General features: G+C 43.9%; 1 protein-coding gene across 2 annotated transcripts; it reads left to right on the plus strand.

Moving 5' to 3' along the window:
- The first annotated feature begins 8676 nt into the window (after nucleotides 1-8676).
- NEDD4 (NEDD4 E3 ubiquitin protein ligase) lies at nucleotides 8677-213999 on the plus strand. 2 transcript variants are annotated; one of them, XM_040413915.1, is made up of 29 exons: nucleotides 8677-8820; nucleotides 44915-44988; nucleotides 56796-56874; nucleotides 69887-69925; nucleotides 72983-73036; nucleotides 139107-139157; nucleotides 149278-149339; nucleotides 162697-162799; nucleotides 165342-165505; nucleotides 166288-166405; nucleotides 171286-171444; nucleotides 177076-177141; nucleotides 178436-178555; nucleotides 183873-184073; nucleotides 185891-185968; nucleotides 188723-188777; nucleotides 188856-188914; nucleotides 193391-193456; nucleotides 197753-197982; nucleotides 199603-199724; nucleotides 201051-201121; nucleotides 202921-203016; nucleotides 203102-203175; nucleotides 204162-204222; nucleotides 205270-205329; nucleotides 205422-205529; nucleotides 206901-206997; nucleotides 210428-210500; nucleotides 213009-213999. In XM_040413915.1, the coding sequence occupies exons 1-29, from the start codon at nucleotides 8779-8781 to the stop codon at nucleotides 213109-213111; spliced, it is 2685 nt and encodes an 894-aa protein (XP_040269849.1). In that variant the 5' UTR covers nucleotides 8677-8778; the 3' UTR covers nucleotides 213112-213999. The 2 variants fall into 2 exon arrangements, with proteins under 2 accessions (XP_040269849.1, XP_040269847.1); XM_040413913.1 differs by lacking the exons at nucleotides 8677-8820; nucleotides 44915-44988; nucleotides 56796-56874; nucleotides 69887-69925; nucleotides 72983-73036 and adding an exon at nucleotides 102427-104467.
- The last annotated feature ends 74359 nt before the right edge of the window (nucleotides 214000-288358 follow it).

Raw genomic sequence — 288358 nt, forward strand, 5'->3', positions numbered from 1 at the left:
GGTCCCTAAAAAGTGGGTTTTTGAAAATTTCAGAAAAATTTCAAGATTTGCTTCTAAACTTCTAAGCCTTGTAACATCCCCCAAAAATAAAATATCATTCCCAAATTGATCCAAACATGAAGTAGACATATGGGGAATGTAAAGTAATAACTTTTTTGTAGGTATTACTATGTATTATAGAAGTAGAGAAATTGAAACTTGGAAATTTGTAATTTTTTACATATTTTTGGTAAATTTGGTATTTTTTTTATAAATAAAAGTCAAAGTGTTTTAAAGTTATCACCACTTAAAGTGACACTGGTCAGATTTGATAACTTTAAAACACTGACCAAATTTACCAAAAATATGTAAAAAATTGCAAATTTCCAAGTTTCAATTTCTAAATGTTCATTGTGTTACCCTAAACATATAAATTACACTTTTAATTTCATTTGCAGACGAATTCAATAAGTGTTATGCATTTTTGTACTTCCCGTCTTTTATGCAAATTAACATAAAAGAGTCATATCTTACTTGTGTGACCAGAGAAGAGTCATATTTTCAAGCTCGGACTCATCTCAGGTAAATTTGCATATGTATCAAATCGTTTTTTTTTTACACAATAAAAGCACACAGAGCTATGGGGACTGGGTATTGCGGATCTGCTAGCGGCCATCTAGCAACCCATGTCCTCAGCTCTATACACAAAATCCAGGTGACAGGTTCCCTTTAAATGTATAAATTACAAGTTTTGCTAAATCATGTCCGACAATACTATACGTCATTCTGCTCAGCTCCTCCTGCTCTATAGCCTGCAGATTGTGCTGCATTCCATGATGACAGGTTATCTCTAAAGGGGTTATCTCATAAATTTTGACTCATCTGGAGGAGTTTCTTCCCTTTCTGTGGGTGGGCAGCAGCTCACAAGACTTGTCAAGTACCTGCATCTCCCAGGATGTGTTACAATTGTGAAGCACTGCAATGCTATTAACTTTTGTTAACTCCTTATTCCCCTACATAGTAATAGTCCTTCACATATAATAGCCACAAAGATACATATGGTATGTAATGTCCCCAAAGTTTTCTTCTCCACTGTTTAGAGAGAGATAGTTAAATACATACTGTATATGCATACATTAGGAGAGAGAACGACATACATATGTATGAGGGAGTTTTACAGGAGCTGATTATTGGTCGATGAATGAGCTCGTTCATACGGTGATCACTGGCACCTATTATACAAACGCTCGTCCCCGATAACTGGACGGATTATTAGTCCGCTTAAAGAGACCTTTAGCATGCGCAATACTTGGATATGGGAATATCGATGTAAAGAGGGAGTAATTGGTGTTGTGTTAGAGTGTGATAAACATGTGGGGATAGTAAGAATGGTGTAACAACTGAATAGCAGGGTTAGTGCTGAGCAGAAAGAATATGTAGGGTGTATAAGAAATGAAAACCCTAAAGGAATAGAAGAAGGGAAAGAAACAGAAAGAGAGAAAGGGGAAGGAAAAGGAGAATAAAGATGGATGGGACATGAATGTAAAGATAGTAGGATAGAAAAAAGGTAAAAAAAAGAATAAAAATAGAAAAAAGTAAAAAATTGAAAAAGTAAAAAAAATAGATAAAGAATTGGAAAACAATTAAAAAGGGAATAAAATAAAAAATTTGAAAGAGAAATATAGACTAAGCAAAAAAATTAAAAAAGGGGGGGAACTTATAAATACTTAAATATGCCAAAAGCATTTAGTAAAAGTCATAGTTAATCCCCCTCCAGAGTTGAGGCATAGGGGAGGGCAGGGGCGGACTGGGAACTTAGTGGCCCTGGAAAAACCTAAAAGTGTCTCCATGTGATAGGCAGGTCCACACTGATAGAAGGCAGGGCCAAAACAAGTAGGCCATACAGCTGAATTCAGGTACCAGATGCTCCTAGCTTGAATTAATGCCGAGAGTATCAGATAGCTATGTACCCAACCGGAGGCCATGGATGGCCCCCCGAACATTGGCCCACTGGGAAATTTCCCTGTTAGGTCTGTGGCCAATCTGCCCCTGGGTATATCTTTCTGGACAGTGTGGGAGGAGATGCTCTCTATATGTCCAATGCTGGATAGTCTTCTATGATATGGTTATTCTATTTTGCATCTTTTAATTACTGTATGTGTATGACACAGATTCCATCCATATAATTATCTCTGCAATTACATAAATTGTACTCTTGCTGTGCATATATAATGCAATTCCATATGTGTTGTATCCTTATTGCAATAATCAATAAACTTTTTTGTTGATTTAAGGCTACATGCACAGGAACGTATTTTGTTTCCTTGTCCGTTTTTTTTTTTTGCGGCTAGGATGTGGACCCATTCATTTCAATGGGTCCACAAAAAATGCGGACAGCACACCGTGTGCTCTCTGCATCAGTATGTCCGTTCTGTAGCCCACAAAAAAAATAGAACATGTCTTATTCTTGTCCGTTTTAGGCATTGTTACAATGAATCCGCAAAAAAAAAAAAGGATGGCATACGGATGTCATCCGTTTTTTTTTTTGTGGATCTGCAATTTGCGGACCGCAAAATACATACGGTCGTGTGCATGTAGCCTAAGGCCTCCTGCACATGAACGTGTGCTGCCCGTTGCCGTATTGCGGACCGCATTTGCGCAATACATGGGCGCCGTTCCGTGGGCATTCCACATCACCGATGCGGACCCATTCACTTCAATCGGTCCGCAAATCCGGAGTGCTTCCGAGGGGTTAAAAAAAATAAAAAAATTTAAACTCACCTCATCCACTTGTTCGCGATGCCCGACTTCTTTTCTTTCTTCTTCTTTAAAGACCTGGGAGGAAAAGGACCTTTGGGGATGTCACTGCGCTCATCACATGATCCATCACCATGGTGATGGACTATGTGATGAGCGCAGTGACGTCACCAAAGGTCCTTTTCCTAAGGCCCCTTTCACACGGGCGAGTATTCTGCGCGGGTGCAATGTGTGATGTGAACGCATTGCACCCGCACTGAATCCGGACCCATTAATTTCTATGGGGCTGTGCACATGAGCTGTGATTTTCACGCATCACTTGTGCGTTGCGTGAAAATCGCAGCAGGCTCTATATTCTGCATTTTTCACGCAACGCAGGCACCATAGAAGTGAATGTGGCTGCGTGAAAATCGCAAGCATCCGCAAGAAAGTGCGGATGCGGTGCGATTTTCAAGCATGGTTGCTAGGAGATGATCGGGATGGGGACCCGATCATTATTATTTTCCCTTATAACATGGTTATAAGGGAAAATAATAGCATTCTGAATACAGAAAGCAAAGTAAAATAGTGATGGAGGGGTTAAAAATTAAAACAAATTAACTCACTGAGTCCACTTGATCGTGTAGTTGCAGATCTCTGTATTCTTCTGTAATGTTGAGCTGCCGGCTAAGGACCTGTGGTGACGTCACATCACATGGTCCGATCACATGGTGCCTCACCATGGTGATGAACCATGTGATTGGACCATGTGATGAGCACAGTGACGTCACCACAGGTCTTTTGGCAGGTCCTGAAGATAGAACAGAGACCGGCAGCTATGGAGCAGGTAAGTTAACTTTTTTTTTTTTTTAACCCCTCCATCCCTAATTTACTTTGCATTCTGTATTAAGAATGCTATTATTTTCCCTTATAACCATGTTATAAGGGAAAATAATAAAATCTACACAACACCTAACCCAAACCTGAACTTCAGTGATGAAGTCCGGGTTTGGGTACCAAACATGCAGATTTTTCTCACGCGCGTGCAAAATGCATTACAATGTTTTGCACTCGCGCGGAAAAATCACGCATTTGACCGCAACGCACCCGCATCTGATCCGGGCAAAAAACATGACGCCCGTGTGAAAGAGGCCTAAGGCTGCGTTCACACGGGCGAGATTTCCGCGCGGGTGCAATGCGGTAGGTGAACGCATTGCACCCGCACTGAATCTGGACCCATTCATTTCTATGGGGCTGTTCAGATGAGCGATGATTTTCACGCATCACTTATGCGTTGCGTGAAAATCGCAGCATGCTCTATATTCTGCGTTTTTCACGCAACGCAGGCCCCATAGAAGTGAATGGGGTTGCGTGAAAATCGCAAGCATCCGCAAGCAAGTGCGGATGCGGTGCGATTTTCACGCATGGTTGCTAGGTGACAGTCTATAAACTGTATTACTTTCCCTTATAACATGGTTATAAGGGAAAATAATAGCATTCTGAATACAGAATGCATAGTACAATAGGGCTGTAGGGGTTTAAAAAAATAAACTCATTAACTCACCTTCTCCTCTTGATCTCGAAGTTCCCGGTCTCTTCTTTACTTCAGTTGTGGGCTAAAGGACCTTTGAGTTGAGTTTACTGATGAGTTGTGGGCTAAAAGACCTTTGGTGACGTCAGATCACATGCTCCAATCACATGGTACATCACCACGGTGATGTACCATGTGATTGGAGCATGTGATCTGACGTCACCAAAGGTCTTTTAGCCCACAACTCATCAGTAAACTCAACTCAAAGGTCCTTTAGCCCACAACCGAAGTAAAGAAGAGACCGGGAACTTCGAGATCAAGAGGAGAAGGTGAGTTAATGAGTTTATTTTTTTAAACCCCTACAGCCCTATTGTACTATGCATTCTGTATTCAGAATGCTATTATTTTCCCTTATAACCATGTTATAAGGGAAAATAATACAATCTACACTACAACTAACCCAAACCTGAACTTCTGTGAAGAAGTTCGGGTCTGGGTACCAGTGTCGGTTTTTTATCACGCGCGTGCAGAACACATTGCACCCGCGCGATAAAAACTGAACATCGGAACGCAATTGCAGTCAAAACTGACTGCAATTGCATTCCTACTCGCGCGGTTTTGCCGCAACACACCGGGACGCATCCGGACCTAATCCGGACACGCTCGTGTGAACCCAGCCTAAGAGTCATAAATGCAGGCGTGCCCCGGGGGCAATTAGGTGGCGATCAGACTCTCAATCAAACGATGTACTATTATTCACCATAGTGACTCACGGCTTTATGTAATTGAATTGAATTTAATGTTGAGATGATATTTCTCGGCTTGTCCTTCCTTTTTTTCTGTGGAAATTTTAAGCAGGAAAAGACACTTAGAAACTTAATCCAGCAATTCCCTCTACCTAACCTCTTATTAGCACTTGCCTAAGCAAGTGGAGTTATTACCCCAAAGGGGCACGCCACATTTTTTCAGTGGCTCATCCAATGCTATTAGTGCGCCTTATAACAGGTGTGATTCCCATATTGAAAGGGATTTTCATATTGATGACTTAACTCCCCACCAGGGTGGATAAAAATCTGATTTTTTTTTAATATAAAATGCTTTTTGAGGAAAATATATTACCATCCAAAGGTTATTCCATCATGAAATAAAGATTCGTTTTTTAATTATGTAGAATAAGACTGTACGTGGACTCCCATATTGTTGGATGGATTAGGCAGTGGCTGAGGGACAGACAACAGAGGGTTGTAGTCAATGGAGTATATTCAGACCAAGGTCTTGTTACCAGTGGGGTACCTCAGGGATCTGTTCTGGGACCCATATTGTTTAATATCGTTATCAGTGAAATTGCAGAAGGCCTCGATGGTAAGGTGTGTCTTTTTGCTGATGACAAACAGATTTGTAACAGGGTTGATGTTCCTGGAGGGATACACCAAATGGAAAAGGATTTAGGAAAACTAGAGGAATGGTCAAAAATCTGGCAACTAAAATTTAAAGAGGACCTTTCACCAGAATAAAACATCTAAACTAACTATACAGACATGTAGAGCGGCGCCCAGGGATCCCCCTGCACTTACTGTTATCCCTGGGCGCCGCTCCGTTCTCCCGTTATAGCCTCCGGTATCTTCATAGTTAGGCTCCACCTAGGAGAACCTGCCGGCGTCTCATTCTCCCATGCTGTAGCGCTGGCCAATCGCAGCGCTCAGCTCATAGCCTGAGAGAAAAAAAAGCCTCATGGGAGCTTTTGTAAGATTATTGGGCAGTTTCTCTGCCTACAAGATATTATCACAGATGATTGGTTTACTTTTGCAGTTCTCAAAACTGAATTTGACTCAGCAGAGATCACATGCCTCTTCTTCACAGCAAAAATGTTATAACATGAACAGAGTAGAGAAAAATACCTTAAAGCGAACCTTTCACCTCATTTTCACCTTATAAACCAGCAACAGTACCTTATAGATTATCCTGAGTGTGTTCTTATCCATGTTAGTGCCGCTTTCCTGGGCTCTTTATACTTCCAAAAATCGTCTTATAAACTTCACATTCTGTGCCCCAACAGTCATGCAAACAGTCAAGGGGGTAGCCCTTCCATCTCCTCTGGCCGTACCGCCCCTGCCCTAACCCCTCCTCTATGCTCCTAAACTGACAGCCGGCTCAGTCGCCGGGACGGCGCTTCTGAAACCTGCGCATGCGCCGTCCTCCAGCTTCGCCGCGCGATCCCGTCTTTCTTGATGACAAAAGCGCGATCATGTACGAGAATCGCGCATGCGCCTTACGCAATGCCGGCCTGTCTGCTCTCCCTCCCGTGCGCGCGCTCCACTATTGTCAGCAAGAAAGACGGGATCGCGCGGCGAAGCTGGAGGACGGCGCATGCGCAGGTTTCAGAAGCGCCGTCCCGGCGACTGAGCCGGCTGTCAGTTTAGGAGCATAGAGGAGGGGTTAGGGCAGGGGCGGTACGGCCAGAGGAGATGGAAGGGCTACCCCCTTGACTGTTTGCATGACTGTTGGGGCACAGAATGTGAAGTTTATAAGACGATTTTTGGAAGTATAAAGAGCCCAGGAAAGCGGCACTAACATGGATAAGAACACACTCAGGATAATCTATAAGGTACTGTTGCTGGTTTATAAGGTGAAAATGAGGTGAAAGGTTCGCTTTAATCCTAACTTCTACAAACCTATGAATGCAGAATCAACCTAATCAAACTAATATGAAAAGTTGTTATTCTAGAAAATCTTCATCTACTTGCATATTATAAGTTATACCAGCAAGAATTAGTCTTTATGTAGAAAACTATGATTTAAATCAAGCCTTACTGACTAATGATTTAAATCGTGATTTAAATCATTTTGATTTAAATCAAATCCACCCTGCTCCCCACCCCTTTTTTTTAAACATTTTCCTGGGTATAAAAAGTAAAAAAATTACTAAAAGAAATTCACATAAAGATAAATCCCCATATAAAAGACGCAAAAACTATTTAAAGGCCATCTGTCAGCAGATTTATACCTATGACACTGGTTGACCTGTTACATGTGCTCTTGGCAGCTGAAGACATCTGTGTTGGTCCCATGTTCACATGTGCCCCCACTGATGAGAAAAAATAGGTTTTAATATATGCTAATGAGCCTCTAGGAGCGTTGCCATTACACCTAGAGGCTCTGCCCTCTAAGCAACTGCCACCCCTGCACTTTGACAGGGTCAGGAAGTGAAAACATCATCACACCTGGTCCTGTCAATCAGAGAACCAGCAGAGACCACAGGCTAATGCCTGCGATCGGCGATAATGTAGACTACAGAAATGTATCCCCTCAGATGCCATGGTAAAATGTGGCCACGACATCTTAGCTCTAAAAACCCAAAAGCACTTTTCTTCCAGGCCGGGAATAGCTCCCCCATGTTGTGATTGGTGGAGCCATTCCTGAGCTCTGATACGCTGGGTCTTTGTAAAGAAGCTCCATAGGATAACAACAAATGGTGCTTACAATGCAATGTTAGCTAAAAGCAATCTGAAGATCGCATATTCTAGCCCCCTAGGGAGCCTAAAAAAAGTTTAAAAAAATTAAAACTATAAAAAAAATATAAAAATTCAAATTATAACCCCCACCCCTTTACCCAGGATTAAAATAAACAATACAAAAATAATCATAGGCATCTCCAGTTCCCAAAATGCCAGAAGTTAGAACTGTTATATAAATATATATGTATTTATTGGATCAATGGTATAGATAGGCACAACCGAATATCTGGGTCATTTGGAAACACAGTAATTTATTGCACATCTAATAAAAAGGTAAAAGACAATCTCTCGTACATGTATACAGTTTCCACATGACCCAGATATTGGGTTGTGCCTATCTAGACCATAGATCCAATTTATTTTGATGATAGGGGATTCATTTTGATGGCAGCACCCATCCATCTCACATATTCGTGGAGCCACTCATTGCCTATTTGCCTATACCATATATGTATTTATCCTGTATGGTGACGCCATAAAGGGAAAAAAAATCAAAATAGGGAATTTGCTGTTTTTTCGATTCTTAGTTTACCCAAAATTTTTTATAAAAGAGCTGGTACCCGAGTTTTGTGGATCCGCAATTTGCTGTAAAAACAAAGCCCATAAAACTTTGGCAGAACTGCAATTTTTTCCTGTTCCACCCCATTTGGATTTTTTTCCAGCTTCCCACTACTTTGTATGGAACTGTAAAGGGCGGCATTAGAGAACGGCTATGTGAACGGGTTCGGGAAGGCTGGGGGTAAAAATCGGAAAATCACCAGGTCCTGGCGGCACCAGGTGAGCAGCCCCGGCAGACAATGCAGACGCTATGAGGGGCCGGGGATTATACCATTACAGCAGCGGCGACCTCAACTACCCCTGGCGGGGACGCACATCGTCACGTGACGTGCGACGCCGGGAGCGCGCGTGACGGTGGTTGGGTGGCTAGCGGTCGGGAGCGCGCTCAGTGGGAGAGTTCGAGAGCGGAAACTCCAGAGTGACAGAAGCATCACCCGGACGGGCTTAGGGGCGAGTAGGATGGCCTCCTACATGGAGGTGCTGGGACTACCGGCGGAGGAGGTGAGGCCGAGGGGAGGGTCCCTTCATCAGCAGTGTGTTAGCTGGGGATCTGTGGGTGTCAAGTCACCCGGTTGTCAGTACTCGGGGGGCCTAGGCTAGTCTCTGGCCGGGAGGGGGTGCTGCTGGACACAGGCGACTACCTACCTGTGCTGGGGTCACATAGGGGAGCGGGCCGGGCTGGAAATGCAAGTTTTCTGCAGCAGTTCAGTGTATTCTGTGCCTGCCCTCAGTGCCACTGCAGTCCGACTACTGTGGTGCTACTGCCCTGGCAGTGCCAGCACTTGTCTCGTGGAAGTTACTAGTGCCAGTCTGCACCAGGGTTTACAGATTATCAAGGCATATACATATATGTATCCCTCCTGTCAGAGCTTGTAGGTGGGTGTCAGACCACTGGGGTCCCCCCTCTATTCTCTAAGACCACTGGGGCCCCCCCTCTATTCTCTAAGACCACTGGGGCCCCCCCTCTATTCTCTAAGACCACTGGGGCCCCCCCTCTATTCTCTAAGACCACTGGGGCCCCCCCTCTATTCTCTAAGACCACTGGGGCCCCCCCTCTATTCTCTAAGACCACTGGGGCCCCCCCTCTATTCTCTAAGACCACTGGGGCCCCCCCTCTATTCTCTAAGACCACTGGGGCCCCCCCTCTATTCTCTAAGACCACTGGGGCCCCCCCTCTATTCTCTAAGACCACTGGGGCCCCCCCTCTATTCTCTAAGACCACTGGGGCCCCCCCTCTATTCTCTAAGACCACTGGGGCCCCCCCTCTATTCTCTAAGACCACTGGGGCCCCCCCTCTATTCTCTAAGACCACTGGGGCCCCCCCTCTATTCTCTAAGACCACTGGGGCCCCCCCTCTATTCTCTAAGACCACTGGGGCCCCCCCTCTATTCTCTAAGACCACTGGGGCCCCCCCTCTATTCTCTAAGACCACTGGGGCCCCCCCTCTATTCTCTAAGACCACTGGGGCCCCCCCTCTATTCTCTAAGACCACTGGGGCCCCCCCTCTATTCTCTAAGACCACTGGGGCCCCCCCTCTATTCTCTAAGACCACTGGGGCCCCCCCTCTATTCTCTAAGACCACTGGGGCCCCCCCTCTATTCTCTAAGACCACTGGGGCCCCCCCTCTATTCTCTAAGACCACTGGGGCCCCCCCTCTATTCTCTAAGACCACTGGGGCCCCCCCTCTATTCTCTAAGACCACTGGGGCCCCCCCTCTATTCTCTAAGACCACTGGGGCCCCCCCTCTATTCTCTAAGACCACTGGGGCCCCCCCTCTATTCTCTAAGACCACTGGGGCCCCCCCTCTATTCTCTAAGACCACTGGGGCCCCCCCTCTATTCTCTAAGACCACTGGGGCCCCCCCTCTATTCTCTAAGACCACTGGGGCCCCCCCTCTATTCTCTAAGACCACTGGGGCCCCCCCTCTATTCTCTAAGACCACTGGGGCCCCCCCTCTATTCTCTAAGACCACTGGGGCCCCCCCTCTATTCTCTAAGACCACCGGGGCCCCCCCCTCTATTCTCTAACGGAATGGGTCCTCTCCTGCATAACGGAAATGGAACGGATCCGTTTTGCAGCCCATAGACTTCAATTATGACTGAATGAATAACGGAATGCCTCTAAAGGCATTCCGTCGTAGAATTGCATTATGGTCCGTGGTAACGGAATCCATAACGCAATTCACTTTTTACCAGTAAACGAAGCGTGAGCGAATTTCATAAGCGGAAATTCGCTCATCTCTAATTGACACAATGGAGGAGTTTTTTTTCAAACTGGTGTAAATTAGAACATAGCAACCCGTCAGATTCCACTTTTAATTTTCCAAAAGAGCTGTGAAAAATGAAAGCTGGAATCTGATTGGTTGCTACGGGCAAACGTTCTGCTTTACACCAGTGTTGATAAATCTCCCCCAATGGCTGCAAAACCCCAGATCAACACCCCTCCAGTTGCTATGAGGCGTTTGTGCTGTTTTTCACCAAATGTGGCGCTGTGCATTATGGCCAAAACTCCACAGATTTACTAATGTTCCTGCGCCAAAATCTGTCTAAAAAGTGGCACTGTTTGGCATCTCGAGAGGCCTGGAGGAAACCGTGGGGGGTTGTGGGAAAGGCACAGGGCATACTATGCTGTATACTATATTCTGCCTCATTGTAATCCAAACAATAGTTGGTATAGAGTTAGACTAACAAAAGGTGTCTGTCCCTGCACCACATTCATCATCCCGCCGGACTGTGATAAGTCTGCTGTAGGCCTAGACAGCCATCTTTGGGATTGGTAAATCTGGGCCAATGTTCCAGAAGTCTTGTGGTTTGTTCAGAAGCAACTTAACAAACTTAGAGCTCATGCACACGGCCGTGATGTAGGTCCTAATCCGATCCGCATATTTTCTGGATCTGATGCGGGCCCATTCATTTCAATGGGGCTGTCCGCATCCGTATGTCTGTTCCGCGGCCCCCCTCAAAAAATAGGACATGTCCTATTCTTGCCTGTTATGTTGACAAAAATAGACAGTTCCATCCGAGGGCAGGACGTGCCGCTCCGCAAAATGCGGAACGCACACAGCTGGTCTCCGTGTTTTACGGATTCGCAATTTGCGGACTGCAAAAAACTGCAACAGTCATGGGTGTGAGCCCTTAAGCTGTTCTGCCATGTACTTCTTAGAAAGGCCCCTTGCAGACGAGCGTTTCTCCCGCAGGGAGCCCGCAACGCAGCACCCGGCCTGACCTCCCAGCCCTGCCGGAGGTCTCATAGCATTATATTGATTTATGATGCTATGTAACCCTTACAGTTCTGGAATGTATTAGATAACACTGGCAGAATGCATTCCAGTTGTTGTAAACCTACAAAACCTCTCTGTCTACTGCTGACAGCACAACACTCCACCTGGGCCAACACACAATGTCATAGCAAAAAAGCCAGTGGAACTAATTATCAAAAATAATATAAACTTTATTGTAATAATATATATAAAAAATATATGGAACAAAAAAGGGCAAGGATATACGGAGGTACACTGGACAGCCATGTACCTCCGCAGGGCTATAATAGCACTTTCCGGATACCAGGCCATACGCTGTGTCTCACAATAACTGGTAGTACATCTCTTAGTTAGAGGAGTAGATGGTGATAGTACATATTACCCACCCCTATAGGGGAATATTTTGTATGGCACAATTTATTACCTGATAATAATCACCAGACAATGTGAGATCCACAGCATAAGCCCCCAGTAACCATGAAAAACAGTGTATATTGATAAAGTGAGAGTTAATAGACTCACAGCCTAAGTATATATCATAGGCCTAATATGAACACTGTGACATAGCAGTATCTTAATAGACACATCTAACCAGGGACATACCTGAAGACATGATCTGACCAATAAAGGTAAAGAAGCCCCAAGCGCAAGACGTCGACGCGCGTTTCAACTCAACGGCTTCGCCAGGAGGTATAGAGATATAGGGATCAATAAGTGGGTAAATTACCTGGATTGCGGACATATGCGGTCCCACCAAACGGGCGTGATAGCGGCATGATGCGCGACACCATCCCTCAGTGCGTCCGCCGCGCATCATGGTGGTATCTCGCCCGGTTGGTGGGACCGCATGTGTCCGCAATCCAGGTAATTTACCCACTTATTGATCCCTATATATACCCTATATCTCTATACCTCCTGGCGAAACCGGTGAGGTGAAACGCGCGTCGACGTCTTGCGCTTGGTGCTTCTTTACCTCACTGGACAACCATGCGGAGGTACATTGTTGTCCAGTGAGGTGTTGCCTTTTGCTTCTCTGTATATCCTTTTCCAGCTTGCCCTTTTTTCTTCCATATATTTTCTTATATTCATTATTACAATAAAGTTGATATTTTTGGCTTTTTTGTTATGAGAATGCATTCCAGAACTGTAAGGGTTACATAGCATCATAAATAAGTATAATGCTATGTGAATCCCGGCAGTGCTGCGAGGTCAGGCCGGGAGCTGCGTTGCGGACTCGCTGCAGGAGGAACGCTCGTCTGCAAGTGGCCAAAGAAGTGGCTTTCTCCTGGCAACCCTTCCCAACTTGTTCAGTCTTTTTGTAATTGTACTGTCATGAACTCGGACATTCCACACGCTGACTGAGGCCTACAGAATCTTACATGTAGCTCTTGAGCTTTTTCTAATTTCTCTGAGCATTTCACAACCTGACCTTGTGGTGAATTTGCTGGGACGTCTACTTGTGGGCGGATTGTCAGCGGTCTTAAATGTTCTCACTTGTGAATAGCCGTTCTCACTATACAAGGATGGACTTCAAACGGTTTGGAAATGGTCTTCTAACGATTCTCAGATTGAGGGCTCATGCACACGAACGTATATTCTTTCCGTGCCCGTTCCGTGTCTTTTTTTGCAGACCTTATACTGAACCATTTATTTCAATGGGTCCGCAAAAAAACGGAAGTTACTCCGTGTGCATTCTATTTCCGTATGTCTGTATTTCCGTTCCGCAAAAAAATAGAACATGTCCTATTATTGTCCGCATAACAGACAAGGATAGGACTGTTCTATTAGGGATCAGCTGTTCAGGTCTGCAAAATACAGAATGCACACGGACGTCATCCGTATTTTGTGTGGACCGCAATATAACCGCCTCCGGACCGCCTAACGCAGGATCGCGTTCCGGAGGCGGCTCACTCAGGCAGAGTCATGCATATATGCGTCATCTCGCGAGACGCGAGATTTCCTGTGAACGCGCGCACACAGGCGCTGCAGGTAAGCGAGTGGATCTACAGCCTGCCAGTGGCGATCGTTCGCTGGCAGGCTGTAGATGCGATTTTTTTTTTTTTTTTTTTTTTAACCCCTAACAGGTATATTAGATGCTGTTTTGATAACAGCGTCTAATATACCTGCTACCTGGTCCTCTGGTGGTCCCTTTTGCTTGGATCGACCACCAGAGGACACAGGCAGCTCTGTAATAAGTAGCACCAAGCACCACACTACACTACACCACACCCCCCCTGTCACTTATTAACCCCTGATCACCCCATATAGACTCCCTGATCACCCCCCTGTCATTGATCACCCCCCTGTCATTGATCACCCCCCTGTAAGGCTCCATTCAGACGTCCGTATGTGTTTTACGGATCCACGGATCGGATCCGCAAAACACGTACGGACGTCTGAATGGAGCCTTACAGGGGGGTGATCAATGACAGGGTGGTGATCACCCCATATAGACTCCCTGATCACCCCCCTGTAAGGCTCCATTCAGACATTTTTTTGGCACAAGTTAGTGGCACAAGACTTTCTTACAAAGTCTCATATTCCACTAACTTGTGACAAAAAATAAAATCTGACATGAACTCACCATACCCCTCACGGAATCCAAATGCGTAACATTTTTTAGACATTTATATTCCAGACTTCTTCTCACGCTTTAGGGCCCCTAAAATGCCAGGGCAGTATAAATACCCCACATGTGACCCCATTTCGGAAAGAAGACACCCCAAGGTATTCGCTGAGGGGCATATTGAGTCCATGAAAGATTGAACTTTTTGTCCCAAGCTAGCGGAAAGGGAGACTGAGAGAAAAAAATAAAATAAAAATCAATTTCCGCTAACTTGTGCCAAAAAAAAAAAAATCTTCTATGAACTCGCCATGCCCCTCATTGAATACCTTGGGGTGTCTTCTTTCCAAAATGGGGTCACATGTGGGGTATTTATACTGGTATCGCCGTACTCAGGAGAAGTTGGGCAGTGTGTTTTGGGGTGTCATTTTACATATACCCATGCTGGGTGACAGAAATATCTCTCTAAAAGACAACTTTTCCCATTTTTTTTTATGCAAAGTTGGCATTTAACAGAGATATTTATCTCACCCAGCATGGGCATGTGTAAAAAGACACCCCAAAACACATTCCCCAACTTATCCTGAGTACGGCGATACCAGATGTGTGACACTTTTTTGCAGCCTAGGTGGGCAAAGGGGCCCACATTCCAAAGAGCACCTTTAGGATTTCACCAGCCATTTTTTTACACATTTTGATTTCAAACTACTTCTCACGCATTAGGGCCCCTAAAATGCCAGGGCAGTATAACTACCCCACAAGTGACCCCATTTTGGAAAGAAGACACCCCAAGGTATTTTGTGATGGGCATAGTGAGTTCATGGAAGTTTTTATTTTTTGTCACAAGTTAGTGGAATATGAGACTTTGTAAGGAAAATTTTTTTTAATAAATCATAATTTTCCGCTTACTTGTGACAAAAAATAAAAAGTTCTATGAACTCACTATGCCCATCAGCGAATACCTTAGGGTGTCTACTTTCCAAAATGGGGTCATTTATGGGGTGTTTGTACTGTCTGGCCATTGTAGAACCTCAGGAAACATGACAGGTGCTCAGAAAGTCAGAGCTGCTTCAAAAAGCGGAAATTCACATTTTTGTACCATAGTTTGTAAAAGCTATAACTTTTACCCAAACCATTTTTTTTTAATCAAAGACATGTAGAACAATACATTTTTGATAAAAATTTATATAGAATTTACAACTGAAAGTGAAAAATGTCGATTTTTTGCAAAAATTTCGGTAAATTTCGATTAATATCAAAAAAAGTAAAAATGTCAGCAGCAATGAAATACCACCAAATAAAATCTCTATTAGTGAGAAGAAAAGGAGGTAAAATTCATTTGGGTGGTAAGTTGTATGACCGAGCAATAAACGGTGAAAGTAGTGTAGGTCAGAAGTGTAAAAAGTGGTTCGGTCATTAAGGGTGTTTAACCTAGGGGAGCTGAGGTGGATAAATACGGTCGTATGCATGAGGCCTGATGGGCAGCAACAATTGCTTCTCTTAAACGATCACCGATGTCTTACCTCCTTGGCATTGTGTTCCTACACTCCTGAATGCTCCAGACCAGCAACCTGCCAAATCCTCTGCTTTTATGTAAGTGGTCACACTTCATGATGTTCAATTAATTAAGGGTATTTGATTAGCCGAACCTGGCTGCTACCGATGTTGTTGCCACACACTGTGGCAGTGCTTCATTTTTGGTGCGCCGTGCCTGCGTTTATGGTGCGTTTTCTTCCAAGAAAGGGAAACCACACAGCAAAACTGAATTACATTAATTACAAAGTTTGCTGTGTGTTTTCCCTTTGCTGGAATAAATGCACCATAAGCGTCCATTCACATGTCCACATGTGTTTTGCGGATCCGCAAAACACAGACAACGGCAATGTGTGTTCCGCATTTTGCGGACCGCACATCGCTGGCACTCTCATAGAAAATGCCTTTTCTTGTCCACAATTGCGTACAAGAATTGGACATATTCTATTTTTTTGCGGATCCGCAAATGCGAATGCGGACAGCACATTCCGGCCCCATTGAAAATGAATGGGTCCGCGGAAACGGATGCAGACCTGTGAATGGACCCTTAACGCTGGTATGTTTTTGCAAAAATGCTTGGATTTTTTGGAGTGTTTATTTCTGGTGCGCTGCGTTTGAGCACCGCACAGCTATGCAGGCCGCAGCAGGCTCTGATGAAACTAATGAGACAGCACTGTTTAGTTGGTCTATGTTATCAATGGCTGCACGGCACCTTCAATCTTGTGTGCCCATTAACAATACACACCGACTGAACAGTGCTGTCTCATTTGTTTAATTAGAGCCTGCTGCTGCCCGTACAACCCAGGGCTGTGGAGTCGGTAGATAAATACTCCGACTCCTCAGTTTTTGGAACTTCCTCTGTATTTAATATGCAAATGTATTTTATACATTCCTTGAAGGAAAGAAAGGCAACATACATGTCATTACCACAGAACTACTGGCTAGGAGCCGCTGCCTTCTCCTTTGTGTGCTGATCTTCTGCTGAAGATAGGGCAGTGGGGGGATCCAGGAAGGGGCATTTATTGTAAAACATGATTTCCCTAGTAGAATCCTATAGTCATGTTTAAAGTTTAAGCTAACAATCTGAGTTTACAAGTTTTTATAGCCTTCGCTGAATGACTGCAGTTTTTCAAATGGTTTACAGCTTCAGTCTTGAACTATTGACTATCCGTTCCCGTCACTTAGACAAGTGTCTCTAGTCCTGCAAAAACATATTTACTTGATCAGTTATCAGTGAGAGGCTAGGTTAACCATGGGCGTTGCGTTCCCTGTAACAGCGGAACACAACACAATGGAAAGTATAAGTATTGCCGCTCCTTAACTGTGCGTTGCGTGCCATATAGTGAAGCATATGAAAAGCATGCTTCTTCATGGTCACTTAACGTGTTCGTTTTGCGGTAACGTGACGCACTGCATGCATTGGCCTATATTCTTACAGTAGAGAAGTACCGTATTTTTCGCAAAAGTGGGGGAAAAATAGCAGTGCGTCTTATGGGGGCGAATGCTGCGACCATCCGGTGAATAGGCTGAGAGGGAGGAGGGGCTGGGGGCCGGCATCTGTTTCTGTAATGGCAGCGGGGCCCGCTGCAGTCACTGTATTCTACTACACCGGGCCCCCGCTCACTGTAGTATACGGTAATCATATCTAACTTGCGGGTAGGGGTGCACCGAAATTCCGGCAGCCGACAATATCGGCCGAAAATGTACCTAATCCATTTCGGCCGATATTGTTATATATCGGCCGAAAATATGGGGTGTGGGATTTGTCGCTCACCATCTGCGGGCGGGCGCCGGGCGGGCGGTTTACTTTGAGTCACTGCATCTTTATTTTACCTTACAATCGTGATGCTCCAGTAACAACTGTGCAGGCAGAGCGCCTCCTTTATTCATAAAGTGGGCGGAGCAGGTGCGTCACGTGAGTAAGTGACGTTACGCCGCCCTCCGCTCTGCCTGCACAGTTGTTACTGGAGCGTCACGATTGTAAGGTAAAATAAAGATGCAGTGAGCAGCAGGGCCGGGGCTGTTATGGAGGGGGGGATCTGTGGGTGGCTCTGTTATGGAGGGGGGGATCTGTGGGTGGCTCTGTTATGGAGGGGGGGGATCTGTGGGTGGCTCTGTTATGGAGGGGGGGATCTGTGGGTGGCTCTGTTATGGAGAGGGGGATCTGTGGGTGGCGCTGTTATGGGTAGGGGGATCGGTCTATGGAACTGCTATGGGGAGGGGGGATCTGTGCACTGTTATGCCCATAACAGTGCACATATCCCCCCCTCCATAACAGCGCCACCCACAGATCCCCCTCTCCATAACAGAGCCACCCACAGATCCCCCCCTCCATAACAGAGCCACCCACAGATCCCCCCCTCCATAACAGCGCCACCCACAGATCCCCCCCTCCATAACAGCGCCACCCACAGATCCCCCCCCTCCATAACAGCGCCACCCACAGATCCCCCCCTCCATAACAGCACCACCCACAGATCCCCCCCCTCCATAACAGCGCCACCCACAGATCCCCCTCTCCATAACAGCGCCACCCACAGATCCCCCTCTCCATAACAGCGCCACCCACAGATCCCCCTCTCCATAACAGCGCCACCCACAGATCCCCCTCTCCATAACAGCGCCACCCACAGATCCCCCTCTCCATAACAGCGCCACCCACAGATCCCCCTCTCCATAACAGTGCACATATCCCCCTCTCCATAACAGCGCCACCCACAGATCCCCCTCTCCATATATAAAATGATTTATTAAATTCATGAAAAAGAATTATTAATAAAATCATTTAAAAAAAAAGTATTTTAAAAGTATTTGGGCAAAAAGGCAGTTTCGGTTTCGGTTTTCGGTCAAGGGCATCCAGAATTTTCGGTTTCGGTTTCGGACCAGAATTTTCATTTCGGTGCACCCCTACTTGCGGGTATTGTTAAAGTATTCCAATCATCTTAAATCTAGCGCTGTACTACTTACTACTAACTTCTTGGCAGTCAGGAGGCCGGGTGGGCGCTCGTAGCGTAGCTCACTACGTCACGCGCCTGCTCCGCCGACTTTATGAATGAAGCAGGCACCGGGCCCCGCTGCCATTACGGAAACAGATGCTGGCCCCCATTCACTACACAGGGACACTGTTATGGGGGGGGGGATCTGTGGATGACACATAAGATAAGATGCTATATATGTGTCATCCACAGATGCCCCCACAACAGTGCCACCCACAGATGCCACCCACAGATGCCCCCATAACAGTGCCACCCACAGATGCCCCCATAACAGTGCCACCCACAGACCACCGTTAGTTCAAAACCCGCCAAAAGCACACCTTTTGGTTCAAAATATATTTTTTCTTATTTTCCTCTTTAAAAACGTAGGTGCGTCTTATAGGGCGTAAAAGACGGTAATTAATTATAACTTTTTGTGAATTGGGACATTTAAACTTGCTTTTTTTATTTATTCCAATTTAAATCTAGTAGGAGTCGGTTCATTTTTTGCCGACTCCAGGTACCCAAAATTGCCTCCGACTCCGACTCCACAGCCCTGGTACAACCACACTGTACTCGAACACAGCGGTGCCATGTCACAAACGCCACACGACCGTGCCGTGTTGTTGTAACCTAAGGCCTCCTGCACACAAACGTGTGCTGCCCATTACCGTATTGCAGATCGCATTTGCTTCCGTGGGGTTTCGTACCGTACTTCCGTTCCGCAAAAAGATGGAACATGTCCTATCTTTTTGCGGAACGAGTGGATCGCGGACCCGCTGCGGCTGCCCCACGGTCGGTGTTCGTGCATTACGGACTAAGGGTCCATTCACACATCCGTATATGTTTTGTGGATCCACGGATCCGCAAAACATGGACACCGGCAATGTGCCTTCCGCATTTTGCGGACCGCACATCGCCGGCACTATAATAGAAAATGCCTAATCTTGTCCGCAGTTGCGGACAAGAATAGGACATGTTCTATTTTTTTCGAGAGCAGAATTGCGGACAACGGCCATGTGCATGAGGCCTAAGGCTAATTTCAGATGAACATGTCCATTATGGTAAACATGCTGCTTGTGTAAGCGTGATTCCCTGTTATGGACGCTGCTCCTTTCCCAGGTCCGCATGGCACTATAATGCTTTATAATGCTGTGTGTCGCTCGCCAATCTTACATCTACTGGATTAGGGTACTTTCACACTAGCGTTTTTCTTTTCCGGCACTGAGTTCCGTCCTAGGGGCTCTATACCAGAAAAGAATTGATCAGTTTTATCCTAATGCATTCTGAATGGAGAGAAATCCGTTTAGGATGCATCAGGATGTCTTCAGTTCAGGCACTCTCTGCTTTTAACCCCGTCCGGTGCTGTGACAGCTTTCATCGGATCCAGGGATGCAAGTACCAACATGCATGCTGAGCCCACTATATACTTCTCCTGGAGCCAAATGGCTACTGGTAGGCGCTGTAAAAGTAGACTCCGTTTTATACTGACTTGAAAACCAGCCTCCAGGGCAGACTGACTGGTCAGGTGTGCATGACTGCATGGAGATCGCCACGCCTCCAATATATACTCCATGATCTCCATGCAGTCATGCACACCTGACCAGTCAATCTGTCCTGGAGGCTGGTTTTAAAGTCAGTATAAAACGGAGTCTACTTTTACAGCGCACTAGTAGCCATTTGGCTCCAGGAGAAGTATATAGTGGGCTCAGCATGCATGTTGGTACTTGCATCCCTGGATCCGATGAAAGCTGTCACGGCACCGGACGGGGTTAAAAGCAGAGTGTGCCTGGCGTGCATGCTGCACCTGCATTCCCTGGACTTTGTGTGGCTGTCATGCCCCACAAACAGGTAGGAACTAGTGTTAGGGACCACTCATTAGAGGCGACCTTGACGTGGTGAGTGGCTTATTACGCTTTGGCCAAAATGTACACCAATGCCTCATCCAGCATGGAGGCAGGGCAGAGTGCTGAATGTAGAGTGCTATTGCATTTGTGTTTTTGCGTTTGTATATGTATTTCGCCATAGCGATGTGCACCTGCATACAGGGTTGTGCTGACTGAATCCCCCACGTAAATTAAATAGTGCCAATAAAAAAACAACTTGTTCTGCAAAAAAACAAACTCTCAATCAGCTATGTGAATGGATGAGTAAGAATGTTATGGCTCTGGTCCTGAAAGGGGTTAAAAAAAAGTGTTCACAATTCTACTGACTCACAGAATTGGGCCTCTTTCAAACGAACGTATTGGTTCCGTTCCGTGCATTGGGGACAACAATTTATGGTCCCCAATGCATGGGCAACATCTGCACGGCGGCCTGAGACAGATCCAGACCCATTCAACTTGAATGGGTGTGTGATCCGTCCGTTCCGCCAAAAGATAGAACAAGTTCTATTTTTTTGCGGAACGGAAGCATGGATCGGAACCTCATCGAAGCACTCCATAGTGCTTCCGTGGGGTTCCGTTCTGTGCTTTTGTTCCGCACTGCATCTCCGGATTTGCGGACCCATGTCCAAGCCTTAGGCTTCATTCACATTTCCATGTCCATTTGTCGTCCGTGGAAAAATCTATACGTGTTTCATCTGTGAAGATGTCCATGTAGGAAACATGTTTGGTGTGCGTGTGTCTGTTTTTGCCCTCCGTGTCATCATGTACACTGCTAGGCTGAAAATTAATTTCCAGGACATCTCCCTAATGGTGTGTGAAAAGTGGACCAAACAGGGGGGCCATCTGTATTCTGTCAGTGTTTTTTAACCAATGCATAGACTTCAGTGGGTGTGTTTGGTCCACATGATGGGCCTAAATAGTGCATGATCCACGGTCAGTAAAAAAGTGCATTAAAATCAATAGGTCCAGGTATTAGTCTGCTATCATATTGATGTCTGATTGGTTTTGTTTGAACATATGTCAGCATATTCTATGCTATTGTAATTGGTTATTATCTTTAATAAAATGAGAGCAAACCTAAAATCAATATGTACGCGTGCTTTCTGCGGAACATGCTGATAGCATACGTTAGGCTTGAGCGAATCGAGGTTCAGATTATAGATAATCAATCATTTTATATACCCCAAAATAGAGCCACTGAAAAATAAAACTAATCCTCTATTGAAACAAACCCTTTTCAGAGCTACGTTGGTGGGAAAAGAAAAACGTTATGGCTAAATGCGGAAAGCCAAAAATCCTGCAATCCTGAGAAGATTAATGGGGTTTTCCCACCATGTTTATGATATCAAGGGCTGATGGGAGATAAGGGCACGTGGTAGCTTCTTGTTTTTAGTCACCCTGAGGGTCCCAGCAAATTGCGGTCCGCAATGCACGGGCATGACCGTGGCACATCCGCATGTGGATCGCGGACCCATTCCCTTGATCCGCATCTGACGGTCTGCACCGGAAAAAAAGTAGTGCACTACTTTTTTGCGGAACGGAAGCACGGAACCCCCGTTCCGTTTTGCGCTGCATCTCCAGATTTGCGGCCCCCGTTAAGTGATACTGCCATTGGGGACACACGGTCGTGTGCAAGAGGCCTTACACAGACTCCAGCCCCATCTATGACTTTGTTAGCTAACAATATAAGAACGCGTGATGCCATGTCACTTGTCTTGTACTCCAGTGACATTCGCGTCTGAAAATGTCAACAACCTTGTCTTTTTTTTTTTCTTTCCTCTGGCTTCTGTTCGGGTTCCTGTTTCCTTCTTAGTACTATGTGAATTCAGGGTAGCTTGTAGCGTTACTTCGCAACAAAAGTGTGGGGAAGTAATGTTGCATCTACCCTGTATTCACATGGTACTGAGCAGGAAACAGGATCCTGTAGAGAAGCCAGAGAGAAAATACATTGTATAGGGGAAAGGCTGCATGACCGAACCCTTGGGCCCTAATCGGTGTTCCCTCTAAGCCTTGGCAGCTGCTGAGAGCTGCTCAAAGCTGGGCACAGCGCCATCAAAGGTGGGCGATGGGAAAACCTAAGATAATTGTCACATCAAAGAGCATACAGTGTAACCCCTGTGCCATCCCGTACAATACAGTGTAACCCCTGTGCCATCCCGTACAATACAGTGTAACCCCTGCGCCATCCCGTACAATACAGTATAATCCCTGCACCATGCTGTACAGAATACATAATCCCTGCAGCATGCCGTACAATATATAGTATAGCTAATACACCATGCTGTTCAATATACAGTATAACCCCTACACCATGCTGTATAATATACATTATAATCCATACACCATGCTGTACAGTATAATCCCTGCACCATGCTGTACAGAATACAAAATCCCTGCCTCATGCCGTACAATATACAGTATAGTTAATACACCAGTGGGCTTATGCCCTTTGATCAAAATGTACACTAACGCCTCTTGTACAGCATGTAGTATAGGGGTCTGTACACTTTAATATTGCGCTGAGGAGCAAGTTTAATTAGATCTAAGCATAGCATTGTGGCTGTGCGATCCAGTTCTGTTTCTCCCCTTGGTATGTACCATACTGTACAATATACATTATAATCGTTGCTCCCTGCCATGCAATATATAGTATTAGCCATACACTATGCCGTACAATATACACAATAACCCCACAGTGTAGGTGTTGGGGTCCATTCACACATCCGTGTGTGTTTTACGGATCTGCAAAACACGGACACTGGCAATGTGTGTTCTGCATTTTGCGGACCGCACATCGCTGGCACTATAATAGAATATGCCTACAAAAAATATAAAGAATCACAGCCGGAACTACTCAGCGCAGTACAATATCCGCGGAACTCCCTTCCAATAAACATGCAGTGATGCCGGTGGTGCTCTGCTAAACAAACAGTCCGAAGTAACATAGATGAAAAAGCGGCACTCACCGAAAATACACAAATGCAGCTTTATTGTCGGTTAAAACACAGCGGGTGCGGGTCACAGATGCAGCAATGTAAGGCAACAGCCGTTGTGCACTAGGTAGTGCTTGATCAAGCCCACCGTGACGCAGTAGCAGTTCCCTTTGGCCAATTTGTGCGACTTGCTAGAATAGTTAAGAATGACAGGGAATTTGAACAGCAGAGTAAGGATCTAACGTTGAGATTTTTGCAGCGTGGATATCCACCGGTCATCATCGATAAGGCATATGATAAAGCATGCATGCGTAGATTAAACAGCAATTTGCATAAAAAGAAAAAGAAAACGCAACAAGCCAACTGCTCCCCAGAGACTGGTAGAGCGGTGTTCACATTTGAATATTCTCCCATGGCCCAGATCATAAAAAGTGTGATTTTAAATAACTGGCATATGCTACAGAGAGATGACCAACACTGAACGATAAAACTAAAAATAAGCCTATTGTGAGTTTTAAACGGGCGAAAACCATAGGTGACATAGTTACCAATACAAACCTCCCTGACACTAGCAAAACCTGGCTTGATAAATGGCGTCCCATGGGAAATTTCAAATGTGGACACTGCTCAATGTGTAAGGCCTCATGCACACGACCGTGGTGTGTTTTGCGGTCTGCAAATCGCGGATCCGCAAAACACGGATGGCGTCCGTGCGCGTTCCGCAATTTGCGGGACAGCACGGACAGCCTTTAATATAAATGCCTATTCTTGTCCGCAAAGCACGGACAAGAATAGGACATGTTATATTTTTTTGGCGGGGCCACGGAACGGAGCAACGGATGCGGACAGCACACGGAGTGCTGTCCGCATCTTTTGCGGCCCCATTGAAGTGAATGGGTCCGCATCTGAGCCACCAAAACGGCGGCTCGGATGCGGACCAAAACAACGGCCGTGTGCATGAGGCCTAACTCTATGCGCACAGGCACACATATTCATATGGGAGGAATCACACATTTAGTTCAACAATTTATTAATTGCAAAACAACCTATGTGGTATATGCAATTTATTGTCCCCGCGAAAGATTTTATATTGGTAAAACCCACAGAGCTCTATATGTGCGTTTTAGGGAACACAAGAGATCGATCACTACAGGCATTGGCGCTATACACCTCATAGAACACATCAATGAGGTACATCAAGGGAATAAAGAAGTTTTAAAATGTGCAGGCCTTGAAATAGTTAATTTACCTGCACGAGGTGGAGACAGGAAGCGTATCCTACTTCAAAGAGAAGCTGAATGGATTATTAAAACCGATGCCATGGGAGCATTATGTTTCAATGATAGAAATTACCTTGCTGTCTTTGTTTGATTTTTTTTAAATTTTTTTATGATTTTAATGTGGTATTTATTCACAGAGGTGATCCATATGCATGATTTGGATTCACCTGTCTAGTTGTGACGTATTGAAGAGAGACAGGTATTTATGGCGCTCTTTCAATGCGTCATGGTGGGCTTGATAAAGCACTATCTAGTGCGAAACGGCTGTTGCCTTACATTGCTGCATCTGTGACCCGCACCCGCTATAATAGAATATGCCTAATCTTGTCCGCAATTGCGGACAAGAATAGCACATGTTTTTTTTTTTCGGGAACGGAAATGCGGACCCGGAAGTGCGGGTCCGCATTTCCGAATCCGGGCAGCACATCGTGTGGCCCTATAGAAATGAATGGGTCCACAATTCCGTTCAGAATTGCGGACGTGTGAATGGACCCTTTTATGCTGTATATTTTACAGCATGGTGTATGGATTATACTGTATATTGTACGGCATGGTGTATGGATTATAATGTATACTGTAGTCATCTATAGTGCCATTAGTTTTAGCACGGTAATGTATAGCGCCATCACGCTGTTGTTCCTGGCAAGATTAAATGACACTGTAGATGGGGATGCTATAGGTGATGGCACTGTGGATGAAGGTGCTATAGGTGATGGCACTGTGGATGAAGGTGCTATAGGTGATGGCACTGTGGATGCAGGTGCTATAGGTGATGGTACTGTGGATGAAGGTGCTATAGGTGATGGCACTGTACAGTCGTGGCCAAAAGTTTTGAGAATGACACAAATATTAGTTTTCACAAAGTTTGCTGCTAAACTGCTTTTAGATCTTTGTTTCAGTTGTTTCTGTGATGTAGTGAAATATAATTACACGCACTTCATACGTTTCAAAGGCTTTTAGCGACAATTACATGACATTTATGCAAAGAGTCAGTATTTGCAGTGTTGGCCCTTCTTTTTCAGGACCTCTGCAATTCCACTGGGCATGCTTTCAATCAACTTCTGGGCCAATTCCTGACTGATAGCAACCCATTCTTTCATAATCACTTCTTGGAGTTTGTCAGAATTAGTGGGTTTTTATTTGTCCACCCGCCTCTTGAGGATGGACCACAAGTTCTCAATGGGATTAAGATTTGGGGAGTTTCCAGGCCATGGACCCAAAATGTCAACGTTTTGGTCCCCGAGCCACTGAGTTATCACTTTTTCCTTATGGCACGGTGCTCCATCGTGCTGGAAAATGCATTGTTCTTCACCAAACTGTTGTTGGATTGTTGGAAGAAGTTGCTGTTGGAGGGTGTTTTGGTACCATTCTTTATTCATGGCTGTGTTTTTGGGCAAAATTGTGAGTGAGCCCACTCCCTTGGATGAGAAGCAACCCCACACATGAATGGTCTCAGGATGCTTTACTGTTGGCATGACACAGGACTGATGGTAGCGCTCACCTTTTCTTCTCCGGACAAGCCTTTTTCCAGATGCCCCAAACAATCGGAAAGAGGCTTCATCGGAAAATATGACTTTGCCCCAGTCGTCAGCAGTCCATTCACCATACTTTCTGCAGAAGATCAATTTGTCCCTGATGGTTTTTTTTTGGAGAGAAGTGGCTTCTTTGCTGGCCTTCTTGACACCAGGCCATCTTCCAAAGGTCTTCACCTCACTGTGCGTGCAGATGCGCTCACACCTGCCTGCTGCCAATCCTGAGCAAGCTCTGCACTGGTGGCTCTCCGATCCCGCAGCTGAATCCTCTTTAGGAGACTATCCTGGCGCTTGTTGGACTTTCTTGGACGCCCTGAAGCCTTCTTAACAAGAATTGAACCTCTTTCCTCGAAGTTCTTGATGATCCTATAAATTGTTGATTGAGGTGCAATCTTAATAGCCATAATATCCTTGCCTGTGAAGCCATTTTTATGCAACGCAATGATGGCTGCACATGTTTCTTTGCAGGTCACCATGGTTAACAATGGAAGAACAATGATTTCAAGCATCACCCTCCTTTTAACATGTCAAGTCTGCCATTTTAACCCAATCAGCCTGACATAATGATCTCCAGCCTTGTGCTCGTCAACATTCTCACCTGAGTTAACAAGACGATTACTGAAATGATCTCAGCAGGTCCTTTAATGACAGCAATGAAATGCAGTGGAAAGTTTTTTTGGGGATTAAGTTAATTTTCATGGCAAAGAAGGACTATGCAATTCATCTGATCACTCTTCATAACATTCTGGAGTATATGCAAATTGCTATTATAAAAACTTAAGCAGCAACTTTTCCAATATTTATGTAATTCTCAAAACTTTTGGCCACGACTGTAGATGGGGGTGCTATAGGTGATGGCACTGTAGCTGAGGGTGCTATAGGTGATGGCACTGTAGCTGAGGGTGCTATAGGTGATGGCACTGTAGATGGGGGTGCTATAGGTGATGGCACTGTAGATGGGGGTGCTATAGGTGATGGCACTGTAGATGGGGGTGCTATAGGTGATGGCACTGTAGATGGGGGTGCTATAGGTGATGGCACTGTAGATGGGGGTGCTATAGGTGATGGCACTGTAGATGGGGGTGCTATAGGTGATGGCACTGTAGATGGGGGCGCTATAGGTGATGGCACTGTAGATGGGGCGCTATAGGTGATGCCACTGTAGATGGGGGCGCTATAGGTGATGGCACTGTAGATGAGGGTGCTATAGGTGATGGCACTGTAGATGGAGGTGCTATAGGTGAAGGCACTGTAGATGGGGGTACTAAAGGTGATGGCACTGTAGATGGGGTGCTATAGGTGATAGTGATAGTGGAGGGCAGCATCAGGGACCAAAAGGATGAAACAAACAAGTGTAACCTGCTGTATATGTAACACAGCCACAGCTGTGGACATGCTCGAGTGTATCAGCTAAACCAAATAACAAGAGTCTGAGAAGAAAAGCTAAGAAGTGTGGGGGGTTAATGTCTGACAACCCTGTGTGATCTGGAGTATGCTCCTGAGGAAGGGGTCTTTTATGTACACCCCAAAACGCGTTGAGCCCTGTTTATTGATTAAAGAGAGTGAAGAGAAGCCCTGGACTGTTGTGTGCTGACTTCAACTTCACCTCTAAGACACTACAAGCGAACCTGGCCGGGGGGTACTGTCTCAGGCGTCTTGAGCTTAACCTGTTTGACAGCCCCCCAGTGAAGTGAGTAGCAACTTCCAAAGTGGGTGTTCTGTAATATAGATTCTTCATTTATGATTTTGCGTGCTGACTTAAACCTCTAAGATACTTTAAGCGATTTTGGCCGGGGGGGTACTGTCTCAGGTGTCTTGAGTATAACCTGTTTAACAGCCCCCCAGTGAAGTGAGTAGCAACTTCCAAAGTGTGTTTTTATAATACAATTCCCCATTTATGACGCCAATAGTTCTTAAAAGTACTGTATAGAGAAATATCTATTATATTTTTTTTACCACTGATTCTTATCATTGATGTTTTTGGGGATTAGGCGCTTTTTGTGTAGCTGTTAATTAAGAAGGTCGATAACATTATAGACCAAAATTTTATATGCACTTTTTCTCCTGACTATCGAAGCGTTTAGCCTGCTGCTAACGCTATTTTTTAGCAGCCTCCCCTATTGTTGTTTTTCTTTTTTACGATTTATACGTTAATAATCTACCAATAGTCCTATCACCGTTGGCGCCTTTTGAGTGGGATATTCCTTGTCTAAAGGTCTTCCTAACCACCTCCTTTATTGTTTTGTTTGTTTTACTGAACTGGAGTATCCCAGGGTATTATATTGCTGCAGCCTGTGGGGTCCCAGACTCCCAGGGGGCCCCTGGACCCCGAGCCGCAGATGGATACATTCCTGCGTAGTCTATTATGCCCCTGTGTAAACCCATGAGTTCAAATGATGATCGTAAATACCCCTGATGCTCTGTGTATGGTGTCCTGATCTGCAAAAAATACGGATGACATCTGTGTACATTCCGTATTTTGCGGAACGGAACAGCCGGCCCCTAATAGAACAGTACTATTAGGGGCCCGTAATGCAGACAATAATAGGACATGTTCTATTTTTTTTTGCGTAACGGACATAAAGAAACGGAATGTACACAGAGTAACTTCCGTTTTTTGCGGCCCAATTGAAATAAATAGTTCCGCATACAGTCCGCAAATAAAAAAAACACAGAACGGACACTGAAAGAAAATATGTTCATGTGCATAGGCCCTAATGCTCCATTCACACGTCCGTGGTGTGTTGCGGACCCGAAAATTGCGGATCCGCAACACACCCGCCCGGCACCACTAAAGAAATGCCTATTCTTGTCCGCAAGCTGCGGACAAGAATAAGACATGTTCTATCTTTTGCGGAGCTGCGGACCTGAAGATCGGGGCCGCGCTCCGCAAATGCGGATGCTGACAGTACACTGTGTGCTGTCCGCCTCCATTCCGTCCCCATAGAAAATGAATGGGTCCGCACCCGTTCCGCAAAATTGCGGAACGGATGTGGACCCATTTGCGGACGTGTGAATGGAGCCTAAGGCTGGGTTCACATGTGACTAATTAGCTGAGGATTTTCATATGGAAAATCTGCAGCGTTGTACAGTACCAGCAAAATGAATCAGCTTTCAGCAATTCTCAGTCACAGGTGGCAGAAAAAATCCACAGCAGAAACTGACCTGTGGTGCGGATTTAAAATCTGCAGCCTGTCACTTTATACATGCAAAGAATGAAACTGCATCTAATCTACAGCTTTTCTGCAACAAAATCTGCAGTGTGTGAACACGCTCTTTAGGCCTCATGCACACGGCCGAGAGCGGTCCGTGGTAACCCGGCCGGGATTCCTGCTGACAGCAGGAGCGCACGGCGTCATTGGTTGCTATGACGCTGTGCGCTTCATGCCGCCGCTGCTGTACAGTGATACACTGGTATGATCTATACGAGTGTAGTCAGAAGGAATCCCGTCCGGGTTACCATGGGCCGCTCTCGGCCGCGGAACACGGACGTGTGCATTCGGCCTTAGTGCGTTTTTTCCCTTCGTCCTAGGACAGCACCAGGAGAGGGGGTCCTCCGCCCAGGACAGGAAACCCACAGATAATTAGGAAGGGTCCTCTCCATTCCTCAGTGGTTTCCTGTCCTGGGAGAGGATTCCTACAAGCTGTCTGCCTGGGAGTAGTTTCTCTCCATGTTAATTCGCCGGCTGGGCTGGGGAGCATGCCGGGTGAGTTTCCCACTACGCGCTCCTCGAAGATTGTGGAAGCGGCAGGGTGGCATACCTTAGAGGCCTCCTGAGTGATCCCTTTTTGTCTGAGGCAGGAAGCGCGGGGCACGTTCGGGCAAGAGGATGGGGGAGCAGGAGTTTGTAGAGGAAGCGCCTCCCATCCGTAGTATCGCGAGACTACAATGATGCAGGGAGCGAGATCTCTCAATACTTTGTCTCCTAGTGCGCTGGAGCGCAGGAGATTCGAATTTCTTGCTGCACGTAAGCCCAGCTTGAGTGGTCTGTGGATCCTTGTTCAGAGGGACTGGATCCAAGGCATGTATTGGACCTCTGGCAGCATGGAAGATACTGGAGAGGCACAGAAGGACCCGTTTACCCCTGCACCCGTGGTATGGTTCGAGGGTATGTATGGCAGGGGGTTCTTACCCCTTTTGAGATGTGGGTTTATGATGGCATATTGTCTTTTAGGATAAACCCAGGAAGGTGTTGGCTAAGGCAAAGCATAAGGAATGTGGGCTATGTAAAGCCAAATTACCCCTCTCCTAAGTTAAACTACTGCCGTTCCTGCATAGAAAACAATATAGTGGAAAAGTCTCCTTCAATGTTCAAGTGTATGAAAAAGCCGATTAGAGAAGAAGTGGGTAATGCCCTTAAATCTAAAAAAGAAGACCATTGAAACAAAGACAGATCTCCTGTGCAGGATTATTCGGACGTCTCTAGTTCAGATGAAAATACCTTGGCGGTAGAAAGTGGGGAAGTTCTATCCGACTCGTCCTCGGAGGAGGATAGGGGTGGTAGACCGTTCTTTCCCATTCAGGACGTTGATCAACTTCTGAAACCCATTAGAGCTACAATGAATATTGAGGACCCCAAGGAAGTGAGATCAGTACAGGACGTAATGTTTCAGGGGTTGGAAGGTAGAAAAAAAGAGATCTTTTTTTCATTCACAGGAATGTGACAGCTATGATAACAAACGAGTGGAAGAATCCGGATAAGTGCAGTTTTATTCCCTCGTCGGTTAAGCGCAAATACCCCTTTGACACCGAGGATTCGATACTCTGGGGCCGCACACCGAAAATTTATGTGCCAATTGCTAATGTTTTGCACAGGTCGTCTTTGCCTTTTAATGATCTAGGGCAGCTTAAAGAGGACCTTTCACCAGAATAAAGCATCTAAACTAACTATACAGACGTGTAGAGCGGCGCCCAGGGATCTCCCTGCACTTACTGTTATCCCTGGGCGCCGCTCCGTTCGCCCGGTATAGCCTCCGGTATCTTCATAGTTAGGCTCCACCCAGTGGAACCTGCCGCGGTCTCCTTCTCCTATGTTGTAGCGCTGGCCAATCGCAGCGCTCAGCTCATAGCCTGAGAGAAAAAAAAGCCTCTCAGGCTATGAGCTGAGCGCTGTGATTGGCCAGTGCTACAGCATGGGAGAATGAGACCGCGGCAGGTTCCACTGGGTGGAGCCTAACTATGAAGATACCGGAGGCTATACCGGGCGAACGGAGCGGCGCCTGGGGATAACAGTAAGTGCAGGGGGATCCCTGGGCGCCGCTCTACACGTCTGTATAGGTAGTTTAGATGCTTTATTCTGGTGAAAGGTCCTCTTTAAAGACGCTAAGTACAGGAAAGCAGAAAACTTCCTGAGGCCAACCTGGGAATCAGCGGGGGCTTCCCTTAAACCAAATATCGCGACCACATGTACTGCTTGGGCCCTTTATTTTATAGATTAAGCAGTTAGAGGACCAGATCAGGGATAAGACTCCTAGAGACCAGTTATTAGAAGCCATCCCTGTTATTGCCAAGGCAGCTGACTTTCTGGCAGATGCTTCCACCGATGCTGTTAGGTTGTCTGCTCATTCATCTTCCCTGGCTAATTCGGCACGTAGAGTCCTTTAGCTTAAGAATTGGTCAGGGGACGACGTGGTGTCTAAGAATAGGCTATGTAGTATTCCGTGTGAGGGAAAATACTTGTTCAGATCTGCCTTAAATGATATTCTTGAGAAAGCAGGAGATAGGAAGAAAGGGTTTCCCTCTACCTTTCGTAAGCAAGGACCTTTCGCTAGAATAGAAGGTTTTCCGGTAGAGAGAAAAGCCTGAAAAGAGAGATTCCAAGTAGAAATTTTCTTTCTCCAAATCTAAAGGTTTCCTGTTCAGAAACCAAAATTCCGCCTCTTCCAAAAAAGCCAACCCCCAATGACGCCAGGGTGGGAGGAAGACTTTTGGACTTGGAGAAAGAGAAGTAGAGAAGCTTATTCTAAAAGGTGCACTTCTCATGTCCTCCATCAGAAGAAGGTATGGGGTTCTAGTCCAGCCTTTTTCTTGTGAAAAAGCCAAGTGGAGATTTCAGGACCATCCTAGATTTGAAAGGATTAAACAAGTTCTTAGAATACAGGAAGTTCAAAATGGACACATTGAAGTCAGTAGTGGACCTCCTATACAAGGACTGTTATATGGTGGTCCTGGACATCAGGGACGCATATTATCATCTCCCAATATGCCCGGCTCACCAGAAAGTCTGGCACTGAGTGGCACTGAGGATGCAGGGATGTCTGAGGCATTTTCAGTTCCAGATTCTACCCTTTGGGATCTCCATGGCTCCTCGTATCTTCACAAAAATCGTAGCGGAAATGGCAGCCCATATAAGGGAAAAGGACCTCCTGTTTGTGCCCTACCTTGACGATTTCTTGATCATATCTCAGTCCGAACGGAACTGTCTCGCCCAGATACAACAGGTGATCTGCATTCTGAACTCTCTATGATGGATAATCAATGCAGAGAAATCCAGAATGGTTTCTCAGAAGGTTCAACAGTTCCTGGGCATATTACTGGACTCTACATCTCAGAAATCTCTTCTGCCTCCAGAAAAGATCCAGAGAGTAAGGTCAGTAGTAGATCTGCTTATTCGGAATTATTTTCTGTCTATCAGGAACGGCATGTCAGCTCTTGGAACTCTAACCTCCTGCATTCCAGCGGTTCCGTGGGCCCACCCCAGAGCCTTCAGTGGGAGATTCTATTTATTATTATTTTTTCACTCAACGCTGGCCCCATAAAAGTGAATGGAGCTGCGTGAAAATCGCATCCGCAAGCAAGTGCGGAGGCGATGTGTTTTTCATGGATGGTTGCTAAGAGATGTTTGTAAACATTCCGTTTTTTATCATTACATCCGCTCGCATTGCATCCGCTTGAAAAAAACACGATCGCAAACAAAACTGAATGAACTTGTTTGCGAAATCGCGAAGTTTTCACTGAACGCATCCGCAACGCATCCGGACACGCTCGTCTGCAAGACAGACAGACCTGCAGTTCCCTAAAATGGTCGCTGGATCGAGACAATCTCGTCTGGGGAGTTCCTTGGAGGATTGTGGACCCAATAGTCGTGACTACAGATGCCAGTCCAGTTGGCTGGGGAGCTCAGGTTCAGGGAAGGGTTCAGCTTGGCTGTATCTGGTTTGTGCTGATTTCAGCTGGGTTGTGAAAATAAATTCAGTGTCAAATGTTGGCACAAACTAATAGTTTATAGAAGTACCTAAACTAGTCCGGCAGCCCCACCTGTGTCATAACTAGAGATGAGCAAATTTCCTCGTATGAAATTCGTTCACACTTTGTTGGTTAAAGCTGAATTGCGTTATGGATTCCGTTACCACAGACCATAACGCAATTCTATGACTGAATGCATAACGGAATGCTTTTAGAGGCATTCCGTTATTCATTCTGTCATAGAAGTCTATGGGCTGCAAAACGGATCCGTCCCATTTCCGTTATGCAGGGGAGGACTGCATATTGAAATGAATGGGTCAGGATTCAGTGCGGGTGCTATGCGTTCACATCACGCATTGCATCCGCGCGGAAAACTCGCTCATGTGAAAGGGGCCTTAGGGTGAAAAGGATAAGGGATTAAAAGATCCCAGGTTCTAGCCCTCTAAAGGGGGCTAATGGTTATTAAATAAAAAGTTTTAAAAAAACAACCCAAAATATCACGTTTAAATCACCCTCTTTCCCAATTTTACATATAAAATATATAAACAATAAATAAATAAAAATATTACATATCGCCATGTCCAAACTGTTCAAATATAAAAAAAATATCTCCTATGTGGTGAATTCCGTAACAGAATAAAATAAATAAAAACCACACTCTTTTTTGTTGTGGTATAGAGTATCGCAATACTTTTTTATGGTATCAAAATTGAATCAAAATTTTGGTATCGTGACAACCCTATTCCCCCTGGTCTTGTTTTCAATTTGGACCAGGAAGATCAGTTTTCACCATGTAACAAATTACTCTGGTCTCCATCCAGTATGCAGCTCCTGCTGTTGTGTCCATCCAGCCCCATGATGCACTTCTTTCTTTGCCATGGCTCCAGCACCTCCCCCAGTTAGATATAGCTTCTCCCTCCCAGCTAGTTACCTAGACACTCCTCTGTCACTGCCCCAGTTGCTGCTGTGATGCGCCCATGGACATAACATCACAGGAAATAACAAAGAGCTGCGTGGACATGGTCATGTCACCACGGCCCAGAACAGAAGATAGGATATCATTAAGGCCCCTTTCACACGGGCGAGTATTCCGCGCGGGTGAGGTGAACGCATTGCACCCGCACTGAATCCGGACCCATTCATTTCTATGGGGCTGTGCACATGAGCGTTGATTTTCATGCATCACTTCTGCGTTGCGTGTAAATCGCAGCATGCTCTATATTGTGCGATTTTTCACGCAACGCATAGAAACAGAAACATAGAATGTGTCGGCAGATAAGAACCATTTGGCCCATCTAGTCTGCCCAATATACTGAATACTATGGATAGCCCCTGGCTTTATCTTATATGAAGGATGGCCTTATGCCTATCCCATGCATGCTTAAACTCCTCTACTGTATTTGGAGCTGTCACTTCTGCAGGAAGGCTATTCCATGCATCCACTACTCTCTCAGTAAAGTAATACTTCCTGATATTACTTTTAAACCTTTGCCCCTCTAATTTAAAACTATGTCCTCTTGTAGCAGTTTTTCTTCTTTTAAATATTCTTTCCTCTTTTACCTTGATTGATTCCCTTTATGTATTTAAAAGTTTCTATCATGTCCCCTCTGTCTCGTCTTTCTTCCAAGCTATACATGTTAAGGTCCTTTAATCTTTCCTGGTAAGTTTTATCCTGCAATCCATGTACCAGCTTAGTAGCTCTTCTCTGAACTCTCTCCAAAGTATCAATATCCTTCTGGAGATATGGTCTCCAGTACTGAGCACAATACTCCAAATGAGGTCTCACTAGTGCTCTGTAGATCGGCATGAGCACCTCCCTCTTTCTACTAGTAATGCCTCTCCCTATACACCCAAGCATTCTGCTAGCATTTCCTGCTGCTCTGTGACATTGTTTGCCTACCTTTAAGTCTTCTGAAATAATGATCCCTAAATCCCTTTCCTCAGATACTGAGGTTAGGACTGTATCACTGATTTTATATTCTGCTCTTGGGTTTTTACGTCCCATGTGCATTATCTTGCACTTATCAACATTAAATTTTAGTTGCCAGATTTTTGACCATTCCTCTAGTTTTCCTAAGTCATTTTCCATTTGGTGTATTCCTCCAGGAACGTCAACCCTGTTACAAATCTTTGTGTCATCAGCAAAAAGACACACCTTACCATTGAGGCCTTCTGCAATTTCGCTGATAAAGATATTAAACAATATGGGTCCCAGAACAGATCCCTGAGGTACCCCACTGGTAACAAGACCTTGGTCTGAATATACTCTATTGACTACAACCCTCTGTTGCCTGTCCCTCAGCCACTGCCTAATCCATTCAACAATATGGGAGTCCAAGCCCAATGACTGCACTTTATTGATAAGCCTTCTATGTGGGACAGTATCAAAAGCCTTACTAAAGTCTAGATAAGCGATGTCTACTGCACCTCCTCCATCTATTATTTTAGTCACCCAATCAAAAAAATCAATAAGATTAGTTTGACATGATCTCCCTGAAGTAAACCCATGCTGTTTTTCATCTTTCAATCCATGGAATTTTAGATGGTCCACAATCCTCTCCTTAAGTATGGTTTCCATTAATTTCCCCACTATTGATGTCAGGCTTACTGGCCTATAGTTGCCCGATTCCTCCCTACTACCTTTCTTGTGAATGGGCACAACATTTGCTAATTTCCAATCTTCTGGGACGACTCCTGTTGCCAGTGATTGGAAATTAGCAAATGTTGTGCCCATTCACAAGAAAGGTAGTAGGGAGGAATCGGGCAACTATAGGCCAGTAAGCCTGACATCAATAGTGGGGAAATTAATGGAAACCATACTTTTAAGGAGAGGATTGTGGACCATCTAAAATTCCATGAAGTGAATGGGGCTGTGTGAAAATCGCAGGCAAGTGCGGATGCGGTGCGATTTTCACGCACAGTTGCTAGGAGACGATTGGGATGGGGACTCGATCATTTTATTATTTTCCCTTATAACATGGTTATAAGGGAAAATAAGAGCATTCTGAATACAGAATGCATAGCAAAATAGCGCTGGAGGGGTTAAAAAAAATAAAAAATAATTTAACTCACCATAATCCACTTGCTCGCGCAGCCCGGCTTCTCTTCTTCTTTGCTGATTGCAGGAAAAGGACCTGTGGTGACGTCACTCCTGTCATCACATGATCCATCACCATGGTAAAAGATCATGTGATGGACTATGTGATGACCGGATTGACGTCACCACAGGTCCTTTTCCTGCAATCAGCAAAGAAGAAGAGAAGAGATGCCGGGCTGCGCAAGCAAGTGTATTAAGGCGAGTTAAAAATTTTTTTTTCTTTTTTTTAACCCCTCCAGCACTATTGTACTATGCATTCTGTATTCAGAATGCAGTTATTTTCCCTTATATCCATGTTATAAGGGAAAATAATACAATCTACACAACCCCGATCCCAAACCCGAACTTCTGTGAAGAAGTTCGGGTTTGGGTACCAAACATGCCGATTTTAATCACGCGCGTGCAAAACGCATTACAATGTTTTGCACTCGCGCTGAAAAATTTGCGCATTTTCCTGCAACTCACCCGGCTCTTACCCGGGCCAAAAATATGACGCCCGTGTGAAGGAGGCCTAAAGGTAAAAGAAATAAATTACACAATTAGAGCTACCTTTTCATTTTTCTTCCCTATCTTCCTAGAGCCATAACTTTTTTATTTTTCGCGGGACAAGTTGTACTTTCTATTGCCACCATTTAATACAATGTAGTGGGATGTGAGAAAAAATTCCAAATGAGGTGGAATTGAAAAAGAAACGCAATTCCTCCATACTTTTACCGGTTTTGTCCATACAGCGTTCCCTTTGCGGCAAAACTGACCTGTGCCCTTCATTCACACAACGATACCACATATGTATAGGTTTTCTATGTCTAAATACTGTAAAAATAAATAAATTAGAAAAATTAAATTCTGACCCCCATAACTTTTTTATAGTTATGCCTCATGAGCTGTGTGGGGACTAATTTTCTGCGACAGTCTGTAGTTTTTATTGATACCTTTTTGGAGTGTGTGTGACTTTTTGATCACATTTTATAAAAAAAATTTGGGTGAAAGAACCGATGAAAAAAATGTCGAGTTGGCCATTTTGATACTTTTTTTTCATTATGCCATTTGCGTATTTTAAAAATATTACAGGCATTTTCTGACACTGTAATGCCCATGATGTGTATTTTTTTTTTATTATTTGTGTTTTTATGTTATTCTAAGTAAAGGAGAGTGATTTAAATTTTTATATTTTTTAAAATGTATATATTTTTTTTAATTTTTTTATGTTTTTGTTGCCAGTCTAGGATGCTACAATGTTCAGTACTTTGGGTTAGGGTTTGGGGTATTCTATATAGAGGGCATTCATTTAAACTAGCAATCCAAAGTGGGCTTTGGTACTGAGGTAACAGACCGTACCAAAGTCCACTTTGGATTGCTAGTTTAAATTGTTTGTAAATACGCAGATATGAATACAATAGGAATTCACTGAAGTCTCGTGCAACTTCGACCGATACGAACTTTGGCTTCTTGGAACCAATACATTTTAATGCTGTATGGAAACAGCGTTAAAATCAACATATTTGAATGAACCAACTTCGGATCTGTGATCCGAAGTTGTTTCGCTCGAGCCTTAATGTAGCCTTAGCCTTAATGACATATGAAGTACCTCAAGGTCATATGCATTACAGGATTGTATGATGCCGGCTCACAAATTGCGCTTGCCCCATATGTGGTGCTTGCGAGCTGAATAATACCCCCCGCCTGAATTGACCAGGTTCAGAGATGGCTCTGATCCTGGTCGTTTAACACCTCAGTTGCTGCTGTCAATAACGACAGTGCGATCTGTGGGTTAGACAGAGGAAGGTGCCTCGCTCTGTGATCCAATCCGAGCCTCTGCAGTGAAATCGTGGAGCTCTGATCAGCCTGTAATAGCAAGCTGCCTGCAAAGCTGTATGTGAAGCATGGCTTAAAGGGATATTCCAGTTGTGGCACGTTATCCCCTATCCACAGGAAAGAATAAAACCAAAATGCACTGGCTGTGTCCTTAAGCGGTTAATGCTGTATTAACCACCTCAGCCCCCCTAGCTTAAACACCCTTAATGACCAGGCCACTTTTTACACTTCTGACCTACACTACTTTCACCGTTTATTGCTCGGTCATGCAACTTACCATCCAAATGAATTTTACCTCCTTTTCTTCTCACTAATAGAGCTTTCATTTGGTGGTATTTCATTGCTGCTGACATTTTTACTTTTTTTTGTTATTAATCGAAATTTAACGATTTTTTTTGCAAAAAAATGTCATTTTTCATTTTCACTTGTAAAATTTTTCAAAAAAACGACATCCATATATAAATTTTTCTCTAAATTTATTGTTCTACATGTCTTTGATAAAAAAAAAATGTTTGGGTAAAGAAAATATGGTTTGGGTAAAAGTTATAGCGTTTACAAACTATGGTACAAAAATGTGAATTTCCGCTTTTTGAAGCAGCTCTGACTTTCTGAGCACCTGTCATGTTTCCTGAGGTTCTACAATGCCCAGACAGTACAAACACCCCATAAATGACCCCATTTCGGAAAGTAGACACCCTAAGGTATTCGCTGATGGGCATAGTGAGTTCATAGAACTTTTTATTTTTTGTCACAAGTTAGTGGAAAATGATGATTTTTTTATTTTTTTTATTTTTTTTCTTACAAAGTCTCATATTCCACTAACTTGTGACAAAAAATAAAAACTTCCATGAACTCACTATGCCCATCAGCGAATACCTTGGGGTGTCTTCTTTCCAAAATGGGGTCACTTGTGGGGTAGTTATACTGCCCTGGCATTCTAGGGGCCCAAATGTGTGGTAAGAAGTTTGAAATCAAAATGTGTAAAAAATGACCGGTGAAATCCGAAAGGTGCTCTTTGGAATGTGGGCCCCTTTGCCCACCTAGGCTGCAAAAAAGTGTCACACATGTGGTATCTCCGTACTCAGGAGAAGTTGGGCAATGTGTTTTGGGGTTTCATTTTACATATACCCATGCTGGGTGAGAGAAATATCTCGGCAAAAGACAACTTTTCCCATTTTTTTTATACAAAGTTGGCATTTGACCAAGATATTTCTCTCACCCAGCATGGGTATATGTAAAATGACACCCCAAAACACATTCCCCAATTTGGTCCACCTGGAAGGTAAAAAAAAGAAAAAACCAGGCCGCAACGCAATAATTTTATTAACTTTGGCACAGAACATATAAACTTTAACTTTTTGAACTGAACATTAACCTTTTTGCTTACTGGTGTGTTTTTTTTTTTTTTACCTTTTATAGAACAAACCTCTCCTTCCCCATGGGTCAATGTGCAAAGCGCAAATCGCCCAAAGATGTGGCGAAGTACGTTATGCACTTTATCCCAGGTGAAAGGAGAGGTTTGCAGCAGCTGTGAGTGAATGGGCCCTAATAGCCCTGTGTGCCTGTCCTGGTGAGATGTGATCCCTATGCTAGGTGTACCTGTGTGTGTGGTACTTCCGGAAACACTCCCCTAAGCATAGGGCAGGGTGGTCAGGACAGTCAGGACAGAAATAGCGGGTGTCACGCCTTATTCCACTCCTGCTACAGACACGACATCTTTTTCAGGGTGACGGTTGGGTTGAGGTACCGGCAACGACATTGGGGAAATGTCGCTCGTGTAGACGGCTAACTACACTGGTGGATGGGGCCACGGAACCTTCTGGAAACAGGAGGTTCTCGATGATCTCTTCCTGAAATTTGAGGAAGGATCGTGTTCTCCCAAAACTATTATACAGAGCCAATTGAATCAAATATACAGACACCTTCTTATACCAGCGTCTGGTTCTGCGGGACACTAAATACGGAGACAACATCTGGTCATTGAAGTTCACCCCTCCCATGAGCGCATTATAGTCGTGGACTGAGAGGCGCGTTTCAATGACACGGGTTGCTCGCTCAATTTGGATTGTCGTGTCTGCGTGAATGGAGGAGAGCATGTAAACGTCACGCTTGTCTCTCCATTTCACCGCGAGCAGTTCTTCATTACACAAGGCAGCCCTCTCCCCCCTTGCAAGACAGGTGGTAATGAGCCGTTGGGGGAAGCCCACGCGACTAGGTCGCACGGTGCCACAGGCGCAAATCTGTTCTAGAAACAAATGCCTAAAGAGGGCCACACTTGTGTAGAAATTGTCCACATAAAGATGGTACCCCTTGCCGAATATGGGTGACACCAAGTCCCAGACTGTCTTCCCACTGCTCCCCAGGTAGTCAGGGCAACCGACCGGCTCCAGGGTCTGATCTTTTCCCTCATAGACACGAAATTTGTGGGTATAGCCTGTGGCCCTTTCACAGAGCTTATACAATTTGACCCCATACCGGGCACGCTTGCTTGGGATGTATTGTTTGAAGCCAAGGCGCCCGGTAAAATGTATTAGGGACTCGTCTATGCAGATATTTTGCTCTGGGGTATACAAATCTGCAAATTTCTGGTTGAAATGGTCTATGAGGGGCCGAATTTTGTGGAGCCGGTCAAAAGCTAGGTGGCCTCTCGGACGGGAGGTGGTGTTGTCGCTAAAATGCAGGAAACGCAGGATGGTCTCAAATCGTGTCCTGGACATAGCAGCAGAGAACATGGGCATGTGATGAATTGGGTTCGTGGACCAATATGACCGCAATTCATGCTTTTTAGTTAGACCCATGTTGAGGAGAAGGCCCAGAAAAATTTTAATTTCGGAAACTTGGACTGGTTTCCACCGGAAAGGCTGGGCATAAAAGCTTCCCGGGTTGGCGGTTATAAATTGTGTGGCATACCGATTTGTTTCTGCCACAACTAAGTCTAAGAGCTCCGCAGTAAAGAACAGCTCAAAAAATGCCAGGGCCGAACCGATCTGAGCCGTCTCAACCCGAACTCCAGACTGGGCGGTGAAAGGGGGAACTAATGGTGCGGCTGAAGTTGGTGACTACCAATCAGGGTTTGCCAGCACCTCAGTGATTCTAGGGGCTCTACGGGCCTGTCTGTGCGGTGTCTGCGACGGGGTAACTACTGCACGTGCCACCGTACCAGCTTCAACTGCCCTTCTGGTGCTCGCTACTTCACCATGTTGTACGGCAGTGCTGGTACTAGGTCCAGGAAGGGCTGCGCTGCTGGTGTATGCCTCACCACGTGATCCGACAGCGCCAGCCCCACTCTGCTGCTCTTGAAGCGGATCCTGCGCAACCTGTGGTCTAGCGACACTGGGCCGGGTACGCCTGGTGCTATCAGGGACCTCAGCCTCCTCGTCCGAACTTTGGGTCAGAGAGCCACTGCTTTCTACAGGTTCATATTCTGACCCGCTAGATTCATCAGATGAGGGTTCCCACTCCTCATCCGACTGGGTCAGAATCCTGTAGGCCTCTTCAGAAGAATACCCCCTGTTTGACATTTGGGCAACTAAATTTAGGGGTATTCCCTGAGACTACCCAAGAAAAAAAGCAAGCCTGTCTTACAAATGGAAGGCTAGCGAAGTACCAGAGGCCGCTGCGGTTGATAAAAAATATCAAAACTGATTTTTTTATCGCCGCAGCGCGTGTAAAGTGAATGTGCAGTGATCAAAAAATAATAATTTTTTGTCACTGCGGTGGGGCGGGCGTGGGTGAACGCACGTGTGGGCGACCGATCAGACCTGATCGGGCAAACACTGCGTTTTGGGTGGAGCTAAGGTGACACTAATACTATTATAGATCTGACCGTGATCAGTTTTGATCACTTACAGATACTATAAAAGTACAAATGCTGATTAGCGATACGCTAAACAGCGAATAAGTGACTGCGGTGCGGTGGGCTGGGCGCTAACTGATCCCTAAACTACCTAACCAAGGGGCCTAAACTATCCCTAAAACCTAACAGTCAATACCAGTGAAAAAAAAAAAGTGACAGTTTACACTGATCACTTTTTTCCTTTCACTAGTGATTGACAGGGGCGATCAAAGGGGTGATCAAAGGGTTAATTGGGGTGCAGGGGGTGATCTGGGGCTAAAGTGTACTGTTGGTGCTACTCACTGTGATCTCTGCTCCTCTGCTGGATCCAACCGACGAAAAGGACCAGCAGAGGAGCAGACAAGCCATATAACAGATCATATTTACTAATATGATCTGTTATATGGCTTGTGATTCGTTTTTTTGAAAATCGCCAGCCTGCCAGCCAATGATCGTTGCTGGCAGGCTGGTGACGAACTTGTCCTTTAACTTTTGCCGGCCCGCGATGCGCATGCGCGGGCCGGCTCTGACCGAAATCTCGCGTCTCGCGAGATGACGCACGGATGCGTCCAGGAGGAATGAATCAACCACCTTCCGGACGCATCCGTGCGTTAGGCGGTCCGGAGGTGGTTAAAGTGCAAAATATAAACTTTCCTTTTGAGATTAAGAAAATCCTCTGCTAACCTCCGATATTGGTAAATTAAATTATGTACACCATTTCTGTGCCCGTTTTAGGGCTCTTTCACACTTGCGTTGTTGGGATCCGGCGTGCACTTCCGTTGCCGGAGGTGCCCGCCGGATCCGTAACACCGCAAGTGAACTGAAAGCATTTGAAGACTGATCAGTCTTCAAAATGCGTTCAGTGTTACTATGGCAGCCAGAACGCTATTAAAGTCCTGGTTGCCATGGTAGTGGTGGGGAGCGGGGGAGCAGTGTGCTTGCCGCCCGTGCGGCTCCGGGGTGGCGTCGGGGCGCCCCATGCGCATGGATCGCATGGTCCATGCGCGTGGGGCGCCCTGGCGTCGCTCTGGGGCGCTCCGGGGGCCGCTCGGACGGTGGGTGTGCTGCTCCCCCGCTCCCCACTACACTTTACCATGGCAGACAGGACTTTAGCGTCCTGGCAGCCATGGTAACCATTCAGAAAAAGCTAAACGTCGAATCCGGTAATGCGCCGAAACTACGTTTAGCTTAAGGCCGGATCCGGATTAATGCCTTTCAATGGGCATTAATTCCGGATCCGGCCTTGCGGCAAGTGTTCAGGATTTTTGGCCGGAGCAAAAAGCGCATCATGCTGCGGTATTTTCTCCGGCCAAAAAACGTTCCGGTCCTGAACTGAAGACATCCTGATGCATCCTGAACGGATTTCTCTCCATTCAGAATGCATTGGGATAATCCTGATCAGGATTTTTCCGGCATTGAGCCCCGACGACGGAATTCTATGCCGGAAAAGAACAACGCAAGTGTGAAAGAGCCCTTAGTTACTCCCACTAGCAGTGACGTGATGTTCTTTACTAGTGTCTGCTGAGAACGTTGATTGGCTGCGGTAGTCTTGTGACCAAGAACAGGTTCCTGTGACTTTTGGTTTAGCAAGGACTCCTGGCAGCTATGGCACTAGAATGGAGGCCGTATTTTTTTGTTTTTGTTATTTCTAACACACTTCTGCCTGCCGCTAGTGTATTAAGAGCACCAGACAGCGCCCTTAACACTCTCTTATTAGTCCCATTAGGGGTTCTTTAGCTTTAGAGTACTTTTACACTAGAGTTTTTCTTTTCCGGCATAGAGTTCCGTCCTAGGGGCTCAATACCGGAAAAGAACTGGTCAGTTTTATCCTAATGCATTCTGAATGGAGAGAAATCCGTTCAGGATGCATCAGGACGTCTTCAGTTCAGTCTTTTTGACAGCATGCTACGGTTTTATCTCCTGCCAAAAAAACTGAACACTTCCATAGGAATGTATTAGTGCCGCAATGCCGGATCCGTCCTTCCGGTCTGCGCAATATATAACGGATCAGTTTCTCCGGATGTCAAATAGAGAGACTTATCCGGTCTTGCAATGCATTTGTAAGACGGATCCGCATCCGGATCCATCTACAAATGCTATCCGTTTGCATGCAGATTGCCGGACCCGGCAGGCAGTTCTGGCGATTGAACTGCTTGCCAGATCACTCGCCCGCAAGTGTGAAAGTTCCCTTAACCATTTGATTTAACCGGTTATGTGCAAATGTAGTACTGTTTATCTACCAGTATATACCAGTACATTATGCCTTTGAAGAATACATTGAAGTCTGACACCCCTCTGATCAGCGGTTTAGATGTAGCTCCGTCGCATGAAGTCAGCATTGGAGCTACGCAGCAGCGTCAACATTGCAGTGGAGGTAGCATGCTACTACGTTGCTACTCCCATTGAAGTCAATGGAAGCAGCTCTGCAGTGATGAGCTCTGTCCACTACAAATCTGACAGAGCTGTATGGCTCCGGTGCCGACTTCCTGCAACAGAGCTACATCTGAACCACTGATCAGCAGGGTGTCAGACCACGCCGATCAGCTAGAGATGGCCTATCCTAAAGATAGGCCATTACTTAGTAAAGCCCGCACAGCCCCTTTTAATAACTGAAGAGTAGATTGCCTTGTCTTATTCATTTTCATTAGTTAAAAAAATAATGGTAACTAAAATATTTATTTTAGAAATTAATTTTTTGTAGGAAAATTCACGCGTGCTTCGAGTTAAAGTTATCGCTGGATTTGGACTGGCAAAAAAAGATCTTCTAGGAGCAAGGTAAGCTACTTCAAGTGGGTTTTTGTCCTGGTCCAATTTTCATGCTAGACTCGCCCCTTCAAGTCACTGGGTCTGGGAAAACAAGCGCAGCGCAGTCTGTTTGTCATGAATGGTTGCTAGGAAAGGCAGGATGGACATTGTTTAGTGTGAAAAATGACTGACATACTGAGGAAAAATCAGACAAACAGAATGCAGTTGGAAACCAAACTGATTGAACATAGATAAGAAATTGTTAGTTTTTAGCAGACCGAGCACAGACAAGCCTCACATCACTCACCTGGATGTCTCGCTGCACTTAGTATAACGTGCCTTTTACAGCACAGGGTCAATATTTTGTGAGGATCATCCACAAAATGGGATTCAATTTATAATTTGCAGTGCATATTGATTTCAGTTAGATGTAGAAACAAAAACAGAGCCGGGAAACTATAGGCCGGTAAGTTTAACATCTGTTGTGGGTAAACTGTTTTGAAGGTTTTCTGAGAGATGCTATCTTAGAGCGTCTCAACGGAAATAAGCAAATAACACCATATCAGCATGGCTTTGTGAGGGATCGGTCATGCCAAACTAATTTAATCAGTTTCTATGAAGAGGTAAGTTCTAGACTTGACAGCGGCGAATCAATGGATGTAGTATATCTGGACTTCTCCAAAGCATTTGACACTGTACCACATAAAAGGTTAGTATATAAAATGAGAATGCTCGGACTGGGAGAAAACTTCTGTAAGTGGGTAAGTAACTGGCTCAATGATAGAAAACAGAGGGTGGTTATTAACGGTACATACTCAGATTGGGTCACTGTCACTAGTGGGGTACCTCAGGGGTCAGTATTGGGCCGTATTCTCTTCAATATATTTATTAATGATCTTGTAGAAGGCTTGCATAGTAAAGTATCAATTTTCGCAGATGACACTAAACTGTGTTAAGTAATTAACACTGAAGAGGACAGTATACTACTACAGAGGGATCTGGATAAATTGGAGGCTTGGTCAGATAAGTGGCAGATGAGGTTTAACACTGACAAATGTAAAGTTATGCACATGGGAAGGAATAATGCAAGTCACCTGTACATACTAAATGGTAAAACACTCAGTAACACTGACATGGAAAAGGATCTAGGAATTTTAATAAACAGCAAACTAAGCTGCAAAAACCAGTGTCAGGCAGCTGCTGCCAAGGCCAATAAGATAATGGGTTGCATCAAAAGGGGCATAGATGCCTGTGATAAGAACATAGTCCTACCACTTTACAAATCGCTAGTCAGACCACACATGGAGTACTGTGTACAGTTCTGGGCTCCTGTAAACAAGGCAGACCTAGCAGAGCTGGAGAGGGTCCAGAGGAGGGCAACTAAAGTAATAACTGGAATGGGGCAACTACAGTACCCTGAAAGATTATCAAAATTAGGGTTATTCACTTTAGAAAAAAGACAACTGAGGGGAGATCTATTTAATATGTATAAATATATCTGGGGTCAGTACAGAGATCTATCCCATCATCTATTTAACCCCAGGACTGTGACGAGGGGACATCCTCTGCGACTGGAAGGTTTGTACATAAAAATAGAAGAGGATTCTTTACGGTAAGAGCAGTGAGACTATGGAACTCTCTGCCTGAGGAGGTGGTGATGGTGAGTACAATAAAGTAATTCAAGAGGGGCCTGGATGTATTTCTGGAGTGTAATAATATTACAGGCTATAGCTAGTAGAGAGGGGTCGTTGATCCAGAGAGTTATTCTGATTGCCTGATTGGAGTCGGGAAGGAATTTTTTATTCCCCTAAAGTGGGGAAAATTGGCTTCTACCTCACAGTTTTTTTTTTTGCCTTCCCCTGGACCAACTTGCAGGATAACAGGCCGAACTGGATGGACAAATGTCTTTTTTCGGCCTTATGTACTATGTTACTATGTTACCTCCTTACATATATGCTATGCATCAAGGATTTACACAGTTGTAACACATTATTATGTGTAGCTCATGAAGGAAGTTACTTGTCATGATCTGGCTTGGTGGGTATATAAGTTATGTGGTAGACTGTCTGCACACATATCCCTTGTTCCCAGCTACTTTTTAGGCTAGGTTTACATCACATTTTTGTCTTATGTTTAATGTATACAAAAAATGTATGTGTTAAACAGACGACCATGTATGCCATCCGTCACCATAGGGTTCTAATGTAAATGAACGTATCTGAGTTAAAGAGGACCTTTTCACTAGAATAAAACATCTAAACTAACTATACAGACATGGAGAGCGGCGCCCAGGGATCCCCCTGCACTTACTGTTATACCTGGGCGCCGCTCCGTTCGCCTGGTATAGCCTCCGGTATCTTCATAGTTAGGCTCCACCCAGGGGAACCTGCCAGCGTCTCATTCTCCCAGGCTGTAGCGCTGGCCAATCTCAGCGCTCAGCTCATAGCCTGAGAGAAAAAAAAGCCTCCCAGGCTATGAGCTGAGCGCTGCGATTGGCCAGCGCTACAGCATGGGAGAATGAGATGCTGGCAGGTTCCCCTGGGTGGAGCCTAACTATGAAGATACCGGAGGCTATAACGGGAGAACGGAGCGGCGCCCAGGGATAATAAGTGCAGGGGGATCCCTGGGCGCCGCTCTTCATGTCTGTATAGTTAGTTTAGATGTTTTATTCTAGTGAAAGGTCCTCTTTAAAAGCGTATTAGTTTAAAAAAATTCAAATGTTTGCATAATGGCTGTGCTTCTTTGTATAATCATAACTGTGAAAAAAAAAAAAGCTGGTGTTTTTTTTGGGCTTCCCTAAAATCTCTTTTAGCCATATTATTCCCTGTTTCAGCTGCACAGCTAGATGCATTTCACTCAGAAGCAGTGGGTGTCTTCCTTCTGTTGAATCTGCCAGTGCTCCATCCAGTTACCTCACTGCCCTTACTTCTCACTCTGTTTATTTTCTTCTAGGACTATCAGAAAGCTGATAAGGAGGGAGAGGTCATACTAGCAGATACACAGGAGCTTCTCAGCTCTTCAGAAGCAATGTATAGGCAGTACTTTTATCACACTCAGGACCTCAGCTAGCTCTGACACACCTCCACTTGCTATCAACCATCTTCTGACACTCTGTTACCAGGGACGGCTCTTACCTGACAACAATTCATTGGAAGTGAGACCCCTAGTGGCCACTACTTCACAGCTTATTTTTTTCAGGTGGATGCAGGCATATTATTTTAAGTGATTCAGAAATGTGCTTGTTACACCGTTTTCTATTAAATGAAATTGTGTGAAAGTACAGTGGCTGTTTTAAAGTATATTGTTTTTTGACTGGATTGTACAGTTTGGAAAAGCGTGGTGTAGTACGCTATTGAATCCTTTTTTTAATCCAAACTTATATGTTAAAGGGGTTATCCAGGAATTGATAACTATGACCTATCCTCAAGATATGTCATCATTATTACATCAGCCGGGGTTCAAGTCCCAGCACCTCCACAAATCAGCAGTTTCAGGGAACCTCTGTGCTCACCAGAGCTTTGGTGAGAGGAGCTGGCTCCTAGCAGCTTTCCAAACACAGCGCCATTCATTGTACAGCGGCTGGGCTTGGTTTTGCAGCTCAGCCCCATTGTCTTCCATGTGACTAATGTACAATGATGTCACATGTAGGGTTGCACTAGGTATCGTAGTATCGATACCCAATAAGTACTTTTAGATCCGGATCGATTCGATACCGGGTTTTACTATTTCCGATACTAGGCTGTGCAACTGCACAACTGTCACGGCGGTGTCACTGTCTCGGTGTGGTGCGCCTTGACACGTTGCGGTGCATGCCGCTGCCAGGGGCAATGTGTGGTTATTTGCATGTGTGTGATCTGCTCCTGTTTCCCCTGTTCCTTCTCTGGCTGGTGCGTGAGGGGTTAACCACCTGGCTGGGTGGGGTCACTAGGTGCTTCTTATGCCTGTGGCTGGAGGCCAGGAGTCAGTTGTATTCCAGCCTTGGTGTGTGCTGGAGTTATGCTCCTGGTCTGGATTTGCCATCTTCCAGTGTGAGGGCCTCCTAGTGGGACATCCATGTCATCCCGATGTTTCCCCATGTCACCTTCCCTTCCTTTTTTGTTTCCATGTGTGGTGTTGTTTGTATGGGTTGGTGTTTGATGTCTTGTCGTTGTTACATGTCTGGTGTGGTGGTGTTTGTTGTCCCGCATGTTTGCTAGACCCTTCAGAGGGAATATACTTACCCTGGTCCCCGCACTGCCGCTGCTGCTTTTCCCTGTACACGAATACAAACATCCGGTGTGGGGGGAAGGGGGTGGTTGAGCAGACAATGGCAGGCGCGGACAGGGACAAGCCTCCCTGAGGGGCCCGGCACATGGGGGGGGGGGGGGGGGGTGTGTGGCTGTTTATTATATTGGTTAACGCCTTTAACCTGTTAATACAAATGTAAGCGGCGGGTGCCGGTAGTATCACATACTCCGCCAGGGAGCGGGGTAAGTATATTCCCTCTGAGGGGTCCGGCACATGGGGGGCTGTTGTATGATATTGGATAAGCCCTTTAATTATCTTCATTTGTGGCACAGTGCGCCTTCCCCCCTCCAAAAACCCCAGTATTATAAATTATAATCATTGGTGGTGCAGTGCGCCCCCCCCCAGTATAGTCATTGGTGGCAGTGGCCACAGGGTCCCCTCCTCACTGGTGGCAGTGGCAGCTTCTGATCGGAGCCCCAGCAGTGTAATCGCCGTGCTACGATTTGGTTACCATGACAGCCAGGATGCTACTGAAGCCTTGGCTGCCATGGTAACCTCCCTGCTGCTGTGTTCACAAAGCACAGGGCAGCAGGGAGAGTGTAAATTTGTATTCACCCTAATAGAGCTCTATTAGGGTGAATAGGTCAAGGGATTTTAAAAAACCCCACAAATATTAAAATTTTAAATCGCCCCTTTTCCCAATTTTACATCTAAAATATATAAACAATAAAAAAAAATTACATATTACATATCGCCACGTCCGATAAAGTCGAAACTATTAAAAAAAAATATATATATCTACCGTACTATGCGGTGAACACAATAGCAAAAAAAAAAAAAAAGCGCAATTTATTCTGTCTCTGAGTGGGAATGCACCTACAATGTGAATTTCAGACCCCTCCATGATTTCTAAGTGGAAGAACTTTGCAAAATCGCAGGGTGTTCAAATACTTCTGTTCCTCACTGTATTTCTCTAAGGCTAGTTTCACACTAGTGTTCAAAGATCCGGCAGGTGCTATCTGGCTCCGGCATTGCTGGACTCTGCCTGTATGCCCGCCGTCTCCTTGCAGCATTACTTGTCCGGACAGTTCTCAGCATATCTGCTGGGTTGCAGCCTGATTTTTGCCGGTCCGCATTATAGTTAATGTGGCCAATGGGCCTTCAGGCACTTCCGTCAATCCCTGATCCAAAGAGCGCCATCCAGCTGTTCAGGCAGGGCAGTTGGCTGCTATACACATGCAGCGATCACCTCCACACTGAGGACGAGGGATTGCTATCATTTATGTGCCTGCATGCACAACAGCGATTCACTCGTTCATTGAGTGATTGGCTGCACCTTTAGACATGCAGATTGTTGAGAACCAGTGTTCGCAAGGACGTTCGTTCCTGATAATCTGCCAAATATCTGCACATGTAACTCCACTTTAGTAGTAGATTTTCTGTGGAAAATCTGAGCGGCTTATAACAAACTCCTATCAGTATTTTTATTTTTTTATGTCCATGTATTTATACCCACAGTGACTCCACATGTTCATGTATCACTTATATCTTCCTGGATTTTACATAAAGGCAAACCCCTTCCCCTGTTCGGTTTTTACAATGTTTTCTAAACAGACTTAACCCTGTACGTTAACCGTCCAGTCATAGCTATCATCCAGCCATGTCTCAGTCATTTTCCATTATGTCCTCCTCACGCATCACTAATTCCAGTTCAACAATTAGTTCACTCTAGTATACATGTAGTTAAAAGGTTTTTGGTTATTTTTTATTTTAGACTTTTCCTTATCTGTTCTCACCCTCCCTCAATTTTATCTCCAGTTCCATTCCTTAGCCCCAGGTCCCCCTGCACCTTCTTGCCCTCCTTCCAGTCCTTAGTTTAACCGCCTCACGTCCGCCCATAGGATATAAACGTCCTATGGGTGGACGTCTATTTCTGACAGCACGTTTTAAAACGTCCTGTCAGAAATAGCAGCTGCACGCTAATCGTGCAGCTGCTGATCGGGTTGCCCGCTGTCAGTGACAGCAGGGCAACCCAGAGAGGAGGCAGGGACAGTGCCCAGGTGTCCCTGCCTCCACGATCGCTGCAGACACAGCGCTCACCGAGCGCTGTGTCTGCAGAGAAGGAAGCGCACAGCGCTTCCTGTTCCGGTCCGGCGGTCATGTGACCGCCGTGACCGGAGTGTGCAGGAGCTGTGCGAGGTCTCTCAGAGACCTCGATCAGCCCTGCTCTGAGGCTGTACAGCGCAGGATTGCTGCTGTACAGCCTCTATAGGGGTGCATTTGTTCTGTAACTGGGGCTACTATGTCAGCCCCAGTTACAGGAGAAATCAACTGTGAAAAAAAAAATCAAAAGTGAAGTAAATGTCCCCCAGAGGTCTTGTATGACCTTATGGGGGACGAAAAGTGTAAAAAAAAATAAAAAAAATAAAGGGTTGAAAAAATAAAATAAAATAAAGTTTCACATGTAAAAAAAAAAAGTTTCCCAAGTAAGGAATAAAAAAAAAAAATTAAAAATAGAAAAATTAAAATAAAATAGACATATTAGGTATCGCCGCGTCCGTAAAAACCAGCTCTATAAAAGTATCACATGACCTAACCCCTCGGGTGAACACCGTAAAAAAAAACAAAAAAAACCTGTCAAAACAAGCAATTTTTGTCACCTTGCATCACAAAAGGTGCAACACCAAGTGATCAAAAACGCGTATGTCCCACAAAATAGTACCAATAAAACCGTCACCTCATCCCGCAAAAAATGAGCCCCTACATAAGAAAATCTCTTAAAAAATAAAAAAACTATAGCTCTTAGAACATGGAGACACTAAAACATCATTTTTTTGGTTTCAAAAATGCTATTATTGTGTTAAAGTGAAACAAATAAAAAAAAGTATACATATTAGGTATTGCCGCGTCCGTAAAAACCAGCTCTATAAAAATATCAGATGACCTAACCCCTCGGGTGAACACCGTAAAAATAAAAAAATAAAAACTGTGTCAAAACAAGCAATTTTTGTCACCTTGCATCACAAAAGGTGCAACACCAAGTGATCAAAAATGCGTATGTCCCACAAAATAGTACCAATAAAACCGTCACCTCATCCCGCAAAAAATGAGCCCCTACATAAGAAAATCTCTCAAAAAATAAAAAAACTATAGCTCTCAGAACATGGACACATTAAAACATAATTTTTTGGTTTCAAAAATGCTATTATTGTGTAAAACTTTAATAAATGAGAAAAAGTATACATATTAGGTATCGCCACGTCCGTAACAATCTGCTCTATAAAAATGTCACTTGACTGAACCCCTCAGGTGAACGCTGTAAAAATAAATAAATAGAAACTGTGCTAAAACAACCAATTTTTTGGTCACCTTGCCCCATAAAGTGTTATAATGAATGATCAAAAAATCATATGTACCCAAAAATAGTACTAATAAAACTGGCACCTTATCCCCTAGTTTCCAAAATGGGGTCACTTCTTGGGAGTTTCTACTGTAAGGGTGCATCAGGGCGCTTCAAATGGGACATGGCATCTAAAAACCATGTGGAGTTCCTTTTCTTCTGCGCCCTGCCGTGTGCCCATACAGCAGTTTATGACCACATGTGGGGTGTTTCTGTAAACCGCAGAATCTGGGTAATAAATATTGAGTTTTGTTTGGCTGTTAACCATCGATGTGTTAAAGAAAAAAATTGATTAAAATGGAAAATCTGCCAAAAAAGTGAAATTTTAAAATTTGATCTCCATTTTCCTTTAATTCTTGTGGAACGCCTAAAGGGTTAACAAAGTTTGTAAAATCGGGTTTGAATACCTTGAGGGGTGTAGTTTCTACAATGGGGTCATTTATGGGGGTATCCACTATGTAGGCCCCACAAAGTGACTTCAGACCTGAACTGGTCCTTATAAAGTGGATTTTGGCAATTTTCTTAAAAATTTGAAGAATTCCTTCTAAACTTCTAAGCCTTCTAACGTCCTAAAAAAATAAAATGACATTTCCAAAATGATGCCAACATAAAGTAGACATATGGGGAATGTTAAATAATAAATATTTTATGAGGTATCACTTTCTGTTTTAAAAGCAGAGAAATTGAAATTTAGAAAATTGCGAATTTTTCAAATTTTTGGGTAAATTTGGGATTTTTTCATAAATAAAGGTGAAATATTTTGACTCAAATTTATGACTATCATGAAGTACAATGTGTCACGAGAAAACAGTCTCTGAATGACTTGGATAAATAAAGGCGTTCCAAAGTTATTACCACATAAAGTGAGATATGTCAGTTTTGCAAAATTTGGCCTGGTCAGGAAGGGGGCAAAGGGCCCAGATGGGAAGTGGTTAAGCACTTCTCCAACCCTCTAGCCATCTTCTCCCCCAGTACACCTGTACGTTCCCCATTGAGGTGCAGCCCATCGCGACAATAGAGCCTGTAGCCGACAGCAAAGTCATACAGTTCTTCACCCCTCCTTCCTACACCAGTTCTTGAGTCACTTGTTTACATCCTTAATCTCCCGCTGCCTCTCTGCTATGGCTCATGGTACAAGCAGTACGTTTGATGTCCTTGCCCTGAGCTTGTGACCTAAATCCCTGAGATACATTTTAAGGACTTTCCACCTGCCAACGTTCACCATCAACAGCCCCTCCCAGTAATCTATCAACCTGAGACGTGATATGTTGAACTCCAGCACTAAAAAGACAAGACACCATTTGGTAATCCTGGTCTTTGTGACAGATCGCCTACTACCTGCACCTATCTGGCCTGCCCTGCCCTCTTAGTCCCCTCCTTGAAGGAACTGACATTTCCCTGTCCGTGCTAGCCCTGAACTGACATCCCCTTCATCTGTTAACATGGCAGACTTGTTGGTGTGCGTCAGATCACGGCTAGCCTCCCTGACACTCTCCCCTCTACCGTGGCTTCTAACTGCTAGCCAGCTAGCTACTTCACTTTCCAGCACCTCCATACTATCATCCTCTTCCATATTTACCCCAGTGAGTATCTGCTCAGCACAAACTCCATCTTGTATTATCAAGGCATCTTAATCATATAGTTTGATGGTTTAGATCTGGAAACTGGTCTTCCAAACGTGGTTTGTGCACACATTATGCACAGCAGTATGCACCCTCAAATGGCTGTTCAAGTGCATACATTGCACAAAATGTGCACTGGACTGTATTGTAAGTCTACATTCACACGACTGGCCGTCACATGTTTGTTTTTAGAACCAATTGAAGTCAGTAGGACTATTCACATGGCAGTTTTTTTTAATGGTCAGTGAATAACTACTGTCAGGACGTATCTTATTTTCGGCCATTTTCACGGCCAAACAGACCGAATTGAAATCAGTGGGACCATTTCTAACTGCCATTTAGACATGAGTGCACCTGTCTTTAAAAACAGGTACGCTTGGCCTTTTAGGGGTTAAATTAAGGATAATAACAATTATACTCATCTCATCCACTTGCTTGATGGCCTATTCTCAGGATAGGTCATCAATATCAGATTGGCAAAGGTCTGACATCTGGCACCCCTGCCAATCGGCTGTATGAGGAGATGGCGCACGCGGTGTGCACTTGCATTCTCCCGTTTTTTTCCTGCTGCTATGTGTATGGCAAAGCAGCAGCAGATCAGGAAGAGTGAGAAGGGCACAGTCTCCTCATACAGCCAATCGGCAGGGGTGCCGTGTGTCAGACCCCTGCCTATCTGAAATTGATGACCTATCCTGAGAATAGGTCATCAATATGAAAAGCCCGGAGAACCTCTTTAATAATACTGGGGAGCAATAATGAGAACATTGATAATACTGGGGGGCACTATTAGGGGTTTTAATCATACTCGGGGCACTATATGGGGGATTTCAAGTCCAATGGGCACTATATGGGACATTATGTATACAGAGGGTGGAATAAAAAAATAAAAATAAAAAGGCAATTCAATTCATCCATTTTTTTTTTTTTTTTTTTTTTTAATGGTCATTAAAAACTGCCAGAAAATTGCTGCAAAAATGGTGATGAAAAACTGGCTGTGTAGGTTTTAATGCCCATTTTCTTTCACCATCGTGTAAATGTAGCCTTAATTATAGAGCAGATAATTACGAACTGATTACACAAATAAAAAATGGTAAATTATTCAAATGCAATTAAACAGATAAACAAATGAATAAATGCAGTTGATTTCCTTCTAAAGTCCCAGAATCTCAAATCACTTAATCTCAAGTCACACACCTCAGGCTAAATAGATGAAAACACGCTTGTCTGCTCCCACATTCACTCGACTGTTTGCTTGTGAAGCTGCTTTTTTCCAATCAGCTGCAACACACTCTGCAGACTATTCCTCTGGATTCAAAGGCTTGTTAAAAAAAAAAAAGTTAAACATCTGCTTTTGAAAACTAATCTTCATGCAACCAATTAGGTAGGTGCGCTGGAGGCTTGTAGATGACGATTTACGTTTTTTGCATGGTGCAAAACAAGGTGGCAATGGAGGCTGGAGTGGAGGTCTACCCTCTTCATCGAGGTGTCCCACATATTTCTCAGATGGAATGATAGCCGGAGATGGGTCTGGGGACCACATGGGCAATGCAATGAAGAGACCTTCAGAAGGGAACATCACACCAATCCTACTCCTGGGATTATGGTGTGGGGTGGCATAATGTACAGTAGCCAGATCCCTTGTTGTTACATTGATTTTTGTCTTGGAATCAGTGGTACAGCCGCTTCTCCACAGGAAAGTGCCAGGCTTCATGTTGCTCATGCTACTGTGAGCAGCCTGCTTGCCCTAAAAGTGGAACCACAGCCTGCAGCGTCTATGAACGTATCTTCCATCAAGCACGTCTAGGACATCATTGGTTGGCAATTGCAAAGGGTGCTGCCAGCGGTGGATCTTGATGATTTGAATTCCCAAGTGCATTTGGAGTGGCAGAACATTCCTCAGACAACCATTAAAGGGGTTTTATGACTTTTTTTTATTTATTTTTTATACTGATGACCTATTCTTTGGATAGGCTGTCAGTATCTGATCAGTGGGGGTCCGCAGATCAGCTATTTTAAAAGACTGCAGCACTCCTGTGAGCGCCACAGCCTTCTCACGACTTACCCTAGGCCAGTGACATCCCATTTATTGGTCACGAGGCCTAGGCGCTGCTCAGTCCCATTCAAGTGAATAAGGCTTAGCTGCGATACCAAGTACGGCGCTGTGCTTGGTAAGCTGTGAAGAGGCATCTCTGCTGTCTCCTCGAACAGTTGATTGGTGGGTTCCCAGGTGTCGGACCCCCTCCAATCAGACACTGATGATGTATCCTGAAGATGGGTCATCAGTATGAAAAAAAAAGTCAGAAACCCCTTTAATAACCTCATTGATAGGTGGGCTGCATGTAGCCAATGCATATACAGTAAGTGCATGCAGTTCTGCATCTGGTGCACATTCTCAGTGCTGCATAAATGGAGATGTTTTGAACATTTTGTTCCCATTTTTTTTTTGCCATTTGCAAGACTTTTCCTTTTAGTATTGCAATTTTACTGTTGAGTGTATATATACGTATCCAGTCTTAACCATATGATATCCCATTAGTTCTGCCAGTGTGTATACTGTCTATAACAATACTTTTATCACTTTGTTTCAGTGATCCTTATGTGAAATTAACAATTTATGATGCAACAAATGGAATATTGACAAGTATCCAAACAAAAACTGTTAAAAAGGTAAGTTATTTAATATTTTAAATTGTTTATAATTTGGTACTTAAAGAACATCTATCAGCAGATTTGTCCCAATGAAACTGGCTGACCTGTTGCATGTGCGCTTGGCAGCTGAGGGTATCTGTGTCCGATGTTCATATGTGCCCACATGGCTGCTAAAGATTGTTGATATTATGCAAATGAGCCTCTAGAAGCAAAGGGGGAGTTGCTGTTACTCCTCTGAAACTGCTGTGCACTCTCCACTTTGATTGACTGGGCCAGGTTTGATGATGTTTTCACTGCCTGACCCTGTCCATCGAAGTGCGGGAGTTGCAGAGAGCAGAGCTTCTAGGACAGTGACGCCCCCATTGCTCCTAAAGCCTCAGTTGCACATATTAAAACATCATTTTTTCCGTACGCCTCCCCAACGGCACTAAGCAGGAGGGTACCCCGCCTCCCATGGACAGGAAACAGAGAACAAAGTTTAAAAGCCTCCTACCCTTTACCTTCTCCAGTTGTTTCCTGTCCCTCGGGATGAGGTAGAGAACTAGCGGGTTCCCCTGCTGTCCTTCGCTCAGCCTTTTGGTAAGTATTCCCTGGCATCCAGGATGGCTGTAGCAGAGCAGCGGAGTTCGGGGACGAGAGATGGTTCCCGCCGCTTGCTTTGGCGTAAGTCCTTCTTTTCAGGGCAGCCCCGGGCAGCAACGGCTCATATAGGAGCCTACAGAGGGGACGGACGACACGCGAGACTCTGTTGGGCTGAAATCTTGCAAGATCGGGTCACATGGTCACGACAGATACCGCGAGACTTCCCGGCCATACCATGTGACCAGGAAGTAGTTAAGAAGGCGATATGGAGATCCGGACGCCGTACAGAGCATTTTGGCGTTCCGGATTAGACACTCACTATATCGCTCCCCATGGAGAAGCCATCCGATACCCCTAAGGCCCTCAGCCCGGTAAGCCTCCTCTTGGGAGAGAATTATATTTCTATCTTCACATTTGTGCCACTGTTTTGGTTCACTGGTGGAGGTTCCCCACTCATTTCCTACTCCTTAGTTAGGAGGAGTTTTCTGTGCTTTCAGAGCAGAGATGCCGGACGGAGTGGGGAAACTGCGCAGAAAAAGAAATGTGCGATCTGTAAAAAGCAGTTGGCAGGTCACAGTAAGAGACCTATCTGCCAGAAATGCACAGACAAGATTATGTCTGAAGAGGCCCCTTCTTTGGTGGATAATCTGAGAACCATCATTAGAGCTGAAGTCAGTTCGGCCGTTGAGGCAAAAATAGCCTCCCTACCCCAGAAACCCTCCACCTCCAGATCTAATATATAAACCCCAGATGGATTGGAACCTGGAGGTAGCAGAAGAAATGGATTCTTCTGAGTCAGCCTCTTCCTGGATGAAGCAGGCAGACCCCTGTGTTCAATAGAAGAAACAGACTCTCTTCTAAAGGCGATTTAGATCCACTTTAAACATTGAGGAGTCAAGAGGGATCTGGTCCGTTCAAGATCAGATATTCAAGGGTCTAGGAGATAGGAAGAAAATAGTTTTTCCGGTCCATGACAACATTAAAAGACGTATTTCTGAAGAGTGGAAGGATCCTAATAAAAGGGCTGGTACTTCTAAAGTATTTAAAAGGAAATATCCCTTTAATGAGGAGGATTCAGCCCACTGGGATTAGACTCCCAAGGTAGATGTGCCAATAGCCAGAATAAAAAAAAAAACATCCCTGCCATTTGAAGACGTGGGGCTCTTAAAACGCTATAGATAAAAAATGCGAATCTGTTCTAAAAAGATATAGAAAGGCTGAGCACTCTCCCAATGGACCACACAAAGACTAATTCAAAAATATGATATTTATTACACCAATATATAGATCAAGTTTAAAAATAGAATAAACAATCTAACAAAATACACAAAAAAAAAAAAAAAAATTCAATATTAAAAATATTCAGATTAAGAGCAACATCAACAATAAATAACTGGATATGAAATGGCATGCAAAAGGGGGCTTAGTGCAACTCGAGTAAATGAATATGTCCTGATTGAGTATAAAATCGATGGCAATTCGATGTTAAATGATCGACAATGTGAAGATTAGTTTATATCGAATAAATGTTCTAATATTCAGAATAAATGTCCGGACTAAAATTCGATATTTACTTTCGATTGTTCTTTTCAATTATAACCACATATTCGGTCAGTATCCCCTGTATGGCAAAATCAAAATTCACATTGTCGATCATTTAACATCGAATTGCCATCGATTTTATACTCAATCAGGACATATTCATTTACCCGAGTTGCACTAAGCCCCCTTTTGCATGCCATTGCATATCCAGTTATTTATTGTTGATGTTGCTCTTAATCTGAATATTTTTAATATTGAAATTTTTTTTTTATTTTGTTATGTTTATTCTATTTTTAAACTTGATCTATATATTGGTGTAATAAATATAATATTTTTGAATTAGTCTTTGTGTGGTCCATTGGGAGAGTGCTCAGCCTTTCTATATATTTTATATTCTCCTTTTGACTGGGTGAGTCATCAGGCTTAGTAGCACCCACTCATAGCTACAGGCGTTAGAGAGCCACCATACTCTTTACATTATTTACACTCTGTTCTAAAAAGATCCTGGGAATCTAATACCGCTATGTGAAGACCAAGCATTGCAGCTACTTACACAGCTAGGTCCTTATCCTTGTGGTTGTCGCAGCTGGAGGAACATTTGGTCTCAGGCACCCATTTTATCTTCCCTGCCGATTTTGAAACAAGCTTCAAATTTTTTAGCTGACGCTTCTGCGGACTTGGTTAAATTATCCGCTAGATCTGCAGCTCTTTCAAATCCGGCAAGGAGGTCTGTTTGGTTAAGATCCTGGACAGGGGATACTGCTTCCAAAAATAGACTTTGTGGTATCCCCTGTGAAGGAGACAGACTTTTTGGTTCAGTTTTGGATGACATTCTGGAAAAAGCTACCGATAGGAAAAAAGGGTTCCCGACTGAGACCAAGTTCTTCCAGCAGCGGCGGTCATTTCGAAACCAAAAAAGGGGGAGGCAAGAACAGAGAAAAAAGGATAGCTCAGGTTCATGGCAGCCATCAAAAGGTAGAGGTAGAGGATTCCTCTTTAACCAGGATAAATCTTCTAAGCAGTCAAGTTTATGATGCCAGAGTTCCTGTGGGGGAGGAGACTAAAAAAGTTCCGCACGGCATGGGAAGGAATCTCAAACTCCCCTTGGATTCTGGACATAATCAATCAGGGATACAAGCTAGAATATTCCTCACCCCCTCCAGAGAGGTTTGTAATAAACAAGAAACTAAGAGTAGATCACCATCTCTTAGAATCTCAGATTCTCTTCTTGTTACAGAAAGAAACAGTTATTCCAGTCCCAGAAGACCAGATAGGCACAGGCTTCTATTCCCCAATATTCCTAGTAAAATAAAAACGAACGCCTCCTTCAGAGCTATTATCAACCTAAAATATCTCAACAGGTTCATCCAATACAAATAATTCAAGATGGAGACACTGAAATCAACAATCAATTTGTTAACCCAGGATTGCTACATGGTAGCGCTCGACTTAACAGACACCTATTACCATGTACCAATTTATCAAAAACATCAGAAATATCTACGATTCACAGTATTCTTGGAAGATCACCTTCTACATCTACAGTTTCAAGTTCTACCTTTCGGCCTAGCATCAGCTCCCAGGGTATTTACAAAAACGGAGATATCACGTTTTTTTCATCAGAAGGAGATCATTTTTATCCCATACCTAGACGATTTCCTCATTTCAGCATCCTCAGATACTTCTGCAAGATCATCTGAGGACTGTTCTAAATGTCCTCCAGTCTCTGGGCTGGAAGTTGAATTTGGAAAAAATCGTATCTAATACACACCAGAGTAAAGGTATTTTTGGGGATACAGATGGATTCCTATCAAATGATCTCCTTTCTTCCAGAATCAAAGAAGAAAGACCTCATTTCAAAGATCTCCGCTTTTCAGCAGCTCAAAAAGGTTTCCTTCAGGAGGATCATGAAAATTCTGGGGCTTATGACTTCAACAATTCCGGCAGTCAAGTGGGCTCAGTTCCACGGAAGACCCTTGCAGAATTTTCTCCTGAAACATTGGAACAGAAGTTCACTGTCACTGGACAGGTCTGTGACCCTCTCCCCGAAAGTCAAAGCTCCCTATATCGGTGGCTGAACATGTCGAACCTGAACCAGGGAGTTCCTTGGCGGACCACAAATCAGGTGGTCATAACAACGGACGCAAGCAGGTCAGGTTGGGGGGCCCACTGCAAAGAGCAACTAGTATAGGGAACATGGGACCCAGACATTCTCCCATTATCCTCAAACGCAAAGGTGCTATTGGCAGTATTTTTGCCTCTACGGGCCTTTTTACCAGTCATTCACTTCCAGAATGTCAAGATCCTCTCAGACAACAGCACTACTGTTGTATATCTAAACAAGCAGGGGGGCACGAGAAGCAGGACTCTGTGCCAGATTGCATCCCTGATTTTGTTCCTGGGCCGAGACGCACATAGTCAATCTCCTCAATCCATCTAAGAGGAGAAGAGAACATTCTAGCAGACTTCCTGAGCCGAAGGAGGTTATTCCCAGGAGAGTGGAGCCTCAAGAGATCATCTTTTTAAAAATTTGCAGCAAATGGGTACATCCGAAGGTGGATCTTTTCGCTTCTCAGAGAAAAGAACAAACAGATCTTTTTTATTCCCTCTCATTCAGGGACAACCCAACGAGAGTGGATGCCTTGGCCGCCATATCTTCTATATGCCTTCCCACCAATCCAGTTAATCCCCAAAGTCCTGACAAAGATTGCAGAAGAACGTTCACGTAATCCTGATTGCCCCATTTTGGCCAAAAAGGGCATGGTTTCCCCTACTTCTGAGTCTTTCCAGAAAGAGGTACTGGATTCTTCCTCAGATCCCAGACCTTCTGCTGCAAGGACCGGCCTGGCACCCAACAATCAGCCAGTTAAGGCGTGATCTGTTCAGACAAAGTGTAAGTAAAATACAGTACAATACACTATATAGTGCACTGTATTATACAGACATCAGACCCACTGGATCTTCAAGAACCAAGTGGGTCTGGGTCAAAAAATTTTTTTTAAAAAAAGTGAAAAAAGTAAAGATAAAAAAAACAAAACATTTATCAATAAATAAAAAAAATAAAATAATAATACACTACACATATTAGGTATCGCCGCGTCCGTAACGACCTGATCTATAAAACGGTCATGTTACTTTCCCCGCACGGTGAACGCCATAAAAAAATAAAAATAAAAACTGAGGAAATTGAAATTTTGCCCACCTTAGGGCTCTTTCACACCTGCGTTCTTTTCTTCCGGGATAGAGTTCCGTCGTCGGGGCTCTATGCCGGAAGAATCCTGATCAGTTTTATCCTAATGCATTCTGAATGGAGTGAAATCCGTTCAGGATGCATCAGGATGTCTTCAGTTCCGGAACGGAACGTTTTTTGGCCGGAGAAAATACTGCAGCATGCTGCGCTTTTTGTTCCGGCCAAAAATCCTGAAGACTTGCCGCAAGGCCGGATCCGGAATTAATGCCCATTGAAAGGCATTGATCCGGATCCGGCCTTAAGCTAAACGTCGTTTCGGCGCATTGCCGGATCCGACGTTTAGCTTTTTCTGAATGGTTACCATTGCTGCCGGGACGCTAAAGTCCTGTCTGCCATGGTAAAGTGTAGCGGGGAGCAGGCGAGCAGCATACTTACCGTCCGTGCGGCTCCCGGGGCGCTCCAGAGTGACATCAGGGCGCCCCATGCGCATGGATCACGTGATCGCATGGCACATCATCCATGCGCATGGGGCGCTCTGACGTCATTCTGGAGCACCCTGGGAGCCGCGCGGACTGTAAGTATACCGCTCCCCCGCTCCCCGCTCCTACTATGGCAACCAGGACTTTAATAGCGTCCTGGCTGCCATAGTAACACTGAAAGCATTTTGAAGACGGATCCGTCTTCAAATGCTTTCAGTACACTTGCGTTTTTCCGGATCCGGCGTGTAATTCCGGCAAGTGGAGTACACGCCGGATCCGGACAACGCAAGTGTGAAAGAGGCCTTACTTCCCAAAAAAGATAATAAAAGTGATAAAAAAAAGTCGCATGTACGCCAAAATAGTACCAATCAAACCGTCATCTCATCCCGCAAAAATCATACCCTACCCAAGATAATTGCCCAAAAACTGAAAAAACTATGGCTCTTAGACTATGGAAACACTAAAACATGATTTTTTTTGTTTCAAAAATGAGATCATTGTGTAAAACTTACATAAATAAAAATAAAAAATACATATTAAATATCGCCGCGTCCGTATCGACCGGCTCTATAAAAATATCACATGACCTAACCCCTTAAGTGAACACCGTAAAAAAATTAAAATAAAAACTGTGTAAAAAAAAGCCATTTTTTGTCATCTTACATCACAAAAAGTGTAATAGCAAGCGATCAAAAAGTCATATGCAACCCAAAATAGTGCTAATCAAACCGTCATCTCATCCCACAAAAAATGAGACCCTACCTAAGATAATCGCCCAAAAAATGAAAAAACTATGGCTCTCAGACTATGGAAACACTAAAACATGATTTTTTTTTGTTTCAAAAATGAAATCATTGTGTAAAACTTACACAAATAAAAAGATTGTATACATATTAGGTATCGCCACGTCCGTGACGACCTGCTCTATAAAAATACCACATGATCTAACCTGTCAGATGAATGTTGTAAATAACAAAAAAAAACAACTGTGCCAAAACAGCTATTTCTTGTTACCTTGCCTCACAAAAAGTGTAATATAGAGCAACCAAAAATCATATGTACCCTAAACTAGTACCAACAAAACTTCCACCCTATCCCGTAGTTTCTAAAATGGGGTCACTTTTTTGGAGTTTCTACTCTAGGGGTGCATCAGGGGGGCTTTAAATGGGACATGGTGTCCAAAAAACCTGTCTAGCAAAATCTGCCTTCCAAAAACCGTATGGCGTTCCTTTCCTTCTGTGCCCTGCCGTGTGCCCGTACAGAAGTTTACGACCACATATGGGGTGTTTCTGTAAACTACAGAATCAGGGCCATAAATATTGAGTTTTGTTTGGCTGTTAACCCTTGCTTTGTAACTGGAAAAAATATATAAAAATTTAAAATCTGCCAAAAAAGTGAAATTTTTAAATTGTATCTCTATTTTCCATTAATTCTTGTGGAATACCTTGAGGGGTGTAGTTTCTTAGATGGGGTCACTTTTTTGGAGTTTCTACTCTAGGGGTGCATCAGGGGGGCTTCAAATGGGACATGGTGTCAAAAAAAAAAGTCTAGCAAAATCTGCCTTCCAAAACCCATATGGCGTTCCCCTCCTTCTATGTCCTCCCGTTTAGCCAAACAGTAGTTTAGGACCACATATGGGGTGTTTTTGCAAACTACAGAATCAGGGCAACCCATATTGAGTTTTGTTTGGCAGTTAACCCTTGCTTTGTACCTGGGAAAAAATTTATTATTTTGGAAAATTTTCCCAAAAAATCGAAATTCTTAAATTTTACGTCCATTTGCCATGAAGTCTTGTGGAAGACATAAAGGGTTAACAAAGTTTGTAAAATCATTTTTGAATACCTTGAGGGGTGTATTTTCTAAAATGGGGTCATTTTTGGACGGTTTCTATTACGTAAGCCTAACAAAGTGACTTCAGACCTGAACTGGTCCATAAAAAGTGGGATTTGGAAAATTTCGGAAAAATTTCAAAATTTGCTTCTAAACTTCTAAGCTATGTAACATCCCCAAAAAATAAAATATCATTCCCAAAATGATACAAACATGAAGTAGACATATGGGGAATGTAAAGTCATCACAATTTTTGGGGGTATTACTATGTATTACAAAAGTAGAGAAACTGAAACTTTGAAATTTGCTAATTTTTCCAAATTTTTGGTAAATTTGGTATTTTTTTTTATGCAAAAAATTAAACTTTTTTGACCCAATTTTAGCAGTGTCATGAAGTACAATATGTGACGAAAAAATTATCTCAGAACGGCCTGGGTAAGTAAAAGCGTTTTAAAGTTTTCAGCACTTAAAGTGACACTGGTGAGATTTGCAAAAAATTGCCTGGTCCTTAAAGGGCTTCTGTCACCCCACTAAAGTGAATTATTTTTTTTTTGGGCTAGTTAAATTAGTTATATTGCGATATATGACAATATAATTGTGTTACTTACTTTGATCCAGCAGTTTCTGCAAAAATCGAAGTTTTATAATATGTAAATTCGGTCTCTACCAGCAAGTAGGGCGGCTACTTGCTGGTAGCTGCTGCAGAAATCCGCCCCCTCGTCCTGTTGATTGACAGGGCCAGCCGGGATCTCCTCCTCCGGCCGGCCCTGTCGGCATTTCAAAAATCGCGCGCCTGTGTTCATTCGGCGCAGGCGCTCTGAGATGAGGAGGCTCGTCTCCTCAGCACTCCCTCAGTGCGCCTGCGCCGATGACGTCACCGAAATAGAAGACGTCATCGGCGCAGGCGCACTGAGGGAGTGCTGAGGAGACGAGCCTCCTCATCTCAGAGCGCCTGCGCCGAATGAACACAGGCGCGCGATTTTTGAAATGCCGACAGGGCTGGCTGGAGGAGGAGATCCCGGCTGGCCCTGTCAATCAACAGGACGAGGGGGCGGATTTCTGCAGCTGCTACCAGCAAGTAGCCGCCCTACTTGCTGGTAGAGACCGAATTTACATATTATAAAACTTCGTTTTTTGCAGAAACTGCTGGATCAAAGTAAGTAACACAATTATATTGTCATATATCGCAATATAACTAATTTAACTAGCCCAAAAAAAAAAATTCACTTTAGTGGGGTGACAGAAGCCCTTTAAGGTGAAATAGGGCTGTGTCCTTAAGGGGTTAAGGGGGCAAGTAGACTGCATGCTGTTCATAGATCTACGATCCCTCCCTGGGATCTTAACCTAATCCTTTCTGTCTTAATGGATCATCTATTTGAGCCTCTTGACTAAATCTCTCTCAGACTCCTATCTCTAAAAACAGCCTTTCTTATAGCCATCACCTCGGCTAGGAGAATCATAGAAATTCAAGCCTTGTCCTGTAGGCCTCCATATCTTAATATTTCGGAAGACAGAATAGTGCTAAGACACGAGCTTTCTTTCTTACCAAAAGTGTTCCTGAAATTTCACTGTCAACAGGAAATCTCGTTGCCTACATTCTGCGCCCAAGCAAAATCATCTAAGGAAGCGAAGTTTCATCATTTGGATGTGCGTAGATGTGTGCTGTCTTATCTAGATTCTACGAAAGAACTAAGGAAAACAGACCCTTTGCTCTTTCAGTACGCAGGACAAAATAAGGGACAGGCAGCCTCTAAAGCTACCATCGCTCGCTGGATTAAAATGACTATCCTCAAAGCATGGCATATAAAGAAAAAGGACTCTCTCCACCACCTGAATTAAAAGCCCATTCCACAAGAGCAGTGTCGGCCTCTTGGCCAGAAAATGCCTCAGCTTCTTTGTCTCAAATCTGCCAGGCAGCAACCTGGTCTAGTCCATCAACTTTTTTCAATCACTATAGGCTGGATGTACAGTCTAACAGGGACTTGTCCTTCGGACGAAAAGTTCTGTCTGCAGTAGTCCCTCCCTAGCCTGATTTCTTTGTTAATCCTCCTGCTTAGTGCAGTTGGGGAGGCGTACGGAAAAGATTAAGATTACTCTTACCGGTAATTGGATTTTCCGTATAGCCTCCACAACGGCATAGTTTTTTTCCCCCACCTTGATACTTTTCGATTGTTATGTGCTAATGAATGAAAAAAAATGTTTCTCTCCCAAAATAAAAGTCTTGTTTTCTTCAGTATCATCCTGAGTTCTTAGGTATTTACTGGAGAAGGTAAAGGGGAGGAGGCTTTTAAACTTTGTTCTCTGTTGTTTCCTGTCCCTGGGAGACGGGGTACCCTCCTGCTTAGTGCCGTTGTGGAAGCTATACGGAAAATCCAATTACCGGTAAGAGTAATCTTCATCATTCTAAGTAATGCGGGTACATATGAACATGAGACCAACATAGATGCTTTCAGCTGCCAGGTGCACGAGTAACAGGTCAGCCAGTTTCATAGGTACAAATCTGCTGACGGATGCCCCTTTAAAGCATTAATACTAGTTATTAAAAAAGAAAAAGCACATGTTTTTTGCATATAGTGTTCCCAAATACATAAAAATAGCATAAAGTGTAGAAACACAGTCGGCACTACTCAACGTGGTTTAATGTCTAGCAGGAATCACACCCATACGATCTGTCTTGCAGTGTTTATGGTGGTGCTCAGCTTAATATAATGTTGAATCGCAGTTTTTTTGAAAGAGGAACAGAGAAATAGCGGCACTCACCATATATACACTGCTCAAAAAAATAAAGGGAACACTTAAACAACACAATGTAACTCCAAGTCAGTCAAGTCAGTCACACTTCTGTGAAATCAAACTGTCCACTTAGGAAGCATCAATTTCACATGCTGTTGTGCAAATGGGATAGACAACAGGTGGAAATTATAGGCAATTAGCAAGACACCCCCAATAAAGGAGTGGTTCTGCAGGTAGTGACCACAGACCACTTCTCAGTTCCTATGCTTCCTGGCTGATGTTTTGGTCACTTTTGAATGCTGGCAGTGCTTTCACTCTAGTGGTAGCATGAGACGGAGTCTACAACCCACACAAGTGGCTCAGGTAGTGCAGCTTATCCAGGATGGCACATCAATGCGAGCTGTGGCAAGAAGGTTTGCTGTGTCTGTCAGCGTAGTGTCCAGAGCATGGAGGCGCTACCAGGAGACAGGCCAGTACATCAGGAGACGTGGAGGAGGCCGTAGGAGGGCAACAACCCAGCAGCAGGACCGCTACCTCCGCCTTTGTGCAAGGAGGAACAGGAGGAGCACTGCCAGAGCCCTGCAAAATGACCTCCAGCAGGCCACAAATGTGCATGTGTCTGCTCAAACGGTCAGAAACAGACTCCATGAGGGTGATATGAGGGCCCGACGTCCACAGGTGGGGGTTGTGCTTACAGCCCAACACCGTGCAGGACGTTTGGCATTTGCCAGAGAACACCAAGATTGGCAAATTCGCCACTGGTGCCCTGTGCTCTTCACAGATGAAAGCAGGTTCACACTGAGCACATGTGACAGACGTGACAGAGTCTGGAGACGCCGTGGAGAACGTTCTGCTGCCTGCAACATCCTCCAGCATGACCGGTTTGGCATTGGGTCAGTAATGGTGTGGGGTGGCATTTCTTTGGAGGGCCGCACAGCCCTCCATGTGCTCGCCAGAGGTAGCCTGACTGCCATTAGGTACCGAGATGAGATCCTCAGACCCCTTGTGAGACCATATGCTGGTGCGGTTGGCCCTGGGTTCCTCCTAATGCAAGACAATGCTAGACCTCATGTGGCTGGAGTGTGTCAGCAGTTCCTGCAAGACGAAGGCATTGATGCTATGGACTGGCCCGCCCGTTCCCCAGACCTGAATCAAATTGAGCACATCTGGGACATCATGTCTCGCTCTATCCACCAACGTCATGTTGCACCACAGACTGTCCAGGAGTTGGCAGATGCTTTAGTCCAGGTCTGGGAGGAGATCCCTCAGGAGACCGTCCGCCACCTCATCAGGAGCATGCACAGGCGTTGTAGGGAGGTCATACAGGCACGTGGAGGCCACACACACTACTGAGCCTCATTTTGACTTGTTTTAAGGACATTACATCAAAGTTGGATCAGCCTGTAGTGTGTTTTTCCACTTTAATTTTGAGTGTGACTCCAAATCCAGACCTCCATGGGTTGAAAAATTTGATTTCCATTTTTTAATTTTTGTGTGATTTTGTTGTCAGCACATTCAACTATGTAAAGAACAAAGTATTTCAGAAGAATATTTAATTAATTCAGATCTAGGATGTGTTATTTTTGTGTTCCCTTTATTTTTTTGAGCAGTGTATTTTGTTCCCACTTGCAGCTTTATTCCAGGTTAAAATCACAGCAGATGCGGGTCACTGCACAAAAGCACAAGGCAACAGCGGTTTCGCGCTAAAGCACTGTTTAGCGCGAAACGGCTGTTGCCTTGTGCTTCTGTGCAGTGACCCGCATCTGCTGTGATTTTAACCTGGAATAAAGCTGCAAGTGCGTAAAAAATATATATGGGGACTGCTGCTATTTCTCTGTTCCTCTTTCAAAAAAACATAAAAATAGCAATTAAAATTTTTTACTCAACTTGTGGGTTATTTTTCTGTACCTTCCCCACAGTATAATGGAAAGTGCCTTTGCATACGCAGCTACCTACCGTATTTTCTGCATTTTGGGGCTTGAGATCTCGGTACCCTGAGTGGGTAACAGTACTAATAAGGGGAAAGAAAAAAGATTTTAAGAGGGTTGTTCAGGACTAGAAAAGCATTGTTGCTTTTTTGGAAAAACAACACCACACATCTACAGGTTTTATGTGATTCTGCAGCTCAGCCATATTGACTACAATGGGGCTGAGAAGCAGTGCCTTATACAGTCCATGGACAGGTGCTGTACTGTGGTTTGAAGAGGCATATGTTTCTAATGATGGACAGTACTGTTAATACTCACCTAGCCTCTGTGCCCGATGGCGCCTCTTTTCTTGTTTTACATTGAAGTGGAGTGGCTGGGCAGACCATTGTGAGTGACATCACCATCTTTACCCTGCTGGATATTGCGGACCTTACATCTAGTTACAACAATCAAATCTTACTAGAGAAATTGAAGAGTCATACTCTGACATTATATTTCTAGCGAGGAAAATTGTCCTTTTATACGCTTGCACATTCCATCCAAAGAGATACATGTTTCTCTCACAAGATCATCATATGATAGCATATCCAACATATCTGCTCGACTGTACAGTCACTTTCAATCAAAAATTAGAATGTCTCAGAGTTTTGAACTAGGTGTGATTCTCGTAAATAAAAAGCTTGATTTGAAGTCCGTTTTTTCACACAACGTTTTTATGATTGTATCTTGTTCCTTATTTGTTTTAGAGCCTTAATCCAAAATGGAATGAGGAAATATTGCTCAGAGTAAGTATTCAGTTGAGTTGAAAATATGAAAAGCATGTCGTATTTGCCTTCTACTTTTGCTGTGGCTTTTTGCTATCCTAACCAAATGTCAGAAGGTATAAAAACCTGTGCTACCTCTAGCATATAGGGCAGGGGTGCACAACTTTTTTGGGTCTGAGGGTCACATTACTCTATATCAATGGGCCGCAAAAAAAATAAAAATAAAATAAAAAAAGCACTCCTTTGCATCAGCCAATTACACAAGCCGATGCAAAGTGAATGGGAAGGAATGATCACTACCACGGTCATTCCTCCTTCATTTAGTTTTACTGATTATTGGTAGCCCATCCCTGATAACACAGGGAGATATGCTGCCGATAATTGTACATCTTTCATCCTGATGAAATATGCAAATCGGCCAACAAACGAGTGATTCTTTGTTTATCAGCGGCACGAATATACTGGCCAGATATAAGGAATGAGCAGTCCTGTTACTGTTCCCACTAATTGGCCTAATATCTGGCAGTGTAATAGGGGCTTAACCACCTGTTTTGCCCGAGCTGAGCTCTGGCAGTGGGAAAAGTACTTAAAGGGGTTGTCTCATCATGGACAATGGGGGCATATCGCTAGGATATGCCCCCATTGTCTTTTATTGTCTATATCGAGAACGGAACCCCGCAAGTGAAGGAGAGCGCACTGCGCATGCGCAGCCGCCCTCCATTCATTTTCTATGGGACCGGCGAAAATAGCCGATCGCTGGCTCGTTTTTTTCCGTCAGCCCCATAGAAATGAATGGGAGTGGGGGCCACGTATGTGTGCTACACTCCCATTCACTTCTATGGGGAGCCGGCATGGTGGTGGCCGGACCGGAGTCCTCCCGCCACCTTGCGGGGCTCCGTTCTCAATATAGGTGCAATATGCCCCGATTGTCTATGATGAAACCATCCCTTTAACTTTTCTTGAGCAGAAAATGGAGGGGGAGGGCTGCTTTAGATGCTGATATCTCCTCAATGGTAGCAGCTAGAAGCCTGCAACTGGACCAAAATGACAGCATAACTCCAAGCAATAAAGGAAATATCACTGTTATAAATCGAGTCTGGTATAATCGCGGGTAAAACCTGCTTTTACTTTCACTTTCAGCTGCATTCACTGCTTTCTGATTTTTAACAGCGATATGTTACCATGTACCATGATATTGCTGTCATTCTGGCATTTGTTTGAAATCCTGCAATGTCAGTTTTCAAACAATACTGGAGATATGAGCAGCTAAAGCAACTGCCCTCCTCCCTGTCAGTCTGGAGGAGAAAGAGGGAACAGTTGCATAGCTGACAGGCTGCAGGAAGAAAGGAAAAATGGTAAAAAATATATAGAAATGTGACCTTATCACTGTACAGACCCACATAATAAAATAATTTTTACCACACAGGACCCACATAATAAAATAATTTTTTCCACACAGTGAACGCCATAAATAAATTCTGCAAAATAATGTAAAAATTGCTGTTTTTTTAATCTTTCCCCCCTAAAAATAGAATAATTATTTCATACACTATACATACCCCAAAATGGTTTCTAAAAAACCTACAACTAATCTCGCAAAAAAAAAAAAAAAAAAAAAACTAAAAAGTTATGACTGCTAGAAAACAAAGGGTGAACATATTATTGGTCCTTAAGACTTTAATTATGTCACTAAGGGGTTAAAAATGCAATAATGTTCCCTGGGTTGTACGCCAACAAGATTTACTGCAGACAGACATTTAAAATATATAATAAAAAAGTGACATTTTTGGGAGGGTTTTTCCAATTTCAATGGGACTGTTAGGAGGTTAAAGGGATTTCCTGGTAAAAATGACTTTTTTTTTTTTTTTTTTTAACAAGTTCCTGCAGCATATCTCCTGAAACCGAAGAGCGACACTTACCTGCTTCCCCCCCCCTCTCCGGTCCTCTGCACTGCTCCTGCTGCCTCCATCTTCTTGTCCCCCCGCTGTTTACGCCTGGCAGTGCATGGACATGGTCACATTCACCTCTTCAGTCAATAATCGGCTTAAGCGGTGATGTGGCCACAAGCAGCATTTCACAGATGAAGCCAGTCATTGACTGGAGTGGTGTATGTGAACATGGCCATGTACTGCAAGGTGTACACAGTGCAGGAACTGGAAGATGGAGGCAGCAGGGGCAGTGCAGAGGACCGGAACAGCAGGGAGCAGGTAAGTATGAATCTTCTATTTCTGGGTAAATGCTGCAGGGAATACTATCAATTACTGATAACACCTCCCCCATGTGCAACTATCAGTGACTGACAGCTATCTCTGTATACACACTTAGACAGAGAATGCTATCAATGAATGATAACTCCCCGTGTACAACTATCAGTGACTGACAGCTGTGTATGTATACATGCTTACACAGAGAATATCAATCACTGATAACATCTCGTTGTGTACAGCTATCAATGACTGACAGCTCTGTATACACACTTACACAGAGAATGCTATCAATCATTGATAACGCCTCCCCGTGTACAGCTATCAGTGACTGACAGCTATCTATATATTCACACTTACACAAGGAATGTTATCGATCTCTGATGACACCTCCCTTGTAATGTCAAAAAGAGGAAAGATATAAATGTATAAATTTTAAGTTATACTGAATGTTTACCAGTAAAACGATATAGTACTCTTCTCGGCTCCTTCTGTTCTGTAACATGCTACCTGAAGATTGCACTGCATTTTTTGGTGACCGGTCCTATTAAAAGTAAATGACAGAGATATTAGATCTTACATTGAAAGCCAAGGTAGTTGTATTGGCTCACAGCACATTATTTTTGTGTTTAGAACCATGGTATGAGGAGCATACAAATGTCAGCTATTTACCCTAAGAAAGCTTCCGACTTTGAGAACTAATTTGTTTGGCAAGACTATCAGTGGGATTTTCTGCACTAGGTTAGCATTCTTGTGGTAGCTTTTTATGTTTTGAAGTTTTTGAAGCCTACAGGTTCATATTCTAGTGTCTCATCTTTCTCAGGAACTGTATACATTATATATTGATATATTTCTCTTGTAACTTCTTTTCCAGGTGTCTCCAAAGAAGCACAGAATTCTCTTTGAAGTATTTGATGAAAACCGCTTGGTATGTTTCTTTACTATACTGGCATTTGTTTTAATGAAAGCTAAAACAGGTTGTCCAGTGAAGACTTTTACCTGGGAGCTATTAGGGCATATACAGCGGTGCTTCAGAAATTTCTACATTTCTGCACAAATTTAACCTAAGTTACATCAAATTTTCACACAAAAGTAGATAATTAAAATGAAATCATACAAATTAGTCAAAAATGTTAGACTTTAAAAAAAATAAAATAATAATTATTGATATTTTCACAAAAACAGTAATCGCAGAGAACAAATGGGAGTGATTGAACACTCCCCATGGCACTGTCAAATATACATAAACAGTACAATCTAATGTAAAGATCCAGGGGAAAAATACGTACAGTAATGATAAGGTAATAATTAGAGGTTAAAATGACCAAAGACCTATGTGAAAGTAGTGTATTCGTCACATGCCTGGGGATGGGAAAAGGGGATAAGAATGTGGGTGGGGAAATAGGATGGGGCAAACAAACAAACAAAATCCTTATGGCACATGAATCCATCTCCGAAAGGGATCAGTGACCATACACCAAACAATGTTCCAAGGGCGTGCAATATAATAGTTACAATGGCGGATTAGATGTGGAGATTTGGAGAGTGGCTGCAATTCAGACCATATGAAACACAAACATCAGTTTTTTAAGAAAAAGTCTCCGGGATGGCATTTTAGGAGAGAACCATTCCTGTAAGAGATTTCCATACCACCGCTGATATGATAAAAAGCAATTTCTTGGCTTCTTTCATACTTGGATATGCTTAATGGTCATTATGACCTAATATGGCCCATTCAAGGGTTAGAGAAAGGAAGTTTAGCAGGTGGGTAGTTGCATAAGCAGACACCTGTGTCCAAAAAGAACGTACAATGGGACAATGCCAAAGGCAATGGTATAGGTTGGCATCTAAAGCCTGACATTTCGGACATGCAGATGTTGGCGTTCACCCCATAATAAAATTGCGATCTGGGGAAATATGATAATATCTTTACTAGTAAGGTTGGGGAAATGCTGCAACCAAGTCATCATGTCATGCTTTTGTTTGGAATAGTCAAATGGTGATCAAATAATGGGAGATTAGGCCTCTAGAAAATGGCTATCTTCAATTCATGAGATATACTGCAAGATGTTCTTTGTTTTGAGGATTAAAGGGGTTGTCCGGGCTTTTACTATTGGACTATCTATGCTATCCTTGGGGTCAGCTGTATGAGGAGACGGTACGTGCGCACTCTTTCTGCTGCTATATCTATGACAAAGGCCATAGACGGCAGCAGCCGACAGGAAGGGAGAAGGGAGATGGCGCCTGTGCACTGCGAGCTCCATCTCCTCATACAGCTGATTGGCGTGGGTGCCGGGTGTCGGTCCTCCGCCGGTCTGATATTGATGACCTATACTGAGGATAGGTCATCAATAGTAAAAGCCCGAACAACCCCTTTAACTTGTCTAAAAGCAGTTGAGGGGAGGGTGTATTTTTGCCTAAGTTCTGAGAAGGATAGTACTTATATATGAGTGGAAGTCAATATGTCCCTGACACATCTCAACCCCACCTCCCTCTGCCATTTGAGAAAAATACTTGGAGGGGTTCCTTGCTGAAAATTTGGGTTACCTATAAAGGGCAGTAGGAGAGAATGGTGCGGGTCAAGACCTGCTCTTCATCTAACCACTTCCCACTTGGATGCTTCTTAGAAGCGATTCATGGATGGGTCTAGTGTTGTATTAAAATCTCCTGCCATGATCAATGGGTAAAGTTGTTTGGAGGCTAACAATTGGAAAATTGAGGGGGAAAAAAAGGAATTCGGGCTGTTTAAAGCATAGATATTCAGCAGAGAATATCTAGTAGCACATATGGTTATGTCCAGATATAAGTATTTAGTGTTTGAGTCAAGTATTTGTTTGTGAATAATACGTGGGATGCCTTTGTATATAACAACCTTCACTCCTCGTGATTTCTTAGTGTACATGACCACAATACAGGAGCTAATCCAGGGCACTTGGATAAAATATTGATTATATTTAGCCCAGTGTGTCTCTTGTAGAAAAACTATGGTTTAAAGCATGATATATGAGTAAGGACCCTTTTCCGTTTTATTGGGGAACGAAGTCCCACTATATTCCGTGAGAGCAGTTAGTTTCCTGTGGATACATTTGTGCAAAGAATGATAACTTCATCATACAGCCAGTGTAGAGGCTGAAATAGTGTATATTTAACATGTATAACATAACTATAAGTAACATACAGCTAGTCACAGAATTGATAGAAAGACAGGGTTAGCTTCATGAGGTAGAGAAGCTATTCTGAGCAAGCTTTGTGTTGGTGGGTGACAGCCAGTGAAAACAATATCAGAATCCTGTGTCCTCTGACATCCGGTGGACCTTCTTTCCGATAAGCTTGCAAGATTTGTTCTTTAACGCTTTCAGGACCCTGCCATTTTTCACCTTTCTTACCAGGCCATTTTTAGCAAATCTGACATTTGTCAATTTATGTGGTAATAACTTTAAAACGCTTTTACTTATCCAGGCCATTCTGAGATTGTTTTCTCGTCACATATTGTACTTCATGACACTGGTAAAATTGAGTCAAAAAATGTCATTTTTATTTATAAAAAATAAATAAAAATTTACCAAATTTTTTGAAAAATTAGCAAATTTCAATTTCTCTCCTTTTAGAATAGATAGTAATAACTCCAAAAATAATTACTACTTTACATTCCCCATATGTCTACTTCATGTTTGGATCATTTAGTGAATGCCATTTTAGAAGCTACACCCCAAAAATAACCCTATTTTAGAAACTACACCCCTCAAAACTGATTTTACAAGCTTTGTTAACCCTTTAGGTGTTCCGCAAGAAAAATATGGAAAATGGAAATGAAATTTTAAAATTTCACTTTTTTGGCAGATTTTAATCAATTTTTTTCAACTAACAAAGCAAGGGTTAGCAGCCAAACAAAACTCAATATTTATTGCCCTGATTCTATAGTTTACAGAAACACACCATATGTAGTTGTAAACTGCTGTACGGGCACACGGCAGGCCGCAGAAGGAAAGGAACGCCATATGGTTTTTGGAAGGCAGATTTTACTGGTATAATTTTAAGCTGTCATGTCACATTTGAAGACCCCCTGATGCACCCCTAGAGTAGCAAAAACATGACCCAATTTCGGAAACTACGGGATAAGGTGGCAGTTTTGTTGGTACTATTTTAGGGTACATATGATTTTTGGTTGCTCTATATTATACTTTTTGTGAGGCAAGATAACAAAAAATAGCTGTTTTGGTACCGTTTTTATTTTTTGTTATTTTTAATGTTCATCTGACAGGTTAGATCATGTGGTATTTTTATAGAGCAGTTTGTTACGGATGCTGCGATACCTAATATGTATACTTTTTTATTTATTTATGTTTTACACAATAACAGCATTTTTGAATAAAATCCATATTCTGAGATCCCTAGTTTTTTTTAATTTTAGATATCATTTTTGCGGGATGAGATGACTGTTTGGTACTATTTTGGGGTGCGTATGACTTTTTGATCGCCTGCTATTACACTTTTTTTTTTTTTTTTTACGGTGTTCACCCGAGGGGTTTGGTCATGTTGTATTTTTATAGAGCAGGTTGTTACAAACGCGGCGATACCTAATATGTTAATATGTCTACTTTCTTTTTTTACATTTAACACAATAAAAGCATTTTTGAAACAAAAAAAATCCTGTTTTAGTGTTTCCATAGTCTGAAAGCCGTAGTTTATTTTTTATTTTTTGTCCGATTGTCTTAGGTAGGGGCTCATTTTTTGCGGGATGAGGTGACTGTTAGATTGGTACTATTTTGGGCTGCATACGGCTTTTTGATCGCTTGGTGTTGCAATTTTAGTGATGTAAGGCAGGGGTCTCCAAACCCCGGCCCGCGGGCCACATCCGGCCCGATTGTGCGTTCGATCCGGCCCGCCCGCAGCTGGCAGGTTGCAGGAACCAAATCCGCACAACCGCCCAGGGGCGTAACGATCGCGGTCGCAGAGGATGCGACCGCGACCGGGCCCGGCGGTGGGGGGGGCCCGCAGCTCCGTCGCCCCATCGCAAGTAATTTTAACATTTTTATGTAAATGGCTGGTCGCTTGGGCCCCCGGCCTCTGTGAGTAGTTGCGCCGCCCCACCAACCCCAGCCCTGCCTCCATCCATTCGGGCTCCGCCTCCACCCATTCAGGCCTGGTGGCGCTGTGATATCGCGCCAGCCAGGTCTCGCGGGATCACACAACGCACGCTGGAAGACAGGATTGTGGGCTGCAAGCAAGAGCAAGAAGGCGGGAGCGGAGCAGTCTGACGAGGTAAGTATTTTTTTTTTAAATGTGCACACCACCACTGCCTGGCTATAACTCACAGGGGGGCACCTGGCATGGAACTAAATGTCAGGCAAGAAATCCTCCACAGGGGACCAATGGGGAACAAAAATATATTTCAATAAGAAAAAAAGGCAAAAAAAATGGAAAAAAAATTAAACAGATAACAGAGGGGGCAAAAATGCAATATATACACACAGGGGATAAATGATTATGGAATATATACAGAGGGGGCAAAATGGATATATACAGGGCCCCCCCCTATTTATATCCATTTTGCCCCCTCTGTATATATTCCATTTTCCCCTCTTTATCGATATTCCACTTTCCCCACCTGTGGAGCAAAATTGTATATATCTTATTTTGCCCCCTCTCACATCAATGGTGTCCCCATCAGTACAGCAATGTCCCCATCAGCGTCCCCATTCTGATGGGGACATTGCTGTTCTGATGGGGACACCACTGATAGGGACACGGGTGTCCCCATCAACCGCGTCCCCAAAGGCAGTGTCCCCATCAGTGGTGTCCCCATCAGCTGCTAATGGGGACTCCGCTGATGGGGACATTGCTGTTCTGATGGGGACATCATTAATGGGGACATTGCTGTGCTGATGCTGACATTGCTGTTCTGATGGGGACATTGCTGTGCTGATGGGGACACCGCTGATGGGGACATTGCTGTGCTGATGGGGACACCGCTGAAGGGGACATTGCTGTGCTGATGGGGACAACGCTGATAGGGACACGGGTGTCCCCATCAATGGTGTCCCCATCAGTGGTGTCCCCATCAGCACAGCAGCGTCCCCATCAGTGGTGTCCCCATCAGCACAGCAATGTCCCCAACAGCAGCGTCCCCATCAGTGGGTGTCCCCATGATGGGAATATTGTTTTTCTGATGGGAATATTGTTTTTTTGATGGGAATATTTTTTTTTTTATGGTAATATATTGCTTTTCTGATGGGGACATTGCTGTTCTGATTTGGCCATTGCTGTTCTGATGGGGACACCGCTGATAGGGACACGGGTGTCCCCATCAATGGTGTCCCCATCAGCCGCGTCCCCAACAGCAGTGTCCCCATCAGTGGTGGCCCCTATCAGCTGCTAATGGGGACTCCGCTGATGGGGACATTGCTGTTCTGATGGGGACATCGTTGATGGGGACATTGCTGTGCTTAAGGGTGACACGGCTGATGGGGACATTGCTGTGCTGATGCTGACATTGCTGTGCTGATGCTGACATTGCTGTGCTGATGCTGACATTGCTGTGCTGATGCTGACATTGCTGTGCTGATGGGGACATTGCTGTGCTGATGGGGACATTGTTGTGCTGATGCTGACATTGCTGTGCTGATGCTGACATTGCTGTGCTGATGCTGACATTGCTGTGCTGATGCTGACATTGCTGTGCTGATGGGGACATTGCTGTGCTGATGGGGACATTGCTGTGCTGATGGGGACATTGCTGTGCTGATGGGGACATTGCTGTGCTGATGGGGACATTGCTGTGCTGATGGGGACATTGCTGTGCTGATGGGGACATTGCTGTGCTGATGGGGACATTGCTGTGCTGATGGGGACATTGCTGTGCTGATGGGGACATTTTTGTGCTGATGGGGACACCGCTGATAGGGACACGGGTGTCTTTGCGTTGTTTTGCTAAAGTTTTTTCTCTTTTGTTCTCAGTCATATCATGCTGATTACAAAAACGATCCATGTAAAATATATACATTTAATTTAATACATAACTGATTTTTTTTTCCGGCCCCCGAATACTTGTAAAATCTTCAATGTGGCCCTCCTGTTGAAAAGTTTGGAGACCCCTGATGTAAGGTGACAAAAACATAGTTTTTTAGCACAGTTTTTATATTAATTTTTTGACGGTGTTCACCTAAGGGGTTAGGTCATGTGATATTTTTATACAGATGGTCGATATGAAAGCGGCGATACCTAATATTATATTTTTTTTACTTTATTTTTGTAACTTTTTTTCACTATTTTTTTGTCTCACTCTGTGACTTCAACTTTTGGGGGTCTGATCCCCTTTACAATGCATCACAATACTTCTGTATTGTAAAGCACTGGCTATAAGTGTATTACACACTGTAATACACTTACAGCCTGCATCCTGTGAGATCCAGGGGTCTGGATCTCACAGGCTCTCCCTGAAGGCAACCACGATGCCTAAGGAAGGCATTGGGCTGCCTTCCCTGCCATTGGGTCCCCGTCATAGCTTCGCGGGGACCCGATGGCTGCTTCCTCCCTGCACGAACATCGCACGTACCGCTGTCAGCGCTGACCGCGGTCGTGCAGGGGTTAATGTGCCAGCATTGGTGATTTCACAGATGCCGTCGCATACAGTAGGGGTCCGTCTATCAGTGACTGCCGGAACCCTGCCGTAGATCGGGCGGGCGCAGCTCGTACATGTATGGCACTGGTCGTTAAGGGGTTAATGAGAGTGTGGAAGAATTTGGCTATGGTAGGCCTACGTTTATTGGATCTGTCTTGGATTTTTTTTTGCATAAGTGGTGGGCATACTCTATTGGAGGCATGGTGTGGGTGGTTGGCAGATGTTGAGCTTCCTTGAGATCAGTTGACAAGAAGGCAGTTAAGGGTACTTTCACACTTGCGTTAGAGGATTCTGGCAGGCAGTTCCGTTGCCAGAACTGCCTGCCAGATCCGGAAATCCGTATGCAAACGGATCCATCTGACAAATGCCTTGAAATACCGGATCCGGATTTTGACTGGAGAAAATATCGCAGAGGGACTGAACTGAAGACATTCTGATGCATACTGAACGGATTGCTCTCCATTCAGAATGCATTCGGATAAAACTGAAGCGTTTTTTCCCGGTATTGAGCCCCTGCGACGGAACTCAATACTTTAACGCTTGTGTGAAAGTACCCTAAGTCAGCTCCTTTGATGGACTCGGTTATGTAAATAAAGTGTAGGTTGTTCCACCGATTTCTGTTTTCCAGGTCTTCTAGGCGATCTAATAGTTGTTTGGAACAATCTTCACATGTCGTGGCACTGGTTTGAAGAGAAGTGATATCTTCACAAGTGCTGATCCTGTTTTTTACCTCCCCCAGTCTCTGTGTGTTGACAGTGATTTGAGAGGCCATTATTTATTGGTGTGTGTAGCGCCTCCAAACTCTTGTCAAGAAGCGGCAGTAGCAGGCGTGATACCTCCTGGGTCATCTCAGTAGCTGAGGGAAGGTCATTCTGATCCTTGGGTTGGTGGGGATGGTGGCGTTGACTCTGGTGTTGAAGACATGGTGTAGTATTTAGTAGCAGGGTTTGACGCTGGTCACGATTTATACGCAGAGGTAGTCTTTTGGGTGTTTGGCTAATTTAGGAGTAGCGTTAGTAGCTGCACGAGGCTTTTTAGACTGTTTGACCATGCCAGTAAATAGAGCATGAAGATATCTGTCCATGTGCAAGTGAGATATGTGAGTAGATATAGCCAACCCTGATTTGCAAGAAAAGGTTGTTCACATAAGCATCATGGCAGAGAGTGGGTGGCAGTAGGGTAGAATAAAGTATCTTGGTTATTTAGATACTAGCGATAACAACATTCGCCACTAGGTGTCAGTATTGTTGTAGTTTTATTTTATTTACAAATGCCTATACGGGCAATAGAACCTATCTTGGCCCGGGTGCAAACTAATACTTCACTTTTATTATAATATTCATTAAAATGTGTCACTAAATGTGAATGTGAATCACAACTTGTTAGACTACAAACGAAGAAACAAAAAAAGCTACTAAGGTATTAAAAACACAGTCTACAAACCACTGTTAGAGATGATGATATAGTCAATTGGAGGCGATGTGCACAATCGCTCCCTCCAAAGGCTATGAAGGCAACCTCTTGCCGTGCCACGTCTGCAAATGTTATTACCTACTCGATCTGATTATCAGCTATATCTGATTGTCAGTTTATTGCCCTGTATTTGTAGTGGGGGACTTATTCCATCAACCCACTATACAACTTGAAATGCTGTTTGACAGGTAGAATTTATTGCAGACGTTGGCAACACAGTTCTAACTCCTGTATATGCAACCTGCTGATGGTACCAAACAGGTCACAGTAATCCAGCCGGACTACTATTTGTCTCTAACAGGGCAAATAGTTCTGGAGGCTATGAGGGCAGCCTCTTGCCGTGCCACGTCTGTAAATATTATTGCCTACTCGATCTAGTTATCAGCAATGTCTGATTATCAGTTTGTTGCCCCGTATTTGTAGTGGGGGACTTATTCCATCGACCCACTATACAACTTAAAATGCTGCTTGGCAGCTAACATTTATTACAGACGTTGGCAACACAGTTATATCTCCTGTATAAGCAACCTGCTGATTGTACCAAACAGGTCACAGTAATCCAGCCGGACTACTGTTTAACTCCATCAATGGAAACATGACCGCTTGTTAAAACCTAAATCTGCCCCCCATGACATGACCGCTTTAGGTTTTAACAAGCGGTCCTCCATCTGTTGCGGGCTGCAGGAGAAAAATTACAAGATCCTCTCCAGATGGTATAGGACTCCTGCCGTCTTACACTCCTTTTATCCGACATGCTCAAATATATGTTGGAGGTGTGAGGGGGCTGTTGGCACGGTGTCCCATATTTGGTGGCAGTGCCCAAAAATTGTTCCTTTTTGGACAGCACTGAATGATCTATATAATCAGGTTCCACGACCCGATGGACACTGAAAGGGGCTTTGCTATCGCTGGTTCCAGGTCCCATTTGTTTATTAAAGCGGGGCCTCCTGAGATTTTTTGTTCAGGCGGCCCGTTTGGTGGTGCCGAGGCACTGGTAGTCTCGGGATGCCCCACATGTGGGGGAATGGTTGGAGACGTTCGAAAATATACGTAGGATGGAGGAGTTAATAGCAGAGGATGAAGGTTGGGACCGGAAGTATATGAAATTATGGACGCCATGGCTTCTCTTTAAGGGGTCTCAAGCGTTCCATGATTGGCTAGCTCGGGCCAATAATTCTCCAGATGCTCTGGAATGACTAGATGGGGTTTTATGTTAGGATACCTTCCTTGTTTGTCTCCCTACCCGTGTGTGTCTTGTGGTGTTACTGTCTTGTCACGTATGTATGTGTACTGCGGGTCAATTATTCCTGGGATTGCGGGATGCTATTCTGAATATGTCTTATAAACCACGTTCAGTAGCCTAAACGAACAATACTTTAATGTGCATTCTGCAATGCAAATGGACATGTTTTATCTATTTGTGCTTTCTTCTTTAATAAAATTGATTGAACAACAAAAAGCTGTGCAGAAAGCAGCTGGATCACTACTGGATACCATTATAGTCAATGGGGTCCAGCTGTGCATGGCTGTGCTTGGCAATGCTGGATCTGGTGAATTCTGGCAGGCTGTTCCTCTGCCAGAATAACCTGCCGGATCAGCTAAAATGAGATGCGAATCAGCCCTGATTTTTGATTAGTCCTGCACATCGGCTTGGAGGCATTTTAGCCTGTTCCTCCTAACAAAACCGCTTCAACTGTGTTATGTTCATAGGTTTCCTCCCATGAACTGCTTGCTTCAGGTCCTTCCACAACATTTCTATTTGATTAAGGTCAGGATTTTAACTTGGCCATTCCAAAATTTTATTCTTTAACCATTCTTTGGTAGAATGACTTGTGTGCTTAGGGTTGAGGTCTTCTATCACTGAAGTTCTCTAGAGATTCAGCTCCCAGACAGATGTCCTGACATTTTTCTTTACAATTTGCTGTTGTAATTCAGAATTAATTTTTCCATCAATGATTGCCAGCCATCCTACATGATACCACCACCAGTGTTTCATAGATGGAATGCGGTTTTTCTGCTGGAATGTTTTTGTTTTCCTTGTTCCAGTTTTATTTATTTATATTTGTTTAATTTATGCAGAAAAATAGAAAATTCTGAAAGGTTCACAAGCTTTCAGGAATCCATGTCACAGACTGTGGTTCCCCGCTCTGGACCCTACTCTGAGCCAGATCTTTGGCTCCTACGTGAAAAGGGTTGGCTCATGAAAATTACCTCTTCAAGGAGTTTTCCGAGATTTTGATACTGGTCACCTGTCCTCAGGATACGTCATCATTATCTGATCAATGAGGGTCTGACACCCGGGGACCCAGAGGACTCCCGCCAATCAGCTGTGGCCTTCTTGCAGCTTACCAAGCACAGCGCCATACATTGTATAGTATCTGTGCTTGGTATCGCACCTTATTCCCATTCATTTCAATGAGGCTGAGCCGCACCTAGGTCATGTGACCAGATGAACGTCTATGTCACATGGCCTCGGGAAAGCTGAGATAAGGCGGTGGCGCTACTGAGTGCACCAGTGGCTTCTCACACAGCTGATCGATGGTGGTCCCGGGATCTGATTAGATACTGAATGACCTATTCTGAGGACCTGTCATTTTAGACATACTTATGAAGTAAGAAATAATAATAATCCACTGCAACTTGCTTGCCTCGGGGTGTGGCTTAGCACGCACCATTTCATACCAATATTTTGATCCACTGTTCTGTTGCAGTGTAAACCAACCAATAGGTGGTATCAAGTTACACAAAAGTGTCTAGCCATGTACCACATTTATCCAGTCTGAGCCAAAGGAAATAAATTACAGCTTCTTTGTCCTGTTCACTACTTTATTATTATTATTATTATTATTATTATTATTTTTATTTTATTTTTTATTAAAACGCTAGTATGGGACAGTGGACTGTTAGTCCATGACGCTAAGAGGCACAAACCTATAGTAGACCTGGGGGTCTTTCTTATTTTCCCATGCATTACAAAGTACCAGTAAGGGACTTGAACCTGATGTTCACTGATCTTCCTTATAATGCACTACAATACTTCTGTGTTGCAGTGTTTTTTTTCAGTTACAGTAAAATACAGAATGCGTTTGGCAGGGCCTAATAGGCATCCGTATGTGGCAGGCCTGGGGGCATTACAAAGCCTTTGGCTGCTATCCCAACCTCTCAGCACCCTTCAGTTGACAGATTAATAGCATTGACTGTGGCATTTAAAAAGTTAACTACCGAGGTCAGCGTTTACTCCGATCCAGGCAATGAAAGCAGTGAGCCAGCTAGATGATACTTGAGAGAGGTAGGTACTTCCTATGACAGCCTAGTGTTTTGTTGAACTGGTTTTAAATAATAAAATAGTTTTCTAATAAACCTTTATTCATTCATTTATTTATTTATTTTTTAATCCTACTAAGGGACTGAAGCTGTGATCCATAGATCACATGATCGTGGCGTATTAGGCTATTACCCTAAGTGTCACAAACCTATAGTAGACCCGAGGTCCTTTATCATGCCTCACGTAGTTTTGTAACATGGAGATTATAGCTCTGATTTTCCCACATAATTTACTGGAAGCAGAAGTTTTATCAGGTGTCTGTAGCCACCACTTTGAGGAGCTCCTTGCATATGGAATGGTATAGCTGGGCAGCATGGTGGTTAGCATTTTTGCCTGGCATCACTAGGTTCCTGGGTTTCAATCTGACCAAGGGCATCATATAATACAATGAAATAAAACTTTATTTAATCCCAAAGGGAAATTAAAGAGCAGGTAAACAGCATATAAATACATTAATTACATACATACATTAACATACACAATTTTAAATGACACTTACTAAAACAATTAAAGTATAACCACACCACCCCAACTATACTAGCCCAACCTGTAATATTATGGTGTGGTCCAGCTCCTAGTGGCAAAGAAAATCCGCACACTCCAGCATGAATCCATGGTCTGTTCACACCTAGAGTAATCCACATAAAGCACAAAGTTGGATCCATATTTTACCCGCTGGATACAACTTTGTGCTTTATGTTAGAAATTGACCTGTTATACAAGGTGATTGCCATAGGTAAAAATTATTTCCTAAATTGTCATCTGCCTGGAGTTTGTATGTTTGCTTCAAGTTTGTGCATTTCCTTTGGATGCTCTGGTTTCTTCCAACATTCCAAAAACATACTGATGGGTTAACTTAGAATTAATATACAGGGAGTGCAGAATTATTAGGCAAGTTGTATTTTTGAGGATTAATTTTATTATTGAACAACAACCATGTTCTCAATGAACCCAAAAAACTCATTAATATCAAAGCTGAATATTTTTGGAAGTAGTTTTTAGTTTGTTTTTAGTTTTAGCTATTTTAGGGGGATATCTGTGTGTGCAGGTGACTATTACTGTGCATAATTATTAGGCAACTTAACAAAAAACAAATATATACCCATTTCAATTATTTATTTTTACCAGTGAAACCAATATAACATCTCAACATTCACAAATATACATTTCTGACATTCAAAAACAAAACAAAAACAAATCAGTGACCAATATAGCCACCTTTCTTTGCAAGGACACTCAAAAGCCTGCCATCCATGGATTCTGTCAGTGTTTTGATCTGTTCACCATCAACATTGCGTGCAGCAGCAACCACAGCCTCCCAGACACTGTTCAGAGAGGTGTACTGTTTTCCCTCCTTGTAAATCTCACATTTGATGATGGACCACAGGTTCTCAATGGGGTTCAGATCAGGTGAACAAGGAGGCCATGTCATTAGATTTTCTTCTTTTATACCCTTTCTTGCCAGCCACGCTGTGGAGTATGTGGACGCGTGTGATGGAGCATTGTCCTGCATGAAAATCATGTTTTTTCTTGAAGGATGCAGACTTCTTCCTGTACCACTGCTTGAAGAAGGTGTCTTCCAGAAACTGGCAGTAGGACTGGGAGTTGAGCTTGACTCCATCCTCAACCCGAAAAGGCCCCACAAGCTCATCTTTGATGATACCAGCCCAAACCAGTACTCCACCTAGACCTTGCTGGCGTCTGAGTCGGACTGGAGCTCTCTGCCCTTTACCAATCCAGCCACGGGCCCATCCATCTGGCCCATCAAGACTCACTCTCATTTCATCAGTCCATAAAACCTTAGAAAAATCAGTCTTGAGATATTTCTTGGCCCAGTCTTGACGTTTCAGCTTGTGTGTCTTGTTCAGTGGTGGTCGTCTTTCAGCCTTTCTTACCTTGGCCATGTCTCTGAGTATTGCACACCTTGTGCTTTTGGGCACTCCAGTGATGTTGCAGCTCTGAAATATGGCCAAACTGGTGGCAAGTGGCATCTTGGCAGTTGCACGCTTGACTTTTCTCAGTTCATGGGCAGTTATTTTGCGCCTTGGTTTTTCCACACGCTTCTTGCGACCCTGTTGACTATTTTGAATGAAACGCTTGATTGTTCGATGATCACGCTTCAGAAGCTTTGCAATTTTAAGAGTGCTGCATCCCTCTGCAAGATATCTCACTATTTTTGACGTTTCTGAGCCTGTCAAGTCCTTCTTTTGACCCATTTTGCCAAAGGAAAGGAAGTTGCCTAATAATTATGCACACCTAATATAGGGTGTTGATGTCATTAGACCACACCCCTTCTCATTACAGAGATGCACATCACCTAATATGCTTAATTGGTAGTAGGCTTTCGAGCCTATACAGCTTGGAGTAAGACAACATGCATAAAGAGGATGATGTGGTCAAAATACTCATTTGCCTAATAATTTTGCACGCAGTGTAGTAAGCCCCAGTGAGGCAGTGAGAGTGATGACAATATCTGGTCAGCACTGTGGAATATGCTGATGCTATATAATGAAGTAAAATAATAATTTAGCTGTCATTGGACTCAATTGGTGGAGTAATTTACCTCTGCAATGCAACTACAGGAGGCTGATGGGTTGTCATTGTACTCTGGGACCTATCAGCCTTGTGTATTCAGGGCCGGCGCTTCCATAGAGGCAAGGGGAGCAATTGCCCCCGAGTCGTTAGGGGGCCCCCCCCTCCCGCGCCGGCCTGCAACTAACTATAGGCAGGACAGTCAGTCAGTGTCAAACCATTGTGGAAGCGCTCATCTCCAGTCATATGCATCGCCGTCCTCAGGACAGCGATACAGATGGCTGTGCAGCAGGGGAGGGAGAGGTGTGTCCCTTCCCCTTACTCTGATAGGCTGCAGGCACTAGGCCGACAGCCAATTAGAGGCTGGCGCAGGCGGCGCGATGACGTCATCGCGCCGCCTGAGCCGTACAGCGTGGGACACAGGCCGGAAGAGGCCTGCATCGCATCGCTGCCAAGGAGGTAAGTATAAGTGTTTTTTTGTTTGTTTTTTTTTTGTCAATACTGGTGGCTACTGGCACATGGGGGGCTCTGGCTACTGGCACATGTTGATGGGGGGGGGCCTATGGCTACTGGGACATGATAGGGGGGGGCCATATGGCTACTGGCACATGATATGGGGGGGGCTCTGGCTACTGGGACATGATATGGGGGCCCTATGGCTACCGTCACATGATATGGGGGGGCTCTGGCCACTGGGACATGATTTGGGGGTCCCTATGGCTACTGGCACATGATATGGGGGTGCTCTGGCTACTGGGACATGATAGGGGGGCCCTATGGCTACTGGCACATGATATGGGGGTGCTATGGCTACTGGGACATGATAGGGGGGGCCCTATGGCTACTGGCACATGATATGGGGGGGCTCTGGCTACTGGGACATAATAGGGGGGGCCCTGGCTACTGGGACTTGATGGGGGGGCCCTATGGCTACTGGCACATGATATGGGGGGGGCTCTTGTTACTGACACATGATGGTGGGGGGGGCTCTTATTACTGGCACATGATTGGGGGGCATCTATGAGGGCACATTTTACTGGCACATGATTGGGGGGCATCTATGAGGGCACATTTTACTGGCACATTATTGGGGGACATCTATGGGGGCACTTATTAGCGGCACATTGGGGGCACTTCTTACTGGCACATTATTGGGTGGCACTGTAGGGGTACTTCTTACTGGCACATTATTGGTGGGCACTATAGGGGCATTTACTGAGGCCACAAAGAACGGTTATTTTATATGGGGGCTCTGTATAGGGGCATTTTATACTGGAACACATTATGGTGGGTACTATGGGGAAGGTGGGAGAGGAGTACTATGGGGTCATCTACGGGGGCACTGAGAAGGGGTATTTTATACTTACAAATTATGGGGGACACTGAGGGCATCTACTGGTGCACTATATATGGGGCATTTTATACTGGTACATTATGGGGGGCACTAGGAGGGAGGGGGGAGAGGAGCACTATGGGGGCACTATATAGGGGTATTTTATACTGGCACATTATGGGAGCACTATGGGGACATTAGCTCAACTGGGGGGCATTACAAGGGGGTATTTTTTGCACTGTCACATTATAAGGAGAATTATTTCTACTGGGGGGGGAATTATGGTGGGCTTTATTACTCCCCCATGGTATGAACCCCCTATTGGCAGCACCAGCCTCTCCCTGCTCTGCTATCCCTCTGCCCCTTCTCCAAATTCTTATTATGAAATCTTTCTCATTAGTATAAAACACAACATCAGCTCCGCCGAGCCCCCGGCCAAGTGTTGAAGTGGCGTCCGAGATCCCCAAGGGCCGAGCCAAGTAATTGTAATTGTGTTTGTTATACACATATAGCATATACCGTGCCCCACAATATACAGTTTCTTCTGTAAAAGTCATCAAGTGTCATTGGGGGGGCCCTTATTGTTTTTCGCCCCAGGGCCCCATTTCACCTAGAACTGGCCCTGTGTGTATTTGCCTGTTAGTCCCTGACTAAGGCAGGACCTAATATGTTAGTAAATCACTGGAGTAAAAACAGTATTTCAGTATATTATATCAGATGATTGTATTTTACATTTGGTCCTAAGACCATTGGTTGCCTGCTCTTGACGTGCACTTTGTTTATTTTTTGTGTGGTCTTATTTGTGGTAAAAATTAACTTTTATTTAATTAAATTTAATAAATAATGACAACTAATAACTAGCCTACTTAAATTCTAAATTTAAAACTATCACCAGTGGGCCTGACGGTGCTGCACTAGATATATTAGTCTGCTGACTGCCGTTTGGCAACGGCACTGTAGCTATATTCAGCTGGCTATTTGCCTCATTGTGTGCTGAAATGGATACCAGTGTCCACTATTTTGCTACAGTTGTTGCACATTGTCAGCGGGCTGTACGATATTAGTGCTAATCTGCACTGTATTAGGACGTTGATAGTGATGCAAGTGCTGCTGTGGCTGCCTACTGCCTAACCTACAGCACTTGCATCACTATCAACGTCCTAATACAGTGCAGATTAGCACTAATATCGTACAGCCCGCTGACAATGTGCAACAACTGTAGCAAAATAGTGGACACTGGTATCCATTTCAGCACACAATGAGGCAAATAGCCAGCTGAATATAGCTACAGTGCCGTTGCCAAACGGCAGTCAGCAGACTAATATATCTAGTGCAGCACCGTCAGGCCCACTGGTGATAGTTTTAAATTTAGAATTTAAGTAGGCTAGTTATTAGTTGTCATTATTTATTAAATTTAATTAAATAAAAGTTAATTTTTACCACAAATAAGACCACACAAAAAATAAACAAGTGCACGTCAAGAGCAGGCAACCAATGGTCTTAGGACCAAATGTAAAATACAATTCTAAATGCCTCTACGTGCACCGGGTATACGTTAATGTAAAATTTATATCAGATGATGGCACAATCTAGTCACATGAAAAGAATCAGTTTATTTTAAAACGTTTTAATGTATAAAATGGAATAAAGGGTTTCTGTAACCAGAATTAACCCTATTAAACTAGCGGACATTAGCGATGTGCTAATGTCAGCTGAACCTAACTAGTCTATTAATACTTTTATCTATGCCCCCGTTACTCCAGAAATATAACTTTTTTAATATGCTAATTAGCCTCTAGGTGCAGGGGGAGTTGCCCCTGCTCCTAGAGGCTCCGTTCTCCCACCTCTGGCCATGCCCTGCTAGACTAGAATGACAGGGCCAGGCAGCTCTACTGCTACTCCTACTGCCTGCCCTGTCTGCCGTGTAAATCTCGTGCCTGCGCCGTCCCGTTCGGTATTCAGCGCAGGCACAGTGAGTGAAGGGAGCTTGCCGGCTTCCTCACTGCGCCTGCACCGAATACTGAACGGCGCGAGATTTCCCCGGCGCACAGGGCCAGCAGTTGGAGGTGAAGACTGTCTGGCCCTGTCAATCCAGTGTAGTGCCCCCCCCGCACCTAGAGGCTAAATAGCATATTATGAAAGTTATATTTCTGCAGTAACGGGGGCATAGATAAAAGTAGTAATAGACTAGTTAGGTTCAGCTGACATTAGCACATCGCTAATGTCAGCTAGTTTAATAGGGCTAATTCTGGTGACAGAAACCCTTTAAATCAATAACACCCCTTTTATAAAGCTTATAATTTGCAAAAGTTGTAAAATATAAAAATAAAGCAATGGTGGAACTGTGTTTTTTTTTTTTTCCAACTCCCTCCCCTCAAAGAAAATGAATTAAAGTTTGAGTTGTACAGTAGGTACCCCAAAATGGTACTGTAGGAACAAAGCCCTCATTTGTCTCACTTCAGCAAGTAGTATTTATTATGTAGAGAACTTTGATACAAGGCACTTACTAATGTATTGTGATTGTCCATATTGCTTCCTTTGCCAGCTTGATTAATTTTTTTTTCACATTATATACTACTTGTTTCCATGGTTACAACCACCCTGCAATCCATCAGTGGTGGCCGTGCTTTCACACTATTGGAAAAAGCACTAACGTTTGTGCCTTCCCACAGTCCTGGCCACCAAAGAGACCCGTGCTTTTTCCTATAGTGTGCAAGCACGACCACTACTGATGGATTGCAAGATTGTCGTAACCATGGAAACGAGCAGTGTATAATGTGATGGAAAAATGAATCCAGTCGGCAAAGGAGGCAATATCACAATACATTAGTAAGTGGCTTGTTTTAACTTTGTCTACATAATAAATGCCATTTGCTGAAGGGAGACAACCCCTTTTAAAGGGGTTAGCCCATGAAAAGTATTACTACGCAATGAATAGGACAATTCAAATCACTCAGGCTGTGTGTGATGGACTGTTTTCTATGCCAGAGAAGAAGGGGTTAGTCCGCAAGACACTCTTGGGAGATATAGGTATCTGATGGTCTCATGGGACAAGCTGCTGCCAGCCCACATGTAATGAGTGGACCAGATCTGCAGAGGGATGAGTAAAGAAGCAAAATATTTTTAAATAGTTTCTTTATTTGTGGGATAACTCCTTAAAAAAGTGATGGTATCTGTGACGATGAAAAAAAGAAATTGCTTTCAATTGACATGCAGTCTAGACATAAACCGCATCCTGCATTCTTTTATTGGCTTCTACAAGGCAACAGCATGGAATCCGAATCTACTGGCACACCTGCAGGGTCGTCATTAAAGGGGCTCAAAGCATAAGCCTCGCTAATGACTTGACTCTTCTGCCATGGAGATGAATGGTATTTTATGTTGCTCCTCCGCTGCTTCACTTACTCTTCTTGACAATGTACAGTACACTGCCTTCTTCCCCCCCAGTGGTCACCTGCTAGCTGCAGCAAATGATGTGCCTAATTTAGGAAATTTCCCATTCGGAGTCAGCAGCTGTGGCTACACAAGACATGCTTATTTCCAATACACAGATGCCAGCTCTGAATCTATCCTTTAGCGGGGGGCGCCTGGTTCCTCAGCTGGTGGTATATCCTAATTTCTTGTACACTAGGGGTTGACTCTCATTATAAGTTTTCTGTATCACTGTATGGTGAAGTAGTTATGTACAAACCTTGAGGGAAACTACACACCCAAAGTGAATAGATTGTGAACAGTACCGGCTCCTTAAAAGTCTTCGGCTTCATTTTCAAAATCTGAACAACCTATATAAAGGAAACACATTATAGGAGCAGGTCCACTCCTCTGTGTGAGCAATCCGCAAACTCATAGTCATGAGTCTAGCGGTATTCACAAGGAAAGCCCAACCCCCACCATCCTCCTAAAATACACAGGAGACGCCTATCAATAATCACCACTGAAGGAAATGGGGATGAACTCTCCTATCATAGACACACTGGACAAATTGCACAATACATAAGACTGTATAGGTAGGTGACAGATCCACTTGAAAGACAAATTTTGGGCTTAAATAAAGCAGTCCAAGTTCCTCAGTGTACCCCTGGGGCTGCCCAAGCACTGCTCACGGCTGCTGGCCAGGTACATAATGATCTGCTGCTGTCTGCACAAGTACCTGATGCGTCTAGCATTAATTAGTGCAATGTCCATATGTGCCCTCCTGAACTCAACTCTACCACCGTCCTAAGTATGGTCATAGAACAGTATATTGTGGTATTTAGTTTAGCTGGGCTGGTATTTTGTGCTGCAACGGTATTGCTGGCCCCGCCAACGTCTGCTATATCTGCCTGCTTGTGTTCACTCTGCCTACTTCTGTTGCCTCGCCTTCTATCATTTTTGAGTCGCCTTCTACTTGAAGCCACTTTTATGTTTTTTTTTCCAGGGCCACTTTAAGTTCCTAGTCTGTACTCAGTCTGCGTTTCAGCAGAAATATTACTGATTTATCTACCTTGACAGCCCCTTTTACAGGCTTTTTGTAGCTCAGAGCACTGCGGCCTCTTTCAAACGCCTAGTGACATCACTGTATGTTGCTCACACGGTCTAGCTGCAGCTCAGCAACATTTAATACCAGTCATTACCAAGCAGAGCCGATGTACGGTGCTGTGCTTAGTAAATCCCCGACAGGCCACTGCGCTCACCACTGGTGAAATGTGGATGACCACATGCCATGCAAGGCAATTCTCTCCCCCCCCTTCCCACTTTCTTAAAGAAGTTGTGCAGTTCTTGTGAATTTTTAAGAAGTTGCGGTTGATAAATATGGTTTAACCCCTTAAAGACCCTGGGATTTTCCTTTTTGCGTTTTTGTTTTTCACTCCCCGCCTTCCCATAGTCCTAACTTTTTTATTTTTCTATTCACATAGCCTTATGAGGGCTTATTTTTAACGGGACAAGTTGTACCATTTACGGTTGCATACCATGTAGTAGGTAGCGGGAAAAAATTCCAAATGAGGTAGAATTGTGAAAAAACACAATTCTGATATGCGGTAAAATTGACCTGTTATCTTCATTCTCCAGGTCAGTACTGTTCCAACGATACCACACTTTTGTATAATTTTTCTTGCGTTTTAATACTGGAAAAAAAATGTAAACCTTTGAGGAAATTTTTTTTTTTCATAAGCATATTCTGACCCCTATAACTTTTTTGTAGCTATTTTTGTGGCTCATTGTTTGCGGAACGATCTGTTCTTTTTAGTGATTCCAATTTTAAGTGTGTGCGACTTTTTGATAACTTTTTATAAAAAAATTATTGGGTAGTTGAAGTGACAAAAAATGGCAAATTGGCTGTTTTTTATTTTTTTTCCCCTGCTACGCCATTTGCTGTATGCCATTAATATTGTTATATTTTAATAGTATGGGCATTTTCGCACACGGCGATGCCCATGATGTTTATTTTTTTTATTGGTTATGTATTTTTATTTTAAGGAAAGGGGGGTGAGTTGAACTTTTAGGTTTTTTAAAAAAAAAAAGTTTTATATTTGTAAAAACCTTATTTTTATTTTTTTTATTTTTTTTAAGTCACCTTGGGTGACAATAACTGGCAATCATTCCATTGCCCATAGTATTCAGTGATGGCTAAATAGCTATCATTGAAGACTTCATTTGCACTATATCAATACAAGGCTGCCACCTAGTGGCCTGTATTGATAAATACATCTAATGGACTCTGAAGCCGGCTTGAGGCTTCGGTCAATTAGATCGAGGTAACAGGTCCCCGATCTTAGCCGGGGAACGCTGTTACCGGACTGGAAGCACGCGACTTCTGGTTCCGGTCTGCACAGATGCCGTGGTCACATGTTTAGGGATCGGACCCATGACTTACAGCTACGTCATTGTTCCTTAAGGGGTTAAAGAGGACCTTTCACCAGTTTTTTTCTTTATAAAAGCAATAACTCATGCTGTAGTCCAGGTTCAGGAGATGCCATCTTGCTATTTTATTTTATGATCCGCTGCTCTTTTATGCCGCTATGCCCTCCATTTGGTTTTGGCGCCTGATATGCTAATTAATATATTTGATACGGGAAGGAGGAGACATCAGCTTTCCTTAGTGGGCGTCTCCTTCTCCCTGGCTGTGACATTGTCTGTGACCACTACACAGCCAGGAAGACGACGAGCTGTTCTCATAAGATTTGGAGAACAGGCTATGTAAGCGTGCTTGGTATAAACATTGCTTACAATCTCATTAGAACAGCTTGTCTTCTCCCTGGCTGTGTAGTGGTCACAGCCAGGGAAAAGGAGACGCCCACTGAAAAAAACTGATGTCTCCTCCTCCCTCTAACGATGCAGTTAATTAGCATATGAGGCAGCAAAACCAAATGGGGGTCATAGCAGCGCAACAGAGGAACGGATCATGAAATAAAATAACGAGATGGCATCTCCCAAACCTGGATTACATTTATGAGGTATTGCTTTTATAAAATAAAACCTGGTGAAAGGTCCTCTTTATATCAGTAAGGCCAATTTCACTTAGGGAAATAATGTTGTCTTACATGATGGGGAGATTTACCAGGCTGAATGTTCCAGGATTCTGGCGTAATTTGCACCCCAAAAAATTGGTATACATGACTTTTTAGACACTATTTGCACTTTGTTCAGCAGGGATTTGTGACAGCAGGGGTCTGGTTTCATCTAAAAGGGCTTTTAAAATAAAGTCTGCTTGTTGGTGCTGTTCATAGGGATCCAACCCCGTATGCATATATAGAAGATAAACTACAGCACGTATGGTATTTCATTGATAGTAGATTTTATTAGACACGCGGCAGTAATAATAATATCAGGGAATATCCTGGGTCTTACATTATTTCATATTCTGTCCTGAGGAAAAAAGAGTAGTCTGAATGGTAAAAGGAATCCTGTTGAGACTAATACCTGTCAGTCTGAAGTGATATAGTTAAGGTAAACTGTATCAATGGCTTGTATTAAGATCTGGTTACAGTGATATATAAAAACCTTAAGAGTCCCCAGTCCCAGGTAATGTAATGTGATGCTGCCACCCTGCCTGTTTTTTTTAATCCTACGCCCTACTTTGCCCCCCTGTAGTTTTCCCGCCCAGTATGTTAATGAGCATCGGTACAGGGATGTCACGATCAGTGTGGGGGAAAAACTCCACACTAAACACAGGAGAGAAGGGGAACAGTAACTGGGCCTGGAAACTAGGGAAGGAACAGGTCATCTCCTAAACAACCTGAATCCGGGCCCTAACTACCTATCAATATGAATAGACCTTGAAGGCAGGAATATTCATATGCTGGATACCTAGGCCCTTATAACCCTATAAGGCCCTGGAATGAGGTTAGGACCAGAGACAACCCATTCCTCCCCAGATGGACAAATGGAAGTCTCTGTCTCAGGCCCAGATACAAACAACTGGGAATATAACAAACACAATACAATAAGAAAAGACAAGACTTATCTGAAAGTAGAAAACTAGCAACTCCAGAAGCACCACAGAGTACAACTGACCAGCTAGTTAGAAGGCAGGAAGAAAATCTATAAACTGCACCTCCAAGAGTGAGAAGCGGCTACTTATGGGAGAGGTAAATTACCAACAAGCAACACCTGAAGCAAGGGGTGTGTCATTCACCAAAACACAGACACAATAAGATCCACAGTGAACTTGTCAATTTAACCCATGAGTTGCCAGTCTCTCCGATCTCCTGGTACCTGCCACGGGAACGTCCGTGACAAGGGAGGAGGAGACTGCCCTGTTTCTCAATAGGCGTCTCCTTCTCTCTGGCTGTGCCGTTGTCCAATCACAGCGGAGAGCGTCACAGCCAGGGAGGGAAAAAAAGCTCACCTTCTCCCTGGCTATAACTCTCTCCGCTGTGATTTGATCGCGGCACAGTCAGGGAGAAGGAGACACCCATTGAGAAACCCTTGTAACAAATTCCCAGCGGACGCTCGTTCTATTTAGTTCATATGCTTTTTTTATTCCAATAAGTATATCCAATCAAAAAGGACGCGTTTCGGCCCGTCCAGCCTTCGTCAGCTAACATAAACTAAGTTACAACCTTAAATCACAGTTCCCCTCTCACATGTGATGACGTCAGACGCCCAAATGGGCGGTAGTCTGGGAAACATCAATCGTAAGTCAAATAATTAGGACATAAGACCTAATCAAAATACACATGACAGAATACAAACATAAATCTAGGTACCACTAACTTGCAGTAAATCATCGTGGATTTGCTGTCTGTAAAAGAAATAGTCAAAATGAATAAGGGTATTTTCCCACTAGCGGCACAGACCTCCGCCATGCTGTTCCGACGGGTGAACAGCCTGTTGGATCGGTCATGCTGCAGGGCGGAGTTCCGGCGGCAGCACGGTAGCGCATGCCGAGAGGCCGCCGGAATAAAAGTATGATGCCAGTGGATATGGCAACACTACCTTTATACCAGAGGAATTAATAGGGAATATAAAGTTATCCATCTGGTATAAGGTATCACATATTATTTAAAGAACACACTGGATTTTGTTCTATCTGTCTTTTATTGGCTTTTTAGTGTGTGTATCCAGTAAGCCTCCCTCAGTTTGAGTTGTTTAGATTTATCACCCCCACAGCGTATGGCGTATGTCTTGTAATGTGCCAAAATTTTGACGTAAACTAGGCCAATCAATTCTGTGGTTTCATCCTACTTTTTTTTTTTCTACTGTTTAAATCCCCCCCCCCCCCCCCCCCTTACCTGATGCTTTATAGAACTACATAAATGATACTATTAGATTTTGGTGATAAGTGGTACATTTGTTTCACCACTAGATGTCACCTGTGTCTTGGTCCATGACATTTTATACAAGTTTTGCTTTGATGCAAAACTTTTTTTTTGATTTTTTTTTTATCTACTTTACCTTTATTTAACCCCTTTTTAAACTTTACATTAGGAGAATCATGACTTTACAATCATGTTCACGTGCATTTGTGCACAACTCATAGATTTGGCATTCTGCTGTCATTTAACATGTGCATTCATTCATTTGATTTATCAATGATCACTGGTGCTGAACAGGCTGTAGTACACGCTCTGACTTACAAGAAATATAAATGCAGTGGTTGTCTTGTGCCTAACTATATAAATCAGACTATACCTATGATCTACTAAAATTTAATAACTGGCATTGACACACAAAGCTTTTACAGAATTTCAAGGGTTTACTTATATGTTTTGCTTACGTTTTGACCTAATAAATGGTTAAAGTTACTACCGTATGTTACAAAAGGCCTGTTCAATATGCAATATATGCATGGTTAATTCCCTAGTCATTAAGGGGTTAATATGTGGAAAGCCGGGTCAGGTGAATCAAATGAATTAGCATTATTCACTAGTTAAGTGCATCATGATTCGGATTTTTTTCAGAACCGTGACATTGATAATTCGTTTGTACAGCCCTATATTTGCAATATAGGGCTGTACAAACACTGATGGAGCATTGACTGAGACTGAGCTGCCGCTGTGATGACCAGGATCAGAGATCACTTTGATCTCAGCCATTTAACCTCCCCTAGATGTCGTGGCCAATAGTGACCACGGCAGCTAGACAGAGGGAGGAGGCTCCATCTGTTCCTATCACTCTCCTGCAAATGCATTATGATGACAACTGAGGTCTAACGAAGGCCCCCAGGCCTGTCATGGCTATTAATTAAAGGTTAATAAAGTCGAATAAAGTTTATTGAAAGAAAAAATCTCTATAAAACGTAATTTTATTTTGTAAAAAGTTTAAAAAATCTAACCGATATATGGTATCGCAACATTCATCATAACCCTTGTAATAAATAAAGCATCATTTAATTCACATGTTGTATAAGTAACACTCTGTGTATTGCTAATGAGCGCCTGTGTACCATGGAGAAATCTCACTACCCTAGTTCCTGGCTGAATGCTGGCTGCTCTGCTTTATTTCTATTCCCTGTGCTTCTATCTCCCTGTGGTACTGAGTGTAGAAAAGTGAGGACAGTAAGTGTACTGTGTTCCTGTATACCTACTGTAGCGCTAGACACTGGCAGTTCTTTTCTCCTCTCTTACCTGCGCTCCCGTGCCAATGATAGGTTCCCCTTGCTGAGATCGAGAAAGCTGTTGTCTTATAATGATAGGCCAAAGCCTGCTGGAGGCTCTGATGCCTATTGCAGATATATTCTTAAACAGGCCTGTAGGTGGCAGCACTGCATTGGAATACTGAGTTTACTGTTCAGTAATAAATAAAAATGCATCATTGCATAGAAATGGCAATTTAATGATTGCTTGTTATAGTTACCCAGGGTGAAAAAAAGTAAAAAAAAAAAAATCTAATAGGCAACACCATGTCCAAAAACTCCAGTACTATTAAAATATAAAAATATATATTCCATATAATGAATAGCATAATGTTAGTGTAACTGCCATTCTATTTTTATTTTTGCAATTTGCAGGGGCAGTGATGCTGACCATTTTTGTAATATACTTTAATTACTGAAATTGTACATTTCTGTTAGAAAAATAACTCAAGTGGGCCATTTTGAGTCTTCTGTTTACATAACAGTCAGTGTTAGCAAGTCTACACTGTTATGTAAACAGAAGACAGAGGAGTGTCACTAAGGCTCAAAATGGGCCACTTTAGAGCTATTTTTCTAACAGTAATGTATGATTTCAGTAATTAAAGTTTATTACAAAAATGGTCAACATCACTGACCCTATACATTGCAAAAATAAAACTAGAATGGCAGTTCCACTTTAAAAAAAAAAATCAAAATGACTGATTTGCAATTTTTTTTCATCTCCTCACCACCCGAAAAAAAGAATAAAAAGTGATCAAAACGTCATACACATGCAAAAAGGGTATTAACCCCTTAAGGACTCAGCCCTATTTCACCTTAAGGACTTGGCCATTTTTTGCAAATCTGACCAGTGTCACTTTAAGTGCTGATAACTTTAAAACGCTTTTACTTATCCAGGCCATTCTGAGATAGTTTTTTTCGTCACATATTGTACTTCATGACACTGGTAAAATGAAGTAAAAAAAAAATAATTTTTATTTATAAAAAAAATACCAAATTTACCAAAATTTTTTTAAAAATGGCAAATTTCCAAGTTTCAATTTCTCTTCTATAATACATAGTAATACCTCCAAAAATAGTTATTACTTTACATTCCCCATATGTCTACTTCATGTTTGGATCATTTTGGCAATGATATTTTATTTTTTGGGGATGTTACAAGGCTTAGAAGTTTAGAAGCAAATCTTGAAATTTTTCAGAAATTTTCAAAAACCCAATTTTTAGGGACCAGTTCAGGTCTGAAGTCACTTTGCGAGGCTTACATAGAAGAAACCACCCAAAAATGACCCCATTCTAGAAACTACACCCCTCAAGGTATTCAAAACTGATTTTTCAAATGTCGTTAACCCTTTAGGTGTTCCACAAGAATTAATGGAAAATAGAGATACAATTTCAAAATTTCACATTTTTGGCAGATTTTCCATTTTAATAATTTTTTTCCAGTTACAAAGCAAGGGTTAACAGCCAAACCAAACTCAATATTTATGGCCCTGATTCTGTAGTTTACAGAAACACCCCATATGTGGTCCTAAACTGCTGTACGGGCACACGGCAGGGCACAGAAAAAAAGGAATGCCATACGGTTTTTGGAAGGCAGATTTTGCTGGACAGTTTTTTTTGACACCATGTCCCATTTGAAGCCCCCCTGATGCACCCCTAGAGTAGAAACTCCAAAAAAGTGACCCCATTTTAGAAACTACGGGATAGGGTGGCAGTTTTGTTGGTACTAGTTTAGGGTACATATGATTTTTGGTTGCTCTATATTACACTTTTTGTGAGGCAAGATTACAAGAAATAGCAGTTTTGGCACAGTTTTTATTTTTTATTTACAACATTCATCTGACAGGTTAGATCATGTGATATTTTTATAGACCAGGTTGTCACGGACGCTGCGATACCTAATATGTATACTTTTTTTTTTTTTTTATGTAAGTTTTACACAATGATTTCATTTTTGAAGCAAAAAAAAAAATCATGTTTTAGTGTTTCCACAGTCTGAGAGCCATAATTTTTTCAGTTTTTGGGCGATTACTTTGGGTAGGGTATGATTTTTTCGGGATGAGATGACGGTTTTATTGGCACTATTTTGGGGTGCATATGACTTTTTGATCGCTTGCTATTACACTTTTTGTGATGTAAGGTGACAAAAATGGTTTATTTAGCACAGTTTTTATTTTTTACGGTGTTTATATGAGGGGTTAGGTCATGTGATATTTTTATAGAGCCGGTCGATACGGACGCGGCGATACCTAATATGTATACTTTTTTTTTTTCTATTTTTTTTTTTACCTATTTTTTTTAAACTTTATTTGGGGAAAATGACGTTTTTGTTTATTTTTACTTGAAACTTTTAATTTTTGGAGGGGAAAACTAAATTTTTTTCAACTTTTTTTTACTTGGAATGCATTGGCTGTATGAATAATACTGAGTGTATTACTCATACAGCTTCCGGCCTGTGAGATCCGGGGGGCTGGATCTCACAGGCTCGTCACCGGAAAGCAGTGCAGATGCCTAAGGAAGGTATCGCGCTGCCTTCCATGCCATCGGGTCCCCCCTACAGCCGCATGGGGACCCGATGGGACCGCCGCCCGCCGGATAAGGTAAAAGCCGCAAACCGCAGGCGTTGTGACAGGATGCCCGCTGAATGATTTCAGCGGTCATCCTGTTGCGATTAACCCCCGCCACGCCGCAATCGCGATTTAAAGTTAGGACGTACCGGTACGTCCTAAGTCCCTAAGGGGTTAATAAACGCTGCAGATCACCCCACAAAACAATGAGCCCTCGCACAACTCCGTACATGTAACTATAAAAAAAAAATGATGGGGTTCAGAATATGGTGATGACGAGAAACAGTTGTAAATGTGGTTTCGTTGTGATCATAATGACCCAGAGAATGAAGATAACAGGTCAGTTTTACTGCATAGGAAATGCTGTAAAAACAAAGCCCGTAAAACTATGTTGGAATTGCGTTTTTCTTTCCAATGCCACCCCATTTAGAATATCGTATGCAATATTAATAGGGTTGTCACATGAAAAATATTATACAGTTTTCAAACCAGCACCTGGATCTGAATACTTTTGTAATTGGATGTAATTAAAAATGTAGCATAGCCACTGAGTTATTCAATAAAATGTATCTGTATAGCACCACCTGCTGTTTGTTTTTTCTCCCTTCTTTGTCTGGCTCACTGAGATGGCCGCACATGCTAAGTTTTATCCTTCAACTGCCTCCTGAGCTGTGATAGGTACAGGGCTGGGTCTAGCTCTGTTAGAAAGAGTTTGTCATGTGCTATATGATGTCTGATTTTCATTATTTACATTAATCATGGGATAACCCCTTTAAATTGTGCCATTAGAAGGTATAACTTTTAACAAGCTCTTATGTGAACAGAAAATTAAAAAAGTTATGGCTCAGGAACGGCAATAAGTAAACGACGAAACAGAAAAACCAAAAATCTTCTAGGGCACAAGGAGTTGACATCCATTTCCCTACACTATATTAAAAATAAACTGAAATGACAGCTACATTTTAAGTTGGAAAAATTAAGCTTTTAATTTTGGGCCATATCACCCAGCCCTAGTGGATTGTTGTGTAAGCTGAATCTATGTTTGATTTTCGGTACTACATTGCGATATATGGCATTAATAATAAACTGCTCCTTTGTGGTTTCTGCCCATGACATGTCACTAGCTTCATGTGAAAATCCTCTCCAAGCAGTTGAACCCCGTGCCTTGGCGGTGTAAGAAAATGGTTCACTTTTACTGAAACCTTTTAAGTAATAGACCTTTTTTCCCTTACTAGAAATTCAAATGAATACCAGTGGTTTCCTGCATAGCGGAATCTTCACTAGTTTCTTATTATGGATAGTTTATGGTAATTCAATCCTAACTTTGATACTCAATTATGTGGAACTCCGTTCCCTGCAACTTCCTGTAACACTATACGTATGGGTAAAAATATTAGAGCCTGTACGCTGCAGAGGAAAGGCATATGGATTCAGCTAGGACATGTGTTCAGCCGGGCGACTATAGCTAGAACACACAGCTAGCTTTCCGATGCAGGCACGTTGATGTTTCTGGGAAGGACTCATTCATGCATATTGGAGAAGGTATTATTAAATCAAGCCTGGCAGTGTGACAGCCAGTATGCAGCAGGAGAGCTGAGCTTAAATGTCGCTACAAATCAAGTGCCTGGTAAGTGAATGCAGTTGGAGTACAAGCAATCCAAGACCATTTAGAAACCGTGGAGTCAGGAATGGTCTGTTTGTTTCATGACGTGCACTGCTCTACCCTGTGGCTCATCATTTTCCTGTGTTTGGCTGGGACACATGAAGCAGTTTTGTGGCTTTTCCTGCAGTGTAATACCAACGATCTACATGTTTTTCTGCTGCTTCTGGTCTGCTCGGGGAGTGAGAGAGAACTGCACATCTGAATTAGTAATATGGTCAGAAGGAACAAATGGCACGTCGGTTAAGACTTCATTTTGCCACCAGACGAAGTAATACTGATCCATTGTCGGACAGCTCTGCGGATGGTCTGGATAGCAATATTCACATGTGCTTCCAAAGAGGCTCCCATTCTTCTGCACCAAGCGTGATACAGATGAGACTGTCTCCACGGCAAACCGTGCAACTGTCCTCTTCACCTGAAATTGGGCATTCATATCAAGGTAATTCTGTTACACCTCCTAGCAAAAAAAGCACGTCGCTGCAGATTTCTTTACAGCCCAACCGGAGTAGTAGATGTCATCAGCCTGGCAACGCAGACCTTTCTGCAGAAGACTTTTCATTCGTCAGTGATTACAAGGATGGGATTAATTCTAGTTATAACATGAGCAGGAATTATAGCTGTCACCCGGTCGTAAATGACAGCAGTTTCCCAAATAACACCTCTGCTAAGAACGGCAGTTCATGTAGCATTGCTGCAAGTGACAATGGATCATTTAGTAGTAACAGCAGTGACTATGGATCATGTACAAGTACGACAAGTGACACTGGGTCCTGTTCTAACAGTGTCATAAGTGACAATAGTAGCTGCACCCTTTCTCTAGGTGATGCCAGTTATATTAACAATGCGCTTTCTAGCAATGCAACCTCTATTAATGCTGAAGTGACTCCTTCCAAGCTAAAAAATGTTCGGCAGGTTTATTCTAGGTGTAAAAGTACTTTTCCTTTTGACCAAGATGAACTAGACAAAGAGGTGATTATAGGAAATCTGCCATCAAGAAGGAGAACAAGGCTTCCTCTGAGACGTTGTTCTTCTTTGGTCATCTTCCCTCGAAGTCCTTCTGAGACGCCACCGACCTCTCCAACTACTTTGAGCCCCACAATAAATAGAGGCCCTTATCAGACATCCTATCAGTTCATGCTTTGTTCTAATGAGATTGCACAGAAGGAAGATCAGCTCTCATCCAAGGGATTTCTTTCGACAGCAGTCAATGGAGTCCGTCTTTCCAAAAATAATTGCACTATTGGTGAAGTTAGAGACGTTAAACCACTTTACTTGAATGACTCAGTACAAGAGGCCTATCCGTCGCACGGTCTTCAGAGCACGGCTACTGCAGAGGATGGATTTTCTTCTATTTCACTACGTGTTTCTCAGCAGAGACCGTTGTCTGCAGACAGTGAACGTGTTCGTACAAAATCACGCAGACACAATGAATCTGAGCCCTGCAGCGGAGTCCATTCACATCGCCACATCCGACTATCTCGCAGTACCTCTGCCTGTTCCCCTTCAAATAAAATTGCAGAATGTCAGATCAATCTTAATGGAGACCAGGGCAGCAAAGTTATTCCCCTCAGAAAATCAAGCCATCTTTTCCAAAGAAGTATATCGGAAGGACCTCCCAACAAACCTAACTCTTCCAGTCTTAAGAATATTTACCCCAAATCTGGGTCATCCCATTTGCATATACAGTTTGCACCCGGAAGTGAAAGCAGGATATGTAGCTTTAAGAGACAATCTATAAGAAAGCCCTCCACTCGTGTGACTGTCAGACCCTCTGTAAAACCTCTCGAGGTGAGTTCCTAATTCGCATTGTTAAATATCGCAGCAAGCTAGTTTTCATACAGCAGATAATGATCTCCTAATAGTGATCTGTTTGGAAGGATCTGGAATGTTTTTTTTTATTTTAGTATTTATATTTTTTCTTTTTGTAATATATTCTTTTTTTAACTATTTTAACATCTTCAGAAGTAATTTGTAAGACCCGATATTCCTAATTAGGCCTCGTTCACATCAGCAGTTGTATTACCATTGCTCTGCTGTGTCGTATGACTGACACGAACGGCGCCCGATCGCCCTGCATTCTACCGCACTATTTTGTCAGGCATTTCTGAAGGAATCTGCAATGGAGTCCTCAACGGAGCCGCTAACTCGTCTATGAAAGCAGCCTTGTTATTGCATAATAATGTTAGCATTAGCATAAAATCAGGTTTTTTTATATTTTCTTTTTTACATCCATGTTTCTCTTTAGTAACTGTAATGTGATAGAATATGTTAGTTCTATGTTAAATCTTTAGTATTTATTATAATGCCTAGTTACTTTTGTATTGTCCGTTAACATCGATCCCTCAGTGTAAATGTGTTCATTGCAGCCATAGCACAGCATTGTAGCCCAGTTAAAAATAAACCGCTCCCAAAATATTTCCCTTGACTCCAGTTAGTCTGGTCATGTATACTGATACGCTGAGTGCAGGTTCAAATTTAACAAGTTGATATTAGAGCAGCATTTAGTAATGCCAGCTATCTGTACACAGCAGTCATGAAATTAAATCAGTGCTTTGCTCAGGCTCTGCTATCACTGAAAGGTCTGTGCGTTCTTCATGTGTGTGCCCAAGTTTAAGCCCCTAGTAGCATAATATCAAATTCTCTGCTTCAATAGTCAACAGCTTGTTAAGGACGGCTTTCTGAAATTCACTGCAAAATGAGACTTGAATACGCTATTGTGTTAAAAAAACACAAGCCTAAAAAGTAGCATAACAGTTTTTTTTTTTTTTTTTTGGTGTCCAAGTACGCTGTATTTAACTGTGAGGGAGTGGCAGAAAACTAAGGAGGTGTGAGGCAGTGGTAATGCCGGTATTGTGTTGGTCTTGGTTAGTAGTGAGGTTAATATTTGATTCCCTGATGGTCTGGGGTTAAGCTGCCTTCGTTGTTGGTCTAGAGTAGTGAAAATGAAAGAATTTTCCTTAAAGAATATGGCTCAGAAGGGGTTAAAAATAAGCATCATAAGGGTCCATTCACACGTCCGCAATTTCGTTCTGCATTTTGCGGAACAGAATTGCGGACCCATTCATTCCTATGGGGCAGCACAATGTGCTGCCCGGACACGGAATTGCGGACCTGCACTTCCGGGTCCGCAATTCCGTTCCCGAAAAAAAAAATAGAACATGTCCTATTCTTGTCCGCAATTGCGGACAAGAATAGGCATATTCTATAGTGCCGGCAAAATGCGGAACGCACATTGCCGCTGTCCGTGTTTGTTTTACAGATCCGCAAAACACGTTGCGGACGTGTGAATGGACCCTTACTTACTCACTTCCCCTGATCCGCTGGCGTTTTGATGCTGCTCTGGTGTCTGATGCTGTTTACTTCCTGGTCATGACATGACTTGCCAGATATTTCACTAAGGGTCCATTCACACAACCGTATTTTCGGTCCGCAAAATGACGATCGGATATGGACCCATTCATTTCAGTGGGACTGCAAAACATGCAGAAAGCACATCTGTATGTCCGTTTCGTGGCCCTGCCAAAAAATAAAAATAAAATACAACTTGCCGTTTTGTGGACAAGAGTAGGCATTTGTTAGGCCTCTTTCACACTTGCGTTGTTGGGATCCGGCGTGCACTTCCGTTGCCGGAGGTGCCCGCCGCATCCGGAAAAACGCAAGTGTACTGAAAGCATTTGAAGACGGAGCCGTCTTCAAAATGCGTTCAGTGTTACTATGGCACCCAGGACGCTATTAAAGTCCTGGTTGCCATAGTAGGAGCGGGGAGCGGTATACTTACAGTCCGTGCGGCTCCCGGGGCGCTCCAGAATGACGTCAGAGCGCCCCATGCGCATGGATGACGTGATCCATGTGATCACGTGATCCATGTGATCACGTGATCCATGCGCTTGGGGCGCCCTGACGTCACTCTGGAGCGCCCCGGGAGCCGCACGGACGGTAAGTATGCTGCTCCCCCGCTCCCCGCTACACTTTACCATGGCTGCCAGGACTTTAGCGTCCCGGCAGCCATGGTAACCATTTAGAAAAAGCTAAATGTCGGCTCCGGCAATGCGCCGAAACGACGTTTAGCTTAAGGCCGGATCTGGATCAATGCCTTTCAATGGGCATTAATTCCGGATCCGGCCTTGCGGCAAGTGTTCAGGATTTTTGGCCGGAGCAAAAAGCGCAGCATGCTGCGGTATTTTCTCCGGCCAAAAAACGTTCCGTTCCGGAACTGAAGACATCCTGATGCATCCTGAACGGATTTCACTCCATTCAGAATGCATTAGGATAAAACTGATCAGGATTCTTCCGGCATAGAGCCCCGACGACGGAACTCTATGCCGGAAGACAACAACGCAGGTGTGAAAGAGCCCTAACATATGCGGGACCTGCGGAAGGGGAACAAGGCGAATGACCACGGTCGGTATCTGTTTTTGTGGACCGCAAAAAATATACTATTGTGTGAATGGGGTCTGCTCAGCTAATTATTGGCTGTAATTGGGGCCCACCTCAGTTTGTGGACATTTTTTTTAATTTATTTATTTTTTGTTTGTTTTTGTTTTCTGGTGAACAGTTGTGTAAACAGAGGGTTTTGCCCCGTCTCATCTGCAGTTGTCATTCTTCATTCATGTGCACATGGGCAGTTTTAACAAATAATGTGATAATTTGCACTAGCTTTCCATTGATAGGATGGGGACGGTCATAGAAGAGCACTTCTGTTGCTGCTTTTACAGGACAACACCATAAAATGTTAAATTCAGCATCCAAAGGACATTTTGGGGAAAGGGTTTGTCTGCAGCTTTCAGCCAATCAGCTTTGATGAGCGCACTCCTGGAGATTCTGATTGGCTAAGAGCAGCTGATTGACAGACCTCTTCAGTTGGGTGCCAGGCATGATATCTACAGGTTCCAAAACTCTGGTTTTGGCCTCATGCACGTGACCGTAGTTTTGGTCCATGTCCGATCTACTTTTTTTTGTGGATTGTACGAGGACCCATTAATTTCTGTAGCACACAGATGTCGTCCGTGTGGCCATTCAGCAAATCATAGAACATGTCCTATTGTTATTTTATTTTGCAGGCAAGATTAGCCAGTTCTATTAGAAAAATGTGGCATTCACATCGCCAGTATCCATATTTTGTGGATCTGCGGTTTGCAGACTGCAAAAGGAATAATCTCATGTGCCTTTTAGAATGCATGTTTTATTGAGGCATAATAATCATTGGCTGTCACCTCAATAATGAAACTTAAGGTGCCCAAACAATTGCTCCAGCGATCATTCAGTCACATACTGTAATGATGATTGCCCCTCATAAGTGGCGCTAAATTAGCGCTGGTCGACTCTATTATCGATCGGTGCTTTTACAGGCAGGAAGTCTTGCTATGTAGAAGGACCTTATAAATATCTGCGCATATTGTAAATTACTCTCTGTTGTTCCGTGCAGACTCTCTCGAGGGAAAAACCGCTGTGTAATAAAATACAAGCAAAATGTATGAGATTTCGTTCCATGCAGATTTTGAAATCTGCAGCATGTCAGTTCTTTGTGCGGTTCATTGTGTGGATTTCACCGTTTTCAATGCAAGGATGAGATCTGTGGCAAAACTGTATCAAAACTACAACAAATTCCTCAAGTAACATCTGCAGATTTTGCTGTGGATTCGGTGCAGAAATGCATAGAAATCTCTGATTAGGAATCCGCACAAATTTTCGGTTTGTAAACCTGCACCCATGTGCAAGTAGACCCTTTTGCACCCCTCCATTTGACCCTCAGGTGCAGGGCCGGCTCCAGGTTCATGTGGGCCCTTGGGCGATAAATCCCAGTGGGCCCCCATGAGGCATTTTTTTACATTGACATGTCCCCCTGTGGCTCCTACACGGTATAATGACCCCCAGTGGCCCCTATACAGTATAATGACTACTAGTGGCCCTTCACACAGTATAATGAACCCCCAATTCCCCCCCCCCACTGTATAATGACCACCTGTGGCCCTGCATTCAGAATAATAACCCCCAGTCGCCCCCATTTAGAATAATGACCCCCAGTAGCCCCCACACTGGGGGAATACTGTATGGAGGGGGCTCTGGGGGTATTTATACTGAATGGAGGGTCATTGGTGATCATTACTAAATGGGGGACACTGGGGGTCATTATACTATGTAAAGGGCCCTCACAGTATAATGACCCCACAGTGGCCCTCCATTCAGAATAATGACCCCCAGTCGCCCCCACACTGGGGGTTATACTGTATGGAGGGGGCACGAGGGGTTATTATATTTAATAGGGGCTCTGGTGGTCATTATGCTAAATGGGGGGCACTGGGAGTCATTATACTGTGTAAGGGACCCTCACAGTGTGATGAATGACCCCCCAGTGGCCCCCTCACATACCTATCATTGCAGGGGAGCTGGTGGTCCTGTCATTCACTAACCGCAGCTCCCAGCTCTCCACATGAACCTGGAGCCGGCCCTGAATGATGACCCCCAGTCGCCCCCACACTGGGGGTTATACTGTATGGAGGGGGCACGAGGGGTTATTATATTTAATGGGGGATCTGGTGGTCATTATGCTAAATGGAGGGTCAATGGGGATCATTATACTAAATGGGGGGCACTGGGAGTCATTATACTGTGTAAGGGACCCTCACAGTGTGATGAATGACCCCCCAGTGGCCCCCTCACATACCTATCATTGCAGGGGAGCTGGTGGTCCTGTCATTCACTAACCGCAGCTCCCTGCGCTCCTTCTCTCCTCCGCTGCAGCAGTGAGCCAGGCCTGGAGGAGAGAAGGAGATGTGCAGTGATGGAGCTAGAACTGACTGGGCCCCACAGCGAAATTTAGTACGCCCCCCTCCCCCCCAATGTGTGTTCACATTACGTTTTTCCTATCGGTTTGATGTATACACATGTGCAGCACTCCACGTTTTTGTATCCTGCAGAGTCAAGTAAAAAATGCATACATTAACGTATATGTTTTTTTACCATGGAACTGTATGGTGAACGGACGCCACTGTACGGCATCAGTCTGATGCATCTGTTAACGCATACATTTTCAGTATGCATTAAATGGATGGCAAAAATGTGATGTGAACCCAGCCCTAGTGTCAGAATAAGCCCCAGTACACAGCGGAGCAGCATGGCGGAGAGGGGAGGCCGCCATGTACTGACAGAGCGCTACCTGGTCCTGGTGGTCAGGGATGAGGACTGTGCTTCCCAAGGATCATTTTCTACTGGAAAATACAGGGCACAGTATAATACACTAGAATCTATATACTATAAAGATATTAGCCCCACCCCCCGAATAATCATACGATTAGGGGGTCATTTATTATATAGAAATACGTCTATATTAGGCGTATTTCTGACACAGATGTGGCGCAAAGGTCCTTAACACCGCAATCTGTATCTTTTCCCGCTCATGCCAGGTCTAAAAAAAGTGGTGTGGGCAGAAAGGGATACAGTTATGGCCATCCAGTTATTGGATACCACCGCCATATAGTGATAACACCGCCATATAGTGATAACACCGCCATATAGTGATAACACCGCCATATAGTGATAACACCGCCATACAAGGATAAAACCACCATACAGTGACCGGATAAAAGGGTATATGAGGGCATAGTACAGGGAATGACTATGGGCACTGCACAGAGTGTGGTAAGAGGGCACAATGCAGGGTATAAAGGGGCACAGTACGGGGTGGGGGGCACAGTCACATGACCCTGTGATGTTAGAAGGTCCTTATGGTGAATGCGGTTCAGATGCCACCATAATGAGAGGCAGAGGAGTGAGACAGGGGCCCGGGGCCCTGGATGGACAGGAGGGGTGGACACAGCAAGTAGGTTGAAGGGGCTCTGAGGGGGATTCATACAACAAGTAGTGGCAGGAGGTCTGTGCAGGGCAGCAATGGGAGACAGGAGGGTGAAACAGGAGCTCTGGATACATGAGGGAGGAAAGGAGACAGCAGGGGCTACATGAGGGTGATATAGGACAGGATATGGGGGGGGGGGGCAGGTGTCATGGAGACAATCAGCTTAATAAAACAGTAACACAACTAAATAGAATGAAGCAGCAGCGTCCCCCCCTTTCCTTCTGTCCCACAGAGAAGAGACAGTCACAGTGCAGACTCACAGACTGTCTCCACACTTCTCTGCTCCAGCTCCAGCCGTGCGGTCTCTCTCCAGTCTCCTCAGGCAGCGTGTGTCCTGTGTAGAGGGGGCGTGTCCTGTGTAGAGGGGGCGTGTCCTGAGTCTCTGCAGCTCAGAGGGGTACTGCGTATGTGAAAGGACAGCAGTGAGAGCTCCCATCTGTATTGATGGAAGTGCTCATAGCAGCTCAGTGGGCCCCCCCAGGAGCATTGGGCCCCGGCACTTGCCCGGGGATGCCGGGTTATGACGCCGGCCCTGCTCAGGTGCCTGGTTAAATCTACCCCTCCCCTGTTTCCAGCTCTGCCTTTTTCCTCTGCCAGTCCTCCCCTGGCTTGTCTCTTCCCATGTGCGCACCCACCCTTTCCCACTCCCAATTCCTCTTCACACCTCTGCACACTACAGTATTTTTTTGCGGTCCGCAAAAAGCTGTTCCGTGATCCGTTTCCATTTTTGTTTCCGTGTGTCTTCCTTGATTTTTGGAGGATCACCAGACATGAAAAGTGAAAAAAAAATCTAAGTCAAGTTTGCCTTGCAAATGATAGGAAAAAAACGGACGCGGACGACAATCTTGTGTGCCTCCGTGTTTTTTCACGGACCCATTGACTTGAATGGGTCCGCGAACCGTTGTCCGTGAAAGAAATAGGACAGGTCATATTTTTTTGACGGACTGGAAACACGGATCACGAACGCGGATGACAAACTGTGCATTATCCGAGTTTTCAACGGACCCATTGAAAGTCAATGGGTCCGCAGAAAATCACGGAAAACGGAACAACGGACACGGAACACATCAACGGTCGTGTGCATGAGGCCTTAACCGCTGATCCTCACAGGATCTGCTTCTTGGCTTTCCCCCTCTTCTTTGCTCCTCACACCATCATTTTTAAAGGGATATTCCCATCTGAGACAATGAGGGCATATCGCTAGGATCCGGGTCCGCAACTATCTCGTAAACGCTGCCGGCAAAGTCCTGGAGGGTTCACCACGCATACACGACTTCCCTCCATTCATTTCTTTGGGGTGAGTATTTGGGGGAGTATTTCTGTTGGTCCTATAGAAATTAATGGGAGTGGTGGCTGCGCAAGGGCGATGCGCTCACTTTCACTTCTATTGAGAGAGCTTGGTGGTGGCCGGACCTGGGGAAACCTGTGGTCCTCCAGCCACTACTTTCCCTGCTCTGTTCTCTATATATCCTAGCGATATGCCCCCATTGTCTCAGATGGGAATACTCCTTTAAGATTTCTCCCATCTGTTCTCTAATACGTCAGACACTAACCTACAGTGAAGGCTTTAGGAAAGCCTACAACTTTCAATTAACTCTATTGCCAGTACACAACCATATAAGCAACATCTATTCTCACCATCTCCTTCTCCCTTCCCTTGTGGATTATAAACCCTCAGAATATTCCCTCTTTTTTACCAGTCTGTTTTTCATTAAAGAGGACCTGTCACCACAAAATGCAATGCAATCTAACAGCACCATTTTATAGAGCAAGAGGAGCTGAGCAGATTGATATATATACCGTATTTTTCGCCCCATAAGACGCACTCCCCCTTCCCCCAAAAGTGGGGGAAAGTGCCCCTGCGTCATATGGGCCAAATGCTGGCAATTTACATCGCAGACTGCAATGTATTAGTGAGGAGGGACTGTAGTAGGCGGGGAGAGCGGCGGGGCCCTGCAGGCACTGTACTCTGTCCCCGCAGCTCAGTATGTACTGTATTATATGTAGTGTTAATCATCAGATCTAAACTAAATAATGATGCGCTCCACATGTGTACCGTACTTACCGGTATATGTCACGCTCCTGTAGTAGGCACTAGCAGCTAGCAGGCAGGCCGGGTGGCCTTTAACTCACGGAGGTCACGTGCCTGCTCCGCCTACTTTATGAATGAAGTAGGCGGAGCAGGCACATGACCTCCGTGAGTTACGGCCGCCCGGCCTGCCTGCTAGCTGCTAGTGCTTACTACAGGAGCGTGACATGTACCGGTAAGTACGGTACACATGGGGAGCAGGGATAGCGCATTGTTATTTAGTTTAGATCTGATGATTAACACTACGTATAATACAGTACATACTGAGCTGCGGGGCCAGAGTACAGTGCCTGCATGGCCCCGCCGCTCTCCCCGCCTACTACAGTCCCTCCCTAGGAATCTGTGAATGGGATAATGATGGGGGGGGGGGGGGTTTGTGGATGGCATTATGTGGATGGGGGGATCTATGGATGACACATATAGCAGTGCCATCCACAGATCCCCCCCCCCACCATCATAATGCCATCCACAGATCCCCCCACCATCATAATGCCATCCACAGACCCCCCCCCACCATCATAATGCCATCCACAGATCCCCCCCACCATCATAATGCCATCCACAGATCCCCCCCACCATCATAATGCCATTCACAGATCCCCCCCACCATCATAATGCCACCCACAGCTCCCCCCCACCATCATAATGCCATCCACAGATCCCCCCCACCATCATAATGCCATCCACAGATCCCCCCCACCATCATAATGCCATCCACAGATCCCCCCCACCATCATAATGCCATCCACAGATCCCCCCCACCATCATGCCATCCACAGATCCCCCCCACCATCATAATGCCATCCACAGATTCCCCCCCCCCACCATCATAATGCCATCCACAGATCCCCCCCACCATCATAATGCCATCCACAGCTCCCCCCCCCACCATCATAATGCCATCCACAGATCCCCCCCACCATCATAATGCCATCCACAGATCCCCCCCACCATCATAATGCCATTCACAGATCCCCCCCACCATCATAATGCCACCCACAGCTCCCCCCCACCATCATAATGCCATCCACAGATCCCCCCCACCATCATAATGCCATCCACAGATCCCCCCCACCATCATAATGCCATCCACAGATCCCCCCCACCATCATAATGCCATCCACAGATCCCCCCCACCATCATGCCATCCACAGATCCCCCCCACCATCATAATGCCATCCACAGATTCCCCCCCCCCACCATCATAATGCCATCCACAGATCCCCCCCACCATCATAATGCCATCCACAGATTCCCCCCCCCCACCATCATAATGCCATCCACAGATCCCCCCCACCATCATAATGCCATCCACAGCTCCCCCCCCACCATCATAATGCCATCCACAGATCCCCCCCACCATCATAATGCCATCCACAGATCCCCCCCCCACCATCATAATGCCATCCACAGATCCCCCCCCACCATCATAATGCCATCCACAGCTCCCCCCCACCATCATAATGCCATCCACAGATCCCGCCCACCATCATAATGCCATCCACAGATCCCCCCACCATCATAATGCCATCCACAGATCCCCCCCACCATCATAATGCCATCCACAGATCCCCCCCACCATCATAATGCCATCCACAGATCCCCCCCACCATCATAATGCCATCCACAGATCCCCCCCCACCATCATAATGCCATCCACAGATCCCCCCCACCATCATAATGCCATCCACAGCTCCCCCCCCCCCCCACCATCATAATGCCATCCACAGATCCCCCCCACCATCATAATGCCATCCACAGATCCCCCCCCACCATCATAATGCCATCCACAGACCCCCCCCCCCACCTAATGCCATCCACATATCCCCCCCCCACCATCATAATGCCATTTACAGATCCCCCCCACCATCATAATGCCATCCACAGCTCCCCCCATAACAGTGCCATCCACAGCTCCCCCCATAACAGTGCCATCCACAGATCCCCCACATAACAGTGCCATCCACAGATCCCCCACATAACAGTGCCATCCACAGATCCCCCACATAACAGTGCCATCCACAAATCCCCCACCCCATAACAGTGCATCATCCACAGATCCCCCATAATAGTGTCATGCACAGACCGCCATTAGTTCAAACCCACCAAAAGCACACCTTTTGGTTAAAATTATTTTTTTTCTTATTTTCCTCCTCAAAAACCTAGGTGCGTCTTATGGGCTGGTGCGTCTTATAGGGCGAAAATATGGTAACACCAGCGTTTTTGCTGGATCCGGCAGGGTTACGCAAAAATGCTACCGTTACTGATAATACAACCGTCTGCATCCGTTATGAACGGATCCGTTTGTATTATCTTTAACATACCCAAGACGTTTCCGTCCTGAACTCCATTGAAAGTCAATGGGGGACGGATCCGTTTTCTATTGTGTCACATAGTGTCAGAGTGAAACAGATCCATCCCCATTGACTTGCATTGTGGGTCATGACGGATCCATTTTGCTCTGCATCCCATGATGGAAAGAAATCCGCAGCTTGCTGCAGTTTGCTCTCCGGTATGAGAACGCAACCAAACGGAACAGAATGCAGTTTGGAGCACTCTGTTCTGTTCAGTTACGTTTTGTCCCCGTTGACAATGAATGGGGACAAAGTGGAAAAACTAGTAGAAGGCTAGTGTGAAAGTAGCCTTCTACATTTATATCTGCTTTCTTCACCTCTTGTGAATACCTATCAATACAGGGAGGAGGGGTCATCAGTGACTGACCGCTATCTCTGTATACACACAATTCTATCAATCACTGATAACACCTCTCTCCTTTACTGATGGTTTTCGCGGAAAATGGAAAACACACAGGTTTTACTGAATCTTTTCCCACAACTATATACTGTGTGTGTGTGTGTGTGTGTGTGTATATATATATATAATCAATCTGCTCAGATGCTCCTGCTCTATAACATGGTGCTTTCAAATTGCATTGTATTTTGTAGTGACAGATCCTCTTTAAGCTCATGGTTATTTTTCTTATTTTTTCTCATCTTAGGAACTTAAAATGTAACTGCATTTCAAGTTTTCTTTACATGTAGGGACAGTAAAAAAAAAACTTGTAATATACTTTATTAGGAAAATATGTATAATTTATTTATATTTTTTGAAACCTGCCTTTAAATTATTCCCTTGTAACTGAGTGTTGCTAAGGAGAATCTTTCTTCAGTATTCTACTGATTGCAGAAGATGGCTAACTGTAAGATAGAAAGCCTGCCTCTGCTCTCCCTGGCCAGTCTCCCTATCTGTATGTAACCTATTTTATTAAGGGGTTTACTAAGAGTCCTTTCCCTATACAAAGCTTCCTGCCTATTCCAACTGCTGTCAGTGCTGATTACCAGCATCCCTGCTGCTCTCTATCATCTAAGTACATCCCCGGTTACTTAGTGCTTGTGAGATTGAGAGAGCAGCAGTCAACACTGACTGTAAGTATACCATGTCACTGTGTCTATCACTTACTGTCAGCACCAATCACTGCAGTCCCTCGCCCCGCTATCCCAGTGCTTAAGTAACCAAGAATGCACTGGAAATAGAGGTAAGCAGGGGTTGTAGTGATCAGCACTAACTGCTACATACAGAGACATAACATACTTGCTGTTAGCATTGATCCCCCCAGCTCTGCTCCTTTTCTATCTTTTCAGCAGTTACTAAATAAGCGAAAACAGCGCTCGGAAGATAGAACAGAGCATGGCTGTGATGATCAGTGCAGATGAAGTAAACTCTTAGTAAAGGGAAGTGACTCTTAGTGAAAATAACTTTAATCCCCTTAGTAAAATAGTTTATGTATATATGAAGAAGCAGAGGTAGGCTGAGAAGACTGCCTCTTCAACTTTCAGCCATCTACAGCAGAATGCTGAAGACAGATCCTTAGCAGTGCTCAGTTACAGGGTTAAGGGGCACTTTAGAAGCAGGTTTCTAATAAGAGTACACATATTTCCCTAATAAAGTATATTACAAAGGCTATTAATATCACTGTTTCTACACTTGAAATGGAAGCTGCACTTTAAAACCTTTTATTTCAGGGTTCAGCATCCTGGAATTTGGTGATTTGAAATAAATAATTATAATAATAATAACTTCTTGCACGAAGTGAAAGAAAGTTTATTTGAACCTCATGAGCCAAAAACAGCAATATTTCGTCACACAGTCCATTCCCTGTATACAGCTTGAGAAAGGCCTGTGTACCACCGCATTCCTGTGTTTGGCTTGTGTGCTCCAATAAAGAAGTTTATACCTAATTTGATGGTGCCTTGCCTTCTTGTAAGTTGACTTACTTTCCAGGGTGGATTTAGGTAGAACCCACCCCAAGAAGGTATGCCACGACAGCACTCCACTTGGAGCACATATTCCTATTGACTTTAATGTGTGTATTCACACATCAGTTGTTTTCCACAGACCGTGGGTCTGTGATGACACCTTGGAAGCATGACCTGTTTTTGTCTGTGATTATGGATTCCTCATGCACATTAAAGTCTGTGGATACCATGGACACAACATGGATGCCATCTGTGTTTGGTCTGTGGTTTTGACGGACCATTGGTAGGCGGTGCTCTGGAAATTAATTTTCAGCTGTGTCAGGGTAAGGCCTCATGCACACGAACGTTTTTTTTCACGGTCCGCAAAAACAGGGTCCGTAGGTCCGTGATCCGTGACCGTTTTTTCGTCCGTGGGTCTTCCTTGATTTTTGGCGGATCCACGGACATGAAAAAAAAAGTCATTTTGGTGTCCGCCTGGCCGTGCGGAGCCAAACGGATCCGTCCTGAATTACAATGCAAGTCAATGGGGACGGATCCGTTTGAAGTTGACACAATATGGTGCCATTTCAAACGGATCCGTCCCCATTGACTTTCAATGTAAAGTCCGGAGTCCCTTTTATACCATCAGATCGGAGTTTTCTCCAATCCGATGGTATATTTTAACTTGAAGCGTCCCCATCACCATGGGAACGCCTCTATGTTAGAATATACTGTCGGATATGAGTTAGATCGTGAAACCTCATTTCCGACAGTATATTCTAACACAGAGGCGTTCCCATGGTGATGGGGACGCTTCTAGTTAGAATATACTACAAACTGTGTACATGACTGCCCCCTGCTGCCTAGCAGCATCCGATCTCTTACAGGGGGCCGTGATCAGCACAATTAACCCCTCAGGTGCCGCACCTGAAGGGGTTAATTGTACTATCATATCCCCCTGTAAGAGATCAGGGCTGCCAGGCAGCAGGGGGCAGACCCCCCCCCCCCCCTCCCCAGTTTGAATATCATTGGTGGCCAGTGCGCCCCCCCCCCCCTTCCTCCCTCCATTGTAATAAATCGTAGGTGGCACAGTGTGCGCCCCCCCCCCCCCTTCCTCCCTCTATTGTAATAATTCGTTGGTGGCACAGTGTGCCCCCCCCCGCCTCCCCCCCCCTTCCTCCCTCTATTGTAATAAATCGTTGGTGGCAATCATTGGCCCCCCTCCCTCTATAGCATTAACAACATTGGTGGCCAGTGTGCGGCCTCCCATCTTGCGCCCCCCCCCCCCCCCCCGATCATTGGTGGCAGCGGGTTACTAGCAATAGTACAAGATTCATACTTACCTGGGAGCTGTGATGTTCGTGTCCGGCCGGGAGCCCCTCCTACTGGTAAGTGACGGTTCATTTAGCAATGCGCCGCACAGACCTGTCACTGTCACTTACCAGTAGGTGGAGCTCCCGGCCGGACACGAACATCGCAGCAGCAGGTAAGTATTAATCTTCTACTATTGTACTATTGCTAAGTAACCATGGCAACGAGGACTGTAGTAGCGTCCTGGTTGCCATGGTTACCGATCGGAGCCCCAGCGATTAAACTGGGACTCCGATCGGAACTCCGCTGCCACCAATGATGATGGGGGGGAGGGGGGGGGGGAGATGGGAGGCTGCACACTGGCCACCAACGTTGTTAATGCTATAGAGGGGGGGGGGCAATGGGGGGCGCACACTGTGCCACCAACGATTTATTACAATAGAGGGAGGAAGGGGGGGGGGGCGCACACTGTGCCACCAACGAATTATTACAATAGAGGGAGGGAGGGGGCGCACACTGTGCCACCAACGAATTATTACAATAGAGGGAGGGGGGGGGGGGGCCGCACTGGCCACCAATGATATTCAAACTGGGGGGGGGGGGGGGGGGTCTGCCCCCTGCTGCCTGGCAGCCCTGATCTCTTACAGGGGGATATGATAGTACAATTAACCCTTTCAGGTGCCGCACCTGAAGGGGTTAATTGTGCTGATCACGGCCCCCTGTAAGAGATCGGGTGCTGCCAGGCAGCAGGGGGCAGTCTTGTACACAGTTTGTAGTGTATTCTAACTAGAAGCGTCCCCATCACCATGGGAACGCTTCTGTGTTAGAATATACTGTCGGTTCTGAGTTTTCACGAAGTGAAAACTCAGCTTTGAAAAAGCTTTATGCAGACGGATCTTCGGATCCGTCTGTATAAAAACTAACCTACGGCCACGGATCACGGACGCGGATGCCAATCTTGTGTGCATCCGTGTTCTTTCACGGACCCATTGACTTGAATGGGTCCGTAAACCGTTGGCCGTGAAAAAAATAGGACAGGTCCTATTTTTTTCACGGCCAGGAAACACGGATCACGGATGCGGCTGCAAAACGGTGCATTTTCCGATTTTTCCACGGACCCATTGAAAGTCAATGGGTCCGCGAAAAAAAACGGAAAACGGCACAACGGCCACGGGTGCACACAACGGTCGTGTGCATGAGGCCTAATACGGAGAGCAAAAAACAGACCAAGCATGGATTCTTCATGTACATCTTCAGAGATGAACCACTGACCATCTTTCTCGGGGATGTCATCATGTACACAGATCTGTGAAACAAGCCTTTTGAAGGGCTTAGACAAAAATAAAATAAAAAGGCTATTCAAATATGTTTTGGTGGCGCATGATATAAGGTCCTAACCCATTATGTATTATTTTGAGTGAGATAGTCACTAGTTATTAAATCTTTCCGGCCTTCTGGAATAACTTCTGCAGTATCATTTTGTTTACGGATCAGTACTGGATACATTGCGACATATATCTTGTCTTTGTACCACAAGCTATTTTCGCCCACTGTAATGACGCACAGCAAGTCTGTTACCCTGTGCTGCCCAAGTATGGGAAGCAGCGCTCTGTGTGAAACCATTAGGGTACGTCCATACTTTGAGGTTTCTGGATGCAGTTTTGGAAGCCAAAACCAGGAGTGAATTTAAAAAAAGGGAACACTTACAGTATCTGTCCTGTATACTTTCCTTTTATGATCCACTACTAATTCTAGCTTCCAAAATTGCGTCTAAAACACTGAACATTTGGCCATACCCTTAAGGTGCTGCCACTCTGTCTTTTTTTCTGAGTTTTTTTGGTTTGTAGCAAAAAAAAAAAAAAAAAAAAAAAGGCAGGAAATTCAAGTGTTCTGATAGGCATGTCTTTGTTTTAAGGTACTTTCACACTTGCGTTTTTCTTTTCCGGTATTGAGTTCCGTCCTAGGGGCTCAATACCTCGAAAAAAACTGATCATTTTTATCCTAATGCATTCTGAATGGAGAACAATCCGTTCAGTATGGATCAGGATGTCTTCAGTTCAGTCACTGTACGGTTTTTGGATGGAGAAAATACCGCAGGTATGCTGTGGTATTTCCTCCGTCCAAAATTCCGGAACACATGCCGGAGCCGGCATTATTTTACATTGAAATGCATTAATGCCGGATCCGGCCCCAAGTGTTCCGGAAAAACTGATCCGGTTTTTCAGTCTGCGCATGCGCAGACCTTTAAAAATGTGAAAAGGATAAATACCGGATCCGTTTTTCCAGATGACAACCGGAGAGACGGATCCGGTATTGCAATGCATTTGTGAGACAGATCCGCATCCGGATCCGTCTACAAATGGTATCTGTTTGCATACAGATTGCCGGATTCGTCAGGCAGATCCGGCGACGGAACTGCCTGCCGGAATCCAGCGATGCCAGTGTGACAGTACCCTTAGTCACGGAATTTTTTGGTGGTTTTTTTCCAGCAGTTTTTTCCCTTTAGGGTTCATTCACTTAAAACCAATTAATGAGATGCAAATCATTAAAATCATTAATACAGTTGATAAATTTGTCTGTCTGCACATGTTCATTGTTTGATCACATTTTTTAAAGCACTTTTGACGTTGGGACGTTTTGAAGAAGGGAACCTGTCACCATGAAAATATGAATTAATCTGTAGCCAATATATTATAGAACAGGAGGAGCTGAGCAGATTGATATAGTTTTGTGGTAAGATTCAGTATCATCTTGTATTTAATTCATTCAAATTGCTGCTCATTCTGGGCTGTGAAGTCTAGGAGGCGGTCCTATCAGTGACTGACAGCTGTCTCTGTATACACAGTCATAGCGGGAAGGCTGTCATCACTGATAGGACCGTCTCCTGGACTTCACAGCCCAGAATGAGCAGGAATTTAAATGTATAAATAACAAGTTATACTGAATCTAATCCCATAAAACTATATATCAATCTGCTCAGCTCCTCCTGCTCTATAATATATTGGTTACAGATTAATTCATATTTTCACGATCCACACCTGGTTTTAAAAAAAATGGCACACCAAAACATGCTGTGCACAGCACGGGCCTGGCTGTTACTGACAGACGGGACCCTGCTGTATCCACCGACATCGATGAAAATGCTGATGCCGTGACAGCGGGCAAATGATTGCTATGGCAGCCTCAATGCCTTACACAGGCATAGGAGCCTGCCAGCTATGGAAGCCCAGGAGATCCAGCTCCCAGGCTGAAGCGTGTTTTTCCGGTATTAAGACCCTATGACGGATCTCAATACCGGAAAATAGAAATGCTAGTGTGAAAGTAGCCTAACATGAAGTACAATATGTCAATAGAAAACAGTCTCAGAATGGCTTGGATAAGTAAAAACGTTCCAAAGATATTAAAGTGTAAAGTGAAACATGTCAGATTTGCAAAATGTGGCTTGTTCCTTATGGTGAAAACAGTTTTGGTCGTCTTGAGGGGGTTAAGGATCTATTATGGGTGGGCAGTGGGCAGGGTGAAATTCAACATTTTGTCACCTTGCCCCTCAAATAAAATTGAGCAAAAACCCATATGTACCCCAATAGTACCAATAAAAATAAGCCCTTACTCAGGCCTGTAGATGAAAAGATAAAAAAAAAAAGACAGAATTGTGTTTTTCAGTTTCCAACTCCACAAAGATTTTCTTTTTCCATTTTCTAATATAAGCTATGGTAAAATAAGTGCTGGCATTAAAAAATACATTGTGTCCTGCAAAAAAAAAAGCTGCTATATGAGTATGTGAATGAAAAATGTAAGAAGTGAGGGTATGGCCACACCGAGTTTTTAGGATGAGGTTTTGAGGCAAATTTCAGCCCTTGGAAGATTGGGAGGAAGAAACAAACAAGAAAAAAAAAACTTGGCTGGGTCATTAAGGGGTTAATTGTGTGGTGATGATAATAATAAATGGATGAGGAAGGTTTTAAGCATGTCTGTGACAGGTTTATTGGCTCAGCTCTGTCTGCTGGATTCTTCCCACTTCTGGCAGTTATCAGACAGGAGTGTTGTGTTCCGGCAGCTTTCTGCTTGTAAGAATTGGCAGCAGCGCAGTGACCAGCACCCACATCATTTCGCAATAGCCATTGAAGCTCTGAGATGGCCGATTACAAGTGGCAGTAAACTAACTGAAATCTTCCTAAGGGCTCATGCACACAAACGTATTTTTTGTCCACATCCGATCCATAATTTTTGCGGGGTCAGATGTGGACTCATTTACTTCAGTGGGGCTGCAAAAGATGCGGACAGCACACCCCGTGATGTCCGCATCCATATGTCCATTCTGTGGCATCTGCCAAAATATAGAACATGTCCTATTCTTGTCCACATTACGGACAAGGAGAGGACTGCTCTATTATGGGCTGGATGTTGCGTTCCTCGAAATGCACACGGCTGGATCCACAACTTGCGGACTGCAAAACGGGCAACGGTCGTGTGCATGAGCCCTAAAAAGGTAGCGAACCATACAATGCTTTACACAATAGTAAAGTAGTAAATGGCAGAGGTCATTGCTTATCTCAAAATGTTCAGGTTTGCTTTATTGTCAGCACTTTTTGGGAACGTTCACATTTCCTTCCTCTGTACCGTAGATGAATGTGGAATTTATGTTCATTCTAGAAAATGTCAGCAGATTATATACATCCTAGAAGATGGATGAAACCCCCAACACCCATGAACATGTACTAAACAAAGAGGTTGTGAACAGGTTGGCCGACCCAATGTCCTCAAGTTGTTAAAATAATAAAAGAACATTGACTCCTCTCCATCATTTCCAGTGCAACCACTTAATCCTCAATTCTGGTTTGTGTTTACAGGTAGTAGCTGTGATATAACTGTATGTGGCATGTGACTGCTGCAGCCAATGACTGGCCTCAGCGATCTATGGCGCGTGACCGCTGCAGCCAATGATTGTCTGCAGCAGTCAGGTGTCGTATACAGTTACCCCATTGCTGCGGCCTTTAAACATAGACTGCAGGGTGTGGACCAAAGTGGCAGCCCTGGAAACGGCTGGGGAATAAATGGTGAGTGTCTGTTCTCTTATTAAAGAGGTTATCTGGGAATTTCACATAGTACTTTATACTAACATGTGGAAGGCTCCCCCAATGCTGCCATCTTCGCCTGCCCTGACAATGGCTGCAGGCTTTTCCAGTCGGGTCCTGACCAGATATGTGTGTTTCTTTTCCTGTTCAGCTGCTTTATAGTAAATAGTTAAATGTCCCAGACAATCCTACCAATTGCTCAAAAATTAAAAATGATCCGCTGTTCAATGCGCCACTGGTCAGATGCTCCTGCTGCTCCTTGTTTACAGACTGCAGCAGTGGCCACTGGTCTACTGCAGGGGATAGTGATTGGCTGCAGCAGTCACATGCATTACACCTGCATGCCACTGTGCATGTCACCAACACTGTGATGTGTCGGTGTACCTGCCGTGACCGCAGCATCCAGTAACTGTCCTCAAGGAGCTCCTGCCTCTCCGCATCGGACCAGTGCACAGAGAATGGCTCTGGAGAAGGGCAGTGCAATTTTTAGGCAATTGCGGGGGTTATCCAAAGGTTTTAATTATCTTGGACAGTGCCTTTAAGCTTTGTTTCACAGTTTTCAACAGCTGAAAGCTAGATTCTGAGATTTTTTGCAAGACTGGCTGGCTTAGTATATGTATGACCCCTTTATAGTCTAGAATTATTATGTCTCTGCCAAAATGGAAATGTTAACTTGCACGGACTTCCTGGTGAGCTTGTGCTTATAATCAGAAGTCAATCTGAAAGTGCAGAGCTGCAGTATAAATAACGAGGGAGTGTTTCAGAACATCTCAGACTACGCACTAAAATGGAGCTAAGCTGTAGTCATTGATCATATTTTTGTCCTAATGGAGGAGACCTAAAAAAATCAACCAAAGTTGAGAAAATAAATAGGTGTTTACTGCAATCTGCTTTTTTTTTTTTAGGTAATTAAACTATGTGTTGAAATTAGTTTGCCTTTGGGTCTGTAACTATACACATTAAGTTATTGTTGGTTCATCCTGCAGCGTTCAATGGGACCAGCGGAAATCCAATGTTTATTGGGAGCTCTGGATTCTCCCCTGGCAGGTGATGACATTGAATTTCAATGCCCACTCCTTTTGTTCTCCCTGGAGATGATCTGCTGCCAGGTCTGCCCGAAACAATCATTTGAGGGGTTTTCTGAGATGTTAATACTGATGAGCTGTCCTCCGGATAGGTCATCAGTATCTGATCGCCGATCAGCTGTTTGAGGTGACGTCCTGTTCATAGCTCACACGGCCTGAGACCCCTTTCACACGGGCGAGTTTTCCGCGCGGGTTGAACGCATTGCACCCGCACTGAATCCGGACCCATTCATTTCTATGGGGCTGTGCACATGAGCAGTGATTTTCACGCATCACTTGTGCGTTGCGTGAAAATCGCAGCATGCTGCTCTTTGTGCGTTTTTCACGTAACGCAGGCCCCATAGAAATGAATAGGGTTGCGTGAAATTCGCAAGCTAGTGCGGATGCGGTGCGATTTTTCACGCACGGTTGCTAGGTGACGATCGGGATGGGGACCCGATCATTATTATTTTCCCTTATAACATAACATGGTTATAAGGGAAAATAATAGCATTCTTAATACAGAATGCTTAGTAAAATAGGGCTGGAGGGGTTATAAAAAATAATTTAACTCTCCTTAATCCACTTGTTCGCGCAGCCGGCATCTCTTCTGTCTTCTTTCTTCAGGACCTCAACACCATGGTGTTGGATCATGTGACTGACCATGTGATGAGCGTAGTGACGTCATCAAAGGTCCTTTTCCTCACAGATGAAGACAGAAGAGATGCCGGCTGTTCGAACAAGTGGATTAAGGTGAGTTAAATTATTATTACTTTTTTTTTAACCCCTCCAGCCCTATTTTACTATCCATTCTGTATTCAGAAATGCTATTATTTTCCCTTATAACCATGTTACAAGGGAAAATAATACAATCTACACAACCTTGAACCCAAACCTGAACTTCCATGAAGAAGTTTGGGTCTGGGTACCACAGTCTGTTTTTTATCACGCGCGTGCAAAACACATTGCACCCGCGTGATAAAAACTGAACAACGGAACGCAATCGCAGTCAAAACTGACTGCAATTGCGTACCTACTCACGCGGGTTTGCCGCAATGCATCGGGACGTATCCGGACACGCTCGTGTGAAAGAGGCCCAAGAGCAGCTCAGACTCATTGAAGTGAATGGGGTTGAGCTGCGATACCTATCACAGCGGCTATACAATGTATGACACAGTGCTTGGTGAACAGGGAGAAGGCTGTGGCGCTCACAGGAGCACTGCTGCCTTCTCAAAACAGCTGATCGGCGGGGTCCTGGGTGTTGGATTCCCACCACTCAGATACTGATGTCCTATCCAGAGGAAAAGTCATTAGTAAAAAAAAATAATAATCTAAGAAAACTCCTTAAATGCATGGGAGAGTTGGTAGAGATTGCTGTTAAGCCATCAACTATTGAAGGTGTATGGGCACTGTTAGTAAAGGAGGCCCAGGAAGTTCTTTAAGATAGCTGAATTCCTAACATCCCTAGGCCGAAGCTACTATCTGTTTTGTCATACTGGCTGTCAAGGAAATTATTGCAGCTGCTTGGAAGGAAAAAACATTGAGGACAGACCTCACCTATAAGTATGATATTTAATTATAAATTAAATGAGTATTGCAGTGCTGCGATATATTGATAACCTATCCTAAGGATATGTTATCTATCAGATTGGCACCTCTGCCAATCCACTAGTGCACCTGCGAGTGCAGCTTCTTCTTCAAAATTACCTGTATGCCCTCTCCTTCACAATGGGGGCACAATGTAATTACAACCATTCATGAGACGAGTAGTTGTAAGTACCCTGTGCCGGATCCCCGCCAACCTGATATTGGTGGCCTATCCTGAGGATGGGTCATCAGTACTGTAGCGCCGCACAAGCCCTTTAGTTGTTCAGACAGAAAATGGGCAAACACTGCTTGATGGTTGATCATATACGGCATTAAGAATTGTTTGTTGGAATCACATCTCCCTGTGTGCTGCTGATGGCAGGTTCACACCTTCATTTAACTGATCCAGCCGAGAACAGCCTGCCAGAGTTCACCGGATCCAGCCTAGCCGGATAACGCCATTTACTGTCAGACTCCATTGACTATAATAGGACCATGCCGCTTTCCAGTGAAATGTTGACTTTTGGCCGGATGAAAACCAATGCATGCAACGCAGGATCCAGTGAACTCCAGAAGGCTGTTCTTTACCAGCTCTTCTCTTGCATTAAGGTGTGGATTGCGCAGTAGAAAATGATTTGCTACAAGAAGTCTAGATGTAACCCTGGCTTAAAGGGGTTAAACCTTAATTGATTTGAATCCTAATAAAGCTAGAAGCAGCCCTGTAGCTCACATGGAACCAGAGCCTGCATTCATTGCTCCAGTTGATCAGCTAGATTCTTTTGTATCTGGTAGCCCAAAGGGCGTGTCCTTTCTTAAGGGATGTGTCCTTTCTACTACAGGTCTCTCCCTATACCTGATGCAGGTTCTAACAGTAGATATGGCTGGAGGCAGTTGAAGGATGGAATTGAGCATGTGGAACCGCCTCAACATGTGTACATGGACATTACTAAACAGATTAAACACCAGGGGGCGTCATTATAATGAAGTAATGAAAATATCTCACAACTTGAGCATTTTTTTAACCGAACGTTCATTACAAAAGTAACTAGTTTTTCTTGTTGAATTAAAAAATCTAACATTTAATGGTGGCAACCGTATGCATCTGAAAAAAACCACGGGGTTTTTGTATACATTAACATTTCAATGGGCATGCAGTTTTTGCTGGTGAAATTATGGTATTAGCAGCAAGATTGTGTAGCCATTAACTGGTAATACATGCAAGTGTGGTCTTGCGACTGTATGTGGCCTTCTCTATGTGGGACATTACCCTAAGGCCTCATGCACATGGCCGTTGTTTGGGTCCGCATCCGAGCCGCCCTTTTTTGCAGCTCGGATGCTGACCGATTCACTTCAATGGGGCCGCAAAAGATGCAAACGGCACTCCGTGTGCTGTCCACATCCGTTGCTCCGTTCTGTGGCCCCGAAAAAAAAATATAACATGTCCTATTCTTGTCCGCGCTTTGCGGACAAGAATAGTTATTCTATCGACGGCCTTCCGTTCCGCAAATTGCGGAAGGCACATGGGCGGCTTCTGTTTTTTGCGGAGCCGCGGTTTGCGGACAGCAAAAAGCGGAATGGTCGTGTGCATGAGGCCTAAAGGTCTGATGAATGAGCAAACACTCGTTCATTAGGTGATCATGTCTTTCGGCAAGCACCTACATTCACTGTTTCTGGGCAGCAGGACTGCCTGTGTAGACAGGGATCTGCCGCCCAGAAACAAGGGTTTTCTATGGGTACAAGTGATCACTGTAGCGATTGCCATACAGTTGTGGCGTTTGCTGACATGGAAATGCAGCCCCTTATCTGGCTGACAGGCAATTATCAGGCAATGTTTAGTTCGTTCCCGATATTTGCCTGAAACATCGATCCATTTAAAAGGACTGTAAGGCCGTGTCAGTGATGCATCCGTGAAAAAAAGCATACGTGTTTCATTCGTGAAGATGTCCATGGTTGGAATGGGTCCGTTTTTGACCATCCGTGTGTCATCTGTAATTCACTGACGTTGTTCAGCTGAAAATCAATTTCCAAAGAATCTCCCATCAGTCTTCAGTTCAAAAACGGACGCACCACGGATGCTATCCGTGGTGTGTCCGTGATTTTCGCGGACCGATAGACTTCCATGGGCGAGCTTGGTCCGTGTCATGGATCAAATTAGTGCATCTCTCCGTGATTTTTTTTTCACTGACCCACTGTCAGTAAAAGAAATACTGAAATGTGAACAGACCCATTTTAAATCAATGGGTACGTGTGCTGTCCACACAAAATGCGTACAGTGCACGTCATAAAAAGATGGAAATGTGGACAAGGCCTAAGAGCTAAAAACAAATTTTGATCGATAATTAGTCAATAAGGGCATGTTACCTATAAAAACTGGTGTCTTAGACCTCTTGCACACAACCGTGGTTCGTCATTTTTTGCGGCTCGTGTACGGACCCATTCACTTCAGTGGGGCCGCAAAAAATGCAGACAGCACTCCGTGTGCTGTCCGCATCCGTTGCTCCGTTCCGTGGCCCCGCAAAAATTATAGATAATGTCCTATTCTTGTCCGTTTTGCGGACAAGAATAGGCATTTCTATAATGGGCTGTCTGTTCCGTTCTGCAAATTCCGGAAGGCACATGGGCGGCATCGGTGTTTTGCGGATCGGTGATTTGCGGACCGCAAAACACGGCACGTTCGCGTGCAAGAGGCCTTATTGTTGTAGGCTGTAGCACATTGGTGTTAATGGCACAGTTTATTTAATAGGTAGCTTTATATGTCACGGGAGGCTTAATCTGTGCACCACGTGCAAGTCATCTGTGCTAAATATTGATCTTTTCGGTAGTGCCTTGTTTGAGGTGGTGACGGGCACATTTATTTTCAGAACGAGGGAAAAGGCATTCTGTGTGGATTTCAAATAACTGCTTGCTGATCGCTCCTGCTGTGTCTTGTGTGAAGCCATTTATGCCGTTCTGTCTGGGACATTCTAGCAGAAAGAATGTTGGCTGAGAAAATGGCTGTATTGAGTCTGGATTTGTAGAAGCTGCTGCAATAGTCCAGATCTCTGTTTATTTTCTTTCCTGTTTGAGTTGATATTTTATATTCCCTCCAATAAAAATCTTGTTCTACTGCTGCACAACGGTAGACTTGTATGTGAAGGCTAACCCAACCTGCGTCTGGACAAATCCTAAAATAGGTCAGACATGTGACCTAATTGATTTTCGTGTTCGTTGAAGTGGCGCATTTATTGAAGAATGTCTTTGGAAAGTATTCAGGAGCCCTGAATGACCTTGCACATGCGGCTGCAGAATGGCACCTTGTTGAAGGCTCCGGTAATGAGCAGCCGCAGGTGTTTATTCCTTGTGTTTTTCTTTCCACTCTAGAAGATGGAGTCGCTCCACATTTGCAGGTAAACATTTTGCCGTTGGATACAAAGAGAACTTCTGATGTGAAACTCTTGTGCGGTGCATATGGTGTCCTAATCATTTTATATCGCTGTTCATTTCATTGGGAGGCCTGAAGGAGTACTTGACATTCCATCAGTGGCAAGGTTTTTAATTACTGTATTTTTTTTTAGAGCAGGACCTGTTTATAGATTTCTGTTTCCTATTTGAACATAGTCCGAGGATTTCATTACTGCCACGTGTTCTCTGGCATTTGGTTTATTAATATTGTCCGACATTTCACGCTTGCTTCATATTCATAAAAGGTTTCTGGGCTGTCTTTGACATTAAAGGGGTCGTCTCACTTCAGCAAATGGCATTCATCATGTAGACCAGGGATGCCCAACCTGCAGCCCTCCAGCTGTTGTAAAACTACAATTCCCACCTTGCCCCTGCTGTAGGCTCTCCAGGCATGCTGGGAGTTATAGTTTTGCAACAGCTGGAGGACCGCGGGATGGGCATCCCTAATGTAGAGAAAGTTAATACAAAGCATGTGATTGTCCATATTGTCTCCTTTGCTGGCTTGACTAATTTTTCCATCACATTATACACTGCTCATATCCAGGGGTTGTGGCCACCCCTGCAGAGCAGATATGAGGTGGCCAGGATGAGAGCTGGATAGCATGCATGCCTATGCGACTTCCCACAATCCCAGCCACCAGAGAGGCCAGTGCCTTTTCTTATAGTGTGCAAGCACGACCACCTCTGCAGGATTGCAGGGTAGTCATAAATCCTGGATGCAAGCAGTGTGATGAAAAAATGAATCAAGCCAGCCGAGTAGGCAATATGGACAATTATAACTATATGCATTAACTTTCTCTACATGATGATAAATGCCATTTGCTGAAGTGAGACAACCCCTTTAGATTGGTTTCCCCATCATGCACATTTATGGTAAAACTGTTAGACTACTTTCACACAGTCAGTGTTTGAACAGTGCTTGATCAGTTATTGTGCAGATCAAAAACACAGAATAGGAGCATATTCTTCCATTACACCTTATGTCTGTGTAGCCTCCATTCCTGGTTGTGTGTCTCATTCACTGATGGAAATCACTGATCAAACATGGACTGTGGGAAAGCAGCCTTAGGGCTCATGCACACAAACATATTTTCTTTCCTTGTCTGTTCCATTTTTATTTTTTTGCAGACCATATGCAGAACCATTTATTTCAATGGGTGCGCAAAAAAACAGAGGTTGCCCCATGTGCATTCCATTCCGTTCTGCAAAAAAAATAGAACATGTCCTATTATTGTCCACATTATGGACAAGGGTAGGACTGTTCTATTAGGGGCCAGCTGTTCCATTCCGCATAATATGGAATGCACACAGACCTCATACGTATTTTGTGCGGACCGCAAAATGCATACGGTCGTGTGCATGAGCCCTTAGAGGTGCCATAAATGGGCAAAGGTGTGACCACTGAGGCCAGGGACGTCCACAATTCACATAGCAAATTTTTTTTTTATTATTGAGCAGAATACATTTTAATTTAAAAAGAACTCCCCATTGGCCTCACCCACTTTATCCGACTTCTATGTCAGAAAAAGTGAAGCAGCTGTTTCAAAAATATGACACCCATTCTGAACAGTATATTTATCAATGTATGTACACCATAACTGTACTGATTAATCTCCCCCATACAGCTATAAATCACTGCTTCCCTTCACATATTTCAAAACTGTCTGCCTGGAGCCACCACTAGGGGGAGCTCAGTGCTAATGAATTTATACTGTAATTGTGGTAATCTCTGTGCACTGAGCTCCTCCTAGTGGCAGCTGCATGAAAATGCAGTGCTTTCATGTTGGGAAGAGAGGAAATTCAGAGCCGGGCCCTATGTCAGTTACGTTGTCTTCCTCCATTGAAGGTAGGCCACTGACTGAGAAATTGGGTGTAGAGAGATGGCCATGCATTAAACAACCGGTTCTCTTTCTGGAGTACCTACATACCATGGGCAGCACATTTATTTGGTGCTTAGTAATGCATTAATTTCCCCTGGGACAACTGTAATCAGCGCATCCTTTGAAAGTCCAATTTACGTGGCTTGTGACCGCAAAGTTAAAAGTGGGGCTCCAAATGCTGAAATATTGTGCCAACAACACAGTCACATTCAGTTTTTCAGAATGTGGTGAGAAGAGATCTGCAGCACTGATCTCTATTGCTTCCAAGAGTGGTGCACTGATCTCTCACTGATCACACACACAAATGCTATACAGTGGAGCAAAAAAGTATTTAGTCAGCCACCAATTGTGCAAGAGAGGCCTGTAATTTTCATCATAGGTATACCTCAACTATGAGAGACATAATGAGAAAAAAAAAAAATCCAGAAAATCACATTGTCTGATTTTTAAAGAATTTATTTGCAAGTTATGGTGGAAAATAAGTATTTGGTCAATAACAAAAGTTCATCCCCTTACTTTGTTATATACCCTTTGTTGGCAATGACAGACCTTTTCTGTAAGTCTTCACAAGGTTTTCACACACTGTTGCTGGTATTTTGGCCCATTCCTCCATGCAGATCTCCTCTAGAGCAGTGATGTTTTGGGGCTGTCGTTGGGCAACACGGACTTTCAACTCCCTCCAAAGGTTTTCTATGGGGTTGAGATCTGGAGACTGGCTAGGCCACTCCAGGACCTTGAAATGCTTCTTGCGAAGCCACTCCTTCGTTGCCCAGGCGGTGTGTTTTGGATCATGGTCATGCTGAAAGACCCAGCCACGTTTCATCTTCAATGCCCTTGCTGATGGAAGGAGGTTTTCACTCTAAATCTCACGATACATGGCCCCATTCATTCTTTCCTTTACACAGATCAGTCGTCCTGATCCCTTTGCAGAAAAATAGCCCCAAAGAATGATGTTTCCACCCCCATGCTTCACAGTAGGGATGGTGTTCTTTGGATGCAACTCTGCATTCTTTCTCCTCCAAACACGATGAGTTGAGTTTTTACTAAAAAGTTCTACTTTGGTTTCATCTGACCATATGACATTCTCCCAATCCTCTTCTGGATCATCCAAATGCTCTCTAGCAAACTTCAGACTGGCACAGACATGTACTGGCTTAAGCAGAGGGACACGTCTGGCAATGCAGGATTTGAGTCCCTGGCGGCGTAGTGTGTTACTGATGGTAGCCTTTGTTACTCTGGTCCCAGCTCTCTGCAGGTCATTCACTAGGTTCCCCTGTGTGGTTTTGGGATTTTTGCTCACCGTTCTTGTGATCATTTTGACCCCACGGGATGAGATCTTGCGTGGAGCCCCAGATCGAGGGAGATTATTAGTGGTCTGGTATGTCTTCCATTTTCTAATAATTGCTGCCACAGTTGATTTCTTCACACCAAGCTGCTTGCCTATTGCAGATTCAGTCTTCCCAGCCTGGTGCAGGTCTACAATTTTGTTTCTGGTGTCCTTCGACAGCTCTTTGGTCTTGGCCATAGTGGAGTTTGGAGTGTGACTGTTTGAGGTTGTGGACAGGTATCTTTTATACTGATAACAAATTCAAGCAGGTGCCATTATTACAGGTAACGAGGGGAGGACAGAGGAGCCTCTTAAAGAAGAAGTTACAGGTCTGTGAGAGCCAGAAATCTTGCTTGTTTGTAGGTGACCAAATACTTATTTTACGGAGGAGTTTACCAATGAATTCGTTAGAAATCCTACAATGTGATTTCCTGTATTCTTTCCCCCCATTCTGTCTCTCATAGTTGAAGTGCACCTATGATGAAAATTACAGGCCTCTCTCATCTTTTTAAGTGGGAGAACTTGCACAATTGGTGGCTGACTAAATACTTTTTTGCCCCACTGTATATGTACATATATAGTTTGTAAATAATACCACTATACCAGGACCAAATATTACCACTAACCCTAATATCACCAATGATACCACTATGAAAGGCCCATCACAGCATTGCCACTTCCAGTACCACTACATTGTGCCTCTCTAATATTACTGTACTGTTACAAAATAAAAACACTGTACAAAGACCAATATTACCACCCACCATGTAATGGTAAGAAACCACTTTTAAACAGACACTCTGCAGATTATATAAGTGAATATACGGTAGTACAATTATTCGAATGACTCGCAGGTGACTTCTTCTTTGATTGTATTGCTTTACATTTTCCATCTTTTTCATCATGACTACTTCTTCCAGCCATGACTTGTCTACAAAGTTTGCTGTTCACATATCTTTGGCTCCTCACTTTTCCAGCAGCCCCCAATATATGTAAATTATACACAAACTCCCCATCCTGTTTCTACCCACAATTCTTTTCCAGTTTCTATTACAGTACCTATTGCACTGCAAAGTGCTCCAAAAGCTGTACTTTAGAAATAACTGCATCAGAATTGCCCTTGCCTATCTACCACTCAGATGGCCCCCTGAAAATAGTACTCTGTGGCAGATGTCCTTACGTGATTCTGTGTACCATAAGTGCTTACCTAACAATGGAAATTTCATTTGGATGTTCTAGAAGTTGACACGACTAGAAACAATGGGTATAAAACATAAAGTGGAAATCTACGTCCTACAGTCCAAAATTCTGGTTTCAAAAATTCACAAAATAGGGCTTTATAACTCGTTTGGGCTTCTATGCACAAACATTTGGGGACATTATTACACCTCTCTAGTTGTAAAAAATGTGTATTATAGAGTATTTGGTTGGCTATGTAAATTATTTCAGCGCTGCGGAATATGTTGGCGCTATGTAAATAAAGATTAATATCGTTGTTATTATTTTCTCTCCAGATTTATCAGCTAAGTGGAGTTAAAATACACAAATATGCCCATTCTAACTCCACTAGGGGTTGGCATACAAAAACTGCAGATATAAGTGTTAATATCAATGCAAGAAAAACTGACCAGTAATTCCCCTCATCATAAATTCCTCCTAAAATCTTTGTGCTGAGCCTTTTATTTTTAATACTTTTTTAATTGCAAATCCACATCTTGTATAGCCCACTTATAGTTGCATCTGTGATTTTATATACTTTAGGCCTCATGCACACGACCGTTGTTTTGGTCCGGATCCGAGCTGCAGTTTTGGCGGCTCGGATGCGGACCCATTCACTTCAATGGGGCCGCAAAAGATGTGGACAGCACTCCGTGTGCTGTCAGCACCCGTTGCTCCGTTCCGTGGTCCGCCCAAAAAATATAACCTATCCTATTCTTGTCTGCGCTTTGCGGACAAGAATAGGCAGTTATATTAAAGGCTGTCCGTGCCGGTACGCAAATTACGAAACGCGCACGGACGCCATCCGTGTTTTGCAGATCCGCTGTTTGCGGACCGCAAAACACACAACGGCCATGTGAATGAGGCCTTAGGCTCATGCACACGAACATATCCGTTTTGCAGTCCACAAATTGTGCTTAGTGTCATTTCTTTTCAACTCCTCTGGAGAACACTAGGACTTGTTCTATCTTTTTTGCAGGGCCACGGAACGAAAATACGAATGCGGACAGCACACTATATTTGCTTTCCACATTTTTTGCAGGCCCATTGAAATTAATGGTTCCACGTCCGATCTGCAAAAAATGCAGACCAAACATATGGTTGTGTGCATGAGGCCTTATATTTACACTTGTACATTGTAGTTTTAATTAAAATCATGCTTTGTCCTCTTCTATAGTTGACTATGTGGACCTCCTCAGTTAAGGGTATCTGCTGTAGTTAGCTCCCACCCCCCTCTGCCATATTATTATTTTTTTATACATCTTTACCTCTAGCACCTCCGCCTTTTGGTAACTCTTTAAAAGGTGAAGTTTCTGTACTCAGACGAGTAAATGAGTCCATTGAACATCTATGATGGGCTTCTTGGGCAGGAATGCATCTGCTCCCTCAACCACTTCTCAAAGGACTAGTTCAGCAGTTATTAAGAGACTGGAGGGAACTTGTTCTGAGGAGCCCTAGACCTCTGTGAGATTCGGCTCCAGCTTTAATGCTCCTTCCTAACACTCTAACCTTTGTGTGACACTCCACAACACCACGAAGTCAGGCTACACCCAGAGGAACACGGACCAGGCACAGAAAAGCCTGTTCTGTACAGTTTATATACAGTAGAGGAAGTGTTGTATGAATGAGGTATTTGGCTGCACCCATACAGTTAATCAAATAATGAGTAGTATGTCTATTGGGATACAGTGTACAGTATCCACTCAGGATGGATATGCCACAGAATTGTTGGTGGTAAGTCCGTACCATTTACAGTAGCAGCAAATCTCATTCCCATGAAATCTGCATGGATATAGACCTCAATGCAATGCATAGAGTGAAATCCCCTCCACCGCAAATGACTGGTCCGCAATATACAGGCACAAGTTGTCGGAGCGGAGGCATGGATCGGAAGCACCAGGAAGTGCTTCCGTGGCCTTTTGGCTCAGTGTCTCCGCATAGCAAAAGATAGGACATGTCCTATCTTTTCCATATATTGCAGATCGCGGACCCATTCAAGTCCATGGCTGCAATATAGGATTCACACGGCTGGTGCCTGTGCATTGGTCCACAGCAGGGGCAAGGATTGCTTAAGTTCATGTGAATGAGGCCTCACAGCAAATTGCAGATCTGCTTAACACGGATACCGACCGTGTGCGTTCCGCACTTTGCGATTCTTTTTTTTCTGTGTATAAATGTCTATATCACATGTTCTATCTTTTGCCTGTTAACAAATTAGTCGCATGTCTGGCAGTCTGTGTTCCAAAAACTAAAATCTACGCCTGGCGTAGACTTTAGACTTCTTTCACACTGGCGTTTTGAATTCAGTTTGTGAGATCCATTTCAGAGATCTCACAAACGGTTCAAAACGGATCAGTTTTGCCCCAATGCATTCTGAATGGATAAGGATCCGTTCAGAATGCATCAGTTTGGCTCCGTTCCGCCTCCATTCCGCTCTGGATGCGGAGACCAAAACGCTGCTTGCAGCGATGCGGAGCCAAACGGCTCCGTCCTGACTTACAGTGTAAGTCAATGGGGGCGGATCCGTTTTCACTGACACAATATGGTGCAATTGAAATTGGATCCTTCCCCTATTGACTTTCAATGTAAGTCAGGACGGATCCGTTTTGACTTTGTTCTTCGTAATGCAAACGGATCCGTTCTGAACGGATACAATCGTTTGCATTATAGGTGCGGATCCGTCTGTGCAGATACCAGACGTATCCGCTCCTAACGCAGGTGTGAAAGTAGCCTTAGCTATAACGCTAGTTTCAGGTGTAAGTTATAGTAAGGGTACTTTTACACTTGCGACCAGAGGATTCCTTCAAAATTTATGCAAACTGATGGCATTTGTCAGACGGATCAGGATCCTGATCCGTCTGACATGCATTGAAATGGTGGATCCGTCTCTTCGGTGTCATCCAGAAAAACGGATCCGGCATTTTTTTTTTGCTTTCTGAGCATGCGCAGACTGCAAAAACGGATCAGTTTTGCCAGAACACTCGGGGTTGGATCCGGCATTAATGCATTTTTAATGGGGAAAAATGCCGGTGGATCCGGTGTTCCGGGATTTTGGACGGATATAAAATCGCAGCATGCGGTTATATATTTATGGACCTGACTGTATCTAATAGTAAGTGGCACTGGGGGTTATAATTGATCTAATAATCGATCTTAGAAATGTTGAGCCTGATGGACCTGTCTCTCTTTTTCAACCAATCTAACTATGACTCTAATTGGTTGTTTTGGGAAAATCACTGCAGGACACTTATGAAACACGTTCTGCCGTTAATATGGTGTAAAAAAGTCGCAAATTGTGGCACACACCATATGTGCAGCATAATTTACGACTTTGTAAGCTTATTGGCACTTTTCCAAAATGCTGTGGAAATGGGGTGAAGCTTAATGGGAGGGGCTTTGCATCGCCCACCACATTTCATATACTTTTTGCCAGAAACTGGTTAACGTTCTAGCTTAAATCTATGCTAGTACTGGTGCACGGCACCTGATTTATTAACTGGCATCTGCTTCTTAATAAATGCGTCTCAGGCCAGTGCAGGGAGATTAAGGCTGGCATATTGATATGCCAGTCTTGATAAATGCCCCTCATTATGCTTTCTTTCATCAAGTTTTAAAGGGGTAATCTGAGACTAAATCAGACCTACAGACATGGTGGACACTCGCCTGGTCCCTGCTGCTGGATTCAGTCTGTTTGGCTTCCGGACCTGCACTTCCATTTCCCTCTGCACCAAAATCAACATCTATCGATGGGGCGTCAGAAGACCACTGCGTTTAATCACAGGTCGCAGCGGTGGCCGGCTTCCCTTGTGTCACAGACATCTATTTTTATAACCAGATTAGTTGATTGCCAGATAAAAGCAATGGAGTGTTGTGGTTCCATAGACGATAGTTGGTTTATTCATTTTGCTGATTTTTACACTTTTCGTTATAATGCTGTGACACAAAATTCACTTTTGCTGTTTTTTCCTGGCACTTCTATTGTGATTTTTAACCTATTACACGCTCCAGAAAATCAGAAGCCGTAGTGAGAACATGTCCAAGAGTCATTCATGCATTGATGTCCAGACCAGATTTTGCCTTTTGGCATTCTGCATTAGGCCTCATGCACATAACTGTCCGTGTGTTTTCCGGATCCGTTTCTCCGCTCTGCAAAAAGATAGAACATGTCCTTTACTTGGCTACAAAATGTGGACTACGGGCCCAGAATAGGTCTGCAAAAAATGCGGATGCTATATGGACGGTATCTGTATTTTGTGGATCCGCAGTTTGCGGATCACAGAATACATACGGTTATATGCATGTGGCCTGACTTAGTTTTAGGCTACATGCACACGAACATTGTTTGTTTCTATGTCCGTTCCGTTTTTTTTGCGGATAGGATGTGTAACCATTCATTTCAATAGGTCCGCAAAAAATGCGGACAGCACACTGTGTGCTGTCCGCATCAGTATGTCTGTTCTGTAGCCCCGCAAAAAAAATAGAACTTGTCCTATTCTTGTCCGTTGTGCGCCCCGTGGTCGTGCTGCGGGCCGCAATGCACGAGCATAGTCCTTGGGGCAGCGGATCACGGACCCATTTACTTTAATGGGTCTGCGATCCGGCTATTCCGCAAAAAGATAGGACATGTTCTATCTTTTTGCGGAACGGAAGTACGGGACAAAACCCCACGGAAGCACTCCGTAGTGCTTCCGTAGGGTTATGTTCCGTGCTTCCGTTCCGCACCATTCCGGATTTGCGGACCCATTGAAGTGAATGGGTCCGCATCCGTGATGCGGAATGCCCACGGAACGGCACCCGTGTATTGCGGATCCGCAAATGTGGTCCGCAATACGGCAACGGGGCGCACACGTTCGTGTGCAGGAGGCCTTAACCTCACACGTGGGGAGTTATTACTGGCCCTGGTTGGAAACGATTGGGCCTTTATATGGGAGGAAGCAATCAAATGGCATTACTGTTGCATGCTGTTAGCTTATGATTAGTTTTTTTTATTTTTATTGCTAAGGTTTATTTTTTTATTTTTTTATTTTTTTCACTAGATTACATTTTGCATGCTTAAAAACAGTATCAGGTCATGTAATAAAGGCATAGTGACTGGTTAGGTGCAAAAAGACTTGACATTTTCCCTTAAAAAAAAAAAATAAACTTATTGGGAGTTTAAAGGTGTGAAGAACGGAGGCCTGTCGAGTTGGCCGCCTGGATATTCATAAATGTCTAAGTTTTAACAAATTTATGTGAGTGCAGAATATTAATAATTGTGTAAAATGATGTTGATCCAGATGCGCTCTCCCACTGAATGTAATGTAATGTTATTTCTTCATTTTCTAACAGCTGCTATTTTTCATTTGTAGACCAGAGATGACTTTCTTGGTCAAGTGGATATTCCTCTCTACCAGTTACCGGTATGTGCTGTTCTCCTCCCAGCTGTTGACGTTCTGTTCTCTGTAACCCTAATCTGTTGATCACAAGCTAGCTTGCTTTTCTTCATTTATATGAGACCATTAAAGATGATATGTGTGCTCCGTTCAAGTACAAAGCAAGCCTGCCAGAACAGTTTGGTTTGAAGCTCTGCTACTGAGAATACGGCAGGGTATCTGGCTTTGTAAATCTGAAAATAATTAACCGGTTGTTAGCCGGCGGACGCCAACGTTGCCAAGTGCTTTGCATTGTTCTTGCACGCAGCCAGCTCATCATGTGGGGAAGCGGTTAACTTACAGTAAGAGATGTAGACTGGATGTGCTGCCAGGCAGGCGTTTCACTGAGTGTTTATGGCTATGACTGCATTACAATCTACATTTTATAGCAGGCATCCTAGTTTGGTTTACCCGTAAGCCTCTCCAATTAGTAGACTTATCTAGCATATGTTACAGTTTCAGTAACTGTTTTGCCGCTGTGTACATATTGGTATGCGGGGCTCAGACAGTTGACACTGAATTTGAGACCGCTAGTGTTATTTCTACATTTAACCACTTAAAGACCGGGCCATTTAACCCCATTCCTGACTAGGGACATTTTATTCTATTCGGTTATGTAAACAATTTTTCCTCCTTTCTTTCAGTGATATATGAGGCTTTATTTTTATATCACTTTTATTTTAGTATTTTTATAATAAAAAATAAAAATAAAATGATGCTACCTTTCTGTAACAGTCACTTAAATATATGGGATGTATGGGTTATGGCTATTGGGGACAGGACTCGAAGCTGCATGTGATGGCTTTTTTGTTTTCTTTACATATATACATATATATATATATATATATATATATATATATATATATATATAAAAATAAATTTATTATTTTTTTTTTTTTTCCATTTTGTGCCTTTCAGGGCATTTAACGTTGTTGTGTTTTTTAAAATAATTTTTATTAACATTGCTGATTTATCCTGTAGCTGGGCATTACAGCCCCCAGAAAGTTGTACAGGACAGTATATCCTCTCTGCATAACTGATCTGGGTCTAATAAGGTCCAGCTAGCTCCACAGACTCTTGACCCCCCCAGTGGTCACATGACCACTAGGACCGAAGAAGGAAGCGGCTATGTGTTTGTCAGCCACAGACATTTAACCCCTCAGTTGCAGTGGTCAGTTGTGATTTCCCTTTTTTTTTTCGGCACTTCACCTCCCCCAAGAAATTGAATAAAATGTGATTAAAAAGGTGTACACAGACCAAAGATGGTATCACTGAAAACTGCAGATCGCTCGGCAAAAAAAGAGCCCACACACCGCTCTGTAGACATAAATATAAAAGAGTTATGAGGATATGGCAATGCAGAGAAAAACAAAATTCCAAAGTTTTTATGTATTTTTTTAAACTGTAACCGCCATTCTATTTTTATTTTCGTAATATATAGGGGCAGTGATACTAACCATTTTTGTAATATACTTTAATTACTGAAATCATATATTTCTAATAGAAAATAGCTCTAAAGTGGCCCATTTTGAACCTTAGCAACGCTCCTCTGTCTTCTGTTTAAATAACAGTGGAGACTTGTAAACAGAAGACAGAGGAGCGTAGCTAAGGCTCAAAATGGGCCACTTTACAGCTATTTTGTAATAGAAATGTACGATTTCAGTAATTAAAGTACATTACAAAAATGGTCAGCATTACTGCCACTATACATTACACAAATAAAAAATAGAATGGTAGTTTAAGTATTAATACACAGGAAAAACTATATAAATATGGAATCATCGTAATTGTACTGACCTGGAGAATTGATACAGTCAGTTTTACAGCATAGGGAACTCCTGTAAAAACGAAACCTATGAAACTATGGTGGAATTAAGTTTTTCCAATTACACCCCATTTAGACAATTTTTTTTTTTTTTTACACTTCCCACTACATCATATGCAATCTAAATAGGTGCCATTAGAAAGTACAATTTGTCCCGCAAAAAACAAGCGCTGATACATCTATGTGAATGGAAAAATAAAAAAGTTATGCCTCTGGGAAGGCGCAGAGTGAAAAATGAAAATGCAAGAACTGAAAGGGTTAATCTTGATAAATTCTGCACATCTGAAAGCTGAACACTTTTTCGTAGAAATGCTCCAACCCACCTGGAGAGGTTTTGCAGCTTTTTTTTTTTTTAAAAACTCTCGCTGATAACATTTGGCATGAAACAACTAAACCGTGCCCACATTCAAATTACGTTTCAAAGAAACGGCAAATGTTCTGTAAAAAACTAAAAGGCCTCAAATTTTGGTTCAAAAAGGCACTTGCGCCAAAATTTTCAATGTACAATCTTGATACATTCTCCCCCATGTGTTTGCACCCTAAAGCTCTCAAATCAGTTTTGTGGTAATTTCAGCAACAGATCTGCGACGTGTGAATATCCCTAACCTTTCTGTTTTCCTATTGGCTTGCCTAAACTGTTGAATGTATCTGACAACAAGCTTGTTGACAGTTTCCAGTAGGAAGCAGCAAAACTTCTGCACTAGGCTATAATACTGTTTGTAAGGGTACTGTTACACAGGTTGATGCCTAGCCATAACAATCACTAGAAGTCAATTGGAGCTTGTTTAAAGGATGTATACTGTGGGGCGAATAGATTAATTTTGTCTTCTTAATGTTTGCGTATTGTTGGCAGCACATCCCATTTACATGGAAAGATGTGTTGCTGACAAATGATGAGTTTTAGGATTGCTGATGTGATCAGCTGACAAATGAGCATTGATTGATCGCTGCCATATTTACACAGGCCAGTGATCAGGATCTTGTCTTCTCCTGAATGCTGGTTTGGCTCATTATGCACCCTTGTAGAAGGTGATAAATGACAAATTGCAGAATGACCCCAAGAATGAAGGATTCCCCTCTCCGAATGAAGTGGTAGTGCTGTGCTCATGTTGGTCCACCGCTCCAGTGAGGGCTGATGAAGACTCTGTCAGTCCCAATGAATGGAGTGACATTCTACTGCTCCATTCAGAGAGAGGACTCCAGAATTGGTTGCCTTCCAGCAGTCAGATCCACCTGCAATCCGATCAACTATGGGTACTTTCACACTAGAGTTCCGTCCTAGGGGCGCAATACCGGAAAAGAACCGATCAGTTTTATCCTAATGCATTCTGAACGGAGAACAATCCGTCCAGGATGCATCAGGATGTCTTTTTGACTTTTTAGGACGGTCTGGCCTAAAAAAAACTGAACACTTGCCTGAATGCCGGATCCAGCATTTTTTTCCATAGGAAATGTATTCGTGCCGGATCCGGCATTCAAATTGCCGCATTGACGGATCCGGTGTTCCGGTCTGCGCATGCACAGACCTTTAAAAATGCGAAGAAAAAAAAATACCGGATCCGTTTTGCCCGATGACACCGGAAAAACAGATCCGGTATTGCAATGCATTTTTCATACTGATTGGGCATTTTTCAGACTGATCAGCCTGAAAATGCCTGATCAGTCAGAAAAAATGACATGCGTTTGCATACAGTTTGCCTGATCAGGCAGGCAGTTCAGGCAACGGAACTGCCTGCTGGAATCAAACAACGCAAGTGTTAATTTTGCATATATAATAAAACCTTTAATGGAATAATTGTCAACATGTTGAAAGATTTCCCAAACTTTATGTAGATGAATGTAATGACTTTTAATTAAATTTAATAAAGTTCTGCAACTTTCTAATATGTTTTGTGTTTCAGTAGATCTGTTTTCCAACATCTTTGTTTCATCTCAGACAGTAGTACCATTTATGACGCTAAGGACTCGTACAGACCTACAACTTTTCTGAACTTGTTTCTAGTGTGGACAGTGCCTCTTTGAGGTAAATGTCCAGTTCTGTCAGATGCTGCATGCAGTAGGTACTATAGCGTGGATACTGTGGCATACAATATAGGCCAGACAGACAGATGAGGCTGACTATCTTGACAATCGTCTGCTCATCAGTGGATTTTCCATTTTAATAATTTTTTTCCTGTAACACATCACCTGATGTGTTAACCCTGATTCTGCAGTTTACAAAAACACCCCATATGTGGTTGTAAACTGCTTTATGGGCACTTGGCAGGATGCAGAAAGAAAGGAGCGCCATATGGATTTTGGTGGGCAGATTTCACTGAGATAATTTTAAGTTGCCATATGACATTTAAAGACCCCTCAGGCACTCCTAGAGTAGTAACTCCAAAAAAGTGACTCCATTTTGGATATTACGGGATAAGGTTACTGTTTCATTGGTACTATTTTGGGGTACGTATTATTTTTGATTGCTCTATATATTACGTTTTTTGTGAGGCAAGGTATTTAAAAAATGGGTGTTCTAGCAGTTTTTTTATTTTTTATTTTTTTTAAAGGCATTCACCTGACTGGTTAGATCACATGCTATTTTTATAGAGCAGCTTGCTATGGATGTGACAATATCAAATATGTCTACTTTTATTTTTATTTTGTTTCACTTTTACATAATAAAGCATTTTTTTTTTGTTTTTGTGTCTCCATTTTCTAAAAGCCATGTATTTATTTTTTTTTTTTCTGCCAATCATCCTGTGTAGGGGCTCTTTTATGCGGAAAGAGTTGACATTTTTGTTTGGTACCATTTTTGGATACATATGATTTTTTTGATCAGTCAGTATTATACATTTTCTTGCAAGGTGACCAAAATATGGTTGTTTTGGCACAGTTTATATTTAACTTTTTTTACAGCTTTCACCTTAGGGGGTAGATCATGTGATATTTTTATAGAGCAGGCTGTTACGGAGGTGACGATTTACTTAATTTATCAATTTTTTTATATTGGGTTTTACACAATTAAAGCATTTATTTTTTAAAGAAAATCATGTTTTTGTGTCTCCATTTTCTGAAAGCCATATATATATATTTTTTCCGTATAATGGTCTTTTGTGGGGGTCATTTTTTGCAGCATGAGGTGATTGATAGTATTTTTTTTAAGGTTGCATATGACTTTTGCTTGGTATTACACTTTTTGTGATGTACGGTGATAAAAAATTGCATTTTTGGCACAGTTTTTATTTTATTTTTTTACAATGTTCACCAGACGGGTTGGATCATGTGATATTTTTATAGAGCAATACCTAATATGTCTGTTTGTTTTTTTTCTTTATAAAATATTTAGTTAAAAGCATTTTTGAAAAAACTAAATCATGTTTTTGTGTCTCCATTTTCTGAAGGCTAGATTTTATATTTTTTGGGCAATTGTCTTATGTAGGTGCTCATTTTTTGCGGGATAAGGTGACTGTTTGATTGTTATTTTAGGGCACATACGACTTTTTGATGTCTTGCTGTTGAACTTTTTGTGATGTAAGGTGACAAAATATGGCTTTTTTTTACGGTGTTCACCTGATCGGGTGGATCATGTGATATTTTTATAGAGCTGGTCATTTGTTTTGTTCCTTTACTTGAAACAAAATTTTTTTGTTCAACTTTTATTTAATTTTCGTTTTGTCCCACTATGGGTCTTCAACATTTCAGGGTCTGATCCCTGTTTCAATGCAGTACAACACATCTGCATTGTACTACATTGACTATCAGTGTGTTATTACACAGTGTAATACCCTGATAGTTTGCCTTTGAGACCCAGCCTTGGTGCTGGGCCTCATAGGTCTCCGTAGTTGCCATGCCCCAAGGCCTTTGAAAGAGAGGAGAGGGAGCGCAAACCTCTCGTATGCCGTAGTGAGCGCTGACCGCGGCATATGAGGGGTTAATCCACCGGAACTGGTGTTGTCAGTAACAGCCGGGCCCTGCCGCTGATCACGGCATCGCTTCTCAGGCAGGGGAAGGACCGCAGGACGAGAATGTTCGTACTGGAGCGCCAAGTACTGTCAGTTTAGTACGAGCATTCCTGTTCAAGGTCTTTAACGACTTCACATCCGCCCACAGCATATAAACGTCCTATGGGTGGATGTTTATCTCTGAATGGACTTTCTGGAACGTCCATTCAGAGATTGCAGCTGCACACTAATCGTGCAGCTGCCAAGCGGGGGGCCCGCTGTCAGTGACAGCAGGGCAACCCAGAAAGAAGGCAGGGACAGTTCCCAGGTGTCCCTGTCATCTAGATCGCTGTATACACAGCGCTCAAAGAGCTTTGTGTATACAGATCAGGAAACGCTATGCACTTCCTGTCCCGTCCCGGTGGTCATGTGACTGCCAGGCCCGGGAGAGTGCAGGATCTGTCAGGTTTTCCATAGACCTCGATCAGCCCTGCACTAAGGCGGTACAGCCTCTCTGGGGGGTGTATTTCCCCTGAAACTGGGGCTACTATGTCAGCCCCAGTTATAGGAGAAATCAATAGTGGGGAAAAAAAAGGGAAGTTAAATGTCCCCCAGAGGTCCTGTATGACCTTATGGGGGATGCAAAGTGTAAAAATAAAACAAAAAAACTAATTGAGTAATTAAACTTTTTATATATTTTTTTAAATAGAAACAAAGAAATAAAATAGACACAGTTTGGTATTGCCGTATCCGTAACTACCTGCTCTATATAAACATATCCCATGGTACACCCCGTCCGATAAACACCATAAAAATGGTACCAATAAAACCAATGGGATTTAGTACCAGTGGCTCACCAATATACACTTAATATAGAGATGGTGCTCTCTCCTAGGAAAACACCCTTCTCCCAAATACAAAGACTCAATATAGAAAAAACTATTGGAGGGCACTCAAGTATCTGGAGGCCACAGAGAGCATCTATCTAGTATGTAAAAAACTATTCTTTAATTATAGAAAACCAAATATACAAAAGACATGTAAGACCTATAAAATCACATGTGTAAAAAGGTAGGTGCCATGACAAAATGCATATTTACGTAGTGTCTATCAAATCCTAGTTCTATACTCACTCCTGTTTGAGGTCCGATAAAGCGCAGTGATCAACGCATATAGTATAGTTTGGAATGAGATAATGTTGTTGCACCATGCACTCAAACCATTACTAAATTGTGTGGATCAATGGTCTGCATCAATTGCTGAATACATCAAGATAAAATAGCAATTAAAAACAAAGGAAATAAGATAAAAATGCAGCAGTGTTCTGTTTATAAAGCTGTACTTCGATAAGCAATGTTCAAAGTAGAAGAAAATATGCAGGACAAGGAGACACAAGTATCGGATGAAGATCAGATGGGAGTATAATCCTCCTCACTTTACGCTGTAAATTGCCATATGTTCCTCATATATTCACATAAGTTAACTTGGAGGACTAGTAGTTGCCGCTTTAAATATCACTTGGGCTATCGCCTTCAGGACGGTTATAAGTTCGAAGTTACTTTGTATAGTAATGTAGTTAATTATTGTTAGTCTATAGGTATGGTTATATTACCATTACTTTTTCATTAATGTTAATAGACATATGCAGTAGTGGCTGTATTATCCATCCGTCGGCCCGGAGTTTATATGCAAGATGTCTAGATGTATCGCAGCGATCCCTGATAGTGTCGCTGTGTCAGCGTCTCGCGCAGCACCGATGTCTGTGTGCGGGATACGTAGATGTAGCGCAGCAGTCTCTGATAATTGCGCTATACCGGATTCACACGTGGCGTCCCACGTGGTATCAAGTCTGCCGGTCTGTTCTGCGCTTGAATACGGATAGTCGGTCAGAGTAGTGTAGCGCTCCAATTCACCAATATGGGAATGCATTTTGTCATGGTACCTACCTTTTTCCACATGTGATTTTATAGGTCTTACATGTCTTTTGTATATTTGGTTTTCTATAATTAAAGAGTCGTTTTTTACTATACTAGATAGATGCCCTATGTGGCCTCCAGATACTTGAGTGCCCTCCAATGATTTTTTCTATACTGTACCAATAATAGAAAATCGCTCAAAAAATAAATAAAACTATAGCTCTCAGAACATGGAGACATTAAAACATAATTTATTTGTTTCAAAAATGCTATTATTGTGCATTATACATATTAGGTATCGCCGCGTCTGTAAAAAAACAGCTCTGTAAAGATATCACATGACCTAACCCCTCAGGTGAACACCGTAAAAAAAAAATTAAAACGAAAAGGCCATTTTTTGTCACCTTACATCACAAAAATTGCAACACCAATCGACCAAAAAGGCGTATGCCCCCCAAAATAGTACCAAACAAACCGTTGTTTCATCCCACAAAAAATGAGGTCCTACCTAAGACAATCAGTCAAAAAATTTAATAAAACTATGAATCTCAGACAATGGAGACACTGAAACATCATTATTTTTTTGTTTAAAAAATGCCATTATTGTGTAAAACTTAAATAAATAAGAAAAAGTATACATATTCGGTATTGCCACGTCCATAATGATCTGCTCAATAAAAATGTCACATGACCTAACCCCTCAGGTGAACGCTGTAAAAATAAATAAATAAAAACTGTGCTAAAACAACCAATTTTTTGGTGACCTTGCCCCATAAAGTGTAGTAATGATCTAAAAATCGTATGTAGCCAAAAATAATACCAATAATGGTACCAATAACTCGACTATTTCTGCAAAAAACGAGCCCCTGCATCTGATCTATAAAAATAGCACATGAGCTACCCTGTCAGATGAATGTTGTAAAAAATAAACAGTTACCTTGCCTCACAAAAAACGTAATATAGAGCAATTAAAAATCATATGTACCCCAAAATAGTACCAATAAAACTGGCCCCTTATCCCCTAGTTTTCCAAAATGGGGTCACTTTTTGGGCGTTTTTACTAGGGATCGATCGATTATCGGTTTTACCGATATTATCGGCCGATATTCAGGATTTTGACCGTTATCGGTATCGGCATCTATTTTGCCGATATTCCGGTAACGTATGGGGAACAAGGATCGCGCTGCTGTCAGCGCTCTGTGTTCCCTCAGCAGCACAGGGGAGAAGGAAGCAGTGTCTCCCTCCCCCTGTGATGCTGCTGCCGCTGCCGCCAATGAGAGGAGAGAAGACAAGAGGAGGGGAGGGGCTTTGGCCACTGCGCCACCAATGATGTTAACTCACTTATTCATTCAAATTGAACAGGAGGCGGGAGCTGGCTGCAGAATCACATAATAATAAAAATATTCATTTTCCGCACGTGTGTAGGATTTTTTTTTTTTCAAAAATGAAATTTCACAGAATATCGGTATAAATTATCGGCTATCGGCCTGAAAGTTCACAAATTATCGGTATCGTATCGGCCCTAAAAAAATCAATGTCGGTCGATCCCTAGTTTTTACTGTAAGGGTGCATCAGGGAGGCTACAAATGGGACATGGCATCTAAAAACCAGTTCAGCAAAATCTGCCTTCCAAAAGCCGTATGGCGCTCCTTTTCTTCTGCGCTCTGCCGTGTGCCCTTACATCAGTTTACGACCACATGTGGAGTTTTATATTTTTTACCACTTAATAGTCCCACAAGAGGACTATAACAGACAACATTCTGACTGATTTTAAAATGAAATGCATTATCCCTATAGTGCATTGCATTTTAATATCCGTGCTATTCTGACTGAAGACTTTACTGGGGCCTACATGAGACCCCAGCCAGCCTTCACACACATCAGCACCCCGCAATCACATTTGCGGGGTGCCGATGGGAGACAGAGGGAGTGCGCTCCCTCTGTCAGCACTTTACATGCGGCGGGTGCCATTGCAGCGGGGGACCCGTGCAGTGCTTAGACTGGGCCGCTGTAAAAAAGCGGCGTCCCAGCCTAAGGCCCCTTAGTGACCGCCGTAAAAGGCGTATGGGTGGGCACTAAGGGGTTACGATTGACTACAGTCAAGAAGAATTGGCATGGAGCAGCAGTTCTAGCATTCTGGGTTCAAATCCGACCAGGGTCAACATCTGCATGGAGTTTGTATATTCTCCCCTTGTTTGCATGGGTGTCCTCTGGGTTTCGTCCCACATACCAAAGACATGCTGATTGGGAATTTAGATTATGAGCCAAACTGGAGACTGAGTGATGATAATGTCTGAAAAGTACTATGGTTTATGACTTCTCTAAAGGATGTAGAAATATAAAAAATCATTCTGCAATGTCATGATTTAAGAATCCTCATTATAGTCAGCATTAAAACAATTCTGTTTTAGTGCTGGTGCTGATGTCTCTGCTTTTTTTTTCAGACTGAAAATCCGCGGTTGGAGCGACCATATACATTTAAAGACTTCATCCTTCATCCACGGAAGTGAGTACTGTACATGTGCATTGCATATTCTGTGCAGCTGGGTGGTTAAAGTATAAATTCTAAAGAATTACTTGTTGGGTGCTGTCAGCCCCTAGATACTTAAAATTGGTCTTTACGTTCATACCAGAAGGGGGATTATTTTTTGGTAATTATTATTTAAAGAGAGAAAACTGTCACCACATTTTAGCACCGTTAGCTAATACCGCTGGCCCAGATTTACTAATGTGTTTGTGCCAAAAAGTGGCACAATTTGGCACGTCTAGGGTTTCTACATTTTGTGACATGCTGTACAAGGGACGTAGCAGAAAGGGGGAGCTTCATTTGAAGGGACAGGACCTAAGATGCGCCATTTTGCACCAAAATTCTGGCGTAAACCTTTATCTCAAAGTAAGCCATACAATAGTTAGTATAGAGTCAGAGAAGTGTCTATCCCTGCACCAGATTCATCATCCAGTCTGAGCTACTGCAAAAATGATTTCAAGCCCAAAATGAGTAAAATGCAATTTGACCCTGAAGGTGTCCATAGTCTTTAAAACGTCAGTAACTTTTCACAAAACTTTTGATGTCATAGAAACATATTAAAAGTTAGAGCTATGTATCAGTGTTGTGTCTGCCGCATGTGACCTATGTATTAGTGCCATGTGTGCCGCATGTGACCTATGTATTACTGCCATGTGTGCCGCATGTGACCTATGTATCAGTGTTGTCTGCCACATGTGACCTATGTATTAGTGCCATGTGTGCCGCATGTGACCTATGTATCAGTGTTGTCTGCCACATGTGACCTATGTATTAGTGCCATGTGTGCCGCATGTGACCTATGTATTAGTGCCATGTGTGCCGCATGTGACCTATGTATTAGTGCCATGTGTGCCGCATGTTACCTATGTATTACTGCCATGTGTGCCGCATGTGACCTATGTATTAGTGCCATGTGTGCCGCATGTGACCTATGTATTAGTGCCATGTGTGCCGCATGTGTCCTATGTATTAGTGCCACATGTGACCTATGTATTAGTGCCACATGTGACCTATGTATTAGTGCCATGTGTGCCGCATGTGTCCTATGTATTAGTGCCATGTGTGCCGCATGTGACCTATGTATTAGTGCCATGTGTGCCGCATGTGACCTATGTATTAGTGCCATGTGTGCCGCATGTTACCTATGTATTACTGCCATGTGTGCCGCATGTGACCTATGTATTAGTGCCATGTGTGCCGCATGTGACCTATGTATTAGTGCCATGTGTGCCGCATGTGTCCTATGTATTAGTGCCACATGTGACCTATGTATTAGTGCCACATGTGACCTATGTATTAGTGCCATGTGTGCCGCATGTGACCTATGTATTAGTGCCGCATGTGACCTATGTATTAGTGCCATGTGTGCCGCATGTGACCTATGTATTAGTGCCACGTGTGACCTATGTATTAGTGCCACGTGTGCCGCATGTGACCTATGTATTAGTGCCATGTGTGCCGCATGTGACCTATGTATTAGTGCCACGTGTGCCGCATGTGACCTATGTATTAGTGTCATGTGTGCCGCATGTGTCCTATGTATTAGTGCCATGTGTGCCGCATGTGACCTATGTATTAGTGCCATGTGTGCCGCATGTGACCTATGTATTAGTGCCATGTGTGCCGCATGTGACCTATGTATTAGTGCCACGTGTGCCGCATGTGACCTATGTATTAGTGCCACGTGTGCCGCATGTGTCCTATGTATTAGTGCCATGTGTGCCGCATGTGTCCTATGTATTAGTGCCATGTGTGCCGCATGTGACCTATGTATTAGTGCCGCATGTGACCTATGTATTAGTGCCGCATGTGACCTATGTATTAGTGCCATGTGTGCCGCATGTGACCTATGTATTAGTGCCACGTGTGACCTATGTATTAGTGCCGCATGTGACCTATGTATTAGTGCCACGTGTGCCGCATGTGACCTATGTATTAGTGCCATGTGTGCCGCATGTGACCTATGTATTAGTGCCATGTGTGCCGCATGTGACCTATGTATTAGTGCCATGTGTGCCGCATGTGACCTATGTATTAGTGTCATGTGTGCCGCATGTGTCCTATGTATTAGTGCCATGTGTGCCGCATGTGTCCTATGTATTAGTGCCATGTGTGCCGCATGTGACCTATGTATTAGTGCCATGTGTGCCGCATGTGACCTATGTATTAGTGCCACGTGTGCCGCATGTGACCTATGTATTAGTGTCATGTGTGCCGCATGTGTCCTATGTATTAGTGCCATGTGTGCCGCATGTGACCTATGTATTAGTGCCATGTGTGCCGCATGTGACCTATGTATTAGTGCCATGTGTGCCGCATGTGACCTATGTATTAGTGCCATGTGTGCCGCATGTAACCTATGTATTACTGCCATGTGTGCCGCATGTGACCTATGTATCAGTGTTGTCTGCCGCATGTGACCTATGTATCAGTGTTGTCTGCCACATGTGACCTATGTATTAGTGCCATGTGTGCCGCATGTGACCTATGTATTAGTGCCATGTGTGCCGCATGTGACCTATGTATTAGTGCCATGTGTGCCGCATGTGACCTATGTATTAGTGCCATGTGTGCCGCATGTTACCTATGTATTACTGCCATGTGTGCCGCATGTGACCTATGTATTAGTGCCATGTGTGCCGCATGTGACCTATGTATTAGTGCCATGTGTGCCGCATGTGTCCTATGTATTAGTGCCACATGTGACCTATGTATTAGTGCCACATGTGACCTATGTATTAGTGCCATGTGTGCCGCATGTGTCCTATGTATTAGTGCCATGTGTGCCGCATGTGACCTATGTATTAGTGCCACATGTGACCTATGTATTAGTGCCATGTGTGCCGCATGTGTCCTATGTATTAGTGCCATGTGTGCCGCATGTGACCTATGTATTAGTGCCATGTGTGCCGCATGTGACCTATGTATTAGTGCCATGTGTGCCGCATGTTACCTATGTATTACTGCCATGTGTGCCGCATGTGACCTATGTATTAGTGCCATGTGTGCCGCATGTGACCTATGTATTAGTGCCATGTGTGCCGCATGTGTCCTATGTATTAGTGCCACATGTGACCTATGTATTAGTGCCACATGTGACCTATGTATTAGTGCCATGTGTGCCGCATGTGACCTATGTATTAGTGCCGCATGTGACCTATGTATTAGTGCCATGTGTGCCGCATGTGACCTATGTATTAGTGCCACGTGTGACCTATGTATTAGTGCCACGTGTGCCGCATGTGACCTATGTATTAGTGCCATGTGTGCCGCATGTGACCTATGTATTAGTGCCACGTGTGCCGCATGTGACCTATGTATTAGTGTCATGTGTGCCGCATGTGTCCTATGTATTAGTGCCATGTGTGCCGCATGTGACCTATGTATTAGTGCCATGTGTGCCGCATGTGACCTATGTATTAGTGCCATGTGTGCCGCATGTGACCTATGTATTAGTGCCACGTGTGCCGCATGTGACCTATGTATTAGTGCCACGTGTGCCGCATGTGTCCTATGTATTAGTGCCATGTGTGCCGCATGTGTCCTATGTATTAGTGCCATGTGTGCCGCATGTGTCCTATGTATTAGTGCCATGTGTGCCGCATGTGACCTATGTATTAGTGCCGCATGTGACCTATGTATTAGTGCCATGTGTGCCGCATGTGACCTATGTATTAGTGCCACGTGTGACCTATGTATTAGTGCCACGTGTGCCGCATGTGACCTATGTATTAGTGCCATGTGTGCCGCATGTGACCTATGTATTAGTGCCATGTGTGCCGCATGTGTCCTATGTATTAGTGCCATGTGTGCCGCATGTGACCTATGTATTAGTGCCATGTGTGCCGCATGTGACCTATGTATTAGTGTCATGTGTGCCGCATGTGTCCTATGTATTAGTGCCATGTGTGCCGCATGTGTCCTATGTATTAGTGCCATGTGTGCCGCATGTGACCTATGTATTAGTGCCATGTGTGCCGCATGTGACCTATGTATTAGTGCCACGTGTGCCGCATGTGACCTATGTATTAGTGTCATGTGTGCCGCATGTGTCCTATGTATTAGTGCCATGTGTGCCGCATGTGACCTATGTATTAGTGCCATGTGTGCCGCATGTGACCTATGTATTAGTGCCATGTGTGCCGCATGTGACCTATGTATTAGTGCCACGTGTGCCGCATGTGACCTATGTATTAGTGCCACGTGTGCCGCATGTGACCTATGTATTAGTGCCACGTGTGCCGCATGTGACCTATGTATTAGTGCCACGTGTGCCGCATGTGACCTATGTATTAGTGTCATGTGTGCCGCATGTGTCCTATGTATTAGTGCCATGTGTGCCGCATGTGTCCTATGTATTAGTGCCATGTGTGCCGCATGTGACCTATGTATTAGTGCCACATGTGACCCATGTATTAGTGCCATGTGTGCCGCATGTGACCTATGTATTAGTGCCATGTGTGCCGCATGTGACCTATGTATTAGTGCCATGTGTGCCGCATGTGTCCTATGTATTAGTGCCATGTGTGCCGCATGTGTCCTATGTATTAGTGCCATGTCTGCCGCATGTGACCTATGTATTAGTGCCACGTGTGCCGCATGTGACCTATGTATTAGTGCCACGTGTGCCGCATGTGACCTATGTATTAGTACTGCTGCCCAGACATAATTCTTGCACACAGGTTCGTCATCTAGTTTATAACTTACCTTATATAGCCATATATCAGGCCACATTGTCCTCAATACATACTGTGTTCAGTGCACCTGGAATAAAAGCTATTTTCTCAAACTGTATTACAGGTCATCACAGTTGTTAAAACTAAACTTTCAATATGCCTGTATCACTGTAGGGTGGACCCCCAGTATCCATTACACTGGTGGGCCGTAAATACCTAAGTCCAACACTGTCTGAACCAGCAGATGTCAGTACCTTGCAGGGGCAGCAAGGCACTACAGGCTAAACTAAGCTCTAAATAGTGAACAGCTGCTGTACCTGCTGTCCTCCCATTCCTAGCTCTCCTTTGTTTCAGAGAAGGTTTTCTTCATGGCCAGTAGGTGGTAGCATTACAAAACCATGCTGCCTGCTACTGGTATTGAAATAGCACAGGATATGATCTGGACAGTATGGCAGGTTCTGCTGGCGTGTGAATGAAGGGGAGAGAGAAGAGGATCCTTACAAGTGGCTGCATGAGGGACTCCTATATTTGTTGACTGATTGTCAGAGGGGGGCGGCGTTCTCCTATATCTACTGTCAGTATGCGTTTAGTATAGGCAGCAGGTTCAGAGGAATGGTTTACTATGTGTTCCTGTACACCCTTCAAGAGCCCCTGACACTCATTGTCTTCCCCATATGCCTCAGGAGTGACTTTCCTTTGTACCCTACCCCCTCCACAGAGCCCCTTTCTGTTGTTTATGCCCCCACCCCCTGAGATTGAATTCTTTGTGTGCCCTCTGACACAGTATTGCCACAAGTCTCCCCTTCACCCACATAGCCCCTGCACTTCCTCTGCTGCCTGCGCCCATTTCCATTTCCCTGTTTCTTCTTTACCCCAAGAGAATCCTGTTACGCTACTATTAGCGTTTTTGTGACGGATACCACCCCTCGTGCCCGCTTGACGTCAACTACGTCGAGCTCACGAGCCGCGGTATGGTCCCTGGTTACCAAGACGTGATGTTACGCCCTCCTGGAGGAGCAGGTAAGGTCAGCTTGGTACAGTTTACACAGACACCTCCTGTCCACGCGGGCACAGAGAGGCAACAAGCTGAGAGAGCCTTTTCACTGCCGCAGTGAAACAGCGCTTTCTCGCCCTGGGTAATCTGCCACCAGCTTCTCGTTTGATATAAGCCCGGTCCACTAACGGGATTATATAGGGTGAGAAACCAACCCGCCGTAGCTTATAACTAGGTTGAAACACGGATGTGGGGATTCATGATCGAGATAAGACAGCACAAGATTAAATTATATATTTAATCGCCTTAAGGGCACACTAGATATAACACTATACACACAGAATATTTACAGTAGTCTGAGGTTACAAATACAGGTAATTTGGTACACGCAGGATTACACAGAGCACAAGTCAGTTACCGGGTAGATGAATGTTCCTTTGCGTTCTGATTAGTCCTTTGCTGTATTCACATGGAGGGCAGTGATGTCAGCTGGTTGCAGGTCCCTTTAGACACATGGCACGATGTGACCCTCCTTCAGAGAAAAGACACGCCCGCTTGCTGGCACAAGCCTTTTAAACTGTAGCCGATCCCTCCCGGCCTTTGGGAGGGGTCCACCCCCCCTCTGCTGGGCTGGCAGCAAATGACCCACAAAACCCTTTAGGGTTCATAGCTCCAGGCCAGAAGGTCACAGGGAGATGGTTCTGGGACCAACGGATCCACCTGGGTTCCGGCTACCAGTAGAGTCCAAGCATGGTACCATTATTGGGTTTCTGTGGGGAGATATGTATATCTCCCTTCCCTGGCATCCCACCACCAAACTAAGACCATGGGCATGTTCATTGTGGCCACCGGGACACAAATACCGTATGTATCCGGTTTGCGCCTGTGATGGCCGTCGATTCATAATTCCGGGCGATTCATAATTCCTTATAAATCGCTGGTTCCATGCTGTCTGTTAGATTTGATCGAACTGGGGAATGGTTTTCCTGCAGGATCCATGCTGTCTGAATGGGGTGTGAAATTGTAAACAAAGGTGGCCTGCAAGAAGTTCCCTGCCATATGGCTGGGACTTTGAAGCAGGGTTCCCCTGTGGAGTTCACTACCTCTGCTATTTTTTAGCAAATAGCGGTTGTGGGGACATGGCTGACAGTAAATTTAATCCATATTCCTCACAGTTTTAGTTTTCCGTTATTGAGATCCGTCATAGGGGCTCAATATCGGATAAAAACGCTTCAGTTTTGTCCCCATTCATCGTCAATGGGGATGAAACTGAACTGAACAGAACGGAATGCTCCAAAATTCATTCCATTCCATTTAGTTGCATTCCCATACCGGAGAGCAAACTGCAACATGTTGTATTTTGCTTTCCGTCCTGGGATGCAGAGCAAGATGGATCTGGCATGACCCCCAATGCAAGTCAATGGGGAAGGATCCGTTTTCTCTAACACAATCTGCCACAATAGAAAACGGATCTATGAACTGACTTACCGCAGTGTTTACATCAGACTATGGACTGACTGACCACTGTCTTTACACTAGACTATGGACTGACTGCAGTGTTTACACCAGACTATGGACTGACAGACCGCAGTGTTTACACTAGACTATGGACTGACTGACCACTGTCTTTACACTAGACTATGGACTGACTGACCACAGTGTTTACACTAGACTATGGACTGACTGACCACAGTGTTTACACTAGACTATGGACTGACTGACCGCAGTGTTTACACTAGACTATGGACTGACTGACCGCAGTGTTTACACTAGACTATGGACTGACTGACCACAGTGTTTACACTAGACTATGGACTGACTGACTGACTGACTGCAGTGTTTACACTAGACTATGGACTGACCACAGTGTTTACACTAGACTATGGACTGACTGACCACAGTGTTTACACTAGACTATGGACTGACTGACTGACTGACTGCAGTGTTTACACTAGACTATGGACTGACCACAGTGTTTACACTAGACTATGGACTGACTGACTGCAGTGTTTACACTAGACTATGGACTGACCACAGTGTTTACACCAGACTATGGACTGACTGACCGCAGTGTTTACACTAGACTATGGACTGACTGATCGCAGCATTTAGACCAGACTATGGACTGACTGACCACAGCATTTACACTAGACTATGGATGGACTGACTGAGTGCAGATTTTACACTAGACAATGGACTGATCGCAGCATTTACATCAGACTCAGCGCTTCATTTACAGTAGACTGTGGACTGACCACAGAATTTACACTAGACTATGGACTGACCGCAATGTTTACACTAAACCAGGGATGCCCAACCTGCGGCCCTCCAGCTGTTGCAAAACTGCAACTTCCAGCATGTTGGGAAGTGTGGTTTTGTAGCAATTGAAGGGCCGCAGGTTGGGCATCCCTGCACTAAACTATGGACTGACTAAACTCAGTGTTTACACCAGACTATGGGCTGACTGACCACAGTATTTACACCAGACTATGGGCTGACTGACCACAGTATTTACACCAGACTATGTACTGACTGAGGTAAATTTTTACACTAGACTATGGACTGACTGATCGCAGCATTTACACTATACTATGGGCTGACTGTATTATTTACTGTAGACTATGGACTGACTGACCGACCGAAGCATTTACACTAGACTATGGGCTGACTGACCGCAAAGTTTACATTAGACTATGGACTGAGTGCAAGGTTTACACTAGACTATAGACTGACTGACCGCAGCATTTACACTAGACTATGGACTGACTGCAGCATTTACTGTAGACTATGACCTGACTAGTGTAAATGCTACGGTCAGTCAGGTCATAGTCTACAGTAAATGCTGCAGTCAGTCAACCCATAGTCTAGTGTAAATGCTGCGGTCAGGCTATGGACTGACTGACCGCAGCATCTACACTGGAGTATGGACTGACTGATCACAGCAGTTACACCAGATTGGCTGACTCCAGCATCTACACCAGAGTATGGACTGACGGCAATGTTTACACTAAAGTCTGGACTTGCTGACCGCAGTGTTTATACTATACTTTTTTTGGGCATTGCAAAAATATGTATGCCATGTACTGTACATGTTTATTCAATGGCAGTGTATGAACGAGGTATGCAACTGCATGGCATACATTGGAGACCTATGTCAGACTTAAACATGGAACATTTTCTGATAAATATTTCAAACTGATATCCTAAAGCCAGTGTAAATGGAGCCTAAATTTGGTGTTTTCTTATATTTTGTTGTAGCTGTCTAGGGGACCGTAGTGAGGTGTTAAGGGCTGATAAAAGCTATACAGAAAAATTATTTTACTGTCTGCTCAACTGCACATAAATACCAAGAAAAGTTCCCATGGCATACCTGGCAGCTCCACAGAGTTTAAGAGTTAAGTGAATATGTTCCAGAGAAATGCAGAACAATTTGGGTATGCCATAAATGCCACCTGTTCTAATGAATTATGCTATTATCTCAGGCCTACATGAATATTACATTCTGTTCCCAACATTGTTTATGCAAAAGTCAATCATTGCCCAGTCTAACCTCCTCTCTCAGTAATAATACATTTGGCCTAATGTTGTATTCATGTTGGCTCTTGTTTAGTTGCATTTTATACAATTTTTATTTTTTTGCTTATTTTTTTGGCATTCATATTACCATACTGAGTTCTTACATTTATTTCAAGTTTGCGCTAATAGGATATGCATTATGTATAGAAATGTGATTGTGGAGAATGCTATACCCAGCATCTTAAGTAATAAACATGGCTGTAAATTCTTAGCGCATTTTTGTCCTGGGCCCAGAGCTGAAACCCAAAACACAAGTTTTCTTATTTCAGGCAGAGCTTTATAACTCTGGTTTTTCGCTGGGCACGAAGATGGAATGTCTTTGCATATTTTCTGACCGCATTCTAAAGAACTCTGAAAAATCTGTTTGCTTAGGGCTTTGACCATTCAATACATACTCAATACAGTCCAGTAATTTCTTTTATTTGTGACTTTATTACAAGTATTTGGCAGTTTAGGATCATTTATGTTGGCACTAATATCACAACTATAAACACAAAAAAGATCACTTCTGCTCTGAGTTTATACCTTCGAGTGAATCTGTCACCTCCCCCAACCACTATTAGATGCTGTACTACATGAATAGCACTGCTTCTGTTGAATCTGGGTTCCCCGATGTGCTCACAATCCAGCGCTGGCATACACTGACCGAGTGAGCTTGCTCACATAATAAAGAGGACCTCCTGAGCGCAAGCTTAGACGTCCCATGGGTGTATTCCAGTGGCGATGTATGCTGGAACAACAGGGTAACGGGGGAGTGTTAACATAACAATTAGCAATCGGGACTCTACAGGAGCAGCAACTTTTCTTCGAATAGTTCCCGGGGGAGGTGACAGAATTCCTTTAACTATATCTGCAGTTAGAAGAACATGGGCCAGATCCAGAGGTATCTACAAAAAGTGGGGCTTAGTTATTAAAACCATAAGGGCCAGTTCACATAGAGTTTTTTGGCTCTGATTTTGGAACGTTTCCGCCTCAAAACAGCCTCCCATTCATTTTAGTGGGAAGCATTAGTGGAAAAAAGAAGCAGCATGCCATATCTTGGGGCAGAAACCACGATGAATCCCCCATTGAAATGAATAGGAAGCATCAAACATTAGCTCCGTACGTGTCCATGCATTTTTGTGCGGTTTTTGGACTAAATACGGTGCAGATGGCATGATCTGCACGTGTCATCCTATTTAATAACTAGATGTCAGGTGAAATGACATGGGGTTCATTTGACTGAAGCCTATTCAGTTAAAGGGGTTTTCTCACTTCAGCAAATGGTGTTGATCATGTAGAGAAAGTTAATGGGGTTGTCCGGGTTCAGAGCTGAACCCAGACATAAGTTCCCCTTAACTCCTTTAGCATGTAGGATAGGAGCATCGGAGCATTTTCTTGCTCCGGTGCTCCCCTTGCCTTGCGCTGTAATACCCGCCTCTAAAACCACCCAGAACAGTGCTATACCCTGCCCACTTGGCTTGGTGACGTCACCGGGCTCCCTGCATCACCGGGCTCACAACAAACAGGCCCTGTCCTGCTCAATGCAGCGCAAGGCAAGAGGGAACATCTGAGCAAGAAATGCTCAGATGCTCCTATCCTACATGCTAAAGGAGTGAAGGGGAGCTTATGCCCCTTTAATAAAAGGCACTTACTAATGTATTGTGAGTGTCCATATTGCCTCATTTGCTGGCCTGATTAATTTTTCAATCACATTATACACTGTTCATATCCAGGGGTTACGACCACCCTGTACTCCATCAGTGGTGGTCATGCTTGCACACTATAGGAAAAAGCACTGGCCTCTCTGGTGGCTGAGACTGCAGGAATGCACATAGGCTGGTGCAAGCACGACCTCCACTGCTGGATTTCTGGGTGGTTGTAACCCCTGGATACGAGAAGTGTATAATGTGATGGAAAAATAAGTGCCTTGTATTAACGTTATCTACATGATAAATGCTATTTGCTGAAGTGAGACAAAGCCTTGCACGTACTACTTGAGACCAATTCATAAGCTATCCTAAAAAACGCCTATCCTAAACCCTTCAGCCGGTAATGGTGGCCATTCACAGACACTATACACTCACCTAAAGAATTATTAGGAACACCATACTAATACGGTGTTGGACCCCCTTTTGCCTTCAGAACTGCCTTAATTCTACGTGGCATTGATTCCACAAGGTGCTGATAGCATTCTTTAGAAATGTTGGCCCAAATTGATAGGATAGCATCTTGCAGTTGATGGAGATTTGAGGGATGCACATCCAGGGCACGAAGCTCCCGTTCCACCACATCCCAAAGATGCTCTATTGGGTTGAGATCTGGTGACTGTGGGGGCCATTTTAGTACAGTGAACTCATTGTCATGTTCAAGAAACCAATTTGAAATGATTCGAGCTTTGTGACATGGTGCATTATCCTGCTGGAAGTAGCCATCAGAGGATGAGTACATGGTGGTCATGAAGGGATGGACATGGTCAGAAACAATGCTCAGGTAGCCCGTGGCATTTTAACGATGCCCAATTGGCACTAAGGGGCCTAAAGTGTGCCCAGAAAACATCCCCCACACCATTACACCATCACCACCAGCCTGTACAGTGGTAACAAGGCATGATGGATACATGTTCTCATTCTGTTTACGCCAAATTCGGACTCTACCATTTGAATGTCTCAACAGAAATCGAGACTCATCAGACCAGGCAACATTTTTCCAGTCTTCAACAGTCCAATTTTCGTGAGCTTGTGCAAATTGTAGCCTCTTTTTCCTATTTGTAGTGGAGATGAGTGGTACCCGGTGGGGTCTTCTGCTGTTGTAGCCCATCTGCCTCAAGGTTGTGCATGTTGTGGCTTCACAAATGCTTTGCTGCATACCTCGGTTGTAACGAGTGGTTATTTCAGTCAACGTTGCTCTTCTATCAGCTTGAATCAGTCGGCCCATTCTTCTCTGACCTCTAGCATCCACAAGGCATTTTCGCCCACAGGACTGCCGCATACTGGATGTTTTTCCCTTTTCACACCATTCTTTGTAAACCCTAGAAATGGTTGTGCGTGAAAATCCCAGTAACTGAGCAGATTGTGAAATACTCAGACCGGCCCGTCTGGCACCAACAACCATGCCACGCTCAAAATAGCTTAAATCACCTTTCTTTCCCATTCTGACATTCAGTTTGGAGTTCAGGAGATTGTCTTGACCAGGACCACACCCCTAAATGCATTGAAGCAACTGCCATGTGATTGGTTGACTAGATAATTGCATTAATGAGAAATAGAACAGGTGTTCCTAATAATTCTTTAGGTGAGGGTAAATGTCTGTCACTGTAGTAAAGGCACAGGCCTAGGCTGCCACTGCTCTCTTCTGTAGATCATAGAGCAGATCCTGAGCGGGACAGTTCCCCTCTAAGAGCTTATCCGTAGAAAATGTTTTCTCATTTTAAAAATGGACAGCACAGGAATTGGACTTTTCATACATCAGTTAATTTTTTAACAGATCCATGCGCCTGAGAATCTCACTGCAGGTCATCTGTTGGAGTCAGAAAAAAATGAAATGTACATGGACAGAAAATCCAGCACTATGGAGTGAATAAGCTGTAATAAAATGAAAATTTTGATGAGTCCAGGACAGGTTCTCTGCTTCTGAATGTAAATTGGAACAGTGACAAAATAAAATATGGAGAAAACTGGAACAAGAATTAAAGCACAAAGGAGGTCATTTACTACTACGAGCTAAGAGCTGGTGTAGATTTCAGTGCAGGTGCACGGACTGCCGGAGTATGCACATCATTTATGATGGCACAGGGGATATCCTGTGTTGATACATCTCCCCCCTTGTATATTAGATATTTTAAAACCTTTTTTTTATTTTACAATATGGTATTACATTTTGTACTTTTTTTTAATCTTTTTTTGCAACTGGAAGACCTTTTAACCTTTCACACTCCAGTTGAAACCACTTCTATTTCTCCTATAAGTGTGGCAAAAAGATAAAGGTGTGATTCCTGAATTAACTGACCTCAATAGGTTTTTTCCAGATCTTGAATGGAGTTATGATCTTTGAGTTGGTGTTTGTGTTTGTGTTTACCTGCATTTTATCTTTGTATCTGTTTTCCCATCAGTCACAAATCTAAGGTCAAGGGGCATCTTAGACTAAAAATGACGTATTTACCTAAAAACAGTGGATCAGAAGAAGAAGGCACAGAGCAAGGTGAAGAGATAGAGGTTAGTTTTTGCTTTCTTTCTAAGATGTTGTTCTTTTTAGCATTGCCAGAATAAAGTAATCTATTAAACTTTGCAAGTTAAGGGTACTTTCACACTTGCATTAAACTTTTCCGCTATTGAGTTCCCTCCTAGCAGCTTAGGCTACTTTCACACTTGCGGCAGAGGAATCCGGCAAGCAGTTCTGTCGCCACAACTGCCTGCCAGATCCGGCAAAACGTATGCCAACTGATTGCATTTTAAGACTGAGCAGGATTCTGATCCATCTTAAAAATGCATTGCAAGAACAGATCCGTCTGTCCGTTTGGATTTTTTTGTTCACATTTTAAATGTACTGCGCATACCGGAACAACAGATACAGTCCTATGGACAGACAGCTTCCAATGAATGTAGTGAGAGCAGGCTACAGCTTTATACTGAAACTAATTAAAATCAGCCTATGGGGCAGACAGGCCAATCAGGAGTGCACGACTCGCTGGAGTGCCACATCTCCAGCATTGTAAATCTGCACAAAAAGGGGGTTAGTCAGCACCTCCCAGTGCGCAGGTGCACACTGCCATGGCAAAGACCTAGAGGAAAAAATGACAATGCAGTAGCCTGCTCTCACTACATTCATTGGAAGCTGTCTGGCACAAGGAAAGGTATAGAGTGTGCTCGGCATGTATGTTGGTACCTGCATCCCTTGTAATGGAGGCCATTATGGCACCAAAAATGGTAAAAGGCAGAGTGAATCCAGCATGCATGTGGATCCAACACTCCTGAACGTTATGGCGGCCATTATGGCGCATAACAGGTAGTATTTTATTGTTAGGACCCGTCTAACAGAGATCGCCTTGACGTACGGCAGACGGGCTCAGATGGTTTTGTACAAAATGCATTGGCCAAGCATCTCGCTTTATAAATAAGCGTAGCATTAGCACTATAATTTTTGGCATTATTGTACTTTATCTGATTTGCACGGTGCTTCTGCATTGTCTTTTTTTCCTCTAGGTCTTTGCCACGGCAGCGTGCACCTGCGCACTGGGAGGTGCTGACTAACCCCCTTTTATTTGCAACTGTACGGTTTTTGGACGGATAAAATACTGCAGCATGCTGCGGTATTTTCTCTGTCCAAAATTCCGGAACACTTGCCGGAATGCCAGATCCGACATTATTTTCCATTGAAATATATTTAATGCTGGATCCGGCCCCAAGTGTTCCAGCAAAACGGATCCGGTTTTGCAGTCTGCGCATGCGCAGACCTTTTAAAAATTTGAAATGGATAAATACCGGATCCATTTTTCCGGATGACAACCGGAGAGACTGATCTAGTATTGCAATGCATTTGTGAGACGGATCCGCATCCTGATCCGTCTACAAATGGTATCCGTTTGCATACAGATTGCCGATCCGGCAGGCAGTTCCGGCGACGGAACTGACTGCTGGAATCCAACAACGCAAGTGTGAAAGTACCCTAAGTTAGTTCTCCTTCTAAGACAAATGTGTGCAGTTCATGAAACACTGCCTGTGTAATGCCTGCTGCTTGTATCAAAGTGATCTATCATGCTGTGAGGTGCAGCCTGACATTGGATCTACTGTTCTGTACTCAAATTACAGTACACCCACTTCAGCCTGGAAGTCACAGCATTATGAGTCACTGTGATGCAATGTCAGTCACATATGGACAGTGTTTCATGGGCTCCATGTGTCTGTCTGAAACCTGCCTTAGGGCCCTATGAGACCACCCAATTTTCGGGCCAATTATCAGAAATAAGCCTTCATAAGAGCACTAGTTCCTGATAATTGGCCTCTATAATTGAGCAGCCAATCAGCTGATGAATCTGAAAGCGCTTGTTTGTCTGCTAATCTTTCACCAGGGTGAAATATGCAGCACGTCTACTTGTGTAATCAGGGATGTACTGCCAATAATCAACAGAAGTAAATAATGGAGGAACGACTGCTGTACCACACTCAGTTTGTATCGGCCTGGGTAATCAGGCTCGTGCGCTAGGCTAGAGGATGTGTTATCATCTGTCAGCGCTCGCACGGCCTGAGCATCGGCCAATGTAATAGGGCACTTAGGTTTTTTTTTTTTTATGCTTTTAATGATTTATGATTTTAATACCACAGTGTTTTCATAAATACATTTTAGCCACTTGAATGTCCATACGTTTCTGTTACATCTCTTACAGTTTACGTAGCTGATATGACCTTAAAGAGGTTGTCAAATCCAAAAGTTTAAAATTAAAGAGAGTCCTGTCCCAGCTGGACTAGAAGTGATGATGTGCTCCTCACACTCTCATAACCACTACAGTCTGTCAATGGTATCAGTGGTCACATAAGCAAGAATGGCACATGACAGCTGAGCCTCTGCAGTGATATGCTGTTCTTGTACACTTGACCACTGAGGCCAATGATTGGGTGCTATGGTCACAAATGGGAACGGAACATCATTGCTTCCAGTCTGGTGAGGACAGGAAACTGTGGCAGTGGATTGGAGTGACCTTCATATAGTGAGCAGTTTGTCATACTGTTATCTTAAATGTGGCCTTTTATTTTTACATAGCCTGGCTGGATTATATTGGACCAACCAGACCCCACTTATCAACCACAACAGCAGGAAATATCTCCGCTACCGCCAGGGTGGGAAGAGAAACAGGATATTCTGGGAAGAACTTATTATGTCAGCCATCAGTTTAAAAGAACACAGTGGCATAGGCCTACCATTCAGTGAGTAACTGACTCGAATCTAAAATATAATGTTAAAAATGTCATAAGTGGTCTACAATATTTCACATGTATTGTTTTCATGAGGTCACGCAGTTTTCCAATTTTTATGTATAGTTTTAAAAATGTTACTAGTTTGAAAGCTGCTAATGTCCCTGTATGGCAGTATACACGCTTCAAATACCAGCTTTACAGCATATATCCTTACATGGTTAAAATGGCTTGGTCCTAATGACAATTTACTACATTGTCTCACATTACAGCCCCCATCTACTTAGTACCCCCAGTTACTTTCAAAGAGGTTCTGTGTCTATAGGCCAGGGGTGCACAGCCTGAAGTATGCGACCCCTGATGATATTCTGTGCATCCCCAACCATTAGAAGACAGCACTGTAATAATTGCCACTAACTAGCACTAATAGCGGACATTGTGTGGAGAACACTATTATGGTTGGGCATTGTGTGGCTGGCACAATTATGGAGGAACACTGACCCAAACTGGTGCTCCAAAGAGAAAGTGGTTCTTCAACTCCTATAAACCACAATGGAGAACGTTTGCAGGCATACACCGTCTTCTATTTCCATGGGGGCCCCCATTCCCCAGATAAATGGGAGTCCTAGAAGTGAAATACCCACCTATGAGACTTTTATTGCAGTCCCCAGGAGTACTACGGAGTATTATTTTTGCCATTGGGGCCAAATAAGTTGTACAATCAAAAAATAAAAATGAACTATAAAAAACTAATAGGTGACATGACCCATTCTTTTCCTTTGATATTTTCCCAGGGATGGCACTGCTGGTCCAGAAAGCGGCAGTGTTCAGTTGGAGGCTCAGCGTGCATTCACTACTCGAAGGCAAATCTCTGAGGAAGCAGAAGGTCCAGAAGTCAGGGATTCTCCAGAGGTGAATTGACATTGCCCTTGAATGTGGCAGAGCTGTAGTTACCAAGTTTATTAAAACTGATATCACTGAAGTGCAGGAAGTAGTTTCCCATCTCAGAATTACTAAACCTATAGATAAACTAAGCCAGGCTGTCTAAAGCTGCACCAGATTTATCACAGTAGCTCCGGCTGGATAATGAATGTGGTGCAGGGATAGACACTTCCGGCTAACTGGATAGATTACTTTGCGGTAGAATTTTATGTCAGAGTCGTGGTGCAGTTTTAGCACAAAATGTTCCCTTTCCTGTGAAGCCGCACCACTTAACCCCTTTTGGACTAGGCAAAGTTTCCTAGAACCAAGATCGGCATAACTGTACCAGTTTTGAGGATGGTTTACACCAAAATCTAGATGCACATACATTAGTAAAAGTGGGCCAAAGTATGTAGAACATTTTATTTGCTTCTAAGTATAATCTGGCAATTGAGATTAATGAATGTGAACATCTTATCGACCTCCATCAGACAATCTGTACACACAAAGACTTCACAACTGAAGAATATATCATTTCAACTCCTGTAGGGATAGTAATTTCATTAAATTGTGGGATATGTCACATCACTTCCACAAGAATCATTAATAATAAATCGACAGAGGACAACAATCTACAGAATTTTTTTTTGTAATTCACTTTTAACACTTTCTGTTACAATGATAGTAAAGTATAAATCCAGTATGAATTTTAAGTTTGTCTATCACCCCCTCCTGCGAAGGACTGAAATCTGTTCCAGCACCTGGTAGTTTATTTGAGTCATGTCAAGATATGGAGTTTCATATGTGTTGGTTGATGTCTCCGACACACACGAACTGCAGAGATATTTAAAGGGCTTTACTGAGACTTTTTTACCGATGACCGCCATACATTGTACAGAGACTGTGCTTGGTATCGCAGCTCAGCTCCATTCACTTCAGTAGGGCTGAGCTGCACCTAGACCATATGACCGAACATGACGTCCCATGGCCTAGGCTAAGCTGTGAGAAGGCTGCGGTTCTACTGCAAGCACCAGAGCCTTCTCAGACAGCTGATTTGACGGGATCCCGGATGTCAGACACCCAACGATGAGATACTGCAGCATGGTGGCTCATTGGTTAGCACTGGTGCCTTGCAGCAGTCCGACCAAGGTCAACATCTGCATGGAGTTTGTATGTTCTCCCCGTATTTGAGTGGGTTTCCTCCGGGTACTCCAGTTTCCTCCCACACTTTAAAGACATACAGATAGGGAACTCAGATTGTGAGTCCCATAGGGGACAGCGTGATGCTAATGTCTGTAAAGCGCTGTGAAATATGTCAGCGCTATATAAGTGCATAAAATAAAGGTACTAGTCAGAGTTCAGTTTAAAGTGGTTTTCCACTTTAAAATCAACTACCGAAGTTATACAACGAAGTCACGTGCGACCTCGCTAATAACTTACTTCGGCTCATTGGAGCCCATACATTGTAATGCTGTACAGAGACTGATCTCCGTACAGTATTATTCCGAAGTTTTGAACTAAGCGACTTTGGAAGAAGCATCCGAAGCTCGCTTCGCTCAACACTACTGATGACCTATCCAGAGGATATTAGTATAAAAGTCTCGGAAAACACTTTTAAACATCTACACTACATTACGTTCAAGCATAGTATACATTGTAGGCATGGAAATGTGCTATTTGTCCTTGATTTAGAAGACCTGATCTGAGAGCCCTCACTGACCCTTTAAGCTAATTTCAGACAAGCGTGAGCACTGCAGGAAATATGCTCCGTGTGGGAGTGTGATTTCCTGTTATGGACACTTCTCCTTTCACAGGACTGCACGACATTATAATGATTTATAATGCTGTGTGTCCCTGCCAGACCTCGGATCTACTGAATTGTATTGACATAATGACATGTTGTCATTACAGTACAATAGATCAGGGGCGCTTGGCATTACAATGCTGTTGGTCCTGCGAAAGAAGCAGTATCCGTAATGGGAAATCACTCTCCCATTCATTTCAATGGGTCTGCAAAAAAAAAACGGAAGTTACTCCGTGTGCATTCCGTTTTCGTATTTCCGTTCAGCAAAAAGATAGAACATGTCCTACTATTGTCCGCATTACGGACAAGGATAGGACTGTTCTTTTAGGGGCCAGTTCTTCCGCTCTGCAAAATACGTAATGCACACGGACGTCATCCATATTTTTTGCAGACCGCAAAATACATGTGATCGTGTGCATGAGCCCTTAAATAAATGTTTTTGAGCCATTAGTAATTCACACAGAGTGAAAGTCAACATACAATTCTCACAGCTAGGCAGAGATTAACCCTTTATGACATAGCTGCTGAATTTTTTTTTTTTTAATAAAGACCACTTAAAAAAATTATTTTAAGCTGAATATAAGTAATAGAATTGCCCCCGAAGGTGTACATAAGCTTTAAAGGGAATCTGTCAGATCCAAAACACCCCCCAAAATAGAGTAAGTAGTGCCAAGTCAGGTTATGTAATTTTTATCTTCATACATTCTGACGCTTAGCTCCAACAAACCAGCCGTAAAATGCATTGACTCCTCTTAGAGTCCTCTCCATTATGTGCACGTGCACCGGAGTCCTCACATTTTACTGCTGGTTTGTGAGAGTGCAGCGTCAGAATGCAAGTGAGTATGAAGATAAAAATTACATAACCAGACTCTGTGTCATTGACACTATACACAGCTCACTCTAGTTGGGGGGTTGTTTTGGCGCTGACAGATTCCCTTTAAGCCGGGTTTACACACACAGATTGCTGACCAGTCTTACAGATGATAAAATTGTCCACAGATAGATAGTGTCACCGCCAGACATCTGTGAAGCTCTGACAGACGTTCTTTAGAACCTCCTGCTTGAGGTTCTTTTGTTTTGCTTTCGTTTTGTCATCTCGTTTCCCTCTCTCAGCTGTCATCTAGTTGCACTGATTGAATCCCTTTAAATCCCCTCCCATACTGCATCATTTTGCGGTTTATACAACTTCCTGGAGTGTGTGCATGCTGGATGCTACAACTGATGCTTCTACAGATAAGTCTGTTCATTTATCTTTGTTTTCCTGTTTGCTTGATCCGAGGTGACCCTGACTCCCTCCGTATTAAGTGTAGGGAGCCGGTGGTCGTGTCCCCTCCATATTATAGGCTGTTCAGGTGTCATACAGTCGAGGAACGAGGGTATGCAAATTTCTACCATTGAGATTTTTGCATAGGCTGAGCAGTAAGGGAGAGAGCTAGCGTTGTTACAGGGCTTACCCGTTGGATCCTTAGTTTTGGATCAAGTCAGTCGGATCTTCATTTGTGTCTTCTAGTTTTCTGTTACACCATCCGTGACAGTTTGTTAGGATAGAACCAATTATCATCTGTTAAGATCGTCCTAAAATAAAACCTTTCTTTTCCATTGGAATACTGTTTACAAGCTGCAATCACTGTGATTGTCCCCAAAAAAAATTCTATACATAGATCAGTTTTCTGGCAGATGAGTCAGTTTTCTATTAGATCAGTTATAATGGTTTTAATCGTTTTTTTTATACAGTGCAGCCCAGCAAATCAGGGAATACTGTACATACACAAACAGAATGAGAGACATTACAACTCAACAATAGGAATGAGGGTCATTTAGGAGCCTATTACACTGCCCAAAGTTCGAGCAGTGCATCTGTCAACGCTTGTTTGCACCGCCCTGATTACCCAGGCCGATGCAGACTTTGAATGTAGGAGGAATGACTGCTATCGCACTCATATCTCCCTCATTCTCCTCTATTCATTATCGGCAGCACATCCCTGACTACACAGGGATATGTGCTGCCGATAATCAGGCATCTGTCATTCTGATTCAGATGCCCATCTGCCGATGAATGAGATGGTTCTTTGGCTGATTGGCTGCTCGATTAAAATGGGCAATTATCGGAATTAGGTGTTCTAATAGGGCCTTTACATACATCAATTTGGACAAAAGATTGGACTGATTGGACAAATATTGGTCAGATGTCTGTATGTGTAAGAGCACCCTAATAATCTTGCCAATGAGAGGAGTGGGCAGTGTCTCCTTATTATATGCCTCTCCCATATGCAGATTGTTACATGGCCATTTTTGAGAGTGAATTACATATATTCCAGTTAGTGTTTCAGATAATCCTTATGTAGCTGGCTGACATTAGAGATGTGCTAATGTCAGCAGAACATAACAGTATAATCTCCCTGCCTGCTGCCGTTCGCGCTAAATAATGACTTTTATAATATGCTCCGAGAGGCTCCGTCCTCTCACAGTTTGGCACGCCCTTGTAAAGGCGATTGACTTCCTTGGTCTCCTCTGTGCCCCGCAAATGCCGCCTCTGCGCCGTCCATTTTAGTATCAGGCGTAGTAAGTGAAGGACGCTCGCCTGCTGCCGTCCTTCACTCACTGCGTCTGTGCCTAATACTAAAATGGACGGCGCGGCATTTGCGGGGCTTGGAGGAGACCGAGGAAGTCAATCACCTTTGGGCGTGCCAAACGGTGAGAGGACGGAGCCTCTAGGTGCTGCAGCATCGCCCGCTAGCTCCTAGAGGCTCATTTGCATATTATTAAAGTCATTATTTAGGGCGAACGGCGTTAGGCAGGGAGATATAAAGCACAATGTTATGTAGTGCTGACATTAGCACATCGCTGATGTCAGCCAGCTACATAACGATGATTTTTTGATGACAGAAACACTAACTATTTTCGGCACATGATGCCTAATTGTGAATCTGAAACTAGCGAAATATCTGGAGATCTCATTTAAATCAATGTAAATTCGTTATTCTAATACGCTGAAATATTACTTCTGCAAGTAATACAACAGATGCTAACTCTGAGGATTCCTTGTTCTCTTGTGTTTACTTATTAGAGCTGGGAAATTATTACAGAGGATGATGCTACGATCTACAGCAACCATTCTGTGCAGCCCATGCCTGGTAATGATCTCCAAGCACAAGTCACTGATGAACTCAGTAGCAGACTCCACATATCTGTAAATGTACCCAATGGTCGTCACAGCGCCAGCACTGTAAGTAATGTTACTTGCTGTTAGTGTTACATAAAATATTCTTATTATTACTAATAACAGTGAATACTATATAGCTAGAGGGACAAGGCAAGGTTGTCCTCTATCGCCCCTTCTGTTTGCAGTCGCAATAGAACATCTAGCAATTAGACTGAGGCAGGACGAGGTATACAGGGGTATCTCCTTAGAGGATAGGGTTGGACTCTACGCTGACGATTTGATCCTTTTTATGGACAGGGCGGAACAGTCACTACCAAGGGCGATTGAGCTGATTGAAAATTTTGGTCGTTTCTCTGGATTGCATATTAATTGGTCCAAGTCAGCTCTGATGCCTCTCAAGCCGGAGGGTTGGCATACAATATATCACAATCTCCCGGTGGTAGACAGGTTTAAATACCTAGGTATTATAATAACTAGGGACCCTGCTCTAGCGTATACCTTGAACACGGAGCCCTTAATCTCTATATTTACTAAGAAATTTGCGGCATGGCAATCCCTTCCCATTTCACTGATGGGGCGTCTGAATCTCATTAAAATGGTCCTCCTTCCTAAGGCCTTATATGTTCTAGAACATGCGAGTACGACCGTTCCTAGAAAGTTCTTTGACCGCCTCCACTCTATGATGTCAGCTTTCATTTGGGGGAAAGCCAGAAGGAAACTGGCGATCCGCACTTTACAGAGGCCTAAACTGCAGGGAGGAGCGGCACTACCGGATCTGTTTTTATACTTCCTAGCGGGACAACTGCGCTACCTTGTCACTTGGGTATCCTCACAGCCCTTACCCAATACGGAGTTCTATCTGCAGAACTTCCTCCAACTACACTCCCTATGGCCAGTTCTGGAAGATATTAGCTTGTTCCATGGGAAAGCCCTACCTATACATAAGCTTGCCCATCAAGTTTGGGAGGGAGCCAAGTTAAAATGCTACACTGATATCCCGGACTTAATACCCTTGTGGGATAATCCTATGTTCCAACATCTAACTGGGCATGAGGGAGCTCCGATGTGGAAGGAACCTGGTATCCTTACACTGAGAGATCTATATGAGGGAGGTTCCTTGAGATCCTACTCTCAGATTCAAGAAAAATTTGATACCCCAAGTCACATGTTCTTCAGATATCTACAGGTTAGACATGCCCTATCTGCACAGTTTGGTAGGGACTCAAAAAGGATTTCTAAATACCCCCTGATTGGAGTGCTTTCCACACAAGGCCCTAGAGGTCTTATATCGGCTATTTACACGCACCTCATAACCACGAAGATAGACACACTCCCTTTGACTGTTGCGGATAAGTGGAGGAATTGCATCCCGTCTCTTTCTGGAACGGAATGGGGCGAGGCGTTGGCGGCTCCTACAAGAGTATCCCCCTCAGTCAATAATAAGATGATACAATTGCATATACTCCATAGAAGTTATCTTACTCCTAGTAGGTTGTTTAAAATGGGTAGATCTGAGAATGACAATTGCATAAGATGTCACCAAGCTGGTGCCAACTTCTGGCACATGATGTGGGACTGTAGACTCATTCAAAAATTCTGGAAAGATGTGACGTCCCTACTGTCGGATCTAGTACCGGGTCGAGTCCCCCTTTGCCCTAAGATGTGCTTGTTAGGAATCATGGACGAGGAGCAATGGTCTCACCATCATAAGATATTTCTGGAGGAAACTTTATTTTTGGCCAGGAAGGCTATAGCCCTTCGTTGGATGGCTGATAGAATGACTAATGTTAACCACTGGAAACAAGTAGTAAATCAGATTATCCCATTGGAGAAAGTAGTCTACATTCATAGGGGATGCCCCCAGAAATTTGAGAAAGTCTGGGGAGAATGGTGCGCGTCCGCAAATACGCTAAGTTCCCGTTGAGATTTCATATGCTTATGCAGATAGTGAAGGGAACTGCGAGGTGCTTTTATAGTAAATATCCACCTGGGATAATTCTTGTCATGACAGGGTGGGGAAAAGATTATGAATCCTTACTGCCTTCTGAAAGAGGCCATGCTGCGTTCATGGGAAATTGTACTTTTAAACATGAATAATGTACCACAAAATGTTTCATATTGTTTTATTTAATTTATTTTCTGTACTTCTTGTATTTGTATTTATGCCAATCTGTACATTGACGCTATGATCTTTGTCTATTGAATTCATTGATATGCCGTAATGTCATGTACTTTGATAATGCATATTTATACTTCAATAAAACGAGTTAAAAAAACAACAAAAAACATTGAATACAAGAAATAGCCCATCATCCATGTATCACCCCAAGTCTATAAATGTGATCCAGTTTGCAGTGGAAGAGAATGTGCATTTGCCTTTATTACTTTAAATCTGTATGCCGCCTTAGGCTTGGGCGCAGCCTTTTTTCTTTTGAGCATTATATATAAAAACTTCTTCATATTACATGCAAATGTCTAAAATTAACTCTTTGCCAATATGTCTACGATTTGTCCCCATACATGAAATCTGGATTGAAATATTATGCTCTTAAAATAGTAGATCTACAATACAATATATTCTTCAAGGATTAAAGAGGGTTTTTTTTTTAAGGTGTTCCATTTGCACAGGTAAGGCTACTTTCACACTAGCGTTCGGGGCTCCGCTTGTGAGTTCTGTTTGAAGGCTCTCACAAGCGGCCCCGAACGGATCCGTCCAGCCCTAATGCATTCTGAGTGGATGCGGATCCGCTCAGAATGCATCAGTCTGGCTCTGCTTGGCCTCCGCTCCGCTCAGCAAGCGGACACCTGATGCAGTTTGCAGCGTTCGGGTGTCTGCCTGGCCGTGCGGAGGCAAATGGATCCGTCCAGACTTACAATGTAAGTCAATGGGGACGGATCCGTTTGAATTTGACACAGTATGGCTCAATTTTCAAACGGTTCCGTCCCCCATTGACTTTCAATGTAAAGTCAAAACGGATCCGTTTGCATTATCGTGAACAAAAAAAAATAAAAATTATTATTTTTATTTATTTTTTGTTCATGGTAATGCAAACGGATCCGTTCTGAACGGATCTAAGCGTTTGCATTATAGGTGCCGATCCGTCTGTGCAGATACCAGACGGATCCGCACCTAACGCAGGTGTGAAAGTAGCCTAAGGTCACTTTCACACTTGCGTTTGGGGTTCCGCTTGTAAGATCCGGCTCTCGCAAGCGGCCCCGAACGGATCCGTTCATCCCCAATGCATTCTGAATGGATAAGGATCCGTTCAGAATGCATCAGTTTGGCTCCGTTCCGCCTCCAACTGCTTGCAGCGTTTTGGTGTCCGCCTGGCCGTGCGAAGGCAAACAGATCCGTCCTGACTTACAATGCAAGTCAATGGGGACGGATCCATTTGACGTTGACACCATATGGTGCAATTGCAAACGGATCCGTCCCCCATTGACTTTCAATGTAAAGTCAGGAGTCCCTATTAATATACCATCAGATCAGAGTTTTCTCCAATCCGATGGTATATTTTAACTTGCAGCGTCCCCATCACCATGGGAACGCCTCTATGTTAGAATATACCATCGGATTCGACTCGACCATCGGATTCGACTCAGATCCGACAGTATATTCTAACGCAGAGGCGTTCCCATAGTGATGGGGATGCCTCAAGTTAGAATATACTAAGAACTGTGTACATAACTGCTGCCTGGCAGCACCCGATCTCTTACAGGGGGCTGTGATCCGCACAATTAACCCCTCAGGTGCCGCACCTGAGGGGTTAATTGTGCGGATCTCAGCCCCCTGATCGGGTGCTGCCAGGCAGCAGGGGCCAGACCCCCCTCCCTCCCCAGTATTAAAAGCATTGGTGGCCAGTGCGGCTTCCCCCCTCCCTCCCTCCCCAGTATTAAAAAAAGCATTGGTGGCCAGTGTGGCCCCCCCCTCCCTCCCCAGTATTAAAAGCATTGGTGGCCAGTGCGCCCCCCTCCCTCCCCAGTATTAAAAGCATTGGTGGCCAGTGCGCCCCTCCCTCCCTCCCTCCCCAGTATTAAAAGCATTGGTGGCCAGTGCGGCTCCCCCTCCCTCCCCAGTATTATAAGCATTGGTTAGCACAGGCTAACAACCCCCCTTCCCCCTCATCATTGGTGGCAGCGGAGCGGCATTTCCGATCGGAGTCCCAGTTTAATCGCTGGGGCTCTGATTGGTTACCATGGCAGCCAGGACGCTACTGCAGTCCTGGCTGCCATGGTTACTTAGCTTATACTTACATGTGCTGTCTGTGGCCGGCCGGCGCTCCTCCTACTGGTAAGTGACAGGTCTGTGCGGCGCATCGCACAGACCTGTCACTTACCAGTAGGAGGAGCGCCGGCATCAGACAGTACATGTAAGTATAAGCTAAGTAACCATGGCAGCCAGGACTGTAGTAGCGTCCTGGCTGCCATAGTAACCGATCAGAGCCCCAGCGATTAAACTGGGACTCCGATCGGAAATGCCGCTCCGCTGCCACCAATGATGAGGGGGGAGGGGGGTTGTTAGCCTGTGGCCACTGCCACCAATGCTTTTAATACTCGGGAGGGAGGGGGGGCCGCACTGGCCACCAATGCTTTTAATACTAGGGAGGGAGGGAGGGGGGGGCCGCACTGGCCACCAATGCTTTTAATACTGGGGAGGGAGGGGGGTCTGGCCCCTGCTGCCTGGCAGCACCCGATCTCTTACAGGGGGCTGAGATCCGCACAATTAACCCCTCAGGTGCGGCATCTGAGGGGTTAATTGTGCAGATCACAGCCCCCTGTAAGAGATCGGGTGCTGCCAGGCAGCAGGGGGCAGTTATGTACACAGTTCTTAGTATATTCTAACTTGAAGCGTCCCCATCACCATGGGAATGCCTCTGTGTTAGAATATACTGTCGGATCTGAGTTTTCACGATTGTGAAAACTCAGATCTGAAAAAGCTGTTATGCAGACGGATCCGCACTGAATGGATACCATCGTTTGCATTTATAGGTGCGGATCCGTCTGTGCAGATACCAGATGGATCCGCACCTAACGCAAGTGTGAAAGTAGTCGAAGTGCTCCTTCTCAGTGTGACAGACAGGCTGCCATACATTCACATATACACAGCAGTCAGGAGAAGGGAGCGCTCTCCTCACATATACATCAGGCACATGAACTGTATGTCCCATGTATTCTTTCATCATTCCTAGTAGTCAAATGGAAGAACAATTTTTTTGTGTGTCAATTAGACGACTAGATGTACAGACCTGTAAATGTAATATGCTGCCGATATATAGGGCAGCCTACTAAAGGAGTTTCCCACTCCACTAGATATTTCAAATAGGTCGTCAATATCCGATTGGTGGGGGGCCAACACCTGGCCCCCTAACTAAACTGCTGCTTCCTGCAGCAGTCATTGCCAGAAACAATATGGCGGATGGAGTCGGAAGCAGAAGGCTTCATTCACTGTGTAATGGCTGTGCCAGCGTACTGCCGACTCACTAGAATATGGCAGTAAGCCAGCACGACCACTGCACAGTGGATGGAGCCTTCTGCTTCGTCAATTGTCTTAATTCTGTCAGTGGAGGCTGATCAGTGTTGGTGCTAGGCATATTCTAGAACTTTTGTGGTGTGAACATTACCATATTCTGATTCATATGTGCCTCACATTGCTTGCTTACTTAATATATTTTTGTTTCTTTATATTTTGTGAAGGCCCATTCCAGCAGAAGAGAGAACCTGCAATCCTATACACAAGAGGAACTTCCCACATTACCAGTTGTAAGAATGCTTTCCCTTCTAAGGCACAATAACTTGGCTATGTTGTCTAATAACATATTTACTTTTGTCTTGTGGTCTGTGTGCAGCATAGACGCATCTTTTTATTTCAGACCGTAAACTTCTAACGTCTAGGAGAGGTTATGCATCAGTTTAAAATGGTTTTTCTGTAATAATATATCATCACCTTTCCATCGGATAGGTAATAACTGCTAGACCAGTTGGGGTTTGACTTCTGAGACCACCAACGATCACCAGAAAGGGGTCCCTTGTCCCCTCTTTGAATGTAGCAACAGTCTAGCATGAATGCTGCCCAGAGGTGTAGCTAGTAAGGAGGGCCCCACACACATGACTGGGCCTACTAAGGGGAGGAATGTTGATCCCCAGGTGAGCACCACGGACAACTGTATCAGCATCTGCAGGATAAAAATACAGTTGAACTATGCTCCCTGAACTACCATTTGCCATCTTGGAGGTCAGAGAACTTACAGTAATATTATATAGTACCTATTTAGAGGTATTGGCATTGATCCTGGTGTGGCGTTACCTGAGTTGGGGGCCCACTCGGCACTAATATGTGTTTTACCTCCCATACTTAAAAGGGTTGTCCGGGTTCAAAGATAAACATGGAAATTCCCCCTTCTTCTCCCACATAACCCCTCTGACATGAAATTCTCTGATGCTCTCCTTTGCCCTGCTCTGAATCACACAGGGCAAGGGCTTTTTCTGGAGATCCGGTGACGTACTGGGCTCTCCATGGATAAGCTAGGCAGAGGTTTCTGCCTAGCAATGAGCCTGTTGACGTCACCGGTACTAATGGATGGGCTTTAATGCTGCCCCAGCCTGTTAAACAGCTGGGGCAGCACTAAAGCCCACCCATCAATGCCGGTGACGTCACCGGCAACACTGCTAGGTGGAAGCCTCCACCTGGCAGTGTAAAAATGTAAATAAAAAAGCCCTCATGAAATGCTCTGATGTCAGAGAGGCTGTTTGGGGGAAAAAGGGGTTTACATCCAGGTTCAGCTCTGAACCCGGAAAACTCCTTTAACCCATAGCTACGCCTCTGAAGCTGCCACTAAGGTCAGTGTCTATAGGACCGACAAAGATAGCCAAATACAGCGCTCAACTGACACACCATTCAAATTGGGGGAGGGGGGCACAGAACTCTGGTTCTGACAATAGGTGCAGATCAGTGGTTAGACCCCCTAGCAGTTACCACCTATTCAGTGGAATACTCCTGTAACAATGCAAAATTATATATATTTTTTTATATATAGAAAAAGTTTTTTTTTTTTAGTTGTTACCCACATCTTCAGGGTTACCACCTGGTTGGGAGGAAAAGCAGGACGAGAAAGGAAGGTCATATTACATAGATCACAATACAAGAACTACTACGTGGGAGAAGCCTGTAGTTCAGGTATGGATATGGATCTTATTTGCACAATTTACCTGTAAGTACTGGTTAAAGGGGTTATCCCTTAATTCATGTTAAAAATGAAAACCAGACATAATAAAATACTTGGTTCTCTAGGGAAAAAATATAAAATGGTGCAACACAGGGCATTACCCCAGTAGACCCACAAAAGGGGTGTGCAGTGTAAGGCTACTTTCACACTAGCGTTCGGGGCTCTGCTTGTGAGTTCCGGTTGAAGGGGCTCACAAGCGGCCCCGAACGCATCCGTACTGCCCCAATGCATTCTGAGTGGATGCGGATCCGCTCAGAATGCATCAGTCTGGCGTCGTTCAGCCTCCGCTCCGCAAGCAGACACCCTAATGCTGCTTGCAGCGTTCGGGTGTCCGCCTGGCCGTGCGGAGGCAAACGGATCCGTCCAGACTTACAATGTAAGTCAATGGGGACGGATCCGTTTGAAGATGACACAATATGGCTCAATCTTCAAACGGATCCGTCCCCATTGACCTTTAACCCCTTAAGGACCGGGCTCATTTTCACCTTAAGGACCAGGCCATTTTTTGGAAATCTGACCAGTGTCACTTTAAGTGCTAATAACTTTAAAACGCTTTGACTTATCCAGGCCATTCTGAGATTGTTTTTTCGTCACATATTGTACTTCATGACACTGGTAAAATGAAGTCAAAAAAATTATTTTTTTTGCACAAAAAAATACCTAATTTACCAAAAATTTGGAAAAATTTGCAAATTTCAAAGTTTCAGTTTCTCTACTTCTGTAATACATAGTAATACCCCAAAAAATTGTGATGACTTTACATTCCCCATATGTCTACTTCATGCTTGAATTGTTTTGGGAATGATATTTTATTTTTTGGGGATGTTATAAGGCTTAGAAGTTTAGAAGCAAATCTTGAAATTTTTCCGAAATTTACAAAAACTCAATTTTTAGGGACCAGTTCAGGTTTGAAGTCACTTTGCGAGGCTTACATAATAGAAACCACCCAAAAATGACCCCATCTAAGAAACTACACCCCTCAAGGTATTCAAAACTGATTTTGCATACATTGTTAACCCTTTAGGTGTTGCACAAGAGTTATTGGCAAATGGGGAGGAAATTTGAGAATTTGATTTTTTTGTCTAATTTTTCATTTTAACCCATTTTTTCCACTAACAAAGCAAGGGTTAACAGCCAAACAAGACAGTATCTTTATTGCCCTGACTCTGCTGTTTACAGAAACACCCAATATGTGGCCGTAAACTACTGTACGGCCTCACAGCGGGGCGTAGAGTGAAAGGTGCGCTGTTTGGTTTTTGGTAGGCTGATTTTTATGGACTGGTTTATTTACACCATGTCCCATTTGAAGCCCCCTGATGCACCCCTAGAGGAGAAACTCCCTAAAAGTGACCCCATCTAAGAAACTACACCCCTCAAGGTATTCAAAACTGATTTTACATACGTCGTTAACACTTTAGGTGTTGCACAAGAGTTATTGGCAAATGGAGATGAAATTTGAGAATTTCATTTTTTTGCCTAATTTTCAATTTTAACCCATTTTTTTCACTAACAAAGCAAGGGTTAACAGCCAAACATGACTGTATCTTTATTGCCCTGACTCTGCCATTTACAGAAACACCCAATATGTGGCCGTAAACTACTGTACGGTCACACAGCGGGGCGTAGAGTGAAAGGTGCGCCGACTGTTTTTTTGACACCATGTCCCATTTGAAGCCCCCCTGATGCACCCCTAGAGTAGAAACTCCATAAAAGTGACCCCATCTAAGAAACTACACCCCTCAAGGTATTCAAAACTGATTTTACAAACTTTGTTAACCCTTTAGGTGTTGCACAAGATTTAATGGAAAATAGAGACACAATTTCAAAATTTCACATTTTTGGCAGATTTTCCATTTTAATATTTTTTTTCCAGTTACAAAGCAAGGGTTAACAGCCAAACAAAACTCATTATTTATGGCCCTGATTCTGTAGTTTACAGAAACACCCCATATGTGGTCGTAAACCGCTGTACGGGCACACGGCAGGGCGCAGAAGGAAAGGAATGCCATACGGTTTTTGGAAGGCAGGTTTTGCTGGACTGTTTTTTTGACACCATGTCCCATTTGAAGCCCCCCCTGATGCACCCCTAGAGTAGAAACTCCAGAAAAGTGACCCCATTTTAGAAACTACGGGATAGGGTGGCAGTATTGTTGGTACTAGTTTAGGGTACATATGATTTTTGGTTGCTCTATATTACACTTTTTGTGCGGCAAGGTAACAAGAATTAGCTTTTTTGGCACCGTTTTTTTTTTTTGTTATTTACAACATTCATCTGACAGGTTAGATCATGTGGTAATTTCATAGAGCAGGTTGTCACGGACGCGGCGATACCTAATATGTATTACATTTTTTTAATTTATGTAAGTTTTACCCAATGATTTCATTTTTAAAACAAAAAAAAGTTTTAGTGTCTCCATAGTCTAAGAGTCATAGTTTTTCAGTTTTTGGGCGATTATCTTAAGTAGGGTCTCATTTTTTGCGGGAGGAGATGACGGTTTGATTGGCACTATTTTGGGGTGCATATGACTTTTTGATCGCTTGCTATTACACTTTTTGTGATGTAAGATGACAAAAAATTGCTTTTTTTACACAGTTTTTTTTTTTTTTTTTTTACGGTGGTCACCTGAGAGGTTAGGTCATGTGATATTTTTATAGAGTCGGTCGATACGGACGCGGCAATACCTAATATGTATACTTTTTTTTTATTTATGTAAGTTTTACACAATGATTTCATTTTTGAAACAAAAAAAATTATGTTTTAGTGTCTCCATAGTCTAAGAGCCATAGTTTTTTCAGTTTTTGGGTGATTATCTTAAGTAGGGTCTCATTTTTTGCGGGATGAGATGACGGTTTGATTGCTACAATTTTGGCGTACATGCGACTTTTTTGATCACTTTTATTACCTTTTTTTGGGAAGTAAGGTGAGCAAAATTTCAATTTCATCATAGTTTTTTATTTTTTATTTTTATGGCGTTCACCGTTCGGGTAAAGTAACATGACCGTTTTATAGATCAGGTCGTTACGGACGCGGCGATACCAAACATGTGTAGGGAATGTTATTTTTTTAATTTTTAATCAGTGATAAATGTGTTTTTGGATTTTTACTTTTTTTTCACTTTTTTTCACTTTTTTTTGTTACCCAGATCCACTTGGTTCTTGAAGATCCAGTGGGTCTGATGTCTGTATAATACAGTACAGTAAAATATATATTGTTCTGTACTGTATTTTACTTACACTGAACAGATCTATGCTTTCAGCACAGATCTGTTCAGCACCATGGACAGCAGGACGCCTGAGAGGCGTCCTGTTGCCATGGGAACCTTCCCCGTCTGCTCAGAACTTCGCAGACGGGGAAGGGTAAGGATGGGATCTGGCGGGGGGCTGTCTGGGAGCTCTCTCCCTCTCCATCGGGGGGCTGCAAAGGCACAGCAGCCCCCCGATCGGAGAGGGAGGGAGCTCCCTCTTACTGTTAACTTTTTCCATACAGCGGTCCGTACGGACCGCTGTATGGAAAGGGTTAAACGGCTGACATCGCATCACCGATGTCAGCCGTTTATACCAGGGTGCCAGCAATGTGCTGGCACCCTGGTATACCCACTCTACACCAACGATTATTCAATGGGAGGCGGGCGGGGGATCGCGATCCCGCCTGCCGCACCGCCCGCCTCCCGCACCGCCCCCACCGCCCGCCTCCCGCACCGCCCCCACTGCACCTCCCACCGGGCTAAAATCATTCAGAGGTGCAGGGGGGGGTGATAAAAATATATTTTCGGCACACTAAAGTTTCTGATCGCCGCGGTCAGGGACCGCAGCGATCAGAAACAGCAGAAAGCGCAACAAACCGCAGGTCTGAATTGACCTGCGGTTTGTTGCGATCGCGGACATGGGGGGGTCACGGGACCCCCCCGCGCATTTAGCCGAGGTGCCTGCTCAATGATTTGAGCAGGCACCTTGTTCCGATCACAGCCGGCCGGGCGGCAGTGATCGGAACAACACATGACGTACCGGTACGTCATGTGTCCTTAAGGACTCGGGAAACATGCCGTACCCATACGTCATGTGTCCTTAAGGGGTTAATGTAAAGTCTGGACGGATCCGTCTGAACTACTTTAACACTTAGAATTTTTTCTAAACTATAATGCAGACGGATCCGTTCTGAACGAATCCAAACGTCTGCATTATAGGAGAGGATCCGTCTGTGCAGACACCAGACGGATCCTCTCTGAACGCAAGTGTGAAAGTAGCCTAAGGTCCTCACCTTGTGGAGTTGCTGAGGCTGTAGCCCCATGTCTGACCAGGAACTCTGGTTATTCCAGTGTTGGAAGCTTGATGCGAAGGATGAGAAAAAGGACTTGGATAAGGATGATGGTGCATGACATGACAGTCTGTTTCTAACAAAGCTTGAACCAGCCATGTAACTCTCAAAGATCCAGAGGTATCCCCATTCATGGCTCCATTTGCTGTACTACATCGGCTGTAAGCCTGGGAGGGGGGGTGCTTTCATTCTACTGCAGCTCTCTCCCTGTTATAGCCCATGGAACGTATTCTTTGATGGAGCCTTCTCTGTGTAAATGTCACAGCTCAGGGACGTACCCTTTCTGCTGCAGCACTCTCCCTGTCAAAGCTCAAGGAGGATGTCCCTTCTGCTGCAGCTCTCTCCCAGCGACAGGCATGGCAGTCTCATTTACCTGTTTTAGCAGTAGAAAATGGTCTAAATCGAACTGCATAGAACAACGGAGGTCCAGCATCTTATTACAGCAATTGTCCCTTAATTAAACATTACGTGTCACACAAATCATAATTTTCAGCTAGAATGTTGATAAATACGGTAAATGGTTCTATATGTAGGTATTGAGGTTATGGCGCCCACTCGTGTTATCACTCTGCTTCCTGTGCAGTAGATGATCTGGGAGGTGGGGCACAGCTACTGGGCATGTATGTCCACCAGCCCTGGACATGTTAGGTAGGCATTGTGGCAAAAAAGAATAAGAAGAACACTATGTAACAAATATTTTTTTAAATGATACCAATTGAATTGATTAAAAAGTGATATTTAGAATTCATCTGTAAGTGTTGTGGAAGTGTGGAATTGTTTGACGAAAAATAAGCTCGTATTCAGGATTCTTGCAGAGCGAGTTTAATAGCAGATCCCATTGTTTTCACTGTACGTATGAGCTGCTTCTGTTTATGGAAACACAATGTAAATGCCTGCAGGGCTCTCGGGAGGTAGCGCTCACAACCTTGTGTGTCCCTAATGTTCACTCTCAGAAGCCTGCACCTGTGGAAATGTCACAGACCTCACCCACCCAGAATGTTCCTAGTGGTCGTCAGCAGCAGTCGCCATCATATGAATCCACCAAACAGACTGTGGACCAGGATCTGGGATACCTTCCCAAAGGCTGGGAAATGAGGCGTGCCCCAAGCGGACGCCCTTTCTATATCAATCACATCACAAAGACTACAACATGGGTATGTGAACCTTCTGCTTCTGTTAGTGCTGGCATTATTCTGACAGCACAGGCATGGGCGTTTTATAGTTAGGCTTCCAGTAATACCAATCAAGGAGGTGGACTGTAGACTACTGATTTTCATTTTCAGTTTTGTTATCTACATGTATTTCGTAGATGTTTTCCTCATATCCAGATACATGATGCTTTCATATTTTGAATTATGTATGGTTAATTATAATTATATTTTGCTCTGTTGCTTTCTTTCAGTATCCGTATTACATTTTTTAGTCCACCTTTCTATATTCTAGGCCCGTGATTCTCAAATTCTGATTCTCATATTACTGCGTGAGAAATTGTTTCTATACCTAGGAATCCCCTACCACCCAGAATGTTACAATCATGGGCACCTTTATGCAATTTTGCATCAAAGTATAAAGTTTTGTAAACAATAAGCTGCATTCACATATCTTCATGTAATCAGGAGAACAGACAAGATAAAACAATCTCCAAGGGGTTATCAGCTGTACAACCGCTCAACTTTTCTCTGCTTTTGTAGTCTCTACCACTACCAGACACTTTTGGCGGTGGCTTATCTCCTGGGAGAACAAAAGGATCAGGCAAGAATATTCAGTTTGCTTGATCCTTCTCTACCCCAACCTCATCTGTAAGGGAAGAATTAGGAGCTCTCCATACACATTAGTCAGCCTTTGTTGGTGGGTTCGGCCAACACTGATGTGTATGAGAGATTTACAGGAGCGATAAACTTCCCAGCGAGTAGAGCAGTTTGCCTTAAAGGGGTTGTTCTCTTCTGCAAATAGCATTTATTATGTAGAGAAAGTTAATACAAGGCACTTGCTAATGTATTGTGATTGTCCACATTGCCTCCTTTGCTGGCTGGATTAATTTTTCCATTACATTATACACAGCTCGTTTCCATGGTTACGAGCACCCTGCAATCCAGCGGTGGTCATGCTTGCACATTATAGGAAAAAGCACCATCCTATGTGAGCTCCCACAGTCCCGGCCACCAGAAAGGCCGGCGCCTTTTCCTATAGTAAGCAGACATGACCACTACTGCTAGATTGCAGGGTGGTCGTAACCATGCAAACGAGCAGTGTATTATGTGATGGAAAAATGAAGCAATATGTATAATAACAATACATTAGTAATTGGCTTGTATTACCTTTCTTTGCATGATAAGTGCCACTTGCTGAAGTGAGAGAACCCCTTTAAGGAATTTATCAAAAACAAGTTGATTATATACATTACAAAAAGCAGAGCTGTTATTTGCCAGTGATAAAAATAAAAAAAAATCTTTATAGTACTTTTCACAAACCTCTCCTTCTATAAGTTGTTTGATGTTAAAGTGATGCACCACCTCTATTGTCTTACATCCCAGTGCATTAATAGATTAAGCTAGACTACTAGCCAGTATACGTATCTGTCTAAGCCATGTATATAGCAAACTTGCTGGATTCAAGTAAGGCCTCATGCACATGACCGTTCCGTTTTTTGCGGTCCGCAAACTGCGGATCCGCAAAAAACGGAAGTCGCCCGTGTGCCTTCCGCAATTTGCGGAACGGGCGGCCCATTGTAGAAATGCCTATTCTTGTCTGCAAAACGGACAAGAATAGGACATGTTCTATTCTTTTTGCGGGGCCACGGAACGGAACAACGGATGAGGACAGCACACGGAGTGCTGTCCGCATCTTTTGCAGCCCCATTGAAGTGATGAATGGGTCCGCATCCGAGCCGCCAAAACGGCGGTTCGGATGCGGACCCAAACAACGGCCGTGTGCATGAGGCCTAAGCCTGTATTTAATATCATGTCTTTAGGAAGATCCAAGACTGAGAATTCCAGTACAGCTACGGCCAAAACCACCTATAGATGTGTCAGACCTGGGACCACTACCAGTAAGTAAAATATAATTCAAAGGAAGTATATTGTGTCAGATACAATCTGTGCGGTAGAACATTTGCATTAATGTCTCCTTTTAAAAGGAACCAGTCACTTTGAGCAAGCAGTCTGATCGACAAGCAGCATGTTATATAGCAGGAGTAGCTGAGCAGATTGATATACAGTTTTGTAAGAAAAGACAACTATGCTACATGCTATGTTAGGTAGTCCTAACAGTGAAAAAAGTGTGGATTCCCATTGAGGATCAATAGGAAGCAGAATACACAGGGTTTTCATATGGATTTTGGCATGCAATAGGCACAAAAATCTACATGGAAAATCCACTATGTGAACATACCCTTACAAGATGCCTCTTACTGGTCCTCCCTTAAAGGATACCCATCTCTCATGAAAACATGTTGTAATAGGGCATTTAAATGGTTTTACAGGATTTAATATTGAAGATTTATCCTCAGGATAGGCCATCAATATCTGATCAGTGGGGGTCCAGTGAGTGGTGCAACCTCTTGGCAGTTTACCAAGTACACTGAACAAAAATATAAACGCGACACTTTCGGTTTTGCTCCCATTTTGCATGAGCTGAACTCAAAGATCTGAAACATTTTCTACATACACAAAAGACCCATTACTCTCAAATATTGTTCACAAATCTGTCTAAATCTGTGTTAGTGAGCACTTCTCCTTTGCCGAGATAATCCATCCCACCTCACAGTGTGGCATATCAAGGTGCTGATTAGACAGCATGATTATTGCACAGGTGTGCCTTAGACTGCCCACAATAAAAGCCCACTCTGAAATGTGCAGTTTGATCACACAGCACAATGCCATAGATGTCGCAACGTTTGGGGGGGGCGTGCAATTGGCGTGCTGACTGCAGGAATGTCTACCAGAGCTGTTGAATGTTCATTTCTCTACTATAAGCCGTCTCCAAAGGTGTTTCAGAGAATTTGGCAGTACATCCAACCAGCCTCACAACCGCAGACCACGTGTAACCACACCAGCCCAGGACTTCCACATCCAAGCATGTTCACCTCCATGATCATCTGAGACCAGCTACCCGGACAGCTGCAGCAACAATCGGTTTACATAACCAAAGAATTTCTGCACAAACTGTCAGAAACCGTCTCAGGGAAGCTCATCTGCATGCTTGTCGTCCTCATCGGGGTCTGGACCTGACTGCAATTCGTCATCGTAACCGACTTGAGTGGGCAAATGCTCACATTCGATGGCATCTGGCATGTTGGAGAGGCGTTCTGTTCACGGATGAGTCCCAGTTTTCACTGTTCAGGGCAGATGGCAGACAGCGTGTGTGGAGTCGTATAGGTGAGCGGTTTGCTGACGTCAACGTTGTGGATCGAGTGGCCCATGGTGGCGGTGGGGTTATGCTATGGGCAGGCGTATGTTATGGACAACGAACAAAGGTGCATTTTATTGATGGCATTTTGAATGCACAGAGATACCGTGACAAGATCCTGAGGCCCATTGTTGTGCCATTCATCCACGACCATCACCTCATGTTGCAGTATGATAATGCACGGCCCCATATCGCAAGAATCTGTACACAATTCCTGGAAGCTGAAAACATCCCAGTTCTTGCATGGGCAGCATACTCACCGGACATGTCACCCATTGAGCATGTTTGGGATGCTCTGGATCGGCGTATACGACAGCGTGTTCCAGTTCCTGCCAATATTCTGCAACTTCGCACAGCTATTGAAGAGGAGTGGACCAACATTCCACAGGCCACAATAAACAACCTAGTGGCCACACCAGATGCTGGCTGGTTTTCTGATTCCCCCCCCCGTAAGGCACGTGCACATTTCAGAGTGACCTTTTATTGTGGGCAGCCTAAGGCACCTGTGCAATATTCATGCTGTCTAATCAGCACCTTGATATGCCACACCTGTGAGGTGGGATGGATTATCTCGGCAAAAGAGAAGTGCTCACTAACACCGATTTAGACAGATTTGAGAACAATATTTGAGAGTAATGGGTCTTTTGTGTATGTAGAAAATGTTTCAGATCTTTGATTTCAGCTCATCCAAAATGGGAGCAAAACCGAAAGTGTTGCGTTCATATTTTTGTTCAGTGTAGATTGCTGTCCATTGGATAGCTGGTGTGCTTGGTATTACATCTCAGCCTCATTCACTTGAATGGGACTGAGCTGCTCCTAGGCCAATGATGGCGAACCTTTTACAGACCGAGTGCCCAATCTGCAACCCAAAACCCACTTATTTATCGCAAAGTGCCAACACGGCAATTTAACCTGAATACTACAGTCCAATATAGTATATCTTCTATGTATATTATCATTAGCTAGCCTTCTTGCATTCAGTGCACTGCCTGTGCTGTTCATGGTGCGCCCTGCGCTGATGAATGGCAGGAAAAGTCTAAGGCATATTGCAGGGAGCGTGTGCCCACAGAGAGGGTTCCGAGTGCCCCCTCTGGCACCCGTGCCATAGGTTTGCCCCCACTGTCCTAGGCCATGTGACGATGAACGTAGCGTCACTGGTCTAGGAAGAAGAGCACCATGGCCTCTTCAAACAGCTGATCAGCGGAGGTCCCCAGGTGTCAGACCCACACCGATCAGATATTGATGACCTATCCTGATAGATCATCAGTATTAAACAGGGTGTATAAATCAGTCATCCTATGTCATTCCAATAAAAGGTATTCACTGCACTGCTCCAGATGTAATTGCGGAATAAATCTTCTGGGTGCATTATACTGACTATGTCTCTCCCTTGCAGCCTGGTTGGGAAGAACGAACACACACCGATGGACGAGGCTTTTATATTGACCACAGTAAGGAAAAGTCTTTTACAACAGAATACTCTTAAGGTTAGATCTCTGAAATTTGAGGTACATTCTTATTTTTCCCAGACACAAAGAGAACTCAGTGGGAGGATCCGCGCTTACTGACTGCAGCAATAACAGGACCGGTAAGTTTTTATTAGTAAGTTAGGACTTCACAACCCCCTTATAGCCTAGTTATTTTGCCACGTGCAGCTTACATTTGGTTGTTATCCATCACTGCTAAGCACCTAAGAGCAAATATAACATGGAAGGCCATATCATTATTGCTAAGACTTTCTTGTGATGCATCTGTCAGTGCACCATACTTACAAGACAGCAGCTTGTTTAAGGTGTCAAAAGTATGTTAATATGGAGCCGGTGTAATAATATATCTCACCTCACACCATCTGGGAAATTACCTTAAGCTCTTCTTTCCATAGCCACTGACTGCAGTGAGGGGGTGGGGATTGAGTTTCATTCTTGGCTGTCAGAACTTTTTTTTTTTACTGAGTCAGATTGAACAGTCCTTGTGAGTGAGTCCTTATTAGCAAGGTGAAAGTGACGCGGCCATGTGATGCCCCTATCAGGAGGGTAAACATCTCTGAGCTTGCAGAAGGCACATCCATATACATAATGCCGTGTCAGTTCTTAGTATGTTTGCGGTCTGTCACTGCTGTGAAATCAGGCTGTCACTCCTATCGAAAAACAACAGAAAAAAACATACATAAAACATGCTGCATTGTGGAAAAAAAGCTTCCTTGGTCCATAAAAAGGCAACAAAATGAAACACATTGAGAGACATTTATTAAAGAGTAAATAAGCCACAAATTATGGCGAACTTGAAAGTTTTTAAACTTTTGCCACTTTTCCAAACTGGTGAGAAACGGGGTGGGGCTTAACGAGAAGGGACGGGGCTTCGTACAGCCAATCAGATTTACTATAACTTTTGCTAGAAATTGGTGGAAGTTATAACTGAAGTGTACGCCTGACTTCAGTATCTGGCGCACAGCAGGGTAGAGGTGCGCCTAATTTATTTAGAGTCATCTGTATCCATATACCATAGATGAATGTCCCTCCTTATATGTAATGTGTTTCTTATTTCACCATAGTTTTTAAAGTAACACCAGGGTGGAGGAAAAGACCTGAAATTGTGGCATTTTTTCTGAAACATTTTTTTGGGTTGTCTGAGTTATTGTTTTCTTTTAAAGGAAACCTGTTATCAACTTTATGCTGACCTCACTGAGGACAGCGTAAAATAGTGACAGAAATGCTGATTCATTTATGAGCTAATAGTAAGTGGTTGCTGAGAACCAGCATCATAATCATTGCAGCTCAGGCCTTGTAAAGAGTCAACAGTTCCAGCACAAAGAAAAAAAAAACTAAAATAACCATTTTAATGGTATACCTTAAAAGGGATCCCATTTGGGTCCACTAATTATGACATAAATAATATACAAACAGAGTAGTGTAACCTATAATCACATCCAGTGTAGATTAGTAACCTGGGGTACGGGAATGTTTGTCCCTATATCTACCCCTATCCTATAACCTCAGACCAGCGATTATCTTACTCTGTCTGTGCGACCTGGCTTTATGCCGGCGTTTATCTTGTAGCACTCTTTTTTGTGACCTGGCTTTATGCCAGTATCTATATGGTTGCATTCATTCTGTATAGACTAACAGTTTTATTACACCTCCTGATGATCCCATAGCATTGTCTAGGGGGAAACGCGTTGAGGTAGCTAAGGTGTATGACTATCTAGTCAACCCTGACCAATCGTATGTTTTGTATATGTCTGTACTATATGTTTTGTTTTTTCTTGTCTTTTTTCATTGCATCCAGCTGATCTATATATCTATGATCAATTATTATCCTCACCTCATACCTAAGGCAATTTAGAACCATCCCTGCTGTACCCCCATAGGGATCTGTGAGGGGTAGTAGTATAGGTACGTGGACAGGGGGCCTCCACCATCAGGAGCCCTCCCTGGGCTGAGGTTATAGGATAGGGGTAGATATAGGGACAAACATTCCCGTACCCCAGGTTACTAATCTACACTGGATGTGATTATAGGTTACACTACTCTGTATATTATTTATGTCATAATCAGTGGACCTAAATGGGATCCCTTTTAACGTATACCATTAAAATTGTTATTTTAGGTTTTTTTTTTCTTTGTGCTGGAACTGTTGATATTTATATACCCCATAATATTTATCTATATCGATTCTGCTGGAATTTGACTTGTAAAGAGTCAAATCTACCTGATAATTTCCTGCTCTCCCCGCCCATCAGCTGATGATTGGCAGTTCTCTCCTAGATAGAAAGGGAGAAAACTAGGTAGAAGACTGTCAGTCATCAGCAGGTAGACAGGAGAGCAGGAATTCATAAATAACCATGACTCTTCTCCGGTGGCCGGGACTCTTTTCCAGGCCCAGTCTGCAATGATGGTGATGTTGGTTCTCGGCAACCACTTACTTTTACCTTTTGAAAGATAGACCGCTGACATCAACTCACCTGTCTCTACTTTATACTGCTGTTAGTATGGACAGCATAAAGTTGATGACAGGTTCCCTTTATATGCAGGGAACATATTAGAATAATAAAATATTTTATATTTACTGTCCTGAACTACCTCCGTTCTAGTGCCACTGTCCTGTCCTCCCCATCATTATTTGTTTTCCTCACTGCAGCAGTGATGTGCACATATACCGCATATGACCATTTCAGCCACTCACTGGCTTCAGCAGTCTTGCACTGTATGCTGCTGAGGCCATAATATAAATTTTGAGTGAGGGTGGGAGAGGTGGTGTCCGTGAGCTACATGCCTGTTTGCTGCTACCACGGGCAGTCAGTCCATAATCTGATGTAACAGCTGTAGTCAGTCAGTCCATAGTCTAGTGTAAACACTGTGGTCAGTTAGTCCATAGTCTAGTGTAAACACTGCGGTCAGTCAGTCCATAGTCTGGTGTAAACACTGCAGTCAGTCAGTCCATTGTCTGGTGTAAACACTGCAGTCAGTCAGTCCATAGTCTGGTGTAAACACTGCAGTCAGTCAGTCCATAGTCTGGTGTAAACACTGCAGTCAGTCAGTCCATAGTCTAGTGTAAACACTGCAGTCAGTCAGTCCATAGTCTAGTGTAAACACTGCAGTCAGTCAGTCAGTCCATAGTCTAGTGTAAACGCTGCGATCAGTCAGTCCATAGTCTGGTGTAAACACTGTGGTCAGTCAGTCCATAGTCTGGTGTAAACACTGTGGTCAGTTAGTCCATAGTCTGGTGTAAACGCTGCAGTCAGTCAGTCCATAGTCTGGTGTAAACACTGCAGTCAGTCAGTCCATAGTCTGGTGTAAACACTGCAGTCAGTCAGTCCATAGTCTGGTGTAAACACTGCAGTCAGTCAGTCCATAGTCTAGTGTAAACACTGCAGTCAGTCAGTCAGTCCATAGTCTAGTGTAAACACTGTGGTCAGTCAGTCCATAGTCTGGTGTAAACACTGCGGTCAGTCAGTCCATAGTCTGGTGTAAACACTGCGGTCAGTCAGTCCATAGTCTGGTGTAAACACTGCGGTCAGTCAGTCCATAGTCTGGTGTAAACACTGCACTCAGTCAGTCCATAGTCTGGTGTAAACACTGCAGTCAGTCAGTCAGTCCATAGTCTGGTGTAAACACTGCGGTCAGTCAGTCCATAGTCTGGTGTAAAGACTCTGGCTGCTCCTGCAAGACACTGACATCTGCAGGTTCGGAAGGAGCATCATTTGGAGGAGGCCCCAGGAAAAGAGCCCAGGCTGCCCTGCCTTTAATCTGGCCCTGGCTGCAGTGATCACATGTGGTACATGACCTCTTGACTGCAGAAGAAGGAAATATAAAGCTTCTCTGCCATTTTTTAATAATAGACAATAAAGTTTATTGAAAGCTCACATAAGAAAACCTTTAAATAATTTTAACATCTTTAAGCTGCTAAAAAACAACTATATTCAAGGTTTTGTAAACAGGGTGTAGATTAAAAGCCACAAGGTATATTTTAGAATTCATCATATTTCTAAAATAGAATAAAATTTCGGTTCAGAATTGCTGTAGAAGCCATAGTATGAAACATGTATGAAAATAGTTAATGCCCAAGAAAACCATTGCTAATACTAAAAACAAAAAACTTTTTTTTTTTTTGCCCTATCTTTTTGTTTCATATTGTTTGATTTTCATCTGAATTTATTCTTTTTTTTTTTTATTCAATTATTTTCTTTTTTATAAAGGATCTCGTAATAATTTTTTTGTCGATAGGTGTTACTCTGAAAATACTCATTTTGTATTGTGTTGTTCAGTTAATCTAGATTAGTTGCAGAGCCAAAAGAAAAAAAATAACCTAAAATAACTGTACTAAGTCTCATGGAAAATTGTAATGTTAGGAAGAACACCCTAAAAGAAGGCATGCCTTCAATATGTGGCAAAAGGAGAATCTATGTTCACTGCTATTAATAGTAGGCCCCCTAGTGGATAAAAGTAGAGATGTGTTTGTGACCTTGAATATGGGAAAAGAAACTCAGGTTTCTATGTTATAAGCCTTTATTTGCATAATTTTTAGTGCTGACTACCACATTCAGTAAACTTTTCTTCATTTTCAGGCTGTACCTTATTCTCGGGATTACAAAAGAAAATATGAGTACTTCCGTAAAAAGCTGAAGAAGCAGGCAAGTAGAAGCCAAAGTGTATTCTTCATATTTGTGGTCATATACTGAACAGTTTAAAGAGATTTATCTATATCTCTATCATTAAGGGGTTTTTTTCACACGTAGAAGATTCATTGTTACTTCCTACAAGCATTGTTTGCCATTTAGGCTTCATTCACATCAGCATTCAGCCTTTCCGTTCTCCTGCTCCGTTTAGGAGTAGGAGAACGGAAAGGACGGAGAAGGCACATAACTGAGCCGAACGGAGCCCTTAGGACCCCATAGACTATAATGGGGTCCGTTATGTTTCAGCTCAAAAGTCCTGCATGTACTACTTTCGTCTCCGCTCCAAAATCATCTTCTGAGCGGAAAGATAACGGACCCCATTATAATCTATGGGGTCCTTAGGCTCCGTTTGGCTCAGTTATGTGCCTTCTCCGTCCTTTCTGTTCTCCTACTCCTAAACGGAGCAGAAGAACGGAAAGGCTGAACAGTGATGTGAACGAAGCCTAACATGGTAAATGCTGCTAGGTAGGTGGATAATGAAACACCGTGGAGGAAATTTATTATGCAACTTGTGCCAGTTTTACACAAACTTTTGTGACTTTTTGCAATTTTTACACCATTCCTGCTACTTTAAAAAAAAATTGTGGAAAGTGTATAAGCAACACCAGTCTTAATAAATTCCCTCTTATATTTGCATAACAACTAATTAAATGAGCCTACCTGTTACCATGTTAATAAAGCTTAATCACCATATGATAAAAAGCTCTACAACTTTCTAATATATTTCATTCCTCACCATTAACAAACTATTTGCTTGCTGTAAATGAATAAAAACATTATTTTTTGGAGACCACAAACCTGCATGTACCTAGTCCTAGTTCTTTGTCAGCTAAACAGTCTGGACTTCACACTGATACATTATAGCAAATTACCAGAGACTTGTGTGGCCCCTACAGCGGCTTATCCTGACATCAGTACTAGGTATGACTGCAAACTAATATTCTGAAAGTGCTAAGGGATTGAAATACAAAATATATTTGGTAGTCAATATATATTTATGTAGTGTAGTTTGTGCTGTGGCTATTGCCGCACTACTGAGAACCACATGCAGCATTATCGCAATTTGCTGCAGTTTCGCATCTAACATAGGTAAAGCTCATTAAAGGGCTTCTGTCAGCAGATTTGTACCTATGACACTGGCTGACCTGTTACATGTGCACTTGGCAGCTGAAGGCATCTGTGTTGGTCCCATGTTCATATGTCCCACATTGCGGAGAAAGATGAAGTTTTAATATATGCAAATGAACCTCTAGGCGCAACGAGGGCATTGCCATTACACTAAGAGGCTCTTCTCTCTATGCAACCAACTGCTTTGCCCTCTGCATTTTGATTGACAAGGTAAGGCAGTGAAAACATCATCTTACCTGGCCCTGTCAAAGTGCAGAGGGCTCGGCAGTTGCAGAGAGCAGAGCCTATAGGTGTAACGGCAATGCCCCCATTGCTCATAGAGGCTCATTTTGACAACACGTGACCGCTCCTAAGCTGTTCGCAATACCTGGATAAATCTGCATCCAATGCAATGACATGAAGTTACCATAGCGCTGTGTTGTAATGAGACAGTTACATGGCCGGGGTGGGTTTTTATCTACAGGAACTTCTTATTCAATGATCAGAAGCTGAGATCTTGAAAATCATGAGGAAATTATTCAGAAATACAGTCCTGATCAAAAGTTTAAGACCACTTGAAAAATGGCAAAAAATCATATTTAGCATGGCTGGATCTTAACCAGGTTCCAAGTAGAGCTTCAACATGCAACAAGAAGAAATGGGAGTGAGACAAAACATTTTTTGAGCATTCAATTTAATGAAAACAATGAATAAACTAAAACAGGCTGTTTTTCAGCTGATCAAAAGTTTAGGACCACACCTCCAAAAAAAAAACTAAACCCCCCCCAAAACAGAAATCCAACTTCCAAACATGAACTCAGTAATGAGTAGCTCCGCCGTTATTGTTTATCACTTCCAAAATTCGTTTCGGCATGCTTGATGCAAGCGTTTCCATGAGGTGAGTGGGAACATTTCTCCAAGTGGTGAAGACGGCCGCATGAAGGCCATCTACTGTCTGGAACTGTTGTCCATTTTTGTAAACTTCCCTTGCGATCCATCCCCAAAGGTTCTCAATTGGATTTAGATCAGAGGAACACGCAGGATGGGCCAAAAGAGTGATGTTATTCTCCTGGAAGAAGTCCCTTGTCCTGCGGGCATTGTGTACTGTAGTGTTGTCCTGCTGAAAAACCCAGTCGTTACCACACAGACGAGGGCCCTCAGTCATGAGGAATGCTCTCTGCAACATCTGGACATAGCCAGCGGCTGTTTGACGCCCCTGCACTTCCTGAAGCTCCATTGTTCCACTGAAGTAAAAAGCACCCCAGACCATTATGGCGCCCCCTCCACTGTGGCACGTAGAAAACATCTCAAGTGGGATCTGCTTGTCATGCCAGTAACGTTGGAAACCATCAGGACCATCAAGGTTAAATTTTTTCTCATCAGAGAATAAAACTTTCTTCCACCTTTTGAATGTCCCATTTTTGGTGCTCTCTTGCAAAGTCCAAACGAGCAGTTCTGTGTCGTTCAAGGAGACGAGGTCTTTGAAGACGTTTTTTGTTTTTGAAGCCCTTCAGTCTCAGATGCCGTCTGATGGTTATGGGGCTGCAGTCAGCACCAGAAAGGCCCCTTTCACACGGGCGAGTATTCCGCGCGGATGCGATGCGGGAGGTGAACACATTGCACCCACACCGAATACCGACCCATTCATTTCTATGGGGCTGTTCACATGAGCGGTGATTTTCACGCATCACTTGTGCGTTGCGTGAAAATAGCAGCATGCTCCTCTTTGTGCGTTTTTCACGTAACGCAGGCCCCATAGAAGTGAATGGGGTTGCGTGAAAATCGCAAACATCCGCAAGCAAGTGCGGATGCGGTGCGATTTTCACGCACGGTTGCTAGGAGACGATCGGGATGGGGACCCGATCATTATTATTTTCCCTTATAACATGGTTATAAGGGAAAATAATAGCATTCTGAATACAGAATGCATAGTAAAACATCGCTGGAGGGGTTAAAAAAAAATATATATATATTTTTTAACTCACCTTAATCCACTTGTTCGCGTAGCCCGGCATCTCCTTCTGTCTTCATCTGATCTCTGTGCAGCAACAGGACCTTTGGTGACGTCATTCCGGTCATGACATGATCCATCACCATGGTAAAAGATCATGTGATGGATCATGTGATGACGTCACCAAAGGTCCTGTTGCTGCACAGAGATCAGATGAAGCCAGAAGGAGATGCCGGGCCGCAAACAAGTGGATTAAGGTGAGTTAAATTATTTTTTATTTTTTTTAACCCCTCCAGCGATGTTTTACTATGCATTCTGTATTCAGAATGCTATTATTTTCCCTTATAACCATGTTATAAGGGAAAATAATACTATTTACAGAACACCGATCCCAAGCCCGAACTTCTGTGAAGAAGTTCGGGTTTGGGTACCAAACACGCGCGATTTTTCTCACGCGAGTGCAAAACGCATTACAATGTTTTGCACTCGTGCGGAAAAATCGCGGGTGTTCCCGTAACGCACCCGCACATTTTCCCGCAACGCCCGTGTGAAAGAGGCCTAAGGGCCTTAATTTGGGTCGAGGATCGTCCAGTGTCTTGACAGACAGCCAATTGGATCCTCCGGCTCAGTGCTGATGAAATCTTTTTGGGTCTTCCACTTGACTTTTTTGTTCCATAAGCCTGAGGTTCATTTAAGAAATTCCAAATGACTGTCTTACTGCATCCCACCTCAGCAGCGATGGCACGCTGTGAGAGACCCTGCTTATGCAGTTTAACAACCCGACCACGTTCAAAAAGGGAGAGTTTTTTTGCCTTTGCCATCACAACGTGTGACTACCTGACAGAAAATGACAATGAATCCACATCTTTGCACAGATTTGGCCTTTTAAAGGCATGTGATCAGCTGAAAAACAGCCTGTTTCAGTTTAATCGTTATTTTCAATTAATTGAATGCTCAAAAAATGTTTTGTCTCACTCTCATTTCTTCTTGTTGCATGTTGAAGCTCTACTTGGAACCTTGTTAAGATCCAACAATGTAAAATATGATTTTTTGCCATTTTTCAAGTGGTCTTAAACTTTTGATCAGGACTGTATTTATGAATATTCTTTTTTTCATCTAAAAAGTATGGCAGAATTCATATGTTGTCGAATTCATATTTTAAAATATACATACATGTTTTATTTTCCCCATAGCTTGATATTCCTAACAGGTTTGAAATGAAGTTGCGTCGCACAGCCATTTTTGAGGATTCTTACCGGAGGATCATTTCTATGAAAAGGGCAGAATTCCTTAAAGCACGTCTGTGGATTGAATTTGACAATGAGAAAGGCTTGGATTATGGTGGAGTTGCCAGAGAATGGTTCTTCCTAATATCTAAAGAAATGTTCAATCCATACTATGGCCTCTTTGAGTACTCTGCAACGTAAGTGGCATTTCAAGTTGAATCAAAGCATGGCATTTGTAGACGCTCCCGCTCCTTCATATATCAGATACTTTCCCAGCTGCATATGACCTAGTGCTAGGGTAACGACCTCAAGCTCACAGACGTTACCTTGTGCACGGTGTATCAGGCTCCTGTCCGTGAGTTTTTTTTCTCGTATCATTCTGCCTACAGATAGAGAAACAGCTGCTTACCTATAGCCCTTAGTTCAGTTTCATCAGCCGATCAACACTGACCAATATTTCCAAGATGTATCCTATTTGTTTAATTTTAATGTTGGGGACGAATAATACTTACAGCAGAAGGCTGCAGATTCCAGAGATCCGTTTCCAATTTTCCTGCACGAGTTGTAAATCAACGTTGGCTTTTAGGGGCTGTTGACACAGCGGACAACCACTCTTTTGGTGCCTCCCATTCATTTCAATAGGCGGCAGCGCTGAGGATCACAGAGCAGGTGCTTAAACCGGAGCGGCTGTCCGCACCAAAGTCCCGTGGGAACCCGCAGGGTGACCTGCCCCTAATAGTCAACATTGGAATGTTATTAGAATGAAAGAGAACCTGTCACCATGAAATTGCAGCGCAATCTCCAGGCAGCAGGGTGTAGGTGCTGTGCAGATATTGTTTTATGGGGAAAGATTCATGGGGTGAATTTATCATTTGAATTCTTAAGCTCTGGTGTAAAATGTTGAAGATTTTGGTAAAAAAAAGGGATTTTTTATGATTCTGGCTACTTTTAAATAGTGGGTCGAAAAGTGTGCGTTGTTAGCTGTGGTAATTAGGTGTACGTCAGATTTATAGACTGTGACTTTTTAAGAATCTGAAAAAAAAACTTACCCCAGTAAAGGGTGGCATAATACAAAAGTATTATGTTTAAAGATGTGCTAAATTTATCAAACAGTGTGCAACTGTGACCATTTTGGTACTGACTCAAAAGAAACAGGACATTAAGAACAGCGATTTAGACACCAGGGATAATCTCTGCGCTGCTAGTGGATGCAGCAAAGTTATTTAAAGGCACAGGCCTCTACATAACTTGGGCGATTGCTTCCGCTGACAGTGTGATATGCTTTAATCTACGCCAGCTCCCTTGCTGGTGTAGATTAAGGACTTTTTCCACACCATAAACTGGCGTTGAAAATGATGAATGAGACGGGCCGGGCAGCCCACCCTCTTTCCCGCCCCCCTTGGCCAAAGTGGCGTGAGCGGGGTAAAGTCACAGATTTTCAATCTAAATGCGCCAAAAAGTGTATAACACATAATAAGTGACCGCCATAGTCTTTAAGAATACACTTCCTGGTAAACTCCCCATTGAAATCCCAACTCTTTCATCAGTAGGTTTGCCCACTGGACTTCTAAGCCCAGAATAAGCAGTCAAAATATATATATCTATCTGCTCAGCTCCTCTTGAATTATACTACTCACAGATAGGATTATATTTGTATCCTCCAGTATTTGTGGGTTGGATTGAGCCATACAGAATTCTGAATGTGAATGGTTTTGTAACTGTAGGTCACTGAAGATAGAACAGTATTAAGGGGTTCCAGAGCGTGTTGTAATCGTAGTTTTGAGGATACTAACATCGGCGTCTGTTTTTCTTCACAGTGATAATTACACTTTGCAGATCAATCCAAATTCTGGACTGTGCAATGAAGATCACCTTTCATACTTCAAGTTTATTGGCCGTGTGGCTGGGATGGCAGTTTACCATGGAAAGCTTCTGGATGGCAAGTTCACGTTTCATATCATTTTTCCATTACCTCAATGTTGGTTTATAAAAAAAAGAACATTTCATTCTCCTCTTAGGCTATGCGATTATAAACAGATCTAATAGAGAAGCAGTGTTAAGAAAATATTGTGGTAGAAAGGCGGAGGCTGTGGCTTCAGAGCACTATTATTGGACACATCTATGCCAGTTTCCATTTGGCTCTGGACCCTGAATTAACAGCCGTTTGTGCGCATAATGACATCCTGCAGAGTTCAATTGTGTCAATCTGATAGTACTGTGCAAAAGTTTTGAGCAGGTGTTAAAAAAATGCTGCAAAGTAAGAATAGGACCCGTCATAATGAAATACAGCGCAACCTGCAGACAGCGTGTTATAGAGTGGAGTGAGCTGAGCGGACTGATATATAGTTTTGGTAGAAGGCCTCATGCACACGACCATATCTGTATTGCAGTCTACAAACCACTGATCTGCAAAGTACGGAAACCTTCCATGTGCATTCCGCATTTTCCCCCACTTCCATTACTAGAAATGACTATTCTCGTCCGCAATACGGATGAGAATAGGACATGTTCTATAACTTGGATGACATCTGTGAATAGATCTGCAAAAAATGCGGATTGTACACAGATGCAAAATACTGTTGTGTGCATGAGGCCTCCCTTGTATTTCTTTAATTTAAACTCCTGTTATCCTGGGCTGTGGAGTCAATGATTGAAAGCCATCCCTTTATGACTGTATATACAGAAGTCAGTCACTGATAGAACCACCTCCTGAACTTCATAGCCCAGGATATCAGGTATTCTGGATTATTAGATTTTGAAGATATAAAATAGGATGAATGTTGACAAAGCAATATTATCCTCTGTAGTCAGTGTCCCATTAGAAGTCTGGCACAGATCAGATGTTCGCTGTCCAGGAGTGTTTTCCATGCTTTCTTGGTGCTGGGCAAATTTTTTCCAACTTCCTTTACTTCATTTTCCTGCTTCTTAAATATCCACCTCTATTTATTTTTGAGAGATGAAGTGGTTCCAAACTATAATCTACTTTGGAACTATGTCCATGAATGTCAGACAGGGTACCTACACCTTACCCCGTTGCATAGATTTTCAGTAATCAGCTCCCCTATGTAATATGGCATTGTTCATTTTTTTTCTGGCCATAGGGCTTTATATCCTGCTTGATGATACCTCCTAGTTTCATGGAAAATTAATGAATGGATTTCCCCTGATGTGAAAAGAAACCGCACTATAACTTATTTCTCAGTATAGCACTGTCATATGTAATACGTGTTCATGTGTACAATAATGTTCATTGTCACTCTTGCAGGTTTTTTCATACGACCATTTTATAAAATGATGCTACAGAAAGCTATAACTCTGAATGACATGGAGTCTGTGGTAAGTCATTCTTATTATCGTAATCTGTCTCCCCAAAGAGCACGCAGCAACTGCAGTTGTATCTGTCACTTTACATTTGATTACATGAATGAGTTCTTGACTGCAGACACATAAGCCATCAGTGTCTTTTCTGTGCTGTGAAGTCCTGCTTGTGTTATCAGTGCTCTATGCAAAAACGGAAGAGTTCCTGCAGCTCCCTGCCAGCTCTAGAGGGCGCTAGTCTCTTATTGAGGTTAGTGGTCCGTATTCAGCCCACAGTTAGATTCTATCACGTGAGAACACTTATAACACATATAGGTGCAGTGTCAAATTTCATGAGGTAAATAAAAATGTTTTAGTTAATTTTTATATGATTTTCCAAATAATTATGCAGCAATTTTCACCCCATGTAATAAGTTATGGTATCAGGTTGTCAGGTACCTCCATAACTACTTAGCTAAACTTCTTCTTAGGCCTCCTGCACACGAACGTGTGCGCCCCGTTGCTGTATTGCGGACCTGCAATACACGGATGCCGTCCCGTAGGCATTCCACATCACGGATGCAGACCCATTCACTTGACCTATCTTTTTGCGGAACGGCCGGATCACGAAACCCATTAAAGTGAATGGGTCGGCGATCCGCTGCGGCTGCCCCACGGACGGTGTTCGTGCATTGCGGCCCGCATTTTGCAGGCTGGAGCATGACCACGGGACGCACACGCTCGTGTGCAGGAGGCCTTAAGGGTACAGCCTCATTGCAAAGGGTGAAATCTGCGGTTGAAATCTGCAGCATAAGTACACATGCTTTGGGTGTAAAATCCACACTGCATATAACGTTATTTGCCGACAGTTTCCACAGGATTTGTTCAGATCCCATTGACTTTGCTGCAGTGTTGACTCTACCTATGACAATACCCAGACATGAGTTTCAATGGTGAACATATGCTAATGTGGCCAGAAGGTTAACCTTTCATGCAAGTGCCCCTTTGTAAAGTGCATCAGATGTCTGTCATCACTTCCAGCTTTTATTAAGAACTCTGAAGTCAATGGGCAGTGCTGCCGTTGCATTCACCCTCCTGGCTCTGTAGACAGGGGTTGCTTTCGCACATGCTGCGGTGCTTCCAGTTTTATAGCAGTATGAAGGTGGTCATTCCTTGCCGGTGCTTTCACAGGAAGATTTGGATAGAGACTACATTCCTAAACCTACTATGTATGATATCTCTTTTCAGTTTGGATCGTTCTAAGTTTTTGCAGATAGCACACTGACCCTTTCTTTTCTTTGGGGCCATGCACCCATCCATGTTTTTTGCGGACCTGTGTGGCCATTCTGCAAATTATAGGACATGTCCTATTTTTGTCCCTATTTGCAGACCAGTATAGTCATTTCTATTGATGGAAGTGAGAACAATGTGGAATGCATACACAGAGGGTATCAGTATTTTGCGGATCCGTTGTTTGTGGACTGAAATAGAGACACGGTCGTGTGCTTGAAGCCTAATAACCCTCCTATTTTTTTATTGCAACAATACATCCTGTACATTCTTGCAAATTACCTGCAAGCATTACACCATGTTGTCTGCTCCCATTAACTTCATACTTTTTGTAGAGGAACACATGCGTAAAAAAATATATAAAAATCAACAAAACATCTAGAATCTGTCATTTCTGGAGGGAAAAAATAGTCAGTTGTGCATTTGCTGAAATGGTTGTCCATTGGTTCATACCAGTTTTAAAGTCACGGCTAAACGTACAAATGGCTACAAAACTGGATGTCTCCTTTTATTTTCTTCATCCTAAAAGATCTTGTTTTGTCTCATAGGACAGTGAGTATTACAACTCTCTTCAGTGGATACTTGAGAATGATCCAGGAGAGCTAGACCTTCGATTCACTGTGGATGAGGAACTCTTTGGACAGGTAGAAGAAGCCCTTTGTAGAGAGACACCGGTATCACTAGCTGAACGATTTATCATATATACAATTATTCTTTTATTTTTTTCAGACACATCAACATGATCTTAAGCCTGGTGGTTCAGACATAGTAGTTACCAACAAGAACAAGAAAGAGTACATACAGTAAGTTCACAAATTGTTTAGTGGTTTGCCTTAATGGATTCTTGCATGGATATTTAGTTTTATGCAAGAGATACTTCTTGCCTGTTGGATTTTGGAAATGGTGTCTTTTTTACAGTGTTAAAAAACTGCCTCCAATTAAAGGGATGTACTTGGATTTACAAATAATGTGCCTAAAATTGGAAAACAATATGGATTGTAATATACCTATTTTAGTATTCTGTGGTGTCATGTGACTGCTGTAGCCAATCAAGGACTGCCAGTATGGCTTTCCATTCTGTCACTAGATAAAGTGCTTATGATTCACTATCTTGTACAGCTGGTAAATTAAAAGGACAAGGGATCTTCCAAACAAGATCATAAACATCACATTTTCCATCATAATCAGCCTCCCCTATCCCCTCAGCAATCTCATTCAGGCTCACTATCCTCCTGCCACCCCCTTTCCTCCAGCAATTACATGCAGGCTTACCAACCCCTCCAAGTTCCACCATCTTCCCAAATTCACCATCCCTCCACCCCCAAACGGAACATAGTGCTTATTCTCCCATCCTCCCAGACTTGCCATCCTCCCTTAACCCCCAAACTGGTCACAGTGCTTGTTCCCCCATCATCTTAAGTTCACCATCCTCCTCCCAACCCCAAGTGCATTTACATACCTTTCTTAATCTGCGGCAGTCTTGAAGAGGTACGCTGGCAGTAGGTAGAGTGGCAGACTTTCACTCTCTGCTATCGCTCCTCTTTGACGGTGGGGCAGACAAGCAGATGTGTTGTGCGTGGCAAGTCTGAAGGTTTTTTTGATTTAAAGGTACAGCACAGTGGTGGGGTAATTAATAAATGGCGACAAGACTGAATAGTCCTGCCGTCATTTGACGACAGCTGGTGTGCCTGCAGAAGGCGGTCTGTGTGCCACCTCTGGCACCCGTGCCGCAGGTTGCTGACCGATGATCTACAGCAATGTATTTTAATTCTTTTCTTCTCTTATTTAGTCTTGTCATACAGTGGAGGTTTGTGAACAGAATCCAGAAGCAGATGGCATCGTTTAAAGAGGTATCTTATTAAATATATATTCTTATTGTATCAACATGACTTTTGACAAGTTCAAATTAAAGGGGTTGTCCAGGCTACCTAGTTTATCAATATCAGGTTGGTGGGGGTCCAACACCAGGCACCCTAACAGATCAGCTGTTTTGTTTTCTGCAGTGCTGGAAACTATACAGTTGGCAGAGTGGAAGCAGAAGACTCTGCACACTTTGTACTTTCTTAGTTTCTTACCGTCTTCCTTTATTTTATTTTTTTATCAGTAACTAGGACTAACAAATACTAATTGAAAAGTTCATCAATCATATAAATCCAGGTTATACAGAGTTTTTGCTAAAAGTCAAAATAAAAACTTGAGCTATGTTACAGTGACATATCAGAAGTTTTCATCCCCCACCCATCTTTAGAACAAGTAGATAGAAACGCTCACACAGAGCATTGTCTCTTCTCTGCTGAAGACAGGCTCCGTAGAAAGTCTATGAGCCCGTACAGAGTCCATTTACTGCTGTGAGGAGAGACCGCTCTCTATATGAGAGCTTCTTTCTCCCTGTTCTAGAGATCGTGGGGGTCTCGGCACTTGGACCTCCACTGATCAAAACTCTTGATATGCCATTATGACATATCAGCATTTTTTTTTTTTTTTAACTTGTATACATGTTTTCCAGGAGTAAAATATCGATTTGATGATATCTATAAGAGTTGTGGTCTCTCCCTAGGCTTGTGATGTCTAGGCGGAGCCCATTTACGTGAATGAGCCTAAGCTGCAATATCAAGCACAGCCACTATATGATGAATGGCACTGTTCTTGGTATGTGGTCAAGAGGCTGCAGCACTCATAGGAGCGTGCGGAACCCCACAGATCAGATAATGATAAACTATCCCGAACCAATCTTAACCTATCTTACTTACAGAAAATCCCTTTAACCTCTGCTTAGCAACTAGGGCTTAATTTGCCCAAATTTTTATAATAGCAATATTTTAGTAAAGCATGCCCAATTTTTAAATATGTACCTGCAACACAAATATACTGTGTTTGTTTGTTCTTTTCCTCCAAAGGGATTTTTTGAACTGATTCCTCAGGATCTGATTAAAATATTTGATGAAAATGAGTTGGAGGTATAGTATGTTATTACAAATCATTATACAGAGTGATAAATCCTGCTTATTGATCAAGGCATTTTTTCAACATCTTGTTTTATTCTCTCCAGCTTCTTATGTGTGGTTTGGGAGATGTGGATGTCAATAACTGGAGAGAACACACCAAGTATAAGAATGGATATTCTCTTGGACACCCAGTTATTCAGTGGTTTTGGAAGGTGAGGATCTTGTTATAAAGTGTCCCTCCTGCCCTGCAGATGCTGGCCTAATGGCTGGAAATAGCGGTGTTACCTCTGGTATGGTGGCAACAAAATGAAGGGTTCATAAAGATGTTTTTGTACAAATGTATGGTTTTATTGTATTGTTGTTCAGTTTGACTGACTAATGATTGGTTATCATGGGCTGTGGAAATGTAGCGCTACTTATTTGCTCTAATATACTTTATTATAGTCGTGGTTATGATTGTCCTAATAACCCATTGTGGTCTTAATACTGAAATTATCTACAACCTTGGATTACTTTTATATCCACAAGTGACCCCATCAGCTTCTGATCCCTTTTTGTTCCATAAACTAATGAACACAGAGATTATGATTTCATAATTTTATTAAGAAATGTATAAATAAAATTCTTAAAAAAAAATGTGTATATATACGAAAATAATGTAGCTAATAAATTTCTATAGGAAACCCTTTTACCATGAATGGGATTCCCACTCTTGGCTTTGATCTATTCACAAAAGATTAAAGTGTTCTTTTAAACCACAATGTTGTCTGACTATACAGATGTCTGGGATGGAGACCAAAATATTTGTGTTATCCTAATATAATCAGCATAACAATGTAGTGATCTCATGTATAATAAAAGATAATAAATATGACCTGCTGCTTTCTGGAAATAAGCACTGGTGAAAGCAGACACTTCATAAGCTCCTAATGAATAATGCAGGCATGATGTCAGATTGAACACAAGAAGGTGATGCCCTTCATGCCGAGGAGGTGAGGAATTTCAAAATGAAGTTGAAGGGTGTAAAAAGAAATCCGCATTAGAAAAATAACACTTTTAACAACTTAGGGCGAGATTTTAAAAAAGATTTTAAAAAATCTTACGTCAGTCTTTGAAATCTCCTGCGCTGCCAGAGAATGCAGGCCTTGTCACAAATTAGGCGCATTCCCGGCTGCTGTAGACTTCGGTCTTCAATTGTGCCTGAAAACAGGTGCAAATGAAAATAAATATGGGGGACCCGCAGGCCACGCCCACTCCCTGCACTGACCACGCCCCTTTCCAGAAAGTACAGCAGAAGCGCCACTGGCAAAAATTTAAATTAAAAAGTCACAAACACTAGGTAAATCTCCTCTAGTGTTTATTCAGTCATTTCCATCTCTTTACGGTAATCCATTTTACAGTTCTTGATATTGCTGACAAGCAGTCACATTCCTGCACGATGATTTACTGAGAGGGGTAGAAATTGTAATTTTATTTTATTACTGCGCCTTGTATGCATATCCCGTCTTGATGTAAAATCATAGAAAAGGTAAAAGGCAATTAATTGCATTGGATATGGAGTGTAAAGTATGATTGTTTTTCAGGCAGTATTAATGATGGATGCAGAGAAGAGGATTCGCCTGCTGCAGTTTGTTACTGGTACTTCAAGGGTACCAATGAATGGATTTGCTGAGCTATACGGTAGGTATAGCTACACATTGCACCCTATTTGCTTTTATAAAACTTCAATTATTATATTTGACTGTATAATGTATAAAATAATATAAAGTGACCTCGGGATACAATACTTTCAACATACAGTGGACCTTCATTGGCCATCATAACTTGAAACCCAACATACAAGGCCTCAGGCACTGTTGATCTGTGGTTCATGTGATTGACTAAGAGCAAACCAATCAATATGGCCATTCGACTGGTAAAACGCCTGTATTGGCTGTCTAGTAGCGCCTCTCTACAGTACAGTGGTGGTACTGCATGTTCTGTACTGCTCTTTACATGTGCCAGGATGAACTGTTTCTTTGGACACCAGATGAAGGCACCTTCATTTTATTATTTTGGTACTGTGTGTGTACTGTACTGGTCCCTGAAGAACCTCCCGGCCTCTAAATAGAGAGTAGAAAGTAAATTACAGCTTCCAGCTGTACAGAGGGAGAGGGCTCCCTCTGTCTCCCATTGGCACCCCACAAATGAGATTGTGGAATGTCCATGCCAGTGCAGACAAGACTGGGCCTAGTGTTGGCACCAGGCCTGCCTCCAGCGTTTCCCTGCATCTCTGGCGCAGCCTGCTGGTGAATGTCAGTATAGCACTGCCGTTAAAATACAATACAGTATAGGAATAATTTTTATTTTTAGAAGTTATCAAAAGATCTATTCTAGTCCCCTTGTGGGACTATTAAATGGTTAAATAAAATACACAATTTTTTCATTGAAAAACCACTTTTCAGTGGAAAAAAAGTGCAAAAATAAAATCTCCACATCTGTAATGACCTGCACTATGCAATTATCATGTACGTTGAACACCGTATGAGGAATTGCTGCTTTTTGCTTCTTTGCCACTAAATAACGGAATAAAAAGCAATCAAAAAGTGTTATTTACCCCAAAAGGATACCAATGAAGATGACATGTCGTCCCACAAAAGTCAAGCCCTCATACAGCTCTGTAGAAAGGAAAATAAATGTATGGGTCTTGGAAGGAGCGATGCAAAAACATTTTTTTTTCTTTTTTGTTGTTTTTATAAATAAAAAAAGTATTTGGTATCGCTTAATCGTACTGACCCAGAGAGTAAAGTTATCGTGTTAGGCTACTTTCACACTTGCTCTTTCCCTTTCCACTATTGAGAACCGTCATAGGATCTTAATAGGGGTGTGGTGGTGGTGGTGGGGGGAACGCTTCCAACTTGTCCCCATTCATTGTCAATAGGGACAAAACTGAACTGAACTAAACAGTTTGGTTGCGTCCCCATCGTGGACAAAATAACACTGCAAGCAAGCGTTTGTGTGGTGCGGAGCAAGACTGATCCGTCATGACACACAATGTAAGTCAATGGGGACGGATCCGTTTTCTCTGACGCAATTGATTATTTTAAAGATAATACAACCGGATCCGTTTATAACGGATGCAGATGGTTGTATTTCAGAACAGAAGCGTTTTTTTGCGAATTCTTGATGGATCCAGCAAAAACACTGGTGGGAAAGTAGCCTTATTTGTGCTAAAAAAAAATATCGCCGCAAAATTTGGAATGTAAAAACTCAGTGACATTATTGCTGTTTTGGCCTGGGCTGCAGCTATCGACTAGTTTTGTAATTATATCGATTAATCCAATGATTAATCGAGTACTCTAATAACAAAAACTAATTAAAAGAACGTTTTTCTTTATAAAAACTCATCAGCCCCCCGTGCCATAAGGCTCTCCCTCAGTGCCTCCAGGTGCCCCCCAGTGCCACCAGCTTGCCCCCAGTGCTACCATCTCCCCCTCCTAGCCTTGTCCCCAGCACCAGTGAAACAAAATACTTACCTATCCTGTAGGGGCACCGCCCCAAAGCTCCTTCATCTTCTTCTAGACGTCCTGACGTCACACAGCGTCAGTTCATAGTGCACGCTTACGTGCACTATTTCCTGACGATGTGTCAGGGCTGAAAGTGCAGCGTGGTGCGGGTCTGCGGGTGACCACGGAGCGGTGAGTAATAACATGCACTTCACTCCCGCTCCGTGGTCACATGACACAAACGAATCCTCGATGCAAAAAATTTGCATCAAGGATTTTTTTGTGTCGAATTACTCGATTCAATCGAGTAATCGTTTCAGCCCTACTTGGTTGTGATGTTGATCAATGTGTAAAAGCCTGTATTACACCTGACGATTTTTTTTAGGCGGATGATCGCCAATGAGCATTGATAGTAACACTCAGCGATCATCTTGCAGTCTAATACTGCCGTTGATTCCGAATCGATATCTTTTGACAGGTCAAAAACTCATTGTTTGCAGGCGGCAGATCATGGTTTCTAGACACGATCTGCTGCCGGCAAACAATGATTCAGTTTAGGGAAGAGTGATGGTATAATGATCTCTCCTCCCTATACTGAGGAGGAGATCGCTGCATGTAATAGCAACAGTCTCCTCTGCTAGAGAGCAGATGATTGCCGGGAAGGAACGTTTGCTTCCCTACAATCACCTGTTAAGTCTCATACAGCCTCAAGTGTTGGGTGGCTAAACCACAGCTACCAACCGTTAAAGCAGTTGTCTCACTTCAGCAAATGACATTTATCATGTAGAAAAAGTTAATACAAGGCACTTACTAATGTATTGTGATTGTCCATATTGCCACCTTTGCTATCTTGATTAATTTTTCCATCTCATTATACACTTCTTGCTTTCACGGTTACGACCACCATGCAATCCATCAGCCGTGGCCTATAACGTGCTTGCACATTTATAGTAAACAGTGCTGACTTACGGACACTCCCGTGATCCCAGCCACCAGAGAAGCCAGAGCTTTTCCTATAGTGTGCAAACAAGGCCACCTCTGATGGATTTCAAAGTGGTCATAACCATGGAAATGAAAAGTGTATAATGAGATGGAAAAATGAATGAAGCTAGCAAAGGAGGCAATATGGACAATCCACAATACATTAGGAGGTGCATTGTATTAACCTTATCTACATGATTAATGCCAAGGGAGTGGGAAAACATTCCCTAATATTTCCGTAGTGGATGTTTCCCCCTCCCTATCCTTATGATCTAAAAAGATATATGCGAGAACAGCTCTCCCATAGAATATGTAGAAGGAGCCTCAAACACCCATCACCACATTTTATTATTCGATATCCACTTATTGCCACTACATAAAAGTTTTATAATACAGTGCGTTATTCCTTTTAGGCTAAACTGTAAGTACAGTAAATTGATATTCCTAGTAAAATATCACATTCCACACACGTGCAGTCCTGCCAATGTTGCAGCAACCACACAAAACTCCCTAAGAATAATCTTTACATCAGACCTGAACTTTGACACGCTGAAAATGTATTTCATAACACCAGAATAGAATTGCATTAAAAATTATAAGACTTCACCGTCTGCCATTAAATTCAAATATATGTTTGATTTCAGGCTCAAATGGACCACAGTTGTTTACAGTTGAAAAATGGGGCTCTCCTGAGAAACTTCCCAGAGCGCACACATGGTGACTTTTATTTTATTGCACTGTAGTAAAATGTTTTTCCTTATTTTTTTTAAAATACAGTGACAACCTTCTTCAAGATGACCAACCAACTTTGAATTAGAAAGTGTTCTTTTAGAGGGGTGGTCTTTTGGAGAGGTTTCACTATGCATGATATATAATTTAGTGTATAAGGCTACTTTCACACTAGCGTTTTTTGCTGATCCGTCATTGATCTACAAAAACGCTTCCGTTAGAATAATACAACCGCATGCATCCGTCATGAATGGATCCGGTTGTCTTATGTCTTCTATAGCCAAGACGGCTCCGTCTTGAACACCATTGAAAGTCAATGGGGGACAGATCCGTTTTCTATTGTCAGAGAAAACGGATCCGTCCCCATTGACTTACATTGTCTGTCAGGACGGATCCGTTTGGTTCCACTTCGTCAGGCGGACAGCAAAACGCTGCAAGCAGTGTTTTGGTGTCCGCCTCCAGAGCGGAATGGTGACTGAACGGAGGCAAACTGATGCATTCTGAGCGGATCCTTTTCCATTCAGAATGCATTAGGGCAAAACTGATCCGTTTTGGACCGCTTGTGAGAGCCCAAGAAGGATCTCACAAACGGAAAGCCAGAACGCTAGTAAATGTATTAAAAAGAAAACACAAAAATTTTGCATGAACGGAAGTAATCAGACCCTTTGCTATGACATTTGAAATTAAAGAGGACCTTTCACCGATTATTACACTATGAACTAACTATACAGACATGTAGCGCGGCGCCCGGGGATCTCACTGCACTTACTATTATCCCTGGGCGCCGCTCCGTTCTCCTGCTATGCCATCCGGTATCTCCGCTCACTAAGTTATAGTAGGCGGAGATTCCAGTCACTAAGTTATGGTAGGCGGAGTCTGCCCTTGTTCTGCTCTAGCGCTGGCCAATCACAGCGCAGAGCTCACAGCCTGGGAGGTTATTTTCTCCCAGGCTGTGAGCTCTGCAATGCGATTGGCCAGCGCTACAGAAGAACAAGGGCAGACTCCGCCTACCATAACTTGGGGAATGGAGATACCGGAGGACATAGCAGGAGAGCGGAGCGGCGCCCGGGGATAATAGTAAGTGCAGTGAGATCCCCGGGCGCCGCTCTACATGTCTGTATAGTTAGTTCATAGTGTAATAATCGGTGAAAGGTCCTCTTTAAGCTATGGGGGCCTCGCATTTCTCTTTCATCTTTGAGATGATTCATCACCTTGATTGGAGTCCACCTGTGGTAAATTCAGTTGATTGGACATTATTAAGAAAGACACGGCCCTCTGTATATTCCTGGTCCAGCCCTTTATAAAGTCTTTCAGCTGACAATGCATAACAGAACAAAATACAAATCAAGAGGAGGAAATAACTGCCTGTAGAGCTCAGAGACAGGATTATCTGCTGCACTGAAAGTTCACAAGAGCAAAGTGGCCCCCATAATTCTTAAATAGAAGAAAAATCAGGACTCTTCCTAGAGCAAGCTGCCCCATAAGTAATCAGAGAAAAATGCCCTTGGTAAGAGAGGTGACCAAGAACCCAGTGGTCACTCTGGCTGAGCGCCAAACATCCTGTGTGCAAATAGGAAAATCTTCCAGACCGTCAACCATGACTGCAGCATTCCTCCAATCTGGGTTTTTATGGTGCAATGGCGTGGAACACGTGGAAGTTTGCAAAAAGCACTTAAAGGACTCTGTGAGAAACAAGATTCTCTGATTAAACTTTTTGGCCTCAATTCTGAGTGTCATGTCTGAAGGAAACTAGGAGCTGCCCATCACCTGCTCAATACCATCCCTACGGTGAAGCATGATGGTGGCAGGGTGTTGTAAGGGTGTTCAGAGGTTGGGACAGGGAAACTGGTCAGGGTTGAGTGAAAGATGAATGGAAAAAGTACAGAGAAATTCTTAATGAAAACCTGATCTGGACCTCAGACTGGGCAAAAGTTTTACCTTGCAACAAGACCTTGAGGGACATTTACTAAAGGAAGTATGTAAAAAAGTAGCAAATTATGGCGCATGCCATATGTACACCATAATTTGAGACTTTTTAAGCTTCTCTGTACTTTTCTGAAGCTTGAAAATAGCTATCTACCAATGGTCCATATTCAACTTGACAGCTTGAGAGGATCTGCAGAAAATCCCCAAATCCATATGTGCAAACCTTATGGCATCATACTCAAGAAGTTTGGAGGCTGTAATCACTGCCAAAGGTGCTTCAACTAAGTGCTGAGTAAAGGGTCTGAATACTTATGTCAGTATAAGATTTTAGTTTTTCCTTTTCAATAAATTAGCAAAGATTTCAAACTTTCTGTTTTCACTTTGTCATTATGGAGTATTGAGTGCAGAATCATGGAAAAGCTTGAATCTTTCCTTTATTTTAGCACAAGGCTGCAACATAAAATGTGAAAAAAGTGAAAGGGTCTGAAGGCCTCCAAATGCACTGTATATTTATGTTCATATGACAGCATAGCTATGTAAACCAAATTGTATTTTCAAATTTTTTTTTAGTTTTAACCGCCTGGACTTGCCACCTTATGAGTCATTTGAGGACCTATGGGACAAGCTGCATATAGCAATAGAAAATGCTCAAGGTTTCGATGGGGTGGACTGAAGAGTGCACGAAGAGTGGACATGTGCTACGTTTACCACTGAGATTCGTGTTTTCCCCCAGGGAACGTCTATAGTGTTTTGCAATTTTGTTCAGAAGTTCTCCTATTTATAGAAGGAGATGACCAGAAAGATATTCCTCTGTAACCATACAGAGAAGTGTATGTGCATACGCCTCACACAAGGATCATTTTCCAAGTTCCTCCAGCGTTTCACATAACTTGGCATTTCTTAGATCTTGTGGTTAGCTCTCGCTCCAGACGTCAGTCTTACTTGGTCACTATAACTACTGAATTATAAGCTGTGAAATGAGCATAATCGTGAAGTATTATTTGCTTGTCCCCCTTCTAGTGAAAGAAAATACTCCCTAAACCCTAACACAGCTGGCACATCCTTTGTCATAGGAAGGCTTTCAGACAATTTGAGTATATGATTTCCATACCAAAGTGTAACTCCCCTGAAACCACTCAGTATTTTACCTCTTTTCGATGAATAAAAAATCCACATGACTCTCAATAGACATATACCAGTGATAGCCCATCCATGTGGTGGTGGTCTACTATTTGTCAGTGGGCTCAGACATTTACCAACAAGAAGGGTTTAGGGGGGTTGGGGGGTTCTGACACAGCGGTAGGCCTTGTTAATCTGTGAATACACTTTTGGTAAAACATTCATCCTTACCTGTGCCACATTAATGGCATTTCTCAGGGTTCTTAGTTTAGGTAACGGGGGTGTAGTTGCAGGAGTGGGTGGGCGAGGTTGGTCCATAGACACTGGTCTGTGGTTCTCAGAGTGCAGGGAGGAGAAGAGATTGTATGGCCAGTTTCATGAGCACTTAAGGTGGAGTTGTCTTTTAAAAAGAGGACCTGTCTCCTCTCCTGACATGTCTGATTTAGGGCTCTTTCACACTTGCGTTGTTTTTTTCCGGCATAGAGTTCCGTCGTCGGGGCTCTATGCCGGAAAAATCCTGATCAGGATTATCCTAATGCATTCTGAATGGAGAGAAATCCGTTCAGGATGCATCAGGATGTCTTCAGTTCCGGAACGGAACGTTTTTTGGCCAGAGAAAATACCGCAGCATGCTGTGCTTTTTGCTCCGGTCAAAAATCCTGAACATTTGCCGCAAGGCCGGATCCGGAATTAAAGCCCATTGAAAGGCATTAATTCGGATCCAGCCTTAAGCTAAACGTCGTTTCGGCGCATTACCGGATCCGACGTTTAGCTTTTTCTGAATGGTTACCATGGCTGCCAGGACGCTAAAGTCCTGTTTACCATGGTAAAGTGTAGTGGGGAGCGGGGGAGCAGTATACTTACCATCCGTGCGGCTCCCGGGGCGCTTCAGAGTGATGTCAGGGCGCCCCACGCGCATGGATGACGTGATCGCATGGATCACGTCATCCATGCGCATGGGGCGCTCTGACGTCATTCTGGAGCGCCCCGGGAGCCGCACGGACGGTAAGTATACTGCTCCCCCGCTCCCCACTACTACTATGGCAACCAGGACTTTAATAGCGTCCTGGCTGCCATAATAACACTGAACGCATTTTGAAGACGGGTCAGTCTTCAAATGCTTTCAGTTCACTTGCGGTGTTACGGATCCGGCGGGCACTTCCGGCAAATGGAGTGGACGACGGATCCGGACAACGCAAGTGTGAAAGAGCCCTTAGTGAAATAGTGTACAGATGTAGCCAGTGTTATTTGGAGACTAGGCACGATAGGACGGTCACTTTATGGTGATATGTTGTATCACTGTAAAGTGTTTTTGTTGTGTTAACATTGTAAGCCAGCATAAATAATAGTGGCTACATCCGTATTCCCCATGTGATAAAAATTCTGGAGTATATTTTCTTATAACTCTACACCAGGCATGCTGAACCTGCGTCCCTCCAGCTGTTGTAAAACTACAACTCCCACGATGCCCTTCTGTAGGATGATAGCTGTAGGCTGTCAGGGATTGATGGGAGTTGTAGTTTTGCAACAGCTGGAGGGCTGCAGGTTGAGCATGCCTGCTCTACACCATGCCATTCTTCTGTTATTTCTCCTAGAAATTGGACAACCTGGTGTGGCCCTTTTGACAATGGAAAAGTTGCATCCAGTTGCCAATGTAGTCACAAATTTCTAGGAGGGTTAATAGAGGATTGCCATTGTAAAAACAATATGCTCCAGAATTGTGCTATTATATGGAATAGAATGATTTATTTAAAAAGGCTTGTCAGGGGAGCTGACAATACCACTATGAGACGTGATCTCTGTGCACTTCACATGCTGAACGTATACTGTCCTGCATGGGTGAACTCCATCAGTCTTTCTGTAGGGGGCAATACTTTCTCAGCACCTGCCTGTCTGATGCTTTTGATACCAATGCCTTAAAGGGCTGCTATGTCATTTCACAAAGTGTTTTCTCCATAATATTAGCAGTTTTTTAGCAGTCATATGTGTCAGAAAAATATGCAGATATTTTGGTTCAAAATTGAAATGTTAGACTACTTTCACATGTGTGTTTTTAAATCCAGCAGAGGAACAGTTTGCCGGTTTTCACTGTATACGGCATAGCCAGATACTACCGTTCACTGCCAGACCCGTTGACTATAATAGAATCCGGATGGTTTTCGGCCAGACAAAAAAACACTGCATGCGCCAGTTTTTGTCCAACTGAAACCATCCGGTTCCCCATCAGATCCCATTTTCGTCAATGGGGTTTGGTGGTGAATGGCAGAATCCTGCTATGCCAGACTCTGTGAGATCCGGCAAGCTTAATTTAAAAATGCAGATGTGAAACTAGCCTTAATGTATCATTCTGAGTGAGATCAAATTGCTTCAATGCACATAACTGATTATACCGATCTCTACTTTTTCTCATATTTAGACTTGCTTCTGTTTCAGGCTGTGTAATGGTCTTAATCACAATGTACTTCAGCACCACAAGGCTTTAAAGAGTGACACTGCCCCAGCATCCAGCAATATTCTAGTCGTCTTTTGTACTGTTATCATTTAGGACGGCGATCAGCAACCTCCGGCACTCCAGCTGTTGTGAAACTACCACTCCCAGCATGCAAACTTGCTCGGCTGGTCTTGGGACTCCCACTGGAGTGAATGGAGCATGCTGGGAGTTGTACTTTCACAACACCTGGAGTGGCGGAGGTTGCTGATTCCTGATATAGGACGTTGTCGTATAGATCGCTGTCCTGTGGTTCTGTTGTTTATTCTTTGTTTCGTTTTTGGACATAATTTTGAAGATGAAATCTATTCTTTGCTTTTGGTGTGAGAAATGTATTAATATGCTGACCACTTCCATTAGCCCAGAGTGTGTACACATTATTTTTTGCAATGTTGCACAGTTACTCAGAACCAACATGTTTACAGAGTTTTCTACGTTTACAGTTAGCCTAGTTTATACTATATATGTGTGTGTGTGTGTGTGTATATATATATGTGTATATGTGTATATATGTATGTATATATATATATATATATATATATATACACACTCCTTCACTTAGCCTAGATACCAAATAATGTATTACTATACAAAGTAACCAAAGTCACAGTATAATGTGAGAAGTTGTCATTTGCTCTTTCTTTGTAACTCTGTGTGGCTTTTTTCTACTGGTAAATTGTTTTCCTATGTGAAAATGTAGAGTTTGATTTACTTTGATAATTTCAACAGAATTTCCAGTTTCAAGAGGATCTTTTATCCTCCTTAAGATTAATTGTATTTCTACTGTATCCCTGTACCCCATCAATTCTGTAGGAGCTACTGTCTGAGCATACTGCGCCAAAGCCTTAGTTACAGCAGAATTAAAGGGATATATATTGGTCCAGCTTACAGTATGGTTGACGGATCTATGTTAGCATCAGTTTTTATGCCTACGACACTTTACTTCTTAGTACCTTATAGACCCTATGACAACCTTTGCATTTGGTTGTATATGATCTCCTGATATTTACATGCAAGCTTGAATTGATTGGGGTTAATATGTTTCTATGCAGAAAATAAAATATGCAATATATATGAAATTGAGACTGCAGTGACTGTCACTGGTCTCATGTGATTGTAAATAATCCATCATTAGCGGCTAATGCAGTAATCAAACTGTGCCAGGTATGGCATCTTATGTCTAGAAAAAGGGATCTGACATTTTCCCCCAAAGTCTTCACTTATTCCTTCGTAATTCATAGTTGCATGATTAAATCTAGTGAAAAGACATAAAAATACCATATATTTTACATTTTAGTCTGTTCAAACGGGCAGTGACTGTTTATATACTAAGCAGTGACACATTCCTTATCACTCTACTTTTCTGAGAACCTCTCCCCATGGCAAACCAGAAATGGGATGGGTTTCCAATGTTGCCTGCACGTCAGCCTGTATTATATCTAGGGCTCAGCAGAGTAATAGCATGTGGCTTCTGACGGGCTGCAGCACATTTGATAACCCCATGTCTTTCCTGCTTTGTTACTGAATTGTTCCACTCTTAAGAGCTGTGTATGCTTTTGCAATCACTTTCTCAATGCATCTATTAGAAGAAAAGAAAAAAACGACTTTGCAAATAGTCTTGATTAAATATATCCTAGCTATTTGTATACTCATTTCATATGCAGAACTGTGTCTCCATGGCTACAGACTACAAATTGTATATGTAGTCAGATCCTGTATTCATTTACCATATTATACTGTTTCATCTGTCCTTTTGTCTTGCTAACCTGCAGTAGGAGAAAAGGGTAAGATATTAGACACATTTTAGATGCATTGGAGTAAGAATCCTCTGTCTATGGGCAGTTCCAAAATGTATTGGCTTGCCAACAATGTTATGATCTTCTGTGTATCCTGTTACTGGATATGTGACCCAATACCTGGACTAAGTGGGAAGGTGGTAGGTAGTTGTCTAATTACATACTTCTTCTCTTTATAGCTTTTATATCTCTAGTGAACATTGATCTAAACTCCACTGCTTTTTACTGAGTGACTTTATGAACTGTACTGCTGCTTTTACCTCCACCACTGTTCTAGGGGCCTGCAAGTATGTTCACAGCAATTCAATGCACACCACACACTAAAGAAGGGGTCAAGCACCTTACATTTACTACAATGTGTAAATGAAAGAAAATAGATTTTATCTCAATGGGGTTTTGTATTTTCCCATTCATTGTGTTATTGATCTTTGTGGCTGCAACTCTATTCCTTGAAAGTATTACATGTAAATAATAATTTATATAAAAATTTAAAGAATTGTATAATGACAGTCAGATATTTTGTACGAATGCATTACAATAGAAAAGCAAATGTATAATTTTAAATGTTGGAATATTTGTTTAATAAATTTTAGTTTAAGATTCTTACACACGGTAATTACCCTGAAGCAGTAAATAAATAGATTTATTCTAATATTGTTTCCATTGTTTTATTAAAATCTGTGAAATTTGCTGATATACACTCCCCTAAAGAATTATTAGGAACACCATACTAATACGGTGTTGGACCCCCTTTTGCCTACAGAACTGCCTTAATTCTACGTGGCATTGATTCAACAAAGTGCTGATAGCATTCTTTAGAAATGTTGGCCCATATTGATAGGATAGCATCTTGCAGTTGATGGAGATTTGAGGGATGCACATCCAGGGCACGAAGCTCCCGTTCCACCACATCCCAAAGATGCTCTATTGGGTTGAGATCTGGTGACTGTGGGGGCCATTTTAGTACAGTGAACTCATTGTCATGTTCAAGAAACCAATTTGAAATGATTCGAGCTTTGTGACATGGTGCATTATCCTGCTGGAAGTAGCCATCAGAGGATGGATACATGTTCTCATTCTGTTTATGCCAAATTTGGACTCTACCATTTGAATGTCTCAACAGAAATCGAGACTCATCAGACCAGGCAACATTTTTCCAGTGTTCAACAGTCCAATTTTGGTGAGCTCGTGCAAATTGTAGCCTCTTTTTCCTAGGAGGGGTATCTAAGGTCCAAAGCTGAAGCGAAGTCAGGAATGGAGCTGAGGTCAGAATCCAGAAAAAAACACAAGTACGTAGACTATGGGGTCATACACTCGAACGTGTGCGGACCGCGAATTGTGGTCCACAATGAACGGGCGCTGACCCATTCATTCACTCGAACGTGGTCTGCAATCCACATCCAATGGTCCGCACTGCAAATAAGTAGTACATGCATCTGATCCTTGGCTCCATTCAGCAGCGCACCGTGTCATTGTTGCGATGCGCACATGGCCGTTGTTTGTATATTGCGGGCACAGCTGGGCAATGGCTGTGTGCATGAGCCCTAAACAGGAGAAGAAGGCTAAGGCTAGGTCAAGAACAGGGACAGCATCAATGTAGTAGACAGGAGACATGGAAGTAAAACCCTTGATCACCAAGCAAGGATCCTATGATAATCTTTAGTTAAAATGGCCTACTTAGGTGCAGCAACAGTCATCAAGGCAGCCAGGGTAGACTAGAGAGTCCAAGGAGGAAGGAGAATCAGGATTTAGGCCTCTTTCACACGGGCGTCCTGTTTTTTGCCCGGATAAGATGCGGGTGCGTTGCGGGAAAATGCACGATTTTACCGCGCGAGTGCAAAACATTGTAATGCGTTTTGCACGCGCGTGAAAAAAATCTAATGTTTGGTACCCTAATGTTTGGGTTAGGTGTTCTGTAGATTGTATTATTTTCCCTTATAACATGGTTATAAGGGAAATGAATAGCTTTCTTAATACAGAATGCATAGTACAATAAGGCTGGAGGGGTTAAAAAATAATAATAATAATAATTAAACTCACCTTAATCCACTTGATCGCGCAGCCCGGCTTCTCTTCTGTCTTCTTCTTTGCTGTGCACCGTAATAGGACCTTTGACGTCACTGTGCTCATCACATGCTCCAATCACATGGTTCATCACCATGGTGAGGGACCATGTCATTGGATCATGTGATGTGACGTCGCCACAGGTCCTTAACCGGCAGCTCAACATTACAGAAGAAGACAGAGATCCGCAACTACGCGATCAAGTGGACTCGTGAGTTAATTTTTTTTTAACCCCTCCATCACTATTTTACTTTGCATTCTGTATTCAGAATGCTATTATTTTCCCTTATAACCATATATATACTCATCCGTGTGAAAGGGGCCTTACAGCCACCAGATGTGACAACTGACCAGAATGCAACCCCTGTGTGCCCTTGTGTACAGCCACCTGAGTGCCAGCTAAAAATAAATAATACCAAGCTCCATCTGTGGAAAAAAAAAAATGGCTGCTGAAATGCAGGGAAGAAATTTTTTTTTTGCTGCACATTAAGGCCTATTTAAGGGTGCCTTAAAAAGGCCTTAATGTGCAGCAACTTTTTTTTTTTTCTTCAGCCATTTTATTTTATTTTTTCACAGATGGGGCTTTTTCATCTGGGAAAGATGTTCAGAAGTACCTATAAATTATGGTGTCATTTTTCTTTTTGCTGGAGAAATATAGATAAAGACGATTTTTTTTACAATTTTTTTTTTACGCAATTCATCTTTCTCACAAAATAACTAAATTCTTCCTTATAATAGTAGTGTGGAAACCTAATATCTATTTTTTTATTTAATGTGTGCACGATAAATAAAATTTTACACTAAATAATGGAGGTTTTTTTTGGGGGGGTGCATTTTTATTAAATCATTTATAACATTTTCTTTTTTAAAAATTCAATTATAGGATTGCTATTTTATAAGTTTAATTCAGACTTTAATGTATTAGCATGCACTATTATGTACTGTGTCAGTATGAAACGGGCTGCATTTAGGGCAACAATAATGTGCCCTAACAGGAGGCTTACTACACAGACAGCCCTTGGGAGCCTTTATAGGACCTCAGGGCTGACTGTCAATTGCTCCCCAGTCTCTAAATGGGTCACTCAGAAACCTGGTCACCCAATCACAAGTGTCCCCTTTGATCATGTTGCGCTATGGATGCAGGAGCCTGTGCTACGAACACATGCTGTCAGGGGCGGATTGGCCATAGACCTTACAGGGAAATTTCCCGGTGGGCTGATGCCCAGGGGGCCGCCTGGGCCCTCCTCATGCCCGGCCAGTGGAAGTTTTTGGGGATGTATTTTGTGCTGTTGGCAGTATTTTGTGATGTACTGTGGTATTTGGCTCTGTTGAGGTGGTATAATGTGTTACAATATGGTATTGCTGGCCCTGCCTTCCATCAGTTTAGACCTGACTACAAAACGGGGCCACTTTTAGTATTTTTTCCAGGGATACTTTAAGTTCCCAGTCCTCCCCTGCATGCTGTTACTAATAGCTGGCTCCTAGTGCAGGAGTGCCCTGACAGCCTTTAACTTTCCTCAGCCACATCAACACCAAAAAAACATTACTAGACTGAGGACCTACACCACCTACCGTCAAAAGACAATGAGTGGTCATTCAGGGGTTAAAAAGTAATAATACTGTTAAATTCCCCCTTAAAACGTTATAATCCCCCTCAAGGCCCATTTCACACGAGCAAGTAGCATGCATTAGACTAGCAGAGTGTCAGTGAGAGCACGCATCCTGACCTCCCACCACTGATGGGGTCACATAGCATTATATTGATTTATGATGCTATGTAACTCTGAGGTCTGGAATGTATTGTATAACACTGACATAATGCTGTGAGGTAGCTTTCCCAAGTGCGTGCTCCTGGGGCATGAGTGGCTTCACTGCGCTGAGACCGAGGAAGCTGTTCCTTGGTGGTGATGGGCCAGAACCTGTAAAAGGCCACCAGGCCTATCACAGGTATGTTCCTATGTAGGCCTGCAGGTGGCAGTACTGCATTATAACATACTACATTTTCAGTAATGCAGTTTCATGCCACGTACCCCTTAGGGAAACTAACTTCGAGAAAGAGACTGTGATAAATGTTAACAAAACAAAACACGCAGCAGTCATACGCTGAATTCTAAGTCTCTGACAGCAGCTCCTTCAGATTTGACAAAGAATAGCACAGCATGCCGCTCTAATCTTCCTGTCAAAATGACACTACATTAGGACCCTTAATGGATGACAATTTTTTTAAAATTACATAACCCTACCAAACATCTCCCAGAGTGCCCCTAATTGTAATAGAGACCCCCAATAATAAATCCACCTAATTATGCCCCAGAAGTAGTAATGCCCCATAGTGCTCATACTAGTAATCATGTTTCCCATTGTCCCCCAGTAGTAATAAAGCCCACCATAATGCCTCCAGCAGCAAGAATGCCAGCGTATACAGCACCCAGTAGTACTAACTCTATAGTGCCCCAGCTGTAATAAAGCCGACAAAAGTGCCCCTAGTAGTATTAAAGACCACAACTGTGCCCTTTAGTAGTTATAAACCCAACCATAATGCCTCCAGTAGCATTAAAGCTCCCAGTGTGCCCCAGTAGTAAATATGCCTCTATCTAGTGCCCTAAGTAGAAACAAATGCCCCCTTATGGTGCCCCCAGTTATTATTAAAGCGCCATTCATTCCATGGCGCCATACATATGAAAAGGGGTATACATACATAATACAGACAATGAGCAATGAACAAGACGAGTTACAAAAACTGGTACAGAAGGGGAGGGGGCCCTGCCCGCGAGGGCTTACAATCTGTGAAATAAAAAACAGAAATACTTACTTCCACGCCACTGTGAGGATGTGGTGCTCCTGGCTCAGGTGACGCAATGACGATGTGAATGTGCTGACCGTGCCGCGGTCGGATAAGACTTCAGGTCTAGTACCTGTAGAACAGCATTAAAACTGAATATCGAGAGGCAGTAGCAACCAGCAATGAAAGATTGCTGGCTGCTATGGTACTCCCGCGTACCCCTTCAGCAACCTTCTGCACTCCAGCTGCTGTGAAACTACAACTCTCAGCTTGCACACTTGCTCAGCTGTTCTTGTAACTTCCTTAGACGTAAAAGGAGGATTCTGCGAGTTGTAGTTTCAGAACAGCTCAGTGTCAGAGATTGCTGATACCTGCCTTAGGGTATGCATAATCCACAGTGTATGGGTAAAACAATCTAATGATTGCAAAGTCAGTCCCCCTGGAGGAGGGGGGGCTTAAAAAAATTTTTTTTGAAATGTCAAATCTTCCCTCATACCTTTCTCCATAATATAATAAAAAATCATATGCACCGATGCGTCCCAAAATGGCAGAATTATTGAAATATAAATGTCATCATCCCATACGGTGAAAGCATAATGTAAGAATAAATTAAAATGGCCGATTCGCCATTTTTCTTTACCTCCCTAAAAAAGTGATCAAAAGGTGATACACAACTCAAAATGGTATCAATGAAAACTACAGATCTCTCTGCAACAAATGAGCTCCATGGTTGCAAATATAAAAAAGTTACGGCAGTCAGAATACGGCGACGAAAAGAAAATTATTTTTCTAAAGTTTTTATTCTTTAAGTATTTAAACAGAAGAAAAACTATATAAATGTATTTTTGTAATCTTACTCAACCAAAGAATGAAGTGCACAGGTCACTTTTACTGCATAGGGAAGATCATAAAAACGAACCCCATAAAACTATGGCGGAATTGTGTTTTTTTCCAATTCCACCTCACCTCATAATAGAAGTCTATGGGCTGCAAAACAGATCCGTCCCATTTCCGTTATGCAGGGGAGTCCTATCCTGCATAACGGAAACGGGACGGATCCGTTTTGCAGCCCATAGGATTCTATTATGACGGAATGAATAACTGAATGCCTCTAAAGGCATACAGTTATGCATTCCGTCATAGAATTGCGTTATGTATGATCCGTGGTAACAGAATCCATAATGCAATTCACCATTAACCAACAAACGAAGTGTGAACGAATTTCATAAAAGGAAATTTGCTCATCTCTACTTGTAATGTAATATTATGGGGTTGAGGGGACTTGTGTCTACCATTCTAATGGGTACAGTGCCAGGTAATAAGTTTGGATGGAATACTCCTTTTTCACTAAGTTATGCTATGCGCCACCCCCCATATTAGTGCCTTATTAGATAAACTGTACAACTCAATTGAAAAACAAACTGAAATCTTTTAGGTAGAGGGAAGAAAAAATATAAAAATAAAATAATATGGTTGCAGAAGTGTGCACACCCTTAAACTAATACTTTGTTGAAGCACCTTTTGATTTTAATACAGCACTCAGTCTTTTTGGGTATGAGTCTATCAGCATGGCACATTTTGACTTGGCAAGATTTGCCCACTCTTCTTTGCAAAAACACTCCAAATCTGTTAGATTGCGAGGGCATCTCCTGTGCACAGCCCTCTTCAGATCACCCCACAGATTTTCAATCGGTTTCAGGTCTGGGCTCTGGCTGGGCCATTCCAAAACTTTAATCTTCTGGTGAAGCCATTCCTTTGTTGATTTGGATGTACTGCTGCAATAAGAAGACAATCAAGTGAAGCTAAGTTACCAGCAAGAACTCTCCCACAAAGTCCTGTTTTTGAAAAAAGACATGTCTTGAATAGGTAATCTACCAAGGAACACAATTTGTAGACTGATGACAGCAAACTTGTTCTCTTTGTGTCTAGTGGCCACAAACAGTAAGTCAGATGACCCCCGTGCACTGACTTAAAGGGAACCTGTCACCTGGATTTTGGGTATAGAGCTGAGGACATGGGTTGCTAGATGGCCGCTAGCACATCCGCAATACCCAGTCCCCATAGCTCTGTGTGCTTTAATTGTGTATAAAAACCGATTTGATACATATGCAAATTAACCTGAGATGAGTCAGAGCTTGAAAATATGACTCTTTGGTCACACAAGTAAGATATGACTCTTTTATGTTAATTTGCATATGTATCAAATCGGTTTTTTTACACAATAAAACCACAGAGAGCTATGGGGACTGGGTATTGCGGATGTACTAGCGGCCATCTAGCAACCCATGTCCTCAGCTCTATACCCAAAATCCTTGTGACAGGTTCCCTTTAAAGCCCTAGTACACTGTAGAGAGTAAAGCATGGTTGTGCTAAAATCATGATATGGGGATGTTTCTCATACCATGGTGCTGGATCTATTTATCGTATACGAGGGATAATGGATCAGTTTGAATATGTTGCCCTATGCTGAAGAAATGGCCTTGAAACGCTTGCCCTTGGGACACAATAGTGACCTAAAACATGCCACAAAGGGAATAACATCTTGGTTATGGACAAACATGATTGGGCTGGCCACGCCATTACCTCAATCTCCTGACCTCAATCCCATAGAAAACTTGTAGGTTAATATAAAAAATATGATTTATGAGGCAAAACCCGAAAATGCAGAAAAACTGTGGAATGTAGTCCTGGACTGGAATACCTGTTAACAGGTGCCAGAAGTTGGTTGGCTCCATGCAACACAGATGTACAGCAGTTCTCAGAAACAATGGTTATGCCACTAAATAATTCAAAGTAAATTGAAATCTCAAATATTTTTTTCAGTTTATAAATTAAACTTTTGAACTTTTACAGATTCCTTTTTTTATTTTATTTTTATTGAATGTGTAGTATTTCCAGTGCGTTTGAATTTATGGAAATAAAAATTATTATAATGATTTTGCGCTTTATTCACTTTTTTAAACTCACTGCTATTTTTTAACACTACTATACAACACTATTCATAGTGCAAGTAAAGTGAGAAAGTGCACATACAGGCTGATCATCCATCATTAAATCCATAGCATATTACTAAGGATGAGCGAATCGACTTCGGATGAAACATCCGAAGTCGATTCGCATAAAGCTTTGTTTCAATACTGTACCCGTACAGTAGTAGAATGTATTGTCTCCGATGAGCTGAAGTTATTACTTTGCGAAGTCTCGCAAGACTTTCCATAATAACTTCAGAAATTAATTTATACTGTAAAAAAACATTTCCCGAACTCTGATTCGGTGCCAAGGTACGACTTCCGAAGTCTATTCGCTCATCCCTACATATTACCCATTCGGTCTGGAATGTATATAGAAATCACTGTGCCTCATAGCAAGAATCTAAATTGGGCCCCCATCCCCCATTCACAGCCCCTCCCACTACCTATTTCTGACCAGTATATACAGCAGTGTACTGGTATGAGGTATAAATTATACATCAGTTGCGTAATTAGAAATGCCTGGGCCCCGTTCCGTCCATTTCCTACAGTATCACTGTATATAATGTCATTGTATAATACTGCTGACAATAAAATCTTTTAGTCCTCCTCCTAGGTGGGCCCCTTCTGAGTTCGGGCCCTAAAGCAGCCGCTTCTCCTATAACTATGTCCCTGCATACTATATATCTTAACATACTGCCTCTATTATACCTCATACCTCACATATCAGACACTGCTGTATATACTATATACAGTGGATATAAAAAGTCTACACACCCCTGTTAAAATGTCAAGTTTCTGTGCTGTAAAAAAAGTAGACCAAGATAAATCATTTCAGAACTTTTCACCTTTAATGTGACCTATAAACTGTACCACTCAATTGAAAAACAAACTGAAATCTTTTAGGTGGAGGGAAGAAAAAAAATAATGTGGTTGCATAAGTGTGCACACCCTCTTATAACTGGGGATGTAACTGTGTTCAGTATTAAGCAATCACATTCAAAATCATGTTAAATAGGAGTCAGCATACACCTGCCATCATTTAAAGTGCCTCTGATTAACCCCAAATAAAGTTCAGCTGCTCTAGTTGGTCTTTCCTGAAATTTTCTTAGTCTCATCCCACAGCAAAAGCCATGGTCCACAGAGAGCTTCCAAAGCATCAGAGGGATCTCATTGTTAAAAGGTATCAGTCAGGAGAAGGGTACAAAAGAATTTCCAAGGCATTAGATATACCATGGAACACAGTGAAGACATTCATCATCAAGTGGAGAAAATATGGCACAACAGTGACATTACCAAGAACTGGACATCCCTCCAAAATTGATGAAAAGACGAGAAGAAAACTGGTCTTGAAGGCTACCAAGAGGCCTACAGCAACATTAAGGGAGCTGCAGGAATATCTGGCAAGTACTGGCTGTGTGGTACATGTGACAACAATCTCCCGTATTCTTCATATGTCTGGGCTATGGGGTAGAGTGGCAAGACGAAAGCCTTTTCTTACGAAGAAAAACATCCAAGCCAGGCTACATTTTGCAAAAAACACATCTGAAGTCTCCCAAAAGCATGTCAGAAAAGGTGTTATGGTCTGATGAAACCAAGGTTGAACTTTTTGGCCATAATTCCAAAAGATATGTTTGGCGCACAAACATATGCACGTCACCAAAAGAACACCATACCCACAGTGAAGCATCATGCTTTGGGGCTGTTTTACTTCAGCAGGAATTGGGGCCTTAGTTAAGCTAGAGGGAATTATGAACAGTTCCAAATCCAAGTCAATATTGGCACAAAACCTTCAGGCTTCTGCTAGAAAGCTGAACATGAAGAGGAACTTTATCTTTCAGCATGACAACGACCCAAAGCATACATCCAAATCAACAAAGGAATGGCTTCACCAGAAGAAGATTAAAGTTTTGGAATGGCCCAGCCAGAGCCCAGACCTGAATCCAATTTGAAAATCTGTGGGGTGATCTGAAGAGGGCTGTGCACAGGAGATGCCCTCGCAATCTGACAGATTTGGAGTGTTTTTGCAAAGAAGAGTGAGCAAATCTTGCCAAGTCAAAATGTGCCATGCTGATAGACTCATACCCAAAAAGACTGAGTGCTGTAATAAAATCAAAAGGTGCTTAAACAAAGTATTAGTTTAAGGGTGTGCACACTTATGCAACCATATTATTTTATTTGTAGATTTTTTCTCCCCTCCACCTAAAATATTTCAGTTTGTTTTTCAATTGAGTTGTACAGTTTATAGGTCACAAAAAAGGTGGAAAAAGTTCTGAAATTATTTATCTTTGTCTCATTTTTGTTGCATCACAGAAACCTGACATTTTAACAGGGGTGTGTAGACTTTTTATATCCACTGTATATGTTTTTTTTTTTATACATTAAACAGAAAAAAAGGGGACGTGAAACCAGCCTAAGCCTGGACTGCCCCGGATCGACATCAAAATACATAAAAACTGATGTCTCACCATCATATACAAGTTACTGTCACATGGCCTGGTCCGTGGAAACCTATTGGTGAGTGCTGTAATCTAGCAATATCATATTCAGCAGAGGTATCCCAGGTGATATATAATCTGTACATGGACATACACAAACCCCTCCAGTGGGTAAGGTAAGCAGGACAAAGAGGTGCAGTCGTCTTCCTCTTACTTAACTGGCCTGGTGTATGGACACATATTTTCTTTCCCTTGTTGGCTCTGTTACCCGCTTGAAGAAACACATTGAGGGTTGACTGAGGGTCTAATAGGGCAGTAGTAGGGTTACCCATGGGAATTGTCGTCATCCTTATCAGAGCATTTACCCTGCTTATCCCAGCACCATAAGGTTTAACAAGGGTATTTAGAGATACTGGTAGTATTGCCCCTCCCCTGCTACTCCTGTTACCAAGCAACTGTAATCACAGTAAGACCATTCTGTATTTGTGAGTGTCCATATAGTACATGAATGGCATTATGGAGGTACATTTGTTGTTAAACGTCCCCTGCGAATTCCCTGGTTTGTTTACTGGAATCTTTTGTTTGGTTTATTTTGGGCTATGCGGCTTGCATTTGTGCATGTAGTTGTTTTTTTTTTTAATGGATTGAATAAAAGATAAGTTACTTTTTTTTTTTATCATTACACCTTTCTGTGACATTCCCATCTACAAAAAAAAGATTAAAATTACCGTATATGCCGGCGTATAAGACGACTGGGCGTATAAGACGACCCCCAACTTTTACACTGAAAATATAGAGTTTGGGATATACTCGCCGTATAAGACTACCCCTTTTTCAACACACAGCAGTACATTACTGCATCCCACCACCATCCCTGGGTACCTCTGCCATCCCTGAATCCCACCACCATCCCTGGGTACCACTGCCATCCCTGCATCCCACCACCATCCCTGGGTACCACCGCCATCCCTGCATCCCACCACCATCCCTGCATCCCACCACCATCCCTAGATACCACTGCCATCCCTAGGTACCACCGCCATCCCATGGTATCACCACCATCCCTGCATCCCACCACCTTCCTTGTCCTCCCTCCCAGACCCTAAACATGTGCCACCTATACCCTGAACATGTTTTTGTTATGTTATTCTTCATATTCACATATGCACATCTGCGCCGCACTTAGATACGCCGCACGGAGATCTCGCACATGCGCAGGAGCGAGATGCGAGCGGCAGTGAGAATCCCGTGTATCCACGCTCGCCGCATGAAATCTCGCACATGCGTAGGAGCGAGATGCGAGCGGCCGGGAGGATGGCGGTACAAGGAGCATACAAGGTACAGAGCAGGGGGGAGGCATACAAGGTACAGAGCAGGGGGCGGTATACAAGGTACAGTGCGGGGGGGGCATATGCCGTGGGTTACATCGCAGCTCTCAGCTGCTGGGGATACAAGGCAATAGCCCGGGCTCTCTCTGTTGATAATTCGGGTGTTCCGGCACTGCAGCGCCCGCCATACCCGGCGTATAAGACGACCCCCGACTTTTGAGAAGATTTTGATGTGTTAAAAAGTAGTCTTATACGCAGGAATATACAGTACACACTATTGGAATATTAGTAAAATCATTCATAGCTTTTAAGAAAATAATTCAAAGTCCAAAATTTGTAAATTATAACAAAAAATGGAAAAATAATTTAATGAATTAAAAAAATTATTCAAAAATTATGAAAAAAAAAAATCAAGAGGGTAGGAGTTTTGAAAGGGTGAAAAGGGCGATAGAATACAAAAATACATAAAAAAAAAAAAAAAAAGCCCCCAAGAAACTTAATCTCTGTGTGTAAATCCAGACTTGCAGTTTTTGTGGCAGCTAGCTGAATGAAAGCCAGGTGTGGATCCAAAAAGGAGGACACATATAAAGGATATACTGATACTTGCACTCTGTTTTGTATGCATTGCTTTGACTTATGTGATTCCAGCCTTAAAGGGGTTGTCTGTCTCACAGCAAATAGCATTTATCATGTAGAGAAAGTTAATACAAGGCACTTACTAATGTACTGTGATTGTCCATATTGCTTCCTTTGCTGGCTTGATCCATTTTTCCACCTCATTACACACTGCTTGTTTCCAGGGTTACGGCCACCGCTGCAGTGCAGATATGAAGTGGCCGGGACAGGAGCTGCTGCCCATGTCTGCCTATGTGCACTCCCACCTTCCTGGCCACCAGAGAGGCCGATGCTTTCTCCTATAGTGTGCAAGCACGTAGACGAGGTTAATACAATACTAATACTCCTGCTGGATTGTAGGGTGGTCATAACCCCTGGAAATGAGCAGTGTATAATGTGATGGAAAAATGTAACAAGCCAGTAAAGGAGGCAATATGGGCAATCACAGTACATTGGTAAGTGTCTCGTATTAACTGTGTCTAAATGATGTCATTTGCTGAAAGTGAGACCACCCCTTTAGAATGGTTGTGCAGTGATCTGATATTGATAGATTATCAATATTATATCAGCGGGGGTCCGACTCCTGGCACCTCAGTGGAACGGCTGTTTGAGGGGGTAGCGGCACTAATGCAAGAGCATATCTTCTCCATTGTAGAGCCGGTGCGGTGTTTACGACAACATCTCATCCCATTTAAATGTATAGGAGAGTAATTACACTGCTCTGCTCATACAAGGTGTGCAATTGAACTTTGAACTTTTAAAGTATTACCAGATAATGGCCTTATTTGCTAGACCACACTTGAGGTTCAGTAGTTTGCAGCTAATCTCAAGGGGGAAAGAAGCTGCCCGCAATAAGCCCGTTTTTGCCAAGCATCAGAATTAAACAGCTGCATGAGTATGTCATGGCTTGCCAGAAATTAAAATAATAAATTAGGTGATAATTATTGAACCTGACCTGAAATACTGGGTTATTACTGGTCATTTTATAGGTTGTTATATTATTATTATAGTACATAGAAATATACCTGAAAGAAAAATTAAAGTTCCAACTGTTTCTTGACTAATACAATGGGCAGGCAGATTGTTCATTATTTTTAGTATGATTGTAAAGAAATAATATTAGATGCAATATGACAGATCGTTAAAATTCTTCATCTGTAGTGTAATGTTGTAGTGTAAACGTAGTTTTATTTTAATGAGGCTGAAAAGTGACAGGACAATGAAGATAAAGCCGCTGGAATTTATATTAGACTAGGAAGAGTAAAAGAAAGTGATTTTTATTACAATATAAAACTGATATTTTCAAATAATTGCAGCCCATACAGTGGAATTTTATTGGTTAGTTACTGATCACATGACTAGTGCCAACCAGGTGCCCGTGTGTGCACTTAGGTCTATTGTGATTGGTAACATTTGACCGGCAGTTGGCACTTGAGGAAAGTGACAGTTGGAGGTGACCGGCGACAGTTGAGGATATGTCTGCAGACTGTGAACAAAGCAATATTATTGGGGAAGAAGAGATTTCTGAAGTGAGGAATAGCATGGAGAAGAGAAAGCACATCATGGACTCACCGGCTGATGAGCAGTCCTTAATCAAGAAGACCAAAAAGAGGAGAAGAAATGCCAAACCCAGGACAGAAGACATCTTTCACTCCAGAGAAGGACCAAGTAGATAAGACATCACTGTAAAGAATTCATCAATAAAATTCAACATCCAGAAGACCTGCATGAGCAGGGAGGCTCAGGTAAGCAGAAAAATGTCTACTTACTACACGATACAGCACATGTTTAATAACTCCACATGTAGCCCAGAGGTAAAAAGTTGTTATTCCAATCTAACCTTGTACTGATTCTGAATACACTACAAGGACTGCTCTGTGTAGCACTGGCAAGACATACAGGGAAATCATTGAAGCACATAACAAAACCCAGAAATTGCCTCCTTCCCACGCCAAAGGCACTTGGTTAAATCCTACCATAAATACAGAGTTCCGGCTACATCATTTTCCCCTACTAGGCGAGTGCTACGCAGTGACTTTAGTCACGTGGTTGTGGTTGTGTTGTGATCTGCAAGTCACCAAAAATACAGCCATCATTGCGTAAACCTAGTATTTATGCCAGCCACATACACTCCATCCTTTCTGCCACACACATATGCCTTTAATGTTTACTTGAATGGCAATAAGCCATACCCTAACTCCATACAGCCTCCCCTTCTCCTTCATTTTGCACATCTCTGTACTTGGCTCTGAAGAAGGCTTTTGAGTCCTCCTGCTTCATATGTGAGCTCCACCCTCTTATTTGTGTGGTGCCTATATATATACACTACTCACATAAAGTAAGGGATATTTGGCTTGTGGGTGAAATTTCAGGATGAACCTAAAATGCACGCTAACCTTTACATGTGAACTTAGTGTGACCTTCTCTAAACTTTTGAATGCACATGTCCAACTGTTCAATGTCTCCGTACTTTTTGCACAACTTGCTGTTTTTTAACAAGGTGTTTGATCCATGAATCGCCCAATAAATTTCTTGGTTCAATTAGAAGTGGTATTTAAACAGTCCTCCTCATCATGCTGTTCACATTTTTACATCATGAGACCAAGGCGACACCTAACAATCAACAATACCTTGCCACTGCAAAGCTTCAAGCAGGATGTTCTCAGATGGAAGTGACTACTGAGCTTAGAGTGTCACAGATTGTCATCAGCAGGTTGCTACAGAGAGACTGGAAGGGTCACAGAAAGACATAGAAGTGGACGTCCTTTGGCCACATCCCACACTGATGACCCTATCATTGTGAACAATGCCCTGCGGAACCGGATGATGATTGCCACACAACTCCAGGGACATTTAAGGGAGGTGAGAGGCACACAAATGTCATGTCAGACCATTTAAAACCATTTACATCAGCATAGTATGCTTTCTAGATGACCTGTAAGGGTACCTGACCCACTCCACCAGGCATAGGCATCATCGTCTTGCATGGGCCAAGAAGCATCTACATTGGACAAGGGCTCAGTGGGCTTCAGTGCTGTTCACTGATGAAAGTCAGTTCACGCTGAGCAGAAATGATGGTCACCAACTATGTAGGAGACGTCAATGAGAGCACTATGCATCAGCCACTGTTGTCACCAGACGAGCCTTTGGTGGTGGTGTTACAGTGTGAATTCACAGCAGTACCATCATTCTAAAATATAACTTATAATAATAATATATAAAATAGTCAATACATCCCTTTAATATAATTATGTAGTAGATAATAAAGTGACAAAAGAAAAATAAATCAAAAAGCTAGGGTCAGATTGGTGTTAACTAGCACGATATTAGCGATATAGTTAGTAGATGGTAATAGAACCTGCTTAGGGGTGGTGGCCCTAATGTAGTGGCCCTACCTAATTACGGAATAGCCGCCCCGATAGGGGCGATCCCGTTTCTCGTGCCTCCTAGTGTCCCTGGTTAACCCTGAGGCGGGGTAAACCTGTGTAGTGGGGGACCCTATAGAAACACCTGGGCTAATCTACACACAAAAAAAATATATAAAATAATATAATAAACGTATATACACTGCTCAAAAAAATAAAGGGAACACAAAAATAACACATCCTAGATCTGAATTAATTAAATATTCTTCTGAAATACTTTGTTCTTTACATAGTTGAATGTGTTGACAACAAAATCACACAAAAATAAAAAAATGGAAATCCAATTTTTCAACCCATGGAGGTCTGGATTTGGAGTCACACTCAAAATTAAAGTGGAAAAACACACTACAGGCTGATCCATCTTTGATGTAATGTCCTTAAAACAAGTCAAAATGAGGCTCAGTAGTGTGTGGCCTCCACGTGCCTGTATGACCTCTCTACAACGCCTGTGCATGCTCCTGATGAGGTGGCAGACGGTCTCCTGAGGGATCTCCTCCCAGACCTGGACTAAAGCATCTGCCAACTCCTGGACAGTCTGTGGTGCAACATGACGTTGGTGGATAGAGCGAGACATGATGTCCCAGATGTGCTCAACTGGATTCAGGTCTGGGGAACGGGCGGGCCAGTCCATAGCATCAATGCCTTCGTCTTACAGGAACTGCTGACACACTCCAGCCACATGAGGTCTAGCATTGTCTTGCATTAGGAGGAACCCAGGGCCAACCGCACCAGCATATGGTCTCACAAGGGGTCTGAGGATCTCATCTCGGTACCTAATGGCAGTCAGGCTACCTCTGGCGAGCACATGGAGGGCTGTGCGGCCCTCCAAAGAAATGACACCCCACACCATTACTGACCCAATGCCAAACCAGTCATGCTGGAGGATGTTGCAGGCAGCAGAACGTTCTCCACGGCGTCTCCAGACTCTGTCACGTCTGTCACATGTGCTCAGTGTGAGCCTGCTTTCATCTGTGAAGAGCACAGGGCGCCAGTGGCGAATTTGCCAATCTTGGTGTTCTCTGGCAAATGCCAAACGTCCTGCACAGTGTTGGGCTGTAAGCACAACCCCCACCTGTGGACGTCGGGCCCTCATATCACCCTCATGAAGTCTGTTTCTGACCGTTTGAGCAGACACATGCACATTTGTGGCCTGCTGGAGGTCATTTTGCAGGACTCTGGCAGTGCTCCTCCTGTTCCTCCTTGCACAAAGGCGGTCCTGCTGCTGGGTTGTTGCCCTCCTACGGCCTCCTCCACATCTCCTGATGTACTGGCCTGTGTCCTGGTAGCGCCTCCATGCTCTGGACACTACGCTGACAGACACAGCAAACCTTCTTGCCACAGCTCGCATTGATGTGCCATCCTGGATAAGCTGCGCTACCTGAGCCACTTGTGTGGGTTGTAGACTCCGTCTCATGCTACCACTAGAGTGAAAGCACCGCCAGCATTCAAAAGTGACCAAAACATCAGCCAGGAAGCATAGGAACTGAGAAGTGGTCTGTGGTGACCACCTGCAGAACCACTCCTTTATTGGGGGTGTCTTGCTAATTGCCTATAATTTCCACCTGTTGTCTATCCCATTTGCACAACAGCATGTGAAATTGATTGTCACTCAGTGTTGCTTCCTAAGTGGACAGTTTGATTTCACAGAAGTGTGATTGACTTGGAGTTACATTGTGTTGTTTAAGTGTTCCCTTTATTTTTTTGAGCAGTGTATAATTACCCAAGATGGGTGACAAACAACACCCTTTATATCAAGTTACACATATAAGATAGAGATAATAGAATAGTAAAAGTGGAATGTCCAATAGTCCCTACGCGTTTCGCCTGGTTGGTGTCAGGCTCATCAGGGGACATATTTGACAAGGAGTACCTATCACCATAGAGTATTACAGATATTATTATATATATATAAATTTATTTTCTTTTTTAATATTTAATTTTCCTTTAAAGATACATACACAGATGTTAAAGTAAAAGATCAGATAGGCCAATAGCTAGGAACAATACTGATCAATCAGTTCAATGATATTATCAGACCACTTATAGACAGGCCAGTAGCTGGAAAAAATACTGATCAATCAATTTAATAAGATTATCAGATCACGTATTATTACCAGGAGATAATCAGTGGAAAAAAGATAAATAAGAGTTTTCATTAATGATAGAATTAGAGAAAACCCCAAATTGTTCACATATCTCGTGCTTGAAAATATGGCCAAACTGGGATATACCAAATCATATATCTCGGTATCTATTCCTCAGTCAGCTAGATATGAGCTATGCCTATATATTAGAACCACATCACACAATCATGCCTCTGACAGGTGTCAGATAGGACACGTAGATAAATCTGTCAATTATAGCAACATGATATTAGCTGTTTAGTCAACTCTCAATAGTAAATGCCGGTGTACATCACAACTATAGCGTATAAGGTGTCACCAATCACTATGCAGTATAAATAATAGCAGATAGAATATTAGAACCACGTCACACAATAATGCCTCTGATAGATGTCAAATAAGACACGTCGATAAATCTGTCAATTATAGTAACATGATATTAGCTGTTTAGTTAACTCTCAATAGTAAATATCGGTATATATCACTACTCCAGCATTTAAGGTGTCACCAATCAACGTGCGGTATAAATAGTGGCGGATAAAATCCGTTGATAATACTTGCATGCCCCTTGTAAAGCTAGACAGGTAAGTGACGGTGTTCGTCGATATTAGTGGCGGTGTTGGCATCAGAGTGACCCAGAATGGTAGCGTCCGGCAGATGAGCGGCAAGATTATGCCGGCGTATCTGCTTTTTAAACCATGACTTCCGGGTATCGGATCACATGACATAGATCATGTGATCGCGATGTCAGAAAAACGTCTGACGTCAGACGCAAACAACCAACTCTCAATACAACATGAGGGAGGTGACGTCTGACATCAGGTATATCAGGTGACCGCTGCACGTCTGATTATGCTTCCAAGTATAGAGTAACAAAGGAGTCCCATGTGATCGCGATGTCACGTGACGTGTAACGTCACACGCCGGCACATGATCAAAACGTTAGCGTCTGGCATCGCACGCATCTCAGTGACCGCTGTATCAGTCAGATGATTTATCTTCTGCAGTCGATCATATGATTATTAGATAAAGCCCCAAATAGGGTCCAGCAGTCATTTAAGGGAGACGGAGTAGATAAATAAAAGACGCTACATATGCCGTACTTATATTTGGGTAACGATGTGTGTTATTACAAGCCACATAGATAGACTGGTAGATGGGTTCCAATGTGTGTTATTGATAACCACATAGATGCAAAATCATATGACAGTAGTCCATTCAGGATTATCACATAGACATAAAGGACTGATGAATTAATAGCAATATCCCAGTTTTGTTAGAATAATTAGGGTGATTGACAAAAATATAGCTTTGGGGTTTTTTAATAAAAAGATTGCCCCCCCCCCCCCCCCAATTCAATACTTACTATGATATAAAGGATATGATGATCCTAAAAGATAGATAGGACGTCTTAAAAAAAAAAAACACAAAAAATCTATAGATTCATTTAAACCAGTTGGTGTGACAGTATTTAATCTAAAAATCCACCTTGATTCTTTTTGTTTCAACAATCTATCCAAATCCCCGCCTCTTTTGGACGTTTTGATGACCTCTATCATTGAAAAATGTAGAGTTTTAACGGATCCTGCATGTCTACTCCATATATGTCTTGAAACGGGTTTATCCCGTTTATTACGAATATCCCCGATATGTTCAAGGATTCGTTTTTTGAAGATCCTTTTGGTCTTGCCTATATATTTGAGTCCACAGTCACATTGAGCCATGTATATAACCCCAGACGTATTGCAATTGGCAAAATTGCGGGTATAAAATGTCCGATTTCCCGCACTATTAAAAAAGGTATTGCCTGGAGCTATAAATGTACAAGCTTTACACTTTCCACACTTATATGTGCCCGTCTGTCTATTGGACAACCATGTATTCTTTTCTGGGGGCTCAAAGTGGCTGTGGACTAACGTGTCGCCAACATTACGCCCACGTCTAAAGGTTATAGCCGGGTTTTCAGACAACACTCGTGTTAAATCAGGATCTGTCTTTAACAGAGACCAATAGCGGTTCAGAATGTCTCGAACCTGCTGGGATTCTGAATCAAAGGTACCAACAATTCTTATTGGATCTTGCGGACTTGTTGTTTTAATTTTTGAACGTAATAGAGAGGTACGATCCCTTGACTTAGCCCAATCCCATGCTTGGTGTAAACATGCACTTGGGTAACCCCTCTGTTTGAACCGGTCAAACAGTTTGGATGCTTCATGTGTGAAACTTTGGTTGTCTGAACAGTTCCTGCGGACTCTCAAGAACTGTCCCTTTGGGATACCCCTTTTCAGGGGGGTGGGGTGAAAACAGTGTGGGCAGGTGAATAACATTATTAATCCAGTCATTGTGCCTCTGCATGAACAACACAGGCCTAATTTCATCTTTATGGACGACAAAGCGCCAGCTAGAGGTAGCATCATTAGGGAATGGCTGCTGGAGACTGGGGTACCTCAAATGGAGTGGCCTGCTCTTTCTCCAGACCTGAATCCCATTGAAAACCTATGGGATCAGCTGATTCGCCGTGTAGAGGCTCGTAACTCTGTACCCCAGAACCTCATTGACCTTAGGACCGCCAGTCAAGAAGAGTGGGATGCCATGCCTCAGCAGACAATAAGTCGACTTGTGTACAGCATGAGACGACGTTGTCAAGCTGCAAATGATGCTCAAGGCCACATGACAATCCTGGGACGCCAGCCCGTTGACACGTGCACCGCACATTGTTGGAAGCAGTGCCGACCAGTTATCCATTTGAAGTTATTGAGACATTGACATTTTTGTGGCGGTATACCCACCCTGGTGTTGGCCTTTGTTTCAATAAAATAGTTTGAGGTGAGGAAATCACCATTGCATGCTTCTACTTAAATGCCCTACTTTCATGATATAATATCACTGTAACGTGAACTTTTTACGGTTTCCATAAATTTCACTCGAAAGCCAAATACCCCTAACTTTTTGTGAGTAGTGTATATATAATGACTAAAATTAGGTAAGTCATCCATTGATTATTCAGGCCTATCCAGCGAGTAGTGTAGTGTAGCAGTAGGGGTTATTTTAAATTGGTCCAGCCCGCTTGCCAATAGCAGAACTACTGGTTGCATTGTAGATTGTAAATTGCAGATTTCATTAATTAAAGAGGGCATGTCACGTTTCCTGATACAGCTGTTTTATTAACTACTTGCCTTCCTCATGTAATAATGATTCTGGAGCACTAATTCTTATGTCTCTGCCATTTCTTTACTACTCCTTCTAGAAGTTATGAATTAATTGCCAGCAGTTTGCAATGAAGGTCCTGCTGGATGTTACCAGTTGGGGGAGGGGGGTGTCCCTGCACAGTCTCACTGTCACGCCGGTGACAGGTTTGAGAAGGTCTGAAAGAATATCTGCACATTAGTTATCTGACAGCCTCTTTTGGTTTCACTTTGTCTGTGTGTTGGTTGGTATGTCCACACCCCCTGTTCAGGTGTGGATCATGTGACCTTCACCTCCCCCTATTTAGTCTGACTTTACCCATCACTTCTTGCTCTGGATAGCTTCATTTGGTTTTTGGAAGAGCTGGAGTGTGGTTCGTGGTGAAGTCCTGTTCGTCCATCATCCATCAGCCTCAGAAGTTAAGTGTTCCGCTTGTTGTGTTATGTATTCCCCCCCACCTTTGTTGTTTACTAGGCCTCAGTGAGACGCTGGTTCCTTCACCTGGGAAGGAGCGGGTTGTCTCTGCCCGGTCATTACTATTAGTGCAACTGAGGGCCACCAGGGTTTTATAGGTTACTGTGTATGGGCATCTCTACCATCGAGAGGTGCCCATATGTATAGGAGTTAGGGCCAGGAGCAGGGTTTTATAGGTGGTGACCCTTTTCCTTCCCTAGCGGTGAGGCCTAGTGTCTTTTCCCTTCCTTCTTGTTGTCCTTTGGTGTTCTCCCCTACAACATCCGTGACACTGACATTGTCCAATCAGTGCTGCTAGTGTCAGACTGTGCAGGGACATACCCTAACTCTTATTTTGGACCTTTATTGCTGACTACTGGTAAAACATTCCTAACCTGTAGAAAGAATAATAAAAGAAGAGCAACACAGAGTCATAAGAATAGCTGCTTCTGAATTGTTATAACATGGTAAACACAAGTAGTTACTAAAACAGACCTGTCAGGAGAGGGGACTTGTCAGGTCCTTTTTAAAATGCAAAGTGTTGTGCCCCTTCTGTGTTTTAGACCTGCTCCTGATTTTGAGTTACTACTTGTGTGTTTTTGATGTCTTAATAGATGATTCAACACATTTACGAGGTGTGATATATCGGGAAGTCATAAGATGAAGCCATGAAGTAGTAGATGGACACAAGAAATCTCTGAATCAATAAAGAAGATAATTTCACATGAGGGGCGTCCAGCTGAACCATTTAATGACTGCTAGTGTGACTGGCTGTATGGTGATCTATGAGACCACATGGAGGGATGCTGGCTGTATGGAAATCTGTGAACTAAACTACACTGAATATGTGGTTTATATGGAATTTTATTGTATGGATATGGAGGAGTTTATGATATTTTACCATAATGTACATTTATTTTTATATGAATAATAAATTTATATTAATAATTAGAAGTTGAGTTCTATATAGTACATTAGCTGATATTTTTACTGTTATCTTCTCAGAGTCAAACATTGATGGCCTTTTCATAATATAGATCAGCAATGTTTGACTTTAGTGCTTTCCTCCCCGTGAAAGTTTTATTCTGCACATGGGAGGCTGGGGGCACCGCTGTCCATGGAACAGTTGGCAAGGATTGCTAAAGCAGCGTTGCAGCCCCTTTAAATTTTTGGATCTATAGAAGTCCCTGTAGTAGAAATCCCACCTTGCAGAAAGTAATGGCATATCCTAGGAATATGTCATCACTTTCTGTGACGGGAATAACCCTTTAACAACATGGATAAAACAGAAGCCATTGTCCGAGCCTTAGTCCCATCAATTAAAGGGTTTCGATACTTACATATTGATGGCTTATCCTCAGAACAGGTCATCAATTTCAGATTGTTGGGGGTCCAACACCCTGCATTCACTAATTATGCCATGGACGGAAGGTTCCTTCCACTGTGTAGTTTCTGGAACTGGCATACTGCAGCTCAGCTCCCATTTCCTTGAATAGGATCTGAGCTGCAGTGCCCCGGCATTTCGACAACTCAGTGGACAAAACTCTGCTTCCTACTACATCTTCTGTATGGTATCCAGAAACAGCTGATTGGTGGGGGTGCAAGGTGTCAGGCCCACACCAACCTGATTGTGATGACCTGTCTTGAGGATATCCAAGTACCTGAAAACCTATTTAATAGCTTAGCATGATCTAATGCAGGGTTAAATCATAAGTTACCAAAAATATACATGATCCAAATAACATCTGTGTTTGTAATATCTGGAACACCATAACTATATATAGAGCCCTACAGTGAGATATGAGACACCAAAATGAAATATGAAGTCCTAAACTAATGTATGTAGGTCATCAGTGGGACTCAGGACATAAATGCTGGGCTATTGAACAGTTTTTGAGGTTGATGTAACTGGCTCACCAGGATTTCTCCCTTCAGAGTCAGTGGTCCATTTGCCCCTGTTGAAGTCCTGTGAATTGCTCACCTCCTTAGGCACTAGCGCTCACTGGCGCTTAAAGGGAACCTGTCATGTGGATATTTGATTATAATCTAACTAATTATATACAATCATTAACTACTAAAAAGTACCTTAGATGTATTCACTTACTGGTGTGACAGATGGTTACCTCATAATATACACACAAAGATGCCGCATGCCGCATGCTACTGATTTGAGTCCAGAGTGACGTCAGTGAGTCCAGCGTTTTTTTTTAATTCAGAGCTATAGCCACTCCCCTGCCCACCTGCTGCTGATTCATATGGAAACAAACTGTCATTCAGCAGCAGGTAGGCGGGAAGAGTCAGGAGCTTATGAATATTCAGGACTCATCATTATCAGCTGGAGCTTTTCAATACAAGATGTTGGCAGATTGACTGGGTCAATTAAAGAAAGTGACCCAGCATTTTGCTAAGACAATCAGTCGCTTATTTATGTTGCCCTTAGTTAGGACACCATAAAACTGGTGACAGGTTCCCTTTAAGTCATTAGTCTGTGACTAGGTTGGCAGGAGAACAGTGCATTAATCTTGCCATACAAATGGCCAGAAACAGAAATATAGTCACTAACTCTCATACAAAAAGTCAATAATAGAGAAATGAGCAGAACAGGATAAAGACCTATATACTGTATGGTGCAAGCTTTTCTAAACCCAGGTCAACCAGCCCAATAATACAGATCCATGCAGCACCCCAGTGTTGATCCCTTATTGGTCTAATGCAATGTTTTAACTCAAAATAAGTCTTTCTAAGCATTGGGACAGGGCGATATTAAGCAGAAGTATTCCACTAGGTCAATATTGCCTGCAGAGATATACATATAAAGGCCCTGTCCCCTGAGAGCTCCAAGAAAAGAAGATAATGCTTAAAGGGGTTATCTAGGAAAAGATATGTATAACTTATCCTCAGGAAAGGTCATCAGTATCAGATCTGCAGGGGTGCAACACCTAGGAACTCCTGCCGATCAGCTGTTAGAAGAGGCCTTGAGCACTGCAGTCTCTTCCTAGGCCAGTGACATCACTGTACATCGGCCACATGGCATAGTCGCAGCTCAACTCCATTAGAGTCAATGGGACTGAGTTACAATATTAAGTACTGCCATTATACGATGTACAGCGATGTCCTTGGAAAGCTCCGGGGAACCTTTATCACTTACCAGAGCTTCAGTGAGCACAGCGGCTCCATGAAACAGCTGATCGGCGGGGTGCTGGGACTTGGACCCCCATTTATATTATAATGATGACCTGTCCTGAGGACTGAGTACTGATGCACCATAAATGTGGTGTGCCAGTGTCTCCATGCAGCATGTAGCCGATAAAGTATATCAATAAGGTGCATGCCCTGTTGATGAATCCAGCTTGGACTAAAAACGCCAGGTCTGACCTTTTCCAACAGTTTTCTAACTAGAAATCTGGAGGAATTTTTTAATAAACAAGTAAAGCTCTCTACCTCACCGAGGCATTGCCCACACTGACTTCATAAATATGGCATTCAGTATGAACATCATATTTATCAACGTAATCAAGTAGAAGTATGCCGCTGCTGCAATCACCTATGTAAGGACATTTTTTTTATTTCAGTCCTTCAAGGCCTCATTCACATAACTGTGCGACTGCTGTGCCATTGTTGTGGTCTGCAAAACACGAGTACTCCATTGACTTCAATGGGTCCACAATCCACAAGATGTGGCGAAAGATGTTCTATCTTTTGCGGAGCACACGGAAGCACACGGAAATTTCTAATATGGTAAATGCTCTTTTTTTTTTCTTTAGGATGTGTAAAGAGAGAGTCTTGAAGGTATAATTCACTGTGTTAGAGATTTTATAACCTGAGAATCTAATTGTTATTTTGCCCCTGTGGTTTTTATTATATGGGGAAATCAATTCCACCGCTTTCAAGCAGATCAGGGAACATGTATTGTACATTCTTTGGAAACAGTGGACATACAGAATTTCCAAGAATTTCACCTTGGAGATTACAAAATGAATTAACCTTCACAGGTATAGAAAGTCAGAATCTGAAAATGGCCACAATGAACGGACAGGCGTACTTTTTATTTAATTGTAATGAGAAGCACTCTGAATGATAAAGACTGAAGCATTAGGTCCACTTGAGAAACAGAAAAACGCTCCAGCACTCCCTTACATTAAAACTGGAATCTTTATTTAATTTCAGGCTTGTTCATACTGGATGCTTTGAGCTTTTTCCAGGCTCTTGCGAGCCTGGGCCCAAACCTCTGATTAAACCCACAATTGCAATAGAAGGGTGAAATGGCACTGGAGGAGCTGACATAGTTGTTGATGGCAAACTCCGCTAGAGACAAAAAACTTTCCAATTTGTTTTGACAATCAGACACAAAACACCTCAAAAACTGGTTAACCCTTTGAGTTTGTCCATTAGTCGCAGGATGGAATGCAGAAGAGAGTGACAGTTTTATCCCCAATCTTTTACTCCTCTATCTGAGACAATGAACTCGGTATCCCATGTAATTTGAGGATATTGTCTATTAACAAATTGGGCAACTTTTTTAGCATCAGGAAATGTCTTTAATAAGATGACTCATCTTAGAGAACCTGTCATTGACCACCCAGACAACCATCCTCCCCTGGGAGGAAGGAAGGTCAGTTATGAAATCCATAGAGATTTGGGGTCAAGATCTGGGGGGTAGGGCGTACTAAAATTTGCTATGGGGCCCAGTCAGTTCTAGCTACATCACTGCACATCTCCTTCCGTCCTCCATGCCCGGCCCAGGGGTGACGTCATGACGTGTGTCTCACTGCTGCAGCGGAGCGCAGGGAGCTGCGGTTAGTGAATGACAGGACCGCCGGCTCCCCTGCGCTCCAGCAATGATAGGTATGTGAGGGGGCCACTGGGGGGTCATTACACTGTGAGGGCCCCTTACACAATGTAATGACCCCCAGTGCCCCCCATTTAGTATAATGATCCCCATTGACCCTCCGTTTAGTATAATGACCACCAGAGCCCCCATTCAATATAATGACCCCCAGTGCCCCCTCCATACAGTATAACCCCCAGTGTGTGGGCGACTGGGGGTCATTATTTGGAATGGAGGGCCACTGTGGGGTCATTATACTGTGAGGGCCCTTTACATAGTATAATGACCCCAAGTGTCCCCCATTTAGTATAATGATCCCCAATAACCCTCCATTCAGTATAATGACCCTCAGAGCCCCCATTAAATATAATGACCCCCAGTGACCACCATACAGTATAATGACCCCCAGTGCCCCCTCCATACAGTATTCCCCCAGTATGGGGGCTACTGGGGGTTATTATTCTGAATGGAGGGCCGCTGTGTGGTCATTATACTGTGTCTGGGCCACTGGGGGTCATTATACAATGGGGTGGGCGCATGGGGGGGGGGTCATTATACTGTGTGAAGGGCCACTAGAGGTCAATATACTGTATAGAGGCCACTGGGGGTCATTATACCGTGTGGGAGCCATAGGGGGACATGTAAATGTAAATAAATGCCTCAAGGGGGCCCACTGGGATTTATCGCCCAAGGCCCCACATGAACCTGGAGCCGGCCCTGATACTTACCTGTCCCTTGCTCCACTAATGCTGTTGTCCCTGCCACACTCGCACCGGCTGTGAGCTCTTGTCCCGAATAGATGTTTGCGCTTCTTTTCCTGTTCAGATACATAGTAATAAATGCAGCTGAACAGGAAAAGAAGCGCACACATCAGGTTGGGACAAGAGTGGAAGAGCTGGCGGCCAATGCTAGTGCAGTGGGGACAATGGTATTAGTGGAGCAACAGACAGGTAAGTATTAATGATACCAAATTTCTTCCACAGGTCCACGAAACACTTGTATTTTTTATGATGCCCGGAGAACCCTTTTAGAGTTTGCCTAAAATCACACAGCCATTAACTGTTAGTAAGTAGTAAACCTTTAGGCCTCTTTCACATGAGCGATACGGATTGTCTCCGGATGCGTTCAGTGAAACTTGCACCATTTTGCAAGCAAGTTCAGTGAGTTTTGTCTGCTACAGTGTTTCATCTGGATGCAATACGTTTTTCACTGAAGCCCCATTCACTTCTATGGGGCTAGGGCTGTGTGAAAAACGCAGAATATAGAACATGCTGTGATTCTCACGCAACGCAGAACTGATGCATCAAAAACAACGCTCATATGCACAGACCCATTGAAATGAAAGGGTCAGGACCCACGAGGAAAACTCGCTTGTGTGAAAGGGGCAAGGACTTCAGCCTTTTGGCCATCCAGCAGCCGCATCCTTACGGCTGGGATAAGAGATAATTACCAACCCTACAGTTTAACCCCTAAGCTGCCACAGTCAATACCAACCATGGCACCTCAGGGTAATATAGATAATATAACATTTACAGTCCATGCAGGGCCGCTGCAAGGTTTTTTTCCAACACAAGCGTAGCTACATTTTGGTGTGTCCCCCCCAGTGTATGCAAAAAAAATTAAAAATAAAAAGCAATAGATTTTCTTTCTTTCCCATTCCCTTGTGAACAAAATGAACAAGTTCAATTCACACAACAATGGAAAACCGATTTTTTATTTTCTTTTACAATCGCCATTTTCAGTACCATTGCAGACTATGGGGCCATCAATAAATAGAACATGTCCTATTTTTTGTCCATTTTGACAGCCAGATGGACCCCTTTGAAATCAATAGGCCAATTGCCATTTAGACAGAAGTGTGCAGGTATATGAGTGGCATGGAAGGCAGGGAGTTAAAAAAAAATAATAGTGACCCTGTGTATGAAATGCCCCAATACTGCCCCTCATCTTTAAACCCATGATAATGCCAACAAATAAAAATAAAAAATACTCACCTCACCACAGGCATAAACAGGAAATCTTTAGGCAGCAGGACCTGGCACTCTCAGCGATGTGACATCACAAGATCACTCTTTTAGGCTGGCTGAGGGACTGGGTGGTTAGTCTAGGAGAAGAAATTTCAATGTGTGACTGCTGTCCATACTACCGACTGTAAATAGCAGACTAAGGGGAGATTTATCAAGATTGGTGCTCTCTATGCTTGATATCTCCTGCACTGCTGTAGGATGTGCCTAATTGCATCCACCTGCAGTCTGTGCACCTAAACAGAAATCTACAACAGCTCAGAGCTGCCATACATTTCTGCAAGGGTGGACTTGGAACTTAAAGTGGCCCTGGAAAAAACTTAAAAGTGGCTCCAATGTTGTAGATGGGTCCAAATTGACAGAAGGTGGGGCAACACAAGTAAATGGGGCCAAGACAAGTTGGCAAGGTCATTAGTACCATAGTGGAGCACAGAATACTATCCCACAGAACCAAATACCTCCCCATAAGCTGTCTCTCTGTGGTGGCCATCAATATGCCATGTTCTGTTCTCCTCCTCCAATTGTCTTTAGTATGTAGCAGGGGGCTTAGGAAGTGAGATGTGGGCCACAACACCAAGCCAACCCTACCTTCAGCATGCTGCCTGGACTTTCTATGATAATGACCCCTATAGTTCCCCCAGTAGTATGTACCCAGACAACGGCAGTGAAGAGGGATTGGGTGGCCCTATGGGCATCAGCCCACTGGAATTCTGTCTGCCTCTGGATTTCTGTCTTTATTTGCACCTGGTGTAAATGACGATAGATTTGTCTCTGCTGATGACTACGCCCCTTTTCCACCCTTGTCATGCTCCCTTTTGGAAAAGTGGTGAGTGCAGAGTAAAAAGAGGCACATGTCCCTTAAGTTATCAACTAATTGAGTTGCTTAATGAGAAACACTTTGATATTGTACAGTGCACAATATAGTTCTGTTCTGCATGCTGAATTGTATGCTAAAATGCACACGTTCATGCATGTGAGGCCGAAAAATATACAAGTAATATTTCTGTTTATGCTAGTGGTAGAGTGGGCCCCCAAAATCAATTCCACTGGTGGACCCTGACACGGTCCATATAAACATTTTGAGGTGTCTATATATAACCCAGGAAAGAGACTTCTCTAACAACTTAGACACATTTACAGAATTTTGCAAACAGTTGTTTTTTCTCTCTCAATGTTAGTAAAACCTTCCTTACATGCACAACATGTGAAGCCCAATCCTAAGAAAAAATGTAAATATCGTCAAAGGTAGACCACAACAAAGAGACCCAGGAATTCACAAAGAATGTCATTAATAAGGTTTTGTAAAACTACTGGGGCATTACACAGCCCAAAGGGCATTACTAGGTATTCAAAATGCTCTTCAGGTGTATTGAATGCAGTCTTCCATTCGTCCCCTTCCCGGATTCAGTCTTAGAAAAACACTAAGCCCCAACAATTGGATTAAAAAGATCAGGAATAAGGGGATACTGGTTCCTGACCATGATCATTCCCTATAGTCGATACAAGATCGTAGCCCACCATCTTTCTTCCCAACATGTCTCCCAACATGTATTCCCATAGGGACTATCATGTATATAATCTTTCATGGCCTGTTTTTCAGGTCCAGAAAGATTACATATCTTGCCCTTAGAGAATTTTGCATTGGCTATTAGTTCGATAGCACAGTCATAATCCTGATGCAGAGGCAAGGACTCAGATGCATAAAAAAAAAAAAAAAAAACATCCTGAAAATCCTTAATAAATTCAGGGAACAGACCTTTCTCTAAATCCAGACCATAAAGCTGGAAAGAAATGCAATGATTAGAGCATAGAAGGACCCCATTTTGTCAATTCCCCAGTACTCCAATTAAAGATAGGACTATGGACCCTCAACCGAAGTCCAAAGTATCAGTAGACAAATTCTTCATGACATATAAGGTACACCTTTCAGAATGAATGGAACTGACTTTTATTACCAAATCAGAAGTCCTATACTCAATAAATTCTCCGGCCAAAGGAGTTGTGTCCACCCCAGATACCAGAACTGGTTCAGGTAACCTATAAATTGAATCCCAAGGCAATCACAAAATCAAAATTATTAAAATTAGCTGCAGCACCAGAATCCACAAAAGATAGGCCAGAAACAGATCTCCATTGTGAAGAAAGATTGACAGGCAATAGAACCCTGTCAGTCTTTTCGGGAAATACCTGTGGGTCTGAGTGACCTCCCTAACCATCACTCAGATGCTGAAGTTTTCCACCTTCAACCTAGTAGGAAAGGATGGTAGTAGATGTGCAGGACTGCTGCAGTAGCAGCAAAGACCATTCTTCAAGCGATGATCCTTCCTGTGCTCGGAAGCCAAGGTACCCACTTGCATGGGCTCTTCAGACTCCACTGGTGCTTTACTCATGGAAGACCGAGAGACAGAAGGAAAGAAAGAAGGAGGATCATTTAAGGATCCTGGGGTCGGGTGGCTAACTAGAAGGTCCTTTAGAGTATCTGAAAGACCCAGTCTGAACTGCGGTCTAAGGGCCCGATCATTCCAGCCAAACTCCGTACACCACCTGGGGAACTTGGGACAATACTCCGCTACTAGTCACCTGCCTTGACGCAAAGAGAGGAGTTGCCTCTCAGAGTAAGCAGCCCTGTCAGGCTCATCGTATAGAAGACTAAGGGCAGAAAAAAACAACTATCTACACAGTACAGCTCAGGGGAATAAGGCAGAAGTGCAAATGCCGACTCCTGAGGGTGACCTTTCAACAGAAGCATGATAATACCGACTCTCTGTGCCTCAGGACCTGAGGAGTGAGGTCTCAAATGAAAATACAGTTTGCAAATTTCCCAAAAAATTGCAAAACCCTTATGGTCACCCGAGAAGCGGTTAGGGAACTTCATCTTGCGTTCTACTGCTAACGGGGATGTGGAAGCAGGTGGACTAGTCTGATGGGATTCTTGCTGCTGGACTATTTATGCTAAATCCTGCACTAACTGAGCAATGCCTTCCAGCTTTGAAGCTGCCATGGCATTCATAATGGTGGATTTACCAAGTCTTTTTTGGGCCAACGATAATGTAATAACTGTAGGTAGGAACAGGCAAGGAAAGTGAGCCCTAAGGATAGTACCCAGCCTGCTTTCCCTACCTACTTGCAGTACAAGCCCTAGATAGCTAGACTGCAACTGGTCGACGGTCCCTACACTATAGAAGTGAAGAGGCGGACTAACAAAAAACACAGACAAACACAATGCCAAAGTCTTTAGAAATGGGTCAGAACCAGACAGGCTACACAGTACCAAAACATGAGACAGAGAGTGGTCAAAAGACAAGCCGAGGTCAGAGACACAGAATCAATCAGCAATGCAGGAAGCAAGCTAGTGAGCCAAATAAAGACTATCGCTAGCAATGGTGTATGGCCAATAGAGCACTGAGTCCCAGGATCTTGACCGATAGGTCCCTGACTCGGTGCTCCATTAGTCAGACATACGAGTACACAGTATTAGAGCAGCAGAGCAATCAGCCCACTGCTAATCTCCTCCAGCACATGCCTGCTGCACCGAGAAACATTGCATCCTGTTACTAAGTATTAGTACATATAGCTTACACAAAATTAAATAAAGTAAGAGCCCAAAAACAATACTGGGCAACATTACAAACCCTCAACAAGCCCACTCAACATAGAACAGATATAACTACACACAAAAAAAGCTGAGTCTACAAAAGGCTCCAAATGTATAATAAGTTTTATTTAAATACATATCCAAAACATAATTAAAATAGAGACAAAAAAACATCAAGAATAAAGTGCAGTATACACCTGAGGTAGGTTTACAACAATGTAGATATCATATGAGGGAATGGGGCGCCATATATTCACGTCCCTTAGTCATGAATTGACATATACTCAAATGTGTCAGGCAAATAATAGTGCAGCATAGTGCATATAATAACCTAGCACGTCTCGACCACAGGCTGACTCAGGGTCAGATATATAAAATCAAAGCTAGTTCGTCAGAGTGCAAAGGTAAATGCTAATGCATCATACTATATGCAATGATTATACACCTGTAACGGATTTCCTGGCACCCTGACTGGGTACCTCAGTTGATGGATGCTCCTAGTGCTTCCTGAGGGCTCCAAGCACTCCACTTGACACTGTAATCACTGCCGACCCCACGAACCGCCGCAGCTTGGTTGAGGTCTCGCCGTCTTCCACCCACCCTGAGCCCAAGACCAGGATCCAACTTCCAGTGGGTAGAACCGTGTTGTAATCCCAGGGGAGTATAATACCGATAGCAATCCCCAGAGTAAATATAGCTGTTCCCCCACACATGAGATGACACTCTATGTTGAGGGTAAAACAGGAACTCACTTTATTGAAGATCAACTCAGTACATAACGTGGTAAATTTAACTGACATTGTTTTGAACAGTGACTGTCTCTCATTATTATCCAAGGGTTTAAACTATGGACTGGTATCGGAATTCAATGTGGTACATTTTGAAGTGGACATGTTCAAAGCTATAAGAAACCTGTTTTTTCTCAAACATTTTCAGACAAATAAATATAACAAAGCAGAACATGCTCAAACAACACAATCCACATCCATAGATCCCTTAGGTTTCCATTTGGCATATGGGGTGGAGGAGCAGGATAGACAGGTGGTCCTCACATTGTTAGATTTGCACGGCAGCAGGGATTCAGAGGTACAGGGTGACATAGAGGAATCAGAGTCCTTCACGCAGGGGATAAAATCAACTTTCACCCCCCCCCCCTCCCTTGCCGGCTGGAGGTAGTTTGGATCTATTCCAAAGGCAGGTTTTAAAAGAAACCAAGGCTTTGATATATCCACAGATCAAATCTAATCTCAGTGAAGGTGAGAAAAAAGCATTGGATTGGCTTGTGAATTGTAAAGAGATCATTATCAAACCAGCCGACAAGGGGGGCAATGTGGTTGTGATGTATAAAACGCATTATATGCAAGAGGCAGATAGACAACTCAGAGACATCAACACCTATGTTCCCCTTACCTCAGACCCCACTATAAAATACCAGCAACAACTTAAAGCGTTATTGTGGAAGTATGTAGACAGAGGATTTTTGACTAAGCGCATGGCTGAGAGACTCTACCCTCAGTTCCCCATCAAACCAGTGTGGTATATAGTACCCAAGATCCACAAATCGATGGTACACCCACCCGGGCGTCCCATAGTGTCAGGGAACGGTTCTTTGACCGAACCCCTTTCCCAATATTTGGATTGGATGTTACGTCCGGTATTAAAAGGGGTTCCTTCATATTTGGAGGATACCACCGATTTTTTTGGAGGCCTTGGGAGAAATACAATGGCAGGACGGCTTTTATTTAGCCGCGGTGGATGTGGAAAGCCTATACACCAGGATTCCACAAGAACTGGGGGTAGAGACGGTCCATGACATTTTTCAGAAGAAAGGTAAAAGTGACTCATATGTTGATTTTGCTACGGAGTCTCTGTCATTTATACTGACACATAACGCTTTTAGTTTCAACCAGGAATGGTTTAAACAATTGTCGGGAACCGCGATGGGGACACCAGTGTCATGCACCTTCGCGAATTTTTTTTTGGCCATGTTTGAAGAGAGGTATGTTTATACTGGTCAAAACCCATTTATACGGTACATTAAGGTTTTTTTTAAGATATATAGATGATATATTTATTGTCTGGACAGGGGAGAACATATGTTCAATGCATTTGTGGATTATTTAAACAACAAAAATAAGATGAATATGCGGTTCACCAGCACTTTGAGTGCGGATGAATTGGATTTTCTTGATGTCAAGATAAGGGTGAGAGATGGTCAGTTACATCCCACCATCCATAGGAAAATAACATGCACAAATGCATTGTTACATTACTCAAGTTACCACCCGCCGCATATTAAAACCGCAATTCCATATGGCCAATTTATGCGTCTTGCCAGAATTGTCAAAGATGATGTTGAATTCACGGAACAATGTATTGATCTGAAGAAACGTTTCCTGCAAAGGGGCTACCCAGAGAAAATAGTGGACAATGCATATATAAAACTCATACAAAAAAGACAGGCTTTAGGTAAGAGCATAAATATAAAAAAGAGAAAGAGGAGACAGTACAACAAAGGTGAAGGAGATAGAGCAGTGTTCACATTCGACTATTCCCCGATGGCCTCCACTATTAAAAAAGTCATTTTAAATAATTGGCAAATGGTGCAGAGGGACGTGTCTCTGGCAGTAAAAGTAGACAACTACCCTATTGTCAGCTTTCGTAGGAGTAAAACTATAGGGGATGCCATTGTTAGGAGCAACCTTCCCCGTCCAGTTGATAACTGGCTGGGAAGGAGTGCTTCTAAAGGAAACTACTTCTATGTGGACACTGCTCTATGTGTGAACACGTATATAAACAGAAATATCTGCAGATGGGCAATGTGGGACACATGGTGAAACAATTCATACATTGTGAGACCCAGTATGTAGTATACGTGATTTTTTGCCCATGTGGGAGATTTTACATTGGTAAAACACATAGGTGCCTATATGTACGATTTAGGGAGCACAAGAAATCAATAACAACTAAGAACGGGGCAACTAGGATAATTGAACATATACATGCTGAACATGGAGGCAGGAGTGAAGTTTTAAAATGTGCAGGTATTGAAACAGTCCAGTCCCCCATTAGAGGAGGGGATAGGAAACGTATCCTGTTGCAGCGAGAAGCCACATGGATAATCAGAACACAAGCCATGGGACCTTTAGGGTTAAATGATAAAAATGATTTGGCTGTTTTCATTTGATTTGGTTTTAAATATATATGTTTTTGTATTTCACATAAATGTATACCAGTGACGTATATGGGGTGGAGGTATTTATAGCCCCCTCCCCTCTACATCACAGGAGGCTTGACAAAGCGCAAGACAGCGCGAAACTGCTGAAGCCGATTCATGCACCTGTGTATTGTCTGCGTCCACCACTTTTGTGCAACAATGGAATAAACTGCAACTGCAATTTGAGATTAGTGGTGAGTGCCACAGTGCTTTCTTTTCACTCAGTACACATCAGTATATATACAGTTCAAGTTCAAGTTCTGCTGGTGGCAATGTCTCAAGGCAGACAATCCAACGGACACTGCACAATGCAGACCAAGGAGGACGCCATTTCTCCAGATAAGGCACACAAAAGCTCGCTTGTCCTTTGCAAAAGCTCATCTGGACAAAGAAGAAAACTTCTGGTCTTCTGTGTTATGGTCAGATGAAACAAAAATTTAATTGTTTGGTCACAATGATGTTTCCTTCATTTGGCGTAAAAAAGGAGAAGCCTTCAACCCAAAGAACACCATCCCCACTGTCAAACATGGTGGTGGGAACCTAATGCTTGGGGGGGGGGGGTTCAGCCAATGGACCAGGGAACCTAATCACAGTAAACGGCACCATGAAAAAAGAGCAATACATGAGCATTCTCAACGACAACATCAGGCAGTCTGCAGAGAAACTTGGCCTTGGGCACCAGTGGACATTTCAGCATGACAATGACCCAAAACACACAGCAAAAGTGGTGAAGAAATGGTTAGCAGACAACAACATTAACGTTTTGGAGTGGCCCAGCCAGAGTCCAGACTTGAATCCAATTGAGAATCTGTGGAGGGAGCTAAAGATCAGGGTGATGGCAAGAAGACCCTCCAACCTGAAAGATGTGGAGCTCATTGCTAAAGATGAATGGGCAAAAATACCTATGGAGACTTGCAAAAAGCTGGTCTGCAATTATAGGAAGCGTTTGATTGCTGTAATAGCCAATAAAGGCTTTTCTATTGATTATTGAGAAGGGTATAAATAATTTGGGACTGGACACTTTTTGCTCAAATGTAAATAACAGCTGAGAAATGTTTTTTTTCCCCTCAATAATGCCTCTTGTACATCGTCTTATTATCTTTTGGGAGACACCTATGTCATTTCCCGTCAAAACATTACTTGCTAGTTGAATAAAAGTAACTTTAAGTCAAAATTTGCCAGGGGTATGAATAATTATGGGCAGCACTGTACATTTGGAGCCTTCTGTTACTATGTATGCAGTCATGTCACCAGGGGGAGTGGCTCAGCACCATATCTCTACCGGGCGGTCATTCCGAGGCTGAGAATCGTGCCACGGGAGTCTGGACAGGTTTGTTACATGGTGATTACAAGAAAAAATTACTGACTAGGCAAACATACTGGATTTTTGTTTTAGAAAGTAGAAATCCCAAGAGGATGTTATATTTTATTATAAAAAAAAATATGTTTTGGGATTTCTTTAATAACAATATAAATCTAATATATAAAGCTGAGTGTATGTGTATGTCCACTAAAGGAATCTGCACCGTCACATTTACAATCATGAAATTTGGCACACAGGTACATGAGGTGTCCGGGAAGGTTTTAGAACAGGTCTCAGCTCTCTAGGACGTACCGTTCCTGAGATATTCCCAAAAACATGTATTAGCCAATAGAAGCTTGGTCACATGACCCTTATCAGCCAATAGAAGCTCGCAGGTCCTCCAGCCTCCACATACAGTTTTACTTCAGGTTTCCATAACAACCCAGCCATTTATCTTCACTGCTGTAGATGAGCTTTAAAGGAAATCTGTTACCAGAATAATCGCTATTGAAGTAAAGCCATGGCCTAATAGCACTTAGTACCTTATTTCAAGATGTGCCTTTGTTCCAGCAATAGATGTTTTTATTCTCTGAAAATCCAGTTTACTTGAAATGCAAATTAGCCAGGAGGTGCACAGAGGGGCGTCACTCCTGCAGAAAGGAGCCCAGACACCCCCCCTGCCACAATGTATCCACCCTCAAAAGACTTAAAACCCCGCCCCCAGTTCCCACTAATCCACGCCCTGATCTGGTTAGGCCACACCCACTCCCACTCCTGATCCGACAGGGATTGAAAAAAATGAAGGTAAAAATCTACTTCTGTCAGCTGCAGCGGTGGGAGGGAGAGTGACTTTCTCCCTGCAGCTCACACTCAGACAGCACAATTCTGCTGTCTTAAGAGTGAGCTGTTCAAAAGGACACGTCCCTGATTCGGTTAGGCCACGCCCCCTCTCACTCCTCAGCCGACAGATTGAAAAAATGAAGTTAAAAATCAACTTCTAGGTCCTGCTAAGCCACGCCCAGATCTGGTTAGGCCACGCCCCATCCCACTCCTGAGCCGACGCGGATTAAAAAAATGAAGGTAAAAATCAACTTCTGTCAGCTGCAGGGGTGGGAGGGAGGGTGACTTTCTCCCTGCAGCTCACACTCAGACAGCACTGTGCTGCTGTCTTAGAGTGAGCTGTTCAAAAGGACACCTCCCCGATCCAGTAAAGGCCACTGTTAAGAGGGCCAATTTTAAGGGACAGGGCACTGTGGGGGGTCAGTGTTAAGGGGTGGGGTGCTGTAAGTGTCACTGTTAAGCCGAATGCACATGGCCGTGTTTCACGGCCGTGAGCGGTCCGTGGTAACCCGGCCTGGATTCCTGCTGAGAGCAGGAGAGCACGGCGTCATTGGTTGCTATGATGCTTCATGCCGTTGCTGCACTACAGTAATACACTCGTATAGCTCTCAGCAGGAATCCAGGCCAAGTTACCACGGACAGCTCACGGCCATGAAACACGGCCTTGTGCATTCGGCTTTATAGTGGATAGTGTTGATATTTTTTAACGACACACACAAACATTAAATGAAATTGATTAAATATACCCGAGCGAAGCTAGTATCATAATATAATCGGTATATGTGGTGCTTGATCTTGGGTGGAGCATTATCCTTTCTGTACCTTTTGTATGGTGTGAACGGGTCCCACGGTTTCTCTAATCCATTTCTGTCAAGTGTATCCTGGTTCTCTAGTCCTAACACCAGGTTTTGTTTAAAGGGATTCTGTCACCTGGATTTTGGGTATAGAGCTGCGGACATGTGCTGCTAGATCGCTGCTAGCACATACACAATATACATTCCCCATAGCTCTGAGTGCTTTTATTTAGGCAAAAAAACGATTTTATATATGTAAATGAGGCAAGTAAGGAGCCCAAGGGGCTGTTACTAATGTTTCCGGAGCCCAGCCACGCCCACTGTGAAGGAGCCCAACACCGCCCGCATTCTCCGAATCTCCTCCTTGCTCCCCGAGGTCACCAAGTTAGAGAGCCGTAATCTCGCGCATGCACGAGTATGCGGCATGTCAGTGTCGGGATAGTGTTACTTCCCTGTGCTGGCATCAATCAGGCAACGAACTGCGCATGCGCTAGCTGCGAGATTGCGGCTGATAATTGATAAGTCCGCCGATTAAAAAATCTCGGAAAACTCAGTAGTGCCGCAGCTTTCCCTAGGCCAGTGACGTCATGTTCATTGGTCACATAACTTAGCCTCAGCCCCATTGAAGTGAATGGGACTGAGCTGTGATACCGCACATCTGCTATCAAATGACTTGACAAGCGGAGAGAAGTCCGCAGTGCTACTGTGAGCGGCAGTGCCTTCTCAAACAGCTGGGGTCTTGGGTGCCAGGATCATCAGTTAAAAACTGTCGGAAAACCCCTTTAATTACCTGTGAATCAGACATTTGCTAGGTGGTACCTTCAGAGCAGTTAAGAAGTTAAGACAAAGTGCACACAGCGCAAAACAGCTGTGGATCATCTCATTTAACTGTATCCTACATGATGAATGTTTTCATTGACTGAAATAAAGATGTTTTCACATTGGTGAGTGCCGCAGCTACATATTTCAACTTGATTACATTTAAACTGAACATGATAAATCTCTCCCATTATTTCTTTAGCTATCATGAGCAGAATAAATCGATAGACAGGTAAGAGAAAAATGCACTGAGCCTGTGTGCAACTATAAATGTGGCCACACGGGTGCGCTATTAGGCCGTTAAGTAACATTGCGCTGTTATGGCCTCAGTAGACTTTTCAATTCTCTAGATGTGTGTTAAATTACCATAAATTTAAGTCCTCAAATTTTAATAGATGCAGATTTTAATTACAGCTAATGAAACAGGTCTGAAATATTAAAACCAGAAAAGTAATCTAATATAGTAAGGTACTCAAGGCATAAATTGCCTGCATCGTAAAATATTTATTCATACTTGTCAATGTATAAACCAGGACAAAACAGGAAAAAATACATATATTCCACTTAATAGCTCAATAATTTTTGTTTTTTGTTTTTTACTCCCCACGTTCCAGTGGCCATAACTTTTAAACTTTTTTAATTTTCCGTTTATATAACCATATGATGGCTTGTTTTTTGCAGGATAAGGCCTCATGCACACGGCCGTTGTTTGGGTCCGCATCCGAGCCGCCGTTTTGGCGGCTCGGATGCGGACCCATTCACTTCAATGGGGCCTCAAAAGATGCGGACAGCACTCCGTGTGCTGTCCGCATCCATTGCTCCGTTCCGCGGCCCCGCAAAAAAAATATAACATGTCCTATTCTTGTCCGCAAGACGGACAAGAATAGGGAGTTATATCAATGGCCACCCATTCTGTTCCGCAAATTGCAGAAGGCACACGGGCGGCTTCCGTTTTTTGTGGATCCGCGGTTTGCGGACCGCCAAAAAAGGCACGGTCGTGTGCATGTAGTTTAAGGGTGGGTTCACACTAGTGTTATGGAGTCCGTTATGGCTTTCCGTTATAACAGGGTTATAACGGAACATAACGGAATCCATAAGACGGAAGGATGGATCCGTTTTGTTGCCAATAGACTTGCATTATGACGGAATGCAAAACGGACGCCTTAAAAAGGCATAAATTAAACGGTGGCTTAAAAAAAAAAAAACTAAGGGTGGGTTTACACTAGTGTTATGGAATCCGTTATGGCTTTCCGTTATAACAGGGTTATAACGGAACATAATGGAATCCATAGGATGGAAAGCCAAACGGAAGCCTTTAAGAGGCATTCCGTTTTGCTCCGTACTAATAGAAGTCTATGGGAAAACATAACTGATCCGTCTGGGTCCCGTTATGCAAGACGGAAAACAAAGTCCTGTCCTATGGATTCCGTTATGTTCCGTTATAACCCTGTTATAACGGAAAGCCATAACGGATTCCATAACGCTAGTGTGAACCCACCCTAAGTTTTTTTTTTTAATGGCACCGTTTCATTTACCATATCTCGTATTAGAAAACTGGAAAAAAAAATCTTTGTGGGGTGAGACTGAAAACCCCCCACAATTCTGACAATTCGCACAATACTGTGCGCTAAAAATTACATCATGTCCTTATTGTACGGCAATACCAAATTTGTATAGTTTTTTTTTTTTTTACTACTTTTGTTTTAATGCAGGGGCTCCAATCGGAAGGTAGAGGGAGCCAAGTTCCTCTGCCTAACCTCACAGATGCCATAATTGCCACTGAATGTGGCATCTGAGGGGTTAAATGATGGCTGTAGGGGTTAAATGATGGCTGTATAATACAGCCACCACCGACCACATGTGGAGCGGGCTCAGCACAGTAGTCCACTCCATACATTCCCTCAAACACTATAACGTACTCGTGATCTGGGGAATGACCTCACCCCATCTCAATGGAAATGGGCTTTTCTTCTTTCTCATAAAGCAGTAATTTCCACTAAGGCGCAGGAGACGAATTATAAAGTCCTTTCCAGGTGGTACAGAGTGCCGTCTGTGCTCCACAGATGGTTTCCATCTGCTTCGGATCGCTGTTGGAGGTGCTGTACTGACGAAGGCACCTTGCTACACATTTGGTGGAATTGCACCATCCTGCGACCTTACTGGAACTTTGTGCACCGTATTGTGCGGGCAGTGACGGGAATACCCATTCCCAACGCTCCTGAAGCACTTTTGTTGTTTATCTTCGACCTGACCATCCCTGCTTTTAAGGTTTCGCTCCTTAAGTATATGTTACAGGCTGCTAAAACGGTCGTCCCTCGCCATTGGAAATCACCTACGCCTCCCTCCCCGGAGGAATGGTTTGAAGAAATTGCCCTACATCAGCGGATGGAAGATCTCATCTGCGTTTCTCCTCAGGACACCTCTCGATTCGTTCAAACCTGGGGCCCTTGGGAAACTTTCCGAGGATCAGATGAGTTCCGTAATGCCAGTCTATAATCCCGCATTCCCCTACCCTCTCCTTCCCCTATGCCTTTCCTCTTTGTCTGTGTCCTACTGTTCTGTGCTCCCCTATGTTGTTTTTTCCCTTTTTTTTTTTGTTATGTACATGCTTATTAGGCTTAGATTCATATGGCCTTCTTTGCTTCACGTAAACAATGTGATATTTATTTATTTTATTTTTTTTTATATATTTTTTTTTTTCCGCTCATGTGTTGCCACATGTTCTTACTGCCTTTACGCATGGGAAATTATACCTTGTTACCTCCTTTGTCTGGAGATTACTCTACAATGTATAAGGCATTGCATGACATTGCAATTTGTTACCTTTTGTATCGCATTTTTATCTACTTATTTGAAAAACTCAATAAAAAATTTAATCTGAAACACTATAACGTACAGGTACGTCACAGTGGCTGAAGGGGTTAATACTGATGAGCTATCCCCAGGATAGGTCATAAGTATCTGATCGGTCCTGGGTGCCATAGCCTCTTCCTAGCCCAGTGAAATCACTTTTATCACTCACATGGTCTAGGTACATCTCCGTCCTATTTTAGAGAATGGGGCTGAGCTGCAATACCAAACACAGCTGCTATCCAATATATGGCCCTGTGGTTGGTAAGCTGTGAAGAGGCCACAACGCCCCGAGAGTCAGACCCGCACCGATCACAATCTGATGACCTCCTATCCTAAGTATAGGTCATCAATATTAAACACTTGGAAAACCCTTTTAACAAAAGCCATTTTCCATCTGGCCTAATGGTGGCAGCAGATAAAAGCTATTAAAGTATTGTACACCCTACTGTGGGACTTTTATGTATTCTGGAAAAAGAGCTCTCCACGATTTACACTCTTTTGACAAACACAAATAAAAATGGCATTATAAAATAATAAAATAAGTCGTATTATCTACCCATATATTTTCTACAAGTAGAAAAGTCCCACCTTCTGGGAACTATCAAACCCGGCCTGGGACTGCCTACTTATGGATGGGGCTTACACAAGCCCTGTCTGTTTTAGGCCTGTGACAACCCAAATTTTCCAGGACTGCCTCTGAAAATCAAGGACAGTCCCTGTAATTTTGGGACTGTTGACAACTATAATTGTAAAAATACCACCCAGAACTTTTAGGTGTAATTTTTTTTTGTAAAACAAACATTTTATAGAAATTTATGTTTGTGACTAGAAGTCTGAACCAAGCAGAGCCTTACACCACCTTCTAAAAATAAAAGTGGAAGAGGCACAGAGTTCATACATGTCACTCGTAGTGACAAATGTCCTGATTAGGTGCAGTGGATTATTTAGACCTGTCCCCATGACCTAAATGTATGCTCCATGTAAACAGATACCCCTGATTAGTATGGGTGGTTTCACACATAGGGGGAATTTATTAAGACACCGGTCTAAGGCTACTCTCACACTAGCGGTTTTCTTTTCCTGCACTGAGTTCCGTCAGAGGGGCTCTATACCGGAAAAGAACTGATCAGTTTTATCCGTAATCCGTTCAGGATGCATCAGGATGTCTTCTGTTCAGTCGTTTTGACTGATCAGGCAAAAGATAAAGGCCTCATGCACACGACCGTTGAGTTTTTTGCGGTCCGCAAACCACGGATCCACAAAAAACAGAAGCCATCCGTGTTGCCTTCCGCAATTTGCGGAACGGAATGGTTAACGGCGCGAAGCCGGCGCATGCGCATTAATTACTGTGATGCCGTACAAGGAATGGGCATCGCAGTGCGCATGCGCCAGCCGACTGACTGAGTGCGCAGGCGCGGGATCTCGGCGAAACAAGAAGTAAGTAGATGGGCGGTCAGAGGGAAAGAATGGATGGGGGGAAGCGACAATAAGGCTGAGCTAGCTGGGCACCTACGAGGGTAACGCCGCCCCTGGGCACTTGCGAGCCCTCATTTGCCAATAAGTCCAGGATTGCTCATAAAGGTAACGTTTTTATTAACTGTAAGCCTGCTAGAAAGCTATGGGAAGGGTTAAAAAGGTGAAACTTTGATGACAGACTCCCTTTAAGGAAACTTTTTGTGAAAAAAATAACAAACAAAAACTAGACATTACAAATTAAGATAACGGCTGGGTGAACCTGGCGCAGCCTGAAAATGCGACCCATGGTAGGTGCTTTAGGAAGGAGGGATAGAGTGCTGGGATGTAGCAGCTTGGGAGGCGGAGGGGTCAGGATGGCCATATGTAGTATCGCCATACGGTTGCCTGTATGGCCTACTTTGTGGCCCATAATGATCTCTACTTGTAGGGTATTGTGGCGGCCCCTGTGGAACCTGGGAAATTGGCTGGGGGCCAGACATGTGCCCATATGTTCTCCAATTTTCCAGGGCAAAAAATATGTCTGACGGATCATGAGGAGAAATGGCAGCATCCACAACAATGCCGAGAGCCGCCTCAGTTCTCAGCAAAAGGTGTGGTGGCACAGATGCACCAGACTTTTAGCAAAATGGTCCAAATGCTCCTCCTGCATGGGGCGTCTTCTGGGCCGGCTGCTTATGGACAAAGTGTGGGGGGGGGGGCCCTGTCCAGAGGTATCGGCATGGCTGTTGATGTTGTGGATGTCTCCACACTTTCTGCAGGTGGGCGAGATGTAGTCTCCTTCTCACAGGTGCTTGAGTGCTGTGGTGCAGACTCATCACCTTCCTCTTCAAGGTTGTCCTCCGTTCTAACAATTAAAAAAAAACATAAAATATTTAATATATGAACACACTGTCGTAATAAAATGAGTCACGTTACATCCTACTACCATCATTAAGATACATTTACCACATAATACTACAGTAAAGAGGACCTGTCACCACTTCTGACATTCCTGTTTGAATAGCTTCATGCTTTCCCCATTTCATAACAATACTGGAGCAACTATTCTTATGAATCTATGTAGTGTCGTCCCTTCATTATTCCTGCTAGAAGTTATAATTTAATTGATATTAGCCTTCAATAAAAGGGGACAGAGGGGTTGTAAACAGTTGGGTTGACTCATTAGATCAAATCACTGCTGCCATGTTTGTGTGCAGGTAGGCACCCACAACTTATTAGTACCCCCTCTGTACCCTTATTTAAGGCTAATATCCATTAAATTATAACTTCTAGCAGGAATAATAAAGGGACGACACTACATAGATTCATAAGAATTGATGCTCCAGTATTGTTATGAAATGGGGAATACATGAAGCTATTCAAACAGGAATGTCAGAAATGGTGACAGGTCCTGTTTAAATGACCATATGTGGTCATGCAGAAACATTAGAGAAATTAGAAGTGGCATAGCTGGCCATAGCAAATTATCGCATTACCCTTGGAATGTTCACCTACTTTTGAAAAAGAAAGGAGGATTCGGCTTTGTTGCTATCACCAAATATGACATCTCTAATTTATGCAATGTAAAATATTACATTACCAACATAGTCAACATACAGTGTGAATAGATAAACATGTAGTGGCCATTGTTTAATAATAACTTACAAACGCTGATTGATGGTCGTACGCAGGAACATGAGCTGTTCCCGATACATATAGGGCCTTTTTCTGGAAGTGGCCGAACCACTGCGGCTTGAAAGAGCTCCTTCCAGAATTGGTCCCGGCAGCTCCGCCAGCGGTTCTTAACTTCATCAACTTTGTGAAAAAAATACAAGAAAGGAACATTTACCAAACAATACTATACTACAGAGGACAGCGTATGCCATGTGCTAGGCAAGTCCAGGTATTCCCCCAACCGGTTGTCCCAAATGCAGGGCCTCTCCTGCACGAGGACAATGAGCTTCTCAACATCCATAGGTTTTGAGCCTTTGGACATCCTTAATTCGTTCCGCAAGGGCAGGAGACTCTCAAAGCACACGTTTCTCACTGCACAGCCTGAAGCCAGCCACTGAGGAACTGAACTTCTGTCTTAAATCCATTCACTGTTGCTTAGTTACTTGCGTTTATAACGCAACGCAGTGCATCCGGATGCATTGCGTTTTTCACGCAGCCCCATTCAGTTCTATGGGGCCTGCTTTGTGTGAAAAAAGCAGAATATAGAACATGCTGGGATTTTCACACAACGCACAAGTGATGCGTGAAGAAAACGCTCATGTACACAGCCCCATTGAAATGAATGGGTCTGGATTCAGTGCGGGTGCAATGCGTTCACGTCACGCATTGCACCCGCACGGAAAACTCGCTCGTGTGAAAGGGGTGCAGCGTACTCAAGTTGTGTTTAAAAATGTTCCTGGGTGTTGTAGTGCAATAGACACTAACCTGAGACGGCTGACTCTCTGCAAGGGTAGGTGATGATAGGAAATGTTCGTGACGCCAGTGCCAATTAAACGGTGGCACGCCGTTTGCTGATAGCAGGAATAACTGAGGAACACGTGATGTTAAAGCAGAACTCCAACTTTAGTAGTTATCATATATAGGGACATTAACGGAAACGCAGTTCCTTTGCATACAGTCGATTTTTCAATACAGTTGATGCAGGCAATACAGTTATAGCAAGGTGACTTCAGAGTGTTAAACACAGGACTAGCAGTACAGGCAGCTTGCACTCTATTCCTGACTGATCCTGGAACATAGAAACTCTTCTCCAAGGTCCAATGCCCTAGCTCTGGCGTATATCCTTGGTTTTATCTTTATAAAGTACCTCCTCTGTTGTCTTAAGTACCTCTTGCTTTCCTTGGCTTGCCTCTGTCCCTCTCAGCTTCCTCAGGCTCTAGAAACTTCTGAACTGACTCCAGACTGACTTTCCCTTCCCTGACTGGGCCTTATATAAACTAGGGCTCCCTAGCTCCCTCTAGTGACTAAGAGCTGGAATGACACCCCTAGCAGGCCTGTACATGCAAGTTTCACAGTAACAGGGAAATACATAGCATTACATTCAATTACATGTTATAACCAACCTCCCCATAAATAAGGGGACACGACAGCACACAAAGTGACCCTTTTGTAGTGACGGGCATTACCGTCCCCGTACACTACATACCCCACTGCTTTAAGCTGAGTACGACCTCGTACTCCATCAGGGCTCTCCCAACTGGAATCTCTACCTGAAACAGAAAAGACACATGCAGGCATACATATACGTAATTCATCTGCATTTACATTCATATCAGGTCCAATTGGCAGAAGTGAAGTGTGGTGACAAGGGGCGTCGTTCTCTTCTCACAGGATAATGAATGGAACTGGGGCGCTGACCTGGCACAGCGTAACATTATAACCAGGATAGTCCATTGTCTTTGGTGACAGCATAATAACGGAACTACCCAGGAGTTTCCTGTGGGTGTATCACAGGCAAGGGCTCACATGGGGGAGTCCATACTTGCGCACAAATGTCCAACAAGGTATTACCAGTAGCAACTGTTTGGGAGGAGACACCACCAGAATAGTCAAAGTCTCCTAAACGGACTGGCGGGCGTCCCCTGGTCATCCTGGTAGACCTTCTCAATACAGGGGTCTCCTCTTCCCTTAGCAACGAGGTAGAAGAGAGAGGAACAACAGGAGGGTCTCCATCAGTGAGACCTTGGTCAGGAACAACAGGAACAACAATATCCACTGGAGGGGGAACTGGATCCGGGGCATCTTGAACTGGCTCTTCTGGAGGTGAAGATACAGTAGGTGCCGGAGCGGGTACCAACAAGTTCAGCCACGGTGTCAGAAGCCAATGCATGGGATCAGCGTCATATCTTAGATTACTGACAGCCTGCATAGGATCCTCGGGCTGTATTGCTGACTCTGACACAGGGAATTCAGATCCAGAACTCTCGGCACTGGGTTCTGGTGTCAGGCAGAGCTTTAACCGGTTTCTGTGTACAATTTGGGATCCCTTGCCTTCCCGGGTGATCTCATAAGTATGAGTCCCAACATTTGGGATTGCAGTGACAACATAGGGACTTTGCTCCCATTTACTGTCCAGTTTACTTGTACGGCGGTTATTCTTTAACCATACCACGGCCCCTATTGTCAAGGGTTCTGCATGGGCCGCTTGATCATAGTCTCTCTGCTGTCGGTCTCTAGCAAAGTCCATACGTTCCTGAACAATGGCTTTGGCTGTACTCAATCGCCTTTGGTGCTCAGCAACCCAGTCGGTGTTAGGTAATGGGTTAATGCAATCAGGTACGTGTATGTCCAATGAATGATCAGCAGGCAATGTCCCTTGGCGCCTAAACATCAAGTAAAAAGGGGTATACCCAGTGGAACAATGGATGGTATGATTGTACGTGAACATGAGCTGTGGCAACAGATTAGGCCAATCTCCTCTGGTTTCAGGAGGCACGGCCCTCAGCATCTCTATCAAGGTCTGATTCATTTTTTCACATAATCCATTACCTTGAGGATGGTAGGCCGTTGTCCGGATCTTCTTACAGTTGTGTAAGCGGCACAGTTCATGAAATAGATGGGACTCAAAGGCAGGTCCTTGATCGGTGAGGATCTTTTCTGGACATCCGTAGGGCAGGAGGAAATGCTTCCAGAACAGTTCGGCTGTCGTCTTGGCTGTCTGGTCTCTCACAGGCACCGCTACAACAAACTTAGTGAAATGGTCAATAATAGTCATGGCATAAGCATACCCTGAACGACTAGGCTCCAGTTTCACATGGTCGATGGCGACAAGTTCAAGAGGACGGGTACTTACAATGGGTCTCAGTGGTGCCCTCTGATCATGGTGCTCACTCCGTTTTAAGGCACAGGCTACACACTCCCGACACCATTTCTCAATGTCTTCTCTCATGCCCACCCAGTAAAACCGCTGGCGGATATTAGCCTCAGTCTTTTGGACCCCAAAGTGACCGGATTGATTGTGGTACATCTCCAACACCATACCTGCATCTCGTCGGGGTATGAGAATCTGGTGCACTCTCTCGTTAGACACTGGGTCTAGGCTTCTCCGTAGCAACAGGCCCTTTTGTATGAAGAGTTGATGGCGCTGTCTCCACAGTTTGATGAGCTCAGGATCTGCACTCTTACGCCGAATCCTCTCAGGGGCTCTGCCACTAGTAATGAAGTCCAACAACTCACCCAGCACTCTACTTTCAGACTGTAGTTTCACCCACCTTTCTTCTTTAGGTTCAGGCCTACTGGAGGATGAAGGAACGGCAGCTCTGTTATTGGTAGCTCGAGCCTGATCCTGTTGAGCAAATTTGTTATAGAAAGCCGGCATCTCTACATCTTCCCAAGCATCTCGCACATCATCAGGAGCTGTCTCTGTGGGAAGCCTGGATAAAGCATCAGCATTATCATTAGTACGTCCAGCACGATATTTTACAGAGAAATCATAGTTGGCGAGGCGAGAGGCCCATCTCTGCTCCAAGGCCCCTAATCTAGCTGTATTTAGATGTGCCAGAGGGTTATTGTCAGTGAATGCAATGAACGGGGTGGCGGCTAGATAATCCTTGAATTTTTTTGTCACCGCCCACACTAATGCCAGGAACTCTAGTTTGAAGGAACTATAATTCTGGTCATTTTTCTCAGCTCCTTTCAGGGAGCGGCTTGCATATGCTATCACTCTCTCTTTTCCCTCTTGGATTTGGGCTAACACAGCTCCCAGGCCTCGCTTGCTAGCATCGGTATAAAGATGGAAAGGCTTGCTATAATCTGGATAACCTAACACAGGAGGCTCGGTCAGTTTTTTTTTTGCAATTGGAACGCTATCTCTCTTTCCTCATTCCACTCAATGGGTACAGGAGTTCTAGGACTTTTCTTGGGTTGCCCCCTCAAGAGTTCCTGGATAGGATCAGCTATTTGAGCAAAATGGGGGATAAAACGTCTATAGTAGCCGGCAAAACCAAGGAAACCCCTCACTTCCTTGACGGTAGTAGGGACCGGCCAATTACGGACAGCCGCTAACTTATCAGGGTCAGGTTGCACGCCCTCTCCGCTTACCACATGCCCCAGGTATCTTACTGCAGGTTTGAGCAAGTGACACTTGGATGGCTTTACCTTCAAGCCATATTTGATAAGGATTTCAAATACTTCTGCCAAATGTTTCAGATGGTCTTCATATGTTTTTGAGTACACAATGACATCATCTAGATACAGCAGCACTGTTTCGAATTTTTTGTGACCCAAACACCGTTCCATTAGTCTCTGGAAAGTTCCTGGGGCATTACATAGCCCGAACGGCATACAATTGAATTCGAACAGGCCCATGGGAGTAGTGAAAGCAGTCTTTTCCCTATCTGCAGGGGCCATGGGCACTTGCCAGTAGCCACTGGTCAAGTCCAACGTGGAGAAATAGGCAGAGGAGCCCAAAGCAGTTAGTGACTCCTCAATGCGGGGCAGTGGGTATGCATCTTTGTGGGTTATTTGATTAATTTTCCTATAATCCACACAAAAACGGATACCACCGTCCTTCTTCTTTACTAGGACCAGGGGTGCCGCCCACGGACTACGGCTGTCCCGGATTACATTAGAGTCTTTCATCTTTTGGATCATTTCCTTTACAGTCTGATATGAAGTAGGCGGTAAAGGTCTGTACCTCTCCTTGATAGGAGGATGAGAGCCAGTAGGTATGGTGTGTTGTATGGCACTCACCTCTCCATAATCAGTGGCATGCTTACTGAAGGCCTGGTGGTGCTCCTTGACAAGCTGTATAATCCCTTCTTGTTGTTGTTGGGGGGTAGTCTCGTCCCCGACATGGAGCTCTTCCCACCAGGGCACCTGTGGCTGGGTCACCGGCGAGCATCCGCTGACTGCGGCTGGCGGCTTTTCTGTTACTGGAAGACGAATGATGTCTTGGAAGGATACCTGAGAAAGCTGGGCAACACGGCAATGCTTACTAAGCGCCACAGGATGATCACTCAGGTTAATCAGACGGACAGGTACTTTACCTTGGGAGACGTTCACCAGGGACTTGGCAGCTCTCACATAAGGTTAATCCTCCATCTGGATTGGTTCCACCAGGGCTGGATAATCTCGGCCTTGGACTCCCAGGACAGCACGACACCATAAAAGAGTTTGAGAATTAGGAGGCAAAGTCACAGGCTTAATATCATTAATCCTGGCAGTACAAATTTCTCCTTTCCCATTAGCAAACCTCTGCTGGGCACTTAACACAGTGATAGTCTTTTGAATCACCCTCCTGGATGCAGAGGAAGCAGTGGGTAAAGTCTGATGTAATACGGCAAGTATTTCTGAATAACAGTTTTTGAAGACATTGGTGCCTAGAATGACAGGATGTCCCCCTCTGTCGCCGGCCTGTACTACTATCACCCCCTGTTGAGGCAGGGTTACTTCTCCCACCTGCAAGGTGGGTTCCCAGTATCCGTGAATCTTTACTGGTTTGCCATTGCTGGCGATAATCTCCACCCAAGATTCAGGCGGCTGGGTTAACTGGTTGGTGTCCCAGAACTTTTCAAATGCAGGCAGCTGAATAGTAGTGACTTGAGACCCAGTATCTAATAGGGCTTCAAAGGGGACCCCGTTGATCTCTATATTGATTTTAGGATGGGATCCTACATACCGTGGCATCCAATTTGGATCCTCTGGACCTAGTGTTCTACCTCCCGAGGGGTGGTCCTCAGCCTCAGGGGTTGCCCGTTTAACTGCCAGCACGTGGATTCTGTGTGTCCCAGCTTTTTGCAGTATGTACACACGGGCCGCTTACGATCTCTATTACGCCTCCCAGGATCCCTGGGGTGAGTCTCTTGGTAAGGAGGTGGGAACGGCCTAGGAGGTGACAGGAATTCTTCTTCTGTCATTATAGGTTTTTCCCATTCCTCTATTTTTCTGCACACTTTCTCTAGACTTTTAGTGAGGTGATTTACTTGCTCTGTCAGCATGGCAATAGTATCGGTAGCTGAAGCTTGAACAGCTTGACCCGCCTGAGCTTGGTTAGTGATAAGCGGTTTTGGCTTGCAGGCTGATGACTCAGGTGGGGTGCTTAACTCCGTAGATACTGCTGACCCCAGAATTTTTATAGCCAGTTCTTTAAAGTCCAGAAAGGCACTGTTAGGGTGCTGGGCGGACAGCATCTTTAACTGGGTCCTTATTTGCTCACTAGACACCCCGGTGATAAATTGTTCCCTTAGGGTCTGGCCCTGGTTATCAGCCTCTTTGGGATCTATCTGAATTACAGCCCCTAAAGCCTCCTGAAGTGATAGGGCATAGTCACGGAGGGACTCACCGGACTTCTGTTTCTTGCCAAAGAAGTGCATCTTTATCTCTGAGGCAGTCCTAGTTTCAAAAGTGGCTCTGAGGCGGGTGAATATCTGTTCTAGAGTACTCCGCTCAGTAGCAGGCCAGGATAATACTTCCCTGCGGGCAGCTCCCTCCAGTTGCGCTAGCAGGATTTCCATTTGCTGGTCGGCATTTATAGGGTACAGTCGGAATAGTGCCAGCAACTTTTCTTTAAAGTCTCTTAGGGTATGGGTCTCCCCTCTGTAGCGGGGGAACCATGGGGCCCCGAAATAGTAAGGCATGGTAAAGGGCATCATGCTGGGGGCTGTAGGATGATTAGGAGCCGCAAGCTCTCCCGGGGCCGGCTGCTCAGGCACTCCCGGCTCTGACATGGTAGTCTATTGAGAGGTGGCCGCTGGCGACTAAAGGGGCCGGAACACCCCCCTTCCCTCCGGTTACAGGTGCTTACCAGTATCGCCGGGCTTGCGCAGGCCAAGTCTCGCGAGATTCCGGACGTCCTGAGAACGCGGTGACGTAGGAGAAGCAGGGCCGCGGCGGTGCGATGATGACGAGGGGCGGGATTCTCGGTGTCTTTGCAGGGATCCGCCCACGAAGGTCCTCAGCAGCGCGGGAAACTTTACTCCAGGCGGCCGGTGGCCATCTTGGTCACCATTCCCTGACAGCAAGCAGGGTTGTTGAAAAGTCCATAAAACCACACTCCAATGTGGCGATTTTCTTCCTCTTGATAGCGCAACACTGCACAGCGCTTTTTGGAGGTTTTAGGCACACTTTGGGTATGTTTTCCAGTCCACAAAGTCCACTTTAATAAAACAGGTAGTTGGTCACTTTGGTCACAGGGCAACGGTATAAGGCACAAAGTTCACGCTCCTTGCACTAGAAAGCGTGCGTATCCTGTTCGTGACGCCAAAAGAGAAGGTGCAGCGTACTCAAGTTGTGTTTAAAAATGTTCCTGGGTGTTGTAGTGCAATAGACACTAACCTGAGACGGCTGACTCTCTGCAAGGGTAGGTGATGATAGGAAATGTTCGTGACGCCAGTGCCAATTAAACGGTGGCACGCCGTTTGCTGATAGCAGGAATAACTGAGGAACACGTGATGTTAAAGCAGAACTCCAACTTTAGTAGTTATCATATATAGGGACATTAACGGAAACGCAGTTCCTTTGCATACAGTCGATTTTTCAATACAGTTGATGCAGGCAATACAGTTATAGCAAGGTGACTTCAGAGTGTTAAACACAGGACTAGCAGTACAGGCAGCTTGCACTCTATTCCTGACTGATCCTGGAACATAGAAACTCTTCTCCAAGGTCCAATGCCCTAGCTCTGGCGTATATCCTTGGTTTTATCTTTATAAAGTACCTCCTCTGTTGTCTTAAGTACCTCTTGCTTTCCTTGGCTTGCCTCTGTCCCTCTCAGCTTCCTCAGGCTCTAGAAACTTCTGAACTGACTCCAGACTGACTTTCCCTTCCCTGACTGGGCCTTATATAAACTAGGGCTCCCTAGCTCCCTCTAGTGACTAAGAGCTGGAATGACACCCCTAGCAGGCCTGTACATGCAAGTTTCACAGTAACAGGGAAATACATAGCATTACATTCAATTACATGTTATAACCAACCTCCCCATAAATAAGGGGACACGACAGCACACAAAGTGACCCTTTTGTAGTGACGGGCATTACCGTCCCCGTACACTACAGGGGGACATGAAAATACAAGCAATGATCTTTCTTCCTTATGTCTTTTGCGCCCCCCCCTTGCCCCTTTATTACACTTAGGCCTCGATTACATTTCCAGTTTTCGTTGACGTGTGCTGTCTGCATGTTTAGCGTGTATTCCTTGATGATGTCTGTGTTCCGTCTATTTTTGTTCTATATGTCTGGGGTTTTTTTACCTTCTCTGAGTCATCCATTTTTCACCTGCACTGCTAGGAGGAAAAGGGGATTTCCAGAGCATCTCCTAGTAGCAGTTGTTCTAGTAAAAGATACACCCTGTAAATTGCAGCAAAAAGTGTATAATACAAAGGACAACCGCCTTGCTATCAGGCGAATGGGGCTAGCTAAAGGAGAAAAAGCTCTCCCTAATGTCTGTCCCTAGACTGTAAAACCTGCCTAACATGTTTCCCTGTGTGTTGGGGTTTAATATGAGAGTTGTACAGCTATCATTTCTGGTCATCTCATAATATCTCCAACACTACCCCCAGTAATGTCACTGTAGTGCTCACAATAACTTCTCTATACTGCCCCCAGTAATGTCCTTCCTCTGCCCCCAGTAATGTCCTTCAACTGCCCCCAGTAATGTCCTTCCTCTGCCCCCAGTAATGTCTCCATACTGCCCCTGGTAATGTCCTTCCACTGCCCCCAGTAATGTCCTTCAACTGCCCCCAGTAATGTCCCTATAGCGCCCCCAGTAATGTCTCCATACTGCCCCCGGTAATGTCCTTCCACTGCCCCCAGTAATGTCCTTCTACTGCCCCCAGTAATGTCCTTCCTCTGCCCCCAGTAATGTCCCTATAGCGCCCCCAGTAATGTCTCCATACTGCCCCCGGTAATGTCCTTCCACTGCCCCCAGTAATGTCCTTCTACTGCCCCCAGTAATGTCCCCCACTACGCAGTAATGTCCCTATAGCGCCCACAGTAATGTCTCCATACTGCCCCCAGTAATGTCCCCCACTACGCAGGGGCGTACATAGAAATCACCGGGCCCCATAGCAAGAATCTGAATTGTGCCCCCTAACTCCGCCCACTACCCACCTCTGGCCCATCCCACCAGCTGTCCTGGCTCCTCCCATGCCACACCCCCATTTTGTCATAACTTCTGTTACCCCAAACGGTTGCAGTATGCCACTGCCCAAACCCCTTTAACTCCTTGCTGCCGATGCTGACTGTGCACATAGCCACTAATCATATCCCCCCTCCTAAAGGTGACTGATGTGTTGGGTGGGGGTGGGGGGTTGGGGGAATATGATTGGCGGGTATGTGCACACTCAGCATCAGCAGCAAGGAGTTAGAGGGGTTATCCAACTCCTAATGCCCCCCAAAAATGCCCAGGGAAGGGGGAAGGAAGGAGTAGGTGTAGGAGGAAAGAACACTGTCCTCTATGAGCCTCCCCCCGAGTCCTCTATGAGCCCCCCAAACCCCTAATGCCCCTCAAAATTCTCAGGACAGTGTGCTTTCCTCCCCTACTGGGCATTTTGGGGGGGCATTAGGGGTTGTGGGGGCTCATAGAGGACTCAGGGGGAGGCTCATAGAGACCAGTGTGCTTTCCTACTACTCTTTTCCCGCCCCCCTCGGGCATTTTGGGGGGCATTGGGCCCGGTTAGGGAGGCTCATAGTGGACCTGGGGGGGAGTCTCATAGGGGCCAGTGTGCTTTCCTCCTACTCCCTCCTCCCAGGCATTTTGGGGGAGCATTAGGGGTTGGGGCTCATTGAGGACTCGGGGGGGGGGGGGAGGGGGTGAATACTCATAGAGGACAGTGTAGGAGAAAAAGCGTGTCCCCCTCCCTCCCTATGAGTCCTCTCTTGCTGCATGCTCAATCGAAGTTCTACATGAACTACTGAACCACACCAACCAGCGATATAGACCTTGGTGACCGTGTCACTCTGTCTGTCCCGTCAGCAGCGGTGCTCCACTGGCCTGTGCTGTGCCTGTGGGATGTTGACTAGGCGGTGGCACGCAGATGTGATGCGAGGTGAGTGGCGACGTTACCCTCCGGGTCGGAGTCTGGGTGCAGCAATACACTGGCCAATCAGCAGCTGCCTCTTTCTGCTGACTTGCGCTGATTGTCCAGTGTTACGTGCAGCAAGCCCTTGACTGGATGGATCCGCAGGTCAGACAGAAACTGGGCTGGGAGCGGGGTAGACGGTCGCTGGATGCTGAATGAACACAAGTGCCCCGCTGCGCCACATTTTAACTTTTTTCCCCCACAGTAAACTGAGTGGGCGGGGCCAAACAGAGTGGGCGGGGCCTTTCCTGCGCTCCGGGCCCCGCAGTGTCGCGGGCCCCATAGCAACGGCGTGGTCTGCCTATATTGGCGGTACGCCACTACACAGTAATGTCCCTATAGCGCCCACCGTAATGTCTCTATACTGCCCCCGGTAATGTCCTTCCACTGCCCCCAGTAATTTCCCTATAGCGCCCACAGTAATGTCTCTATAATGCCCCCCGTAATGTCCTTCCACTGCCCCAATAATACCCCCTACTGCCCCCAGTAATGTCCTTCCACTGCCTCCAGTAATGTCCCCTAGTCTTCATTCACATGTAACGGTGCCCGTCACTGTACTTCATGACGGGCCCCATCACAGCAGCATCACATGCGGTCAGTCCGGCATCTATCAGGCCCCAGCACTGCCCTACTAATAGTATTCATGTATGACTGTCATGTATTCATGTATGTCAGTCTCTGCCCACTCGCTTAGTTTGTGAATACTACTAGTAGGCCAGTGCTGGGGCCGGACCCATTCATTCTCTATGGGGACGGAATGGATGCGGACAGCACACAGCACACATATATTTCGGTCCGCAGCTCCGCAAAAGATAGAACATGTCCTATTCTTGTCCGCAGCTGCGGACAAGACTAGGCATTTCTATAGAGGGTGTCGGCCGGGTGTGTTGCAGATCCGCAATTTGCGGATCCGCAACACACCGCGGACGTGTGAATGGAGCCTAAGGCACGTGAATGCAGTGGGCCTGTTTGCACCCTCTGTGACCGCGATTGTTACGTCCCTGGCTTTTTCTCTGTGCCAAGGGACATACCAGGGTGTCATGAGGGTTCCTAACATGGGATTGCCTCTATTGGGGAGGCCATTCCGCTTTTAGGCATGGTTAAGAGTCTAGGTACAGACATTAGGGAGGGTTTTCTTCTCCTGGAGCTAGCCCCACCTGCCTGATATTTTATACTTTTTACATGAGAGGGATTTTTATAGAATCCTTAATAAAGGTTACGTTTTATGGTAGTGGTCCGGTAATATTATTTTTCACTCCCAACTATTATCAGTCTTACCGACAGTAGACTTGCCCAACAAGTGATATTTCTACAAAAAGTGTATGTCAGACATGTTTTCTCTCTATTTTCAGTGCTTTTCTGAACACATCACAAATGATCTGGCTAAAGTATGTGTAAGTCTTCATATCCAGGACAGAAGGACTGAGGTTGTCCAAACCCAATGGCTAATGCCTCTTTTATTTTGAGCGATACAGAACTGCTCCAAGTTCTGTTGGTGAAAAACATATGACTTTCCCTCAGTTTTGGTTTAGTTTTCTGCGAATGTGTTCAGTTCTAGCATGGAAGCAATCAGTTTTGATGCACTTTTTAACAGGCGGGACAAAATGATGAATAATGATCAGCATCTCCTAGCAACCACTAGTGAAAAATGGACAGTCCTTCAGCGTGTTTGAGTGTGGTTCAGTTTTTTTCACTGACCCATTGACTTTAATGGACAACCCCTGTGTGAAAAATGGAAGATAGAACATGCTAAGGCCTCTTTCACACGGGCGTGTGTGCCCCGTGGTCGTGCTGCAGCCCGCAAAATGCACGAGCACAGTACGTGGGGCCGCCGCAGTGGGTCGCGGACCCATTCACTTGAATGGGTCCGCGATCCGGCCGTTCCGCAAAAAGATAGGACATGTTCTATCTTTTTGCGGAACGGAAGTACGGGACGAAACCCCACGGAAGCACTCCGTAGTGCTTCCGTAGGGTTCCGTTCTGTGCTTCCGTATCTCCGGATTGGCGGACCCATTCAAGTGAATGGGTCCACATCCATGATGCGGAATGCCCACGGAACGGCACCCGTGTATTGCGGATCCGCAAGTGCGGTCCGCAATACGGAAACTGGGCACACACGCCCGTGTGAAAGAGGCCTAAGACTGTGATGGCTAACCTCCGGCACTCCAGCTGTGGTAAAGCTACGACGCCCAAGATGCACACTCACTTGGCTCTTCACAGAACTCCATAGAAATGAATGGAGCATGCTGAGAGTCGTAGTTTCACCACAGCTGGAGTGCCGGAGGTTAGCCATCACTAAGATTTCTTCCTGAACAGACAGATGGGCAGTGAAAAACAATGCTCATGTGCACATACCAATTGAAATGAATATGTCAGGGTTCAGTCCAGACACTATGGCCCCTTTCACACGGGCGAGTATTCCGCGCGGATGCGATGCGTGAGTTGAATGCATTGCACCCGCACTGAATACCGACCCATTCATTTCTATGGGGCTGTTCACATGAGCGGTGATTTTCACGCATCACTTGTGCGTTGCGTGAAAATCGCAGCATGCTCTATATTCTGCGTTTTTCACGCAACGCAGGCCCCATAGAAGTGAATGGGGTTGCGTGAAAATCGCAAGCATCCGCAAGCAAGTGCGGATGCGGTGCGATTTTCACGCATGGTTGCTAGGTGACAGTCTATAAACTGTATTATTTTCCCTTATAACATGGTTATAAGGGAAAATAATAGCATTCTGAATACAGAATGCATAGTAGGTGATCAATTGAGGGTTAAAAAAAAATTAACTCACCTTCTCCTCTTGTTCGCGTAGCTCCCGGTCTATTCTTTACTTCTCAAAAGATGAACTATCGGCTAAAGGACCTTTGGTGACGTCAGATCACATGCTCCAATCACATGGTACATCACCGTGGTGATGTACCATGTGATTGGAGCATGTGATCTTACGTCACCACAGGTCCTAGCCGATAGTTCACCTACTAAGACCACCGACTAAGGAAAATAATACAGTGAATAGACTATCATCTGAGCAACCATGCGTGAAAATCGCACCGCATCCGCACTTGATTGCGGATGCTTGCGATTTTCACTCAGCCCTATTCACTTCTATGGGGCCTGCGTTGCGTGATAAACGCACAATATAGAGCATGCTGCTATTTTCACGCAACGCATAAGTGATGCGTGAAAATCACCACTCATGTGCACAGCCCCATAGAAATGAATGGGTCCAGATTCAGTGCGGGTGCAATGCGTTCACCTCCCGCATTGCACCCGCGAGGAAATCTCGCCCGTGTGAATTCAGCCTAAGGGTCCAGGCACAGCGGCAGACATAGAGGCACATTTATAAAGACCGGCGTTTCAGACATGTAGTTCTTCATAACTTCAGCTGATTCTCTGCCAGTTCTAAATGTAAGACAACTTCATATCTGTCTTACATTAAGACCTTTTTCTACGCCTAAAACAGGCGTAGAAAATGGTAAATGAGACGGGCCTGCCAGCCCTTCCCCGCCCACAATTTTAGACCAGGCGTGAGTGGGGAGAAGTCGCAGATTGCGGCGCAATTAACCGTTCGCCTACAATCTGCGCCTGAAATATGCCTAATTTAGGCATATTTCAGATTGATAAATGACCCCCATAGTTTCTATGTGTCTAGTAGAGGTAAGAAAATTTTCAGTTTGTGTGTTCATATATACATGTGTGTGTATATATATATATATATATACACAGTACAGACCAAAAGTTTGGACACACCTTCTCATTCCAAGAGTTTTCTTTATTTTCATGACTAGACTAAACCCCAAGTGGCACACCCAGCCAGGTAGTTAACCCCTCACGCACCAGACAGGGAAGGAACAGGGGAAACAGGAGCAGTTCACACACATGCTGAACAAACATATTGCCCCAGGCAACCAGCATGCATGGCTATCGTGTCAAGGCGAACAACAACAAGACAGTGACACTGCAGTGACACTCCCTCCCCTCAAAGCCCTCCCAAAACTGAAACGGGGAAACTAGGTGGAACCCTAATCAACAAGGGGAGAAAAAAAAATGACAGATCAGCGTCAGTGCAAGCAAGTCTCCCCAAGATTGCCGCCAGCATGACCGAACCACCAACTAGGAACCAGGCAGCCAACAAACAGCTCGGAGAGACCGCACTGAACACTTCGTCCATCTCAGACACAGTTCACACAGGAAACACTGAGAATGGACGAGGAAAGATTCAAACACAAGTAACGGTTCACACAACAACGGCAACACCAGTCACCACGAACCGCACCATTAAAGGGAACCTGTCACCTGGATTTTGGGTATAGAGCTGAGGACATGGGTTGCTAGATCGCCGCTAGCACATCTGCAATACCCAGTCCCCATAGCTCTGTGTGCTTTTATTGTGTATAAAACCCGATTTCATACATATGCAAATTAACCTTAGATGAGTCAGAGCTTGAAAATATGACTCTTCTCTGGTCACACAAGTAAGATATGACTCTTTTATGTTAATTTGCATAAAAGGCGGGAAGTACAAAAATGCATAATACTTATTGAATTCGTCTGCAAATGAAATTAAAAGTGTAATTTATATGTTTAGGGTAACACAATGAACATTTAGAAACTCTCAGTGAGGGTAGCATAGTAGAGGTGACAGGTTCCCTTTAACAGAATCTCTCCTTTCACTCTCCCTCCGGAGGACAAGCATGCACGCCAGAAAACGGCAGGCAACACATGCTGACACCCTCTTTCGAAGGTTACAAACAGAGTGGCTTTAGTGGGACACACTGTCACAGTGTTCGGTGGGGAGCTTCCCCCGACTCCCCACCGTGACAGTATATCCCACTAGGTGGCCCTCAAGGACTGGGCAGATGTAACACCCAGGAAAGGAGCAAAGCTCCAGCACCAACAAAGGCTGGAGTACAACTGCCTCCATCCTGGAAGCCACAGGCTAATATACCCCAAGTGGCACACCCAGCCAGGTAGTTAGCCCCTCACACACCAGACAGGGAAGGAACTGGGGAAACAAGAGCAGTTCACACACATGCTGAACAAACAACACGTTGCCCCAGGCAACCAGCATGCACGACTATCTTGTCACGGCGAACAACAAGACCGTGACACTGCCGTGACAGTTTTAGACTGGGTCTCAGCTCTCTAGCACGTACCGTTCCTGAGATATTCCCAAACAATGCATTAGCCAATAGAAGCCTGCAGGTCACTCTCCTCATATCCCAACTGCCATACACATGGTCACATGACCTTTTTCCGCCAATAGAAGGTCGCAGGCCCTTAGTCTCCACATACACACAGTTTTATACCAGGTTTCCATAACAACTCAGGTTTCCATAACAATTTTCTTCACTGCTGAAGGTCAGGGCGCTGTAGATGACACTGTAAAGGGAGCAGAGTGCTGTGGAGGTCACAGTTAGGCTACTTTTACACTAGCGGCATGGATGGACCTTCGACAGGCTGTTCCATCAGGTGAATAGCCTGTCCGATCCGTCCTGCCACTAGTGAACGTGTGCCCCCGGACTGCTACTCCGTCCCCATTAACTATAATGGGGGCGGGGCGTAGTTCCGGCGGAGGCACGGCAGCGCACAGCGAGAGGCTACCGGAATAGATGTCGGACATGTCATAGTTTTATTCCGGCAGCCTCTCGCCGTGCGCTATCATGCCACCGCCGGAACTCCGCCCCCATTATAGTCAATGGGACGGAGCGGCAGTTCGGGGACACACGTTCACTAGTGGCAGGACAGATCCGACAGGCTGTTCACACGACGGAACAGCCTTCCGGAGGTCCGTGCCGCTAGTGTGAAAGTAGCCTTAATGGGATAGGCTGCTGTGCAGGTCACAGTTAAGCGGACGGTCCGCTATGGAGGTCAGTGTTAAGGGGCAGATTGCTGTAGAGGCCACTGTTAAGGGGGCGTGGTGTTGTGGAAATCACTGTTAAGGAGATGGGGTACTGTGGAGGTCACTAATAAAGGGGCAGCCACTGTGGAGGTCACTGTTAAAGGGGTTGTCTGGGTTCAGAGCTGAACCCGGACATACCCATATTTTCACCCAGGCAGCCCCCCTGATTTTAGCATCGGGGCATCTAATGCTCCGATGCGCTCCCTTGCCCTGCGCTAGATCGCGCAGGGCAAGGGCTCTTTTGTTTACAATAACACACTGCCGGGGCGGAAGCTTTCACCAGGCAGTGTGTTCGGTGACGTCACTGGCTCTGATGGGCATGCTTTAGCGCTGCCCTAGCAGCTGTGCAGGTCCCATATTAAGGAGGCTGGGCACTGTGGGGGGTCAGTGTTAAGGGGTGGGGGGCTGTGGAGGTCACTGTTATGGGGGATACTGTTGATATCTTTTAACGACACACACAAACATTCAATGAAATAGATGAAATATACCCGTGTAAAGCCGGGTCCTTATGCTAGTATATATACTGTAAGAAGGTACAAGGAATCATCGAGGATGATAGATACGTGTCACCAAGGGTCCTGGCATTGGTGAAGTAAGAGCTGGTTTTTATGTGTCAGCAGAAGTTGCTGTTTGACACCTTGATACTTACGATGGCTGTAATAGCTGATCTGGGATGGCTCTTACTGGGAGTAGTCAAAGTGCTGGGTGGGTGACTACTCCCCATGTTCCAGGCCTGGTTTTGCCAGGTATAAAAACCAGCCAGCACTGCCAGGTGAAGAGGATTACCTCCATCTGACAATGGAGCTCAGGAGGTCTGTGTGATGTGATCTTAGAGCTGTGTTGGGATCTGCGGCTTGAGCCGGGCTGGAGGGCTCAGACCCCTGTGAGGGAGAACAGGCCGCCTAACTCCTGCCTGTGGACTTGACAAGGCAGAACTTCCAACAGGGTGTGAAGTAACACCCAGAAGAAAAGGTGACTGTTTTGTACAGCCAGGTCCATAAATATTGGGACATCGACACAATTCTAACATTTTAGGCTCTATACACCACCACAATGGTTTTGAAATGAAAAGAAGATGTGCTGTAACTGCAGACTGTCAGCTTTAATTTAAGGGTATTTACATCCAAATCAGGTGAATGGTGTAGGAATTACAACAGTTTGCATATGTGCCTCCCACTTGTTAAGGGTCCAAAAGTATTGGGACAGAATAATAATCATAAATCAAACTTTCACTTTTTAATACTTGGTTGCAAATCCTTTGCAGTCAATTACAGCCTGAAGTCTGGAACGCATAGACATCACCAGACGCTGGGTTTCATCCCTGGTGATGCTCTGTCAGGCATCTACTGCAACTGTCTTCAGTTCCTGCTTGTTCTTGGGGCATTTTCCCTTCAGATTTGTCTTCAGCAAGTGAAATGCATGCTCAATCGGATTCAGGTCAGGTGATTAACTTGGCCATTGCATAACATTCCACTTCTTTCCCTTAAAAAACTCTTTGGTTGCTTTTGCAGTATGCTTTGGGTCATTGCCCATCTGACCTGTGAAGCGCCATCCAATGAGTTCTGAAGCATTTGGCTGAATATGAGCAGATAATATTGCCCAAAACACTTCAGAATTCATCCTGCTGCTTTTGTCAGCAGTCACATAATCAATAAATACAAGAGAACCAGTTCCATTGGCAGCCATACATGCCCACGCCATGACACTACCACCACCATGCTGCACTGATGAGGTGGTATGCTTAGGATCATGAGCAATTCCTTTCCTTCTCCATACTCTTCTCTTCCCATCACTCTGGTACAAGTTGATCTTGGTCTCATCTGTCCATAGGATGTTGTTCCAGAACTGTGAAGGCTTTTTTAGATGTCGTTTGGCAAACTCTAATCTGGCCTTCCTGTTTTTGAGGCTCACCAATGGTTTAAATCTTGTGGTGAACCCTCTGTATTCACTCTGGTGAAGTCTTCACTTGATTGTTGACTTTGACACACATACACCTACCTTCTGGAGAGTGTTCTTGATCTGGCCATTTTTTGTGAACGGTGTTTTCTTCACCAGGGAAAGAATTCTTCGGTCATCCACCACAGTTATTTTCCATGGTCTTCCGGCTCTTTTGGTGTTGCTGAGCTCACCGATGCGTTCCTTCTTTTTAAGAATGTTCGAAAAAGCCTAATGCTTTTGCTATCTCTCTGATGTTTTTTTTTTTTAAGCCTAATGATGGCTTGCTTCACTAATAATGACAGCTCTTTAGATCTCATCTTGAGAGTTGACATCAACAGATCCCAAATGCAAATAGCACTCTTGAAATGAACTCTGGACCTTTTATCTCAATTGGGATAATGAGGGAATAACACACACCTGGCCAAGGAACAGCTGAGAAGCCAATTGTCCTAATCCTTTTGGTCCCTTAACAAGTGGGAGGTGCATATGCAAACTGTTGTAATTCCTACACCATTCACATGATTTGGATGTAAATACCCTCAAATTAAAGCTGACTGTCTGCAGTTAAAGCACATCTTGTTTGTTTCATTTCAAATCCATTGTGGTGGTGTATAAAGCTCAAAATGTTAGAATTGTGTTGATGTCTCAATATTTATGAACCTGACTGTATATGAACTTTTCTTGTGTGTGAACGATTACCAAGCAACTTGCGTTTTTTTTTGCTTTCACGTGTGAATAAACACTGATATTTTGAACCAAGAACTTGTACTTTGCCTCTGTGCTGCATCCGCTAATCCTAACTACCAGAGCGAATCCCCACATTTGGTGGAGGATGCGAGCAAGCGCAGTGAGGCTGGCGTGAACGCCAATATATTTTTTTGGTTTGCATTTTTGAGCACAGTTATATGTCATACATCAAACCAGCGGTATTACAACCCGTACCCCATGACAAAATGGAGGCTGTTGTGAAGGCCCTCGTGGAAGTTAATCTACAGCAGCGAGAAACCAACCTGCACCAACGGGAGGCTAATAAGCAGCAGCAAGAGACCAACCAGTTGCTGCTACAACACGTGATGGCTTTGCAGACAGCAGGAGCAACCCCAAACGTCCACGATGCCCAGAAAGCAGTCCGTGCATTGATCCCTAAGATGACACCCGCAGACGACATCGAAACCTACCTGCCGGTGCATGAGAAAGTGGCCACCAGGAAAAAGCTGCCCCATCAGAGTCCCAGCGCGTATATTTCGACTTGCCGGACGATCAAGAAGCCAACTACCTGAAGGTAAAGGGTGAGATTTTGGCAAGACTGGGGGTAAATGTGTTGGTCCGGGCCCAGCGGGTACATCAGTGGGCGTTTAAGCCGGCTGAGCCCGCGAGACCCCAGTATTATGACATACTCCACCTTTTGCAAAAGTGGTTACAGCCTGATGTGCTGAGTTCCACGGCTATGCTGGATAGACTATTGGCTGACATATTCTGGAGGGTGCTGCCCCCCCCCCCTCTCCAGCTCTGGATCGGCTAGGTGTCTCCTGGAAATGCCCTGGAAATGGTTGACCTGGTGGAACGCTATGAGGCCACTAAGAGTCTTAAGGGGCGTTCTTTCAGGAGGGGGCAGGTAAATCCCAGAATTCCCCACCCCAGACCCAACGGTATGAGCTGGTGAAACCCACCTGGGAGGTTCCCACTATGGGCCGGACCCAGGTAATCTGCTGGCAGTGTCAGGAACCTGGCCATATAAGGGCTGAGTGTCCCCATGTACTTAGTCACTGTATGCTATGAAACTATGTTCCAAAGGTACCCCGGAGGCTCTAGACCACTTGTGCCAGGTGGAAGTGGGAGACACTAAAGCTGAGGCGCTGCTGGACTCAGGGAGCTTTGTGACCCTAGTAAGGGCTACTCTAGTGTGGTCCGCTGAGTATACTGACCGGAAGGTTGGGGTAATGTGCATTCACTGAGATTTAAATGACTACCCCACAGCGCTGGGGACTCTAACCACGCTAGTCGGCAGGTGGACCCACAAAGTCGCCGCAAACTTTCACTATGAACTCATAATAGGAAGAGGCTTTCCGTGTTTCCCGGCCCTATGGCCGGTTGTGAGAGTGACTGGTACCCCTGAGTCAGGGGTGAGCCCAGGAGATTGGCCTTGTTCAGGAGGACGACCAAAACCCTGGGAACCTGAGGCCAAAGGGCCAGCAGTAGGGGTGACCGCCACCTCGGTGGAAGAGGGGGAGACAACCCTGTGTAGGGTAATGGTGGGAGATGTGGGGGAATTGAGTTGGCAGACCTCAACGTCTCCGGGGAGAATTTTGGTACAGCCCAAAGCCGAGACCCAACCCTATCCCGTGCTTGGGAGAATGTGATAAAAGTTGATGGGGTACCCCAACAACCTGGGGCTTAGTCGATGTTTCTCTGTTTTGTGGTCAACCAGTTGCGGGGTAAACCCATTGAACAGTTGGTGGTGCCCTGGGCTTATCGAAAACTCGTGTTAGAGTTAGCCCACCAACATGTTCTCGGGGGTCATCTGGGACTGCAGAAGACACAGGACCGGATACTACAATGGTTTTACTGGCCCAGTGTGTTTAGAGAGGTAGATGACTTTTGTAAGTCTTGCCCGACCTGCCAAACAACTAGCCCCCAGCACCTGTTCCACAGTCCATTAGTGCCTCTCCCAATTATCAAGTCTCCATTTGAAAGAATCGCTATGGATCTCATAGGCCCAGTACCGAAGTCCTCTAGAGGGCATCAACATATCTTGGTAGTCCTAGACTACGCCACTTGGTACCCGGAGGCGGTGCCACTGAAACATACATCGGCCAAACTCATAGCAAAGGAGTTAATGGAGATGTTCTCCAGAGTGGGGCTACCTAAAGAGGTTCTGACTGACCAGGGGACCCCTTTTATGTCCAAGGTCATGCGGGAATGCTGTAAGTTGCTGAACATCAAGCAGATACGGACGTCCGTCTATAACCCGCAAACTGACGGCCTAGTAAAAAGGTTTAATAAAACGTTAAAAACCATGTTAAAACGAGTGGTTTCTAAGGATGGGAAGGACTGGGACCTCCTTCTACCCTATCTTATTTTTGCAGTGCTAGAAGTGCCCCAGGCCTCTACTGGGTTCTCTGTATGGCAGACAACCCACACCATATAAAAGTGTTATTGAATATATTTCCCAGATGCCGGAACATATTGAAACGGTGTTGCCGCTGGTAAAGGAACATATGGAGGCAGCTCAGCGAGCTCAATATCGGGTGTAAAATCGGGAGGCTCAGGTCCGGATCTTTAACCCGGGAGATCGGGTTTTGGTTCTGGTAAAGACAGTGGACAATAAGTTACTGGCTAGGTGGCAAGGACCCTAAGTGGTACTCGAAAAGGTTGGAGAAGTAAACTACAAGGTACACAAGCCAGGGCGGCAGAAGCCGGAGCATGTGTACCATGTGAATTTGCTCAAATCTTGGAAAGATAGGGAGACCAGTACTGACAATAGCCCGCGGCCGAGTTTTCTAGGAGGAGAGGTTCCGGACCCTTAGTCTGATGTAAGGGAAGCAGTTTCCACAGTGAAGATTGCTGATAGACTCTCCTCTAAACAGACTCAGGAGGCCAGAGAGTTCGTCAGCAGGAACACGGACGTGTTCAGACCTCCCTGGACGCACTTCCATAATCCAGCATGACATTGTCACTGAGCATCAGGCCAAAATCCGGTTGAAACCATACCGGGTACCTGAGGCTCGGCGACAAGCCATCTCGGAGGAGGTGCAGCTAATGCTGCAACTAGACATCATTAAGGAGTCCAAAAGTGAGTGGGCCAGTCCGATAGTCTTAATACCAAAGCCAGACGGGTAGTTACAATTCTGTAACGATTTCCGGAAACTAAACGAAATCTCCAAGTTCGATGCGTATCCCACGCCCCAGGTAGATGAGCTGATTGAGAAGTTAGAGCAAGCCCGGTAGTTTTGGACCTCACCAAAGGGTACTGGCAGATACCCTTAATGGAGGCTGCCAAAGAGAAAACGGCCTTCAACATACCGGAAGGGCTATACCAATATAAGGTGTTACCCTTTTGTCTGGATGGCACCCCCGCCACTTTCCAAAGGCTAATGGACATTGTGCTGCGACCACATTGTCGGTACGCTTTGGCTTACCTGGACGATATTGTCATCCACAGTACCGACTGGGAAATTCACCTGCCCAAAGTGCAGGCTGTAGTAGACTGCCTTTGAAAAACTGGACTAATCGCTAACCCCAAAAAATGCGTGATAGGGTTAGAGGAGACAAAATACCTGGGGTATATCAATGGGCGCGGAGTGATTAAACCCCAAGCAAACAAAATAGAGGCGATAAGAAATTGGCCTCGACTTGTCACCACTAAACAAGTAAAGTCATTCCTAGGAATGATAGGCTATTACATGAGATTTATTCCCCACTTTGCTACTATAGCCGCGCCATTGACGGGGTTATTGAAGGGATGCAAGTCATCGATGGTTCACCGGAATGACCGGGCGAAAGAGGCTTTTTCCGCTTTCAAGTCGTCCCTGTGTAGGTCCCCATTTTTGGTGACGCCGAACTTCAAGCGGGAATTCATAGTACAGACAGACGCCTCCGAAGTAGGCCTCGGTGCTGTACTGTCTCAGAAAGTCAACGTTGTCTTCCTAAGCCGCAAGCTCACCCAGGCTATCAAGTGGGCACTCGAATCTCTCTGCTATTATTTGTTGGGGAGAATATTACTCCTGGTGACTGACCACTCCCCTCTCAAGTGGATGAGCTAAGCCAAAGAGAGAAATGCTCGAGTCACCAGGTGGTTCCTGTCCTTACAAAACTTTAAGTTCTCCGTAGAACACAGGGTAGGCCGGTCGCAGGGAAACGCGGATGCCCTGTCCCGAGTATACTGCATGGCATGTGTTCACCCCCTCATGGTTAAACAAAGGGGGAGGTATGTAAGAAGGTACAAGGAATCATGGTGGATGATAGGTACGTGTCACCGAGGTTCCTGGCCTCGGTGGAGTAAGAGCCGGTTTTTATGTGTCAGCAGCAGTTGCTGTTTGACACCTTGATACTTAGTATGGCTGTAAAAGCTGATGCGGGACGGCTCTTACTGGGAGTAGTCAAAGTGCTGGGTGTTACAGGCCGGGTTTTGCCAGGCATAAAAGCCAGCCAGCACTGCCAGGTGAAGAGGATTACCTCCGTCTGACAGTGGAGCTCAGGAGGTCTGTGTGCTGTGATCTAAAGGCTGTGTTGGGATCCGCGGCTTGAGCCGGGCTGGAGGGCTCAGACCCTGTGAGGGAGAACAGGCCGCGTAACGCCTACCTGTGGACTTGACAAGGCAGAACTTCCAACAGGGTGTGAAGTAACACCCAGGAGACAAGGTGAATGTTTTGTATATGAACTTTTCATGTGTGTGAACGATCACCAAGCAACTTGCGTTTTTATTTTGCTTTCACGTGTGAATAAACACTGATATTTTGAACCAAGAACTCGTAATTGCCTCTGTGCTGCACCCACTAATCCTAACTACCAGAGCGAATCCCCACTATATACACTGCTCAAAAAAATAAAGGGAACACTTAAACAACACAATGTAACTCCAAGTCAATCACACTTCTGTGAAATCAAACTGTCCACTTAGGAAGCAACACTGAGTGACAATCAATTTCACATGCTGTTGTGCAAATGGGATAGACAACAGGTGGAAATTATAGGCAATTAGCAAGACACCCCCAATAAAGGAGTGGTTCTGCAGGTGGTGACCACAGAACACTTCTCAGTTCCTATGCTTCCTGGCTGATGTTTTGGTCACTTTTGAATGCTGGCGGTGCTTTCACTCTAGTGGTAGCATGAGACGGAGTCTACAACCCACACAAGTGGCTCAGGTAGTGCAGCTTATCCAGGATGGCACATCAATGCGAGCTGTGGCAAGAAGGTTTGCTGTGTCTGTCAGCGTATTGTCCAGAGCATGGAGGCGCTACCAGGAGACAGGCCAGTACATCAGGAGACGTGGAGGAGGCCGTAGGAGGGCAACAACCCAGCAGCAGGACCGCTACCTCCGCCTTTGTGCAAGGAGGAACAGGAGGAGCACTGCCAGAGCCCTGCAAAATGACCTCCAGCAGGCCACAAATGTGCATGTGTCTGCTCAAACGGTCAGAAACAGACTCCATGAGGGTGATATGAGGGCCCGACGTCCACAGGTGGGGGTTGTGCTTACAGCCCAACACCGTGCAGGACGTTTGGCATTTGCCAGAGAACACCAAGATTGGCAAATTCGCCACTGGCGCCCTGTGCTCTTCACAGATGAAAGCAGGTTCACACTGAGCACATGTGACAGACGTGACAGAGTCTGGAGACACCGTGGAGAATGTTCTGCTGCCTGCAACATCCTCCAGCATGACCGGTTTGGCATTGGGTCAGTAATGGTGTGGGGTGGCATTTCTTTGGAGGGCCGCACAGCCCTCCATGTGCTCGCCAGAGGTAGCCTGACTGCCATTAGGTACCGAGATCAGATCCTCAGACCCCTTGTGAGACCATATGCTGGTGCGGTTGGCCCTGGGTTCCTCCTAATGCAAGACAATGCTAGACCTCATGTGGCTGGAGTGTGTCAGCAGTTCCTGCAAGACAAAGGCATTGATGCTATGGACTGGCCCGCCCGTTCCCCAGACCTGAATCCAATTGAGCACATCTGGGACATCATGTCTCGCTCTATCCACCAACGTCACGTTGCACCACAGACTGTCCAGGAGTTGGCAGATGCTTTAGTCCAGGTCTGGGAGGAGATCCCTCAGGAGACCGTCTGCTACCTCATCAGAAGCATGCACAGGCGTTGTAGGGAGGTCATACAGGCATGTGGAGGCCACACACACTACTGAGCCTCATTTTGACGACTTGTTTTAAGGACATTACATCAAAGTTGGATCAGCCTGTAGTGTGTTTTTCCACTTTAATTTTGAGAGTGACTCCAAATCCATGGGTTGAAAAATTTGATTTCCATTTTTTTTTTGTGTGTGATTTTGTTGTCAGCACATTCAACTATGTAAAGAACAAAGTATTTCAGAAGAATATTTAATTAATTCAGATCTAGGATGTGTTATTTTTGTGTTCCCTTTATTTTTTTGAGCAGTGTATATACACTCACCTAAAGAATTATTAGGAACACCATACTAATACGGTGTTGGACCCCCTTTTGCCTTCAGAACTGCCTTAATTCTACATGGCATTGATTCAACAAGGTGCATTCTTTAGAAATGTTGGCCCATATTGATAGGATAGCATCTTGCAGTTGATGGAGATTTGAGGGATGCACATCCAGGGCACGAAGCTCCCGTTCCACCACATCCCAAAGATGCTCTATTGGGTTGATATCTAGTGACTGTGGGGGCCATTTTAGTACAGTGAACTCATTGTCATGTTCAAGAAACCAATTTGAAATGATTCGAGCTTTGTGACATGGTGCATTATCCTGCTGGAAGTAGCCATCAGAGGATGGATACATGTTCTCATTCTGTTTACGCCAAATTCGGGCTCTACCATTTGAATGTCTCAACAGA

The sequence above is a fragment of the Bufo bufo genome, chromosome 1 (assembly GCF_905171765.1).
Source record: "Bufo bufo chromosome 1, aBufBuf1.1, whole genome shotgun sequence".
In the NCBI taxonomy this organism is placed as follows: domain Eukaryota; kingdom Metazoa; phylum Chordata; class Amphibia; order Anura; family Bufonidae; genus Bufo; species Bufo bufo.

What these genes read in the sequence shown, in the direction of transcription:
- NEDD4 (XM_040413913.1), top strand. Translation starts at nt 102,908, where the DNA reads ATGGCACGTCGGTTAAGACTTCATTTTGCCACCAGACGAAGTAATACT. An exon ending in TCACAAAGACTACAACATGG is followed by an intron (nt 184,074 to 185,890) that starts GTATGTGAACCT and finishes TCATGTCTTTAG; the next exon opens with GAAGATCCAAGACTGAGAAT. An exon ending in CTGCAGCAATAACAGGACCG is followed by an intron (nt 188,915 to 193,390) that starts GTAAGTTTTTAT and finishes CTTCATTTTCAG; the next exon opens with GCTGTACCTTATTCTCGGGA.